This window comes from Sarcophilus harrisii, chromosome 4 (genome assembly GCF_902635505.1).
Source record: "Sarcophilus harrisii chromosome 4, mSarHar1.11, whole genome shotgun sequence".
Taxonomy (NCBI): Eukaryota; Metazoa; Chordata; class Mammalia; order Dasyuromorphia; family Dasyuridae; genus Sarcophilus; species Sarcophilus harrisii.
Genome location: NC_045429.1, coordinates 410,977,583 through 411,222,168, shown reverse-complemented (window position 1 = coordinate 411,222,168; position 244,586 = coordinate 410,977,583). Strand labels below are relative to the sequence as shown.

Here is a 244,586-nt window from a genome sequence, read left to right as displayed (position 1 = left end):
CTGTTTCTCTTTCATTTCTCTCCTCCTTCCCCGTCCTTCTCCTTAACTTCACGTTTCCCTTCTCCTCTCTGTCCTCTCTCCCTCTTTCTTCTCCCTCCCCTCCCTCTCTTTCTTTCTCTCTCTCTTCTCCCCCGCCCTCTCTTCTCTCCCCCCCCTCCTCTTCTCTCCCCTTCTCCTTCCCTCACCTCCTTCTTCCTCTCTCCCTCCTGTCCCTTTCTCCTTCCCTACTCCTCCGTCCCCCCTTCTCTCCTCTCTTTCTCTCTCTTCCTCCTTCTCCCCTCCTGTCCCTTCTCTTCTTCTCCGCTCCGCTCTCTCCTCCTTCCTCTGCCTCCTCTCTCTCCCCCTCTCTCCTCTGGGCCCCCCCTCTCCGTCCTCTCTCTTTCCTCTCTCTCCTCTCTCTCCTCTCTCTCTCTCTTCTCTCTCCTCCCTCTCCTCTGCTCTCTTCTCCCCCCTCTCTCCCCCCTTTTCCTTTTTCCCTTCCTCCCCTCCTCCTTTCCTCCCCCCCCCTTCTTATTCCCGCCCCTTTCCCCCTTTTTTTTTCCCCCCCTTCCTTTTCCCCCCTTCCTTCTTCCTCCCCTTTTTCCCTTTTTTTTTTTGGGGTTTTGGCCCCTTTTTTTTTGCCCTTTTTTTTTTTCCCCCCCCCCCTTTTTTTTTTTTTTTTTTTTTTTTTTTCCCCCTTTTTTTTCCCCCCCCTTTTTTTTTTTTTTTTTTTTCCCTCCCCCCCCCCCCCTTTCCCCCCCTTCCCCTTTCCCCCCTTTCCTTTCCCCCCTCCCCCCCTCCCCCCCCCCCCCCCCTTCCCCCCCCCTGGTTTTCTTTCCCCCCCCCTTTTTTGCCCCCCCCCCCTCCCCCCCAGCCTGTCTTTCATTCATTCTTCGACCCCGCCCCCAAGGACCTCGTCAGCCCCCTCGCTCTGACCCCAACTCACTGGAAGTCAGCCCTTCATTCATTCTCTGGCCCCGCCTCCACAAAGCTGCTCTGCCCTGCCTTTCCCTCGCTGACCTCAACTCACTGGAAGCCGCTCCTTCGATCATTCTCTGGCCCCGCCCCAGAGCCTGCTCGGTCCAGTCTCTTCCTCTCTAGCCTCATCCTAATGGAAGCCTGTCTTTCATTCATTCTCTGGCCCCGCCCCTAAAGAACGGCTCTGCCCTGCCCCTCCCCCCGGTCTCATCTCACAGGAAACCTGATTTTCATTCATTTTGTAGCTCCACCCCCGAGAACCTCCCCTACACCGTCCCTCCCTCTGTACCCCCATCCCACTGGAAGCCCGCCTTTCATTCATTCCCTAGCCCCGCCCTAAGGAACCTATCTTACCCCACCCCTCGCCCGTTAGCCCCGCCCCACGGCCCTTCCTTCTTCCGCAGCCCCGCCCCTCCCATCCAATTCCGTTCCACCCTTACTCACTGGTCCCGGGTCGGGACAACACGGTCAGGAATAGGGTGAAGCCTAAAGCCACCAGATGCGCCAGAATACCGCTGCCACAGCGCAACCAGCGGGCCAGCCGGGGCTCCCCGGCGGGGGCCGAAGACGAGAGCAGAATGGACCCCACGGCCGGGGATTGCATGGCCGCGCTACAGGGGGCCGGCTTCTCCCAGCCGCCGGGACGCCGCTTCCGGGTTCCTGAGTGTGGCGTCAGGGACCGCGGCGGGAGCGGCTCCTCCCCCGGGACGCGGCCGGCGGCGCAGCAGTGTCTCCAGCAGCGCCCCCTGGCGCCCTGGGGAGAGGCCCGCGATCCCAGAAGTGCGCCGCCCTGCCCTCGGAAGGAGACGCGGAGCAGGGGGGAGCCCGCCTAGGGGCCCCGGCCATCTCCCCTAGCAGACCCTGGCTCCGAGGCTCCAAATACTGAGACAGCGCAGCTCGGTGCAGCCCCGCGGCCCGAGCGTCAGCCCCCGGTGATGCCACAGCCCTCTGGCCGCCCTCCCCCCACTTCCCGCCGTCCATCGTGCCCGCGATCGGGGCCACCAGCCACCAGCCCCCCCGGGGCCACGGGCCTTCCCCGGACGCTTGACAAGGGCATCCCGAGAGGGACCTGTGGGGCAAGGGCGCAGCTTCCCCCCTCAGTCTAGCAGCAGCTCAGAAGGAAGAGCCCCAAAGGAGGCCTCACCCAAGAGGGCTGGGGGAGGGGTAGCCCAGCCAGGGGATCATCCCTGTCCCCAGCACCCCTCCAAGGAGAACCCCTGAGTTCTCTGAAGTGGGCTGAACCCCGTCTCTGGCTGCTCTTGGTGCTCCCACCTCCCGAGGGGTCAGACATGGGGAGGAAGGAGATCTTTCCATTTTTCCCTTCTCTGTTTTGTTGTGAGAATGTTTGGCAGTAACAGAACAGGGAGACAGTCTTGAGGTATTTTTATAGTTTTTTTTTCTTAAAAAAAATAATATAAAGTTATAAAAAGCGGCAGCAGCAGCAGCCTGGGGCCTGGATCCTGGAGAGGGAGGAGGCGCTGGCAGCTCCGTTGCGGTGGGCAGGCACTTTCTCATTAATGCGCTTTTGACTGCAGGAAGACAAGAGGCAAGAAAGACCCGTGGAGGGGGGGAGCAGCACTGACCTGGGAGAGCCTGTCCTTCCCTAGCCCTGAGCCGGGCAAGGAGACAGATGCAGGAACCTGAATGCAGCAACTCCGCCTAAGGAAACCTGATGGTGCCCAGCCGTGGCCACCAGCCCTTGGCAAGGACTCCTGCGTCTGGCCTCTCCCTGTTATCCCCAAAAAGACAGGCCTGGTAGGAGAGTTGAGGAGTCTATACTTTCCCTTCTTACCCAGAAATCCTCCGGGTGAATAATAAGCATTTTCAGGTTTCCAAAGAATTTTCTGCAAAGCCTGAACTAGTGGGCACACACTGGGAAGATGGGAAGCTGGAAGGGAGCGGGAAGACCAGAGTGTAGGTAGCAGAAATCCTGAGACACACAGCCCCTCCTCCCGAAAACAATCCCGATTCTGGTATTAGAAGCTGCAATGGGGCTGCCATATACCCGGTCTGGTACATGATGCAGACGCACAGACACACAGTGCCATGGACACGTCATCTCCAAGTTCCTGGGCAGCCTGACAACTCTGGGCTAAGCTAGGCCGTCCTCCGCAGATGGAAATCTACCAGCAGATAGCCCTTCCTGAACCCTCTCTGGGCTACCCAGGCTGTCCAGATGGCCCAAGCTGCTTCCATCCTCTCCCAGGATGACTCAAGTTCCTAGAACCCAGGCGTCTTTTCCCAAGGAAACTGAGGCAATTCTCAGTCACTGCAGGGAGGGCCAGCCCTGATCCCAGAGATGCACCTGCCTTCATGACAGGAGGTGGAAAGCACCATCTACTGTGCCAGGTTCTGGAACTAGAGCAGGCCCACCAAACCAAGACTACATCTTGGAACAACCCAAACTACCCCCTCTCTCCCCCCCTCCAGAGAGTCCCTGGGAATCCATGTTGCTTCTCCTTTCTAATCCTTCCTTTTCCTGCCCCTCTCCCCTTCCATGTCCATCTGCCCTTCTTGCCCATACAAGAGTGTCCCTTGTGTTATTTGTCCAACAGGAAGGGGCAAGGAAGGGCCCGATCTGGTCGTCCCCCGCCCCAAACCCCTCCTTCCAGCACACTCGGTACCTTCAGGGTGGTGCACTTCTCCTCAAAGCCCAAGGCTGGGCTGGGCTTCTTCCTGCGCACAGAGCAGGCCGCGTCGGCCGCTGGGGGCCCCGCGGGGCAGTGCTTTGCCTTCACTGGCCGGCAGTAGGTGGCCAGGTTTTTCCTCTTCTTGGCCTCTTCCTCGGAGAGGCAGTTAGGCTGTAGAGCTTTGGCTGGATGGCCAGCTCCCCCCCGGTTCTCCAGCTGGGAGGCCTTGACGGGTGCTGGGGGTGCATGTGGGGAGGCCCGACAGTCCAGGGGCCCTGCCCGTTTCACCCGGGGTCCCACTGCCCCATTGAGCCCTATGCCCAGAGCCGGCTTAGTCTTGGCAGGGAGGGCTCGGCAGCCCGTGGGTTTGCCTTTCCCAGGAGGATCCAGGATACAGGTCCGTTTGAAGGCTGCAGGGCCGGGGGACAACTTCCGCTTGCGGGATGGGGCCTCCACGTCAGTCCCGTCCTTGCCCTTTGACAGCTTGCTGGCCTTGGAAGGAGGCAGCTTACTGAAGGAGGGTGAAGGGGTGTTGGCAGGCAGCGGTGAGGTGATGGCCTGACTCCCACCCATGCACTCTGCCTGGCTGCAGGCCGCCCCTACGCTGGGAGAGCCTGCAGGATAGCCAGGGGCCGGGTTGTCCTTGGTGATGGGCGCAGAGGGTGGGAAGGGAGGCCTGTGACCGGGGCCGGAAAGGCGGGGGCAGGTGCCGGCCGAGGAAGGGCTCAGGGGAACAGGTGGGGGGGAGACGAGGAGGTGGGACGGGGGCTCTGCGGCTGGCGGGATCTTCCTGTGGAGAAGAAGAGGGCGGCCTGAGTCCAGAGCCCAGGTCCCCACCCCCACCTCAAGTGGCACACAAATGCTAAGCTCTGCTGCCACCTGCTGGCGAGAGATGGAAGGAGTATGGAGGGGAGGGCCAGGCCCCCTCCCTGCTCTTCCCGCCTGCTCCCATGCCTCTCCCCCCTTCTCTGCCCTGCCCCTAATTCAAGCCCCAGAGAACTCAGGCGCTCCTTGGGAAGAACAATGGCAGCAATCAGGTGAGACCATGGGGTCTTCTCTACAGATGGACTGGGGAGGCCTAGAGAACTTCTGGCCCAGCTTCTCCCCGGGGGCTTACTTCCACATGTGGGAGCTGAGATGCCGCTCCAGCATGGAGCTGAGCGCCGAGCAGAAGCGGTCCAGTCGCCTACTGAACACGTAACAGCCAGGGCTCACCAGCCGACTCCCGAAGGTGCAGAACTAGATGTCATAAAAGGAAGGGGCCAGTCAGTGGGCCTGGGCCCCCGTGGCCGGCCGAGCCGGGGCACACACACACACACGCACTCTTGTGCTCACTGACTGGAAGGGAAGGATGTGGACCGGGCAGTAAAAGTAAAGAGGAAGACCCAGCTCACAGGGGCAAACCCCTCGGCTCTGGGAGGGCTGGCTCAATTCCACAGCCAGTGCCCTGGATTGAAGGCCCACCACCCGCTGCCCGCACTCACCGCCTGCGGCCGAGGGGGCCGAGTTGCATAATGACAGTCGGGGACATGGTGGAAATCATCAGGCGCTACTTCTTCCTCGCTCTCCTCGCTGGAAGCCTGGGCCCCACCCCGAGGCAGAGGGAAGGGAAATAGGCCTGGGTCTCGATCGCCGCCACAGGGGCCTTCTTCATCTAGCTCGCTCTCCGAGGAGACCCGGGACCTAGAAGGCCCAGAGAGAACAGGGAGCCGGGTCTCTAAAAGCCCGCCTGGCACTGACAAGCTCCCCAAGCCAGCAGAGGAGGGGACAGGAGCAGCCTCTCGGCCCCGCTGTCCACACCGGCCGCCCTGACCACTCTCAGGCCTCTTCCAAAGCCCTGCTCCAGAGGCACTTCCAGAAATCCCAGTGCCCGGCCTGTCAGCAAACCCTCTCTGTTCTCCCCGGCTCTAAGCGTTGCTCATAAAGCCGGGCTTCCTGAAAAGCCAGGTGCCTCTGTCCTGAGACGGGAATGTGTCCTACTCCACTGCTCCAAAAGGAGCCCGAGGGGAGGGACGGCACCGAGCGCCCACCTTATAGGGCCTGTCCCTTCCAAAAACAGGATTGGTCTGATCATCCATCAGAACTCCAAAGGGGGCCTCATCCAGGACAGCAATGGGCTCCATGCTTCTTTCCCAAAATACAGGGTCCTGTTGCCCTTCCGCCTGATCCCCTACAGCTCCCAGCCCAACTCTTAAGCTCTAGAAATTTCCTTCGGAAAGGACCCTTTATGAAAAAGAGCCAGGACAGCCACCATCAGCCTGGACCCCAGGGCCACGTCAGGGACCACCTCACCAGCACCCTTTTGCTGCTTCTCCCATCTCTGCCCCTCCCCCCTCTCTTCCCCCCCTCCTCTCTAGTGAGAGGACACCTCAGTTGATAAGTCTCTGAAAAGTAGGGGGGGTGATCCCTGGAAGACAGCAGATGCTGAGTGTCCCCAGGGGCTCTTGCCACCCCCCCCCCATCCTCTCTTGGGTCTCTCTTGGGGGTCCCGCAGTCGGGCCGGGCCCTTACCGAGGCAGTGTACAGTAAGGGTAGGTCTGCTTGGCCCTAGCTGTAAAGGTGCTGCCAGGCAGAGCGGCCGCTGCCTGGGCCGAGGAGGGCAGCTCCTGAGAGAGGCGCTCGGGGCCCAGGTCCTTGCGCCCAGGGCTCTTCTCTTTGGGGGACTCCCCTTTTCGGGAATTGGCCTTCAGCTCAGCCACCAGCACATCAAAGTCCTTGGCCCGGCCCTGGACCTCCCGGCGCTGATGCACTGAGTGAATCTGGAAAGAGGTTTGAGGGAGCTCTATGTAAGTGCTCCAGGTGCGGTGTCAGACTGGACCCCCAGACCCCCAAGACACATGTGGGGCATGGGCCACACAACTCTGCTTGACTTCTCCCAGGGGCCTCGGGTAACCACCATCCTCCCACCTGCTGGTCCCTCTGCTGACCCTCTGTCTTCTCCCAATCTGGAGTGACGGCCCCAACCCCGGCTCTTCTCCTCGGTCTGGGCCTTCCCCCAACTCTTCCTTCCCCATGGCCTGGGCCCAACCCCTCCTTCCCCCCCAGAGGATACCTTGCAGGTCAGCAGGCGGGTACAGATCTTTTTGGTCTCTGGGTTCACTACCCCACACTGCCTGTTCAGATCACACTCCTTCCCTGCAGAGAGAGAGCAGGCAGCCTCAACTTGGTGCACAGCTCCTACAGTCCCAGGATAGCTTCATGCGGCCCCAGGTGAGGGGGTCTCAGTCTCCCCACCAACTGTCCTAGGAACAACATGGGACTTAGGCTAAAGCTGCTTTTGGCTCTTCCTGAGTGTCAAGCTTGGGGGGGTAGGAGACACCCAGTGACTCCACTCAGGAAAATGGAGAGGCTGTGATCCCTTTGCAGGCATCCAAACCCAAAGTAAACAGGAGGAAGTATGACCAACACCTATCAGGAAATAAAAGCGGATCTTGCGCCTGGAGCATTAGTTAATGAGGGGAAATCAATAGCCTGGTACCCTCAGAATGAGCAGGGCAAGGGGAGAGAGAGATGGGCATCCCGTTGCCCATGTCATCATCGTGTTAAAAGTATGAGCCTCTCAGCTGCCACCAAGGTAACCCCAAAGGGCTCTGACCTGTGCTAGCCAAAAAGACCCCTTCCCTTTGGAAATGACCGGTGAGTGCAGGAGATAGGGAAGGGTCCAAGGCAGGCAACACGTGGCTCCTCTTCTCTCACTAAGGCCTCCCCTCCATTCTCCCCAACCTGCCACAGCTAAGGACGGCCCCTCCAGGAGAAGAAAGGAGAATCACCCTACCCGAGTCATTCCTGCCTCCAAAAGAACAACTCACGCGCCATCTTCTTGTGGGCCTTGGGCTGAAGCCTGGCAACACTGGGCTCCTTCTCTGGGGGGCTACCACTCTCGGCCTGGGGGCTAGGCCCCTCGATGAGAACTGAGTCGTTGTTCCCTTTGCTGGGAAGCTCTTTGGAAGAGGGAGCTGGGGGGGTTTTCCCAGGGGCATCCTTAGTAAGACCACTGGGTGGGCCAAGGAAAGTGGAATGGGGAGTCAGAGGCTTGGGATTCACTCTGATCCCTTGTCCATCAGGTTTAGGGAGACTGGAAATCTTCTCCAAATTCACCACAGGCACGAAGAGGCTGGAAGGAAAGAGTGGAGACAGGCTGAAGAGAGAGGAAAAGGCCTCCCTTAGACAGAGGCATTATCCTCAAGGGGGGGGTCTCTGCCTTCTGCAGACTCAGAAGGGAGTGGGTGGGGACAGGTTGTTCTTTCTTCGGCCTCAGGGCAGTGCCCTCAGCCAGCCTGCTGGCACACCTCCTCCCCTGACCCGCTCTCTATCCCAGCTGGAGAGGAGCCCGCGAGGCACCCTCAGCCTCTCCTTACCAGAGGTTGTCCTTCTGTGCCTTCTCGGGCGGGTGATTAGCCCTGCCGCGGCCCCCTTGCACCTTCTCCTTGGAGGAGGCTTTGGCGGGGCCTTGGCCCCCACAGGCTGGGCCCTGGCCATTTACTGCGTGGCATTTTTGAGAGGTGGCAGAGGCCTGAGCTCGTGCATACAGTTTGCTGAGGGGCCCGTGTCTTCTTTCTGTCACAAAAGAGGGCAAAACAACCGGGAGTGAATGGCAGCGGCCACCCCCTTCCTTCCACTCCTGCTCATAGGTCCTTGTCTCAAGTGTGGTCCTGGGCCCTCACCCCCTGACTTTTGGACACCCTCTTCCTCCAAGCTATGTGGTCATCCCTCCATCCCATGCCGCAGCCCCCCTGCTTTCTCTCTGGGCGGATGGCTTCCTGTGCTCCCTCCCCCTCCGGCCCTCCCTCCCCGTGCTCCCAGCCCACCAGCCCCTCACCGCAGTGCTTCTGGAAAGCTTGAGGCTTCACCACTTGGCTGCAGTGGTTGCATACGACCAGGTAGAACTCATCGTGGGCAGGGCAGTGCCCAAAGATGGACATGTCTGCAACAACAGGTGCGCCCATCACCCTGGGCTCCCGCTCTGTCTCCCCCAGAGCCCCAGGCCTGACCACCCCACAAGGCCCCTCGCTTCCCGAGCTATGTGAGATGGGGCCCGGCAGTCACACTTCTTCCCTTTGGATGAGGAATCATCCCCGTGACCCGATGCTCCCAAACCGGCCTCCTTGACGAGGAATGACGGTGAAGGGGCCTCAAAACTGTCTAGACCAACCTCTACCACTTTACAGATCTGGACACTGAGGCCTAGAAAGGCAAGCAAATCTGCCCCAAATCCCGGGGGCCGCATTGGCCGGTCTGCCTGGGGGCCCACCTTCTTTTATGAGGGTCATGGCGTCCAACTTCTTCTTCCCATTCTTGTTGCTGTCCTCCAGCTCAGCCCCTGAGAGAGACACACAGCTCTGTGAGCACCACTTCCCTTCTTCGGGAGCCCCTCGGTATGCTGGGTGACCGCTGTCCAGTCCAGAGACCCCGACTCTTCTATGCTCTTCTCCATGCTAGTGGAGCCTGAACCCTCGGGGTAGGGGTTGGGGGAAGACCACACATATTTACGGATGCTCAGTATTATTTGGGGCGTCCACCTTGACAAAACCAGCTCCTTTCAATACGAGGTTCTATTCCATGTTCTACTGCTGACTTACTGGACGACTGTGGGCAAATCCCACCTCCTGGAAGGAATGTTTTCCCATTTAAAGAGGAAAAGCTGCCTGCTCTCCCTCCCCCACCAGGACTTCCAGCCTGGAGACTTTTAGTCCAGACCTCAGAATCTCCTCCGTTTTTCACATTCTGTTCCCTGGGCCCCAAGTAGCCATTCTCCAAGTTATCCAGGATAACACATACCTCCCGGCCTCCTAGGTCCTGCCCAGGCGGCCTTGATCCAACACAGAGAGAGCCCCTGCCGTCTAGGGGCCCTGTGCCCTCCCCAAAGCCCTGCAGCCTTCCGGGCTGGGGTCGGGGAAGCCCGCCCCAGACACGGACTGGACAACCAGCCAGGGACGAAGCAGACCTGACGGGGAGCCCCTGCTGCCCAGATCCCTGGCTCCTGCCTCCATGCTGGGCAAGCCCCTCCCCTCCCTGCGGGCAGCTCCGGGCACAGGATGACCACCTCTCTCAGCTGCGCCAGGCAGCCCTGTCCGGCCTCTCCCCACCCCAGCCCACCTACTCTGACTCCCCTCCCTCCTCTACGCCCCCTCCTCGTCCCTTGGGGGAAAAATCAATTCTGAGTCAACTGCCTGATTCTATTTCCGGTTCCAAATGCGCCCAAACCGTGACAATGGTCCTGTCCTCACCTCGCCGGCGCGGGGCAGGCTGTGGGTGGGCCAGGGTCCCCCTCGGGGCTTTGCCTCCGCTGCCCCCCACCCGGGGCTAAGTGGATTGTTGGCAGGCTTATATAATCACCAGAAGTGGGGGTGCAGGGTGTGAGGGGGGTGTGCATTCTTGCTTTACAAAGTCCGTCAAGTGCAAGCAGGAGGGATAATAGAAGGGGATGGAGCGGGGGAGACGTCTCAAGAGAACAAGTGTCATCAGAGACTGCTCCATGCGGTCTCCTCCTCCACCTGGCGCTCGCAAACTTCTTCTGGGGTGCGGTGCCCGCTGTCACCCCGAAAGGCCGCCAAGGCCAGGTGCCTCCTGGGGGCTCCGAGACAAAGATCACGGGAAGTCAGCGCCGTCCCGCTCGCTCCCCGGGCGGCGAGGGTCGGGGGGCTGCGGGGGGAGGGGAGGGACAGCGGCGCCGGAGGTCGGGGAGGGGGTGGCCGGCGGGGGGCTGCGGGCGCCGAGGAGGAGGAGGAGCGAGCACGGGGGCCACGGGGAACAGGGGAAGCGGGGTGCGTGGGAAACACGTGGAAGAGGACCGAAGCGGAGAGAAGCGGGGGGCGGGCGCGGGAGGGGCGGAAGCGGGGGCCGGGCGGGAGGAGAGGAAGGCGGGCGGAGGCTGCAGTACAGCGGGCGGGGACGGGCGGCGGAGGTCGGGCCGGCGGAGCTGGGTGGGCTGCGGGCCGGGCCGGGCGGCGCTAGGACCCGGGGGCGCGGCGGCGGCGGAGCGGGCGGGCACTAGGACCCGGCGGGTCCTTTGTTTGGGGGGCCGGGGAGCCGGACGGCGGCTCCCGTCGGCGGCTCCCCTCAGCCGGCGGGGGCCGGGAGGGGGGGAGGGGAGGCATCGGCCAGGGCCCCGGGGCACTGGGGGGGGCTTCACTCACCGTCGGCCGCGGGCAGGTCGGCCCGCTCCACCCACGAGCTCCAGCTCTGTCCCGCGAAGTCATCGAGACTCGGCACCCGCCGCTCCAGAGCGGCCATTGCTGCCGCCGCGCGTTCACGCACCGCCATCACCGCCACGGACGCGCGCCCGCCCCGGCGCCTCCGCGCGCCCCCCCGGCTTCCCCTCCGCCCCACCGCGGGCACGCCCCCCACAGGCCGCCCTGCACCCCGCGCAGGCGTGGCGCAGGCCGACGGCCCTCTGTCTCTCGCCTCCGCCCACCCGCACAGCCTGCTGGGAAATGTAGTCCTGGCAGGGGTGGGGAGGATGCTTAGGCTGCTCATAGGCAGGGTCCCCGGGACGTGCGCGGTGGCTCGCGGCGGAGTTCTCCCCCGGCCCCGAGCCGTCCGGCCTCCGAGTCTCACAGTCTCCCGGCACACACGCGCGCCCTCCCCAGTGCTTCCCTCCCCCCGCCCCCCTCCACGTAACCCCACTCGTGACGGCTACTTGGCCCAGCAGTCGGCCGGCCGACCCTCCCCCGAGTTCCACGTCCGTGTCGGAGGCTCCCTCCCGGCGGGCGGCGGGATGGGTGGGTGGGGTCAGCCGAGAGGGCAGGGGGAGGCTGCGGGGAGGATGGGCTGAAGGACGCCGAAGGGGGCGGGGTAGGGCTGGGGGGCGGGAGGATCACATCCGCTGGTGGCAGCCTCCGTGGGGCTGCTGGAAGCCACACCCCTTCCCCGGAGCCGGGCAGAGGGGATGGGAGGGGATGCCCGGATTGGGGGAGCTGGCCCGGATCACCTGTCAAGATGACAGAAGGCTACCTCCGAGCCCCAGCCAGCCCCGGAGCCTGGCGTGGCCCTGAGGCAGCTGGTGTTTGCGGCATCTCTGCTGAGATCGCTGCTCCCCACCCCACCCCACCCCCCGCGCCTCCTCCGAGGGGCTGCGATCAATACCCCGCATCCCAGCCTCTTCCCAAACCCCAGCTGGGCCCCGACTCCATCCATCATTTTGGCTCCTTTTTCTAATGAATATTTTCTCCCCTGGAAGGGCTGCTGCTGGAGCCTCGGCGTGGGGAGATTTCTCATCGGAGCTGTCATCCCCTTGCTCAGGCCTGCGAAGGACCTTAATCACTGGCTCTTTCTTCTCGGCAGAGGAAAAGTCGCTCCCCGCTGCACCCCCCAGCTCATTAAGGGGGTGAAATGCTGGCCCCTCTCCCCATCGGAAACGGGAGATGGGTTTCCTCCCCTGGCCCTTCCGCGAGACGGAGGCCGGCCGGAGCGCATGAACGGCGGTCTCCGGCTTTGCCCCAGAAAGTCTCTTCTCCCCTTCCCACCTTGAGCAAGGATCCATCTCTAGGTCAATAAGGGTGAAGCACAGGCGCGGGGGGAAGGGCGGCACGAAGTCAGAGTCGTCAGAAACCCCAACCGCGGCTTTCCCCAGGCCTGCGGGTCCGGTCCCGAGCCCAGCCAAGCCCTCTCAGCGGCGGAGTGGCCCCCGGCTCTGGCCCAGCTCCGCCGTCCCCGGGAAGAGCCGGGCCGCCTTCGCGGGGAGCCGCTCCTGCTTGGAGGGCCTCCTGGGGAGCGCCAAAGGCCAGGGCAGCGGTACCCAGCGGAAGAACCGCCCCGGGGCGGCCCGGAGGGGGAGCGGCCGGTGTTAACAAGGGCACACACACATCAAGGCCGAGGAGGTCCTCAGCCGCAGCCCCTTCCATGGCAAACTGTTTATTCAAAGCTGTAGTAACAAGCACCGAAAACAACATGCAACATCACTCCCTTGAAGTAGAGGGGCAGGGGCTTCGTGTCCCAGGAAAGGGCCGAGGCGGGTACCCGGGCAGGGTCCCTGGGCAAAAGGCCCAGCTGACCAGCTCTCCGGCTTGTTTGACCTCTTGCAGCAGCAACCCGAGAACTGGCCCCCAACCGCTGCCTGTGGCTTCCTCACCCGCTGCTATGCAAAGCAGGGACCCTTCGTTCCCAAGGACAAGAGTCCTGAGGGGTGAGCCCAGGACGGTGAGGTCCTGTCCCCCTCCTGGAGGTAATAAAAAAATGGAGGAGATCATTCCCTTGGGATGACCCCAGGGAGAGAACAAGGCAGCCACACAAAGAGACCAAATTAGGCTATTCTAGCTAAGATCAAATCAGCCACTGAAGTGACCCCAGGGAGCTCCTGAGATAATAGACTTAGGGGGAAGAGTCTTTGGAGATTATCTAGTCTAACCCTCTTATTTTAGAGATGACAGTAAAACTAAGGCTTCCCGGGGAAGTGAAGGACTTTCTCCAAGATCACTAGATGCCTGGCAGAGTCCACGGGTGTTGTGACTCCCATCAGTGGGACCTGAGTGAGGGGCCAGGAGAAAGCTGGCCTCCATGCAGTAAAGAGAAATGGGTGGGGGGTTCTTGGCACACCCCACTTCCCTGGTAAAGGGTCAGGTGCTGAATGCAGCCAGCTCATTGGAACATTTTTATCTCTCACATTTCAAATAAATAAATACATAACACAGAATCCAAACAAAATCACAGTAGACGCTGCTTACAGAGCCCCCCACTAGGGCTAGCTTGAAGAAAAGTGAAAGAAGATTACATTGCTATTCCTTGTCAGAGGCTCTGGGGCTGAAGTCAGAGCCATCCACAGGTGTCCTAAATGTATGTGGGGACAGCTTGGGCCAGGATTGAGCCTGGGGACAAACCCCTCTTCGTCTCTGTTATCTCCCTTCTCCAAGCCTCTTCCCAAGTCAAGAAAAGAACAATTCTCAGAGCCCCAAATTCTTCCCCCACACAAAGGGCTCTATTGTACTTTCTTAGGTGGGGTCATTTCGAGAGAAAAGGATCAACCTGGGGGATCACAACATCTGGGTTAGAACCCAGGAGTCCTGACTTCTAGGCTCTTGGGCAAATAACAGAGTAAAATCAATCCAGAGGTTTCTTGGTTGGGAGTGGGAGAAAAGAGGAAAACGGGAGAAGTCATCATCCTGCAGACCCCGGCCTGGGACTCTCAGAGAACCAGTAAGTTCTGGTTACGAGCCATTTACACAGAGCCTTGGGGAGACAAAAGGGGTTACTAGAAATGTCAGGAAGAGGAGAACCAGAGGCATGTGTGTAACTGGGTCATGGCTGAACATAAGGTCCCAAAGTGATGAAGCACCAATAACATCGGCCTGTTCTGGATTGGGGAAGGGGATAGGGCCTGAGGGAGGAGGGGAAGCTGGAGAGGGCAAAAATGTGAAACAGGAGAGGGAGGAAGTCTTAAGATAAGCCTCAGAAAGGGAGAAACAGGCCAGCCCACTGTGTGAGAAACCTAGAATATATTCCTGGGCATGTCCCGTGGGCCCATCGGAAAGCCCCTCTCACCTGGCCTCATCACAGGAATGGAAGAAAGGATTAGGCAGAGCTATGGATACAAGGCAAGGAGCCCACTGATAGTGGATGAAGAGGGGATGGGGGAGTTCAGATTTTGAGGCAGCTCTGGGAGCCTTCTGGTGACAGTGCCTGTACCTAGTCAGTGCCTGAATAATCTTTGTGGGTCAATCAGTCCCCATTGATAGGACACAAGTAAATGTCTGAATCTGGAAGTCAAGGCACTGGGAAGGGAGCTTGATGAGGTGAGGGTCTGGGAGTGTTCTGTCAAGTCACTGTGGTCTGAATCTTTCTTTTCCTCTATCACATTGTCTTTATCTCAAATTGGGTTTTATCCCATCCTTCACAGATTGGAAACTTCCTGAGGACAGGGACAATGACATTTCACACAGTAGGCACTTTGTGAATTTGGCCTGAATGAAGAGTTAGCACAGGGCATCTGAGTTTAGGGAGAACATCCGTCCCAGGGAAGGGGTTCCCTCAGAAGCAGGGGTCTCCAGAACTGGAGCTCCTTAGGAGGAGGCCCAAGGTACAATTCCTCTGCCACACAGAATGCAGGCCTCAGCAGGGATGACTAAAGAAGAGTCCATTTTCTAGGCCAGCCTTCTTCCCCCTCTTCTACACCTCCCCCACCTCCCAACATACAGAGTTGTTCCTGCCAGAACTCTGTGTGTTCAGGACCCCGTGTTCCTATCTGTCTAGGCAGGGAGGAAATAGCCAGCTCTCCTTCCACGGCCTTTGCCTCTCGTGATCTGCACAAATAGATAGGCCCAGGGGAAGGGTAGAAGGTAGGGACCTGCCTGGGTGACAGTATGGACCGATTGGCCCCTGGGGAAACAAGAGACCTGAGAGGTGGATGGAAATAATGGGAACCTTGTTTGATATAGGGGACACAGAGAATCTGGCCCTCCACAGCTGATAAAAGGCAGACAAATCACTGCCGGGCCCTTGCATCTGAGGGAGAATCCACCATCCAGCACCTCTCCTGTACCTTTCTCCTTCCCCCAAACCTTCATTATTGGAGCTGGGCTGGGCCATTCCCAGAAGATGCTAAGGGGAACAGGCCTTAGTGTTGCTGTGTGCCCCTCTCTGTCCTCCCACCTGCCCCTGTTCAGCAGGACCCTGGTCCTCAGATTCAGCGAGGAGATGAGGAGGACCCCCAGGCCAGGCAGAAAATACAGAGCTGAGTTCTTGCCCAGGCTGGGACCCTGCCTGTGAACAGAGGGGGAGAGATGGAGAGCTCAGAGGGACGACTGCCCCCAGGAGAGAGTTGGGGGACCAGCCCATCCTTTGTCCCCAAGCACCCAGCCCAGAAGAATCAGCAAGGAGGGGAGAGGTATAAGAGTAGGGAAGTCCTGGAAGGAAGCCGAAGAAGCCGGGGGAGGAGGTGCTGTCCGTTGGGAGGTGGGCAGGAGAGGGCAGAAGGCTAATTACTGCTTCTCCACCGCGCCCTGCTCAGCTGCACTCTCCTGGCTGGCACCCTGGTCCTGGGCCTGGCCTTGGCCGTGCCACGGGGTCTCCTTGAATACAAACCAACAGTTCCCGGCCCACAGGAAGAAGTTGATGAAGCCAAAGAGCTGCAATGACAGCAGGGAGAGTGAGTAAGTAGAGGGACCCACAGCTCTGGGCCCGGCCCAAACCCAGTGTGTGCCTCCGGGCGTGATGGGCAGGGGTACATGTGCCCACACTGGTGCAGTGGCTCAGGTGCCCGGGGATGGGCAGAGGCTGTGGCCGAGGTGATGGGAGAGACTCCAAAGCGGGCAGCCCGTGGGGGCGCATGTGGCAGTGCCCAGGAGCACAGGACGGAAGCACACAAAGTGGGGAAAAGGCAGAGGCAGAAAGCAAGGGATTGTGGCCGAGGCAAGGGATCCAAGGGCAGAGGAGCAGTGGCCATTGTGCTCATGGTACCCTAGCGGTCTGAAAGGCTTCATACAGATACAACAGTGTGTATCCAGATCTATAGTCAACATATGTCCAGTGAGTAACTCGCTCTCCGGAAGATCGGGCTCCCTGGGTGATAGAGAATAACAAAGAGGGGGTTAATTGGCCCAGAGTCAGAGAAGCCTTTGTGCTGGACTTGAAGGAGCTTTGCATGGCCAATGTCTGTCACCATTTCTATTCAGCCGTAGAATTGGTGGCCTGTGCATTCAGGGCAGTTCCCTCCCCTCGGTGACTTTCTCCCAGCCTCTCAGCCAGGGCCCAGGCCCGGCTCAGGCCCCAGACCAGACCCAGGCTTAAAGGGTTCTGGCACCCTTTGTGCAGCCCCCAATCCAGGCTGGGGATAGGAGGGCTATTTCCCAGGTGGCAGAGCGGCCCCTGCCAGACCCCACATAGCCATCCTCTTAGCCTCCTCTCCTGAGGAATCCGGCCCTTCCAGCCATTCTCCTGGCTCCTTCCCCTGTTCCCAGCTCTGCTTGATTAGATTCTCCTTCTGATTCATACATATACATACACACCTATAAACCCAGAGGAGTGGGAGGTGGCAAGCAGAAACTCTGTTTGGAGGCAGAGAGAAGGGAGGAAATGAGGTTAAAGCTATAGCCCATCCCCATCCTCTGTCCCCTGGACATGGCCTTCTCTACGGGGTTCTGTGCCCGGTGCCAGGAAAGGCAGTGCTCCCAGAGAGCCCATGGCAAATCCAGCCAGCAGCAGATTAGTTATTCTAACCTTCCGAAATACTAGGGAAAGATGGCATTGACTTAGGAGAAGAGAGAAGAGGTGGGCCGGGGTCGAAGCAGGAGCCAGTCTTTGGGGGGAGCGCTCCATGGGACCTGGCCAAGTGCATTCATGGATCAGACAAGCCTGGGGTCGCTGTGGATAGAGTGCCCTCCCCCGGCACCGGGACTCTTACCACAGAGATGTTGGCAAGCCCCATGGAGGGGGTGGCCCCAGCGCTGCAGACAACCTCCCCGTCGTGGCACACGGACATGGCGGCAATCAGACTGGAAGGCCGGGTGGCTCCCTTCACGTCCGTCAGGCCCTTGCCCCATGCTGCCGCTGCCACCAACCAGAAGAAGGTGAAGGAGACCGTGACACAGAAGTCCTAAAGGGGGAGGGGGACAGAGAAGACTGCTCAGGGGGAATCCCACTGACACTCCTCTCCCACCCTCTCCATGACTCAGCCAGACCGCTGCGGGATAAGGGGGAGGGGTACAAAAGCAGACAGGCTGTGGCTTCTGACTCCGGGAGGAAGACCTGAGTCTTCTGGGCACGCCATCTGTCTGCACCAAAGGGAGCTTCTTCCCGGAGGACTCCAGCCCCCGGCTGTTCCCCAGAATCCCAAGGCTTATCAGCCCGTTCTGCCAGGAGGGCCCCTGAGACAGCTCCAGCCCAAAGCCCTGTCCTGCCTCTCCCTATGAGGAGCTATCTGCCACCCTGAGGTTGCCTAGGTTACCCCCCCCCTTTCTGGGCTCTCCTTTGCTCCCAGCAGTTTTGGAGTGCTCTGCCACAGCTGAGGGGGACAGGGAGCACGACAGCCCAGAGACACCCCTCTCTGGGATGGTTCTAGCCAGTGCGGGGAGAAAAAAGAGGAGATGGCTGACGAATAGACAGAGGACTCGGTCCCCACTTACTACTGTAAGGCGGCTAATATGGTGCCAGATGACCCAACTCAAGGTCCCAGGCTTCAGGGGAGCCCAGCACGTCACTTTTCTGCATCACTCTGGCCATTTCCTTGGCCCTTCTCCCCTGTGCCTCCAACCCCATTCACTTACCACCAGAGGAAAACGCTTGTTCTTAGTGTACAGGTTGTGGAACCGGAGGTAAAGAATCAGAGCAGCCATGGCGTAGAAGAAGGAGAAGATCCCCAGGGTCACAAAGAACTCGGCAGGGGCTGAGAAGTCTCCCATGAGGCTCATGGTCTTGGAGCCAGACTCTTCGTCACAGAGGGGCATTTCATACTGGACCCGGGTCAACCTGCCCAGTGGAAGGAGAGAAAGTCCTGAGCCATCACGGGGCTGCTGGGCACAGATGCCAGCCTGGTGCCTGGGACTTAGAGAACCAAAAGCATGGGCACTTGGGTGGGAGCTGATTCTCCGAAAACCTTGTGGTAGGGCGGAACCATGACAAAATCTCTCCACCAGGGGTAGCGGGTCACTAGGAAGGGCAGAACCTCAACCAGAACCTTCTCATCCCCAATGTCCAGCTTCCAAAACCTTAGAAAGTGAAACTCCCCTCCCCATGCCCATGACCCCTACTCACTGCTCTATGCTGCTCCCTGGCCCTCATCATGATAGCCAGAGGATAGGATGCTCATCTCATTAACTGTTGCTAAGGTTCTTTAGGTTGGCAAAAACATTTCCTACTGTCAATAGCTATTTCTGGCAGCCCAGTTAGAAAGCCCATCAGTTTGATTCTCCCCATTGTGTCGTTAGGAAAACTGAGACTCAAAGAAAGTAGCAATCCGTAGCCAATTTAAAAATAGAATTAGCACAGCCTGGAGTAGAAAAAAAAGGAATTGTCTAGAATGTTTAGTTGGGTCCAAGGGAAATTCCCTTTTGGAGAATCAAATATAGGGGAATTCTAGAAGGGTTTGAAGCCTGTCTTATGGAACCTTTCTATTTTCTTTCTCCACACCTCCCCCTTACCTCCCTGATATAGAGACCAACGCTTCTCTACCTCCCTTCCAAGAAGCAACATGCTGTATGGTAGTGATCTAGTTACCTACAAAATTCTTCAATCCCCAGTAGTAAGTGGGGACCGAGGTGGAGGTTTGGAAAAATTTAAGCAATTCCCCCTATGTTTTTCCTTCTTTTATTTGTATATTCATTTGCTTGTTCATAAATATGTACATTCTTACATCCATTGGTCCATTCATTTTTTTTTTTTTTTTTTGTTAGCAGTTCATGATGACTTCATTGATATGGAAATGTTGAAACTCACTCAACAGATTTAGATCAGCAATTAACTTGTAGTTTATGGCCTCAGTACCACTAGGTTAAGTGAATTGCCTAATCATGGTCACATACCAGGTTGGGTCAGAGGCTAGACTTGAACTCAGATCTTCCTGCCTCCAAGGCTGGCCCTCTACCCTCTATGTCTTGCTGCTTCTCTCCATATTTGATCCCAAAGGGCCTTTATTCTGTCTCTGATGCTAACTATCTGTGCAATCTTGAGAAAATTATTTAACCTTCCCAGGTTATCTGGGGTCATCTGTAAAATGAAAGATATTGAGCTAAATGGCCTTCATAGTCCTTTCCTAGAACTATTATCTTATTATCCTCTGGCTTAGTTGCCTCTCTCTCTCCCCCTACTTGATTCCAAATGGCAATTATGCCCAATAACACTTGATGCTAATTTTTAGGATCATAGACTAAGAATCAGAAATCCTCTAGTCCTTCCTTCTCATTTTAGACATGAGGAAACAAGAGTTCAGAAGAATGAAGGGGCCTGGGTATTAAGTAGCAGGGCTGGGATTCAAACAGAGAGACTATCATTGTACACCCTCAGCATTGTTTCCACTCCACTGTCTTTATTGCCTAAGGTCCTGTTTTAAGTATGTCACCCATCTTTTCGTCTTTCCATTCCTGTTTCAATCCATTTATCTCCCCATCTATCTATACCTATCTTCTCACCTATCTAGGGATCTGCTCTCTAACTAGCTCTCTATGTTTTGTCTGCTTACCTATATGTCTATCTTTCTGCTTATTTGCCTATTGATCTACCTACCTACCTTCCTTCCTCCCTTCCTTCCTTCCTTCTTCCTTCCTTTCTTTCTTCCTTCCTTCCTCCCTCTCTCCTTCCCTCCCTTCTTCCCTTCCTCCCTCCCTCCCTTCTTCCCTTTCTCCCTCCCTCCCTCCCTCCCTTCCTTCCTTCTTTCCTTCTTTCCTTTCTTTCTTCCTTCCTTCCTTCCTTCCTTCCTTCCTTCCTTCCTTCCTTCCTTCCTTCCTTCCTTTCTAGCTTCCTTCCTTCCTTCTTTCCCTGCTTCCTTCCTTTTTGTGTGTATAGTCCTATGGATGTGTGTATGTATACATATAAATATATACCCAGTGATAGAAACTGGATCTATTATCAAGAATTAAATCCTGAATGAAGAAACCTGACGATGCAGGCCAGTCCCTTTTCTATCACTTGAGAGTCTTAGAAAAATTTCCCAAAGCATTGAGAAAGAGTGATCTGACCAGGTCCCACCCTCCGAAGGGGTCAAATGTAGAGCAAGCTCTCTTCTACTAGTTTTTCTAGTTCTAAATCGGTGATCTGAATAATAATAGCTGGCATTTTAAGGTCTGCAAAGTGCTTTACAAACATCATGAAAAACATGTGTGCACAGATCACAGCATATGTAGTATGTTCATATACTTCAACACTTGGGAATATTTGATTGCATGGATGTGAACATATCCTTCTCCAGTGCAGACTGTAACTCTTCTATGACCAAGTCACAGATTTTTGTGAATTGCTATAGTCAAATATATATCATCAGGTGGTCAACCCTGTGGTGATGACCTAAACTGGTTCTCAGAGGACAGATGCCCAGTCTATTGTCAGCTCATATTCATATCGATCCTATATGTTAGAGGCCAACTCCTTTATTTTATAAGGAAACTGAGGCAGATAGAGAGGTCATGTCATTTGCCACTGGGTCCCACTGCTGGCAAGTGGCAAGGTTTGAACCCACATTTTCCTGATTCCAAATCCTCTCTGTCCATTTCATCGCCCAACTGCCTTATCAAAATTATCCAAGAGAAAATACTAGCGAGTCTAGTCATCTTTTTTTTCCCCTAGCAAACCTTTCATAGCCTTTAGGAAGGAGCTGGGGTCAGCACCTTGGTATTGGATCTCATCTTTTCCATTCTGAGTTTACCCATCACAGATGTAGTGTCTCTATCTGTCAAGTAAGAAAACTATGAAGCTGTAAATGGTTAGAAATCCCTTTCAAGCTGGCAAGAGGTCTACAACTCAGTTACAATCCAAAGCCAAATTCACTCTGGGATTGATTTCAAATAGTCTGTGGATTTGACTTTTACAATATTGTTGTTTACTGTGTTTAATAGAATTTGTTTCCTTAGTAATCCTATGTGTTGTATTTTGTGCATTTAAAGATATGGTTCTGAGAAGACTTCCATAGGCTCCCCCAGAGGGAGGCCGGGACACACACAAAAATAATCCTTGCCTAAAATGATCATCACCAAGGTCCTCTTAATCTCATGTTGCTTACCTCTTTCCACATCTGTCCACCACAAAGTGGCTGACAGCACCTGGGAGAGGGGAACCGCTCTGGTGGCAATGGGCACCTGCTTACCTGAAGGGATAGCCGAACAAAACAAGGATGGAGCTCACTTCCTTGGCTTCGTTGTTGCATTGCACTGTTGCCCCTGTCTCCCCGCTGTAGGATCCGCAACACCCGAAGGCGAAAATAGCAAAGAGCTGGAAAGGGGGCAAAGTGGGGAAGAAAGGCCTATTGAAGAGACAGCAGAACTGCACCCACCTGATCCCAAAGCCTTCCTGCTTTCCAGATGGAATACTGAGGAAAGAGTTCTGCACTTGGAGCCAGAGGAACCAAGATCCAATCCTTTCTGCCATCTATTCTTTATATGAATTTGGGCAAGTCATTTGACTTGCAGAGGCCTGTTTTCTTCTCCATAAAACAAGGGGAATGAACTAGGTCCCTTCCAGTTCTTGCAGCTCTATGACTCCCTAGAGTGTCAAAGAGTTGAAGGTCAGACACCAGGCCATGTGTGTGAGTGTGGATGGGGAGGAGAGAAGGGGAAGTCATCTCTTAGAATGGAAGTTTCTCAAGGTCCTGAGCTGATGGTAGGTCCTTGACAAATTTTGCAAATAAACAAACCTTCCATATAAATAAGATTAGAATGAAGTTGGGTTTGGGAGAGGGTTTCTCAAGGAAAATTCTCTCCTTTCCAAACAAGAAGACCCAGGACAATCCAAAGGTATTCTCTATTCTTTGGGAGAATCGCTGACATCTTTCTCAAGATGTTGGTTCAGCCACAGAACTTCTCCAAGTCACAGTAGTACCCACAATCCTCTAACTTTGGGTAGAAGGTTAAAGACCCAAGAGAACCAGATGAACTTTTAGAATTGTATTTCCAAATCAAGTAAGAGGTGACTCTCAGCAAGAGGTGACTTTTCTGCTGGAGCAACTAAAAAAATAAGAACGTTTCCTATTTATTTCTTGGAACATCCATTGGGCAAAGGCAGAATGGCAGGGTGAGGGGAGAAGAAAGCAGAAGGGAGTGGAGAAAGAAACTGCCAGTAAGACAGGAGTGAAGGCCAGTCAAACACTGGAAGTGTGACCCCTTGCTCCCTGTATTTACAGCTTCCTTTTCTACTCTGACAGATGTCCTTCCAGGGAAAACGTTGGCCTTGCTGTGGCAAAGTAACTTGGCTCACAGAATAGGGAAACGCCTTCCTCTTGGTTTCTCAACCTCTGCTTTTTCTCCATTGCATTTCAGAACTCCCCCATCTCATCTGTTTCTCTACAGCCTATCATTTCCTATAGTAAAATCCTAGTGAAACAACAGAATAACTTGAATTATCTTTTCCCCTTTAATTTACTTAGTTTCCCCAACTCTTTTCCTCTTCTTTTTTTGGACTATTGTAGTAGGGAGGTGCAATGGGATGCAAGTTCTCAAGGGGCTTCCTCTTTCTAACACTTCCAAACTTCCAGCTAGGGAGAAGGGTACTTGAGTAACTAGAGTTTAGTTAGAAGAACCCAGTCGGTGCTGATTAGTTATTATCAATTTTCCTCTTAAAGCCCTCACTTGGCTTGTATATGAGAATTTTTTTTTTATCAGCCTACATATCTTTTTAGTGTTTGTTATTCATGATCTGTACCTTCCTACTGGTTCTTCTGTGCCCAGGTGTTATAAATTGTAACCACCTGGTGGGCTAAAAAAAAATTATCTGAATCCCTGGCCATTGTCAGTTTTGTTTTTCAATCCTGTCTTACTCTTCCTGGCCCCATTTGGGGTTTTCTTGGCAAAGATACTGGAGTGGTTTGCCGTTTCCTTCTCCATCTCATTTTATAAATGAAGAAATTAAAACAAACAGGATTAAGTGACTTGCCCAGAGTCACATAGCTAGGTATCTGAAGACAGATTTGAACTCATGAAGATCAGTCTTCCTGACTCCAAGGCCCAGCACTCTATCCATTGTAACCCCAGTTGCCCAAAATCCTTAAGGTACCCAAAACACAAGTTTAATGATGGAATTATAGAGTTCCTAAACTCATTTGTTCAGAGTTCTTCAGTGTTTGAAATATAGCAATGGAACTTATAAAGTCTAGGGCAGGGGTCCTCAAATTACGGCCAGATGCAGCAGCTGAGGACGTTTATCCCCCTCACACCCAGGGCTATGAAGTTTCTTTATTTAAAGGCCCACAAAACAAAGTTTTTGTTTTTACTATAGTCCGGCTCTCCAAGAGTCTGAGGGACAGTGAACTGGCCCCCTATTTAAAAAGTTTGAGGACCCCTGGCCTAGGCTATGGCTCATATCGGAAATATCCTATCATATGGGAAATTTTAGAATAAAATAGAGATAATTCAACCTATTTTGAAGCAAAAAACTGTTGCATAGCAGTGAATACAGTAAGCATTTTTATATTTGTATCTATTCATAGTTAACAATTTACAAGTTAAAAGATCATTAAGACTGATTCTTTCCCCCAAGGTCACCTTTTTTTGATTTTATAGAATACAGACTGGAGAACAGTGACCTAATGGGAGGAAAAACCTGGATTGGGAGCCAAAAACCCCGGGTTCAATTCCCGAATGTGCCTCTTGGATTTGGGAAATCTCATCTGTTTGGACCTGCCAAAATGAGCAGTTCCGACATTCCACAATTGACCATTCTAAAGGCTTCTCTCTTCACTTCCATCAGGGAAAGGCTCCACGCTGCCCTCTGGTGGTATTCTGTCCCATTACACCCAATTACATCTAAAAGTTTGAAGGGATCAGTCTTGATAAGCCAGTTAGGACCATATAGGGATTTGTCTCATTTTTTCTTTTCTTTTCTTTTTTTACACATTTTCTATCAGAGAACGCACAACCTCCATCCATTACTCCCTCCAGTAATTACCGATCTTCACTGCCTAAAAATCGTTCCATTTTATTTGAAGGCAGCCTGATGATAAAGGAAGTGGAAAAGTGTTAAGAGATACCTGGGTTTATACCCTGCCTCTGACTCAGGCTCACTTTGTGACATTGCACAAATCATTTGACTTCTCACTGCCTCCGGTAACATCTAAGCCTCCAGGGACAAATATCCACGTTCCCACATCTGAACCCCTAAATATCTACTGTCAATTCGTAAAAGTATAAACTCGACCTCATTCCCTCCTGATGAGACCAGGTGCTCACCATTCTCCACAGGAGGGCTTCTTAATCAGAGATCCGCAGACCATAGCATCCATGAACAGATTTCAAGGACTCTATGAACTTGGATGGAAAAAAATGCATCTTTATTTCAATATGATTGGCTTTCTTTGTAAATCAATGTATGTCATTTTGGATGCTTTAAAAAAAATGTTGTTCAAAGAACACATTATTTACCAAACACATACAAAAATGCTAAGAAGCCCTCCTGTGTAGCCATGCTTCCTATATTGTGTCCCAAAAGGCACTGCACCTTCTCTAGACTCTAGTTACTTCATCTAAAAAGTGAGGAGCTTGGACCGAATGATCTCTCAAGACCCTTCTAACTCCAAGAGTCTCCATCATTTCTTGTGTTAGCCCATAATAAGCTTCCTCCTTCTGAAGTTCAACAACTCTGATGGTTAGCCTTTCCTGGAAAGATTTAGCCCTTTCTTCATCTTTATGACTTTCTGACCCTTCTTTGTATTTTCCTTATCGTAGTTCATGGTTTTTGGAACTGGACACATCTATGTCCTATAAGGGATTTTTGTTCTATAGTGCACAGTAATTAGTTACCTAAAGGTTTGAGGAATTGAATATAGCCAGATTGTTGCACTAAATATTCTTATATCTTGCAATCTACTAACTTAAATTCTCTCTTAATCAGTACTCAGGATATTCATGGTGGTAGATAATAACTGATATTTGCGATGATAATTACAATGATAATAATAATAAAAATAATAATGAGATCCTACACATTCTAAAATGTCTTCTAAATCAGATTAAAGTATGCACAGAGTAAATATGATGCTAACTATATTCTATTCTGGTTTTTTGAAAACGAATAATAGTATTACTATGATTACACATATATAACCTATATAAAATTGCTTACTGTCTCAAGAAGGATGTGAAACAGAAAGTTTTGTAAAGTGAATGTTAAAAATGATCTTTGCATGTAATTGGGAAAAAATAAAATATCATTTTAAAATAATATCAATAATGGATAATATTTACATAGTGTTTACTATGTTTTAGGCACTGTGCTAAGTTGTTTACAAATATTTTCATTTGAGTTTCAAAAAAAACCCTGGGTAGTAGTTTCTAATTTTATCCCCACTTTTCAGATGAGAAACCAAGACAAACAGAGATTAAATAAATTGCCCAGAGTCATCCAGCTGTGTCTGAGGCTATATTTGAACTTATGATTTCCTGACTTCAGAACCAGTGTTCTCTATCCACTGTTCCACCCAGCTGTAATCCACAGTTGAATCTCATTGAAACTTGCTATTAACCAATTTTTTTAAAAAAGTAAACCTATTCAACAACAATACTATATGATGACCAGTTCTGATGGACCAGGCCATCCTCAGCAACGAGATCAACCAAATCATTTCCAATGGAGCAGTAATGAACTGAACCAACTATGCCCAGAGAAAGAACTCTGGGTGATGACTAAAAACCATTACATTGAATTCCTAATCCCTATATTTATGCCCACCTGCATTTTTGATTTCCTTCACAAGCTAATTGTACAATATTTCAGAGTCTGATTCTTTTTGTACAGCAAAATAACGTTTTGGTCATGTATACTTATTGTGTATCTAATTTATATTTTAATGTATTTAACATCTACTGGTCATCCTGTCATCTGGGGGAGGGGGTGGGGGGGGTAAGAGGTGAAAAATTGGAACAAGAGGTTTGGCAATTGTTAATACTGTAAAGTTACCCATGCATATATCCTGTAAATAAAAGGCTATTAAATTAAAAAAAAAAGTAGGGGAAAAAAAAGTAAACCTAAGTATCCTATACTGCAGCCACATGCTCCAGCATGGTTACTTAGAGAAGATTGTGGGCCTTGGGGAGGATCTAGTGTCAAGTCCTTTCTCTCACTGTCCCCTCAATGTTGGACTCTAAGGCACTGGAGAACAGAATGGAAACCGCCAGTGACCAGGGAATGATGCATTAACAAGATTTAAAAAACTAGCTTGAAAGGAGGAGATCTGCTCCTAGTCAGGGATTCCAGGAAGGGGAGGTCAGTCAGGGAGCCCCAAGAGGAGGTAGCATTTCCTAGCTTTATGGTTTGTGCTGCCCTCCCATCCCAGGGGAACTTCCAAGCTAGACTCATGGATCTAGGGTGCTTGTGGTAAACAAACCTTCAGCTTCTTCTCCCTATAAATCTGTTGCAGAGAGAAAATATGGTAATTGGAGCAGGAGAGCTAGTATTCTTTAGATATAGAACTGGGTGGGCCTGGAGTCAGGAAAAGCTGAGTGCAGATCAGCCTAAGAGACTTAGCTGTATGATTAACTTAACTTTTATTACAATTTCCTCAACTGTAAAATGAGGATCACAATACATACATGGTTGAGGTGAGGATCAAATGAAATATTATTGTGCATGTGCTTGGCACCCTGCTGGGACATAGTAAGTATTTAATAAATGCTTATTTCCTTTCTCCCCTACTATTCCTCCCTTCCCATTCCATTTGAAAAGATTGGTCTTCAGGCTTGAGGCTGAAAGGTCCCATTCATGCTCAAATATATTTCCATTGCATGGAGGTATTATTAATCCTGAGGAACTGAATCACTTGCTTTTAATCAGAGACACCAGGAAGTTAAGTAACCTCTTCTTAAACTCCCCCTTCACAACAGTTCTGATCCATTTTTTTATCCTGACATTTTGATTTTGTTCATTTGTTCAAGATGAAGCAGTAAGAATGCTATTTGTGATAATGATGTCTAGGTGCTAGGTGACATGGACAGGATGGGGGCAAAAAGGAGACCCATTGTAGAAGACATTTCAGTGAAATATGGTGGGGAGATGACCTTTTCCAACATAAATCAATCAGCAGGCATCTGTTAGGTGTTATATGCCAGGCATTGTGCTGGGAGCTTTGTATCTAAATTCAAAAGAGATACAGTCTCTACTCACAAGGAGCTGACATTCTGTTGGATTTTCATATAGAAATAAGTACAAAATATATATTCCAATACAACAAATACTAACTGATCAGTGGGAAGGGAGGAGGAGCACATTAATAACTGGAGGGGTTAGGAAGGGCTTCTGGAAAGAATTGAAATTGATGCTGAGCCTGGAAGAGAATTAGGGATTTCAAGTGGAGGAGAGATGAGAGAACATTTTAGGCATGAGAGAACATTCACAGGCTGTGAAGTGGTATGGAATATCATACCTGGGGAATTGAAAGTAAGCCATTTTGGCTGGAATGTAGGATAAATGAGGGGGGAATAACGTGTAACTGGCTTAGAAAAATCAGCTAAAGCCAAACTGGGAAAGATCTTGAATGCCCAAGGGGTTGTCTGTATTTTCTTTCAAAGGGATTAAGGAACCAAGGAGGCTTCTTGAGAAGAGGAATGGTATAGTCAGAGTTGTACTTTAGGAATATCCATTTAGCACCTGAGGAGCATGGATTGGAGATTAATTAGGAAACTACTGCAATAGTCTAGGGAAGAGCAATGAGGGCCTGGCCTAGAGCAGTTGTGATATAAATAAAGAAAAGGGGAAGATGAGAGAGATGCTGAGGAGATGGGATTAACCAACTTGGCAGCTGATTGGCTGTGGGGATGAGGGAGAGTCTGGAGTGGAGGACGACTACTACTAGGTTTCAAAACTGGATAACTGGAAAGATGATTCTCTTTTTTCTTCAACAGAAATTGGGAAGGTAGGAGGAGATATGGATTTGGAAGAAAGAGAATAAATTTAACTCTGAAAGTGTTGACTTTGAGACACATATGGGACTTCCAGGCAGAGAAGTCCAATACATTTCCCTCCAAGTCGTGGTAGATGTGAAAGTCTACAGGGACTTTCCACTTACAGAAACTGCCCTAGGACATTTTCTAGTCTATATACTTTTAATTGATTTAATTATATTAGCTGGCAATTATGTCATGTTTTAAGGTTTGCCAAATGCTTTACAAATATTATCTCATTTTATACTCACAATGGCTCTGGGCTATTATTGTTATCTTCATTTTATTGTTGAGGAAATTGAGGCAAAGAGAAGTTAAGTGGTTTGATCAAGATCACACAGCTTTTCAGTAGCAGAGGCTCTTTTTGAGCTCAGGGCTTTCTGCGGCTAGGAACCCACTTAAACACCTTGATTCTTTAAAGTAACATATTTTGATTGTGAAGACAGAGCAGGGCCCCACAGTGAGCTACTGGCCTGCTGTAAATTATGATCTGTGACTAGGTGCCCTGTTGATGTTTCTCTAAATCTAAAGTCAGACTTTTCTTCCCATCCAACCTCAGACATTTACTAGCTATGTGACTTCGAGCACTTCACCATCTGCCTCAGTTTTCTCATCTGTAAAATGAGCTGGAGAAGAAAATGACAAACCATGACAGTATCTTTGCCAAAGAAAACCCCACATGGGGCACAAAGAGTTGGACAAAACAACAAAGATGCAACTCATCAACTGGGTTATCATGTGTGGATCATATATGAATGACACAATATCATTACATTTGTTATAACATTGAGTGAGTATGGAGGAGTGACATCAGAAATCTATTGGAATCATTTCACTTTGTGAAGAAACCAACGTTGGCAGACCATTTGACACCTGTGTTCTTTCCCAGAGCAGCACAGATTCAACCCACATCAAGATGATCCTGGGCAGTGCCTGACAATTGGATGCCGAGTCAGCTGGGGGAAGGGCAAGAGTGTTAGCTCTGAGAGTTTTAAAGAGGTACAGAGCAGTTCTCTGAGGAACCCTCCTAAGAAAAGGAAAAAAAAAACTTCTCTTTCTCACTTTTTGATCATTTCCTACCCTACCTTTAAGCTAGGAGCCCTGGTCTAGAGACATTCACTCCTTTTCAGGCTTTCTCTTGGCCAACAGAACGTTGGATTTTTTAGTGGAGGAAAAAAGTTTTCTATCATCATTTCAATAACTATTCAGTTTGTTTTCTTTTCTCTCTCTCCACCCCCACCAATAATGAGCATTTGATTCTTTCAAAAAGGAAATGGTTCCAAAACTGAAATGACAATCTGTGGTCTTCCTTCACACTAAAATTTCTTTCGCCCCACACCAGCACGACTGGTTCCTGCATGTTTTTGTGGTAACTCATCAAAAAAGAAAGGCTCAGGACTGGTGATACTCAAGCCCCCCTGAACTCTAACAGCCAGCAGTAAAAAATGCCAACATGTCAAATTATGAAAGCCACTCTGGGAAAGGAGTCTGAATTCAGAGCTGAAACACTAGGATTCCAGATTTGCCTGAATGGGAGGGAAGGGGATTGTGTTTTGTATAACCCTATCTCAGAGGTCAAGAAATATAAAAGTCAGATAGTTCTTAACTCTCAGAGCATCTGCTCTGCCTTTGGGGGGATAGGACTTCATTCAGTGCCTCTAACACTTGTGGGGGGGGGGAGAAGGCAGCAGGGGAGAAGAATAGATAAAGCTTTTTCAGAATCTCCCTAAGGGAGATAATTCTATGGTCTAATAATCTCAGTGTTTCTCTCCCTTCTTTGACAATTCATCTCAAATATCCCTTAGCTTTGTTTCTATGATGTAGTGATAATACTCTACACTTAGATTTTAGGTTGTACTAAACCTCTGGGTCATTCAAAATGGCTTTCCTCTGTCCCTTAAAGACAACATTAATATCATTCTCATATGAACTTCTTCAGTGAAAGTATAGATAAATGAGCCCCTGGATTGTATCAGGGTGACAAGACCAAATCCAAGAGGTTGAACTGGATCTGCCTGGTCCCTTAAGTCATAAGTTAAATAACTCCTTATACAGCAAAAACCAGGAAAAGTCGTTGTAATGTATCCTGATTCAGGGGTGGGAACTCTGGGAAGAGCAAAGAGGTTGTTATGAAGAAAGGTGAGAGGTGTAACCATGGCTCCCTTCAGAAACTTAGATATCTGAGGATAACCCCTCCTGACCCATACTGCCTGTCCTCTGAATTCCATCACTGGCTTCATGTTGTCTGTGCTGGAGCATTTACCTCCCATGAGCTCTAAGAACTTTAAACCCCCTGACCTTTTTTCTTCCCCAGTTAGCTCACTTCCTGTCTGAATTGATGTTGGGTACTTATTTATACTGGAACCCTAAAATTTAAAATTTTTAATTAATTTTTAACTTATATCACTGTCTGAGTTGATGTTGGGTACTTATTTTTACTGGAATCCTAAAATTTTAAATTGTAACTAATTTTTAATTTATATGACTGGGGGGGTGGATTATCTAACAAATTCCTTCTGTTAGAAATCATTAAGTGGTCCTCAAAGTCCTTATGATTTGAAAGAGTTGAATGAAATTCTGGAAGGCCTTACTAAGGAAGAGAACAAAAGCTCTCTGGAGGTCAGAAACTATGACATGATATAAGTGAAAGGAAGGGGCTGGAAGAATTTACTCTAAATCTCCTCCAGCACGACCTCTAGTTTCAGATGTAGAAATTGCCCCTCAAAACCAGAAAGTAATTTAGGATTATTCAATGGCAGAACTAAATACTTAGAATCCTAGAATGTTGGGACAGAAAGACACCTTAGGGATCATCCCATTTCAATACCCATTCCTTTTATAACTGGTAAGACTGAGGCTGGAGCTTATACATGATTTTGCTCCAATTCACACTGTGAGCTAGTAGCAGATTCCGGACTAAAGCACCCCTAAGTCGGAACTCTTTCCACTCTAACAGCTGCCCCTTCTAAATTAGCTCCCCGGTACAGGAGCTCATTTTGCCCGCTGTTTTTGGTTTTAAAACTTATAGAGCTCTTTTCAGGCAAATACATTCCTTCCTTGCACTTCTCCATTCATTCCACAACTTTCTTTCCAGAGGGACTGGACAGAATCTTTCTTTCCCTTCGATCACACCCAAAAGATGATCCCCTCTAGAGACTCTGCCCCAGACCCATCGGTCCTGGAGCGTGGTGAGAGCGTTCCCCACCGTAACACCCCTTTTCGCCTTTGCCCTCAGCGCCCTCCGGCCAGAGTTGGCTGCTCCTTGGCCCTCCCTCTTTCCCACCCCCTCCAGGGGCTCTGGGCTGAGGCTCGGTATGTGCCCGATCAGAGCTCTGGAAAGGTTACACCCCGGTCCTCTCGCCCGAGTGAAATGTGAGCGGGCTGGGCCGGGGATCCTTGCACATAGAAGGGCCGACTCCCGGACTCCGCCTGCCTCACTCCTTTGCAGTCCTGCAACCCGGGCCTTAGGAAGCAGCCCCTTAGCCCACTCTCTCCCTGCCCTCATTTCCCCTCCTCCACACCTGTCACCACCCACTGCCCTCCACAATCCCCCCACCAATGACAGCCCCCCCCCATCCCCAATCCCGGGCCATCATGGCTCACCCCCAGTATGGACTGCATTACTTCGGGACAGCGTCACAGTCCATGCTCCCGAAATAGACACGCAGAGGACTCACTCACCCACTGGAGAACTTTGATGAAGCCCAGAGGCTCCTCCAGACGACTCCATCGCAGCCCTGAGAGGAGCCGGTCCACCTGAGGAGACAAGGACCCGGGGCGGGGGGCTCCATCAGGGCCTTGCGGAGGGCGCCGGGTTTTTTTTTTTTGGGGGGGGGCAGAACACTGGGAACAGGGAGGGGACTAAGGGAAAAGAAGCCAAGATAGCCAGAGGGGCGATGACAGCAAAGAAAAAGGGAAAGCAGACGGCAAGCGGAGAGGGACCAGGGTAACTAGAAAGACACGCGGAGGGCTTGCCACAAGCAGAGGCATAGGCAGTCTGGAGCAGAAAGGCAGGGGGCACAGAGAGCGGGACAGAGGCAGGGGACAGAGCCAAGGGGCACAGAGAGACTGAGGCAGGATCAAAGGAGGGACACAGAGAGAGGGGCAGAGTCTGTTGGTGCCGAGTTGTACCTGCTGCCGGGGATCCTTGTCCGCAGACCGGCCGGAGCTCTCTGTCGTGGACATGCTGCCGGAGCGGTGGCTGGTCGCGCTGCTCAGCTGCCTCCTGGACAGGGGGCTGGGGCTGGGGCTGGGGCTGACCTGGAGGCTGGCGGCCCGCGGGGCAGCTTGCAGGCAGTCTTGGACCGTGACCACGCGTCGGCGGGCCGGGATCCAGGCTTGCCCTGTTGGGGTACTGGGGGCGCTGCTGCTGCCGCTCGAGCGAGCCCTCCGGCTGCCACAGCTCCGCCGCCTGCAAAAAGCTCTCGAGCCCGATTCAAACTTCTGTCAAACTTGCAGGGAAACTTGGCATTGGAGTCACGTGGCGTGCCCGCTCCCCGTCCCCTCCCTCTGGTCTCAGGCCCACCCCCTGGATCCCCTCCCTCTCGCTAGCTCGCTCGGCCTCTCAGCTTGCCCGGCTCCTTAAAGGGAACTATGAGCCAGCCAGTGGTCCGCTCTGCTGCTCCGTCGGCCAAATTTCCACGCCCGAGCTTCCCAGGAAGCTCTATCCCCACCTTAGCACCCATCCTCTCTCTCTCTCCTCGCCCAGTATCTTCATCAGGCTCTAAGTGCTCTGTCCCGGAGGGGCCAGATTTCTGGGTTTCAAGTCATTTCTCTCTTCCACCGACTCTCCGGTACCTGGATTTCTTTGCTCCTGCTTCATCTTTGGAAGTATTGTTAAGACCCAGATAAAAAATTTCTTCTCGTTTCTAAGACCCACCCTAATAAGCACCAGTATACATTGATATAATGCATTCAACTTTACCAAGCAAATATATGATGTAAATATTAACGCCGATTTCAATCAGGTATTCACTAAACATGTATAGAGCACTTCCTCTGTACCAGGCACGATGCTAAGCACTGGGACTACAAAAGAGACAAAAAGTCGGTCCCTGCCCTCAAGGAGTTCATTATCTATTTTAGAGATGAAGAATAAAGTTATCTGACCATGGTCTCACTGTTGGCAAGCAGTGAAGGTCCCTCCCCTCCAAGCCACGGACCAAATTGCTTCTTACCTGAGTAAGACTGGTAAATTTCCATGACTGGAAAGAGATTTTATTAGCAGAATTTTGGAAACATTAACCTTCATGACACTCACTGAAATTGAAACTGAAAAGAACTAATTTTGTATGATGACATTTAATTCATTCTTTCACTTATTCAATAAACATTTATTAAGGATCTGCTATAAAAAATACACTTACACTAAAGAAAGAAAATAAAGATAAATTCAACAAGATCAGTGCTCTCAGTGATCTAATAGGCTAAGTGGGGAGATAAGACATGTACACAGATAGGGAACATACACATTAGAATATAGAAAGAATATAGAAATCAAATATGAAAAGTATAAAGTGTGTAGACCAGATGAGGAAGAATCCATTCCAAGTTGGGATTGAAAGTGGAATAGAGTTGAATTGAGGACTGTCTTGGTTGGGAAATGGGGGGAGGTGGGAGGAGGGTAACATCGTAGCTGAGTATTGTATGTTAAAGATGGAGGTAAATAGGGGGAGACAGGAAATATTCCAGATATAGGGAACAGTATTCCTAGGAGTTGAGGCAGGAGAATATGGGTTATGTTCAGAAGATACCAAATAGTTCCCTCCAGCCAGAGCACAGATTAAAAGAGAAAGTAGTATAAAATAAGATTGGAAATGTAGGTTGGGACCAGATTATGAATGATCTTGAATGCTGAATTGGAATTTTGGAAATTTACTTTGTAAGCCATAGAGAACTATTGAAGATTTTTGAACAGTGGGGTGATGTCAGACCAGTGCATCAGTAAGGTTGGGATTAGTGTGAAAGATAAATTGAAGAGGGTATTATTATTAGGGGGTTATTACAATTGTCCATGTAAGAGGTAATATGAATTAAAATAGTGGCAGAGGGAATTATAAGTATTTGAAGGTGTGAAGATGTTAGAGTGATTCAATAAGCAATAAGCAATAACCCACTGGCTACTAACACGATTTAGCAACTGATTGGAACTCTGGGATGTCATTTTATAAACTCTTATTAACTAAAAATCTATTTACTAACTAGAAAGATCAATTATTTGTTAACAATATGGTGCTTCATTGACCCACACTTAACACCATACACCAAGATAAGGTCAAAATGGGTTCATGACCTAGGCATAAAGAATGAGATTATAAATAAATTGGAAGAGCATAGGATAGTTTACCTCTCAGACCTGTGGAAGAGGAAGGAATTTATGACCAAAGAAGAACTAGAGATCACTATTGAGTATAAAATTGAAAATTTTGATTATATCAAATTGAAAAGTTTTTGTATAAACAAACCTAATGCAGGCAAGATTAGAAGGGAAACAATAAATTGGGAAAACATTTTTATAGTCAAAGGTTCTGATAAAGGCCTCATTTACAAAATATATAGAGAATTGACTCAAATTTATAAGAAATCAAGCCATTCTCCAATTGATAAATGGTCAAAGGATATGAACAGACAATTCTCAGATGAAAAAATTGAAACTATTTCTAGCCATAGAAAAAGATGCTCCAAGTCATTATTAATCAGAGAAATGCAAATTAAGACAACTCTGAGATACCACTACACACCTGTCAGATTGACTAGAATGGCAGGGAAAGATAATGCGGAATGTGTGGAGGGGATGTGGGAAAACAGGGACACTGATACATTGTTGGTGGAATTGTGAATACATTCAGCCATTCTGGAGAGCAATTTGGAACTATGCTCAAAAAGTTATCAAACTGTGCATACCCTTTGATCCAGCAGTGTATCTACTGGGCTTATACCCCAAAGAGATAATAAAGAAGGGAAAGGGACCTGTATATGCCAAAATGTTTGTGGCAGCCCTCTTTGTAATGGCTAGAAAATGGAAAACAAATGGATGCCCATAAATTGGATATTGGTTGAGTAAACTGTGGTATATGACTGTTATGGAATATTATTGTTCTCTAAGAAATGACCAGCAGGATGAATACAGAGAGGATTGGGGAGACTTACATGAACTGATGCTAAGTGAAATGAGCAGAACCAGGAGATCATTATATACCTTAACAACGATACTGTATGAGGATGTATTCTAATGGAAGTGGATTTCTTTGACAAAGAGATGTAACTCAGTTTCAATTGATGAAGGATGGACAGAAGTAGCTACACCCAAAGAAAGAACACTGGGAAATGAATGTAAACTGCTTGCATTTTTGTTTTTCTTCCCAGGTTATTTTTACCTTCTGAATCCAAGTCTTCCTGTGCAACAAAAGAACTGTTTGGTTCTGCACACATATATTGTATCTAGGATACACTGTGACATATTTAACTTGTATAGGACTGCTTGCCATCTGGGAAAGGGGGTGAAGGGAGAGAGGGGAAAATTAAGAACAGAAGTGAGTGTAAGAGATAATGTGGTAAAAAAAAATCACCTAGGCATGGGCTCTGTCAATAAAAAGTTATAATAAAAAAAACAATATGGTGCTTCATGTTTACTTTATTCAAACCTCAAAAAACCCATTGAAAGACAACAAAATAAAGACTTGGAAACTGCAGGAATACCCATCAATTGGGGAAATGACTGAATTAATTGTGGTATATGAATGTAATAGAATACTATTGTTCTATAAGAAATGATGAGCAGGTGGATTTCAGAAAAACCTGGAAAGATATACATTAACTGATGTTAAATAAAGTGAGCCAAACAGGAGAACATTGTGCATAGTAATAGCAACATTGTTCAATTATCAACCACAACAGACTTAGCTCTTCTCAGCAATATAATGATCTAAGACAATTCTAAAAGAAATTGCTATGGAAATGCTATGCACATCCAGAGAAAGAACTATGAAGTCTGAATATATATAGATCAAAGCATAGTATTTTCACTTTTTTGTTTTCTCTTTCTTGTAGTTTTTCCCTTTTGTTCTGATTCTTCTTTTCCAGCAAGAATTATGTGGAAATATGTTTAACTTGATTGTACATATATAACCTACATAAGATTGCTAGCTGCCTTGATAAGGGGTGAAGGAAACGAGGGAAGTAGAAAAATTTGGAACTCAAAATCTTACAAAAATGAATTTTGAAAACTATTCAAAATTCATGGAGAGCAGACCTATGTTTTAATAGGGAACTTTCTGTGAGGAAATACCCTCATTCAACACAGACCTGCAACTATTCTGCAACTTAGTTGCAAAACATGTAATTGGAAAGAAATAAAATGCTATTAACTGCAAAAAAAAGGTAGCAAAATTATTTTTCATATGATAATGAATAAATGAAAATTTAAAAAAAAGGGGGAAGCAGGTTCCAAGGTCACCTAGTCAGTAAGTGACAGTTTGGATTCCCACCCAAGTGTTCTGCCTCCAACTCCAATGTTCTTACTACTACCCAGATCATAAGGATTCTACATTCATTTTTTACAGTAGAGGAAGCTGAAGTACAGAAAGGTTAAGGTATTTGGCCAAGGTCATAGAGTGAGCCAGAGGCAAACAGCCAAGGAGAAAGAACTCTTCTTATTCTCTGTTCTTCCCAAGAATTTGTTTTGTAAATGTTTGCCTCTCTTTTTCATGGAGTCTTTCCTGGAGCTTCCCATTTGACATTTCAGAATGACTGGTTTTTAGACATCATTTGTCCATGATTAGTGAAATTCACTCCCATTGAGAAAGTGGCATTCCCAAGTTCCTGGTGGCAAAGAGCCCAGAGTTGGGCTCAGGCCATCTGGAATTGCTGCCTCAGCATGGAGATCTGGATCTAAGGTCCCTTAGCCTGAGACAATCTAATCCAGTAGAGTTATATCCAGGGCAATCTATTCTGAATAAGAAACAACTAGATTCCCAGTTAAATTATTAATACATTATGTTACAGAGAAAGAACGGGTAGAATGATGGTGGAAGACCTGCCACATAAACTGGCTACGTGATCATGAGCAAGGTACTTCATTTTTTATTACTCCCAGCATATTAAGTTGCAGACAAAAGGGAAAGGGACCCATATATGCAAAAATGTTTATATCCGCCTTTTTTTGTAGTGGCAAAGAACTAGAAATTGAGTGGATGCCCATCAGTTGGAGCATCCCAACTTATTGGATATGAATGTAATGGAACACTATTGTTTTATAAAAAATGACAAACAGGCTGATTTCAGAAAAGCTTGGAGAGACTTATATGAACTAATGCTAAATAAAGTGAGCAGAACCAAGAGAACATTGTACACAGCAACAAGATCATGTGATGATTAACTGTGATGGATTTGGCTCTTTTCAGCAATGAGATGATTCAAGGCAATTCCAATAGACTTGTGATAGAAAGAGCCATCTGCATCCAGAAAGAAGCATGGTATTTTCACCTTTTGTTGTATGTTTGTTTTGCTTAATTTTTTTTCTCTCATATTTTTCCCCTTTTGATCTGATTTTTCTTGCACAATATGATGAATATGGAAATACTTTTAGAAGAATTGCACATATTTGATCTATATTGGATTGTTTGCTATTTAGAAAAGCATGGGAGGGGAAAATTTGGAACACAAGGTTTTGCAAAGGTGAATGTTGAAAACTATCTTTGCATGTTTTTGGAAAAATAAAAAGCTATTAAAAAAAGACTAAGTTGCATAATAGTTGCAGTTATGTGTTGAATGAGGGTATTTCCTCACTGAAAGTTCCCTATTACAAGATAGGTTTGATCTCCATCCTTCTATTATCTCAAAAAATTCTGTACCATATGATTGCAATGGAATACTATTATGCTATAAGAAATGATGAGCAGTATGATTCCAAAAAAATGCTGAAAATCCTTATATGAACTGATACATGATGAAGTGAAAAAAAAAAAAACAGAACATTCTACACAGTAACAGCAATATTGTACCATGAAGAACTGTGAATAGTAGACTTAACTATTTTCAGCAATACAATGAGTCAAGACAATCCCAAAGGATTCATGATGAAAAATACTATCTGCCTCCAGAGAAAGAACTGATGGAATCTGAATGTAAACTGAAACATACTATTTTTTACTTTGGGGTTTTTTTTCGAGTAACACTTTTCTTCCACAAAATGACTAATATGGAAATACATTTTACATAGTTACACATGTATAGTCTTTATCAAATTACTTACCATCTCATGGAGGGGGAAGGAAGGCAGTCAATTTTGAACCCAAAATTTTAAAAAAAATTTTAATTGAGGAAAAATAAAATACTATTTTATAAAATTCTATACCAGCATTCCAAACAATGTGAAATTCTTTATTCAAATTACAGTTGTTGCTACTTAAAAGTAACCAATATGTGAAATATAATTTCATTATAGGTTTATGAAGATAATTTTCATCTAGGAGTCTAGGATTCTGTATTTAAGGTTGATAGAATCATAGCCTCTTAGAAGTCAGCTGGTTCAACTCAGAATAGGAACCTCCACACCATACCTGACAAGTGCATCAACCAGTCAATTATATGGTCATTCCAGCTTGTCTCTGTATTTCCTAAAACGAGATGCCCAGAATTAACCACAATACTCAAGATGTGATCTTATCAGGACTATTACTTATCTCAACTAGACACATCCTTTTTTTTTTTTTTTCTTTTTCTTTTTTTTTTTTTAAAGTCACATCTCCTAATGCCATTTTGATACAGCTCTAATTTTAGGGAGTCTTCCACATGGAAGCAATTTCCTCCCATAGAAAAAGTTTTCCAGGGGTAGCTAGGTAGTGCAGTGGATAGAGCACCAGTCCTGAAGTCAGGAAGTTCAAATCTGGCCTCAGACACTTAACACTTCCTAGCTGTGTGACCCTGGGCAAGTCACTTAACCCAATTGCCTCAGCAAAAAAAAAAAAAAAAGAAAAGAAAAGAAAAGAAAAAGAAAAAAAGAAAAAGCTTCCCAGAATTTAAAGTAATTTATAGGTCTAAATCTCCTCAAAAAATTCCCCCAAAAGTAATTGAAACAAAAAATGGACCTTATAAGCCTTTTACTGATATAGTACTTTTACTAGTCAGTCTTAATTAGTTCAAATTAAGAGCCTTTAATGAAATAGCCTAGTAAAATAAATAATAATAGAACATTTTCGTCCATAAATATAAGGCACACTCTCCCATTGTTACTCATATCATCAGTGAAAAGTGTGAAGATAACAGAAAACATATGTAGAGAATGCGCATATAGAACACATATAGTAGGGATGAATGTATGGAGAGGTATCTCACATTTCTAATGCTTCCAGTGAACCACATGTTTCTAATGATGTCATCAAGCTAATTTCTCTTTTCATGCCCTTAGCCTGTTCAGGACCAGAAATTGGCAGAGGACATATACCTATAGGATGATTACATCATCAGAATATGGCTTACATCATATGTCCCATATTTTCCTTCCATAAATGCCTCCCATATAGATATAGCCCAGCCACATAGGTTGCCATTCCTTGAGTCTGGTTGCATATGTCCATCTGTGTCCATTGTTCCCAATCATGGTGTAGGTATTTGTAGAGGAATATGCCTCAAGTTTATTAGGTAAATGTTTTATTTCTACTTAGAATCTTTTATCACATCCAACTTAAGAACTCACATCCAAGCAACCATTCTCTTCAACCCTACTCCAGGGCTGTAGGAAAAATCAGATTGCATCTTCTATAAATGTATGTTCTATAATATCATCTGGGACATTACAATTGATTTGACAATTCTTTAACTCTACTGTTATCAATTCTATATCTGATTCTCCATGCAAAGATTTGTATTCCAAATCTTTTCTTCCTTTGAAATCTCTCTCATTCTTTAACCTCCATACTTATAGACTATACCCAGTCTTCTATTTTACAAAAAAGATCAAGGCCATTTGGGTGTGAACCACATCTCTCCTTTCTTTCTCAATATTTCTCAGTTTTATCACGTACTTTTTCCTTCTGACTGATCACAGAAGAGCACACAAGGATACCTATCCCTGCTCTTCATTAAGGAATTTAATCTTTTACCTGTGTTCTTCATTCCATTCCCCTCATCTTCATCAGGATCTTCCTTCAACAGTCCTCCCTTCTTCATGTGGCTGCAATTTCTCTCTCATCACCATTCTTATTTGTTTGTCAGTGTACTTAGGTCTTATTAATCTTTTTTAAAATGCCAGTTTGTGACCTTTTGCTGGTAAACTTCTTGAAAAATGCCTTTACTTCCTTAATCCTTACTCAATCCTTTGAAACTAGGCTTCTACATCCCAAGGTTCAACAGAAATTATTCTCATTATATTCACTAGAGACCCCCTAATTTTCCATGAATGATGATGGCTTTTTCTTTAAAAAATTTGTTAATTTTGTAAGGTTAATGTCAATTGAGTCAATAAATCAAATAGCCCACCCCACTGAGCCCAAATGTTTATCCTGATTGGAGTAAAGGTGTGAATAAGACCTGGACATATTTCTCTTGACTCAATTAATCAAAGCATTCCAACTAGATGGGACAACAAATCCATTCATATTGGTTTGCCAACTTGGTTCAGAATATATAAAATCAGTCACCTCGTTTGGAATCAAAGATTTGAACATCTGGAAGCCTAGGGTAAAGTCTTTCAGCCTAAGTCCTGAGAAGAAATCATTTGGAGGTGGGGCTAAGAGCCTTGCTCTTGCCTTGGTCCTTTCTCCCCACTATTTGGCTGAAGGATGTCTTTATGAATTTCAAAGGAAACTAAGGGGTTTGGACTTCCCATCAGAAGCCTAGGCTTAGCAGTGTCTCTGGAGAAGGTGCCTTATAGTCTGAATTGGGAGCTTAGGAAAAACCAGACACACCAAGGCAAGGTCATCTCAAAACTTCTACAACAAGAATCTATACCATGCCATGAAGAAATTTCAGGACTACACTTATGAAAGAAAGAATAGAACATCCAGAAGCTGAGTAATCCATTGCCACATGAGCTCTCCAAGATTGAGAAGACTCCAAAGAACACTTTAAGTCCCTTGGACTTTGTAGATACCAGTGGTAGAGCGTGTCCCAGAATTTTGGGGAGACAGTGTATGTCATCTGTCCTTATTTATATATCACCTTATTATATACCCTCTTTAAAAAGTTAATTGTTTCGGGTCAGCTAGGTGGCATAGTGGATAGAGCACCAGCCCTGAAGTCAGGAAGTTTAAATCTGGCCTCAGACACTTAACACTTCCTAGTTGTGTGACCCTGGGCAATTCACTTAATCCCAATTGTCTCAGGGGAAAAAAATTATTTGGCTGACTGATATCATTTAATAATTGAAGGAGGAAGCACATTGTTAGGGGCTCTGAACACTGAAAATAGATCCTCAGGGGTACTCAGACTCCTTTGAGGAGAAATAGCAGCCTTGTTTCTGGGGTCCTAGCCTGCCAATGCCAGGGAGGGGGGAATAGCTCTAGAGCATGTGCTACAATATCCTTTGCTTTAATATTGCCTTAATTTCCCAATATATCCCTCTCATCTTCCTAGTGATTCATATCTTATAATCAATAATAAAAAAAGAAAGGGAAAAAAGCAAATAAGCAAAACCAACTATATCTGATAGTACTGGAATATTACACACATAATCTCTCAACTCTGCAAAGAACGGAAAAAGATATATTTTCTCTCCCCTTCTCCAGGGCCAAATTGGTTCATTACACAAAAGTTTTGTTTTCCAATTTTTTTATTTCCTTATTCTTTGTCTTCTCTTGGGCTTTTGACCTTCTTGATCATCTCACATATCCTACATTCTCTCATTCTTTAGCCTCAGAGACATCATCTTTTCCTCTTACTTCCCTAACAGATCCTTAACTGGCCTTTCATTCTCTACCTAATCTCTGAATGTGCATTCCTCAAAGGTCTGTTTGTGGCACTCTACCTTTTTTCTCTGTGTTAAATTAATTAAATGTCTACCATGTGTCAGGCACTACTAAGTGTTTTGAGGCCAGATCCTCTTATTATGTATCGATTCTCATGATAACCCTGTGGAGTAGGGGCTATTATTATACCCCTTTAACCTGTAAAGAAACAGACTAGTTAAGTAACTTGCTCAATGTCACAAAACTACTACGTGCCTGAGGTTGGACTTGAACTTGGGTCTTCCTGACTCTAAGCCTAGTACCTATCCAAGGTGGTCTTCTAGCTGCCTGGGTGATCTCTTTCTCACACAGTGTTTCTACTGCACTTTGATGCACATCACTCCCCAATTTCTATCCCCGGCCCTGACTTCTCTCCTGAATCCTAGACTCAGAGGATTTCAGGACCCATTTGCTCCATTGGCCTCTCAAACCTAACTAAACATGTTCCTTCTGCCAGTAGCACTGCTACCTACCCTTCTCTGTTTGTAACCTTGAGCTTACTTGTACCTCTTCCCTATTTTGCATTTTTTTTCTGAGGCAATTGGGGTTAAGTGATTTGCCCAGGGTCAAGTAGCTAGGAAGTGTTAAGTGTCTGAGGTCAGATTTGGACTCAGGTCCTCCTGACTTCAGGGCTGGTGCTCTATCCACTGAATGAATTAACTGCCCCATCTTCCTCATTTTTCATATACAATCAATGATTAAATGCTCCCTATTTCTCATCTGCAATGTCTCCCCTCCTCTCTGTGCTCATTCCTACTGCCCTAGAACAGTCTTTCATTACCACCTGCCCAGACTATTACAGTTGGCTGCTAATTGGCTTTCCTGCCTCCACTCACTCTTTGCTCCAATCCATCAAGCATACTGTTGCTAGAATAAGCTTCCTTACGCACAGATTTAGTAATGTCAAGCCTGTACTCAAATATCTTCAGTGATTCCCTATTGCCTACTGAGTAAAATTCAAACTCCTTTGCCTGATATTAAGGTATCCTTCACAATCTGGCACTGGTCTAACTTTCCAGTTTTATTTCCAGCTTTACTGCCTAGCTAAATTGGACTATTTTCTGCTCCTGAACACACCCCTTGCTCGGTTACCTCCGTGCCTTGCTTTACACACTATTCTCTATATTGGAACGTACAACTTCCCCATTTATGTCTGTTGAATTCTTACCCATTATTTAAGCAAAAGTCAGATGTTTCTTCAGTGAAATCTTCCCTGGCTTCCTTGGTCGACACTGATTCTCTCCCTCAGAGCACTTTGTTTTGTGATTCTTTATTTCACCTATATATAACAGATATAATTATGTGGACCATAAACATATGTATTTAGATCTTATATATGTAGTAAACTATAGTTCTATTAGAACAAGCACTGTGTTTAAGATAAACTTATGTCACTGAGGAGAGCTATTCTGTATACAGTAGATGACTAACAAATGTTTGAAGACTAACAGATAAAAGCAGGGACTGTCTTATCTAAACTTTATACCTCTTTCAAAATATTAGAGGAACTAGGGATATTTAGCAGGGAGAAGAAAAGACTTGAGGAGACATGGCAGGTGTCTTCAAGCATCTAAAGGGCTGTCACGTGAAAGGGGGATTATATTTGTTCTGGTTGGCCCCAGACGTCAGACCTAGGACAGATGGATAGAAGCAGCAGGAAAATATATGCCCAAAGTAAGCATAAACTTCCAACAATGAGAGCTATCTCAAAACAGAATGGGCAGCTTCACAAAGAGAAAGGTTCCCGTTCATTGGATGTTTTCAAGCAGAAGTCAGATGACCACTTAATGGAGATATTATGGTATGGGCTACATAAGGATTGAGGTTCCTTCCAACTCTAAAATTCTGTGATCCCATGATTTAACACAATGCTTTGTATGTGTTTATAGACCTATTTGTTAGGAGGAGCCAGTAGAAAGGGAGAATTAGAAGAGTCATAAGAAAGAAGAAATGACTGATGGAACCAGATCATGGAGGAGAAAGGATGGCAATGACGGGTTCAAGGATATAGGTGAAAAGACTAGCTCTGGTGAGGTGGAGGACCCTCTTTCTTTCTGAATCTGACGGGAAAGAGTTAAAAACACTAGACAGCATAGAGAAGGGGGAATTTGAAAAAGTTTACATCAATTTGTCCTCATTTTACTTAAGGAAGCTGTCTCTCTTTTTCTACTCTCCCCCAAAAGATCACCCATCTTTTTATTCTTCATCCTTGAAACATTTTCCAAGACTATTTTTCATTTTTGGAAAATTTTACCTAACTACTTGATACAAAAAAAATTCAAGCTTGGTGAACAATTATATTCAATTCAATAGGCTAGTAAAAGGACTTACTCTTTGATTCTTCACAGAACTTTTATTTTACTATCCCATACGGCATTCCCTTGATAGTACATTTTAGGGATTTTGTGGCCATGAGTGCTGTGGCTAAAAAAAGTCCACCATCTTTTTTGGCCATTCATCTGGAGATTACATGGCATAAGTATAAATAACTATAATACAAAACCACATATGTGCAGTATGTAAAGGAAGCCACAAAATGTTATATGAGATCAAAAAGGGAAAGTCATTAATGCTTGGGGTGAAGGATAAAGGGAAATTAAGAAGACTTCATAGAAAAAGTGGCATTTGAGTTTAGCCTTAAAGGATAAGTAGAAACTCAACAGGTAAAGAAAGGAGAAACTGATATTCAAGGTATTGAGAATAGCATGAAGAAAGCTATAGAGAATGGATAAGGATAGAAGGTAGTTTACTTACAAGTCATAGAATAGAGTAAAGACTCAGATCTGGGGTCCACAAACTCCCAAGAGGATTAGTAGATAGATTTCAAGGGTTCCATGAACTTGGATAAAAAACAAATTATATCTTTATTTTCATTAATCTCTAATTGATTTTGGTATTTTCTTTGCCTATTGTTATTTTTTAAAAAATAGAATTCTTCTGAGAAAAGATCCAAAGGAGTCTATGACAATAAAAAAGATAAAGAATCCCTGGCACAGAGTATACACATGACTAAAGATGGCATTCTGATACCAAATTATGAGAAACCCTAAATTTGAACTTTTACTTGGCAGGCAATAGGAAGACACAGAAGATTTTTGAAACTATAAAGAACCTCATAGAAGATCCTATGTTAAATAGTGATAGACTAGTATGTGTTTATTAAATTGTCATGGTGTTTAGTGGGGGAAGAGAGAGAGATCTTTTTCAACTATGCTCTGGGTCATTGAAGCTGTTAGACATGACCTCCATGCAAGTAAAGTGTTATTGGAATCTGATATCAAAGAGGAATATGAGCTAAAAATGGAGAGAGAGCTAAAAATTACAACTGCAGGTGCATCATTGACAGGTGGCCTGGCTTCCCTTTCAGAATAATACAGATCATTGAGGGCTAGCCATTATCAAAGCTGCTCCATAACTCATGACTCATTCTCCCAACTGATTAAATAAGATCTGAATCATTTATTATTTTCCAAGGGAGTTTTCAAAGCTGCTCAAATCTTTTAAAATACTTAAGAATAACATCTTATGATTCTGTAACTTTGTTTCCATCTTCAAATGGTTATCTCTTAACCTCAAGGAAATTCTATAAAGCCTCTCAGCTGTATTTCTTGTTTTTCCTTTTTTGTTGTTGTTGTGGCAATTGGGATTAAGTGATTTGTCCACACAGCTATTAAGTAATAAGTATCTCTTTAGCATATTTAACATGTATTGGTCAACCTGCCATCTGGGGGAAGGGGTGGGGGGAAGGAAGGAAAAAGTTGGAACAAAAGGATTTGCAACTGTCAATGTTGAAAAATTACCTATGCATATATTTGTAAATAAAAAGCTATTAAAAAAGAGTAATAAGTATCTGAGAGCTCACCTGAGCTTAGGTTTTCCTGACTCCAGGGACAGTGCTCTATCCACTGTGCCTTCTAGCCGCCCTTTCTCTGTTGTATATCATGTTGTTTCATGCCATCCTTATGGACAGAACAGATAGATGTGGGTGATGATAGTAATAACAATTCGTTTGTATAATGCTTTGAGATTTGCAAAGCATTTTTTTTTTGATCTTCACAACAATCCTGTGAGTTATTATTGTCCCCATTTTACAGATGAGGAAACCAAAGCTTAGAATAATCAAATGACTTATTCATCACCATGCAGCTAGTAAATACCTGAAACAGGATTCATACCCAGTTCTTCCTGATTTCATGTTCAGTGCCCTAGCTACTGTGCCATGGTGCTGGTTAAGTCTATTGGAAACTGGTTGAAAAAAAATAAAACCCAAGAAATAATGATTAATGATTGAAGCCAGCCTAAAAAGTTTCTAGTAGAGTGCTTTAAGGATCTATTATAGTTGAGTCTGGATCCATCCATTAAATAATGAAAGAAATACCATTTCACTTAATTGCAATAGTTACAATAAGCATGTGCAAAAAAGACCATCAGGGATATATAATTGCAGCCTCCACACCATCATCTATTGTTAATTATAAAGATATAGAGAAATTTTAAGAAGAACCCAATAAAACATCCAAATTAAATCAACTTATATGTGTTAATGTTTGGTGATTTCAAAACAAAAGTGACAAGAAAAGAATGGCAAAAGAGAAATGATGGTTCAAGAGAAAGAAACAGAGAGAGAGAGAGAGAGAGAGAGAGACAGAGACAGAGACAGAGACAGAGACAGACACACAAAGAGAAACAGAGAAGACAGACAGAGAGAGAAAGAGAGAGACAGAGACAGAGAGAGAAAGACAGAGAGAAAGAGACAGAGACAGAGACAGAGACTGACAGATAAAGGCCAAAACTTTGGCCTTTATGTAGAAAGTCCAGACTTTGTAGAAAATGAACACTTTTCTTAAGAAAAGCATTGACATACTAGATATGACAAATACCAAATAATATCACAAGTGACAAAACTGAGTATATTCAAAGGGACAGAAAATTGTAGTGGCACAAGACTAATTTCTAAATCAACCTACCTGTTTACATCCAGGCTACTGACTTATTAGAAGAAAGCTCAAAAGCAATATCAAATCAGAAGAACAAAGCATAAAGAGAATTTAATGGCTTCCAAATGACCAGCTCCAAGCTAACTTAATTAAGCAAGCTATTGATACAAAAACAAAACAAAAGAAAAAATGAGAATAAGTATAAGACTAGACATAAAAACAGACTAATCATTATTTCCTAAAAAAGTTTGACTGATATAATTATATTGCCACAATAAAGAGATAAAAACCAACTAGTAAACTTGATCTTCTTGCTAAGTGAAGAGGTATAAATAACAATTAATTACAACATTAGTTTAGAATTTATTGATAAAATCTTACAGAGAATGATGGTGGCATATTATAAGCAATAATGTTTCTTTATAAAAGATTCTTTATAAAAATAATATATAGGAGCAGCTAGGTGGTGCAGTGGATAGAGCACCAGCCCTGAAGTCAAGAGGACCTGAGTTCATATCTGGCTTCAGACACTTAACACTTCCTAGCTGTGTGACCCTGGGCAAGTCACTTAACCCCCATTGCCTCAGCAAAAAATAATAATAATAATATATAAATATTCTTTATAAGTATTTCTTTATAAAACAGCATGTTCAAGGTCTGAAGTATGCTAACATTATCTAGGATGACATCTTTCCATGGGGAAGATTCCAAGAAGTAGTTGGAATCATGATGTGATATAAGACTGACTATGAAGCATGTATAGAACTAGTTCTCGTCAACTAGCCATATGTTGAAAAGGAGGTTCTTTGGCTATGGAGACATTCAAATATATATACATTTAACCTTAGACTTTTGAAGCATACTCTTCCTAAATGGAGGTAGAGGAAGGAGGCTCAACTTAACTCAGTTCTTACATAGCATTGGTCCTACCAAGTCCAAAGATGGCATCCCCATAATGAATCCTGATCTTGGCTTCCATTCAGCAGAGAACCTGAAGGCCTGTCCAAAGATCATTCCTTGCTCCCTGGAGAATCAATGTTGGGCTGGCTAAGAAACTATGACTCATAGATTTCTTTGGCTTAGTCTCCCAATCTTATGAAACTCCTAAATTTTGAGATTCCACCCTTTTCATCAGAGCCATAAGTCGAGGAATCACCAAGATCTCCCAGAAGCAAACGAGGCAAAGAGATGTTGGTCTTTTTTGGATATTTCCTCAGCCAAATAAAATGTTTAACATGTAATTAGTAGACTGGAACCAGTAACAGAATGTTTATCCATATTCAAAAGGCTCCTAGAATCAGCTTTCTAGCAGCTACATCCGAGAGATATCATTATAGGACAGAAGCTCATTACACTGAAAAGAAGCAGCAGAGAGCAAAAGAAGTTTATAGAAAGACCAAATGAAAGTATGTAATCTACTTAGGGTAGAAACTGAAAGGACAGCAGATTAATGATTTCTTTAACTACTTTCCCCATTGATGATGCAGTGGAAAGAGTTCTTTTCTTGGATCCAGAAAATCCTACATTCTTTTTTTTTTTTAAGTGAGAATGCTATGTTGTGATTCACATTCAGTCCCCATAGTCCCCTCTCTGGGTGCCTGGCTTTCTCTATCATAAGACCATTGGAACTGGCCTGAAATCACCTCACATTTGAAAAGAGCCACATCCATCAGAATTGATCATCACATAATCTTGTTGTTGCTGTGTACAATGTTCTCCTGGTTCTATTCATATCACTTAGCATCAGTTCATAAAAGTCTCTCCAGATCTTTCTGAAATCATCCCGTTGATCATTTCTTATAGAACAATAATATTCCATAAAATTCATATACCACAATTTATTCAGCCATTCCCCAAATGATGGGCATCCACTTAGTTTCCAGTTCCTTGTGGCTACAAAAAGGGCTGCCACAAACATTTTTGCACATGTTGGTCCTTTTCCTTTTTTTATGATCTCTTTGAGATACAAGTCCAGAAGACACTGCTGAGTCAAAGAGTATGCGCAGTTTTGTAGTCCTTTGGGCATAATTCCATATTGCTCTCCAGAATCAGAATCTCTCAATTCACAACTCTATCAATAATGTATTAGTATCCCAGTTTTCACACATCCCCTCCCACATTTGTCATTATCTTTTCCTGTCATCTTAGCCAATCTGAGATATGTGTTGTGATACTTAAGAGTTGTCTTAATTTGCGTTTCTCTGATCAATAGTGATTTAGAGCATTTTTCATATGACTGGAAATGGGAAAATCTTGTATTCAAACACTGACTTTGTCACTACCTTTTTGATTGAGTTAAAATTATTTAACCTTCCAGGGCTTGAGTATCCTCATCTATCACAAGTGAATTGGACCATGTTAATGAAACCATTTTGACTTTAACATCATATTACCTAATTTCTATATGAAGTGGAAATGACATTAAATAGAACAAAACTGCTCAGTCTACAAGCACTTATTAAACTTTTTATGTTTGAGATACTATGCTAAGCTACCTGTGTGACCCTGGGCAATTCACTTAACCCCAATTGCCTCAGAAGGAAAAAAAAAAGATACTATGCTAAGTCCGTGATCTCAAGAAGCTTGAATTCTAATGGGGATGATAACAAATAATTGAGGAAAAACACTAGTAGTGGGGGCTAGGGACAGAGACCAGAAAAAAAATTTGTAGTTGTAGTGTTTGACTGAGTCTTCAAGGAAACTGAAAGAGCCAGGAAGCTGAGTTGAGGAAGGAGAGCATCCCAGGCATGGAGAATAGTGTGCAAAAGGTAGAGTCCGGAAATAGAATCTTATGTACCAAGAACAACAAGGAAGTCAAAGTCACTGGATTATAGATAAATAAGTGAAGTAATATATAAGATATAGGAAGGAACCGTATTATGACGGCTTTAAAATCCAAGCAGAAGATATTATCTTTGATTCTGGAGTTTGATAAGGATTTGATAAAGAGCCTCTGGAGTTTACCTTATTTTTAGAAAGATCATTTTAGTAGCCATGAGGAGGATGGACTGCAGTGGGAAAAGATCTGAAGCAGGCTATTGCAACAGTCTCGGTGTGAGGTGGTGAGAGTTATGTGAATATATAGGAAAAGATAAATATGAGAGGTGTTGGAAGGTAGAGACAACAGGACTTGGTTATAGATTAGATCTGTGAGATGAGCATGGATGAAGAATGAACCTGTACTTCGAGTTTCAGTGACTGGAAGGATGATGGTACCTTAGACAATTAGGGAAGTTTGGAAAAGGGGGAGAGTTTGAAGGAAGAAAATAAATGCTGTTTGGTCATATTGAGTTTAAGATGTCTACAGAACAGTTGGCTATATAAGAGTAGAGATCAGTGGAGAGGTTAGGGTTAGATGAATAGATCTGAGGGAGCCAAGTGGTGCAGAGAATAGAAGCCTGAAGTCAGGCTTCTGAAGTCAGGAAGACCTGACTTCAAATCCAATTTCATATACTTATTGGCAATGTGATTCTAGGCAAGCCATTTAACTTCTATCTTACTAACCTCAGTTTTCCCAATTGTAAAATGGGGATAATAGTAGCATTTACTTCACAGAATTGTGAGAATCAATGTGATAATATTTAATTCCCCCCTCAATTACATGCAGAAACAATTTTAACATTCCTTTTTTAAATTTCAGATTTCAAATTCTCTTCCTCTCTCTCTCCCTTCCTTCTTCCCTCCCTGAGATGATGAGAAATTTGGTGTAGGTTATACATCATGCAAAACATATTTCCATATTACTCATGTAAAAGAAAACACTGACCAAAAAAAACATGGAAAAAATAGAGAAAGTAAAAAAAACCATATGCTTCAATACATATTCAGACTCCATCAGTTCTTTCTCTGGAGTTGGATAGTATCTTTCATAAGCCCTTCAGAATTTTCTTTAATCTTTGTATTTCTGAGAATGCTAAAATCATTTGTCATTGATCATCATACAATATTGTTTTTACCATACAATATTATCCTGGTTCTGTTCATTTCACCTTCTATCAGTTCATGCAAGTTCTTCCAGATTTTTCTGAAAGCATCATTCAATGAGATAATATTTGTAAAACACTTAACACAATGCCTAGCACATGGTAGCCTTTATATAAATGTTCATTTTCATCCCTTTCCTAAGAATCATCCAAATAATAATGATACTGAATGCATGAGAACTGATAAGATTACTGAGGATTGAGGGAAAAGAGAAGAGGATGATGGACAGAACCGTGGGAGAAATCCAAACTTAATGGATATGACCAAGTTAAAGATCCAGCAAAGGAGAATGACAACAATTAACAGATAGCAGAGCCAGGGAAGAAAGTGGTCAGGAAAATTTAAGAGGCTAGAGTATCCAAGAAAAAGAATTATCAACAATAAATATCAAAGGCTGAAGAGAGGTCAAAAAAATTGAAGACTGGAAAAAGCCCATTAGATTTGACAATTAAAAGATCATTGATAGCTTTGGAGAGAGTAGTCTCATTTGAATAATGGAGATGAAAGAATGTAGAGGAACAGGAAGCTCAAGTATACAAAAGAAGACCTATGTTAGAAATGATGAAATTTTGAGGGCATGGAGATATTGATTTTCAATATCTGAAAAAGGGAAGGATATATGCTTGGGGAAAAAAAAGCCACAGACCTAATTATGACTGATATTCCTTGGGTGAATATCAATAACTACTACTTAACATACCTTTTTTCCATCTTCATAAAATCTTTAAAAATTAACAACCATCAACAAAAGCAAACACTGAAACATACAAAGAACAAAAAAAAACTATATATGAAGCTATGGACTTTTGTTATATACATATAATGGCTCCTCTGTACCATTCCTCCAAATATGTACAAAGGGCAACCATTCCAGAGATCACCCTATAGAGCCCTTAGAGAGCTGGGCTTTTAATACTACTTTATCTCTTTGAGAGTCTACCAAAATGTTTTTCATTAACAGTCAATCAATAAGGTTAATGTATAGGAACAGATAGCTCTCAAAGGAAGAAATTAAGCTATCAACAGAATTTTGAAAAAATTATCCAAATTACTAACAACTATAGAATGCAAATGAACACTCTGATGTTCTATCTCACATCAGCAAATGTGAGACAAGCAAAAATTACCCAAAAGGTAGGCTACAGGAAAGCAGGCATACAAATATATTTTTGATGGAGTTATGAATGGGTACAGCCATTCTGGAAAGCAATTTTGAAATATACTGAAAATATAACTGAACTGTGCATACCCTGTAAGACCTAGGGATACCACATGTAGGCCTAAAGCTCAAAGGGATCAAAAAGGAAAAAAAAACCCATATGTACAAAGATATTTATAGCAGTTCTTTATATAGTGGCAAAGAACTGGAAACTAAGAGAATACCCATCTGCTGTGGAATGGTTGAATGAGTTATGGTATATAAATTAATGGAATATTATTGTACCATAAAAATGGCAAAAGGGATAGTTTTAGACAGGTGTGAGATATAAACTCATACTAAGTGAAATCAACAGAACCAGAAGGGCAATTTATGCATTAACAATCACAACCCTATAAAGAAAAACAATTTTGGAAGAATTAAGAACTCTGAACAATGCAATGACCAAATGTGGTTCCAAAAAACTGACGTTAAAAAAATTCCCAAAATCAATCACATGATGAGCTCGAGGTGTAGAATGAAACAATATGGGAATTTGTCCCACTTGACTATACCTATCTGATGCAAAGGTTTTGCATTTCTTTCAATTTGGAGGAATGGAGAAAGAGACTTGGAGGAAAGAGGGGTGAAAAAAGGAGAAAAATAAGAGAAGCAAGTCATTGAAATTTTTTTAAAAGAATAGAAAGGTTAGTAGTAGGAAACACAGATCAGTAGGGCAGCTTTGAAAATAATGTGTTAAATTTGTTTATACTTAGAGGGACAACAGACTTTCATGCTAATCCTTTTCTTTTTTTATCTTGTCTTGTACATGGAAATTCTCATCTTCTTCGATAGTTATTAAGTTCACAATTTTAAAATAGATTTAGCCTGGGCAAAGACATTTACTAAGAATAATTGGTACAAAGTATTTTTCTATAAACCTGCGGTTTACTCTTCCCCCAATACACAGTGTCTGTACAAAGAGTGGGCTCAAACTTAGAGTATAAAAGTAGTGAGATGTACATGTGAGGAATAAATGTGGCACCGGCATAACTCTCCATTTCTGCTCTTTCTCCCTTTATAGAGTCCTTCCTCCCCTTCTTGTGCATGTCTGTCTATTGGGTAGGCCTTTCATCTGGTATTTCTCTCTTCTAAAGGTAGAAATATTTCCTGACTTCCCTTTATGACTGTCTTCACACCTGTCTTTCCTTAATGTGTACCTCTCTGTTTTTGATACAGATGCTTCCCCTACTGGGGGATACTGCAACTGCTGCTGTCTTGCAGAACTCTCAGAATCTTTGAACCTTTTAGAACTCAAAAGATTGCCTGGAAACTCTGCTTTAAGATTCTTATTCGCCTAAAGTCAAGAAAAAACAAACACAAAGGGACAGAGATGGACATGTACTGGGCTGTTTTGGCTGAACAGAGAAGTGGGACCAGCTGTCTCTCTCTCTCTCCCTTGGGAGGCAGCTCAAACCAGAACTACCTTCCTTTTCTCCTCTTCCCTTTACCGGGGAGCAGAGGGAACAGTTGCCGTTTTTGTACATTTACTAAGTTTGGGATCAGAAGCCAATTAGGGAACTCTATTATCACGTAGTACAAGCCTCTATGCATGGCCAGAAATAGGCTCCCCGCCAAGAAGTATGGAAGGAACAACTGTGCATGCTCCAAGGACTGTCCCCAGAAGCCAATCTACCCCCACTGCAATTTCTTTCTCTTTTCTTTCTTTTTTAAAAATCTCTACTACTTCCCACTTATTCATCATCCACACCCAAAGAGAAGCCTTTCTATAATAGCAGTTTCTTTCTCTTTTCTTTCTTTCTTTTTAAAAAAATCTCTACTACTTCCCATTAATTCACCATCCACACCCCAAGAGAAGCCTTTCTATTATAAGTACAGTCTAGCAAAATAAATCAAAACATTGGCTGTGTCTAAAAATGTATGTCTCATCAAACACTTCTAGTCCATCACCTCTGCCAAGAGGCAGCAGACATGCTTCTCATCATCAGTCTTCTGAAATAATGATTGGTCACAGTATTGATCAGTTCTCAATTTTTCAAAATGTTTTTTCTTTTTCTTTTCCTGCACAAATATTTGTAAGAATAGCCTTTGCAAGTATTTAAGTGCATGGTTAATGAAGGTATAAATAGGGAACTGGTAGGACTTCATAAATAGCATTCTACAGCAAATCACATCTTTACAGATAGAATGAAAGATACAAAGAACAGGGTCCCAGAATGTTTGTCATTTGCTGGCTACAAAAAAAAATTGATTTGATAGAGTAAAATGTCTTATTAAAGGTTCTTTTTCAACAAGGTACCTCTCATGCACACTACAAAATATAGAAGAGTCCTTGAAAGATATGACTACAAAGATAAGTTTATTTGGTAACTCTAATCAATATCAAGCAAGACATAAGATAAGGACATGTATAATTGCCAAAAGTGTTTGCTCTTGTTAAGAAAAATGTCCAGCATATACCTTAAAGAGGGATTCCCTGATAATGGAATAATCCTCCAACAGCTCCTGTTGGCAAGTGACACAGCAGAGCTTCTTCAATGAGATGTATAAATACAGAGTTTGGTTTTGAAAACCAGAGGATTTTTTTCATAATATTTTTCTTGTCTTTTTAAAAAGTATTATATATAATAGCTTTTTTATTTTCAAAATACATACAAAGATAGTTTTCAACATTCACCTTTATAAAAATTTTTCTCCCTCCCTTCACCCCACCCCCTCCCCTAGACAGCAAGTAATACAATATAGGTTAAACATATGCAATTCTTCTAAACATATTTCCATATTTATCATGATGCATAAGAAAAATCAGATCAAAAAGGAAAAACATTTAGAAAATAAGGCAAGCAAACTACAACAGCAACAAAAAAGGTAAAAATACTATGTTGTGACAATTTCAGATGAGGAAATTGAAACCATTTCTAACCATATGGAAATGTGCTCTATATCACTATTGATCAGAAAAATGCAAATTAAGACAACTCTGAGGTACCACTACACACCTCTCAGATTGGCTAAGATGACAGGAAAAGATAATGACGAATGTTGGAAGGGATGTGGGAAAAGTGGAACCCTAATGCATTGTTGGTGGAACTGTGAACAGATTCAACCATTCTGGAGAGCAATTTGGAACTATGCTCAAAAGGTTATCAAACTGTGCATACCCTTTGATCTAACAGTGTCTACTAGATTTATATAAAGAGATCTTAAAGAAAGGAAAGGGACCCACACATACAAAAATATTTGTGGCAAGAAGTTGTAGTGGCAAGAAACTGGAAACTGAGTAGATGCCCATCAGTTGGAGAATAGCTGAATAAGTTATAGTATATGAATAATTATGGAGTATTATTGTTCTGTAAGAAACAACCAGCAAGATGATTTCAGAGAGGCCTGCAGTTACATGAATTGATGCTAAGTGAAATGAGCAGAATCAGTAGATCACTTGTACACGGCAACAGCAAGATTAGGTGATAATCAATTCTGATAGATGTGGCTCTTCTCAACAACCATTTCCAATGCTCTTGTGGTGATGAGAGCCATTTACACCCAGAGAGAGGACAGTGGGAACTGAATATGGATCACAACATATATTTTCACTCTTTTTGTTGTTTGCATTTTGTTTTCTTTCTCATTTTCTTCTTTTTTGATCTGATTTTTCTTGTGCAACATGATAATTGTAAAACTATGGATGGAAGAATTGCACATGTTTAACATGTATTGGATTGCTTGCTGTCTAGGTGAAAGTGTAGGAGAAAGGGAGGGAGAAAAATTTGAAACACAAGGATGAATGTTGAAAATTATGCATATGTTTTGAAAATTAATATCTTTAATAATAAAAAAGAAAGCTATCCTCAGCCCTGTGCTGTTTAATAATTTTTTTAGCAAGAATATGAATGAAGGAATAAAGGAAATGTTTATCAAAGCTGCAAATGATACAAAATCAAGAGGGATAGTTAACAAATTTGGTGATACTTAGTAAAAGAACTCTGGGAAATGACTATGAACCACTACATAGAATTCCCAATCCCTATATTTTTGTCCACCTGCATTTTTGATTTCCTTCACAGGCTAATTATACACTGTTTCAAAGTCCAATTCTTTTTGTATAGCAAAATAACTGTTTGGACATGTATAATTATATTGTATTTAATTTATACTTTAACATATTTAACATGTATTGGTCAACCTGCCATCTGAGGGAGGGAGTGGGGGGGGGGAAGGAGGGGAAAAATTGGAACAAAAGGTTTGGCAATTGTCAATGCTGTAAAATTACACATACATATAACTTGGAAATAAAAAGCTGTAATAAAAAAAATTTTGGTGATAGTAACACAAAATATCTTGACTAGAAGGATAAGCCAAATCTATTAAAATAAAAAAATTAATATGTGTAACTATAAAGTCCTATATTTTGGTTCAAAAAATTTGATTAACTAGATTAGAAGGAAAGCAAAAATCTGGGAAATATTTTTTGCAGCAAGTTTCTGATAAAAGCATAATTTCTTAAATATATAGAGAATTTAGTTAAATTTACAAGAATACAAGTCATTGGCCAATTGACAAATGGCCAAAGGATATGAACAGCAAGTTTTCAGATGAAATCAAAGCTATTTATAGCCATATAAAAATGGTCTAAATCACTATTGATTAGAGAAATGTAAACTAAAACAACTATGAGATACTATCTCACACCCATCAGATTGGCTATCATGACGAAAAAGAAAAATGATGATGAATGTTCGAGCTGTGGGAAAACTGGGGAAACTAAAGCATTGCTGTTGGAGAAAGGAAAAGGACCTACACATACCAAAAATATGTACAAGCAGCTCTTTTTGGGGGTGGCAAAGACTTGCATGAGATGGAGTGAAATGAGCAGAATTGACAACATTGTGCAATGATCAATTATGATTGATTTACTCTTCTTAGCAATACAATGATCCAAGATAGTATCAAAGGATTCATGATAGAAAATGCTATCCACATCCTGAGAAAAAAATTAATAGAGACTATAGATCGATCAAAGCATATTTTTTTCACTTTGTTTTTTTTCCTTTTGTTCTATATTTTCACAATATGGGTAAAATAAAAATATGTTTTACATGATTGCACAAATGTAATATATCAAATTGCTTACCATGTTAGGGAAGGGAAGGAGGGAGAAAGGGAGAAAATTTGGAACAACATTTTACATTAAAAAGGAATGATTAAAATTGTCTTTATATGTACCTGGGAAAATAAAATACTATTAGAAAGAAGAAAATTCAGCATGAAAATAAAAAATCGGGGCAAAAAGATAGATAAGTAGATAGATGGAAGGATATATTAAGTGCTCTTTAAGTTCCAGGCACTGTGCTAAATATTGGGAGTGCAAATATAAGTCAACAAGGAGCTGTCCTCTAGTTTACAGTCTAATGAGGGAAGATAAAGTATAAATGGGAACTGGAAAGTAGGATGACAATGAGGTTCCATAGGCATGATATAGAAATTACCAAGATTATTGACCTTCATTCTCAAAGAGGACCAAAATGATATCACTATGTCAGGGGTAAGGTACAAGGTGTCCAATTGTGACTCATCACAAGCTCAGAAGGTTCCACTACAGGTCAGGCACAAATAGTCTATAAAAATATTAGGAGTGGAAATGTCTTTAAATTTACACATCTCATGGTTTTTTGTTTTTTTTTTTTTTGAGCTACTGTAATTTTGCTTTGCTCCTAGAGCATAGCACCATGTTGGATGGTCCTATGCCAGTATCTCCCATTGTCTCACAATCAACTCAAAGTTCTTCATAGAAACCTTGAAAGTTGTTGTTGTATTGCTTCTGACCTCCATGTGAGTGCTTGCCTTGTGTGAATTCTTTACAAAATAGTCTGAGCATTCAAACAACAGGGCCAGCCCATCTGAACTGTGCTCTTTGCAGCAGAGTTTGAGTGCATGGCCATTCAGCCTGAGAAAGTACTTCAGTATTTAATATCTTATCTTGCCAGTTGATCTTGAGAATCTTCCTAAGACAATACAAATGGAAGTGATTAAGAACTCTGGAAAAAAATGTTGCCAGCAATGACTAAGAGAGAGGATTCCAAGTAATAAAGTAGGATATCCTACTTTCCTTTCCTTTATAGACATGGATGATGGAAGCATCCTTGAACTCTAGGGGGATAACCTCCTTTTGCCACATGACCTGGAAAATCTCAGCCAGTTTTTGCGTGAGGAGTGGACCCCCTTCCTTGTAAATCTAAGCTAAAACAGAATCAGCATCAGACACTTTGCCACATAAGAGGAGTCTAATGGCATTCAAAACCTCTTATTCAGTTGGGAATTTTACAGGAGATTGACTTCAACCTGAGGTATATAGTCATTAGCTTCAGTATGATGATGATATATTGAGAAACTAAAGAAGTGTTTAGCCCAGGATCAGGTCCTTATCACTGATCAATATGGTTCCATCAGAATTGAGTAGCTAAGTTGCACCATAGGTCTTTGGCCCATAAATAGCCTTCACGGCATCACAAAAGTGATTTTGGATGATTACTATCAATGGAAAACTGAACTTCATCTGCCTTTCAGCTGAACTAAGAATCCTGTCTCTAAGTTTCATGTGTACTTACTTTTCATGAAGTTAAATGCTGCCTTCTTACAGATGGACTATCCTGGTGGTAAACCCTGTGAAGCTCTCATTTTTCATTTATCAATAGCTGATTTTCACATCATTTTCATCAAACCAAACTTGGCGTTTGCAAGTATAAAAGTCCAGATGAGTAAATCCAATGCTGTGCACCACATCCCTGAAAGCTGCCCACTCCTTTTCTTCTCTATTTTTGTCAACCCTGTGTTGACTCAGCTTTCCCTCCAAGTTAGCTATGAACTGTTCACCTTTAGAGAAGTGCTCTAATCTGTTGATATTGAGACCTCTGGAAGTCTTCTGCCTTGGGCCAGCTGTTTTTATTAAATCTGAATATTTAGCTTGGAGAGAATGTCTTAAAATCGGCCCAGCACTCTGCACTATATATCACTTTATCATTCTCCCATCTTTTCTCCTTATAATGATGTAGTCTATTAAATGCCAGTGTTCACTGCAAAAGTGCATCCATGATGTTTAATTGCATTTAGGTAAAGAGAAGACTGTTGTTGATTTCATGAGACACACAAGTCTTCAGGACTAAGTGACCATTGTGGTAGTCATTTCTCCTATTTATCCCCAGGACTTAACTGTACCTTCTCTGCAATTAAAGTCACCAGAATTATAACTTTTTAGCATTTTTTTTTTTGTTGTTTGCTTTTTTCTTTTTTTTCCCTCTTGATCTGGATTGTTTTTTGTTTTTTGGGTTTTGCGCAGGGTAACAAATATGGAAATGTGTTTGGAATAATTGCCCCTTTTTAACTTCCTTTGGCATATTGATGAGTCTCCGAATCTTCGTAAATTGTTTTCTTTGAAACTCATCAGGGCTTATCATGGTGGGAGCATGCACGCTGATGGCGATTGTGTGACCTTTGCTGCAAGGGGCAATCACACTGTCATGAATCTGTGGTTCACTCCTTCTGGGAGGCATACAAGCTTATTGAGTAGCTTCTGCGGAACTCAGGCCAGCTGAGTTGTTAAGCTGGCTTTCATTTGCCAACCTTGCTTCACTGCGGGCTACCACCTGGGTGCAACGCCTTCGGAGTACTCTTGCAGCAAGAGTCTTTTGAGTCTCCCGGATTTCGTGCTGTCCATAGTTGTGCATCCATTTCATGCACCAATGGTGAATGGGATCATCTTCACAACTTGTGTGTTTCAGCGACAAGGTGGATTCCCACCTCCCACAGCAAGCAGCCCAGACGATTTTTTTCCCCTAGTCCCTTCCTTATACCAGATGAGCAATGCAGTCCTTCAAAAAGGCTGTTTAGACAACCCGAGGGTTGCTAAATCCCACTTTTTTTAATTCAGGGAGATGACCCTCTTGTCCGGCCCACCTGTGTGCACCATAATTCCCAGTGTATCCACACCTGATACTCTGTCACTTACCTGTTGTCACAGGACTTTGAGAAAGGTAAAAATGGCAAAATGGTATGGTTGGTGTCTTTTGTCCCAGGCATAACTTGGATTTGGGCAGAATTGGGAGAAGCCGTTGACCTCATTATCTTTCAGAATCATTAAGTCCAATGGCAAGACAAAAGTCAAGATGACTGGTGACAGCTCAGGATGCAGTGGGTTACCTTGGTATTTTAATGTCTAGCCAAGTTAAATGTGTCTAGTTCCTGTTTCAGCTGCCTTCATGGCTGTTCTCATTTGTTCATTCTGCCAGAGGAAGTGGCTCATTGATGGGCTTGAGACCCTTTGGTTATAGCCTATCTCATTTAGCTTCCTGTAGCCACAGGTGGGAGTTGGTGAGTGAGGCAGACACCAAAGGTGGTAAGCAGCCATGAAAAAAGCCCTCCTATCAGAGGTACTAGTCTTTCCTGAATACTCTATACCCAAAGATATGTGTAAATGGATCCTATGAAAAAAAGTCTGGGGTTTTTGGTGGGCTACAAGATTGATATGAATCAAAATATGAAATGACAGTCAAAAGGGCTGCTTTGATCCTAAGTGCCATTAATAAGGCATAATATCTGGAACAAGTAAGGTGTGAATTTTGCTTTTAATTACACTGTTTCATGGTATATCACAATCTAGTGTGCTTCACATTGCAACTTTTAGGACTTTTTAAATATGTTCCTTGGTTATGCTGATTTTTTCCTCTTGTTTGTATTTAAAAACTATATGTCATTTCTTTTTGAGGGATAGAGGGGGAAAGCATGCTGGGATTTTGTACTCTGCCATATTCTCTCTTCGGTTAGATCATATCTGAAGTACTCTTGTTTTTTTTTTTCCTGACCACCACATTTTAGAGGGATGTTGTTAAACTAGAATGAATGCAGAAAAGAACAATTCAAAATGGCTGGAGAACTGGAAACTATGCCAAATGAGAAATGTTTGAATGAACAGTAGGTATTTAACCTAGAAAAGATTAGACTTAAGTTGTATATTGGACATATATGTCTGCAGAAAGGTACAACATAAAAGTGTCCTTGATGGACTTTCAGATAGTTTTGTTCCCTAATTACAGTGACCAAGAATCTTGGTCATAGGAAGAAGGCTTGAAAAAATATACCCACCTCCCTTCTTTGCAGAGAAAAAACTCTATGGATATAGAATGTTGCATGTACTTTCAGATTCGGTTATAAGATTATAGGATCATAAATCTATAACTAGAAGGGATCTCAGAGGCCAAATAGTTCCTTTTTCTTGTTTTACAGAAGGAAACTGAGGCAATAAAAAAATTAAACAAAAAGTTTAGTTTTTTGCCCAAGGTCATATAGTCAATGTCAGAGAAAGGATTTGTTAGTTGGTTTTGCTGAATTAATTCTCTTTCTCTTTTCCCATAACTCCCCTTTATTACAAGAGAAGACTACTTAGTGGGTAGGGAGATGAAGAAAGAGACATCTGAAAGTTAAAGTGATATAAAAACAAAAAGTATCAACATTTAAAAAATAAGTTTTCATTGCAGTAAGACCAAAATAAGAGCATAAAGCAACCCAGTGAAATTGAAAACATTCAGTTTATATAACCAATAAATCAAAATCTCCAGATATAAGTCTGAAGAGATGGATTTGGGAAACACAAGATCCAGGAATATCCAATAGACCTAGACTTATAGACAACATCTTGTGTATGGCTTTATTCTTTAATTGACTAGACAGCCTGCCATAGAGGTTATTACAAGTGACATAAATGGTAAATCTCAGTATTCATAGGATATTTTTTTTGTTTATTAAGATACCCAAATTGCTCTGTTTCTGAGTTTCCTCCAACTCTTAACAGTCTATGATTTTATAAGTCAAATTTTGAAAATTCAATAGTTATTTTGCATAGGAACTCTAAAATCAGAATCAATCATTAAAAATGGCAAGGTGGACAATTTCTAGTTGGAAAAATGGTATAGTTCATTGTAATACTAGATAAAACCTCTATGCTTTCTCTCTAAAGTAGCTATGGCAACTCTATGCTGAAACTAATGCTTCCATTTTTTTTGCAAGACTCTTTCAAAAAATTACATTAAATTATAGCATAATAATTAAGAGCCTCAGCTCTTAATGTAGAACTGATTTTAATGCCAGTTTGTTCTTTCCTTTCCAACTATTTGCCTAAAGGGATTATAAAGCATTAGAAATAGTAAAGTTTTAGGTCTGTATTGTCAAATAATAATAATAATTTAAATATATTTTATATCTTTTAAAATAATAAAATTAATAATAATAATAAAAACAAAGTTTACATAATGCTTCACAGAGATCTCTTTTGGGCTTTATCACAGGTACTATCATTATTATTTCTATTTTGCAATAAACAGACTCAGAGGTTAAGTCCTTGATCCCAGAGCTTGTAAATATCAGAGATAAGATTTAAACCCAGGTTTTTCTGAATTATCCATTGTACTATGCTGCAGCTAGCTGTTAATTATCAAGATTGGGAATCTGAGCTCCTGGGTTTTCTGCTGACTTCTCGCAATTGCCAGTAATTTTTTTTAATTTTTCATCTGTGTGGCTAACCACATACCAGCCACACAATAAAACCTGTTGATAGTTTTATCTGCAAACTAGAGGGTTCTCACTTTCCCCTCTCAAAAAGGCACCATGAAGCTTCCTAAATTAGATTTGTGGTTCAGTATTCAGGGAAGTACAGCAGCTGTTTGATAGCTAGTTTGCTTGCCTTTACTGCCACTACTCAAAGTCCAGAGGGCTCCCTTGTGGTGACAGCTTTGGGAATGTAGCCCATCCCATATCTTCTTTGCCGTTCTGTACAGTAATCATCAGGCCAGTAACTTCCACATGGAGCACACTTCTTGAATACAGTAATGATTATTTTATGGCAGGCAGTGAGAATAATACAAAGCCAGACTAAAGGGTCTGACAATGACAATGCAGAGAAGGGGATCAAGATCCTAGGATAGATCTTACAAATTATTGGATCCAAATTTCATATTTTACACAGAAATTGAAGTGCAAAGATAAGTAATGATTTGGCCAAAGTCAAATAAACATTAAGAGACAGAAACAGGCTAGGTACATGAGTCCTTTTAACTCCAAATGCCAGCTACTAGAGGCCAACTTTAGCTCTAAAGAAATACTTCATACTGGTTCCCTTACTTGGTCTAGATAACACTTTCTCTAGATCTACTCCAAGCCTTCCATCTCTAAGTACAGCATATACAAAGAGGGAAAAAACCTTTATAAGAAATATGTTTAGTCAAGCAAAACAAATTCCTGCATTGGTCATATCTAAAATATGTTTCTCAGGCTGCAGATAGGATGTTTGTTGTATATTATTGGTTTGGGAATTTGATTTGCTTGACAACATATTTGTTTTATTTTTTTTTAATTATAGCTTTTTATTTACAAGATATATGCATGGGTGATTTTTCAGCACTGACCCTTGCAAAACCTTCGATTCCAACTTTTCCCCTCCTTCCCCCCACCCTCTCCCCTCAATGGCAGGTAGACCCATACATGTTAAATATGTTAAAGTATATGTTAAATACAATATATGTTTACATAGCCATATAGTTATTTTGTTGCATAAGAAAAATCGGATTAAGACATATGGTAAAATAAAATAAAGGAAATTTTCACAACATTGGAGTCACTCTTCACTTTTCTTTCACCCAATCAATTGTCAAGATTTGCCAGTTCTCTGCAATATTGTTCACAACTATAAAATAAAAGGAAAAAAAATAAAGGAAATAAAAAATGCAAGTGGCCAAAAATAGATACATATTTGTTTTAAAAGGGCTTTTTTTTTCCCTTTTTAATGAGAGGGGAGAGGAAAGAAAACTGATTATTATTCATTGGAAAAAATAAAATTTAATTTTTTAACTGTACCTAAAATGAAAAAAATTTATCTTATTGTGAATCTTGAGTCCATCACTTCTTTGTCAGGAAGTGGTAGTCATCATTATCAGAATTCTGAAGTCTCAAAAAATGTTAGTGTAAATTGTTCTCTTTCTATTCATTTCACTTCATCAGTTCTTGTCAGGTTTTCCAAGTTACCCTGAAATCATCCCTTTAATTATTTCTTATAGCACAGTAGAAATCTATAATATTCATGTGTCATAATCTGCTTAATCCTCCCACAGTTGATGGGTACACCCTTGATTTCCAGTTTTTTACAATTAGAAAAAGCTGCTATAGTGTTACTACTGGGATTATATCCCAAAGAGATTATAAAGAAGGGAAAGGGACCTGTATGTGCACGAATGTTTGTGGCAGCCCTTTTTGTAGTGGCTAAAAACTGGAAACTGAATGGATGTCCATCAGTTGGAGAATGGCTGAATAAATTGTGGTATATGAATATTATGGAATATTACTGTTCTGTAAGAAATGACCAACAGGATGATTTCAGAAAGGCCTGGAGAGACTTACACGAACTGATGCTGAGTGAAATGAGCAGGACCAGGAGATCATTATATACTTCAACAACAATACTATATGATGACCAGTTCTGATGGACCAGGCCATCCTCAGCAACGAGATCAACCAAATCATTTCCAATGGAGCAGTAATGAACTGAACCAGCTATGCCCAGAAAAAGAACTCTGGGTGATGACTAAAAACCATTACATTGAATTCCCAATCCCTATATTTATGCACACCTGCATTTTTGATTTCCTTCACAAGCTAATTGTACAATATTTCAGAGTCTGATTCTTTTTGTACAGCAAAATAACGTTTTGGTCATGTATACTTATTGTGTATCTAATTTATATTTTAATATATTTAACATCTACTGGTCATCCTGCCATCTAGGGGAAGGGGTGGGGGGGTAAGAGGTGAAAAATTGGAACAAGAGGTTTGGCAATTGTTAATGCTGTAAAGTTACCCATGCATATATCCTGTAAATAAAAGGCTATTAAATAAAAAAAGAAAAGAAAAGAAAAAGCTGCTATAAATTTTTCTACATGTGGGTTCTTTATCTTTTATCTTTTGGGGGTTAAAAGCCCTACTAGTAGTATCCCTGGCTCAAAGGGTATGTGTAGTTTGGTAACTTTGGAGGCATAGTTCCAAACTGCTGTCCAGAATGGCCAGACCAATTCACAGCTCCACCAAGCAGCAACGCTATTTTCTGCAACCCTTTTAACTTATGTCATTTTCTTTTTTTATCAACTTTGCCAATCTGATGGACGTGAAGTGATAGTTTATTCTTGAAATAGGATTCTTTAGGTCAGCTCTTCAAGACATTTATAGTCTATCAGTGTCTATGTCTGATTTTGTTGGCTTGTAAAGAAATCTACCAATCAACCTCATCCCAATCTTCTTTTGGGGATTAAATGAAATAAAAATTGTAAAATCCTTAATCTTCTATAGAAAGGTATAGTAATTACAGTAATCATCATCACCATCATTAAAACTAAGAAAGACAATGATAGTTGTGAACAATATTGCAGAGAACTGGCAATTAAAAAACTACTTTTTTCTCTTTTCTTAGGGATATGTGTGGCTCTTCCGTTCTTTATTTCATTTTGGGGAGGAGGGAGAAGGCATGATAGGGAGGGGAAGCAATCAGGGTTAAATGACTTGCCCAAGGTCATACAACAAGTGTCAAGTATCGTCCCATGGCACACTATACTTGCCTCCAACCTCCTTTGGAAGTAATATCCTCTACTCAGTAATGAACTCTTCCATCTCATCTTAGCCATAAAGATAGTCATTAACCATTAACCACAACTGCACCAGCTACTACATTCAAGAACTCTGAAATCCCCATAACCAACCATAATCAGATGAAACTTTTCACCTCTTCCTCTCCCTTTTCTTACAGAATCCTCCTCTTTATCTGCCCTGTGATTTCCATGCTTCTATTCCACCATTCTCTTCTAGATCATTTTCCAATCTTCATCCCTTGGTGAATCAATTCCCTTTTCTTCAATTACTAGCCCATTATTTCATTGATATACCTTGACAGATCTTAGCTTTCATAACTCCCACCACTCTCCTCTTTACTCCTACTACACTTGTTGCTAAACAAGGGTGAAGAAAATCACACAACCATTCTGATTGGGTCCACTACAAATTTAAATTACACAATTTCAACTGGGTCCTCACTGCCAGGTAACCCTTCAAGATCTACCTTATCTACTCACTGTTTTAATTTTTTTTTATTTTTTTATTTTTTTGGCTGAGGCAATTGGGGTTAAGTGACTTGCCCAGGATCATACAGCTAGGAAGCGTTAAGTGTCTGAGATCAAATTTGAAGTCAGATTCTCCTGACTTCAGGGCTGGTGTTCTATCCACTGCGCCACCTAGCTGCCCCACTATTTTATTCTTTACAAACCTTTTCATTTCTTCTCAAATCTTGAATGGCTCCCCTTTTCTCTTCTCCTCTCAGTGGGAATATCTAGCAGGGAAATTTGGAAGAGAGATTGTGTAAGAGGATAAAATATAAAATAATGCTGGAAACATAAGAGGGAACCTAGCTGTGAAGAGATTTAAATGCCAGTCTGAGGATTGTGTTTATCATAAAAGCATTAGCAAATCACTGAAGATTTTTTAGTTGATGGGTGGAGATGGGATTAGATCTATGTTTTAGGCATATTAACTTTTCTGCTTTTTGAAGGATGGGTGGGGAGACACTGAAAAGGGACCAGTTAAAAAGCTATTGCTAGAGTCGCAGTGAGAGATGATGAAGAACTAAAACTAGGAGAGGTTGCATGGGTGGAAAGACAATGATAGTTGTGAACAATATTGCAGAGAACTGGCAAATCTTGACAATTGATTGGGTGAAAGAAAAGTGAAGAGTGATTCCAATGTTGTGAAACTAGACAGTTGGAAGAATGATGATCCCTTCAATAGAAAAAGGGAAATTTGGAAGAGGGATGAGTGCTACAAAAAATGGGTTCTTTTTTGAATATGAGTTTGGGAATTGACATTCAAGAGGAGATGCCTATGAAGCATTTGATAATTCAGGTCTAGAGGTCAAGGGAGATTAAAGCTAGGAAGACTAGCTGTTACTATGTATGTACTGTGCACTATGATAATAACTCAATCCTTGGGATCACCAAGGTAGGTACAGATATTATAATCTAAGTCACAACTTTCGGGAGATATCTATACATAATAGGGAGAAGTATGATGGTGATCCAGTAACAGAGATTGAGGAGCAATACAATAGGCAGGAAACCAAGATATAATACTTCTACAAAAGTCGAGTAAGGAGACAACTAGAGATAGCCAACTATCAAGAAGAATGTGGCCTGAGAAAAGACCAATGAATTTAGTAGTTTAGAGACTGTTGGTAACCCTGAAGAAGTTGAATGTTACTTGAATGTTATGGTTAGAAAATAGATTGCAAGCTTACTAAGAAGTGAATGGGAGGTGAGTCATTGGAGGCAAAGGGTATACACAACCTTCCACAAGTTTGGTTGTAAAAGTTGGAGAAATAGGATAATCGTTTGAGGGAATGTCAGAGTAAAGTGAAGTAAAATGAAAAGTGAAGTTTTTAAAGATAGGGAAGATCTGGGTATATTTGTTAGCACCAGGAAAGGATCCAGTAGATAAAGGAATGTTTGAAGATGGGGGGGGGCAGAAAAAGGCAATTATTGAAGCTACTGAAGGAAATTTGATCAAGAGAACCTGTGGGGATTAGAAAAATCCAGTTCTTAACCAAAGACTTGAGTAAAGAAGGGGAGAATCAGGATGGGATGGGCTACAATAAAGTGCATATGATGAATAGACAACTCCAAATGGCTGGTTTTTATCTTCTCAGTAAAATATGAGGCAAAATTCCCTAAGATATAAGGGGAAGGGTGGCTTAGAAAGTCTGAAGGGAGAGAAATTTTGGAATAATATCTCAAAGGCTCAATAGAGCTAATCATGAAAGAACAAAAAGATGCTACACATGACTGTGGGGCTTATCAAGATTAGATCACATGAACTTATTACTGGTTTCCCAGAAGGGTTCAGAAACACATGAATAGAACCAGAGGAGGTGGATGCTGGGGGTAACCAAAGTTCGGACTTTGGCAAGGCTTGACTACTGATAAAACAAGAGATTCAGGGATAACTGATGGTGTGTGATCAAACTGGTCTGCCAGAGCATCAAGATTATAGAGAGAAGGGAGATTAAAGCAGGAGTGATAGACTAGGAGAGCAAGAATGGGTGGCAGGACTGGAGGTCATTGTGAGAATAGATTTAGGAGGGTTGAATATGACAGTGGTAGATTAAAACAGGGGTCACAGAAAAGAAATTACTTATAATAATTATTATTAATCAAGCTGCTGGAGTGTAGGACGCCCGAGAAGGGATATCCACTCAAGATGTTGGTGCAATGGTCTAAACCTCATCTATTAAATTAAAACAACCTTCCTATCCGGTAATTTGAATATTTTTACAATATTCCTAGGGGATTGTGATGCTATTGTCCCCCCTTTTTTTTTTCAGATGGGGTAAATGGAACAAGAAGCACTTATTAAGCACATAGCTATATTGGCATCTTTAAAACGTGCATATATGTTATATATATATGTGTGTGTGTGTGTGCACATATACATATATGAAATAAAGTATCTTTATAATGTACTCATAGCACCTAATTTCAATCTGAAATCGGAAAGAAGCCGAGGAAGGCAGGTTGTCAGAATTGGTTTTATCCTGATATAGTGGGGAAAAGATCAGGATTTACCGACCCACCACTTGGATTTGAGTTTAAGCTCTGCCACGTATTGGGGCGGGGAAACCTTGACCAAATCACTTCTTCTCCCTATCTCAGTTTCCCCATCTGTAAAACGAGCCGCGGCAGCCCAAGCTTTGTTTGGGCTCCGGCACCCACGGGGCCCCAGCGCATGCGCCATGAGTCAGGCTGGGAGTAACGGGACTCGCCAGACTTGAGCTGCAGAGCCGGGCGTCCGAGTCCGTAACGGCCCAGAGCCAGCCCGGTGCCCTTTATCGTCGTTCCTCCCCGAGCCTCGTAGCCGGGAGGACCAAGGACCGCGGCTCGGGGAGCCTATCCCGGGGTTCGCCGTCCAGGCCTCGTTCTACGTTCCAGGGCCTGAGGAGGTGCTCCCGGAGCCGCAGAAGGAAGTCGGGGGCTCCCCAGGTAAGGGAGCCGCAGGAAAACCACGGGGCCGGCAGGGGCGTGGCACGTCGCTTCTTCCTAAGACCGGAGGATGAGGATCCATCTTGGCCTTCTCCACAGGGCAGGAACCCTTCCCATTCTTCCCAGGCCCGGGTGCCCCTAGCAACCATCCGCTTTTCCAAGCGGAAAAACGGGGCTTGGCCCGCCCCTCGCCTGGGCGCCCTGAGCCAATCGGAGCCATGCCGGGAAGACTGGGACCCAATCTCCTCGAGAAGAACCCCGTTCAGCCAATGAGAGGCCGGAATCAGAGGGCGGGATGTAGGGGTCGCAGGCGCCTGCGCTGTTTGGGCCCAGGGCGCTCCGTAGGGGATTTTTCTGTACGTCCGGGGCCGGTGGAGGCACGTTGGGCCTGAAGAGTGTCTCTGTGGCCGCTGATTCCTGCTCCTCGCCATGTTCCTCACCCGGTCCGAGTATGACAGGTTCGTGCGGGCGGAGGAGTCCCAGGGGGCAGACGGGTGGAGAGAGAGACCCGCGGAAAGGCAGGCCACGAGCCTGGCCTCGCTTCTGCCTTGTCATGAGGCTCTCCCAGGAGCCGGCTCGGCGCGGGCTCGGAGACTTACAGGCCGCCGACCTCGGACGCGGGGCTCGGTCCCTACTTCATGCTTCCGGTCTCTGCTGAGTCATCGTAAGCGGGGCGGAAGCGAAAAGACCCGGCTTGGGCTCTGGCAAGGGGGCAGAGGGCCCGAACTTTAGCCTGTGCTCCGGAGGAGGGCAACAGGAAGTCCTCTCGAGCGCTCCCGGCCCGGCGGGTCGGGCCGTGGAAGTCGAAGTGAAAATGAATGAGAACCCTGTGGAGTGCGGTGGGAGCCCCCAATTCCCCCTTCTGTGGCGCTTTTCTTTCCTCGTAGGGCTAAATGAGCCCCTCAAGCTGCCCAAGTGCACTGTGGGAGCTGTAGTCTTTGCAGGTTCCCAGCACAGCCTCTTAGCCGATTGCTTTCCTCGGAGAAGCAGTTTATTTCCATGGTTTTTATTACACTGGTGCTTCCCTTTGCAATCTCTATGAGTGGATATCATTTTTTTATTATTATTATAATAACTTTTTACTGACAGAACCCGTGCCAGGATTATTTTTTACAACGTTATCCCTTGCACTCACTTCTGTTCCGATTTTTCCCTCCCACTTTCCTCCCCCTCCCCTAGATGGCAAGCAGTCCTATACATGTTGAATATGTCGTAGTATAGGAGTGGATATCATTTTTAAAAGCCATTTTTATTTTCTATAGGAAAAGTTAGGCCAGATTATAGATATTAAGTCTTGCAGCTTCACAACCCGCATTTTTAGAATTTCCTTTGCTGGGCCCCAGGAGGACGCCAGAAATGTAACATTTATGCCACGGACGGTTTTTCTTTCAGTTTCTGATTTTATCAGTTTCGTTTTGGCATCCCAAGGTCCATTCTGCTTTTGAAGCTTTTTGACTGTAGAGTTGGATATTTTCCTTCTACAAGTCTGAACGACAGTAAAGTTGAGAACCAAGTTTGATATAAAGTATATTTCCTGCCCCTCAGTCCCCCCCTTTCTTATTCAGTGGAAGATATGTGTAAATACATAAATGTGAAATTTCACATGCAAGTCCAGGCTTACATCTTTTTTCCCTAGGGCATTGAGAATGACTGTCTCTGTGTTACAACATAAGAGAGTTAGATGAGCACATTTTAGAAAGTCGTCATCTGCACTGACCTTTATTAAACTCCTATTTGCAAATGATAGAATCTTTTGGTTTGCTAAATGTTATGTACATTGAGGAGAATGCAATGGTAAAACAATCTAACTATAAGGGTAGTAAGAACAAGGTGCCCCTACAATTCAAAGGGAAAGAAACCATTTGGCTGAGAGAAAGTTTTGTAAAAAATGTAGCATTTGATTTAGGCTTTTAAGGATGTACGTGATTTGGCTAGGTGGAAATGGGAAAGGCTTTGTTTAGGGAACAAGATAGTAAGAATATAGGTTAGATTAAGAGGGTAATGTTTGATAAAGGTTAATAAGGTACTTTTGAGGTCCACTCATGGAATGCTTTCAAAACCAAGTTAAGTAGTTCAGATTTTGTTTGGTAAGCGATGGGGAACCACTGAAAGTTTTTGATCAGGAGAATGACATGATGACAATTGTGCTTTAGGACAGTTAATCTCTGGTGTGATGGATTGGGATAGAAAGAGACTGAAATCAGGAAGATGATTTAGAAGATTGTCAAAATACAGGTGAAATGGAAACAAAAAGTAAGGACCTAAACTGGGATATTGGCTGTAGGAATCTACTGTGGTAGAGGGATTAGTACTGAATAAATTTAGGAAAGATTTTTGTGTAGTATGGTAAAATAGGGCACTTTTAGAGTCAGGAATGCTGATTTTTAGGATTTTTAGGCTATTTCTCTAACTCCTTCAGCACGTCATCTGTAAAATGAGGAGAAAAGTACTTGTACTTTACTTCCACAGGGCTGTTGTGAGAAAAGCACTTTCTAATTATGAACTCTTACAAGAATACTAGATTTAGACTTAGAAGATCTAGATTTAAGTCTGAATTATGCTGTTTACTATCTCTGTGACCCTTTAGGTAAGTTATCATTTCTTTGGGCTTCAGTGAAGGGGATTATTCAGGCCTTTTCTAGAGACATATAATCTAAAACAGATAATATGATTGAGGCAAATAGGTAAAAGGAATAACTAAAAAGCAACAACATATATCTATAAGGAGTAATTATAGCTTAGAAGGGCAAGAATAAGGTCATAATCTTGGGATACTGCCTAGAGCAGTGGTTCTCAAACTTTTGTTTTCAGTATCTTTATCCTATTAAAAATTATTGAGGATCTCTCCAAAGCGTTTTTGTTTATCTGGATTATATTTATAGACATTTACCATATTGGAAATGAAAACTATTTTTGAATTTGTAGATCCTCTAAAAGGATTTCAGAGATCCCCAGGATTCTCTAGACCATACTTTGAGAACCACTGGGCCCTAGAGAAACATGAGAGCATAGAACAACCCAAAGAATTCTTATTCCAGTTAAGATTAAGCAGTAGAAATCATTGGTTCAGTCTGGAAAGAGTCTTCTCTGCTCATAGGTCCCATTCTTTTGAGAGTGTTATTTAACAGGTAGTGAATTTGCTGTCTAGTAATACGGAAAAGAAAGTAATACTACCCTAATTGAGCAAGTGGTATAGAAAAACTCAGCTTCATTGCTGGTGACACTTACTAATTTATTTAATGACTTATTTTTCACTACAGGGGTGTGAATACTTTTTCTCCTGAGGGAAGATTATTCCAGGTGGAATATGCCATTGAAGCCATCAAGGTATGGTAACAATCAACCTATTCAAAACATCTCTTGGTAATTATATTGCAAAATACTTTGAAATTGTTCTTTGCCCAAGATCTTTTCAAAAGTTCAGCTTCATGACTCAAAACTCCTTATTTGGAAGGAAGAGCATTTGGGATTTACTGGAGAATGATAACAGCAGCTCCTCTTTATATAAATCTTTATGTCTGTTTCCCACAACACTTTCTCAGAATTTAGTGTCTTTTATAAGTGCTTTGGGCAACAATTTGTGGAAAAAATTTGTAACCTTTTCTACTCTTTGTTTTTTAGCATCAGATGGGAGTAACTTCATAATTACATAAACATGTTCTTTGTAATATTTAGATATGGGATTAGGGTAGATAAAAGATATTAATATTTTTGGCATTGTTCTATTAGTTTGATACCTGAAGATTAGTCACTAGGGTGAGGAAAAATACAGCTTTCCCTAGAGAGAAATGTCAGGATGAAGATAAAAATGTTCTTGAACTTGGACAGGATATTTTGTACAAAGCAAGTATTTTGTATCTATTTTTGGAGCTACCTAAGAATTGTGACATTTTGTTGAAAAGAAACACTAGTGAAGGAATGCTATTTAGATTTTTGGTATTTGGAGAACAAAAAGCCAGTCCTATAGATTGATTTTGAGAGAAGTTCAGTAGCCAATATTTGTGAGGATTTATAATCCCAGCATTGTGCTAAGTGCTTTCAGTGGGATGGGGGAAATAAAAGGAACACGAGATACCTATAACCTTAAAACTTTGGGATAATTTTGGGATAACCTTAAAAATTTGGGATAATTAATATACATTAAACAGTGAAAGGAGCAGGGAAAGGGGATGGGGAGGGAGGGTGTTAGTATTTATTAAGCATCTACTATCTGCCAGACAGGTTGCTAAGCCATTTGGATAATAAACTTATGATGAAGATTTTTAAGTGCACTTGATGTTGAGAAGAGGGATAGTAAAGTTAGGAAAGCCTTAATTAAGAAGATTAGACTTGAACTGGCCTTTGAAGTATGAGCACGATTTGGATTAAGCAGTAGAATTTCCCCACAAGGGAAGCAATTTTTGGGAAAATCATTGGTATGTTCAAGACACTGAGGAAATGGCTTAGATTGGAGTTGAGCTTTTATATTGAGAAAGAGGGAAAGCTTGGGCATGATACCGGAGGGAACTGAGAGTCATTGTTGGTGTTTCGAGAGTCATTGTTGGTGTTTCAGGTAAGAAAGAATATAATGAAAACAGTATTTTAGGAGGATGAGTAGAACATCAATATGCAAGATTAATTAAAGTGAAGAAAAACTGGAAGGGAAATAGGCTATTATAGCAATCCATTCAAGAGATGGCAAGGATCTGAACTAGGAGTGGCAGTTAGAATGGGAAGAAGAAGAAGTCTGAAAATTTAGAAGAGAAAATTCATGCCCTTCAAGTTACTATGTTTTGTTGTTTTTATCAGGTTTAAAAATCCAGTTTTTAAGCAAAAAGAATTGTGTTGCTATGCCCACAAACCTGGTTAATATTATTGGATCAGAATAGCAATAGCAGAGGGAAAAAGACTGTCTTAAGGAAACAATGCAGAGTTTGTCTGAGCTTTCTCATTTGGGTTGTTTAATCCCTGTTTCTAAATCTAAGGCTGGAATCTTCCATTTTATTTTTTAACTTAGAATTTCCCCTTAATTATTAGCCTTAAAGTTGATCTCTTTTTTGATGACTTTCTACATCTTAGACATATTAAAATAACTATAATAGTAGCCAATAATAAAATACCTTTCAGAGTTTACAAAGAGCTTTCATGCATCACTTGTTGGATTCTTACAGCAGCCCTGTAAAATGAATGGTTTTGGTATTCTTCCCATTTTAGAGATGAGATTAACTCAGTACAAATTTAGTAGTATTCTTTTCATTTTATGCATCTACTTGATTTACAAAGGTCATTTCTTGCCCAAGACCTGGATCTTGTACATGGCCGGGCCAGAGCTCAGACTTTTGATTCTAAAGTTCTCTTTTCGTGAGACTGTATAGCAAGTATGACTCACACCAATATAGACCTTTCTCGGGAGCTCTGGTTCTTCTTGATGCAGAAGTGTACTTGATTGAAGTGTCAGTCTTAGCAAACCCTGTATGTTGCTTTGTGCCAGCAGATATATTACCCTGTTTTCCTGTTTATTGCAGTCTATAATGAGACTTTCTCTGTCCTTAGCTTGGCTCCACAGCTATTGGGATCCAGACGTCAGAGGGCGTGTGCCTCGCTGTGGAGAAGAGAATCACCTCCCCACTCATGGAGCCCAGCAGCATTGAGAAAATTGTAGAGATCGATGCTCATATAGGTAAGGCATGTGAGATCTGGCTGGGCTTAGTCTTCCAAGATGCTCCAAGGCAAATTTGTGAAATGGGAGTTCATTAGGGTAGACCCTAGTAGTATAGAAACTCTCCTCTCAGAAGGTACTGGCTTGTGATAGTTGGTTTTCCAGGCATCAGGCCAATGGGGCATAACTGCAGGAGCAGGAAGCAGCAGCTGCAGCACTCATTTGTATTTAACTTACTCCCCAAAGTGCCCTTCCCCCACAAATTTAGACTTGGCAGACCAGAGAGTTGTTGAAATGTGTAAAGGATTGGTCATAGGCCAGCTCTCTACGGTGGCTGTGTCTTCATTGGTGCATAATGTTAGCCCTGGAAGGGGGCCACCTGCTCTAAATGGAGATGATCAGATATAGCAGGCCACGGTTGTCCCCTAGGAAAAATGAGGGCTCTAACAACAGATCTTCTAAGTGACAAAGGTTAAGAGGAGTATGAGTAGAACAGGTCCTTCCACTGAATGTGGCTTTCCTCCCTTTTCTGGTGGTTTCTCTTATTTTACCTTGTCCCTGTTATTACAGCCCCTTTTCTGTAGCTGTTGGCATCCATGTGGTATTGCGGGGTGAACAGTTGTACTTATTTATAGCATGGCATTTGAATTCATTATCCAAAGGCAATTTTGTGGTGACCTTTCTATTTGTTGGACTAATGTCTCTCAGGTAGAATAGTTGGTTGCCTTGCCTGGGTGGTTTTCAAGCCACAGAATTGGATTTTCACTTGAAAAACCTCCCCTTGAGAGCTTGATATTAAGTGGTATTTATGGAGAGGAAAACTGAGTCCCCAAGAGAATAGGACCATTCAAGGTCATCCCAGTTCTGAGCTAAAAATTGTGTGCCCTTTTTGTGTGGTCACCTATTCTATGGAGGTGGCTAGTGGTCACCTTTGCCTGTGGTCTCCTTTTAGTCTCATCATTTGGGAACTGTTCGTTTCTAATATAAACCCCTGGTCTGAATTTGGGACTGGGACGTGTATAGGGCCTTTGTGGTAGCTATGGGCAGGATTGTTTGACAATGGGTGTTTGGAGAGAAATGGTAATTAACTCCTTGTAAGTGTATTGACATCCTCAGAGTAAAAGAGCTGAAGAAATTGCTCAGGAGTGTTGTTGTATATGGAAACTCTTTCCTGTCATTTTTGGTCAGTGCTCTGGCATAATGGCATAGAGGGTAGGTGATCTGCTGGACTTGAGAGTCAGGAAGACTTGGGTCTAAATCTAGCCACTGACATGTAATAGGGGTATGACTATAGGCAAGTCATTTTAATTTTCCTGAGCCTCAGTTTTTTTATTTGTAAATTGGGGCTAAATAGTAATTAGGGAGATGTTGGAAGACTTGAATGAAATGTCTGCAAAGCTTTTTGCAAGTCCTTAAAGCAGTTGAGCCACTTAGTAATCCTTTAAGATAGATAATATAAATATTATCTATTTATTTTCAGTGTGTTGTATAAATGACAACTATTAACTGTTGGCAGCTGGGCTTCCAGTTCTATTTCTGCTGTGGATTTTTCCCTCCATTTTTTGAAACATGATTTCACTTGGATATACAGTGGATCGCTTATTCCCTCTGTTGGGTAGTACATCCTGAGGGTCATTGAACAGTTGCCATTGTTCCACTCCAGAAATTACATTTCATTAATAAGTGAGATATTATGAAGCATCCAAAAGGGAAACTGGAGAGATTTACCAGAGGGTCACTGTTGCTTCTGCATTGCAGGTTGTGCCATGAGTGGGTTAATTGCTGATGCAAAGACTTTGATTGATAAAGCCAGAGTGGAAACACAGGTAATGAATGCTTCTAGACATCTCTTCTCTTTAGCATATAGTCAACATACTTTCCTTAATGGTGACATAGCCACCCCAGACTGCATTGTACTTGTGTCAGTGTCAAATACTGAATGGGAATTTTGGGGGGCTGAACCCACAATTTTCACTTACCTGAGGCTCAGAGCCTAGCTAGTCAAACCTAGATGAAAGGATGCCCATTTTTTTGTTCGCCCTTACAAATAACCCTTTGCTTATGGTGAATAATGATTGTGTTGAGTGTCTGATCCGGAAATACTGATTTTAATGGCATTTTTTTTTGGTTGTGCTTTTACTCTTAGTGCCTGCTTGAATCAAATGAAATAATTATGTAAAATGCTTTATAGATCTTAAAGTGATATGGGTCAGTTGCCATTGTTGTTGTTATCTGAAGGATAGGCTAGTAAGAAAAAAAGTCATGAACTCAAAAATTCTTTGAACTTATTTATAAGGTTGCTTCTGATACCTTTGTAATTAAAGATAAATTTTGATTTTAATACAAAAAGAAGGGTTATATGAGGACCTTGAGGCAAGTTCTTGCATTTATTCTCTAAAAAGATGCATGTTTAGTTTTCTGAGACTAGCCCTTTGTATCTGGATTGGGGTTAACCATCACTTATTGCTTGGAGCTTTGAGATAGCTTCTTAAACTATACTAAAATTTTTGGGACACTTTGTATTGAAGGGTTATTTCCAGAATAATTTTCTTCATTTTCACTAAGTCCCAAGAACCTGAGGTCATATATATTGAGCTTTCTGCTTCTGGTTCCATCAGCCAAAGGTATTTAAGCCTTCTGTTTACAACTGTAGCTGTACAGCAGTATGGTTAAAACAAAGGTTGTGCTATATTTTGCCATTCCCTTAGAACCACTGGTTCACCTACAATGAGACAATGACAGTGGAGAGCGTGACCCAGGCTGTTTCCAACCTGGCTTTGCAGTTTGGGGAAGAGGATGCAGATCCTGGTGCTATGGTAAGTATATTGTTAGTGTTGAGTTTTCTTACTGCCTCATGTGACTTAGGACTCTGTTAACAATCAACAATTTCTTACTTCTGTCATATCTCCTGCTTTTTCTTTCTAGTCTCGTCCATTTGGAGTGGCATTGTTATTTGGAGGAGTTGATGAAAAAGGACCACAGCTGTAAGTAGGTTTTTTTTGTTTTTTGTTTGCCCACTTTTAAGGGATTCTTTCTCTTTGGCAAAATAGCAGTAGCTTTCAGTCACTAGGAGAAGATATTCTTTAAGCCTCTATAGAAATTGTTCTGTAATTGTTGGTAGAGGTCTTCTCAGAACAGAAGAAATTGTTGTTAATTGCCATGTCTTTTTTCTCAGGACTTAAAATTAGTTATAAGAAAAACCTCACTCCATTAAGAAGTCAGTGAGAAAGTTAGGAATTAATTAGATTATTGTCCAGGAAGAAAGTCTCTGCAGTGGGATCATTTTAAATGTAGGAAAACATTTATAGTTTTGTTTTTTTTTTCTCTTTCATTAGTTAATAATCTCTGTGGCTCTCAGAAAGGTTTGGCCTGGTTTATATCTCCCTTTCTCTGTCTCCCCCATTCCTTTTTACATACATACATACACACACACACACACACACACACACCAGTATATATGTATAGACACACATTAAAAAGAGAGAGAATTGAGAAGGCTTTTGTACAGCGCACTTACTGGGACAAATTCTGTTTGAAAATAGATAATATTTCAATTTGGTTGTAGTTTTGTGTTTCTAGGCATAATGGTGCAATGCTTAGAGAGCCAGATTCTTGCTCTCAAAGAAGAGAGTTTTGTGTCCAGTGGGTTTCACATGGATCCTTTGGAACATTTGCACAGTATGATGCTTAGGCAATTGGCTCTCCCTCAGAAGATATCTAGAGCTCCTTGCAGGAAGGTTTTCATAAGAGAACTAGAAACCAGGACTAGTTAGAAGCAAATCCCACCTCCACCTCATACTATAATTCCAATCAAGTCATATCCCTTCTCAGTGCTTGGAGTCATACCCTACATAAGGATCCTATAGGCCATATTGATTTAGAAAACCACATATTAGTATAATCTATGTTTTATTACATTTTTAATCTGGTTCTGCACTTGGGAGTGTAATAGACTGCATATTTCACTCCTCAGTTCCAAACAACTCCATAAGACTATTCTAAGTGGCAGAGAAGGTACTAAACTGAATTGGTAGAAAGACTTCCCTCTACAGATTAAATCAGAGGGATAGTCCCTCTCGTTATTTCTTTATTTCTTGAAGATACAAACTTCAGAACTTTTTTTTAATGACTGCATTTGCAATGGTTCTATGACTTTAGGGTAAATCATTTCATATGGCCCAATATTTTCATGTGAAAAATAAGAGTATTGGATTAGACCATCTCTAAGATCCTTTTTTCTTCATCCTATGATTAGATATTCTTTTCTGAGCATCCTCAAATGTTATACATAAATGAAGATTTCTCTCTTCTAAATCCCAGCTGCTGTGTCTGTTTTCTTAAGCACTCTAACTAGCTTTGTTCTCTTAACTGTATCTGTGTCCAACTGTGTCATTTGGACTTTGTTTCTCTTTATTACGTGACTGGGTACTTAAGAAATTGTGCTTGAATCCCATAGAGTTGTGTGATATCAAATGCTTATCCAGATGATATATTTTAATTCTCATCTTTTTACAACTGGTAGGTTTCATATGGACCCTTCAGGAACCTTTGTACAGTGTGATGCTCGAGCAATTGGCTCTGCTTCAGAAGGTGCCCAGAGTTCCTTACAGGAAGTTTATCACAAGGTATTCAGATTCAGTCAAAGTGTTTTCTGTGTAGGCTGTGGCTGCCTCTTAAAACATTTGGTTATTCAATTGAAACACTCAAGAGTTATAGGATTATTTGAGATCTCTCAGTCTCAAAGCTAAAAAAAACTAACTAAATTAAAAGCCTTAAACTAAAGGAAAGAAACACTTAATGTCCGTGCTTCTTTTTTCTCCTCTTTAATAGTCAGAAGGATAAGGGCAGCGATCATCTCACATAATCCCCAGTAATATCCCTGAATTACTTGAGTGTCAAGTAGACTTTATTTTATGGTTGGACAAATTTAGGTTTCAGAGATAGATCACAGCAAAGTAGAGAAAACACTTTGTGTTCTGATCATGAGCCTCCTTCTTTGACCTAATAGACATAACTTCCATTGAAGTTCACCAAGAGTACATAACCTTTTTTTTTTTTTAGTTGCAGTATTAAATTGTTGTTCCAATTACATATAAAGATCATTTCCAACATTTGTTTTTGTAAGATCTTGAATTCCAAATATTTTTCTCCTTTTCTTGTTTCTCCCCTCCCCAAGACATCAAGCAATCTGATATAGGTTTTACATGTACAGATATTTTAAACATTTCCATATTAGTCATATGAAAGGAAAATCAGAACAAAGGGGGAAAACCACAAGAAAAAAAAGCAAACCAAAAAAAAAAAAAAAAAGTGAAAATAATATGCTTCAATCCACATTCAGTCCCCATAATTCTCTCTCTGAATGCAGATGGCATTTTCTAATCTAAGTCTGTTGGAATAAGTAACTAAAGAAAAAGTACTTTTCCAAAAATTTCTCTTAAGATAAGGAACCCCATTTTGTGAATCTCTATATATTCAAATATTCTTTAATACAATTCTCCAATCATCCTCTTGAGATTTAGAATTTGTTAATACTTAAAAGTATGGATAGTTGATTTTTGTTGTTGCTTTTCTTAAAGATAGAATGAACTTTTAAAACAAATATTCCTCTTGATTCATTGGAGGTTTTTTTTTTATCATTGTCACTTCCAAATTTCCATCCCTTGTCCATAATAGAATCCTTTTTTGTGAAAAGACATAAAAGCTAAACAAAAGTGGGCTAACATTTATGTTAGTCTAATACCCTCTCCCGAGAGGAGAGAGATATGTTTTTCTATCCTCCAGGATCATGACCGCATTGGTCTAAATTTTTTTGTCTTTTAGTGGTGTTTGCCTTTAAACTAAAGTGGTGGCTGTGTTCTTTTAGTCTTACATGTATCAGTTCAAATAAATGTTATGAATTCCATATATTTTGTCATTTATATGATACACTGTTATCCTATTACATTCAAAAACTACTATTTATCCATTTTCCCATTGATGGGCACCCACTTTCTGTTTTTTTTATCATGTTGTTGTTGCCACGTTTATTGGTGTATACGTAGGACCTTTCTTCTGCTTTAACTTTGTTGCAGTACACATGCAACTTCCACAGCAGGTGGGCCAAATTACAGTATTAAGACAACCTTTCTAAAGGGAGCGTGATTTGCTTTCTATGTATTACCTTATCCAAACTCTTCATCCTTCCCCTTTTTCCCTCAAGGCTATGACCCTAAAAGAAGCAATCAAGTCATCGCTCATAATTCTCAAGCAGGTGATGGAAGAAAAGCTGAATGCAACTAACATAGAGGTACCTTGGGGGTGCATTTCTTTTTCTTCCTGTATTATATCTCTATAGGCCCATATTAATGACTTGAGGAATGGTGTGGGCAGACCCTGCTTTTTACCTCTACATTCTACTCATTTAACATGCCTAATTTAACAAAGCTTCAAATATGGAAATGATGACTTCTTAATCAGGAATATCTACTATCTACTAAAACCTTATAAGAATGTATTCGTCTAAAGTCTTTCAATCAAAGAGTGTTTAAGTTGAAGGGGAGGGGAAGTGTCCAGCCACAAGGAGCTCCTACATCCCTGACAAGCTAGATAGAAAATAGTTACAGTGTATGAAGAATGATCCCAACTTTGCAGATAAGATCTAAGAAAAGAGCCAGGCACAAACCATGTGTAACAAATAAAGGTACCTTGTAATGTAATGCAAGGAGGTAAATTTGATTTCCAGGGTACAGGATGTGATGGGAAAAGTCCCATGACTGAAATCTGACTCTTGGACAGTGTACTTTATTTAAAAAACAAAACAGCACAGGTTAAATCAGAGGGGTGAATGTGGGTGAGGAAGACAATCATTTATCAGATGCCTGCTGTGTGCCAGACCTTTGTTGAGCTCGGAGGAATCAATAGGAAACATTCAGGTGAAGACCAACAACCAAAAAAGAAAGAATATTGTCATTGGCATCTCCTTCAGACCACTTGGAAAAAAAAAGAAACAGATGAGGAATTCTGGGAATAGATCATGAACCCACCCCCCAAATGTGTTCTAGCAGCAAGGGGCTCTGAGGTGATCCACATTTCTGTATAAATCCTGTCACTGTTCAAAAAGCAGAACATTTCATCCTTCTTAGTAAAGTACGTGGCTTAGGTGAGTACTGGCCCTGGAACCTGGAGGATCCAAGTTCAAATCTGGTCTCAGGCACGGACTAACTCTGTGAGCCTGGTCAGTTCTTTTAATCCTTTTCACCTCTGTTTCCTTTATGTATAAAATGAGTTAGAGAAAGAAATGGCAACACACCCTAACCCTTGCCAAGCAAACTCCAAATGGGCTCACAGAGAGTCAGATACGACTAAAATGGTTCAATAATAACAAAAGAAAATCTTGCCTTCCAGAGACTAGAGGAACTAACACTGGCAGTTTCTCTTCTGGTTCTGATTCTCACCAGTAAATGCTTCAGGAAAGATCACAGGATCATAGGATGGCCTCAGAAAAGAGAAAGACAGAATTTATTGGCCATCTGAAAGTTTATTAAAAAATACCTGTATAAAAAATAGAAGCAAAGACAGTAACAAAGAAGAAATGCAAAAACAAAGCTTTAACCTGTGATATTAGGAATGCTAAAGTTTGGAATAAACTGATACTGATGAGAGAGATTAGTGTGAGAAATGTTGGTTGGTTTTGGGATTTTTAGCTCCATTGAGGGCAAAGAGTTTCAAACAAGGGATGGGACTGCTTTGGGCACATACATAACAACAGCATGAAGAGAAGGCAAGAGAAACTTCATCTCTTCATAATGATTGCCTCTTAAAGGAAAGTGATCTTTGGATTAAAAAGATAATAAAAATGATTTAGTAGCAAGTTGATAACTAAGATAAGTAGAGAGATATAGCATATCTAGTTTCCTTGAATCAGATTACCAGGCCCAGATGAACTACATCCCAAGATACTGAAAGAACTGGCAGACGTGATTGCTCAGTCAGTCAGTCATCTTTAGAAGACTGTGGATAAGATGGGAGAAAAATAAATGTTCCTGTTTTCAAAAAAGGAAAGAGAATGAAGTCCACCAATGGTAAGCTGGTGAGCTTGATTTTGATTCCTGGTAGATTAAAGAATGTCTTATTAGAGGGGTATGGGTAGTGACCTGAAGTCCATACAGTGTCATCAAGCACGGATCATTTTAGGTAACAGCCTGATAGGTTAGGGGAACACTGTATATAGCTAGATTTTAGCAAAGGTTCTTGATACATTTTTACATTGTATTTGTAGGAAAAATGAATGTTTGTAGCCAAAGAAAGATCATTAATTATTTAATATTAGTTTGGAAGGAGGAGGGCTCTAGTGGATGGCCACACTCAAAATAGTTATTAATGTTTCGGTATCAACAAGACAAGAACTCTCTAGGGTTTTCTGCCTTTTTTTTTTTTTTTTTTTAAATCAGTGACTTAGATAAAGTATAGATTGGTGGCTTATCAAATTTATAGATAACAAAAATAAACATAATGGGGGGAGGGTAACTAATATACTGGAAATGTTTGTCCTTCATTCTAGAAAAAGACCATGACATCAGGGAAGTGATATCATGGATAATAGTCAATATCCAAAAGAATTTTGGTAGGCTAAAATATTGGGCTGACCCTTATAAGGCAAAATTCATCAGGGATAAATATGAGGCCTTGCCCTTGGGTACCAAAAAAATCTTTTCCACTAACGTCAGATGGAAACAGCATGGGAAAAGTATCTGGGGCTTTTGGTGGCTTGCAAACTTGAAACATATCATTTGTGATAATCCCAGTGCCCTTTGTCCTTGTCAGACACGGCCTGGAGTTTGTGTTTGATTCTGGGCATCCCAGTTTAAGAATGATATTGATAAAGTACAGGAGGGCACCCAGAATGGTGAAGAGCCTTAAGTTCATGACATGGACATTGTTTGAAAGAACTAGGCATTTTTAGTCATTTTGGAGAAAAGAAGACTAGATGTGGTTAAGGGTGGAAGAGTGATTAAGCCCATTCTGTCAGTCTTTACCAGGTCATACCTGGAACATCAGGTGTGTTATGGAGGGGACTGCCAGTCACGTCTAGTAGGTGGTAGTGGAGACACTTACAATTCTAAAAGTCTGATTTCTGTGAGTATTGAGCAAAGAGGGAGATTTGAAAATACTTTGAAAAAAGTTTATTATTGAACACAAATGTGACAATGCAACATTTGTTGCATTCATGTCTTGTTTATAATCAATGTTACATTTTTAGCATACAAAAGTAAAGAATAACTGTTTTTGCCAATTCATATTCAATTTAACAAACAGAAGCATTGACATGAGCAGAACATTGTGTTAAGCTCTGGAGAAGGTACAAAGGATAGATAAGACATGATCCCTGTTTTTGTGGAGCTTACAGTCAAATATGGGGAGATGATGGGTAGACTAGTAAGCATATCACAGCACTAGGGTAGATATTTAATTTCATTTAGGTATCCATTCCCTCCAGCAATGCAAAATGCAATCCATCTATGAGTGCCCATTCTCTGCAAGTCTTGTCCATGTGGCTATTCCTGAATAACTATAATATGATAGGAAATAAAAGATGATGATGATACCAGTAGTAGTATATTTGTAGTCCAAAGGAATGGTTTGCCTAAAGGATGGTATCTTTGCCAGGAATATTACTTGCAATTTTACGATATTTTTGACAGCCTTTATTTTGCAGGCCGACTTTTTAACTTAGCTTTCTCTGGTACTTTCCTGTCTCATCCAGCTTACCAGTTCCTCTTCCTATCTGTTTAGTACAATAGTTTCCAGATCATCTTATGTGAACTATTATTAAAAGTTTCTGGTGGACTTGATTATCTCTCTTTCCCCAGCCTTCCTCTTTTCTTTTCTGCTATTCCTTATGTGATATCATTCATTGAGACAGGAAAGATAAAGTGGGGAAAACACAATGAAGTTTTAGGGAGAGTAAAAGTACTTTGTAATTATTTGAGAAGAGAATTCACAGCTTATATGGGAATTTTTATATTAAATAAAATTTATATACAAATATTTTGCAATTGAGAGGGGTAGGATGTGACATCAAAGAGTTAGCTTTGAAACCAGGAAAACTTAGGTGCCAGTTTCACTGATGAAACACACTATGGCCCTGAACAAGTCACCTAACTCATAATGCTCTAGGCTAATAGTTTTCAAACTTCCACTCATAAAAATTATTAAGAATGCCCCAAATAGCTTTTGTTATGTGGCTTATATCGATTTCTGTCTACCATATTTAAATTTAAATGTCTTAGATCATTATGACAATTATGAAAGTAGTTTTGATCTCTGGTTCTCCCCTTGAAAGAATGTAGGGAATCTGCAGACCTTTGAGAATCGCTGCCATAAGCAAATTTCTAAGACTCTTAAATTGCAGAGAAGTAGTTGACCTGCATAAGTAGAAGGAAATTCTTAGCTGGGAGTTCTCTATAATGATGAAGTGCTAAGTGCAAGTCCCATCCCTTTTTCCTATTCTTTAGAAATGTTGGTGTTTTTCTTATATCCAGGCACTGGCTATGGCTTTTGAGACTGTAGTGGAGACTAAGATGAGGGTGAGGGGAACACTTCTTTTCTTAATTTAATACAAAGCAAAATCTTCAACTCTTCATGATATTCAATTCCAGCTTTCTCAAAACTTTCAGTGCAGATGAAATGGAGACAAATTCAGTGAGGATATAGTTGGAGCATAGATTTGGAATTGGAATATAATCCCAACTTTATCATTTTTCAGGGCAGGAACCAAATACCTAGAGTAGTGAAGTGACTATTCCACAGTCATAAAGGTAGTAAGTCATAGTTCAGGCCAGTCACCTGAATGCCTTTGGTTCATCATTGTAACAATTATAAAACTTATAAGTAGCAGGAGTGCTCACTTTTCAAATAATACAGGGGCATATTTGTGGGGAAGCCATTTAATTTAAAATTTTAAAAGTTGTGTGGTATGATTTAAATGGAATGACTTTAAAAACCAAATGTAGTAGCAGGTTGGACAACTTTCAGCTAAACATTGAGATGATGCTAAAGCATTTGTCCCTAGCTATCAAAGTGTAAATTAATCATTTTGAAACTAAGGAAGAAATGCTGAAAACTCTATGGTCTTAGCTAGAAGAATATCCAGCCTTCCTCACTTTATATCTTGATGGGCAGAAGGGTCAGGATTGTTCATTATCACTGATTTCCTGTTCATTGGTTAAATAGTATCTTTTTATTATTTGTGTTTTTTTTTTAAATATGTAAATGTTAACACTAGTGAAATTGCCACATGGTTTTCATAATCTTCAGTAGATGTTCTGTATGCAAATATGTGAACATTCTTAAACCTACCAACCATTCCCTCATGCTGCTAGCTTTTGGGTATTTTTCTTATTGTGGGTCCAAGACTCTCCTTCTACAATCTCCTAGTTAACCAGCAAGTGGTGAATCCATTTTAAAGGAAGAGATTTGGTCAACAAAAGCTTTATTTTAGAGACCTAGAGCTATTTTAGTGACCTGCAGAGCTCTGGTCCAGCCTGGAAAAGTTATCCTTAGGACAGCAGATCCTTTAGCCCCTAATGAACAGCTGCACTCCTAGTGGGCACCCCCTCCCCCATCAAGACAGGACGTGCCCTGAGCTATGCCCTGTGCCCGGCAGGGTGACTAGCCCAGCTCTCTAAGCCCTGCCTTTTTCTCTTCTAGCTGGCCACTGTGGAGCCCGGCCTGAAATTCCATATGTTCACAAAGGAGGAGCTTGAGGAGGTTATCAAGGATATTTGAAGGAAGAAGGACTGCAGAGTTTGGCCATGGCTCTCTTTAACTTTCAACTTTCCTGATTGCAATTTTTATTTCCGCTCTCTACTCCTGGGAAGACTTTCCCATGGTAGTTGATGTGTGTGTGTTTTTTACAATTTATGTACATAAAGGAAGACTGAAATAAAGAGAAACTGAAAATTAATTTGTTGTACTGTCATGTGTCTGTGTGCGTGTGTGTGTGTGTGTGTGTGTGCGTGTGTATGTGTGTATGTGTGTGTAAGTATGAGTTGCTTATATTGGGAGGTAAAAGAAAAGGTGACCTGTGCTGTGCTTTTCTTAAGGTAGGGTGCTCTCTCTCAAGTCTCTTGAGTCTTCTGGCACTTAGAACAACTTTGGAGGCTCATCCATGGAGCCCTTGGAGTTTGTGAGTGAATTCCAGCTAGTGAAACTCCCCCCTGTGGCCTAGAAGGTTCAGTGCCACAGAACATCCTTGTCAATCAAACAACTTCTTTTTAATGGATCTTAGAAAGATGATAGCACTGATCTCCCAGTCATCTCTCCTCCATACCCCCAATTAATCTAAATAATCATGAAGGAGAACAATAAGCCATGTACTACTTTAAGGCTTGTTTTCCCAAGTGACCAACAACACAAGACGGCTCTCTAGTGAGATAGTATAATCTGGTCAACTTTCTGTGAAATACTAATTGACTCCTGATAAAATTCATGATTCCAGTCTTGTTACCTTTAGAATTTAATCAAATTATGAAGAGTAGAACTAGGTCATTCTTCAAATCTTAACTATCCATAGAGCAAAGCCATGTATATCTAAAAGTTATTGGGAGGGACCTTTGCATTTAGTATAAAATAGGGTGAAAAGAAAAATTAACCTGAATAATTGTGGATAAAGAAGAGTTGATTGTAATTCACTTCCAGGAATCTCAGAATTATTTCCTTGGCTCTGAAATCTGTATTGATATTTAAAGAAGAAAACATGAATGAAAAATGTTAGACCAGTTCTAATTTTAGGAGCATGGTGTATTGAATTAAAGAGTTGGTTCTGCCTTTAACATATACTGGTTTTGTGACTGTCACAAAAACGTGACACTTGTTTGTCATTTGAATTCAGGGTCCTAAGCTACTCTTAAGACTAAAATAATTAAGCAGTTGCTGCTCTGCATTGGCCGTCAAAGTTTTCTCACTGAGCAATAGTGTACACTGATGAAATCATACCCATAGGGAAAAGAATCAGTGGATAAACTTTGGTTCTGACTTGGAAGAAACTAAATCTGAATCTAGTCTTTAGCATAAAATTAGAATAGGTTACAGAAAGGCCCTTGGAGATAATTCAGTTTAGGAAAAGTGGGGAAAGTTTAGGAAAATGGGGCCTACCGAGATTTATTTGCCCAACTTCACACAATTAATGGAAATCAAATTGTTACATACAGGGACAATTTTTTTTTATTTTTTTTTTTTATTTAATAGCCTTTTATTTACAGGATATATACATGGGTAACTTTACAGCATTAACAATTGCCAAACCTCTTGTTCCAATTTTTCACCTCTTACCCCCCCACCCCCTCCCCTAAATGGCAGGATGACCAGTAGATGTTAAATATATTAAAATATAACTTAGATACACAATAAGTATACATGACCAAAACATTAACATACAGGGACAATTTTTATTATATTTGGAAACTAAAGGATTTGAGGTAATTTGGAAATGAATTCTAAAGAGATGCTTTAATATACTGTCAAATTTACCTTCTGGATTAATTTCTCTCTTCATGTTCACCTTCATTTCTGGGTAAATGATAAAAGCTGGAACTTTAAATTATCTTTACATTCTTTTCCCTCTTTGGTTGGGAATTTATGGCTTACAGTTTAATAATTCATTATGCAAATGTTTATTGAATGATGTTCTGTCAAAGAACCCAAAGTTTCTATCTTTAAGCTCTATAAGGGTAGGAATCCTTTTCTTTTAACTAAACTTTCTCTCCTAGGGCCTACTCAGGTAAATATATTTGATGAATGAATTCATCCCAGTTGTAGTTGTGTGATAACACAGATGAATGAAAACCAGGATAGAAATTATCAGTCATCTCACTCTGAGGAGAGGTGAGAAGTTTTGAGAGTGATCTTGTGCTTTAATTTGGGAAAAAAATAGTCAGCTAGGAGTAACACTTAGGCCATAGCTCTAAACAATATGCAGCTCATGTTTTATGAGTTCACTTTGAATACCTGATGCTTCATTTTTAGTAAGAGTACAACCATTGAAACCAAAGTGAACTTTGAATCTTAAATAATTATATGGTTTTGAATAGGTAAACTTGGATGTATTGTCAATTCCAGATTTAAGATTTTCTCTTAGGTAGACTTTGGAACTATTAAGGTGACAACTATTTAATTTCCATTAGCTGTCAGTATTTTAAGGTTGTTATCCACATCCATTCATTCACCTGGCAAATTTTCTTGGATAAAATATTAAAGTTTGAATAGAAAATAAAATATTTGTATATCTTTTGACTGGGCAAATGAAATGGAATTTAGAGTAAAATGGATAAAATCAATTAATTCCAGCTTTTATATTGAATAAATAAATGCATTGAATAAATTATACATTGACAAAATTGAATACATTGAATAAAAATAGAACAAATAAAAGAAAGGAAAAATGTAATATTATAGATATATTTACAAATTGTTACAAAAATATAGTAAAGAATTATTAAGCATCTACTCTGTGTAAGGCATTGTGGAAAAAGACAAGATGATACTTTTGCCCTTGAGTATATAACTACAGCTGAAGGGTACTATTGTTACAAAGCTTCATATATGTAAAAGTGGCAAGGATTCCAGAGGTTTTCTAGTTGAACCTTTTATTTATAATTTATAATTATATTTATTTTAATGTTTATAATAAATATAATTATAATTTATAGCTGAGGAGAGTAAGTGACTTGGTCAAAATTAAAGCATTAGCAGGGGCAGATTTAAAACGTCTCAGTAGCCTGCTTATCCTTAAACCCTCTCTTCCTCTCTCTTTCCTTCCCTCTCTTCCTCCTTTCTTTCCCTTTCTTTCCTTCTCCTCTTTTATTTCTCTTTTTCTCTATTTCTTCTATTTCTCTTTCCATTGTACCATTCTTTCTGGTAAATGCAAAATAAAGATAATTGTAAGATTGTTAAAAGTAAATACTTAGGACTAAATTTGTGCAGAACAAACGAGTTACTGACTAAAATTATCTTTAATCAAAGGTAAGCATGTGTTTTGGTGATCTTTCCAGGAGGTGGCGCTGTCTTTTCCCCCAAGTCAGACAATAGCCCATTCATCCCAGAGTGTCACCCAAACAAAGAAATAATCCTTTATACCCTCCATTAATCACATGGCTACTACTAGCACTGTCTTGTGATCCATTTCATAGTTGGTACAGATTAAAAGTGGTAGATGGGGGAACAAGAAATAGTCAATCATACTGGTATTATAGAAAGGGACAAAGTGTTCTGTTTTTTAGGGAGTCTTGTCAACAGGCATTATCTTTTTGTGCCCAGCAACTGGAGACTTTGATTCAATTTTCTTCAGTTATCGGTTTGAAAGTATATCTTCACATTAATGTTCCATTCTGTTATTTTGGGAAATTCCTGTGCACAATGTTTGTTTTCTAGTTAAATTACTGCCTAAGAATCTTGGTGTAAACATCAGGATAACGCATTATATGTTTTCTAATATGTTCATATTGTTTCTCATCTAGATTTACTGCTAAATCTGGGGGGGGGGGGGGGGCGGGGCGGAAAATCACCTTTCGCCCACAGATTAGCTTTTCCTGGATGAAAGTTCCTATAATTGCTATGCTTTTGCACGTTTTCCATCATGGTGCACTTTTCCTCCTGGGGTTCTTTACACTGTGAAAGAAGGGAGGCACGCAAAAACTTTCTCACAGTAAGGGTGGAGTCGGTATACAGAATGCCCGAGAACTGGTTCTACCCGAGGTGCATCTCTGAGCATCTTGCTCATGTGGGGTAATTCCCGAGTTGAGGGAAGCAGTGCGGTTTTTGTGGTGGTGGTGGTTCTGCAGTGTCCTAGAAATCAAACGTGGACACTGGACTGCGGAATGGACAGCGGGTCCTGTTTGTGAGCGTGTGCGAGCTTGAAGTTATTCACGCAAAAGAGAAAAATGCAGGCGTCCCCCTTCCCCAGTTGTACCCGAAGCGCCCTTCTACTTCAGTAGGGCCAGTTTGGGCTTCCTCCCGCCTCCCTTCAGGGGAGGAAAGCAGCCATGGAGTCTCGAGACTTGCTCTGCTGTCGGGGAGGTTCTGATCGCTATCTAGCTGGGCAGGTAGGCTCAGGCCTACGCGGCGCCCCGCTACCCCTTAGGCAGCCCGGGCTGCAGCCCACCAGCAATCCCGGGCTGGGCTTCAAGTGCGCGGCAGTGGAACCTGAGGCACGAGTCGTGAGCCGGCCGCCCCCTCCAGCCCACAGCGGGCTGCTCGATTCCACTGGGAGGGTTTTGTTGGTTGATTGAACAACCTTCCACATTCGCCAGATTTTGCCTCGAAAGGAAGTTTGGGATAATCCGGGCAAGTCGGAGGCTTGGCTTTCAGATCTGAGGGGGCGAGGGGAGGGGGAAGGGCCACCACGGCAAGGTCCCGGAACGAGGACAGCAGCCTCCCGGGGTCTCCTCCAGCACTAACTCGGCGAGCCCAGCCACGAAGACGCGGGGCAGGGGGAACGATGACCTCAGCCCCTTCCGACCAATCAAAAAGGCCGCTGGAAAAGCCTCTCCTCTCGGCCAATCGGTTCCGTGCCTGGGCGTCCGAATCGAAGACGCCCGAAGCTGGAGGCGACGCCGGCCAATGGGGAGTGGCACCGGCGAGACGGACTTGCGGGCTAACCTAAGGGGCCGGAGAGGCCCGGCAGGCAGCAGCCAATGAGGACGAGGATCAGCGGAGGGGGTGTGGCGGAGCGCCGAAGAGGGGAGCGGGCGTTTGAGGTTGCAGGTGTCGGCATCGGCGTCTGACAGCGATGGAGCCGCCCCGGGGAGCTGCTGCAGCCGCCGTCGGTGGTCTCTCGCTTTGGCTCCGCGGTCTCGGCCTCCTCCTGCTGCTGCCCGCGCTCCCGGCCGACCCCGGTTGGGACCGGCTGGACGCTCCGCGGCCGCTGGCGGCCGGGACTCGGACTACCCTGCTGGCCGGCCCGCCGGGCCCCTCGCTGGGGAGCCCTCGGTGGGGAGCCGAGGTCAGGCCCGGCGGCGGCCGGCGGCGGCGCAGCCTGAGCGGGGAGGACGAGGGTTGCAGCCCGCTACGGGGCTTCGAGGCCAGTCTGGTCAACAACACGCACCAGGTGAGGCCACCCCCCACCCCGGACCCCTGGCCTGCTCTTCCACCGCCCCCGCGACGCCTCCCACCGGCCGAGGCGGGGGGAGGGTGGGACGCTTGACGTGTCAGCTTGGGGCCCTCCCTGCCGCTCCCCGAGCTGGGAAGCCCGGGGCCTTTAAACTCCCTCTTCTGTTCCCCCGCCCCCACCGCTCTCCCGCCCCCCAGTCCCGAGATTTCGGGGGAGGGAGCTCAGATCCCGGAGACTTTCTCCTCTCTCCTTCCTGCTCCGGCACCCCCAGACGTGCTGCCGGGCCTCCCACGACGGTACCCACCCCTTGCCGCGGCGCGCCGCCGAACCTCGGACCGGGCATTCCCGGGGTGGGGGCAGCGGGTACGAGCAGCTTCTGGTTTCGCCGGTTTTGCATTTCGCCATTGGGGTGTCATCTTGTGTCTTGGTTTCCTCCTGTGACCTTTCGTTAATTTGTGCGGGATGGGGAGCATAGTTTTTCTCTCCTTCTGTTGCCCCCTCCGCTCCCTCTCAATCCTGCGAGAAACTGAAGCCTTAGAGAAAGGCACTAAAGCACCTTTCCCCAGTTAGCAACCAGTATCAACCTCCCCCCCCCCCCCCCCCCCCCCCCCCCCCCCCCCCCCCCCCCCCCCCCCCCCCCCCCCCCCCCCCCCCCCCCCCCCCCCCCCCCCCCCCCCCCCCCCCCCCCCCCCCCCCCCCCCCCCCCCCCCCCCCCCCCCCCCCCCCCCCCCCCCCCCCCCCCCCCCCCCCCCCCCCCCCCCCCCCCCCCCCCCCCCCCCCCCCCCCCCCCCCCCCCCCCCCCCCCCCCCCCCCCCCCCCCCCCCCCCCCCCCCCCCCCCCCCCCCCCCCCCCCCCCCCCCCTAGGGGGAAAGAGCTGCAGGCAAATAGAACCGTTTTGTTAGTTTGCTGGCATTATTATTGTGTCGGCTCTTCTGGGTGCCTTTATTTGGGCATTCAGAAGTTGAAGAGTAAGTCCTTTGGATTTATTTTTAAAACAAAAACAATTACTTAGAAGTGAAAGGATGGGGTCTTAACTCTGTTTTCCGTGATATCTGATCTCCCAAAAATACTAAGAGCTTTAACCAAAATGTCCAGAGCCGGGTTGAAAATCTTTGACATAATTTTGCAAATAAGATACATTCAAAACAGCAATTCCTCCTAGACTGGGCCAGTTACTCTATTCAGGAGGCAAGGGTTATACAATTTCTATCAACTCCATTTACAAAGCCGTTTTCCTCACAACTCCTTGAAGTGAGTGGTTACAGATAAGAAAATTCGGCTGAGAACTTGAGTAGTCACACACTAGGGGCAGAAGAACTCACCTCCAGGTCCTCTGATTCCAAGATCTGTGTGTTTGCTACCACGCCATGCTATCCCTCCATAGGAATAAGCTACAGATCAGTTTCTCTTTGGTAATCCAATCATTATCTGGCCCTTGCCTATTTTTGTTTAATTCTGTACAACATAGACATCCTTAGCCTGTGTTGTTAAAAAAAAAAAAAAAATTAATGAAGTCTTATTTTTATTTGTTATTTTCTTGTCTGTCGTTGATATATTTTATTATCTTATTCCCTGATATCATTTTCACTCGTCTTGGAGAAAACTCATGCTCACTACTACTTCCTTTCTTCTATCGATACCCATCTTTCATATATCCAGATCCCCAAATCAGAATCCAGAATATACTCTCTCAATGTGGTGCTAGTTATCTAACCATTTACATACCATTTGGTTCACTATTTTTCTGTGTAATAGGTAGGGGAAGAGGAAACTGAAGGCCAGAGAGGTTAAGGGATTTGTCTCACTCTAATAAGGGTCAGAAGCAGAACTCAGTTATAATAACCGTGCTTTTCCATTATGTCATGTTGCCCTCACATGTCTTACTGAGCTAGAAGACTCAGAGCATTCACAAATTTTACATGTAGAAACAGTTTGACTTAATATACAGTCTGTGGTTGCTTCAAGGTATCTAAATTGAGTTTTTAAGAAGGCAGTTGATCATAGATTTGGGAGTGGGTGACAGTAGGATGATATTACTGTTGAACATGTGGAAAGTTTCTGTAGACAAAAAAAAAAAAAAACTTGTTTAAGTCATCCCTTTCCTGCTTAGGGTCTGCTGAGAACTATGGTTTACATCTTTTCCACTTTTCCCCTTCATAGCTTCTTTCCTTGGGTCAGCTAGTCTTTTGCATTCCTAGTTCACATTCCTAATTCCTCCCTTGGTGGTTACCCCAGCCTTCAGGGCCGCCACAGTTGCTGCTGTTGGATATAACTCCTTCCAGTGAGAGATTTCCCTTTTCCAAACCACAGTACCTGTAAATATGTCTGGCCTAAGCAGCTTTTTGTTTGTTCATGCTTATTTGCCCTCTGTAAAGGCAACTTTTTGTTTGTTCATGCTTATTTGCCCATGGTGAAAGGACCATTTTATCAACATTACCCTTTAAAGCAACAGGTTAAGAATTAAGAAATTAAGGTCTGAGAAAGTCTGGAATCTCTTATACCAAATCAATTGAATAGAAGATGTAAGATTGTGAGGAGAAGTCATGCATTTTTTTAAGTTCAGCTATTAGCATAACATTCCTTCAGCTTTTAATTTGATTATTATAGTCTTACTGTGATCTTGTCTCTTCCCAATAGCTTTATAATTGTTTTACACTTCAAGGATCTTCTCTTCAATTTATTTCACATTAATATGCTCTAATAAAAAACAGGTTTTTTTTTTTTGTTTTTTTTTTTTAGTTAATGCTACTTTAAACTTAGGATATTTGATCAGGGCAACTAACTTAGTAACCAAAAGTTGCTCTTTAATAATCATTCCTTTTCTATCTTTTAGCAGTCTAGATTTCAGTGTTTGGACATCTTTGTAAAAGCAGCTGTAAAATAAAAATATTATTGTAGTGCTAAAGCAGAAGTGTCAAACTCCTGCAAAAGTAAAACTGGCAAAATTCTAAGTGAGAATACAGCCCAAACCAGATTAAAATGTAATTTGGTAATGTTTAACAATAAATAGCAATTCACTATAATATAGGTAAAGTGAATTTAAGATAACGAACGTACAACCCCGGGGATATGTTTCTTTTTTGAGTTTGACACTGCTGAGCTAGAGCAATTTTGAATTGTATCCCCAGTTACATAGGTGAAAGAGGACTGAGAAAATTTTTCTTGTCTAAGATCAAATTGAACCTTGGTAAAAAATGGGGAATAGAATCACAATATTTTAGAATTTGGAGCAGTCAGTCTTAGAGATCATCTAGTCCCTCCCCATTCTTTTGCAGAAAACTGAAGCCCAGTATTAATGTCCGGGTCACATCAGTAGTCAGTTTTGGTGCCATGTTTCAAGTTCAGGTCATCTGGCAACAAAACCACTGGTCTTTCCACTATTGGAAATGTCTGGATTCTATTATCTAACTTGGATTGGTACTTCTTATGATTTTTTGCTGTTTACCATAAAAAAGAGCAAAATATTGTAGAAAAAAAAATTTAAACCCCAGAAGGTCTTACCAAGTTATATGTCTATATAAATTGTTTTTTTCTTAATGGCTACTATTAATGGTACTATATATAACACTGATCTTGCTTTTTATAATATTGGTCTCCAATCTTCCATAAAAGAAAAATCAAATGAAATATTGCAATATATTTAAAAGAACTGATATTTAATATTCCAGATTTTTAAAAGACTTGTGGATGCAGTTTATAACTTGACTTTCTAGCCATTTCTTTTTGGGGGAAATTTACTCCTATATTTTACTGTATTTATTTTAAAAATTTTCAATATGATAATAGTTTTTATTTTTCAAAATATATGCTTTCACGATTCACCCTTGCCAAACCTTGTGTTCTAAATTTTTCTCTCTCCTCTTCTTCCTCTTCCCTTAGACAGTAAGTAATCCAATATAGATTAAGCATATTTAACTGTTCTTGTAGAAGAACAGTGTAGTTCTTCTAAACATATTTCCATATTTATCAAGTATATTTTGGTTAATTGGAATTAGTATTTATCTTTCCCATGGAGGAATCATTCATTATAAGTTTCTTGTGTAGAGAAATAAAGCAATTGAGTCCTACTAAGAACAAAGGGAGATTTGCCAAAAAGCAAGTAGAAACGATTTCTAAAATTCCTTAATTGAAAAGAAAAAAAAATTACTACCTGAAATGTTGGAATTCTATTCTTTCCATGCTGTTTTCCTGGGCCTATTACTTGTTTTCATACTATGCTCTTAACTGATTCTCTTGAACAAATTGTAGTATTTGATTTTGATGGAGTACCATTGTGCTATAAGAAAGACAAGCACAAAGAATGGTTTCAGAAAAGCGGAGAAAGAGTTATATAAATTGATGCAAAATAAAGTGAACAGAGCCAGGAGAACATTGTACATAATAACAGCAATTTTGTGCCATGATCAACTGTGAATGACTTAGCTGTTTTGATCGATGTAATGATCCAAGACAGTTCTGAAGGACTTATGATGAAAAATGCCATCCACTTCCAGAGAAAGAACTGATGGAGTCTGAATGCAGATTGAAGATATTTTTTAAATTTTATCTTTATTGTTTTCGACATGGTGATATGTTTTGTATATTTCTTGCTTTCATTAATGGGTGGGGGGGAAGGAAGAGACTTTGAAACTCAATTTTTTAAAATGAATGATAAAAAATATACATATACACATAAATAAAATGAGTGATAAGAGCAAAAGTCATGTATCATGACATGGATAATGTTTTGTATATATGAAAGAAAATTTGATTAAGTTCCAGATAACTTATTAATATCTATTGCTTAAGTTGTATTGCTTCAAAACATTCCTCCTTTAAGAACACCTTTGAGGACAAGTATTCATCCCATTTTAAAGTAGTGTCTTGTCCAAAGCCAGAACATTATCTAAGTTGCATTTTCTTAATTTCTGAATCTATATTCAGATCATTCGATAATTTTTATCATACTTTCTGAACCCTTGATTCATATAGCTATGAATTGTTCCTTAAAAAAAAAAAAAAAAAAAAAACCTCCTCTCCCTGTTTCTATCACTAACTTCTTTGCACATAACTCCACAACTTCTACAAAAACATCAAAGCATTTGGTTTCTTAAATAAACAGACTCCAGAGAGAGGCTGTGTTGTGTGGGGCGTCAGCACAGAGAAGAATGTGTGTGTTTGTTTGCTGGTGCTGGCAGGGCCGAGGCCCAGCCCTTTCAGGGACTGAAGGTGCCTGTTGGAGACTTCTGGGATCCTCAGCACTAAGCCTTTTATCCTGGATCACCAGACTGCCTTCCGGGCTGGGAAGCCTGAAGGTCTTTGCCATCTTGATCTCTTTTGGTTTCCAAACAAGTAGTGTTTAAACTTTTTGTAGTAGGAAAATTCTTTATTTTAAATAAACCTTTGGGGTCACCTTGTAGTAAACTCTTTGAAATTAATGTTTTTATTTTTACTGTTAATGGTCCTGTATAAGATAGGAATACTTTTTAAGCTTTGTTTGTTTCATAGCAATTTTTATTCAAAATAGTGGGATTTGGTGGCAAAAGTATTAACTGGAGACAAAGGACTGAGGTCTAAATCCTGCCACTAACATATTATCTACTTTCTACCTTTAACTCTTTGATCAAATTACTTAACCTCCCCAAGCTTCGATTTCCTCCTAAAATGAGGGGGTTGGGCTCTTTAAAAGTTCTAGCTCCAAGATCCCATGGAAATTTGACAATATTAGAAACAAAACTTAACAAAGTGCTATGTCCTCACTATTAATAACATTTTTATAATTGGGAACAACTTTGTATGTGGTAAATCACCTGGTAAAACATTTTACAACGTTTTTCATTTTTCCTTTATATAAACACATCTTTTAGAGAATTATTTCCCAAAAAAAAAAAAAAAATCACATTTTTCCCTTATGAATTGTTGTTTCTAAATTTACTTTTCTGAAGGTAAACTTTGCCATAACTTTAAGAAAAGTTTGTGACAATGTATATTCAATATCAGAATCACTAGAAATAAATCCACATTACAGTGAACTATCATGTTTGCATTTCTTTTGTATTTGTGATTTTGTTACTTGTTTCATCATCAAGTGTCCAGTGTTAATAATAACACTTTTTTTTGCCTCTTCATACTTATTTATTTTATTCACTTAATCACAATGGGCACTAATATGAAAATTTTAGTAATAAAATTAAGAATGTAAATGGATGCCTATTAACTTTACATGTACCCTGATAAGAATTGTCAACTCTTCCTCCATCATACTGTCTATGACCTAAGCCAACTTTTGGTGCCATGGATTTAAATCAATTTGTGATCAATCCCTACATGACTGAAAATGTTTTGTATTGAGTTTTCACATTGTCTTTTCATTTTTTTTCCTTCACAAACATTATGACTGTTTTTGCAGAACATTGCAGGGATCTGTGCAACATAAATTGAGAAAGCTTGGCCTAAATTATAGAAATGCAAAGGCTCTTATCTTGAGAGGTGCTTCCTCTACTAATCATTTGCAGAGTAGAGTTCATACAGAACCAATGATCATATTTCCTTATTGAGTATAGCAATCCCTGATTGACCCATCTTTATGACTTCCCAAACCTTTGCTAAGTGCCATCCTCTCTAAGCAATTCTCCTCACCATGATTCTTACTGTACGATTTTAATGGCACCAGAGTGACTTATGTAGGGATGAAGGTTCAACAGACCTGCAGAAGTAATAAGTAGTTTATTTGAGAAAAGAAAGTTTCAACAAAGAAATGGGGGAGGGGGGACTGGGACCAAGGATTTAGAGGTACAATTTAGCACTACCTAATGCTACAATAATGACTATAAATTTGTGTTTTGGGATTATTGGCTAGGTTTGGGGGGATTTGTTTTGTTTTTGGTAACTCAGACTATCAGTTTTGTACATGATCATTTTGACAGTTTGATAAGCCCCTGAGTATGGATTTATAGGCATTTTTATATTTCAGAAATTCTATTGTGATCATTAACCTATTCACAAAGTGCAATCCTTATCCACTTTTGTATTCTGGGATTACAATCTCTGTGCCCTGTTTCTCTTCCCTCTTCCCAAGATAGCAAAATGATTTTCACATTTTGCTAATTCTGCTCTAACCCACTAGGTTCTTGATGGGAGTTTATAGGAATTTTTTGCTGCCCAACTTGGTTTTCTGTTTGCTTCTGCTGTAAAATCCAGAGTTAAGTTGGCCAGATCAGGAGGGTAACTTTCTCTGGTTACAATATTTCTACTCTACTTTTTAGTAAAGAAAACCTGAGAAATCGCATTTCCTGTTGACTTAACATGATCAAGAGTTAATATCAGAGTAGGTAAAACCTCCTCTCTTGATATGTAATTAAACTCAAGATACAACAAAGATAGAGCTTTGTCTGAAAACATCTGGGCCTCTTGCTGCTGATGTCAGCACCGAGAGGACGGAGTTGGAAGGATGGAGAATTACCTACCAGTGAGATTTTGGTTCTGAGGAACTTTTATGTGTTATTCACCAGCACTCTTTCTGTCCTCAAATGAAATACCTCAGTATTTAGTCTTTTTGTTGTATCTTCCTTCTAGCACAGTGACAGCTTCTTGTAGGTAGTCGTGGGTGGGGTGGGGTGGTGGTCTCTAGGTAGTTCTCAGGCTTTTGGCCCCAGAGCAAGGAGGTTCTTCACCTGGGTGTCTCCAAAGTTGTTGGCTACTATTGTTTTTGTTTTGAAAACTCTTTCAATATAATTGGTCTCCTTTGTAATCTTATATATTTTATTTTGTGCCTTCTTTTGAGAAGGGATTCATAAGCTTCACCATCTGCCTTAGGGGCCCATGACACAACAAATAAGAACTCCAGAGTCCGCGAATAAATGACCAGTTTGATTAGTTCTTGACAGTTTTATCAATGCATCTATTATTATATTTGTTGCCAGATATTTAGATGCACTGTGGCTTAAAGCTGGGTTGAGTGCTTCAACACAATAAATACTTCATACCCATAAAGGATTACTACAGGTGAATGTTGGAAACATGACTTCTTAAAGTTTGAGATTTGGAGTTTTCTCTTTTTTCCAAGAAACTTACAATAAACACCAAATTCTTGCATTCATGCTTGTTTTGTTCAACTAGAAAAGTTATTTTTTGTGTGTAAATTTTATTTTGCTTTCCATTATCCTTACGAAAAAAAAGAAAGGGAGAAACCAAAGGCTACTATCACAATTGTTTAATGCTGATCTGGCATTAGAAGGAAATCGAAGCTGGTCTGCTTTCCAAGTTGCTGAACTTGAACCTAGTACAGATTTTCACATCTGGGTGTAATTTGTTGCCACCTCCTGATCTTGCTTCAGTGAAATGTGACTCTTTAAAAAAAAAAAAAAAAAAAAAAAAAAAAACAGAAATATTCCTTTCCTTGTACAAAAGAATACTTGACTTTTAAAAAATGTAGATGATTCTTCAATCATTTTTGTATAAAATAAATTGAATGCTACTAATAAAAGCTATTAGGTTTGACTGTCCAAAAGCTTCACATTCTTAGTATAAGTAGCAGTATGTTTTGGGGGTTGTTGTTTTTTTCCTTTTCATACAAACTTCTGCCAAAACTGAGGATCTTTTCTTCCTGGCTGCCTGTGTGTCTGAAAATAGGATGATGAACACATACCGTTAGTGTGTAGTAGCATCTGCAGCCTCTTACTAGGACTGACTTGTAAACTAATGGGCTCAGTTTATTTTCATGGGAAAAACATTTTATTATTTCTCCCTTTCCAAGGTTTAAGATTACTATTGTATCTGTGTTTGGGTTTTGTTGATAGCTTAATTTTTTTCTTAACTTCTCTGAAAATTAACATAAAAAGAGAAAGAGACCAGAAGGATCTGAGCATTTACAAAGTTTGCCTACTCTGTTCCAGGCACTTTGCTAAATATGCATTTTTTACCAATTTTATTTCATGATCCTCACCACAACCCTCGAGATAGGTGCTAGTATTAGGGAAATAAATGAAGTTATATTTTGTTTAGCTGATATTTAGCAAAAAAGATAAACTTTTTTGATTATTTTGCAGGAAGTATTGGAGTGGATAGAAGTAGGAGACTGTGCCTTGTAATTTTTAAATTGAGATTCCTGTAATTTTAGAGTTAGAGAGGACCTTAAAGACAGTTTGCTTCATCCCTCTCCTTTTACATGTGAGGAATCCTGGACAGAGAAAGTGAAGTGACTGCCTGAAGTCACACAGGGAACAAAAGTGGATTCAAATTCAGGTCTTCAAACTTGAAATCCTGTGTTTTTTCTAATATATCACACTGTTTCTGAGTGCCATTATTTTAAGAAGCAGCATGATATGATGGATAGAGTGCTTGGAACCACCAAGTTTTAGGTGCAAATCCTGCTTTGGATACTTACTGGCTACATGGGACTACAGGCAAATCACTTGATTTGGCTAAATCCCAGATTCCTCACCTATACTATGTGGCTAATTATTCCTATACACCTATCTCACAAAATTGTTTTGAAGATCAAATGAGATTATATATGTCAAACCTTTTGTAAAATGTTTAGACAGAACAAATCTACTCTTTTTCCACATGATAGTTACCATGTCTGCCCCAGAATTTTCTTATTTTCAGACTAAAAATCCCTAATTTCTTCAACTATTCCTCTTACAGCATGGTCTCCTGGTCCATCATTTCTTGAATCTCAGAGACTTTTCAGGGTTCACAACTAACTGAACACTATTCTTTACATGTGACCTGACCTTAGGGTATAGTCCAGTGGCTCATCATTTGTCCCTCTCTCTTTCTGTCTCTTCTTTTTCTTTTTTATTTTTTTTTTTAGGCTATACATGTATACTAATTTAGTTATTTGTTTTACAAATTTCCACATGAGTTATGTTGGGAGAGAAAAATTATAACAAAAGAGGAAAAACCACAGGAAAGAAAAAAAGGATAAAAAAGATGAAAGCAATATGCTTTGATCTATATTCAGTCTCCATAGTTCTCTCTCTGTGGATGGCATTTTCTTTACAAAGTTTATTGGAATTTTCCAGCCTTGGATTGCTCAATTGCATAGGAGAGCTATCAGTTGATCATCACATAATCTTGCTGTTGCCATGTAGAATATTTTCCTGGTTCTGCTCACTTCACTTAGTATCAGTTCATAATAAATCTTTCCAGGTTTTTCTGAAATTCATGTATCATTTCTTATAAAACAATAATATTCCATTACTTTCACATACTATAACTTATTCAGTCATTCCCCAAGTGATGGATATCCACTCAGTTTCCAATTCTTTGCCACCACAAAAAGGGCTTCCACAAACATTTTTTGCACATGTGGGTCCTTTTCCCTTTTTGATGATCTATTTGGGCTACAGACCCAGTAATGGCACTGCTGGATCAAAGGGTATGCACAGTTTGATGGTACTTTGGGCATAGTTCCAAACTGCTCTCCAGAATGATTAGATCCATTTACAGTTCCACCAACAATGTATCAGTGTCCCAGTTTTCCCACATCCCCTCCAACATTCATCATTATCTTTTCCTGTCATTTTAGCCAACCTGAGAGGTCTAAGGTGGTACCTCAGAGTTGTCTTAATATGCATCCCTCTAATCAATAGTTCATCATCTCTTTTTAGGACTATTAGAATACCTAGTTTCCCAGTGTCCAGGCTCTTTCCATCCCTTTGTGAAATACTTGTCTTTGCACAATTCTGACCATCTCTGGTCCTCTGCTGAAAAACCTTTAATGCTTCCGATTGCTGTGGGATGAAATGCAAACTCCTTTGCCCTGCCTTTCTAGCCTTATTTCCCAGCTCTATAATAGCTGAACTAGGTTACTACTTTTTTCCATATTGTTCTGCTTCCTTTCTTCCCCATGTGTCTGGCCAACCTTCCCCATATCTGCTAATCCCCTTTATTTAGGACTCCGTTCAGTCACCACCTCCTCTCTGATGCCTCCAGTTGAAATTACTCTTTGCTCAGAGGTTCCTATTGATTCTTTATCTTTCTATATCATAGTCTACCTTCTGTTATATGTAAATTCTTGGCAAGCTATAAGTTCCTTGAGGGCAAGGACTTAAATTTCATCCTTGTATTCCCTATGCTGAGCATGAGGCCACTTGTGCTTAGCTCTTTTCAGTCAAGCCAGTTTTTTCATTATTCTTTCCCATTCATACTCAAATCTCTGACTCCATTCATGCTCTTTTTCTCATCTGGAATTTGTTTTTATAGCTGTCCAAATCCTACCCCTCTTTGAGGACCAGCTCAAGGTCTGCCTCATTTATAAAGACTCTTAATTATTTTGACTATGAGTGATCTATTTTTCTTCCATCCCAACTCCTTCTGGCTCTTCTGCACCCTGACATCCTGCATTCTGGTGATAACCTTGTTTTATTTTTGGTTTCAGGTGTAGACATTTTAGTTCTCCCAGTCAGGATATTGGACTACTTCTGTATTCCTCTGGTGCTCGTTAAATACTTGATTGAGTTATAGATCTTTAATAGAGCTCTAAGGCAAGCTGAAATCAGTCACTTCTCTAGATTTCTAAAGTCATAGAGGGACTCCGGAGGTTGACTAGTTCAACTTCCTCATTTACATATGAGGAAACCGAAGTCAATGGAACTTAAATGTATTTGCCCAAGGTTACATAGGTAATAATCATCAGAGATGGAATATGAACCCAACTTCTTTTTGCAGAGCCAGTGTTTTTTCCATTATCATTAGAGTGTTTCTTATTTTGCCTCCCATAAAATAAAATTAAGATGCAAAAGGTAAAGACAAAATATCATTTCAAGACTAAAATGATTAAAAAACAAAATACAACAGTTCCCTTTTATATAACATTGTAGGAGAGTGTAATTTTTGCTACTAATAACTTAGAAGTATTTATGATAACTGAAATAGAGCCTTTTAAGAACTCAAACTTATTTTTACTTTAACTGTTTTTATTCAAATCTCCTAAAATCACGACTTCCCAACTTGTTAGGCACTATACTGAACAATTTATTCTGGATACCATTTAACCTATTCTTGATAACTTCTAGTCATTAATTTTAACATTCAGCATTTATTAAGATCCTAAGGTATCCATCTGTAGGATACTAAATGCTTGGGAAATTAACATAGATTATATTACGGGATCTTCAGTTCTTCTGTAAATTTTGGTCTAAGGAATATTATGTATATATAAATATAGTTCTCTGTAATGTTACTTTCTAGAGAGAGAGTTTAAAAGTGCTATTTATTAGGGCTGGGATGGGATAGGAGGGTTGTTACCAAGAGGGATGTAGGAAAAAGCTTCATAGAGGAAGCAGCATTTGAATTGCACTTTAAAGATTCATCGGGAACTCAACAAATAAAAAAAGAGATATAAACTACATTGAGACTAAAGGTGTGGGCAGAAAAGCGTGGAATGTGTTCAGGGGAATGAATCATCCATATTTGTTAGAGCAAAGAGTTCATGAAGAAAGTAATAGGAGAAGATTATGGAAAAAAAAACTCAAAATGTTTATAGATTGGAGACCCTTGAATGCCATGTAAAAGAGTTTGAATTTTATTTTGTTATACATATACATAAAGGATTAATAAGTTCAGCCATTCGTCCAAGTGGAGATATGATGTAAGCTATTGGTATCCTAAAGTCATAGGATTTAAACCTTAACATTAAATCAAACTCTAGACATGGGCAATGAGTTTCTTAAGGTTACTCTTCCATATTAACAATGGGAAAATGGAGACCTAAAGAAGCTAATTAACTGATTTAGTACAATGTCACATAGATAATATAGCAGAACCAGAATTTGAACCCAGGCCCTGTGACTTTAAACCTAGACCCCCAATCTCAATTTAGAAACCATGCTAGGCTCATTAATTCCAAATCCAGTGTTCTTTGAAGTCCTAGCATCCAAAGCATTATTAAACTGCCTATACCTTTTGAACTAGCAGTACCACTATTAGGTCTGTTTCCCTAGGTCATCAGGGAAAAAGGAAAGGAACATATATGATATAAAATATTTATATAAAAAGCCCTCTTTTAGGGGGCAAAGAGAGAAAAATTGAGGGGATGCCCATCAATGGGCAAAATGGTATATGTTTATAATGGAATATTTCTCTGCAGAAAAAACATGGAAAGACTTCAACTAAATAATGAAAAGTGAAATGAACAGAATCAAGAGTTCTGCTCTATTCAGTAACATCAATATTGTTTTAAGAACAACTTTGAGCAAGTAAGTCAAATAACTGCAAAGGTGCTATGAAAGAGGTTATTTACATCCAACGAAAGAATTAACATATACAGTTATCTGACTTTTCTCATTGAAATCTCACTGTATTAGGGGTTGACATAAGACATTAAACAGGAATTTGGGGGGGGGGCAGGGTTTGCAGAAGTCACAGGTAACATGTGATGGCCAGCAGATGACATGGAAAAAGTTTAGATTCAAAAATGTGTAAAATAAATGCATTGTATTGCATAAAATCAGCATACTTTATCTTTTACTACCATAAAAATTTGGGTTTCTTTTCTGGCATATAAGCAGGGCCAAAAATTTTTACTCAGATTTTCCAGATCTAGGGGATACTATGTGTTTAACTCCCGCAGTGTGGAAGGGATAGTTGTCAATACATATTTGTGTCTAATGATAGCCACCTTCGGGGGAGAAGAGAGGGGGAAAAAGTTACATAATAACTTTTATGTTTAGAAGGAACCTGAAGTTTCATATCCTCTTTTTTTTTATTCCATTTTAATATGGAAATGCTTATTTTATTTCTTAAGTTCAGAATAATAAAAAATATATAATCATAGATATTAAATCAGGAAGGAACCTTACTGGTTATGTAGTCTAACCTTCTTTATAGATGAGGAAACAGCCCACGAGATGTCAGTGACATATCCACAGTAACAGACGGGAGAACGCTGGGATTCACACCCGGGTTGTCTTGAGATTCAGTACTGGTCTGGAGAGCAGAACATGGATGGAGCTGGAGACTGAACAAAGGCAGGCTAAAGACACAACCAGAAGGAGCATCCATATTGAGGATCACCAAATCATAGGTTAGAGATGGAAGAGAACCTAAAAAAATCCAGGCCAAGAAAAAGCCAAGGTGCAGCCCAGAAGTTAGGTCACAGAGTCAGCATCTGAACCCAGGCTCTGATATCAAACCCAGGACACTCTTCACTGTACCCAGAGATAATACCAGCCAAGGGCAGCCAACAGGCTTGTCTACAAAATATTGGATAGAGAAAAATGGCAGTGGGAAGCAGCAGAATTGGAAAGGCACCTGCAGAAAGCTTGGCCTGGTACAGCCCCAGATGTGTTATGACTTAGTCACTCCTGATTTTATCAGCCCTGCACACAGCTAGGAAATGTCCCAGGCAAAATTCAAACCCAGGCTCTGCTGACTAAGACCAGAACTCTCTTCAGTGTCTCGGTCATCTTAGCTGGGCACCTGTTTTGTTCGTGTCCGATTCCCTGGGGCTTTCTTGGCTGTGGCAGTCTACCACCTTTCCTTCTCCAGCTCATTTTACAAATGAGGGAACAGAGGCAGATAGGATTAAGGGTCACACAGCTAAGGAGTCTCTGAAGCCTGGTTTGAACTCAAGTTGAGTCTTCCTGACTGGTTTGGCTGACGCTCTGTCCATGGTGCCCCCCAGCTGCCCAGTGTAAATGTAAGATATATAAAATTCCAGGGAAATGAAATTGAGGGCTGATAGAATTTCACTTATGGAAAGGACTCAGTGGCCGTCTAGAGTTCAACCCATCTGCCCAAAAATTTCCTCTACAACCAGCCTTGGCAAGTGTCCATCTAACATTAGCTGGGTGAAGAATTGCAACAATGGAGGAGACCCTAGAACCTTTGAAAGGACCCAGTCCCACTTTCACTTAACCCTTATTGTTGGTTTTTATCATTCACTGTTTTTTTCCTGACTTCAAGCTTAAAACTGAATCTTTGTAACTTAATTCTGTTGCTTCTTGTTCTACCTATGTGATCAAACAAAATGAGTTGAACCCTTCTCCTCTTGACAGTCCTTCCTTTATTTGAAAAAAGCCTTGCTTTCCGCAGTGCCCCCACCCTGGGAGTGGCCCTGGGCGGAGCATCCATGCCTAATGCTTCCTCCCAAGTAAGGATTGCTCTCTGATAGCTCTCCATCTTAGCAATGTCTTTCTTAAAATATGATGGGCGGAACAGAACTCATTGTGTGATCCATAAACGTATGGAGTTCCCTCAGCAAGGCAAAATATCATGAACTCATCCCCTCATTCCTAGGAGCTGCCTCTCAGTGTTCTTGGAGGGCCCATTAATGCCATTAGCATGCTGCTGATTGGCTCTGAACTTGCAGCCTCTAAAAGCTCTCCATCTTTTTCAAGCAAACTGCCATTTAGTAGAGGAAAAAGAGCAGGGACTCGGATCAGAGGCTGGAGTCCCCATCCTGCTTCTGATGCTTCCTGTTTGTGAGGCCCGCTACAAGTCACTCAAGCTTCATGAGTCTGTGCTGTGCATTGCAGAACCCACCTAATTGTCCTGTCATCTAACCTAGTGTCAAATAGAAATGGATCCCTGCAGACAGCATAATGATTTAGAAAACCACAGATTAACATTATCCATGATGTATTTTTGTTTATTTTGTTAAGCATTTCTTAATTACATTTTAATCTGGTTTGGCCATCCTTATTTTTTAATTGTATTTTCTTTTTCCAAATATATATAAAAATAGTTTTCAACATTCATTTCTGTAAAACTTTGTCTAAATTTTTTCTCACTCTCTCCTTTACCTCCCCCTTCCCCAAGACAGCAAGCAATCTGATATGTTAAAAATGTGCAATCCTGTAAAATGTATTTATATATGTCATGTTGTATAAGGAATTTTTTAAAAAGCTACAAGAAAGGAAAAAACAAACAGAAAGGTGAAAATATTTTGCTTTGATCCACATTCATTCTCCATGCTCTCCCTCTGGATGCAATTGCTATTTTCTATCCTAAGTCTTTTGGAATTGTTTGGCCATACTTAGTGGATTGGGAGTTTGATATTTCTAATATTGCTCACATCTCTCCATCTTTTCCATGAGAGTTAAGTATGAGAGTCTTTATGAAATGTTTTGGCAACATTTAAGTAAGCAGTTTCTATAGCAGTGCCCTGATAATAAAAGTTGGATGACTTTTGCTTCATCTGACATGAAATGTTCTTGATACCTTTTTTTCTAGAACTCTTAGTAAAGAGAATTAAGAATGTAGCACATGACGAATGTTTGTGGCAGCCCTTTTTGTAGTGGCTAAAAACTGGAAACTGAATGGATGTCCATCAGTTGGAGAATGGCTGAATAAATTGTGGTATATGAATATTATGGAATATTACTTCTGTAAGAAATGACCAACAGGATGATTTCAGAAAGGCCTGGAGAGACTTACACGAACTGATGCTGAGTGAAATGAGCAGGACCAGGAGATCATTATATACTTCAACAACAATACTAGATGATGACCAGTTCTGATGGATCAGGCCATCCTCAGCAACGAGATCAACCAAATCATTTCTAATGGAGCAGTAATGAACTGAACCAGCTATGCCCAGAAAAAAGAACTCTGGGAGATGACTAAAAACCATTACATTGAATTCCCAATCCCTATATTTATGCACACCTGCATTTTTGATTTCCTTCACAAGCTAATTGTACAATATTTCAGAGTCTGATTCTTTTTGTACAGCAAAATAACATTTTGGTCATGTATACTTATTGTGTATCTAATTTATATTTTAATATATTTAACATCTACTGGTCATCCTGCCATCTAGGGGAGGGGGTGGGGAGGTAAGAGGTGAAAAATTGGAACAAGAGGTTTGGCAACTGTTAATGCTGTAAAGTTACCCATGCATATATCCTGTAAATAAAAGGCTATTAAATAAAAAAAAATAAAAAAAAGAATGTAGCACATGGATGATCAGACATCTATGAGGGACTAGTTGAGGCTATGTCTTTAATTCAATTTCATGACTTTTTCCAATGAAGTGACAGTGACTATCTAGGAAAATTTGAGGTGACCTAGGAAGAACAATTGGCAGATAAGGAATGGTCAGAAGGGAGAGGAAAAGGAAGAGATTCTAGGCTAGGGAAAATCAAGAGACAGATCTTAGATTGAAGTCAGACTTAGGTGTTTGTAATCAGAAGGGTGGAGGGTATTTCATACATGGATTGGTTGTGTTATGTTTTATTTTAAAAAGGAATGTTCTCATCTGTTGATGGTATACAGGGCTGTTTGCCAAAAACAAAATGTTTGTAGTTCTCCTGTCAGCTTTTAGGATTTTTTTTTATCTCTTTTCATTGCTTCTATTTATGCCTGCCTTCAGAAGTTTCTTCTTTCTTTTGATGTCTTATAGGCTAGGGATCCAGATAACTAAGCTTATTAGAATGGTGTATAAAGTGACAGTCAGTAAGTGCTAAGTGAGAGCCTAAAGTATGTCCTGTTGAGCCAAAGTTCTGCTTGGAGATATTTTTATACATGGATTAAAATCATTCGCTTTAGCTGCTTTTAAGTTTTGCTTCTTTTCATGTTTTTGGCTATGTTGAGATGGAGATGAGTTTGGTTGGAGTAGCTGGATAAGTGTAAACGTAGGAGGAACTTTTGTACAGGTAGCACTGGATAATCCACCTCCAGTGATAAATGAAAATTCCAACAAGTTTAAAGCTAGTATCTATCTTGGGCATAATCTAGTCCACCACCCTCATTTCACAAATGAAACTAGGGCCCTGAGAGATTAATTGAATTGCAGTGCTTGCTCTAGAATCCAGATCTCCTGACTCCCAGCGCAGGGCTCTTTCTGTCTCCTATGAAAAACATTACTTAAAATGTTTTGTATTTGACTTTTCATTTTCTAAAAATAGTCTCTATGAGAGCTGGAACATTTGTGGTCTTATTTTTAGCTCATGTTTTATGAACTTAGCAGTGCCTTGTCATTTAACAGAACTGTATTCTAATATTAAAAACCACATTACTGCATTTTTCCCCACTTGCAAGAATACCACATCCACCATACTTCATGTCTCTCTTTTGCCTCTTATACCTTCCAGCTGAAATTACAAAATCAAAATCTAAAAGTCCTATCTTAGCACTCCTGAAATTGCATTATTGAACATCTTTTTAAAAACTTGATAGTATTTTATTTTTTTCCAATTAGATGTAGACAGTTTTCAATATTCATCTTTGAAAGAATTTGAGCTCCAAATTTTTCTCCCTACCTTCCCCTCTCCCCAAGACAGCAAGCAATCTGATATAGGCTATACATGTTAACCATATTTCCACATTAATCATTTTGTGAAAGAAGACTCAGAACAAAAGGGAAAACCCACAAGGAAAAAAAAAACACAAAAAAGTGAAAACAGCATGCTTCAATCTGTATTCAGATTTCACAGTTCTTTCTCTGGATGTGGTCAGAATCCCTTAGAATTGCCCTGGATCTATCATAGTTGATTATTGCACAGTGTTGGTGTTACTGCGTACAATGTTCTAGTACTTCTCACTTCACTCAGTATCAATTCATGCAAGTTTTCCAGATTTTTCTGAAATCCACCTGCTCATCATTTTTTATAGCACAATAGTATTCCATTAAATCCATATACCTCCCCAGATGATGGGCATTCTCTCAATTTTCAGTTCTCTGTCACCACAAAAGGAGCTGCTATAAATATTTTTGTAGTTGTGGGTCCTTTCCCTTTTATCAACTATCTTAATGGTATTTTGCAAATTTTCACTTATCTTAATCTATCCTGATTCTCCTTATTAAGTATATAGAGTAAGTAGTACCTAAGCAATCTTTTCCTCTTACAAATGAAGTGCATGGGAGAATAAAACATCATCAGCTTGCTATCTCTACTTTTGCCCTATTAACGAAGTTTACTTTCTGTATTCAGTGATGGCAATCAGTCACTGAATTTAACCAGTAGTTTTACTTGTCATTCCTGTTGTCATATTGTTCTGACCATCTGCAGCCTTTCAGCAGGTGCTGCCACTCATGTGAAAACAGATATACTTTTACTCTTTCTGGCCTTGATGCTTTCAGGGGTTTTATTTTGGGTTTCAGGTATATAACTAAAGATAGGTAGGAGTGTCTCATTACAGGTTTTTTCCAAACTTCAGGGACCAACTCCCAAGTTCTCCAAAATATAGTAACATTTATTTAATTAGACCTCTAGTTTAATTAGAAGTAAAACTCATTTAAGTTTTATATGACTTCTACATATATTAACACCTTGGAATTGCCTGTGCTGCTACATTAGATGCCTTAATTCATAATCTATAATCCACAAAAAATGTATATTTTTATTGCTTCTCATGCTGTGCTGTAAGATATGATGAGAGGATAATCATAGAGTCTTATACCTTGATCTATTGTGTTTGAAAAGAAATTTCAAAGTAAGTGTATCCTTATTTACTGGGTCATAGGCAATCCCTGACCCATCTGTAACTTTGGATAGCAGTAATAATAAATCATTTATTAAGTCTGTGTATGGCATTGTACAGACAACTGTTAAAATATGGTTTATGTATGGTGCTTGTAGTGTACTATTTCGCAGTTGTTTACATATTACCTTATAATTGTTTTTTGTTGTTTGTTGTATCCAATACGGTCATTTTCCTAACTTGATTCCAAGCACTGCAAGTACAAGAACTATGGCTTCCTCTATCCTCTATCTTAGGCTTTTGATAAATAAATTTTGATTGAATAGTTAAACTAGAGCGCAACAGTATAAGATTCTTTACTGTGATATAGGACTCTACAACTCTTATTAAATTATACATTTATCTTTTAATGAAGGAACTTTAAAATATTTAATAGATGTGGGAAATGTCTTTAGAAATAGTATAACTAGATGACTGAGTCAAGTTTCTTCAGCTCTGTTCTCAATATAATGAATAACTGTATTAGATTAGGACCATAGGTGGCAGAGAATTGCAGAAACAGGGAAGAAGGGTTGGTGAATCAAGATAAAGCCAAGAATAAAAAGTTAATGGTCAGGCATATGTAAAAGACTGAAAGTTATAGGTCCAGATGGCGTTGGGGTAAGGTTGTGAGTAAGTGGTCAGAGACCAGATAAAGACAGAAAGATGGTAGCACATTAAGTACCAGGAATCTAGGCAAAGCAAAATACCAGAAACCGTACACAGGAGACAGAATAATAGATACAAGATACCATCTAAAAGGAGAGACTGGAGCTAATGTAGATTGTCTATTTCTACTTTGCCCTTTGGCTCTAAGAGATCTAGGCAGTTTTGGTGTTTGTTTTAAGATTTCTTGAGTAATTTAGTGATTTTTTTTCCTTCATGATCTATTTTTCAGGTCAGTTGTTTTTAATGTGGGATATTTTTTTCTAAAAATAATAGTCTTTTAATTTTGTTATATTATTTCTTGTTGTCTCATGGTTTCTATTGGTTTCTATTTAGTCCATTTAAATTTTCAGAGTTTATTCCTGGGCAAGATTTTGTCTTTGTCAAGCTGTTAATTCCTTTTTCAGTTCTTTTTTTCCATAGCACTTATTTCTTTTTCAATTTTTCTCCTTTAGCACTCTCATTGCATTAATAAAACAATTGTTAGGGTCTTTTTAAAAAAAATTAATCTTTCATTTCTCTCAGGAATTATAAGTGAATTTGTGCCCAATCTGCATTTTTCTTTGAGGCTTTAATGTTTTAGAGTCATTCTTTTCTGAGTTTGTGTCTTAAGCTTTCCTGCCACCATAATAGTTTTTTTATATGACAGGGTTTTTTTTTCCGTTTGCTTCTTCCAGTCTACTTTCTGACTTTAGACTCAAGAGGGCTGGGTTCTGCAGCACTTGGGGAGTGAAGGTCTGAGCTGCTCCTGTTGACAACTGAGTGGTTTGTTGTTGCAAGCTCTTGGGGACCTGCAAGCTTCCCATACTGCCAGATTGATTGGATGAAAGGCACAGTTGCTAACCCATTTGAGCCTAGGTAGATTGTTGCTGAACTCACACTAGCCAGCTAGTGCTGTGCTCTTGGGTTCTCTGAAGCTACTCTGCTACTACTAGTTTCTCAGCTGCTCCTCTCAGTACACCACCTTGGTGTATGAGGGACCCTCCTCAGTTCCTCCTGGATCTGACAGAGCTGCCAGCTGGCCCATATTCCCATTGCGAGACCCTGGTATGCATCTGGGATTTCCTCTTGTCCTGCTGCTACACAGTCTCTCCCAGCAGTCCTGGCCAGACTCTTTTTTCAGCAGCTGCAGAGATCTGCTTCCATGGGGAAATGACATTCTGTGACTTGTATTTTCCCATCAGCATTAAGTCTAGTGCATTTTCTAGATCTGTTTGGGGGAATCTAGAGAGGAGCTCCCCATGTCTTTATGCTATTCTACATTCCTTCAGATTATGCATTCCTGGCTTGAAATCCCAGCTCTCTCTCTGTCCAGACTCCATCCAGTTTAAGCATTTTCCCACCTAGAAATGGATTTTCCTACATTAGGCAGGTGTTGGTTTCCTCCTCCTTCACCCTCTCTATGGAATACTAGAAACTAATATGTTTGGTGCCAAACTGTGGTTTAGAAGCAGTGAAGGGTGTGTGTGTGGTTCACTTATCTGAGACAGTCACCTAATCGTCTATTACAATGAGTAATAGCTTTCTTTGGCTGGCCATGAACACAGCACAATCACCACATCTCTCTTAACAAACCTGATGGACCCGTTTCTTGGTCATAGTTTTGGTAAACTCTGTGTAAGTGAATTAGGATTGTGCTTTCTGAACTGACACAGGCATTGGATTACAGAATTAGGACATGTGGCAGAGTTGGACCAGCTCTGTACTTACCACCTGTGTAAACCTCAGCTTGTCCATCACCTGAGTCTCACTTCTCATTTGTATAAAAAGGGGCTTGGGCTAAATGATGTTTAGAATTCTTTTAAACGCTTAACTCTCTGACCTAGGATCCTTTAAAATTTTTCTTATTCAATGGAGAATTTTGGTCCCAACTGATGAATGGGGGTGACCATTCCAAGCTATCATGTATAAAACTGAAAAAAAAATAACTTTCTTATATAAAACATAGTTTATAGTTACCCTCTCCCATGTCATAAATCTATTTATTCTTATTTCACTACTATAAGTTTCTTAGTTATAGTATTTGATATTATGGATTCTGACAGTAACATTGTCTAGAAAGTTTGGGTTTCAGTTTTATCAAGGGAACAGCTGTGCCTTCCAGTGCATCATGTATTCCAAAAATGTCTCTTCCCTTTATTTAGATATCTCTTTATTCGGTTCATTTTACCTTGATTAGAGCAATTGAACCATGACTTGTTTGCTAATTATATACAGTTGTATATTATTTGAAACCTTTTCTGCTCCAATTGAATAATTTTGTGGCTTCAGCTCAGCTTTGCTTACTTCCTCTTAGACAGAAGTAATTTTCTTGAACTAGAGATAGATCAAAAGTAGACTTAAAACCTATGTTTCTACAAGGTTATGTCCCATTCATGTGAAGTTATATAAGATTTCTTGGAAATACAATGACAAATATAGTTGTTCAGTGATGTTCTGATTTGACAGTATCAGGTTATTTGCATAATTCAGGAGATTGTTTTGTGTACCCTACCGATAGGAGAGGGATCCTTTAGAGATGGTGAGTACTTCCAGTTGTTCCTATTTACATATGGCATTGAAGTAATTTCATTAAGCTCTCTTATATAGTATAGGGTCTCGTTAATGAGATTCATGACCACTTAAAAAGACATTGACTTACTAAAAAGACAGAACCTCCTATGCCAGAATATTCAGAATGGTACATTTTATATTAAAAAGGAACTAGAACCAGTAGATGTCCCTCAACCGGGGAATAACTAAACAGTTATGGTACATGAAAATAAAAAATGATGAATATTATGAATGCAGAAAAACATGGGGGAAGATATAAAGCAAGCATGCCTCCAAAGAAAAGATAACAGAAGACCCTATACTGTCTTGGACTTCCAAGTGCTCATTTTGCTAAAGAGACCCCCATATCCCATTGCTTTTGCCAGACTTTGTATTTCTGAGGAAGAAGAAATTTATCATTAGGGTTTTTTTCCTCAATAGTATTTTATTTTTCCAAATACATGTAAAGATTATTTTCAACATTCATTTTTATAAGATTTTGAGTTCCAAATTTTTTCCTCTCTCTTCCTTATCTTCCTCCCATTCCCAAGATAGCAAGCAATCTGATACAGGTTATACATGTACACTACTTTTAAACATTTCCATATTTGTTATACTGAATGAAAAATCAGATCAAAAGGGAAAAAAGTGAAAATACCATGCTTCGATCCACATTCAGTCTCTCTCTGTATTTACATTCACCTGTGAGATGGGTGCTATTATCATTTCCATTTTACAGATAAGTTGCTGCTAAGGCAGGCAGCAATTAAAAGGTTTATTTGTGTATTTGACACAGTCCAGTCATATAGATCAGATTTGAATTTTGGTCCTCTTGACTCCAGATTTAGTGTTATATCCAATGCAACTTTCAGCTGCCTATGTGTTTTGAAAGAGTAGGGACAGGGAAACTATTCAAATACCCATCTCGGCAGGAGGCAGACATCTAATTTTGTTGAATATAATATGGCAGTCATAAAATTAGCCATAATACCAAGCAATAATAAGTGTCATGTGCCTGGAACAGAGAATAAATATTATATGAATTAGGGGGTGAGAGGATAGAATGAGATATTCTAGAGTCAGTCAGGCTAATCAGAGAACACTGAACAGGAATTAGGTTCTTAGTTGGACTTGTTGGTTGGACCAAAAAAGGGAAAGGTATTCTCCCTGATGAAATGAGAGTGATCATCTTCTATAATAATATTACTGGGTTGTTAAGAAATGATGAATATGCATTTTCAAGGTGCAAAACAGTAAAATAGAGCTAAAGAAACAACAGACACAATTATTAAAACAATGTGAATGGAAAGAACAGTCACAAAGACAAATTAGAAGTGAATGTTGCAAAATAATAAAGTGAATGTTGCAAAATAATAAAGAACAAGCATAACTTGAACAACGAGATAATGAGCACACACTTGCCCTACACTTTTGCAGTAGTGAAAGTCAGCAAGTGTTGCACATTACATTTTCCGATTTTTTTCCTTTTTTTTTTTTTTTGTCTTTAAAAAATAACTTTGTTATGTGGAATGTCTCATCAGGAGGGGAGGATTGCTAGGGGAAAAAATGGTGATGAAGAAAACAACCCAAAAGATCAGTTAAAATGTATTTTTAAAGAGTGCTAAAAAGTTGGGTGTGTATGATACCTTTCTTTTTGTCATCAACTTAATGATAATAGCTAACATTTATATAATTGCTTTAAAATTTACAAAGCACCACCCTATGAAGTAAGTTCTGTTACTGTCCTCATTTTGTTGGATCAAGAAACTGATGTCTAGAGGGGTTAAGTGACTTAGGGTTGCCCAAACTACTCTCTAAGTCAGGGTTTAGGCCAAGTCTTCCTGACTCCCTATCCTGAGCTCTCGTCTCTGTCCCCCCCCCCCCCCCCCCAGCTTTTTCCACTTCTGTGGTTTATATACCTAACATGAAGTCTCTGAGTCATTCAGTCATTCTTTTAATATCATTCCAATGCTTAATGCAGTACCTGGCATATAGGAAGCACTTCACAAATCTTTGTTGATTAATTAATAATTTCAAATTATTTTCCAGAACAATTGTACAAATTCTTTTGCTAATCTCACCACTCCTTTAACACTGCTAATACATTGCCTTCTTTTCTCATTTGCCAATTTGCTGAATACGAGGTAAGACTTTAGAATTGTTTTGATTTATGTTTCATCTCACTTGGTCTGCTTATTTATTGGGCAGTGGCTTTTGGGCTAAAACACATTACCTACATTTCTTGTATATCAGGCCCTTCTTAGTGTTATTTGAACTAGCAATTTTTTCCCCAGTCAATAGATTCTCTACTCACCAGAGATAGAATGACCCAAATCCAGAACTAGATTTCTAGCCTTGAATTCATCAGTTATTGTCCTTAACTTAATTCTTCCCGATTCAGTCTTACTTCCTTCATTGAATGCCAGGATAGAAGGAGTAGCCCATTGGGTGCACAGGGGCCCATTTAGTTCCCAGGCAAAGCAATTTTGAGAGTGCTGCCTCCATACCACCACCTGAGGTTGTGTTCACCCCTGAAAAATTGCCAGAGCTACCCGCAGGTACGTGCCGCCAGAGTCCTAGATTTTGAAATCTTTGACCCTGCCATGAGAGGCAACCTCATGGATCTCTAGAGCTCAGGAGCTAGTATAGCCTGATTTATTCCCTCATGAAGGGAAAGGTGCAACAAAGCACTGCAATTCTCCCCAGGAATGTTATTTGGGGGACAGGATGATCTTGCACTTGAATTCACTCATGTTTTTTCATACCCAAAGGGAATGGTATTATTTGAGCATGGGGCAATCCTTAGCACATAGAAATAGAAATTTTTTTTTGTTCAAACTCTTTACATAGTACTTTACCAATTCTTCCTAGGCATTGGTGTCTATAGCTTGCCCTAAGTCCTAGACTTGACTCCAAATCTTCCTACGAGATCTATATAAACGCCCCTTGTAGCAAACTAAACATTATTCCAAATTGGACAGGCAGTTCCATAAAACTCTTTCTCTATCAGGACACAAATACCTATTGTAACTACTTGCCTACAATTAGCCAAACCTCTATATTCTATAATTCGATAAACACCAAACTGAATTGTTTATGGAATAGCTTTTTCAGTATTATTAAACCAACTCTTAACTCACTGACCTCACCCTATGGCCCAAATACTACTGCAGCAGGGGAATAGCATTAATCCTATATAACTTAACTCCTTCCCTGGATTGATGGACTCCTTACAGTGAACTCATTCAGACATAGGGTAGTTTGGGTTCGATTTATTTATTTTTTTATTATTATAACTTTGTATTGACAGAATATATGCATGGGTAATTTTCCAACAATGACCTTTGCAATCACTTCTGTTCCAACTTTTCCCTTCCCTCCCTCTATTTCCTCCCCTAGATGGCAGGCAGTCTCATACATGTTAAACATGTTAAAGTATATCTTAAATATAATGTGTACATATTTATTCAGTTCTCTTGTTACACAAGAAAAAATTGGATTTAGAAAGGTAAAAATAACCTCGGGAGAAAAACAAAAATGCAAGCGGTCTTCATTCATTTCCCAGTGTTCTTTTGCTGGGTGTAGCTGGTTCTGTTCATTACTGCTCTATTGGAACTGATTTGGTTCATCTCATTGTTGAAGAGGGCCATGTCCATCAGAATTGATCATCATGTGGAATTGTTGTTGAAGTATATAATGATCTTCTGGTCCTGCTCATTTTATTTAGCATCAGTTCATGTAAGTCTCTCCAGGCCTTTCTGAAATCATCCTGCTGATCATTTCTTACAGAACAATAATATTCCATAACATTCATATACCACAATGTATTCAGCCATTCTCCAATTGATGGGCATCTACTCAGTTTCCAGTTTCTAGCCACTACAAAGAGACCTGCCACAAACATTCATGCACAAAAAGGTCCCTTTCCCTTCTTTATGATCTCTTTGGGATATAAGCCCGGTAGTAACACTGCTGGGTCAAAGGGTATGCACAGTTTGATAACTTTTTGAGCATAGTTCCAAATTGCTCTCCAGAATGGCTGGATGTATTCACAATTCCACCAACAATGTATCAGTGTCCCTGTTTTCCCACTTTCCCTCCAACATTCTGCATTATCTTTCCCTGTCATTCTAGCCAATCTGATAGGTATGTAGTGGTATCTCAGAGTTGTCTTAATTTGCATTTCTCTGATTAATAATGGCTTGGAGCATCTTTTTATATGGCTAGAAATAGTTTCAATTTCTTTGTCTGAGAATTGTCTGTTTATATCCTTTGACCATTTATCAATTGGAGAACAGCTTGATTTCTTAGAAATTAGAGTCAATTCTCTATATGTTTTGGAAATGAGGCTTTTATCAGAACCTTTGACTGTAAAAATGTTTTCCCAGTTTATTGAGAAGCAGTTAATGTTAAAGAATTTCATTTAACCAGCAAGCGGGGGAGAGGGAGGGGAGGGAGAGGGAGAAGTTGAGGGGTGAGCTCCAGTGGGTTTGTTTTATCACTTCTAAGGAGCAGCCACACCAACTGAGGGAAAGATGGACTAAGCCTTCAGCTTCACAAGCCAACATATCATGCAAATAACTAGAATACAGTTTTCAACCCTAAATTTCAGATTAACTACCAAAAATCCCAATCAGAAACCTTTAGAAACTTAAAAACGAGGAAACTGGAACTTTGCACCCAAAATGAAGCTTTTCCCAAACTTGGCAAGTTGATAAACCAGGGGAGTGAACCCCAGAGCAGGGGCTATAGTCCCCCTCCCCTGCCTCTCCAACCCCACCTTAAGAGTTCCAGAGGCAGGAAGGGAGAAGGCTCTGATAGAGTTCCAAGGCCCCACCAGAGCTCTGGGGAGGACTCCAGTCTGAACCCCTTATGTCAGACCCCTTAGTCTCCAGCAGTCTCACCCTGCCATGCTCAGTCAGGAATCTCAATCAAGTCTCCGAGGTTAAATTTTCCCTATAAAGTCTACTTACCATCCCACGGAAGCTGCCTTCCTTTGGGTCAGCCCAGAACTGTGAGCTTTCCCCTTCCCCATATCACGTGGTATTGCTACTTCCACTCTGCTTCCCAACCCCACTCCTCCTCCTTAGAGTTAGCTCTTTTAGGCTGCTAAGTGCCCCCAGCTAAAGGCATGCCAACCTAATGGGTTGTTTTCTTTTCTCCTAACATTTCTTTCTCATTAATTATAAAAACTCCTTTCTATGTTCTCTACTCTCATATTTACCATTCCTGGTGTCTGTTGTATCCCTCCATTTTGTCAGTAACTCTCCCCTAAATAAATCTACCTTTTGTCAAAGAGAATGGCCACTGTGAATTCTTCACATAACAGAACCCCAACTTTTAGTGCCTGCCATCATCTTTTGTCTGCATAACCCATATCACTTTGAGGCATTTGAACCTCATTATCTGGTGCCAGTCCAACATCCTGCTCCTCTGCTCTGTGCCCAACATCATAATCCACATAGATAGAAGTTATTTTAGGTTTCAATATTACAACAGTAACCCCAAATTACTTAATTGGCAATCTCACAGTTTTCATAAATGATAGCCAAATACAAGTAACATAGCCTATTTCACAAATGGATAGGAATGTCATGTAATTTACAGTCAAGTTTCCAATTTTAATATACTTACTAATTGGAAAAAACTTATTTTAAAAATCAATACTTTAGCTTGTGAGATTCTATCAATTGCTTTTGCAAGTCAATTTTTCTTGTCCTTTGTTTCTAAAACCACCTTTTTTAACTTTTAAGATTCACAATATAGGTAATATCTAAATAACTTTGGACCAAATTTTATAAAACATATACATATGTCCAGTAGAGCTGACAAAATTTTGAAGCATAGCTCATGATTTTTATGAATTGTCCAATATACAATTTAGAAAACAATATATTTCATCTAATTAGGAGATACAAACGTGACCTCTTTAGGTAGGTTACTAGAGAATTTTAATAACAATTGTTTTTAACTTAAAATCAAATCAAATACAGACTTAAACTTCTAATAGTAATACTTAAGTATTAATAAACACATATTTCTAAAATCTTTTTCCCAAATGCATCAATTGAAAGTAATTCTATCATATACAATTTAAATTTAAACACACAGTAATTTAGGTCACATTTTTACGAGAAAATTCTTCCCCCTCAAAAACTGCATTCTCCTAGATTGCCTGAAATCTTTAAAATGGCAGTAAACTCTTTGAGACCTGAGATGAAGACATAGGCCCCTGGAAGCAAAATGACCGTAGCTTCTTATTTTCCCGCTCAGATTTTGTGGACTGCTGTATTGAGAAGGGGGAAAGATTTTAAAATGCAAAATGAATTTCCCTAGACTTCTCCAAGCCATGTGGAGGTGGACCACATCTTTTTAGAATCCAGAGTCCCCTGAGAAGTTTTGGGACTCTGGGGGGTTGGGGAGCCTGGGGACCCATCTAGAGAAAAACTGAAACTGACTCCATAGCATGGGGTTTGGGGGAAGGGAACAGAGGAGGGCTAAAGACAAAGAACAAAAGATTCTTTTCAAATCTTGAATCTTTTCAAATCCCAAGGAGCTTATATTCTTTTGGGGGAATATAAACCTCACCCTGGATTTCAGTTTTCTAATTTGTTTCATTTCTCCAATTTAATTTTTATAACTGTGAAAATCAAATGCTCATCCACGTCTCATACCTTGGTAGTTTGGTATAGGACTAAATCTTTATATTACTCTAGGTGTTTTTTTCAATTTTATCACATTGCTATGGTGTCTTTTAAAATCATATAGGCATAGTTATGTTTTTTAAAAGTATTCCATAATTTCCAAGAAATGTAAGAAAACATATAAACTGAAACAAAATGAAGTAAAAAGAATAAGAAATACACTTTTCTCATTGACTTATAATGATGTATTAGAACTTTCTACAAAGACTGAAAGTTGTATAATTATAATCATTATGCTCCACTTCTGAGAAGAGATGAGAAAATGTCCTTCCTTTCCTTCTTGACAGAGGTGCGATAGACACTTTGAGGTATGACCCCTGTAAAAGTGATTGGTGTATTTTTGGGTTTTTTCCTCTTTTTTAATCATTTATTACAAATGTTGGGTCCTAAAAGAGGGGACAGGGATATATTTGGAAATTAAATATTAAAAATTTTGTAAAAGCAAAATATTAAGAAAAAGTTAATTAAGAAAAGTGTTCCATTATTTGGGCAAGCTTTAACCATAAATTAGTGATGTTTTGCTATGTATTATACAAGTCATCCAAGAGGCCATCAGGCTTTCTGATAAGGCAGCTCAAGTTTATTTTCCATCCTTGAAAATTAACAAGATCCAGAGCTCTGTAGTTTTTATTCTTGACTTTACTGCCTGAAACATCCCCTTACCTATGGTTCTGTATAGGAGCCATATAACTTTTAAAACCATAAAGATAGCCCCCTATCCTTAAAGAAGTCATTCTTTAAAAAAGGTTTTTTTGAATGTGTAGGTATGAGTGCATTTTTTTTAATAATTAGGCAAAGATGGATTACAAAATGTTCTTTCACCATCTTGTGTTATTATTTTTTTGTTGTTGTTGCTAGGTGCCAGGAAGCCTTATAGAAAGGTGGGTAAAAGATGGTGAATGGGAGATTGAGGAAGTAAAAACAGAAAACTAGGGATAAGTGATTTGTCACAAAAAATGGAGATGCCCTAAAGGAGAAGGAAAGAGGTAATAAATGGAGGAATTGATGTGGAGCTTAAAAATGTGTTTAAAAAAAAAAAAGATAGCTTATCAGCACCCTCCCTACATTCTAAATCAGAAGTAGCCACCCTAAAGAAAAACATATCATAATTAATGAGGCTGACATATTTAAAGTAATTTTCTGCTCTTTAAAAGTTTTAAAATATTTATTATACAGACAGGAAAAGTTTAACAAATCCCAGTGTTAGAATTCTTAAAAACATGATTGCAGACTTTTGTCAGTGATACTTGGGGAGGAGGTTGACTGACTACTTTTTCTCAAACTTAAATAGTTTGTATTTCATCTGCTCTTGAAGACTTGGAGGAGAAGCATACACTAAACATGGCTTTTCCTTGGGATTGTCTCCAGCTCTGACCCTTCTTTGCTCACAGATTTTTAGGCAGTTACTAGAATTTTAATTTTCATCCCAATCAGGATGTTAAAATTAAAAATATAAATGAGTTACATTTGCACTGAAAACCAGATTTCTCTCATTGGAAACTTGATGTTTTAAAAAAGAAAATACAAAGAAGTATTGAAGTAAGGAGAAAATATGAGGGCAGAACAAAAGAACAAAAATAACTGTAAATTCAGTTTGCATTTCCAAGATGAATCTTTGGATGTTGCTTTCTTTCCTGTATAATCAGTTAATAGAATTTAGTTTCAAACTGTTTAGAAACTATTGAGAGCCTCTAACTCCAGAAGTGTTATAAAGCAGACCTCCTGGATATTGGCATGATTTAGTAATAATAAGTGTTTTGGAGCTGCATTGGCCTTATCTGGATGTGTAGGAATGAACTAAGGTGTAGGGCATTGCCTAACATTGTAAGGCTGATCTGGCAGGACCCAGATAAGTTAGTGTTAGAGCCAGACCAAGTAACCACAAGTCACAGAGCCACCATTTGGGGAATTTTTTTCTTCTATCTTAGTTGTTGCCCATAAGACCCTCTTTGGAAAGATTCTGTGTTCTGAATCAGCGCTCTCTGGTGTGGTTTGTAGTTTAGATTTTGTGGGAGTCTCTGCATTTTCCCACTGTTGAGTCTCAAGTGACTGCTTCAGATGATTTGGGATTGATGAAGTGAGCATATGGCCGCGCTGTATATGCAGCCAATATAAATTGCCATAAAAGTTTAAGACTTCAGATCCAGATAAACCAGTCAGGCCTCTCTTTTTTTCAGATGCGTAGTTTGTGAGCAAAACTGAGCTTTGTGTTTCTTGAGACTCATGAGATCCATTCCACTGATGTTGGCCAGTGGTATGTCTTGAGTGCTTAAAGCATGTAGAAGACAAGGGGGGAAAAGTCTAAGTTTACAATCAATCATAGGATCATAGCCTGAAGAACCAGAAGGACCCTTAGAGATCATATAGACTTTTTAAAAAATGGTTATCTTTTGTGTTCACATTACTTTTATTTCTGAATGCAAGTCTTCCCCTTTCCCCCAATGTAGAGAGTAATCTCTTGTAACAATTTTTTTTAAAAGCAAAGGGAAAAACAATTAAACCTAACCATCCAGCGCATCAGGAGGCCTAACAAGGCACATAGTATTCCACACCCATGCCACCAAGGGAAGGCTGTGCACTTTGTTCTGGACATTGTAACTAGCATTTGATTGGTATAGTCATGGCATTGGGTTTGTCCCAATTCTTTTTATTTCACCTTACAACTTTTGACAATTGTTTTCTTGCTTTTCTGAATTCTTGATGGTCGTGGTTTATTTTAGCATTGTAATATTCCAATTACATCTCATGTAGCACAGTTCGTTTAGTCTTTCCCCAACTTCAGAATATCTACTTTATTTTCAGTTTTTTCTGCCACAGAAGATGGAGTTATGGATATTTTGGTGTATATGGGACCTTTCTTCCTTTGACCTTAGGCTATATGCTTAGCAGGGGAATCTCTGATTCAAAGAAAATAGGCATTGTAGTCACATACTTTTTAATAGTATTTTATTTTTCCAAATACATGTAAACATAGTTTTCAACATTCATTTTTCTAAGACTTTGTGTTCCAAATTTTTCTCCCTCCCTCCTGTAATGTTCTCTTCTCTAAAATATAATGTTCTGTGGGAGCAGGTTTCTTGGGGAGCTTCTGGAGGCAGCCTTCGTTTCAGTTCAGTGTAATCATCACCCCAAATACAGCCAGGAGTTAAAGTCCAGATCCTTTATTTTGTCTTTCCTTCACTGGGGCTCCGCTAGCTTTCTGGAGGCCTTCCGAATCTTGGTTTCAGTGTTCTCTACAGGACAGCCTGCCACTTCTTCTCTGTCTTCCTTCATTCTGCCCAACTGAATCTTGGCTTCTCAATTTCCCAAAAGTCTCTCTGACTTGTAAATTTTGTAGAACTTCAATTAGTACTAAATACATTTGTGAGCTAGAGAACTGTTAAGTACCATGCTAAATTAGATAATTGACTTAGCTCCTTGTAAGAATTAACACCTTCCTCTACCTCCCTCATCCCCAAGACAGTCATCCATCTGATATAGATTAAATATGTGCAATTCTTTTAAATATGTTTCCATATTTATCATTTTGTGCAAGAAAAATCACATCAAAAGGGAAAAAATATTGTAGTTTAAGCGTAATTAAGTTTTTCAAGACCAGTTCATGGTGTTCCACCAATATTATATTAGTATATCTGTATTTTTAGAGTTCCTCCAACTTTGAAACACATGATAAAATAAAAATCCTTAAGTTACAAATGGAAAACTGTAATCATGTAAGAGAAATGATTTGTCCAGGGTCATGTGGGTTACTAAGTAGCAGAGCAGGATTCATCTATTAATAAAATAGGGACCCTTCTCCAGAGTCTCTGCAGGAGAATGAAGGAAAAAGATTCTGCATTTTTTGTGGGTTGTTTCAGACTCTAGGAGGCGGTGTTTTGAATCATCAAAATTGTTGGCAGATCTGATATTTTGTAGGTGAAATAATTGGGAATCAGAATAGGAAGTAAGTGTATTTTCATCATCATGTATTGTAGTCCTGCTGTGTGAGGGTAAAGTTGGTTTCTTCCTAGCCCAGTTACTAGCTGAAGAGTCAAGAAATGTACTTAAACAACAGCACCTAAATTTCTAGTTTAAAGGGACAAAATAATATCAGCTTTGGGCAAAACCTAAAATAGCCAGCTTATTATTTCCATGTTTCAACATATAGACCATAATTTGAATTTTAAAGAAGTTTTAAGCTAGTTGAATGATAATCTCTTTCCTTTCCTTCAGCACTCTACAGTGTACTACGGCCTTTTTTGGGGGGGGAGGGAGGTTGATCCTAGATTCAAAGTTCTAGCCACAGAATTTTTTTTAATACCATCTGAGGCCTTTTTTTCCTGCTATTGTTATTTTAAGTCAAAGCAAAAGGAATCCAAAAACTATGTAATTGCATATCCTAGAAAAACTAGGAATATTAAAATTGTTCTCATTGTGTTAATAAGTTAATCAAGGTTAAGTTCAATAGATTTTTTTTTAGGTTAATTAAGCTTTAGTGTTTGATTATCAATATGGCCCTTTTAAAACATCTTCAGAATACTTTGCTAATTCAGTCTTTAAGGTGACTGGGTAAAAGAAACTAAGTTCTTTCACCTGGTACAACTAGAAGGCTTACCTGTATGACTTGTTTGGGGAAGGAAAGGGAGTGGAATGGGGAAATAGAGAGAAACTTAAATTTTCCAGACCATTGAGTATCAGAATTAACTAGCTAAATCCTATAATCCCTATATTCTGTTCTAGGAGTCAAAACCTTTCCCTATTAACATTCTTTTAATTCTTGGTGAGGAAAGAATTTTTTCAAATTGTTTGAGTAAAGCAGTGACTGGTATGAGTTTGGTACAATTCTAAAATAGATTCACTTTCTTTTCATTCTATTTCTTGCAGCATATATTTGATGATCTCAGTGGCTCAGTATCTCTCTCATGGGTTGGAGACAGCACTGGAGTAAGTAACCCTTGTATGGTGTGGTTAGCAAATTTGTTCACTTTCAGGATTTTAAACCTTGTATGCCATTTTGTGGTGTTTTTTTAGAATTTTTCCTGATTTGCAGAAATTTCATCTTGTCCAAAATACAAAATAACAGAGAGCTGTAATATTTATTGTCTCTTTAGAAATGGAAGAGTGGGGTGGTCAATCACTCAATTCTTCTGCCTTCAGGATGATCTTCATCTAAACCAGTTTTCTGCTTAATATTTAGAGGGGGGGGGGGGAAGCTCTGAAAGTTTCCAACTTCAAAAATGCTCTCTTGAGAATTGATTATATATCTTGGAATTGCTTTTAGCAGACTCGAGATCTGTGACCTGAGACTAGTTATCTTCTGAGAACTAGAGATTGCATAAAATTAAAACAAGTGAGTAGGCAGAATGGAAAACAGTATGTTGGGAGACCTCCAGAGAAATGTGGATACTGGGGAAGATGGTGGAGTATCTGGTGAGACAGAAACCTGGGTCTCACTTGTCATAACCTCTATCTGAGTGGCACTTTTCTTCATAATATAGGTTATTTACTCAACTGCTTCTGCTGAATAGCTGTTGCTACCCATTTGCAATCTTGGATGTTCCTATCCCAAGTGTAGTGGAGATTTTCCATCATAGGCATTGTTGCTGCCTGCAAATAGAGAAATCATGAGGAATACTTCCTCAAGTCAAAAGACCAGTATAAGTGCTCCCTTTTTACTCAGTGTAGTAGTAAACTGACTCCACAGTAATTTCAGGTTTTCCAGCATGCCTAATGCCTATCCTAAAGTTTTAGCCCATCATAGGTACACTGGCTTCATTATTACTCTATCTGCTTACAGCACTTCCCCTATCAAAGCCCCCCATCAGCAACCTGAGGAAATGCAAGAACTATTCAGAAGTACAATAGAATTTATCTACAGAGTAGATATATATTTCCCTTATTAAAATCCATAAGTAAACCTAATTTCTCCTATGTTGAAGCTGGAAACCATTCTAACTTCATGATTTAAAGTCGTCTTAAATTTTGATGAGGCTCTATATGTGGCTTAGATTAGTTCTTAATGTGGTGATAATTTGAGGTTTAACTCTTGGCCTGTCTTATTTACCAGTAACTGATTTATTTCTGTAATAAATCTTTCCAAACCAACTGTTGATAGCTTTCTTTTGTCTCTCTCTAGGTCATTCTAGTCTTGACCACATTTCACGTACCATTGGTAATCATGACTTTTGGGCAGTCTAAACTTTATCGAAGGTGAGATTTATTAATAAGTATATTTGAGAAGTGAATATACATTTGAATATTGGCAGTTTTGTACTAAAAAGGGCTTAACAGGCTGCTCAGAGCTTCACAAGTTTGTACAAACACCCTCCCTTCTCCATTGTGGTTGTGTCTCTGATATAGCCTGAGAGTTATTAAATCATTAAAAGAAAGAACTCCTTCCAGAGGAACTGGATAATCCCAAAGGAATTGGTGAGCTTGAATCAGGAACAGAATAATGAAGATCCTATTTTGGGGTGAACTTTGCTATATATGTGTGTAAGGCCTAATGTGCTAGGCTTATTTTAAGGAATGAAGTTTGAGATTTATCTGGGTTTTTGTTTTTGTATATAAAATTCCATTCATTCAGGGTACCCCAAAAGTCTTAGAGTAGTTAGATAAAAAAAGATACAAAAAATGATACTAAAACTGTTCTAGTGTGTTCTAAACTTGCCACAAAAGTTTTTGCCTTTCAGCCATGAATGCCAGTATCAGCTTCCACCAAGGGATCAAAAAGATGTAGCCTCACAAATGTTTAGAGGCTGTCTCTGACAAAAAATCCTTAAAAAGCCATTGTGACTTTGTCTAAGCCCTATTCACAATTCACTGTGGCAGGGCCCATGTGAAGCTCAATTCCAATCTTCGGAGACCATGGAGAATCTGTTTTAGGTCTCGATCTACAGCAGTGGCTCTTCAATAGATAGATGAGAACCTTCATTCTTATTCACTCTAGAATCCCTGCTTCAGGATCAGGAGTCACTTTCATAGTTTCCTTTCTGGCAGAATGATATTAGTTTGCAAATTATAAATACCAGTGTAAGACGCAGAAAATATTACTTAGAATTCTTAATAATTTACAAGAAGATAGTCTATTATGTTTTGGAAAGCAACCACAAATTATTGTTTCTTGGGTCTAGAAGAGGATTTTTAAACTCATTTGGTTTACTGTCCTGAGTTTTAAGCAGTGTGGTACAAAAAATGAGCCCAGAATTTGAGGTTAGAAGACCTGGGCTCTTCCCCTATCATATCATTGAGCCTTAGATCCTTTATCTGTAAAATCAAAGTTTGGCCTACATGACTTGGAAGATTCCTTCTGTAACTCTTTGCTCCTTTGAATCTTCCTAAAGAGAGACAATCTATATGGCTTTTTGTGGGGGAAGAGGAAGAGGGCAGGGAATGGGGAAGATTCCATGGCTACTCATTTTATTCCAATGGATATTCATGTATATCTAAATTTCTTAGGAAGTTTAATTTTAAATTATCTAGTTTTTATTGGTAATTAAAACCATTACATAAGGGACCTTGATGTTTGTAAAAATTAGTGAATTTTCTTTCAGAATTCTTTAAGTATTAAATAATACCCACTGTTTATCATACTGCTAAGCACCAGAAATGAGAAAGTCCTCATCCTCAGTGAATTTATATTATTTAAGAGAGAGGATACAATATCACAGAGAAGTAAATATGGAATAGATACAATAAATAGAAGTAGTGTTAGGGGGCTGTGGGCATTGATAATAGTGGGAAATTGAAGCTCAGGAGGGCAACCTGATGGAAGGCTCAGAGCCAGCAGATGGAACATTGTGTACAACCAACAGTCAGGAACCAGTCTGCTGGAGCACGGAGTTGTTGATGGGGACAGTATGTGGTCAGCCTGGAGAGATGGGCCAGAGCCGCTGCCAAAGGGCTTCCAGCACTAAGCAAAGAGCTTATCCAGAGGTAGCAGGGAGCCACTGAAGTTTGTATAGGTCATAGTTAGACCCGCACCTCAGGAAAATCACTTTGGTGATTCTGAGAAGGAGGGACTGGAACCTGAGGGTCCTTAGGCCCTAGACCAAATAGGAGGCCAGAGATGACAAAGATCCCAAGTGAGATAATGCAGGAATGGAGAAGGGGTTTAAGGAGTAGGCTCTGCAAATGATTGGTTCTGTGGAGGGAGGGGAAGGAAGCTAGCCCAAGACTCCTGGAGGGACATTGGTGCTCTTAGAAGATCAAAAGTGGGGAGAGTTTTCGGGCAGAGAGACTGAGATCCCTTTTCTGTAGGCTGGGCTTTGCCTGACACCAGCACAGTCAGTTTTAGGCTTATGATTTAATGTGGGGCTTCCCTAATTTCTAATTCAGTGCTCTTGCCACATATGCTACTTAACCTTATGCTTCCACTACCTTGTACAAGGTTGCTTTGCAGATTGAGTGTAAAGAGCAAGGAAATGACTTCTCTCATTCTTTTTTTAAAAACAACTTTTGAGTTAGTGACCAACATCAGAAATATTCAAATAAATACAGCTACATATGGTTCACAAAAACAAATCCTAAATTATCTATAATTTTTTGATTTTTAAAATGTTCCATTTTTTCTTTATGTCTCGTTCTGTGCATTTTTTTCTGTATATTTACCCCCAGATTTTGTTCTAGTCAGAGTTTATATTCCATTTGATCTTTTCATCTTAACCTTTGTGTTAATTCATTGTATAAAAATTAGAAGATTTTTCTTGATTTTCATGTTGGTCTTTTTGATAATACAATAGCATCCTATTACACTTGTATAACATGGCTTGTTCAAGCTGAATATTGCATTTTTCTACCTCTTCTGTGACTAGTTCTTTTTAAGTTCTTGACATTCCTCCTGCATTGTGTAGGAATAGAACCTTATGTTCTTGGTTCTAAGCAGGTAGAGACATGATAAGAGCATCTCTTTGTTTTTTCTTCTTTGTGCTATCCATTATTGTGGCTGCTTTGGGAAAAAAATGCAACCTTAAGAAAAAATATTCTTCCATTGCTGCCTGAACATCAAGTGACACAGGTCTTTCCCATGCTGGTTTCATATGAATTTTTTTTTGACAATATAAACAATTCTTGTTGAATAGAAGTTCTGTTTTTTAGCTATGTCACTTTACCAAGGTCACTTTGAACTCCAATTATATCATAGGATCATAATTTTAGAGCTACACTGATCCTCAAGTTTTCTTTTAGCTCAAACCTTCACAGAAGAAACTGAAGCCCGCAAAAATTATCCAACTTTCCAGAGCTCATAGAGGTAGAATGAAAGGCTGAACAAAAATTTGAACCCAGGTCCTCCATTTCTAAATTCAAAGCTCTTGCCAGTCTGCCAGATCCAGAAAGACCCTTCAGCGTTCCCAAGTTTCCAGTTCCCAAACTAATCTTCATTATTCTCTATTTAGCTGGTTATAGTACCAGGTTTTGGAGTTTTGGTTTGTTTGGCTTGTTTTTGTTCTTTGCTTTTCTAAGGGGCAGGTATATCTGTTTATTGGGCCGAATACTTAAGAAGCAGGCTGACCTAAATCCCATTCAAAGTTTTCTTAGGTGTGGCATAAAGGCAGAAAGTTTTAAAACCATGTCATGTCATGTCATTGCAAGGTCATAAAGCTGTTAATGATTGCTTTATATAACAACCAGGAACTGTTTAACTCATAAATATAACTAACCCCTGAATTTCTGCTTCTGTATACACCTACTATCAAAAGATAAATACTGATTTAGAATCACAGCTCTAGAGAGGTAAGATAGGAATCAGTTTGTAATGCCCATTCCCTCTTCAATCTCCTTTTTATCTTATACTTATGTTGTATTGACAACAAAACAATTTCAGATCTTTCTCCTAAGGAAAGTGGGAGGGGGATGGGGGGAAATTATAGCTAATACCCAGGCCTATGTATGTGTGGACTGATAATTTTGCCCATTAGAAAGTATTATCCTTTGGGACAGGTACTTTTTCTTTTGGAAGGGACTATACCTGTCATTCCATCAATGTAGGAAACTGGTATAGGGACTTCCTTCCACTGACACAGATCAGCAGCTCTTGGAGAATTGCTTAGCACTGAGAAATCAAATGATTAGACCACTGTCACTCAAGGAACACACAGCAGCAAGCCAGGGCTTTGTAACTTTCGGGCCCAGCTAGCCTTTGTTCACCTAGAGAAGCTGCCTCTTCAAGCACAGATTAGCTGGAGTCAGAAATCAGTTCATTTTTCAGCTCATAGCCACTTGTTTGGTTTTTTTTTCCCATTCAGCATATATTTTCATACAGAGGAAGATCTCAAGTTGTAATAAATGATTTGCTTACATAAATTAAGATGACTCAAGTTTTGAATTGAAAGTCTTCCAATTAATCAAAAATTTGATCTTGAGCAAATAACTTAACCTTTCTATTTCTCAGTTTCTTGATATAAATTTAGATAGAACTAAATGTTTAAGGTCTTTTGTAGCACTATTATTTTATTATTCTTTTCCTTGTGTCATTCGTGGAATATTTACTTTTGTGCCTCAGGTTGTACTATATTAATAAGCCATTGAAAACTACTTCTTAATTGCATATTAGTTACCCAGTGGTAAGAGTCTAAACAGTGGTAAAGAGTCTAAGCCATTGGAAGCTTAAATTCTATGAAAATTCATGATCCAATATACTGTAGCAAGACTTAGACTGAGATGGTAGTGATATTAATAAAAATAACCTATGTTTGTTTACATCTGCTTTTCAGGATTTTCAGATTACTTTCATCATCATCTTCTGAGCAAAAGATGCTCCCCTTTTGACATAAGAGTCTTGAGAGGTTAGGTGATTTGCATAAAGCCACTCACTGCCTTTTTATTTTCCCTTATCTCTTGGGACTGTGGTCAGAATGAATAGCTAAGAATTCTCAAAGTTAGCATGAAGAACTTTAGTTTCTCTAAGGTATATTCTTTCTGCATTACAGAATTGTAAAGACCTCGTTTGGGAAAGAAACCGTGTTTTAAATGATTTTGTTTTCTGTTTCTTTTCCTCATTCAGTGAGGACTATGGAAAGAACTTTAAGGATATCACAAATCTCATCAATAACACTTTCATTCGGACTGAATTTGGAATGGCTATTGGACCTGAAAACTCTGGGAAGGTTTGAGTCTTTTCTTTCTAATACTGAAGTATTTATATAGTGTGCCTATGGGGGCAAATTCCATCATTGTAGAAATGCATTAATGTAACAGTAAACTTTTATATGGAGATGGAGAGTTAAATGTCTAATTTTATATGTGTGATACTCTGTATAGTAAATAGCAAAACAGTTGAAGCTACAGTTGAATACAGTTGAACTTCACTATAATGCTGTTCTCTTTGTAGTTCATCGCAGAATAAAGAAGGCTTTGTTAGGATAAAATTCTGTCCAAGAGGGTTTAATTATTGAAGTACCAAAAGACTTTTATTAAAATCAGTTTTGATTATAAGTGGGTGCCACCACATGAACTCACCAAAGACGGCCTTTTAGTGAGAGAATACAACATAAAATCTGAAGAATGATATGACTTAGTTCATATTTATGGAATGCTTAGGAATCATCAAATGGTACTTGACAGTTTCAAGTTTGTAGATTGCACACACATTGTAATTTAAGACCATAGAGGAACAAGCTTATTTATTTTAACCTGTTGCTTTTTAGCTTTCTTCAGGGTATCTTCTAATGCTTGTTCATGATCTCAGATTGTTCTTAGCTAAATTCTACATTATATGCAGATTTTATCCTGATCTCATGATTCATCTTCTCTTTCAGGTAATTTTGACAGGGGATGTGTCTGGAGGAAGTCATGGAGGAAGAATCTTTAGATCATCCAACTTCGCAAAGAATTTTGTTCAGACAGATCTTCCTTTTCATCCTCTGACTCAGATGACCTATAATCCCCAGAATTCTGACTACCTTTTGGTCGTCAGCTCTGAAGTAAGTTCAGTCAAATCTTATATGTTTGTGGTCTCAGCATAGATATCGAAATGGGTTTTCTGTGTCTATGTAATGTTTCTGTGCTAAGCTTCCTATACCTGGAGTATGAAATATGTTGTTTGTTCTACCTTCCTTCTTTTTTGTGAAGGGCATTTCATAAGTTACTGAATTGCCCCACTTCCTCTGATTTGGGACACAAAATGAAGATGTCTCTTAAAGTGTGTTTTAGAGTGTATCAAAGACTGGATTTTAAAAATTTCCACAGGTAAGTATGACATTTGCTGTTACGTTCTTAAGGCAACAAAGAAATGTTTTTATTAACAAAGAAATTTAATTCTTTCAATCAAGCATTTATTAAGTATCTATTATCTATCAGGTTTTATACTAGGCTTTGGGGATACAAAGGTAGAAATGAAGTAGTCCTGCCTTCAAGGAGTTTATATTTTATTGGAGAAGACAATATGTTCATTTAAATATGTGCACACAAAAAAAGGTAATTTCTGAGGGGAAAGTCACCAGCAGCTGCAGGGAATCAGGAAAAGTTTCATCTAGAGCAGATCTTCACTTTGTCCCATGTCCCCTTTAGGCATTCTGCCAAAGCCTATCGACCCTTTCTTAGAATAATGTTTTGAAATACATAAGATTAAAAAGGAAGTGAATTCCATTGAAATAGCTATCCAAAATGTTTTAAAATAAATTCACTTGTTCCAAATTCAGAACTGCTCATTTAGAAAGTAGCATTTGAACTGAGTTTTCTAAAAATTGGGGATTCCAAGAGCAAATAGCTATAAGGAAGGATCATATTCCAGTCGTGGGGGTACCTCCCACCAGGGCAAAGACTACAAGGAAGAGATAAGAGCACTGTGTGTTAGGACCATCGGGGAGGCTGCTTGGGCTGGAGCATACAGTACTTGGCAGGCAGTAAGGTATAATAAAGCTGGAAAGGGGCTGGGCCTGGTTGTAAAAGGCTTCAGAGTCAAAGTTTGTATTTTATTGTAGAGATAGTGGGGAGCTGCTAGGATTTATGAAACAGGAGAGTGAGATGGTCCCTTCCAGGACAGTGTGATGACTGAGGGAGGGAGAGGTGCTGTTTGGGTACTGATGGTCCAAGAGAGAAGTTCTGAGAGCCAGACTTGGGATGAGGACCAGAAACATGAAGAGTTATTGGGGCAGCTGATTAGGTAGGAAGGATGAGAAAGGTAGAGTAGACTAATTTTGTCTCTTAGGTGGCACCATCCACAGAAATAGGAGATTTAGGGACAAGGGAGGAATGGAAGGGGAGACGATAATGACTTAAGTTGAGTTTGAGATGCTTGCAGAATGTCTTGTTCAAAATTCCTAATAACCACTTGGCAACAGATAGTTGAGCTCCTGAGGTAGCTGAATGCATGAACCATTCGAGTTGGTGAGGTTGCTGAGAGTGCTAAAAAAAAGAGGTGAGCCCAGGCTCTGGCCTTGGGGGTACGTGCCCCATTAGGGGCGTGCTGATCCCATACAGGAGGCCAAGGAAGGCTGGTCATACAAGGAGAAAGAGAAAACCAAAAGAAAGCAGTCTCCAGACATGGAAGCACCAAGAGCAGACAGATTTTCCAGGAGCTCGGCTGTGAAAAGAAGGATGGTTTTAGGCTTGTTGTTTCAGAAGATCCTAGAGTTCAGCCGAGATTCTCTTCTAAGTGTAGGGAGACTTGGGCAGGTTTATAGGCAGCAGAAAGAGAGCCAGTCATGGGAAGAGACTGAAGATAAGAGAGGGATTGGGGGAGGGTGGGAGGGCAGCATCAGGGGTGCTTATAGAAGGCCTGGCAAGAAGAAGGGCCCCCTGTTGTGTATCAAGGAGGAGGGGTATCAAAATGGGGAAAGAGGGAACACCTCTTGAATGGCTTCTGTTCTCCTCACAACAGAGAAGTGGAGGGGGTGCCGTGAAAGGCCCCAGGAAGGAAGAGGTTTGGAGAGAGGCAGAAGGGAATTGGCTCAGCCAGGAAGGGGCCAGTTGAGATGAGTTAACATAATTTGTAGTGGGCCCCAAAGGCCCAGGTGTAAGACTTCTTCAGTTCTGTTTGCTACTCTCTCTAAGGGATCTTATTAGCTCCCATGAATTCATTTTATTCCGTGCTGATGATCTATATGTCACACTCTTAAGATCTGTCCTCACCTCTAGGAAATCCCCATTTGCTTGCTGGGCCCTTCCCTCTGAGGTAGGTATCTCACCCCAGAGACATTCTAAACAGAATTCATTTTGCTTTTTCCCCAACTGTGGGCTCTTCCAGACTTGCCAAAGCCTTCCATTCCCCGGTTAACTGCCTTCGAGACGTCCTTGGCTCTTGCTTCTCTGTCTCAGATCAGATCAGCCACCTGGCCTGCCTGGGCCTTTGCTCGACAGCTTCCTGTGGTTCAGGCTCTTGTTATCTCTTACCTCTTCATTCCTCTGCAGTCTCCCTTCTTCTCATCATACCTCTGTGATTGGTTCTCTGTGCTCCAGTTGAGTGTTTGCCCATCTGACCTTGGGATGCTGTTGTACCCCAGAAACTCCTGAGCTTCCTCATCCTCCCAGCTGCCGTAACCCAAGGACTAACTGGGCCTTTCCCTGAGCCCTGCCAGAGAAGCTTCCCATAGATAATGTATTATCTCCCCTCGTTAGAATGTGAGTTTCCTGTGAGCTGAGACAGACTTGTCTATAAGTATTCCCATTGCTTAATATAGCACTTGGCACATAATGTTTAATCTATTGCTTTTCCATTCTGTTCTCTTCCTCCCCATCCAAGTAAAATCAAAGTTCCTTGAGGGCAAAAGCACTCATTTTTATGTTTATATCGCCAGTGTCTAGCACAGTACTTATACAGGAGAGTTACTTAATAAAAGCTTATTGAATCCCTCAGTGAGAGAAAATTACAAAAGCAGATAGTCCACAGAAATTCCCACCGGTTAATAAATTAGAATAGAGGAAAGGAGGGCAGAAAAAGGGAAATTGGAGGCCCTGAAGATACTCTATCTGTGACTGGTTGGTCAGATGTCAATAAAGCCCACAACAACTTGCCTCCTGAGCCACAGTCCAGTGCTGGGCTTTCTGGCCAGATATTGTATCTCTAGCTAGCTCCCTAGGCTCGGTTTGGGCTAACAGTAATTTGTGATTTTTCAGAATGGCCTATGGGTATCAAGGAACTTTGGGGGAAAATGGGAAGAAATCCACAAAGCAGTGTGTTTGGCCAAATGGTAAGTAACTAACTGAGGGTGACGTGTGTGTGTGTGTGTGTGTGAGAGAGAGAGAGAGAGAGAGAGAGAGAGAGAGAGAGAGAGAGAGAGAGAGAGAGAGAGAGAGAGAGAGAGAGAGAGAGAGAGTGAGAGTGAGAGTGTGTGTATGCGCGCGTGTGTGTGTGAGAATGAGAGTGTGTGTATGAGTGTCTTGTCTTTCTCAGCTCTTAAGATTTTCTGGCAGGAGAGCCTTTCAGGATCTTGCTAAAATTGTTTATACCCAATTCTTCTAAATTTAGCTATCAGATTTCCCAACCTCCATTAGATTAGAAGGGAATAAACTATGAGGGACAAGTATACTGAAAATGTAAGAATTGTTATATAACTTGAAACAGGAAAAAGCAAGTACAGGAACTCAAAGTATAGCAATCAGGGGTCATATAGTATCAGGGTGAACAGTTTTATACAACTCAGTAGCCAGTAAAACCATCAGTGTTTCTACAATATTGATACAAGAATTGAATATGTCAAGAAAAGATATTTTCTGTTTGTTAATTGGAAGACAAGGATATATATTAATACCTTTTAGTGAGATTTTGATTAAACAATACTAAAAACAAAAGAAGACTTTGGTATGAACTTCAGTGATTGGAAAATATTTTTACAGACCATCAAATTCCTTTATAGTGCTGGATAAGAATTAGTATATGTACACTCTTCTTATTCTCATGATATTACCCTACCCTAGTTCAAAATAATTTTTAAAATTAAAAGTTGTAGATATTTTTAAAAGCAGCTAAATAATGAGGAAAGAGATTATCCCTTCAAGATAAATCAGATGCTAGCACACTTGCTCTTTTCTAATCTTTAAAATCAAAGTGCTTTGTGTTAAAAATAAATAAAATCCATTAAATCTTATATCCAATGCAAGGATTTGTCTCTTGTAATTATTTCTAACTTCAGTAATCCAATGCCTACACTGATGATAGCTACTTGCTAACTTCTTATGGCAATGTCTTGGGTTTGTTTGGTTAGTTAGTTTTGTCTTATTACAAAATGGACCCAAGCAACAAATACAAATAAATAGAATATGGAGTATAATCATAAAATTCAAACAACATTTTGATCAAAATAGAAAATGTATTTAACAAACACTTTGAACACCCCCACCACTAGTTTGCTTTTTGACCTTTCTTGCATATTTAAAAAGCTTTATTGCTATTTCTGTATGGTCATGGTAAATGTATGTGTTCTCCTTCCTTCCTGGTTTTGTTTAATTTTGTATCTTTCCTAATTTTTACAATCTCCTTCATATTTGTTACTTCTTATGAATTTGTGATATTTGAAATCAACAGCTGTCCACTATCATCTATTGAATTATAAAAAGGAGGCCACCAAATTATAGATCCCTCAGGCACTGAAGTATCTCATTAATGTTGATTGGCCACAGTTTATTTAGCCATGTCCCAGTGCTTAGACTATTCTGGTTTCAGCTTTTCACTCTTTCCAGATAAAGTTGCTATGAATATTTTTTAATAGATAGGTGTTTTTTTTTCTTTTAATAACTTGATAATCATGTGGTCAGTTTTTGTATCTTGGGTTGCTCTGGCCACGATGCTTTTGCCATAAATCCGGCATCAATTTATAACCCTAACAAGATTGTAGTAACCCTTCTCACAATTGCTATTTTGTCAATTTAATGAATATAATATGGGATCTTACAGCTGTTTTAATTTACATTTCTGTGATTACTAGAGTTTGAAAAGTGTTTTTTAATATTTCCACATTCAAAGATTGCCCTTCAATCATTTTTTTCATTGGAGAATGGAACTGGTTTTTATTAATTTGTATCCTAATTAGTTCTTTAGAGTTAGGATGTCAAATATTTGTCAGCTATATTTGCCGCAGAAAAATTTTCTCTTAGTTTCTTGTCTTTTCATTTTCAAAACGTCCACATTTTATCAGTTCCATTTTTTTTTGTTATTGTTCAGTTGTTTTAGTCATGTCTGATTCTTGGTGACCCCTTTTAACATTTTCTTGGCAAAGATACTAGAGCAGTTTGCTATTTCCTTCTCCAGCTCATTTTACAGATGAGGAAACTGAAGCAAACAGAGTTGTTGAGGCTTACATGCCTAGTAGGGCTCCGAGTCAGGATTTGAACTCAGTTCTTCCTGACTCAAAACCCAGTGCTTTATCTACTGTACCATCTAGCTGCTCATGTCAGAACTTAGTAATTTAGTTTTGTCCACTAGAAATTATAGAGCTTTTATTCCCAAGCAGACAGGTTCAGATCTAATACCCTCTTTTCTATAAAGGTCTCTAAGTAGATAGCTAAATTTCAAGTCTGGTACCTGTAAGTTGAAACTCCAGGTAACTTGCAAAAACCTCAGATTAAAGTCACAATTGCATTACTTAATGAGAAATTCTACTTAATCTTTTAGCAAAAGATTTAAACACAGAAAAATTAAACCTTATACCTAAAATTATAATATTCAATAATTCAGAGTCCTTACTCAGTTGCCACCCTTAAAATGTTGGTAGCCCTTTACATGGGCTAGCTTTTGTTGAAATATGGTCATCAGTGTGTGCCTTTAGCCCAAACCTTTGTTTCAATGGACTATCTTAGAAAAACAGACTTTCTGTGCTCATAATTGGCATATGACTAATGCTGCTTTGCAAGGTATGGTGTTCACAGAACATCTGGGGATACATTTTGCATCTGATATTTTGCTATGTATTCTAATTTTTAATTCAAGCAAGCATGACCTTGCATGACATTTCCTCCAGATAATCTCAGTAGCTTCCCACACAGAGTACCTTACATAAAATTCAAGTACTATTTCAACACTCTGGCTAACTTCCACATTGCCCTAAATTTTCATCTTTCTGCTTAGATACATTGAGCTCATCTTCAGTGCTACTGATCTCCAGTATTTATATCCCCTAATCCTACCCTTTACAAAAGAAGAATCACTTGATCATGGATCTAGACCCCTTATAGATATGCTTGTTTCATACCTGGATCCTTTTGGAGGCCTAAGTATGTGTACAAGTGTATCTGGGGCATGACAAAGGGCACCAAGAGGCAGGCCCATGTTCAGGAAACTTGGTATACTTGAGAAGGGAATGTAGGAGGGTATGAAAGGAGGTGCCAGGCTCTGGAAATATAGAAACAAAAATGAAACAACTTTGCTCTTAAGAAGCTTACATTCTATCATATGGGCAAGGAAGGGTCTGTGGAACAGATAGTTTTGAACTGGTTTTTTGAGCGATAATAAGATTTTGATGCTTAGGAAAGGACATTTAAGGGAAGGGAACAGAATAAACAAACAAACAAAAAGATGCCAGCTATAGTGGGTTCATAAAATTTGACTACAAAAGATTTTCCTCGGGGGAAAAATAAGAAATAAAGCTGAATGGTACCTTTAAGTTATTAATATCTTGTTAAATATCCTTATTAATATTTATTTATTATTAATTTAGTAATATATTTAAGGTTCAAAAATAGAGGTTGCCCTGTATGTATAGTGGGTATTATGCTTGGAGTCTAGAAATCTAGATTCAGATTCCTCCTGTGTGTTTTCTGTATCACACTGGAACAAGTCACTTAATTTTTTTTTTTTTTTTTTTTTTTTTTGCTGAGGCAATTGGAGTTAAGTGGCTTGCCCAGGGTCACACAGCCAGTAAGTGTTAAGTGTTTGAGATCAAATTTGAACTCAGGTCCTTCAGGGCTGGTGCTGTTTCCACTGCACCAACTACCTGCCCCAAATCACTTAATTTTTATGTGCATCAGGCATCTCCCAAGGATTTATCTATTGCCTTGGTGAAAGGAGCCCCCCAGATGAATGAAATCATAGATCCTTTTTAAGATTTAAAAACATCGTGGATGTTTTTAACTCAGTTACCTGGAGTTTAACTTTAACTCATTTAACCTGAGTTCAATTCTGGCCTCAGACACTTAACACTTCCTAGCTGTGTGACCTTGGGCTAGTCATTTAACTCCAATTGCCTCAGGGGTAAAGAAGATTAAAAACCCTCTTCAAACTGTTATTTAACTGGCTTGATAGGTTGGGACCATTTTTGTTGGTCCCTGAATGAACTGGGAAGATGTATGGATCATATGATCCCAGATGTTGAGTTGGAAGAGACATGAGTACTTATTGATCCTTGTGTCATCGAGGAAACTGGGTTCTGGGAAGCAATTGATTCAGGTCACACAAGGAACAGGTCTCCAGACTAAGGCTCCAGCTCTCAATGTCCCCTGCTGTGTTTGACCTCTGATTTTAGAGTTGAAAAAATAAAGGTCTCTGGACCTTTAGAGAGTGATCCAGACTCTTGCACTTTACAGATGAGGAAACTGAAAACCTAAGAGGTTAATTGTCCCATGGGTGGAAAGGTTAGAGGAGCCAGGGAGGGAGGAGATGGCTGCAGGAGAACTGGGGCCTGGCAGACTTGCATTAGCTTATTTGTCAGAGAGACAACCTGGGTGGCAGATTTGAACTACAGATTTTTCTGTCTTTGCTTTGTTTTAGGGGATCACAGAACACCATCTTCTTCACTACCTATGTGAATGGCTCTTGCAGTAAGTATGTCTCATTTCTGGAAAGGCTGTCTCATTAGGATGCATACCATCAAGGACCCAGCCCCAGGGAAATGAGGGTCTCATCCAGGCTTTGGAACTAGTTGTGCTGCCTTAACTAAATCCCTCAGCTTACCTGGACCTTAGTTTCCTTATTAGTTAAATAATGGAGTTGGACTAGCCAATCTCTGATTCTGTGCCCAATGGAAACCATTTGGACCAGAGGAGATGGAACCTTTGAAGAGACTTTTAAGTCAATTCAACAGATTTGCATTTTTACATCCTAGGCCCCCAAAAGAAAGTTGTATTGGCCAGAAATCAAACCCAAGTTTCCCATGTTGCAGGCAGGAATTTTGCCACAAATTTATTGGTGTAAAACTAAGCTTAACATATTGGAAAGTCTTAAACCAAATTATGATATAGTTAAAATACTTTTTGCTGACATGTAGAGTAGGTAATTTTTTTGTTGTTTTTGGAAATGGTTAAGGCAAAAATTTGCTATTTTCTTTATTAATAAGAACAAATTGAATTAATTTGAAAGAGCATGTTTATGGTTTTGTCAGAACAAAGTTTCTTTTTAAAACATTTTGTTAAGTGTTTTTGTATGTTCATTTCCAAATATATCCCTTTCTCCTCCTCTATTCACAGAGCAATTCCATGTGACAAAGAATAAAAAAGAGATAGAAAAGCCAGACCAGCAGAACTAGCTATCCCCAATGACCAAATCTGATAATATAGACAGTGTTCCAAACCTGTAGGCCCTTCCCTGTGAGAGAAGGAAAGGAGGCAGCACATGTTTTCTTCCTCAGGACCACGATTGGTCCCTATCATTGGGCAGCGGTCCATTTTGTTGGCATTTTTCCATGTATATTGTTGCAGCCAAAGTGTGTCTGCTTCTTTTAGTTCTGTTGATTTTACTTTCTAAATATAAGTTCACTTCAAGCTTCCTACAAAGATTCTTCAGAATCTCATTGTTTATGTAGTCAATAAAGTTACATTTTGCCCATATTTTCTGGTGGAAGTGGAACCTTAGCGAATGTCTCTGGATGTGGGATCCCAGGATGGAAAGATGACCTTTGTAATTGTCTTGGAAAGGTCAGACCAACACTCAGCTTCACCAGCTTCAAGCTTTCCGCAGTCACTCCATCACTGACCATTCCACCTCTTGATGTCTCTGTCAGTCTGCTGGGTGGGAAGTGAAGCTTCAGAAAATGGTAGCCAGATTTTACTGCCCTAACTTTGAAGAAGAGGGTACTTTTTATTTTGTTGTATTTTCATTTTAAATGTTTTAAATATTTTTCTCTTTTTTTATATCACGTCACTTCCCAAAGGCACTTCCCCTTTAACCCTCTGCCACTATCTCTTATAGCAAATAATACAAACAAAACAAATCACATTGGTGATACCCGAACAGTGCCTCCTTCCACATACTCCCAATAAGAGGAGAAAGATGTACTTTGCCATCGGACCTCTAATTGAACAGGACCTTAATCCAAATTCTACCATCTTTCAATGTAGTTTTTCTTTGTGGGCATTAGTATAGTTTTCATGTTTATTGTTTTCCTGATTCTGCTTTATACAAGTCATCCCAAGTTCTTCCTAATTCTTCACATCCTTCATTTCATATGGTACAATAATACTCCACGTCATGAATATACTATAGTTTGTTCAGTCATTCTCTAACAGATAAGCTTCTCTTTTCCTTTGAGTCCCTTGTTACTTCAAATGACCCCTTAATCTATGGCTAATTAGTGGTATTACTGAGACGAAAAATTTGTATAGTATAGTAGAGTTTTTAGTATAGTTACAAATTGTTTTTCAGAAAGGGTGGACCAGTTCACAATTCCACCAATAGTGCATTATTTTGTGCAAAGTATACACGATATGTATGTACTTTTTTGTGACAAATATAAAACATTTGTTAATAAAAATAAGCACATGATATATAACCTCCCATATGATGGTATATCACATCAGCTTTGTGACTTTTTCAATTCTTGCTTATTCACAGTAGGCATTCTATAATTTACACATAAGCTCAGAGAAACCCAATGGCAATTATTTTGTACTGTACATTATTACCTGTAAAAAAGAATTCAAAATCACTTGAACCTGCATCATTTTGCAAAATTGTTAATTCACATTTTGTTTTCCTTAAGAAGCTGATCTTGGAGTATTGGAATTAAGAAGAACCTCTGATTTTGGCAAAAGCATCAAGACCATTGGAGTAAAAATCTATTCTTTTGGCTTGGGAGGACGATTCCTCTTTGCTTCAGTAATGGCTGAGAAGGTAGATCTTTTTTTTTTTTTTTCTACTTGAGTTTTGCCATATGAGGCAAAAAAAATGAGGATGATCTTAAAAATCTTTTCTGTTTAAGGTTCAGAGACTTATTTGTCCTATTTACATTCAGAGTCCTCCAAAAGGTTGAGAATCCAAAGAAAATCCTTTTAGAGTTTGTTTAATTCTTCCTAGACCCAAATACTTTCACTTTAATTACCACCAATTCAATTATGGTACTATTTTGCAATTTATAAACTCAGTATTCTTCAAATATGGATAGCTGAAAATAGCAGCTGTATAATCTGTCCATTCAATTTGTTGGCTACAAAAATAATTGTTGTTGTTGTTGCACTAACAGCATCTCTTTTTAAATCTCTAGATTCTATTTTCAAACTGGAATAAAACTTAGAGCAAGGTTCAAAATATTTCGACACCTGAGTATAAATTATTAACTCTTATCATTGAACTTGTTATTACTTGTCAACTAATAAAGCCCTATCCATATAAATGGTAGCTATTAAGATTTACAAAATGTTTTCCATATGTTAATTTACTTTATTTAACTAAAACTTACCTAAACTTTTCCTTTGCCCACTGATCTGCCTCAGGACTTATTCTTAGGTCCTATCTCCTTATAGCTCATAAATAATATTTGTTGCATTAATGAATGTCTACTCTAAGATCTTTATTGGAATATAGGTATTAATGACTTCTTAACCATCAAAGAGTATCCCTCCTGTTTGCTTTTAATTTCTTTTAATAGCTACTATAGTTAGGCTGCTTTTCTGAGCTTAGCAGAAGATACCATCAGAGTTGAACTTTTGAGAGCAGGTGAAGATTTCCAGAGGCGTAGGGGGCCAGGTTTTGCACTAAGCAGGATGAGGAAGGAGAGGAGAGGTGTTTGGGGAGGAATTTCAGAGTTGCCATTATAAATCATTTACAAGCAGATGATAAGATCTGAGGTGTGACTGTCTCTGCTGAGTTGAATCAATGTGTGTGTCAGTGAGGATTAAGGAAGCTGATGATTCAGTGTGCTGAAGTGACATTGACATGTATATTGAAATTCCCAACTAGATTTTTGGGGAAGAGAGGAAGATAGAACTTGAGAAAGGAGAAAGAATCTCCCTCTGGGCCATTATTGTAGGGAGGATCTTGGATAAGCTGTTGAAAATGGGCAGAGTGTATTCCAAGAAGGAAGGATTGAGTGTTGAAGGCAGGAGGAATGCTAGCAGTCTCATGAGAGAGTTAAAGCATGTTGCTCCTTCTGGCTTAGTGGGTTGGAGTTATGAGGAAAAGTATATGTGATAGCAGAGAGAGAAACCCGATGCCTCGTTTTCTTGAACACAGGGAAACCTGACCACCCCAGAAGGGGAAAGCAGTGTGAGAGGACATGGTCTAAGATAAAGAAAAGTGTGTTAACAATAAAATGGGAGTTAGTTAGAGAGGCCATAAGAAAGAAGGCAGAATATTGTGGGCAGGGGAAGCATTGCAAGAGAGGGATTTCATTCTGGGTTTCAGTTCCAAATCACAGGCATTAGAAGAAGAAGAAGGTGGATTAGGTGGATTACTATTGTTTGGTTGATAAAGAAGATCTTGAGACTGCTCTTAACTATCCTGAACATTCTGCTCTGGATGCTTTCCAGCTTGTCAGTGTCCTTCCTACAACATGGTGCCCCCAACTGAGCTCGGGGCTCCAGCTGTGGTCTGACCAGGGTCTGGTACAGCACAACACCCCTCCTCTTGTCATGGGCTGTGCCTGCCTTTGGGAACGCATTAGCATTTTTGTCTGCTATGTTATCCCGTTGACTTTTATTGAACTGCAGTTTACCAAAACTTCCAGATCTTTTCCCAAACATGAAACCAATGTTGGTGTGAGTTACTGTCTTACTCCTCATTTTTCAGATTACTGATTTTACCCCTGCAGGTCATTCATTGTTTATCTGAATGAATGGGAAATTGTTGACTTTATTGTCTGTGTGTGTATATGTGCCTGTGCATGTGATCGGAGTGGGGATTGAAGAATAAATGTTTCCCTTTTTGTAGGGTGCAACAAGAAGGATCCATGTTTCCACAGATGAAGGAGAGACATGGAGTATGGCTCAGCTACCTTCTGTGGGACAGGAACAGTTCTACTCTATTTTAGCAGCGAATGATGATATGGTATTCATGCATGTCGATGAACCTGGAGGTGAGCTCATGTTCATCGCATGTTCTTCAATATATTGCTATCTCTGTTCAAAGCCAAAGTTTTTCATAACTTTGCTGCAGAGTGTGTGGATTTGTGATCTGATTGGGAACTTCTTTGTGAAATATGATCTTAGAGAGGGCTGCCTGGGGCGCCTCTGGTCACATGGCTTGTTTGTAGCAGAACCAGGGCTTGAGCTTATTTTGTCTGAATTCTGAGACCAGCTGTCCGTGTCCTTCTCAGTGCTGTCTCTCAGCTTCGCGAGTGTCGATGGTTCTTTCCTACTCATCTTCCATCAAAGAAACGTGCTGGCTTCTCTTTTTAAAAACCACCTGGCCCCTGGCATGACGCTATGATGTTCATCTCTTTGGGAACACAGAGGCTTAGAAGGAAACTTCCTAACTCTAGTGCCGAGTGGTGCAGAGCCTTTTATATCCCAGCATCAGCAAGGGGAGGGCGTCTCCAGTGTTTACCAGCAGTGGCCTGTTTTCCCTGATAATCTCTCCTGAGAGCTGGTTCTGTTGGTTTCAGATACTGGATTTGGCACAATCTATATCTCAGATGATCGAGGCATTGTTTATTCCAAATCACTGGAGCGGCATCTTTATACTACGACAGGAGGGGACACAGACTTCACCAACGTGACTTCCCTTCGCGGAGTCTACATGACCAGCGTCCTCTCTGAAGGTCGGTTATCTGCCTGGGCGTACTCCTTGGGCACCTTGCTGTGTGAAGGAAAGGCCTAGCTTTGGGGCATGGACTCTCTAATCCCCTCAGTTCTAAAGAATCTTAGCTGATATGACAAGGCTCTGAAGGGTGAGGTCTTATCTTTAACTGGGGTTTATAAGTCTTTGCTCTCCCTATTGTTGCACCTGTGGGTACTCTGGACCTCTGTCTGAAGCAGGGTTTGCCTGGGAGGCTCAGGCAGGTGGGGAAGTGGGCAAAGCTGGACCCAAGGAAAAGATTTGTCCCTGACTGTCACATCGAGAGCCCGGGAGGGCTTAGGACGGAACCAGCCTGACTGATCCCACCACAGTCTTTTGGAAGATGACTGTGGGATGGAGGCGGGGGGATGGAGTAACTCCTCAGATTTTAAATCTCAAGTCTTTCAACATACAAATTTGTATATAGCAAAACTAAAAGCCAGGGAACTAAATCCGCTGTAATTTGTTAAGTTGTTTCAGCTGTGCCAACTTTTCATGACCCCATTTGGGGTTTTCTTGACAAAGATGCCGGAGTAGTTTACTGTTTCCTTCTCCAGTTCATTTGACAGACGGGGAAACTCAGGCAAACAGGATTAAGTGATTTGCCCAGGGTCACATAGCTGAGAACAGATTTGAACTTGGGAAGATGAGCCTTCCTGACTCTAGACCTGGTTCACCCTCTATTGCATCACTCTGCTACCCTTCAGCAGTTATTAGATACTACTTATCCAGAACAATGGTAGACACTCGGGGTACAGAGACAAAAATCAAATGAACCCTGTGCTTAAGGAGCTTAAATTGTATTGGCAGAAACAAATGTGCATATGGACAGTAATTTTGATTAGATGGCAGTAGCAGCTGGGGATTATGAAAAGCCCCATGTAGGAAGTGGATGGGGAGGGGGATTCTCAAAAGTGAAGGTGAGTAGAAGGAGTTCCCAATGCAGGGAGAGGCACAGAAATGGCTTGATGAGTTTGGGGGCCCCCAGTTGACTTGTCTGGCTGGAAGTTGGAGTACAAGAAGAAGAGGAATTTGAAATAAATGGCAAAGACATGCTGAAGTCAGCTTGTGGGATGCCATGAGAAGGAGTTTGCAGGTTATCCCAGAGGGATCAAGACCCACTGCAGTTTTTTTAATGTGGGAGTGACAGCCCTGTACTTTGTACCCCCCTCCATCCTCTGCCAATAGGGAAGAATGTGAATGGGGGATACCCAATGTGCTGTCAGGCTCAGTTAATGTATTTGTTTTCCTGAAGTATTCTCCCACCTCCTCCCCTTTTTAGTCTTTGTCCCAAAGAGATAGTCCCTGGGTAGGAAGAAAAGAAAGGAATATATTTGTGAATAAAGGTGTTGCCAAAAGAAAAGATATCAGTGAAAGTAGTAAGAAGAAAAAAAGGGAAATAATTGGCAAGTGTGTGTTTATAGGACAGATTGGCAAGGAAAGCCAGACCGCTGTAACCAGTGTTATATTAATCTTTGTAAAAGGCAAGAAGGCCAGATCTTAGGGCAGTGATTAGAAGAAAGGGGAACAGATGGAAGAGATACAGCAAAAAGAGAAAAGATTGGGCCACTGATTTGGATGGGAGGGATGGTAGGAAACGAAGAGCATTTGTGGCTCCGAGGTTCCTGTGTGACAGGGGCGGGGGAGCGGTTAGGGTAGCCACAGCAGGAATAGGGAGATCTCCTCATCCCCTCTCCTCCACTTGGCACACAAGGCCACCTTCCCCCGGCTTTCCTCATCTCTCCTCCCTGTGGGAAGCTTGTCTCAAGTTTTCCAGCCCCAGTCACACCCATTCCACTAAAGGCAGTTCTGGTGGTGGCCCCGGGTAGATTTCAGCAAGTCCTACCCTTGGCAGTGGCAGCTTTCACAGCCTCTCCTGCTTCTCCAGCCTTCTTTTCTCCTCTCCTTGAACTCTGCTCTTCCCATGCAACCTTGCTGCTCACTACCCTTTCACTGGCTTTTTCTCCATTGACTCACTCACTCTCTCCTTATTTCTCCTTCTTAAAATCCCTTTTTCCCTTTCTATATAAAGCCTTTTCCTGCTACCCAGACAGACTGCTTTCCTCCCCAAAAAAACAAATTACCTTCCATGTAGTCTGTGTATTTTGTATATGCTTATACCCTTTGTACATTGTTTCTTCAAGGAGAATATAAGCAAAGGGTCTCATTTTTTTTTCTTTATATCCTCAGTGTTTAGCTCAGTGTCTGGCACGCAGTAGGAACTTAGTGTATATTTATTGATTGATGAAAATAAAAAGCAAAATTTTGATAAGAGAGGATGAAAGGCAGAAGGAGGAGAAGACTGCAATTTGTTTAAATTTGTAAATTTGAAATAATAGCCCCAGGGAATCTTTAGAGCCCATTAAACTGCCACAGATCTGTTTGAATAAAGATCATAGTGGTTTTCCTGGATGATTTTACCTCGGAGACAAGCATGGAGAAAGGGCTGTATATCTCTTTGTTTATTCAGGTTAGGGTGGGGAGTAGAGGAAGATTTTCAGTTTAAGATCTATGGAGATCTTTTTACTCTGCCATTTTATTTCCTTTGGAAATTCATCATCCTGTAGTATTGAATGGTAATTCAATAATTAAAATAGAATTATGTTCACTTGCTAGTGAACATTTAATTAGTTAATATATATTGGGATTAGGTACTCCAAAAGTTAAGAAGCCTTCCATAAACTCTATTCTTTTTTAGAAGAAGAGCTATAAGATGAACAAATTTGGGTACTTGGGCTGTTCATACTAAGTGTCTTTTTCCCCAATCAGATAATTCTATCCAGTCCATGATTACTTTTGACCAAGGAGGAAGATGGAAGCTCCTGAGGAAGCCTGAAAACAGCAAGTGTGACTCAACTGCTAAAAATAAAGAAGAGGTTTGTTAAACTTTCTTTGCTGATCTCATCATACAGACTAGCAGAAGAAACTTGAGATCATTATTTTTGCTATCTAATTAATTAGGAGCCCCAATTTAATGAAATGAAATACTTTAGCTGATGAAGAATAGAAACTCTGAAGAATGACTAAAAGCATTTGCAGTTATTCATCTCAGAAGGAAAGTAGATGAAGGGTAACAATTTCTTCTATTGGTCCAGTTACAGTCTGTTCTTTTTTTGAGTCCAGCTCTTTCTTTTAAGTCTGTCTTATTTAAGGGTATAGATATGTTTAGTTGAGTCAGTAACAACATACGTTCTGTTCCTGTGACAAATGGACATGTGTTGGCAAACTAATGACAATGAAGTTTTAATATGAAAAGCTCAGATGTCTGTCAAAATACTTTAAGGTTCTGCAAAATGTAGGAATATTTTGTCAAGTAAGAATAGAATAAAAGTTGCTCCTCTCCTTCACCTTTGTAGCAGGGAAATCAATCAAATATTAAACACCTGCTGTGTACTTTCAAGAGCAGTAAATGGAAAAGACAGTTTTAGGAAAGAAATCTAGACGCCATCTATTCCCTGAGATCCCAAAAGTGGATACTTGGGTGTTGACAAGAAAGGAAGAGCCAAGCATCTGGTTTTTGATTCTGCAGATCTGAGTGAGGTCTTCTAAGACTTTATGAAATTTTCCTTCAAAAATTACCAGTTAAATGGTTTTTATTGGGGAATCACTAGAGTTTACTGCACAAGCAGTGAGATGGCCAGACGTTGCCTCAAAGATCACTCTTTCATCTGAGTAAAGACTTGGAGCAGGAGCCCCAGGTGATGAGAACCTGCACCAGGGAGTGGCAGGGTCGGGGAAAGCAGGGAACAGACACACATAAGAGATGAAAGTGGGATTGACAGGCCTGGAGAGCCTGAGAGCCTTGCTCCCCTGACGGGGGAAAGTTGATTCGTGTAGTTTGGACCTTTGTGGGTGGAAGGTGTTCTTGGGACATCCAGTCTGAGGTGTCCAGTAGACAGCTGGAGATGTGAGACTGGAGGTCAGGGAGGATGGACATGATGCCTGTGGTCTCATCACAGCTAAAAAGGGTCCCAGACCTTCAAGTCTCACATCACGCTGCTTCCTGGGAACTGCCTCAGGAGATTAATTATTTCCTGGTTCCATTATTGTTCTCACTTTGTGTATAGGCCCTAAAATGGCAAATTATATGCTTCTGAATGAGGGATATTTTATTGAAGGTAAAGTGAAATTCAAAGTTTTGTTGAAAAAAGCTATTGATACAGGATAATCCTTCAATCTCAACTGAAACCTCCTCTTCTGGTTTGTTTACAGTGCAGTCTCCACATCCATTCCTCCTACAGTATTTCCCAGAAACTGAATGTTCCAATGGCACCCCTGTCAGAGCCCAATGCTGTGGGCATAGTCATCGCTCATGGTAAGGAGGCAGCTACAGGTACTGCACTCAGCATTCTTCTAGGTTACTTTCTTCTTTGCATTTTCTTGAGAAATATAGCTCATAAGAGTGCTTTTCGCCATATTCTAGGGTGATATTTCACAAAAACAGTTTGTTGAGCACCTGGCCAGAGATCGCCGTGCTTTTCTACCTGTACCCACCTCTTAAATAGCCTACTGTTCTTTCTGGCCTTTCCCTTTCTGAGAAGAGATCAGACGAAATTCATTCAGAACTGCTGACAATAGGACCCTTTCTGTTCCTTGCCGGGCTGTGCTCACGCAAAGGGGTGGGTTGTATTGCAGGTAGTGTGGGAGATGCCATTTCCGTGATGATCCCGGACGTTTACATCACCGATGATGGGGGCTACTCCTGGACCAAGATGCTGGAGGGACCTCACTATTACACCATCCTGGATTCGGGGGGCTTGATCGTGGCCATTGAGCACAGCCGCCATCCTATCAATGTGATTAAGTATGCATGAGCTCCACTCCACTCACACTGTCCCCAGACAGGGAGGATATGGGGATGGTACCCAATCTGGAGGCGGGAGGGCACAGAAGGGCACAATCCGGCTAAGGTCAGACTTCAGAGCCTGCAGAACATCAGGGAGGGCTCCTCGAAGGCGCTTTCAGCATATCAACTCTGAATAAAAGTCATTGCTTGTCTTTTCTTCCTTGCTCCTTTCAGGAGTTTTTACCACTTTCCTCCACATCCTTACCCTTCTGCCTCAGGATGTTATGAAGCTATTCAGGCAATCTAAATTGAAAATAAATGTTCCAAGTGCTAAGTTATGATGAAATAATTTATATTTGTTTTTGGAGCCCATCTTTATCTTAGGCTGTGGCCACCTGCCCTCACTCTCCCTTTTTCATTAAGAGAATTTTTCTGGACCTTTTTTACTCTAACCTTCCTTGTAGAGGAATCACTGAATGAACCCCCTGTTCCTCTCCCATTAACTGTGGGCAAGAAAAGTGAAGTTGGCAGACAAACAAGCCTCTGCCCAGTTTAAACTGCTTCTCCCAATTTGGAGCCTGCCCACCTAAGGTGGCTCCTCAGTATCACCCATCTGTACTGGATTCTGTTGTTAACGTTCAGAACCTCCATTATAACTCTCAATTAATGTTTGTTTAGGTTCTCCACGGATGAAGGACAGTGCTGGAACAAATACTCATTTTCCAAAGAACCCATTTATTTCACTGGCCTTGCATCTGAGCCTGGAGCTAAGTCCATGAATATCAGCATTTGGGGTTTCACGGAATCTTTCTTGTCCCAGAAATGGGTCTCCTACACCATCGATTTTAAAGACATCCTTGTCAGGAACTGTGAGTGTTTTCTGTCTCTTCCCTGTCTAGTCAGCCCACCTGGCCAGGGGAGGGAGTAAGGGTGGGGAGGAACAAGTAACTAGTAGGGGCTAACCTTTGAGGAGAAAGAAGTTACCTGAGTCTCCAAGCAGTGTTTTCTCAAAACCAAAATGGAAAAAAGTTTCAGAGTTAATTGTTAGCATGTCAGAAGAAATTGCTGCTTTGCCTTGTGAGCTTTTCAGAAGTTTGTGTGATTGTCATAGTTAGATGTGTGAAAAGAACTTCTGAACATTTCAGTCATTTTCATAGAGAGCTTTGATTTAGTTGCTCTGTCCACAGGACGGACTTCAGGACAGGAGCTTGGCGGGCTTGAAGCTTCCTAATTTGGGAACATATTTAGATCAGCCTCCAAGGGTTGCATCTTCAGGCAAGTGTCCCAGCAGGTGACAGGAGGGCTTCAAGAATGAACCGGATTGTTAAGTGATGTGGATTGTTGGCAGAGGATGAGACAGCTTATTTGATAGCTGGTAGTCGAGGAGGATTATCAGATTCTAAGCCTGACCATTGATAAGAGATTTTCTTATTCAGTCTCTCAGAATCCGAGGTCAGTGATTACATAGAGGCCCAAGAGTCTAGTTTGATTGTTGCTTAAAGATTGATTTAGCATCCATGAGTAATCATTCTGCTCTAAATTCATTAAATAGACTGTGGGAGGTGACTTAGAAGCTTTTCCTAGAATAGATAGCTAAAATGTGACCATCCTACAAAAGCATTTAAGTTAAATTGGTGCTAGATTAGCAGTTTCATGTACAAGATGATCACACTAACCTAACCCACTGTTATCAGGACATGGCTTTTGGAGTTTTTGTTCTAGTAGTGACCACAGATTATTCTGAGCCTTGGATTGTCTCTTCCCAATCCACAATCTGCAGCACACATTTGTAAAATGATTGGCCAAGGTTAGAGATGTGGACCATGAACATAGCCAAGCTCCTCCTCTGTACTCCTAACTCTTTCTGCTTGGAAGCTGACGTATACTAGGGTTGGACTCATAGTCTTTGCCTTATTTACACTTGGTTTTAACAACCAAATCGCCTGCCCCTGAAGTGAAAAGAGAATTAAGCCTGCACTCCAGGGGCTTAGCCCACATTGGGGGCACAGATATGGACAGTTGCAAATAAATGGAAATCTGGTGAAACAAATGGAGACTCCAAATTTTTCAAAGGGTTCTGCTTTCACCTCCTAAGAAAAGCTGAGTTTCCCCCGCTCCCCCTTCTGCTGCTCTACATCACAAGGTTATATCACTTCCTTCCCAACTCTTCTGTCCTTCCCTCAGGTGAAGAGAAGGACTATACCATCTGGCTGGCTCACTCTACAGACCCCGGAGACCATGATGATGGGTGTATCCTGGGCTACAAAGAGGAGTACCTCCGCCTGCGGAAGTCTTCGGTCTGTCACAATGGTCGAGACTACATGGTGACCAAACAGCCGTCCGTCTGCACCTGCACCCTAGAGGATTTTCTCTGGTAGACGTAGCCTTGTCTCTGTCCAGCCGGCCTTTCCCCTTTCTGGCATGCAAACCAAGGAGGGGTCACTTCCCTTTTGCTGCCTCTGATTTAACATATCTATTTGTATCTGAGAAAATGTAAATATTTTTCCAGTGTTTGTGTATCTTTCCCAAAGTGGGCAAGTTGCTATTTGTAGAGCAGATGCCTCATAGACACAGGAAATGGAGAGACAGAGGAAGTAAGATGTTTCCATCAACTGAGTGAGGTTGAGGCAGGGCCGCGAACTTCATTCAGTAATTCTAGCTTGGAAAAAGCGAAAAGAGAACAAAACCAAAAATCTGTAGAAAATACCAGGGAAAAATCCCTAGGAAAATGGGCCTGTGGCGCCTGAGCCTCAGAGGGAAGAGGTAGAGCCAGAGGTGATGGAAGCCTCCTACAAGATGAGGGCAGCATTACGGTAGCCCTGATGAAGCTCCCTGCCCTTCCAGGCTGTCACTGGGCTGGCATTTCTCTCCTTCCATGCAGGTGCCATTGACTGCATAGACTGATTTCTACTTAACTTGGAAATAGTTTCACTGTTTTCTTTTTCCATAGACTTACTTCTAAATACCACCCAGATAATTACCAAAGGGACTGGAGATTCATTTTTGTTGTTTTAATTAACAGTGCTAAAAATACTTTTTCTGAAATATTTTCTTGGAAATCTAAAAGTTCCAGCCATGCCATTGGAAGGAAAAGGTTTTTCCCCAAAAATGTGGTCATAGAAATGTGGAAAAACAGCCAACATTCTGCTTTAAAACCCCAGTGTGCCCTTAATGAAGATTTCCTGCTTAACTACTTGTTTCTTGTGTGTGGGTATTCCATCAGCCCATTATAATTCAGAATTGCCAGACTTAGTCCCTGTGTCCTTGTTGACCTTGTAAGAAATCTTGCCAGCTCACTTTGAGGTGTTTGGCTAAAGTAATGGTTGTTGCATCTTGGTGTCTCTCATATACGTTCCAATCATTTCTTCTAAAGAGGCTGAAAGTTTCCTTTTTGTTTTGTTTTTTAAAGGAAAAAAAAAACTTCCTAAGGGATTGCAGGTGTTTTCCCATATTCTTCTTCTAGAGAAACAGGAATAGGGTGTTGTTACTCTCTCTTGCTTCCGTTCCCCCTCCCCGTTAAAAAAAAAAAAACAAACAAAAACAAACAGCTGTTCCGTTGTTGACTGTTTATTCCTTTCCATAGAACTTTGGGTGGCTCTCTTATTTATTCTGTCCCTTACAGTGATTTTGGCTACTTTCGTCCAGAAAATGATTCCAAGTGTGTGGAACAACCCGAATTGAAGGGCCACGATCTCGAGTTCTGTCTATATGGAAGAGAAGAGCATTTGACAACAAAAGGGTAAAATGGATGCATCCAAAATAAATGATTTACATTTCAAAGTAGAAGGTACTAAGATTAAATCCATAATCTTAGTCTCATTTTACACCTGTTCTAACAGCCAAATGACCCACCCCTGAAGTGAAGAGCCCTTGTCATCCACACAACAGTTTCGAATTTTTTTAAAGCTCCCTAGTCCAGGAGAGACCTACATTCCTTTGGCTTTCTCTGGTACTAGGTATTTTCCCCAGGGGAACATGTCTTTGGCGCAGACAGGTGAGCAAAGAACAGTCCAGGACTCTAGTTCTTCATGGGCTTCAAAGTGAGAAGTCCTAGCTAGGATGCTGCCGGGATGCTAAAATCAAAGGATTATATGAGACCTTAAAACTTTGGGGTGGCTGCTAAGGGTTTAACTTCCCCTGAATGAGTAAGAGCACCAGGAACACACTCTTCATTTCTTTCTGTCAGAGCTCCTCTTTGGAAATTTCAGGTACCGGAAAATTCCTGGAGACAAATGTCAAGGGGGGATGAGTCCAGACCGCCAGGAAAAAGACTTGAAAAAGAAGTGTACGAGCAGTTACTTGAGTCCAGACAAGCAGGTACCAATGGAGGTACTATCTCCTCCTTAGAAGGTCAGCCGTCCATTCATTGGGTTGGGAGTGATCTTTAACTGGGCATTCTGCCCAGCAACTAAACAGCTAGATTGCAAAACACATTGAATGTGTATTGCAGCAGGGTGTGGAGAAAGCATTAGAACTGAAAGCACAGAGATTAGTGAATTTATGGAACTCATTTGGGAAAAAGGAAGGCCCAAGAAGCTGGGGTCATAGAGGATCAAGTTACAAGGCAAAAGTTGCTGCTGAGGGGCTATGCATAGAATGAACTGATCTGGATTTAGGATCAACTTACAGGCCCCATTAGTTTAGAACTGTAAATTTTCAGAGAATTCTTTGACTGCAGATCGTGGAACAGTGAGAAGGATCAGGTAATATAAAACCGGACAAAGCAGTATGATAACTGAGAAGGCAGGGAAATGGGTGGTGGCGAGGGACAAGACTCCCATCCACAGGGAAAACTTGTCCTTGAATCACCTAATGTGCAGATAGAAAATCAACCTTCCCAACCAGGTACTGAGATATTAAGAAGTTACAGAACAGCACACAGTGAGAGAAGATGAAATTGGTTCCTATGTAAGACATCACTGGTGTTCCTACTTCCCAAGTATAGAATCCTAGCCTCAATTCTGTAGTTGAACTCCCTCATTTTATCCATGAAGCAATATCAGGAAGTTAAAAAGTCTTGTCCAATGTTACATTGGTTGAAAATAATACCATTAATAATATCTGACATCTGTTTAACATGAGATAGGATAGGGAGACATTGCAGCTGTTTATTAGACTGGTGAGGCGCTAGCTCCCAATCTTGATGGTGGAGCCAGGATTCAGACTGGGGTCCTCAGCCTTGAGCTCTCCCCTGTGTCTACCCCAGTGAGACTCCAAGTGACACTCCGTTATGATGTAGTCCCAAGTCACACCTACTTCCATGGCATCGCTTCTTTGACTTCACCACTTTTTAATTTTTTTTTATTATAGCTTTTTATTTACAAGATGCATATGCATGGGTAGTTTTTCAGCATTGACAATTGCAAAACCTTCTGTTCCAACTTTTCCTCTCCTTCCCCCCACTCCCTCCCCTAGATGGCAGGTAGTTCAATACATGTTAAATATGTCAAAGTATACGCTAGTATACATATGCTGCACAAGAAAAATCAGACTTAGAAATTAGGTAAAAATAACCTGAGAAGGAAATCAAAAATGCAGGTGGACAAAACAGAGGGATAGGAAATGCTATGTTGTGATTCACACTCATTTCCCAGAGTTAATTAGCTGGGTGTAGCTGGTATTGAACTAATGGAACCGATCTGGTTCATCTCATTGTTGAAGAGAGCCATTCTAACTTCACCACTTGAGGCCACTGTGCCAACAATCGGAAGCTGAGAGGGATAGGTCTTATCTGGCTGCAGCTTGACCTAAGATATTATCGTCTTGCACGTTGCAGCTGCTAAGTCTGTGGGATAGTAGGGAATGTCTACATTCTTCAGCCCAGTTTTAGTAACTGGGAGCACACTTTACAAAAGGAAAGAGGGAGATGTGTCTCATTGTTTGAATCTGCTGAAGAATATTTGTGACTATTAAAAGCATGTGTATGTTTTCTGTTTACCAAGAAATCTTCATCAAATTCTACTCCAATTATCCTGGCCATCGTGGGATTGATGTTGATCACAATCATAGCTGGAGTTCTCATTGTAAAGAAATACGTCTGTGGGGGCAGGTAAGGACCGTGGAGCAAAGAAAAGATGCTGATTCAAATGGAAAAAAATAGCCAGAATATGGCTGATTGGCCATGAATAACCTGAGTGCATCCTTGAAATCAACACATGTAGAGGGATCGTGTTGAAGAATCACAGCCATTTAAATCTTTTTGTGATTTGTTCTGTTGAAGTATCAATCAAGAATTTGTTAAGCATGTATAGTGTTCCAGGCAGTGTGCTGGCCAGTGAGGATATGGAGATATAAGTGAAACTGTCAGCCTTCCGAGAGTTTACATTCTAAGCATCTGAAAAATAGGTACAAAATCAGTGATGGAGGTGGATTGTGTTCCCTCTATGTTTGACCCATGACTTAAGGAATCATGTCCCTACCTCAGCAGAACGTTGACAGGGATTTTCTATTCTCAGGTTTTTGGTGCATAGATATTCAATTCTACAGCAGCATGCAGAAGCAAATGGTGTCGATGGAGTAGATAGTTTGGACACAGTCTCCCACAACAATAAAAATACTTATCATGATGACTCGGATGAGGTAAGGCCATCTTTTGCTTATCTTTCTAATGGGGCCATGGGAGAAATGGGCTGAAAGAGAGACAGGGTGGCTACCAAAACACCAAACGTGGCTCTTTCTCTCCTGTTGAGCGTGATGGAATAAGCTACAAAGTACTTAGTAGTGTGGCAAGACTTAGTGAACCCAGAAATTGATGACTGCTCTCAAGACATGAAGTCTTGGTTTCTCTTTTTCCTCAGGACCTCCTAGAATAGTTGTCTGAAGGAGTTGGGACAGACAGGCTCAAGTGCTGGTGATGAATCTGCATTGCTTCTCATGATGCCTGTTTCTCTGATGTGTGGGGAACGTCTTTCCCAATATGAGGAACCCAGCTCCATTTTTTTTTTGCTGCTTCCATCCAGACCCAAAGGACCTTCACAACAGAAATGCAAGACGGGGATGGGAAACCCCTAAGACTCTTCAGGGTTCAATGCCTCTAAGAAAAGAAGTTCTTAAATAATTTCTTTTTATTTTAATTTGTCCTTCTGCTGAGTGTGGTAGGGATTTTCTTTTTTAAAAAAGGGAAATGAAATGGAGTTTGAAAGGAACGTTTCACTAATGCTATTATTGCTGTATTTTTACATGGTGCCTACCTCAGGGTAGCTGCCAGCTCTAGCATAAACTCTCACATTGTGCTCCATGCCGTCATTGAGCTTTTACACGAAGCAGCTGCAAGAATGAGGATGGAGGCTGCAGAGAATGACATGGGCCTAACAGGTTTTCTCCATCTGGGGACAAAGCTGATCCAAGAACAGCAGACACTAGCTCGGCACACAACTCCCCCCGGGATTTTACAGGGGCCATAGACCACAGTGGTTTTTATTTCCCCCATTTTCATCAGGCAATACCCTTATTTGTTGCTCTCCGAGTTAAAACTGAGCCATGAGCTTCTGAAGTACTAAATCAGGAAAACTTAAAAGGGAAATATTCTTAATTGGGGGGAGGGAGGGAATGGGATAGAAGGGGATATATTAGATTTAGAATCAAGTACAGAAGAAATTATTGTTCCTTTTGAAGCATTTGTCAGACATGCTTTGTATTATGTGTGTGCTAATGAATTTGCTGCAAAGTATGTATTTGATATGGTTGCTTGATTGGGTTAAATGATTTCTTCAAGAGCTAATTTTTTGAGTGAGCAGTGCAACCTCTGTAGGAGTAGGCATTGCTGTATTCCATTTCTTTCATTTTTGGCCCTTTGTACCTCACTGAACCAGTTGGTTGAATTATAAAAAAAAATCCTATTTTAGTTTCTTTTGAGTTGCTGTTTCTCCATCCATCAAGTTAGAACCAAGATTTTCAGACTTACAGGCTTTTAAAAAATGTATTTCTGGATTGCCCTCCTCATCTCCATTCCTTATTCTGCCAAGCAATTTGTTAGCTCAAAATTTTGGCTATACCCTTGCCCATCTGGAGCCTTGCTGCTTAGAAAACATCTTCCAATCTAGAGGACAGAAGCTTTATGATACATTTAAAATTTGGGAGGGTAGGGGAACTCTTCATTTTTTTTCCACAATAATGAATTATGGAATTGGGGGTGAATTTTTTTCTCATATAAAGAAAAGTTGCAAAAATATTTGCTGTACATGATACAGTATAATTAGTTCAGTTTATGTGTACTGTGCTGGTCACAGTTTCTCAATTTCCTCATTTTCTCCTTTAACCGTAATTTGGGATTTTTCTATCCTTAAAAACTGCTGATTTACTGCTAGGCCACAATTGTGGTAGGAAGTCGGTAAAGATTAAATGTGCCAAATTAACTTTTGTTGACATGCATGAACAGATGGCTAAATTCTTCATCATCAGCATGGATTAACAACAGCAGGGAAAAAGTAGGGAAGAAAAAATCCAGGAGACTTTGCAACTGCAGTAAAGTACATGAGTGAGGATTGCTTAGGAAGAAAATGAAACAGAAAGTTACCACTTTTTATAAAGGGAGCTAGGATATCTATGTTAAGGCTAGAGAGCACCAGGGTTTTTAGGTGAAAAGCGGTTTTTAAATAATTATCTCAAATTAAAATATTTTCAGCAATTCATCTTCCTTTTCTTAAAACTGATGCTCAGAAAACTTATTTATATTACATTCCCCTTCTCATTATATATTAAATTAAGAACTGGCACTATCTTCCTTTAAATGTAAATGTTAGAAAATAATATACAGAATAATAACATATAATGGAAAAGTTTTAATATTTTTATTAGACAGTAATACTGTCCATTTTTACATTTTCATATGCAAAGCACTTACGAAGACATTCACATATCAAAGTCTGCATTCCTAAAATATGTGTGCTCTTAGGATTATTCCCATTTTGCAGGTGATAAAATTGAGTCATAGAATAATTTGCTAACGATGACACTGCAGTTAGGGGCAGAACTTGTTGCTGTAGTCTTAAGATAACTTGGACATTTTACTTCACAAAGTCCTAGGCTGAACATTTGTTGTTTTATCTTTAGCTTCAAATGACTATGGGTCTCTAGAAAAGGACTTGATGGTAGTATTTCTTTTTGTGCCTGTGGAGAGAATATTCCAGTGATACATTATCATCCAATTTGTTTCTTTCGTTCTATTTTGCTAATTAGCCCAGTTGGTTAGAGAACAGCCTTAGTGAAAAGTAGGTCAAAGGTGCACTTCCCATATGTACTATTTAACTGCTCTTCTGCAGTTGCAGCTTCAAATCCCTTTCAATGCTTTTGGACAGATGTGGGATTCTTGTGCGGGAGAGAGTTGGTCCTGTAGTAGACTATTACTTATTACTTGTAGGACAAAAAGGAGCTTGAGATCTGTGACCACCTGCTGCGGGATCAGTAGTGCTATCTTTCTAGACCTTGTGGCAGCAGGAGTTGTGACTTCTGAAACTTTCATTAATGGCATTTGCTGAAGAGAAGCTGGAAGTATGTAGGACTGACCCCCAAGATCAACTGAGCCCTTTAATCTTGGTAGAGAAGTTGCTCTCCCCCCAAGAAGCATTTGCTTCAAGCAGTCATTTAGGCCGGTATATGGAGACAGGGGTGAGGTTCGGAGATTTTAGAAAAGATGTTGGAGGAGTGGAATCCCTTGAAAGGAGTTCTGGGAGCATTGTTGTCTTCCATCAGGTGGCCCCAGCTGGGCCCAGAAAATATTCTTGGTCAGCTGGAGTGTCGTGGGACTCTTCAATGTCGTTGATTTGCCTCCGGTCTCCCTCATCTTCCTAAGTTGGTCATTGACAGAGGTGAACTAGAGACTGTGTCAGTAAGAATGCTGCCCCATCCTGCTGTAGACACTAATCTGTACACCATGATTTGTCCTCTGGTAGCTTTGGGCTGGAGGTCCTAGAAAAAAGTACAGGAAGTCTCCAGGCTTTCCTTCTGGGCCTGAGGACAGGCGGGACTAGCCCAGCCCCAGTCCTTTGTCGCCCATACGGGGGGGAGAGGCCATCTCATGTCCTGAGAACCTGACATAGCAATAAATCGGGTTGTTTGAGCAGATCTCCTGAACACCAGCACCTCCCTTCTTCAGTCGAGCAAGTGAACACATGTGCTTCTTCTCTCAAACAGAACCAAAGTTAAGATTTGCTGCGTCTGTCAGCACTTACATGGCTTGCTGTCCCATCCTGCCATTGTCTCCCCAGTAGCCAGCCAGCTCCAGGAGCCCGCCCTGACCTAGGGAATTGATAGCCATACCTACAAGTGCTCCAGGGCTTTCTTCCCTGTGGAGGCAGGACTGTCATAACAGGATCTTCTTGATTTCTCTTGCTACAATGAAACTGTCAGAATTGAAATACTAACTTGGAATTATCCACAACTACTTTCTATGTTCATTCTTTTAAACTGGTACATTCTTAATGGTCCTTGTTTCTACATAGGTCATAAAGCTGATCTGTACCTTTTATATATTATACACACACGTGTGTCTATATATTTGTGTGTGTGTATACATATATATGGACACACACAAACATATAAAAACATGTATATTTTACATAATAGTGATTTATCAACATGCCCCAAGATTTTAATGAAACTTCCATCTTTGGTTTTTTTGTCTGGTAACATGAGCAGCTCCCTGGAAATTCAATCCACTTAGCTTCTTTGGAAACTCTAGGACGACTTTCCTATTGTCCTAGTGGACAGGAATGCTGAGGGTCTCCCTATGTCCGATGCCTGTGCCTGTTCCGTGTCTCTTCCCAAGCAAGTGGGGATGCCAGTGCTTCCCCAACTGAGAGGTAGCTGCTTTTCTACTAAGGTGTAAGGTAGTACTGGAGATGGTGTCGCTGCATGTACTCTCTTTTTTCCATTTTCTCTTCTCGGCACAGCCAATTGCATGTAGGGCAAATGATGTTCCAGTAACCCATGTCCGTTACACAATAAAGCCATCACATGTGCGCATGTGAGTGTGTGTGCGTATGCGCACACACACACACACACACCCCAAGCTCTTCCATATTTAGTATCTTCCAAGAAAGGGTCAAAAAGATTGAAATGAAACTCAAATTTCTTTAGCATTATGTAAATAAATCTGGATGTGTTTAACTTTGTACTGGTATTTTTCTGTATATTTGCAATATTTGGGTTAGAATAAAACAGAATGGACTTTGTGTTACCCGATCTATTGAGATGACTGGGCTACAGTTTGTTAAGATGGGTCACTTTTCTAGTTTTCTCATCCTTAAAAAATGAAAAAACTGGCAGCCAGAAGAGAGGCTACCTAAAAAATCAAATCAGTGCTATCTTAGATCTATCTTGGATATATGGGAATGGGCATTTTCGGGGATTCCCTGGTTCTGGCTGAGCAAAAGGAGCTTCCTTTAGCATTTTGTTGATATCGGCGCACTGGGCCTTCTCCCCAAGCATTCTGCTTCCAGATAATGCTCTCTCTTCCAAGGGATGAAATTACAGCCACTTCTTTCTTTAGTTAGATATAATTATTAGCTACACCTTGTGTATAGTGACTAATCTTGGCCAAATTGTAAGGTGAACATGAGAGGACAAGGGCCCTGGTGCTTCCACACCTTTCCCTACTCCTCCTGAGTTCTTTTGCCCAAAGGACCTCACTTTCACTTAAATGTGGGCCGAAGAACCAGCTAAGTTTGATTGACACATCCAAGAGTGTTGGCATTTTTATTGAAGTCCTTGAAGACAAAGTCCCTAAAGGTAGAATTCTGTATGATGGGGAAGATTTTTATGGCCACAAGCCCAGCCTTTAATATAAAGCACATTATGTCTGTATGTGACTGTCCTCTGGCCAGTTAACTGCACTGTCCAAGGATCACGGTGAGATTTCTGCCCATCACCCACCTACTTTTTCACATTTAAGGTATGGCTAACAAGGAAGACGACAGCGAGCGGAATCGTGCAGGAACAGAGAAGGCTTGGGACCGTGAAGAGTCTAAAGCCATTCTATTAGCAGATTTGCTGCTGGCAACTTTTATGGGCATCTAGAAGATGCTTCCATCTTGTAACTTCTTTAGATTCCCTCTGATGCTGGGGTTAAGGGATGGTAGAAAAAGCTTTGAGGTTTTAAATTCAGGGGTTTTATTATATAAACCAGTATTTTGTCCAAATCAAAATGTTGGAGGCACTGTTTAGCTAAGAAAAATTAATCCAGGGCAGCTTGTTGATGCAGTGGAGAGAGCACCAGCCCTGAAGTCAGGAGGACCTGAGTTCAAATCTGCCCTCAGATACTTAACACGTCCTAACTGTGTGACCTTGGGCAAGTCACTTAACCCAATTGTCTCAGGAAAAAAAAAAAAAGACTCCCCACCTCCCACCTGCTTTGACAGATAACCACAAGGAACAGGCCCTCCAAAGGAGACAAGAAGGGCCAAACTTTTATGACCACCAGGTGGTAGCAGCCGGGAAGGGCAGACCATCAGCCCCACATGCACTAGTTTGTCCTTGCGGCCTTGGTCTTGTTGGGGTGGGAGCTCGTATTTCAGAAAGTGGTTTCTGGGTTTTGTGTTCTGAAGGCCATGAGTGGTCACTGCTCTCCCTCGGGAGCTCGGACACTGTCAACGGAGGCCCTCATAGTCCTAATGCCCAATATGTGGCACTGCCTTCCAACCAACTCATCCCAGATACACTAGTTTGTTCTCAGCAGATGTGACAAATACCCAGCTCTAGTACATACACAGAACAAAAGGCACCCAGATGCCTGCCTAACACAGAGCCCATCCTGTCCAGTCTCAGGCCATATAGCAATTGGGACTGCATCTCAGCCAGTGTATTTATTGATGGAGAATGGGGGTAAAGATAGATCCTAGGGTAAAACAAGGGACTTACCTTCTTCATCCAAACGTCTTACATCAGGGATGGAGCGTTGTTCCGTGGATACTGCAGCCTAGAAGGGAAGTAAAAGGTACACACATATAACACGAAGTAGGTTAGGATAAACACAGCAAGAGGCAAAGTGCTCTGGGAATCCAGATCACAGGAAAGAAGTGGAGGAAGTTTGGAAAGTCTAAATAGAGATGGTAATGTTTGAATTGAGTCACAAAGTCAGATTTCAACAGAAATAGGTTTGAGAAGGGGTAGGTTGGCTAACATTCTAAGCAAAAGCAAACACATAAAAGTGGAAAGAAAGGAAAAGATATTAGGAAGCAATATAGAGAATAGCTGTACCCAAAATAATGTTTTGGTCATGTATACTTATTGTGTATCTAAGTTATATTTTAATATATTTAACATCTACTGGTCATCCTGCCATCTAGGGGAGGGTGGGGGGGGAAGAGGTGAAAAATTGGAACAAGAGGTTTGGCAATTGTTAATCCTATAAAGTTACCCATGTAAATATATCCTGTAAATAAAAGGCTATTAAATTTAAAAAAAAAAAAAAAAAAAAAAAAGAATAGTAGAGAGAAATTTAAAAAAAAAAAAAAAAAAAAGAGAATAGCTGTACCATGCTCCTGGAAAGGTAAATTCAGACCTAGTCATAAAAAAACCTTGAATGCCATTTTTTAGGAGTTTAGACTTTAATAAACAATAGAGAGACAGGTAATGGAGGCGTGATCTGTATCCAGGAGTGACAGGGAGAATAGGAAAGGACAGATACAACTGATTGTATTTGATGGGATGCAGAATGGTGAAGAAGGGATCAAAAAGCACTCTTTGTCTTACGGCTGACTTTGAAGAGCCAGTCATGAACAATCCCAGGAACTGCTAAGAGAAGCTACCGTTCAAATCATCCTCTTCATCTCCCCCAGATCCAGTCATTTGCCAAGTTATTACTGATTCTACAATTCCATTAGTCTGGTCTAGGTGAAAAACCTGGGCTTTTTCCTTGATGCTGCCTGAAAAGGTTGGAGAGAACATCACCCTTTGTGCCAGGGACCTGGCAATGATGAACCTCTGTGGTCCCACTGTGCGGAGCTATGCGATCTGCTCTCTGACCTCCTCTCTTCCCCACAGGCTGCACCTCAGCCTTGCAGCTGGAAATGGGTAAGTGGAAAACTGGATAGCCCAAGGCTATACCCAGGAGCTGAATCTGTCAGCCTAAAGATGCAAGTGCTTCATTTCTCCCACCCAGAAGTTGTGAAGAATCCAGAGCGGAAGCCCAGCCCACCTACCTTCGTGATAAGGCAGGCTGCCAGAGGAAATCCCAGCATAGAAGTCGTCCCAGGACCAGCAGCCTGCACCAAGCCGACCCGACCCACTCTGTCTTCCTGGGATCAGTCAGCCATCAATGTCCCCTTCCCCTAAAGAGGCTGGAGAGTGTGACTACCTGCTCTAGTGGAAGGGATCAAGAAGCCTAAGGATGAAGTGAGATAATGACCATTCTTTTAAGCACACGCATACTCTTTAGGATCCATACTGGTTTTGTCCTAATTTAGTATTTGTAGAATCAATGATTATCTTGGGAATTTTAACTGTTGGTACAAGGGGTCCCATTTGTTGAATCTATTTTGGAGGCATATTCCTAGAAGGATTCTTGCTGCTAAAGTGTGTTTTGGTGTTTTAGTGTTTGTATGTTGCTTTTGATTGAGAAATCAGTGTAGTATTTGCACATTAATTTATAGTGACTTAAAATTCTATTTATACATTTGCTGTCCTCAAGTATTTGTTCGGAAGAACTAACTTCTATAAGAGGAAGTGAAAGAAGGAGAAGTAGAATCTAACTTACAATTATCTCCCATACTTCTTTTCTTCCCTAATAACCAACTAATTACAGAAGAAAATGAAAAACAGAAGTGTGTGATGTTTTGAAATTGTATGGCAAAGGGAGATTCTGAGAGGAAATAGGCAATAGAGAAATGGCAACAAGCCAAGTGACCATAATGATAATATGCTTCCTCTCACCATGACCATCACCGCAGGCATTAGGGAATGTGTCATCCCCGAGGTTACTCTGGAACCAGAGAAAGTAGGGAAGCATTTAGAAAGAACCAACCTTTATTGCTATGTTAGGGACAACTCTACCCAAAGAGGAGGTTTGCATTGGGGTGGTTACCCCTCAAGCTTGACTTCCTGTAGGTTCCCAGCAGACGCAACTGAAGGAGGCCATGGTAGCTATCTCCAACACCTTGGTTTTCTGTTCTTAGGCCTTTTAAGGCCCCCACCTCCATGCACTTGGCTATGCCCAACAGTTCTGTGACGCTGAGCTGCAAAGCTTCTGAGAATGAGTCATTCAGGCTGGGTAACCGCATGCTTGAGTGCTGCTGGGATAAAGGTAAGTCTCCTCTTTTCCCCGACACAGGGAAGAGGAACCTTGGGACTCCGTTAGGAGACACAGAGGAATGAGTTGCCTTTAAAACTAAAATCCTGCACACCAGGAAGAAGCCATGTTTCCTGTTTTTGTACAGATCGTTTAGCTTGTTTTCATTTGACCTAAAGATTGAGCCAAAGTTTGCTTCTTTGAATAGATTTATCACCTTTCCTTTAGCTCCCAAATCTTTCTTGTGGGAATCAGCAAAAGATCCCCAATAACCACATCATACCCAATTTTGTGTAGTATTATGTGTAGCCTTTGCCTCCCTCCTAAGAGAAACCCCATAGACAGTTCTTACCATGTAGAGACTCAGAGTTCTAAAACAAAGGGAGATATCAGTAGGTTAATGAATTGGAAATAAAGTATTTATATCCTCCAAAGACTTACTAGAAAACCCCATTTCCAGATAGGATAGGAAGAAAAGAGAAGCTGTCAGCCCGATAACTGAGGAAGAGTTTGTACAAAGAGAATTTCAGGAAGTATAAAAGTATCATGGATTTGGCCCATAATGAGAAGAAAGCCAATGTTCTGCATGTTCATTCAACAAATATGCATTAAGTGTATCAAATGTATATTGTGTACAAACTACTGTGTTAGTGGCTGAAAACAGAAATGACTGAGGTGGTAGGGAAGGCTAAGCATGTACACGAGTAACATATAAAGCAGAACGAGAGAGGGCATTAAAGTGCTGTAAGACATTGCACATGGCCTATCTCATTATTCCTTTTCCCGTTAGCTGAATCTACTGAGAACCTTCAGGAGATCAAGCCTCCCTGAGCCAAGTCTCTTCCGAGTGGGGTTCTCCCTGAAATTCCGATTTAGGAGCATGATTGCTCCTAAACTGTTCCCTGCTCTGTCTCTGCTTGGGCCCAGAATAAGCTCTGGGGTGACAGAATGTTCTCTAATGCCAGGAAGAAAATCACATTGCCTAATAGCAAAGGAAGGAGGGAGTTTTAGAAGTCTTTACTCCTGGCCTCCCCCCTTAATCCCTATTGGCCCCAAAGATGGCTCCCCATTTCACATATGGGCCTTCCTTCCAGCTGCACCGGGGAGGCTGTGGGCAATAAAGCCAGCCGGCACAGTCTCACCCATTGGAGCTTGGAGACTCCTTCCTTTTTTGAGTAGCAGCCATGAATTCATTGGGGGCTGGTGCTGTGGTCACCCTGGCTCCTCTTTTCTGCATCTTGGAAGCCACTGACAAAAAGCTTTGCCTCGGTGGGAGAATAGGGAGAACATTGGGTGGAACTAAATCAAGACGACTTGGGAGTACCACAGGTCCAACCTAAGATCACGCAGGCTGGCCTTGAAACGTGAGTTCCCAGGCTTTGTCTAGAGTCAGTGCTTTCATAGAGGAAAGAGTATCAGAGGAAAAAAGACGGAGTATAGTTCCTATACCGATCCTTGGTCAGTTCACCTAATGAGATTTAGGCTAGCTTTCTTGCAGGAGTGAAGTGGTGATTCCTATTGATATTAGTCTTTTATCCACAGTTCTAAAGATTTTGGTATGTGAAGTGGAAATGGATGCTATTAAAATGTAGAGCTGGCCCCATCTGGGTGCCACTGAATTGGAATCTCTAGTTCTCAGGCATTATCTTTCCTTCTGAGGAAAAAAAGCATCACTCATTGGTCTAGCTGCATTTCCCATCTTTGTTTTCTTTACTACCATTTCAACTTCTTCATGCAGTTTATCTGGAACTGAAATGCTTGATGGTAAACAGTTTAATTATTTTAAAAACTAACAAACTTTATAGTTTTTTTAAAATAAAAAACATAAGGCAAATAGACTTAAAAGGAATTGTAGAAATAATCTTCTTTCTCAGTATTTTCACTTGACAAGCAGGGCTTGGCAAAGGTCCAGCAATATATCCACCAAGATTATAAAATGCCTGTCTTCAAAGAGGTCAGAAATCCTTAACCTGGAATAGAGAAGGCAAAGGAATGTTGTGACAAAGACAAAGAAGCAGGCTTAGGACTTAAGAAGGAAATGGGCCTAAACTTCAGCAGAAGAAATTAAGATATTAAAGATATCTCAATGTATAACTAGGAGTTATTTTTGTCTTCTGGCTCTTCTTAAAGTCTCACTTAGTGATAGGTCTGAAATAGCCTTTGGACAATCCTATTCAGAAGTGGATGGAGAGCTTCCTAAAACACCCTCTACCTTGCCATCCTATGGGTATGAAGCAATGAAAGCTGACACTAGGTGCCACAGACCCAACAACAGATCAAATCAGACTCATGACTAGTTAAACATCCATTTCTAGGCTTAGCCAAATGTAAACCATTAACAAGATAAATTACCCATCATTGATGGGATTCAATTTATTTCCTTTCCCCTTTCCAGTAACAGTCTTAAGTTTTTATGAAGTGCTTACTAAATGCCAGATGCTAGGCATTGGGGATAAAAATACAAAGAATGAAAAGTTTAAATCAAGGGGGGAAAATGAGAAAGAAAAAAGACAAATGATGACAACAAAAAGCTCTAACAACAAAAACAAAGACCACAACAAAGGTCAACAACAAAATACTATGTTGTGATCCATATTCAGTCCCTATAGTCCCTTCTCTGAATGCAGATGGCTCTCTCCATCACAACTGTATTGGAACTGGCCTGAATTACCTCATTGTTGAAAAGAGCTATGTCCATCCCAGGTGATCATTACATAATCTTCTTGTTGCTGTGTACCATGATCTCTTGGTTCTATTCACTTCACTCAGCATCAGTTCATGTAAGTTTCTCCAGACCTCTCTAAAATCATCGAGCTGATTGTTTCTTATAGAATAATAATATTCCATGACATAACTTATTCAGTCATTCTCCAAATGATGGACATCCACTCAGTTTCCAATTCCTTGCCACTACAAAGAGGGCTGCCACAAACATTTTTGCACATGTGGGTACTTTTCCCTTTTTTATCATCCCTTTGGGATACAGGCCCAGAAGAGACACTGAACAGTTTGATAGCCCTTTGGGCATAGAGGAAACATTTCACACTTCCTTGATTTGCTAGCAATGTAATTATACTCTTAGTATTTCCTATCCCTGAAGCAAACATTTAAAAATTTTTTTAAATTATAGTTTTTTATTTACAAGATATATATGCATGGGTAATTTTTCAGCCTTGACACTTGCAAATCCTTTTGTTCCAACTTTTTCCCTCCTTCCCCTCACCCCTTCCCCCAGATGGCAGGTTGACCAGTACATGTTAAATATGTTAAAGGATAAGTTAAATACAATATATGTATACATGCCCATACAGTTATTTTGCTGTATAAAAAGAATCGGACTTTGAAATAGTGTACAATTGACCTGTGAAGGAAATCAAAAATGCAGGTGGACAAATATAGAGGGATTGGGAATTCTATGTAGTTGGTTCATAGTCATCTCCCAGAGTTCTTTTACCGGGTGTAGCTGGTTCAATTCATTACTACTCCATTGGGGCTGCTTTGGTTCATCTCATTGTTGAAAAGGGCCATGTCCATCAGAATTGATCATCATATATACTATATTGTTGTTGAAGTATATAACGATCTCCTGCTCCTGCTCATTTCACTCAGCGTACCATTCATTGGGGGTTGGGGGGGGGAATTGTAATACATTTAGAGGTTATTGTCCTTCATGCCCAAGAGGACCAAAATGACATCACTGTGTCAGGTCAGGGTACAAGGTGTCCAGCTGTGACTCATCAGACCAACACAAGCTCAGAAGAAGCTTGACCCAGATCAGGCACAAATCGTCTGTATGAACATTACGAGTGGAGATGCCTTTAACCTTGCCCTTCTTGTGTATCTTTTGAGCTTCTGCGGTTCTGCTTTGCTCCTAGAGCCCAGCACCTGCTTTGATGCAGGCTCACTCACCATCCTGGGCGCTCCTGGGCCAGGGTCTCCCATGTCTCCCAGTCACAACCTTGAGAGTGTCACTGTATTGCTTCTTGTGACCGCCGTGTGAGTGCTTGCCTTGAGTCCTTCATAAACTAGTCTTTTAGGCAAAGTGTGATTGGCATTCAAACAACAGGGCCAGCCCATCTGAACTGTGCTCCTTGCAGCAGAGTTTGAGTGCTTGGCAGTTGAGCTGGGGAAAGTACCTCTGCCTCCAGTCCTTATCTTGACAAATCTTCAGAATCTTCCTAAGACAGTTCAAATGGGAGTGATTTGATTTCCTGGCATGGTGCTGGTATACTGTCCAGGTTTCACAGGCATACAACAATGAGGTCAGCAAAATGCTCTGTAGCCTGGAAGTCTACTACTGGTAAACAGTCAAATTAATACATCTTCTCTCCCGCACTTTCCTTAGGAACCTCCCAAACATGAGGTAGGTCTGGCAATGTGTGTATCAACTTCATCGTCTGTACTGCCGAGGTATGGGAATGTGAGTCCACATTCAATATTTCTCCATTTACTGTAACTAATGGTTCCACACATGGAAGATGTGGTGCTGGCTGGCAGAAAACCGGTTTTCTTGGTGTTCATTGCCAGAACAATACTAACACAAGCAGCAGAGAATCGATCCATTGTCTGTTGCTTCTCAGTGTAAAAGTGATAGATCTTCTGCAAACAAAAATTCACACACCAACTCTCCCCTCCACTTTGCTGTCAGTGTGGGAGGAGCAAACTCCCAGCCCTGTGCTTCACTCCATTGGTGACTGGGAAAATGTGAGAGCATCGTCCACTATCCAGAACCCATGCAAGCGTGCCATCATAGAACTGGCATATGGTGCTGACAAGACGGATAACTTTTCTGGGAAATTATGGCATAATCTTCCACAAGCCCTCATGTCTAACAGCAAGACCTTGGTCAGATTGACTAACATGGGGTACAGACCTGTTCTTCTCTTGCATTTTTCCAGAGTTGTCAGACACCATGTCACCATTCTTTGGCTTTTTCTGAAGCCACACTGGCTCTCTGGTAGATGATCATCTTCCAAAGGAAGGAGCCTATTAAGAAGGACCCAAGCAAGAATCTTGTTGGCAATAAGTAAGAGAGAGACCTGTATGTGATTGTTTACCTTTATAGACAACAGAGGAATTCTTGAACTGGGGTTAACCTCTTCTTGCCATATAAACCATGAAATTTCATTCAGCTTTTGTATAAGCAGTTGAGCCCCTGCCGTGTAAGTCTCAGCTGGAATAGAATCAGCACCAGGTGCTTTGCCACAGACAAGGAGCCTAATGGCATTAAACATCTCCTTTAGAAAGTTTGGCTAGGGAAGAAATGGCTTCAGCCTGAAGTATATGGTCAGTGGCTTCAGCATTGACTGATGATGGCCTGTTGAAAATACCATGGTAGTTGTTCAGCCCATCTCTCTAGGATCATGTCCTTAATCACTAATCAACATGGCTCCATCATCGATTAGTTAAATGTGCCATGGGTCTTTGGCTCATAAATGACCTTAAGGACATCATAAAAGTGCTTTGGATTGTCACTTAACTGAATTTCATCTGACTTCTTACTGAATCAAGAATTCTTCATTTCTCTATGCTTCATGAGCACTTTATCTTGATGGAATTAAATGCTGCCTGCTTAGAGAGAAACAAACTATCCTGCTGATAAATCCTGGAGTTCTCATTTTTCATTTGGCAGTTTCTGACTTTCCCTGTCATTTTTTGTCAAATTAGTCTTGATGTTTGCAAGTATTCTGGCCCAGGTGAGTGAATTCAGTGCTGTACACCAAATCTCTGAAAGCTGCCTACTTCTTTTCTGCTCCACTGTTGCTAACTATCTATTGATTCAACCTTCCCTCCAAGTAGCAATGAACTGTTCATGCTTAGAGAAGCACTCTATAATCTATTGACAGTAAGTCTTCTGGTAATCATCTTGGGGCTAGCCACTTGTGTTGAATGCCAGTGTTTAAGCTTGAAGAGGATAAGGGGTAGGACCATTCCAGCACTCTGTGTCCCACATCATATCCTATCTCTTCTGCTTACAATGACAGTCATTTAAACCCCAACATATGTTTCAAGTGTGCATTCATGAAGTTTTATTGCATTTAGGTTAACAGAAGACAGTGTTGGTGATGAGATCATGAGATGCACAAATCTTCAGTATTAAACAGTCATTCTTATTTTCAACTTTACTGAAGAAACCCCTGCCACATTTGATAGTCTATACCTACTCTGATGTTAAAGTCATCCAGGATTGTCCTTTTTTGAAACTGATGAGTTTCCAAATCATCATATTTTTCTTTGATCGCAACAGGGTTCATCATAGGGAGAGCATATACACTGATGATGGTGGTGTGCTTTTCTGCAAATGGCAATCACATTGTTATGGATCTGTATTTTGCCCCTTTTGGAAAGCAAACAAGCTTGTTAACTAGATGGGTTTTGACTGTAAAACCTAGGTCAGCTCACAGCACTCTCCATCATTGTGACTACTCCAGAAAAATGTGTATCCAGCTCCAATTTTGGTAAGCTAGCATTCATTTACCAGTTTTTTGTCCCTCAGAACTGTTATCTGGATGCCTTAAGTGTTGAATTCTTTCACAACAACAGCTATTCATCTTTCAGGTCTACTGGATTTCATGTTATCCATAAGTGTGCACATATTCCATGTACCAATGATGAGTGGAATTATCTTTGCAAAAGTTTTTGAACTTTTTTCTTCAGCTACAATATAGAGTCCCAGCATGCTGTAGTAAACAGATTAGATTAGATGAAACAGACAAAATTTTAGAGCACCTTTTCTATTTCCTTCCTCACACCAGGAGATAAGCTGCAGTCCTTAAAAAAAAAAAGACTACTCAGGGAGATGTGAGGGGGGGATGAAAGGAGAAAAAAGAAGTAAAAAGTACTCAGTAGAGAACAAAAGAATAACCTATAAGGAAGCAAAGAAGAGATAGACATTTATATTTCTTCTATTATATATATGCTGTCTTGAAATGGAAACATTGTATATTTTGAATCCTGACATTCTATAGGACACATGACAATGTTTTGTTTTTTTCAAAATTTTCCTTTTCTGTCTTATTTCTATTTTGGTTTTTTCATATTTTGCATTAAAAGGAAAAAAAAGTTGCTCAGAACCAGGAAACTTCCAAATTCTACTGCTATTCAATCCAGTAAGAAGACCTTATAGCCTGGGCTGCCTATGTGCAGAGTGTGATTCCAGCTCCCAGAGGGCTTACAGAATCTGCTGCTTCATCACTTGCCCATGGCCATAGGACTTTTAAGGTGGGTAAACATGGTATATGAGAAAGGGACTTCATTGCTAAAATAAAATGGTAATCAACTGTTCCTCCTCTCCACTGTAAGCCTAAGAGAAGAAATTGGCTTAAACTTCAGGATGAAGAATTCTGATTAATCACTTTCTTTTGACTAGAGAATCCAGTGAGGAAGAGTTGCACAAAGTCACCAGCCTCAATCTCTCTTCCAAAGTCATCAGAGTTCAGTGGAAAGACAAAATTAAGATGACTGGCAGTGGCTCAGGGTACAGTGAGTAACTGGCATCTTCAATTTCTAACCAAGCCCTTGGTGCTCCATAGCACCTGCTTCTTTTTGCTACCTTCATATTCTATTGGAACACATTGCTCACATCTGCCTATCGTGCTGGGGAAGTCTTCACAGGTTTGGAGTAGACACCTCATTCCCCCACTCACCGATGGGTTTGAAATCCCTTAGTTACCCTCAATCTTATTTAGCCCATTTGCCAAAACAGTTTACTAAAGTGTGGCTGCTCTGCATGCTACAGCTTCTTGGATTCACAAGTGAGAATTTGGTGGCAGGTGGACATAAAAGTTGGAAAGCAGGTGCTGGTCTTGCCTGAACATCCATACACCCATACACAAATGAATACATGGACACAAGGGGACATATATAATGTATAATGTATAATTTAAAAAGTAGATTTGGGGGGTAGTAGTTATGAGTGTAAATTAGACTGGGGCTAATAATACACTTAACCCAATCAACTAGAATTTTCATCCCTAACAGATTTGCCTTTAGCATAAAATCTAAACCACAGCAAACCTCTGAAAGCCCAACATTCCTGATTAGACATTAAAATGCTTATTTCATGCTATAGCCAAGAAAGACTGACTTTTTCATGAAGGATACTAGTCAGAGCTCATCCATAGATAACTGAACAATAAATTGAAGGATTTTCAACTAGACATAGGTTATGCTCATCTGTGCAGAAGATAAGCAGTTTTTGGGGTTTTTTTTTTTAACAGAGGTGCTCATGGGACCAGAGGATGTTTTAATTATTTCACCAAAATACAAAGCATTCGGATGCAGGGATAAGCCTTAACAGAGTAAAACATTGAGAACCATCTGGATAGGTTAAAGCCAAAGGTAGAGAAGAAAAGACCAACTGACCAATTACAAGGTAGAGAAAGAGTGCATTTGGGCAGAAGTTGCAACGAAGTATCTTTGGGTCCTAAATGATGAGTCAACAATGTAGAGTTATCATTAAAGAACCAAAACCTATGCTTAAATGAAATGTAGCATAAAATGTGGGAGATCAAAATTTTTCTTTCCATGATCACCTTCTACTTTCTTTCCCACATCCTAGTCCTGGACTTTCACTAAAGTGAAATGTTCCTCTATACATATTCTGATAAAATTTGCTTTGTGATCTTGGGCAAGTCACTTTATTCACTAGCCAGAATTTCTTCAGTTATAAAAGGGAGTTAGTTTAAGATAAACTAAATGATCTCTAAGATTCCCTCTTATATTCTATACTTCTGTACTAAAACTATTTCTCTCCCCTCCTAGCATCTGATGAAGTTTCTGGACCAGTGATTGGTTTTAGGGAAGAAGAGTTGGGACAGTGAGGAAAGCTGAGGTGATGCTTTCAAATCCCTTAATTTCTTTCACAGTCCCCTAAGGAAAAGGAAAATAGGCATATAGAAACGATGAGCTCCCATTATAGACAACATTAGTCATCTACTTGCTAGACTTTTGTGTCCAAATGAGTTTGATAAAAGGAAGCAGGAAGAATATGGGGATCGACAGCTGGTGAAAGGGTTGGAATAATTTAAATAAAACCTATTTAGCCAGGAAGTGATCATGTTGAAAGGGACTTCATTGCTAAAATAAAATGGTAATCAACTGTTCCTCCTCTCCACTGTGAGCCAAAGAAAGAAATTGGCTTAAACTTCAGGATGAAGAATTCTGATTAAACCTAAAAACCAATTCTCTGATAAGTGTGGTATGTTTTCTTTTTAGAGACAAGAAGGACAGACATTTATGGAATTTGCTTCTCTGGAGGTCTTTGAAAGCAGGATTGATTCTCACTTGTCTGGGATGATTTGATCTGACTGGGATTACCCTTCCTGAAGGGTCTGGTACATAGTAGGTGTTTAATATTTATTTCAAGAATACTGCATTTACATCTGTGATTTAATTGATGTAGGGGAGCTACATGTGGAAAATCCCTCTGTTGAGACGGCTCAGTAGCTCATTCTCATATATTATTTCATTTTTTATGTGAGGTTTTATTTTACAGTACTAGTAACAGTCACATCACCAGGATGTGACTCAGGATGCAAAGAAGTTTTAAAAAAATCACATAACTGGTTAATAGAATTTTCTTTTGTGACTTATTTACTAAGTATTCTATAATTTTAATAACTTTATATTATTAAAAATGTACTATATACCACCCCAATACCTACCTGGAGGTATTCAGCTTTGTACAGTTTTCACTTATCCTCCATCTGAGGAGGGAAATGAATAAGAATTATATTTATTGAAGAGAGGAATGAAGGCGTGGAGAGCATATTATGGTTTATCAAACAAGAGGAGGGAGAACAGGATAGGATGGGGAAGAGGTCTTTCGACTATATCACATAAGGAAAGTACATTTAGCTTAATGGAAATAAAACCTGGGGGAAAGATAGGGGAGAGACAGACCAGAATGGCTGTCTAAATATCTGAAGGGCTGTCATATAGAGAAGATATTTACTATCTATATACTTCAGATACTAGAATCAAGAAGGAGAAGGTTAGGCCCAGAGAAAAGTTGAGAAAATGCATCACCATCCTTTTGTTGCAAAGATGGGGCATGACTGTGAAAGATTGCCTTCTGTCAGATACCATCGATATGGGGCCTAGTTTTACTGAATTGCTTTCTTTGTGTATCATTCCTAGGGATGGCTCACTGGGTTGGAGAGGACTAAGGAGAGACAAATACAAAAAATATGATGTTAAATCCAAACATATTAAAAAGAAGACATTCTAAAAAGAAAAGTTGTGAAAAGGCGTATTTCAGCTCTGTGTATGAAACTTTCTAACAAGGAGCATTTTCCAGTGCTAGAACACCACCTTGTTAGGCGAATTCCTCCTCACCAGGACTGAAACCAAAGAGGCTGGGTGACCAATAACTGCCAGGAAGTGCTATTCCTCCCTGAAATGGAACTTTGGACTGAATAACCTCTGAGGTCTCTAAGGTATGATCCCATATTCCTGATTTCACCCATAACTGATGGGGAAGCTAAGCTAGGTGATGCAATGAATAGAGTACCGGACCTGGAGTCAGGAAGACATCTTCCTGAGTTCAAACATGGCTTCAGCCTTTACTGTGTGGAGCCAGGTAAGTCACTTAACCTGGTTTATTTCAGTTTCCTCATATTAAAAATAAGCTAGAGAAGGAAATGGCAGACGACTTCAGTATTTTTGCCAATAAAACTCTAAATTGAGTCAAAAATGATTAGACAGAATTGAAAGAAAAAAACCCAACCAAACAATATACCTTGAAGTCATGTTATAGTCTCCCAAACTGAGCATTATTTTCCTTCTGTGACCCCATGTTACTTCTTTGCCTTGGCCTAGAAGACCCCAAGATTTGGCTATCCTGGTCCTTGGGACCTGGGTATGTATCTTATCTGGATGAGGCCCTGATGTGAAAGGTTGGGGATTTGGGGCCTGCTGAGCCCTTTCCAGGTAGATTTGTCTCATTCTGCTCTGCAGATTTCTCCCTAGGATCAAGCATGGGACTTTTGTTCCGTGATCAGACTCCACAAATCCTGCTTGAGAGGAATGGAGTGGCTGCCCAAAGGTGGGGGAGATATGTGTGGGAATGCTGAATAAAGCAAGAAGTGTCAGCAAGAGCCAAAAGCAAAAGTTTAATGGCGATAGGCTCTCTGCTCTCCTTGAGCATGGGTAGATCTGGTCAGTTCTGTGGAGTGGGCTAGTACATTCAAAGCAGAAATTCCTAAGAAACATCCAGTCTGTTAGCAATAACCATGGACCCCAAGCTGGCTAAAGCTTAGGCACCTTCAGGAATCTGAAAGGGTTCTGAATTAGACATCAGGAAATTTGGGTTCAAATCCCAGCTTCAAAGCTTCCTAAACCTGTAACCATGAGCAAGTCATTTTGATTCTCAGAGCCTCGGTTTTTTTCATATGAAAAATAGATATTTGTATGAAAGCGGGGAGGGAGAAGGAATGGTATCCCAGATACCACCTTCTACTATTTTGCAGTGTTAGGAATTGTTAGGAATGCTCTTAAATCTTAAAGCATGTCATAAATGTGAATTATATTATTGCTATTAGTATTCATTTGGACCCATGTAACCCTGAAAGTCTGCAACCTGAACTCCAAACGAGAGTAAACATGCCCAATTCCGTCTCTTGTGGTACGTGATCCTCAGAACCTGGGGCCAGTCCAAACCTCTCATGGATGCTGTTGGAAAGAAGTCTCCCAGAATTTAAAATTCATGGAATTTTACAAGAACCAGCTAATTATTGAGAATGCTGTGAGTTGAATATCACTATAAATTTCTAAGAGTACTTTGTATATTAGGTATATGTTATCACCTGAAGGACATGAGGGTAGATCTAAGCCCTATTGTAGGTAGGTCTGAAAAGGCTAGTATGATTGTTCTTTGTATATAGGGGAAAACCCAAGCCTCGAGCCACCTAGACTCATGATAACCATGCCCTAAATGCCAAGCAGGTGAGTGAAAAAACTCTTTTTCATCCAAGCAGCCCAGTATACTGATTTCAAGCCAGTATCAGATGAGGGGGCAACTAGGAAGCCTGAAAGTCATGGTCCCAATCAATATCCTGGTAATAAGTGAGGCAAAGGGGATATAGGGAGAAAATTTTGTCCACTCAAGGATTCCTTCTCCTGTCTGAGAAACAGTGACATCTGAGAGATAGAGCCAAGCCACTCCTTCCCACCTCCTTAGGTAGGAACAGTTGTAGGGAAGAACTCACTGTGTTATAGAGAAATAAGGAAGGTGGGGGGCACTGAAAACATTTCAAGGTTTGGGCTCCCATGGATACTTTTCTGAGTCTCTAAACCACGTAGGCCCTCATTTGCTGGGTATCCTTGGTGCCTTGCGGCAGAGTTTTGCAGTGATGGAGCATTATCATCACACTGCACATTGCAAGTCTCTAAGCTCACTATCGGCAACACCTACTTCTGGGTCTTTGCTAAAAACCAGTGTGGACACTCAGTGCCACAGCTCCTGTCACCACTGACTTTGCTCACATCCAGAGAGCAGGTTAGGAGTCACAATACGGAACAAATTGAAATGGAAAGAGCTGAGAAACCATCAATAGAGAAGTCTTGGATATCATGATCATTTATGGTCCTCCTCCCCTCCCCACTAACTCCAGTAATCACTTTCAAGCCTAAGAGTAAAGTTTACTGAGATTTCTCTGAAGCCCCGGAGTTCACCTGACTACCGGCAGACTGCAGCATGACCTAAGTAACATCAGTCCCCATTTCTCTGGCTGTGTCCAGCATCTCTCAAGATGAGCAGGGAAACCTGGAGGCTTATGCTGCCTCTTCTAGGCCACAGACTCGGCTCCCCTCTCCCTTGAACACTACAGAGAACTCTAACCTGTACACTTGTCATATCCAGAACCCTTTGTGCCAAATTTGCACACATTAAGCTGCAGAGCTATCTTTCATATACAAAGATAACACTACTGACCCACCAGCAGTTCGGCATATGCTTCAGGGCATTTTACAATAAGGTCAAGATGTTCTTTCCAAGTCCATTCATCTGACCCACTGTATGTATTTGCAAAACGATTTTAATGCTATCTAGCTATAGAATAAGTGAAACTTGTTTCTACCTAGGGGGTTAAAACATAGCACTGTTTCTTCTAATACAGACAGAACCAGGTGATCTGTTAGGTGCATTTGAATCCTCATTATAGGGATGGGGGCAAATTTGCTCTGAAAAGTGAAATTGATCTCTAGCTTCTAGGACTTATCATTGGGATTGAGGGAGAGAAGACTGGCACAGAGTTAATCAAATACTTCACATTATCTCTAAGAAGAGTTTGGATACTTTTGTGGCAGGTATGGATTGCTGGAATTCCATGTTTAAACAGTTCTAATCAGGAAGGCTTCAGTGAAGGAGGTGAGATTTCAGGGACTAAAGATAAATACCTTGATGGATTTGGAGAGGGGAAAATGACCCAGTGAACTCATCCCTTCCTGAAATGTAGGAATCAAGAGTTCAGAAGGGCAGTTTTTCTAGTCAGATGCACTGACGTCTTTCCTTTGTCTACCTACTTTGTCAATTGGGACAGTTACCAAACCTTGAAAATAGGTTATCCCAGAGTGGGGGCGGGGAGAGTGAAGGGGGGAGGAAGTGGGGATGATAGGAGGTAAGGGGGAGATGTGGGGGAGGGGGAAATGATGGGAACAATGAAAGATAGTCCTGTCCTACCACCTCTTATTCTCAAATCTTGCCTTCTAACCCAAGATAATATGAAGAACCAGATTAGGCAAACCCCAAGTACAGAGTACTGACCAGGGTTTCTGATCCTTGGAGATTCAGAAGCCAGAACCTTTTGATGGGGAAATAACTTTCAGGAGAAACATCGGTGAATTGAGTGGATGTGAAAAATTGTTTTTTGTCCTTCATTCTCGAAGAGGACCAATGACATCTTTATAAAGACAGACTCGGGACTCTGGGAATTCAGTCATTACCATGTCATCTTAGAAACTTTGCCACAGTTGGAAACCTAGGGATCTAGAGTAAAAATGAATCTGAAGAGTGGCTCTGGTTTCCTTCTCATCTTTTAGGCTGTGCCATAATTATTCTAGTTTATTTGAATAGGGTTTTTAAAAAATTATTTTGTTTCTTCTCCATGCAAACACACTTTAAAATAGACAAGAGTTATAATCCCCATTTAACAGATGAGGGATCCAAAGTACAGAGTGTGTACCAACCAGCCTCACAATTCCTGCCTACTCAAAACAGTCTGTGTCCTGAAGACCTCATAATGGGGTTTAACTCTGCCCTCTGGATTATACAAAGAACATTACACATTTCTACTTCTCTAAATGGGATTTCATCAGTTGACACCAGTCTTTCCAACCTAACAAGCAGCCCAACATAGCTAAGGATCCCAAGGGTCTTCCAGTCTCTCCCGTGAGTACAGGGAAAGGGACAATATAAATTTTGAGAGACCAATGATGAGACACCAATCATCTGTCATTGGTGCTCTGAGAATTTTCCTATGGAGTCTCAGAAAGTGATGTGATAAAACATTTGGCTTTTTGGTCCCAGAGAGGCCTCCTGCAAGAATGTAGCTGGCTTATTATAAGGGAGGATAATGGGGGGGGGGGGGAAGTCTCTTACTATTGAGTTTGGAACAAGCCTGCATCATTCAACCTTAGTCCCTTAGCCCTTCAATATTCAGCCACTATTTACCACTTTATCCATTCCTGCTTAAGATAAGTCCACGCTTGATAGATCCTTGTCCACAACATTTAAATTACCCAGATGTTAAAAATTGTCCTAGTGTTTATCAAAAGGAAGGTTTAATAGAAAATGAGTGGAAGGAGAGAAAGTGGAAACAATGTTTAAAGAACACTTTTTATAGGAGCTGTCAGAGAAAGACAGGAAAAACAAAGATTATAGCTTGGGGATAGATCAAGTAGAGGGCTTTCCTTGTTCCAATACACTCTCTTAAATTGTAGTTTGGAGGTAGACTCCAATACACTCTCTTAAATTGTAGCTTGGAGGTGGAAAGGGTTGGTCATGAATAAGCTTAAAAAGACTTTTGCAAGAAATCAGCAATCTTAAAAGATTTAAAGTTTAAGTTCACTTAAAAATGAACATACTGAACATCTATACAAATGTATACATATTTTTCTTTAAATTCTAATTCTGATAACCCTATCACATTCTCTTCTATGAAGGGATCTTTTGACTTCACCCTTTCACGCAGGGTAATGGTTTCAGTCCCTAGGACATTTAGGTCTGCCTTTAGCCATGTGCTACTTCCCTCTGGCCATCTTCCCGCTAATAATCTTATGCCAGCCCCTGTCTCCTTCACCTCTCCCTTCTCTGCGCCCCCCCTCCCATCTTGCCATTTTTCACTCTGGAAAATTAAACCAACTTTCACTGCTCCTGGAAAGGGTGGATTAGGCTAAACCGCTAAACTCCATTCATTACCCCTGTAACTTTCCACCCCAAAATACTTCTTCCTGCCCCTCTCTTTTATTAAAAATGCCAAGAGGTAAAACGGTCTTTTAAAATTTGTATTCCTAGCGCTTAGCAGTGAGCTGGGATTATAGACCTTAACAGTTTTTTCATTCATTCATACATTCATTCAGCCTCTCCATCTCTCGACCATTTCTGTATCTTATTGGTCATTTCACTCTTTCTGCAGTCACTATCCAGACAAGATAATGATGCACACGATTCATATGCACAGGAATTCAAGATCCAACTGAAGAGGGACACTTCACTCCCACTCCCTGGCTACAATTTGTCCCTGTGGTTACAGCAGTAAACTGGCTACCTAGTATCTGTCTGAACATTTGTTACTGCATTGAGTCATTCTGGCTGGTTACTGGTCTTTAGGGAGCTACAAAGAGCACAATCTCCCTGCTGCCTGAGTTTGGTTTGGAATGTGCGGATACCCATAAAAAGATCTGGGTTTAACCTTCAAGAAACCAGATCTGAGATGAGGAAAACTGATTTATTAAGAGTGACAATAGTTTGTTTCCACCCCACCCCCAAACCTGAGTTCAGTTTACCACACTCAAATTTTCCTTTGAGCTTGACCTTTTTTTTTTTTTTTTTTTTTTGAGACACTTTTTCTCTAGTTAGAATGTGATAGGAACAGAATATGACGAGAAACCCTCACTGGTTATGGATCTCTTCATTGGGGTTCAGAAGTGCGCTGGCACAGATGGGGTAGATAAAGAAGATAACAGATAACAATATAATTAGGAGAGACAGAATACATACGACATAAATAACCAGTATACAAAAATCAAGAATTTAAATGTCCTGAAAGCTGAGAGATCATTGGAGCAATTGAGGGAAAGAGAATAACATTAACGATCTGTTTGAGTTTAGCCTGGAGGACTCTCTTGCCTAGACTTGTGTCTGTTCATTCCTTTTATCCAAAACTGAATGTGCATATGTCAAGGTCATACCCTAAAAGTAATGAATTCTGGTTTGCTTGTCTTCACTCCCAAAAGATAAAAGTGATTCTGGTTTGAAGTCATGTGAGGTTACTGAGAAAACATTTTGAGCGGGAGATTGGGGACTGGGGAGTTAAGAAAAGTGGCAAATTTTGAGTAAGACTTTGGAGTAGAGGAAGGACTAGATTTGGTTGAGAAGTATCGGGAAAGCATCGCAGTTTAGAGAAATGTTGTGCATTAAGGTGTCAAGAGGCCTGAGCCAGCTAATCACATGACCAGATTTTCTTCCCACTTGAACAAAGTCCAAGCCGAGGGCTTAAGAAAAAATGATACTCGATGATTCAGCTTACAAACCACAGACCACCAGCTGTCTTTGAGAACTCAAGGCTAACCCATGCTACCTACTTCCTTACACTCAACTTGATAGAGGAACAAGAGCTTTTTCTCATTGAATGATAAATCTAGTCACAGTTCATCTCTTCGCCTTTAAACAAAAGAGTTGTGCACTGGGGTGTGAATAGTTCATTCAACTACTCAGGTCTCTAACAACTGCCCATTGGCAATCCCTTAGGGGGTGCACAAAGAGCTGAGGTTGGAATGGTGGTTTTTGTGGCTGTGGGCTGGCCACACTTCTGGTTTACGTCTGTTGATAAAACTCTTAAAAACCTCAACAAGGAGTCCAGAGAGGGAAAGTGGTCCTGTTTCACTGGCTCTTTTCCCTGGTTCTACAATTTTCAACTTAAAAGACATTAACTCCTGGCCAGTCTCAAATTACTTCACTCACACATGCTGCAAATAAATACCTTGAAGAGATGAGGGACACAATATGGCTCCCCCCACCCCAAGTGACAATAAATCCAATCCTGGACCTTCAGGAAGGTGGAATAGTTAAAAAGCAAAATTGGTGGTCTCCTGGCTCTCCCATGGACCCCAATCTTCCTCAAGTTAATTCTGAAAATCTAAACAATTCTTCAGATGCTGGGAATTAGTCTTATCTGGGAGGCTCCTCAGCCCCAAATCACATAAATCTGCAACTTCCTGGCTTTCCCTTCTTCACCCCTCGCCCCCTTTACTTATATCACAGTTATTGCACTTAACACTTCACTTAACAGAGGGTCATTGTCCAGCATCCTCAAGTACCCTTAACAGAGCTGAGAACCAGGAAGCAAAAAGGGATATTCTGGGGTCCTATGTCACCAAGTCCATTACACGTCCGCTTCCAAGGCCAACCCCTCAGACCCTTGCTCCGAGTTTACTCGCTGGGAATTAAACCAAACGATCAAACATGATTATGTTTCCTCTGCTTTACAGTACATCAGAATTAGCAAATCAAAGGAAAGGGTGGAAACAGAGACGTTAAAAGGTATCAAAGACTGCCAGAAGTGAGCAAAAGGAGACAGGAAAACTGGAGAAAAGAGCTATAAGAACTAGTTATCGGGTACGGAAATGGCCCTCATTAACCGTAGGTGAAACTATCCCCCTTTTGGAGAGGAGAGGCAGAAAGGGCTCGCATTCTATTTGGCAATTTTCTTATCACTTAAAGTGCATTTGCTAACTTTTGGCTACACCCCAGCAAAGCTCATAGCTACTTCCTCTTGCGATGGTCTTCTTCAAACGTGCCTCTATCAGAAACGTTTGTTATCAGTTTTCTGTACATTATGATGGTTTTTTTTTTTTGAAGAAAATGTCAAGTAGCTCTTGGTAAAAATAACCCGTTTATAATAATCACCATCTTGGGTTTTCAATAAGAGCACCAGCGAGACTCTCAGTTCCACAAGACAAGGATGCGGGCATCCCACACTCCACATTTTCCTAGCCATATTTCTGAACACATGGAGAAGAGATTCGTTTTCTAAGGCTCTTTTTTTTTTTCTTTTGGAGGGGAAAGGAATAGATAATTGCATTCTAAAGAGATTCTGTCCAAAATGCTCTCTGGAAGAATGTAATGAGCAAGAGGTACGGCAGATTTAAGGCAAATCGCTTAACGTCCGGGGCCTCAATTTCCCCATCTGCAGGGGAGGGTTTGACCCAGATGACCTTGGGGGTTTCTATTCCTAAATCTGTAAATCTTCGGTTATCGCCAAAAGCCTAGCGCGGAAAACCGGCTCCTCCCTTCCACCAATACGCTTTCAACACCTTTTCCCGCACTTGTTTAGGCTTTCTTCCAAACAGTGGGCGCCAATTAGCTGCCCCGAGAGCGAGGGAAGGAAAAGGGCCTCCTGCCCTCGGGGGGGCTTCCATTCTCCGAGGGGGAAGGGCGGAGGCGGTCCCGCAAAGCCGTAACTTAAGCCCGGTGATGGGGGGGTGGGGGACAACGCCTAACAACTGGGGGCCGGCAAAGGCTTCTCGCGGGAGGCCGCGAAGTGGTCGCTGAGAGGCCTCTCCGTCTCCCTCCACCTCGGACTGGGCAGCGCGAGAGCCGCCCCGCGCCCCAACGCAGCGGGGCCCAGCTGCCGAGGGAGGCGGTTGGAGCGCCACAGGGGCGGGGCTGGGCGTTCAACGGACACTCATTGGCGCGTTTTCTCGGGAGCCCCCCCCCCGCTCCGCCCCCGTCCCAGGGTGGACCCGCGTTCTCCGGGTGGGAGAGGAAAGCGCCCCCTTGTGCGCTCTAGCGCGAGCCCCACAACTTCCCGTCCTCCGGCCTCTTTCCGTTCGGATGCCCCTCCCCTCCCCCCTCGGACTTCCGGTCTAGAGGCTCCTCCTCTCTCTGGTACGGGGTGGGGCCAGGAAAGCGATGTTGCCAATCAGAGAGCTCTTCGGGGAAAAGGGGTGGGGCCTGGGAATTTCGAAAGGTACCCCGCGTCTTGGGGGTCAATTCCCGCGACTGGACCAAGAAAAAGGTACCACGCAAGGTGGTGGTCTCGTAAGCCAGGTGAGGTGGGGGGGGGGAGCTCGCGAAGAATCTACAGGGAGCTACAGGATCGGGGGCTACGGGGAGTTAACTGGGGGTGGCCGGAGAAAAGATGGGGAGGGAGGAAGGGTCCCCGATGCATTGGAATGAGGCCAGGAGGAGGGGGCTGCAGGGCCGGGGAGGGGAGCGCGCGGGATCCGGTGGGGCGGCAGCAGGGAGCGTGCAGAGTGGGGGGGACGGGGCCTGCGGGGTCCAGCGCAGGACCGAGTGGGGGCGCAAGATCGAGGGGAGCGGGGCGTGCGGGGCCGGAGGCAGCAGGTTATGCGGGGCCAGGAACGGGGAGTGCAGGGAAGGGGCGTGCGGGGCCCGGGAAAGGGGCCTGAGGGGGCGGGGGCGGGGCCATGGAAAGCGGGGCGCTAGGAGGGGGCGGGGCGCTAGGAGGGGGCGGGGCCCGGCGCAGGGAGCTGGGCGGGCCGGAGGCAGCAGATTAGGCAGGGCCAGGAATGGGGCGTACAGAGGGAAAGGGGGGGCGTGTAGGAGGGGGGCGGGGCCGGGAGGCAGCAGGGCCAGGAATGGGGCGTACAGAGGGAAAGGGGGGGCGTGTAGGAGGGGGGCGGGGCCGGAGGCAGCGCAGAGGGAAGGGGGGGGGGCGTAGGAGGGGGGCGGGGCCGGAGGCAGCAGGGCCAGGGATGGGGGCGCAGAGGGAAGGGGGGGCGTGTAGGGGGGCGGGGCCTGGACCCAGCGCAGGACAGAGTGGGGCGCGCAAGATCGAGCGTGCGAGGCCTGAGGCAGCAGGTTAGGCAGGGCCAGGGCTAGGGCGTGCAGGGAGGGGGCGCGCAGAGGGAAGGGGGGGGGGAACTTGCGTAAGTGTGCCGCGGCTGCAGCGGCGGGGGAGAAAGCATCCCCATTCATCCCTGGGATGGAGTGGGAGGAGTTAGCGCACAGACACGCCCCCTTCCCCCCCCCATACCAGGTAAAGACTTGCCTTCAATTCGGGTCCTGTTTGCCTCAGTTTTCTCATCCGTAAAATGGGGCTAATAACAGCGCCTATCTCCTAGGAGGGTCGTGAGGACCAAATGAGATGGTGTGTATAGAACAGCCACGCACAACACATACATAATAAGCACACATGCCAGTTGTCGTTAGCCCCGGCTTCCTCCTCCGAGGGCGGAGCAGCTGGGAGTGTGGAGGCGGCGGCCTTTGTCCCCACTCTCCTGTGTCCGTGGTCTCTCGCATGAGCAGGTTGGACCAGATCACTTTTATTTAACTTTTACACATTGTTTACGCGGTCCCCCCGCCCCTCTGCGATGGAGTTCTTTTTGTTTTGTTTAATCTTTGTCCTCATGTCCCCATCTATGTCTGACACATCGTTAGGGCTTAATAAAGGATTATTGCCTTGAGTCCCCTCCAGCTGTGACACTAATTCTCTCAGCCTAATCCCGAAGGTTGTGCCTGGGAATCCATGTCCCAAGTGGAGGACTCCCATGCTCTAATCACTCTGTATCTCAAAGAGACTTCCCACTGCACTTCCCAGCAGGGGATTATCCAGCTCCTTGCAACTCGGGGGAGGGGAGACCCCACTCAGGATCTTCCGAGCCGGCCCGTTCCACTTTGGGGCACCTCTGAGTGTTGGGAAGTTTCACCTTTCGTGAAGTGAAATCCTGCAATTTATGCTGTTGGGTCTCGTTCTGCTCTCTGGAGCCCACAATAGAACCCTGAGAAGCACAACAGTCGGGAGAACCTGCTCTGCAGAATGAGGGAAGACCCCAAAATACCATGCTTTCTTTTCAGTTCTGGCTCAAGCTGACTCTTTTCCTGCTGGCTACAATATGGAGAATTTGGAGGAAGGTGAGGAATCCCAGGTGCCGGAGCAGGGATGGGGCCTGAGGCAGTCTGGAATCTTTTGTAGACCAATGTTATGGACAGGAAGTGGGAATGGGGAGGAGGAGAGGGGCCGGCTTTAGCATCTGTTATTTCTCCCTTTAGACATAATGTTTATTGTGGATGAGACATTGGATTTCAGTGTGCCATCACCTTCGGACAGGTAAGGGTCCCTTCGTGCTGTTTCTCTCTGCATTTGCTATTCCCTGTGAATCTGAAACTTTGAGGGCTGGGCAGTTTGGGAAAGTTGGCATAAATGGGCCGGATGTTTGGTGCCATCAAGGATTTGCAGTAAGAGTACAGAACTAGGAGAGAACAATGGTGGCTGGGTTGGGGTTTCAGGACAGCAAAAAGAAAAATAAAGCATCTGCTCATCCCTCGTTGTGGAGTTTCCCTGCGCCAGCCTTGTCCAAGGTGTCTGTTAACGGGTTCGCATGCTAGTTGGGACAGTAGGAGAGGTGCGCCGGCTCTCCAAAAATGCAGGAACTACTTTTAAGTTCAGCCTTCATTATTAACACTTTATTACTTTCTTAATTATAGACAATGAATAAAACAACAGACACAGCCTTGCTTTGTTAGCATTTGCCAGTTTCTGAGGTGTAAATACTCACGTTGAAAATTGAACAGTCGTCCTGGAGCCTAAATAAGCTGCTCCAGCATATCCCTGTCGGCACTCCGAGTAGCATCTAAACACTAACCTTGTAGCCAGTGTGAAAGTTAGAACTTTGAGTGGATGAAAAATAAATTGTTAAGCTCTTAGTGTGTGCTACACACTATGGTAAGCACTGAGGATAGAAATATTTAGCCACACTCTCTGCCCTCAAAGAACTTCTGTATTAATAGAATGGAGCCCCTAGAGTGGAGACTGACTGGGTTCAGCCGGCAGACCTGTCGCTTGCTCCCTAGTCCTGTCCCCTCCCGCCCCCCTCTTTTCCCCGGGCGGGAATCTTGCCTGGATCTGGAACATCTAGGTTTGCTCTCTGACTCAGCCGAGAGGAGGAAGAGGCTGCGGAGCCGGTGATTCCTGAGCGGCCACCTAGACGGGGTCTGGCCCACCGGAGTGACATGAATACAGTGGCCGAAGAGCCCCAGGGCTTAAGGCTAAGCCTAGGCCCTCTCAGCCCCGAGAAGTTGGAGGAAATTCTGGCTGAAGCCAACCGTCTGGCAGCCCGACTGGAGCAGTGTGCCCTGCAGGAGAGGGACACTCCTGGTGATGGCAAGGGGAGGCGGGTGAAGGCCAGTCCCCGACGGGAGACGTTCGTGGTAAAGAATAGCCCTGTCCGAGCCCTGCTGCCCACCGTGAGCTCTTCCGTCCGGGGGGCCTCTTCTCCGGGAGGCCTGAGCCCCCGACTCCGGAGCAGTGAGAAGAAGGCGTCGGGCAAGGCTCTTCGAGCTGCACCTGGGAAGAAGCCTTCTAGCACAAAGAAAGTGAGTATGGGGGGCCATCACCAAGTGACCCAGGAAGGCTGGATCAGACCAGCCCCTGGGGGATGTTGGCCCCTGCCCTAACAGGCTTTCTTGGGAATTTCTGTGGCCAGTCTAGAGTGACTCATACAAAGGAGTTCCAGTGGGAAATTTTGTGTTTAAACCTGGTAACCAGATTTTAAGAATGCTGATAAGGTCTAGTGGAGGGCTTCCAGCCTAATGAGAGGACTGGAGACTGTGCCCTGATCACTAGCATTTATAATTTGTTTTATGTAAATATATACATATATATATATATATATATATATATATATACATATAATTACAATTATTATCCAATTTGATCTTCACAACAACCCTGTGGGAAGTAGATGCTATCGATATCTCCGTTTTACAGAGGAGGAAACTGAAGTGAACAAAGTAAAGCTTTGTGCAAAGCTCTAGCTAGTATCTGGGAGAATTTGAACTCGGCCCTTCTTGATTCTGTCCTGCCATTCTCTCATTCGCACCACCTAGCGGCCTTGGGCATATTTAGACTGGAGCAAACAAGGGGGATGTGATCCTTGTCTTCAGTTAACAGAAGGGGAGCCCTGTGGAACAGCGATCCGCCTTGTTCTATGACTCCCTTTTCCACCTTGTAATCCACCCCGGACCCATCATCACGGTTCAGTGTGAGACAGGCTTGCCCTTCCTCACTGCCGTGGGCTCGCCGGGAAGAGGTTCTCCTCGTTTCCCCTTCCATTTCCTTCCTCTCACTTCTCAGGAGGTGCCCACTGGCAGTGTGCTCCCCTCCACAAGAAGTCAGTCTTCTCCCCTCAGCCGGATCACCCCTCCAGCCCGGGGGAAAGTGGGACCCAGCGGCAGAGCACCTGTTGCCGGTAACAAGAACGAGGCCTCTTTGCCTTGGAGGGGACATCCGGGAGACAAGGAGATTGTGGTTCTCCTTGCTTAGAAATACCCTTCTTTATCACCAGGCTCAGCTTCCACCACACGGCCAGGCCTCGCCCTACAGCTTCCCCCAAGCACCCTTCAGCGGCCAGCCCGGACACAGGGCCCGGCCAGCAGGCCCAGCAAGCTGCCCACACCTACTGCCATCCCCAAACCCGCCAGCCAGGCCCTGCTCTCCAGCCGGAGTCCCCTGTCTGGGAAAGGCAGTCTGCCCCCAGAGTCCGCTCCACCTCGGAAAGGGCCATTAAGGCCCAGCGCAGCAGGACACCGAGGTGAGGAAGGCTGGACTTGGGGGAGGAGAGCCCAGAGAAGGAACATTAAATGGACCCATTTTGCCCTTGCCAGGGACAACTACAAAAAAACCTGCTTTCCCTTTAATTCACACATTCACCTTAAAAAGATGGGGCCACAATCAGGGAGAGTGTGAGTCAGGGTGCAGAGCCCAGACTTGTGGACCTCTGGGTCTTAGAGGCTTTGCTCACTGGAACCACAAGCCTTATGATTTCCAGGGATGTTCTGCTTTCTCCTGTGACTCCTTGCTAACTTATTTTTTTGTTCACCCCCACCAAGTTTCTGCTCCCCAGAAATCAAGCCTTCCGGTCTCTGCTGCCTCCCGAAACCATCTGCAGTTCCCCAAGAAGGTGACGACGTCTGGACTCGCTAGGTAACGTATATTGGGGTGGATTGGGTGCTCAGGCTGGAAGGGGTATGTGGGTGTCTGCCAGGAATGGTGCCCGAGGCTTCCCTTTCCTTACTTTTTAGAGGGACTTAAGGATCCAGAACTCAGCTGTGGGGACAGATGCAGCAGGACTGTTGTCCCCTCAATGGGGGGACACCGACCGAGGAGACACCAGCAATTCAAGGAGCTCCTTGTTCTGTCTCTTTAGGTAATGAGATGAAACCTGTGAAAACAAACCTTAGGAACAAGCCACTCCAATGAGCACCCGGGCTCAGGCTGACCTCTCAAGCCACCCATCCTCCTCCAGCTTTTAACTGTTGCCACCATCATTGCCACCCAGACCAAGCTCCTGGACCTACCGCACCCTGATACATGGCTGCAGAGAGCTTTAGGGGAGATGGGAAATCTTGCTTCAGTTGAATGAAGTATTTCTGAGTGGAAAGGGCAGGAGAAATTTTATTTCCTGAAGTAAAATGTAATTACTCCCCTCCCAACCCTCACAAAAAAAAAAAAAAAAAAAAAGAATAAAAGTAACCCCTTCTCCCGGGTCATCTTCACATGACCATTCAGCTCCGGAAGATTCGATTCTTAAGTGTTATCTGGCTGGGCAAAAACGTTTTTACAAAGCTCCCATTTCTGTGATCTCTCTCAGCTCCCAGAAGAGAGGGGGGTTTCTAACTCACATCCACCACTGGACTCAGGATTGGCTTGCAGCTAGCCAAGCCAGATTCTGTCTTTTTCCAAAGTCTTGTCTTCTGTAAATAAATACTCCTGAAGGAACAGTTTTATAATTCTCATGCTGTTTTTTCTTTTCTTTTTTTTTTAAAGTTACTTTTAGAATGTGTTTCATCCCTAATAAACGCTTTGTCAACATTTGCATGACTTTGAGGGTTACAAAGTGGGATGAGCTCAGGGGGGAGTGGGATGTGAGAATGCTAACATTAGCCACAAACCCTTGGCAGAATTTGCCTTAGCCTCCAGAATCCTCTTCATTAGGATGGATTTGCGGGAGTTGGGTCGTGGGAAAGCTGGAAGGTGGCTGGGGGAGTTAAGGCTCCAGCATCCAGGTTTCTGGGAGATAGAATGAGAGGGTCCAGAACACAAAGATGGATGGAGTTTCTTTGGAAGGGATAAGTGGTTTGCATGTTTAGGGCTCTTGAGGATTGGCAGATAAGAGACCCAGCCTTGGTAGGAGGACCCGAATTCCCGTCTGCCCCTGACACCGGCCTGGATGCAACCTCAGGGGGCCAAGTAAGTGTTAAGGCCTCAGCCTTAATTGGAGTAGGAGCCCATCTGCAGGGTCAGAGCGATCGTCTCATCCGGAAACCTGGCTCCATGAAAGCCGGCCCAAGCCCAGGCTGCTTCCCCGCAGGAGCCTCCTTTCCCCCTTGGATAACCAGGCTGGGCCAGGCCCCCACACCCGAATGTGTGGGGCATACACCCGTCCGCAGGGCCCCTTTTGTGGCATTCGTCCCCTTGGAGTTGTGAGGTTCTGAGAAATAGGATGTTACTTATACTGGGAGGCTTCTGGGTGGCGAGGGCGCGTTCATCTCTGCCCTACAAGACATCCCCTCTTGATGTGAGTGGTACCTGGTACGCGGGCATCCTTAGTGCTTACGAGCTTCTAGGATTGTGGACGAACAACTTCACCCACATCCCCGAGTTTGTTCCTGGTGTAAAATGAAGCTCCCGCACTTCCTCCATGCAGGTGCAACCTTAAAGACCATCTCCCTATCCGAGGTAACCCTATCCGAGGTAACCCCCACCCTAACCCCCTCAATGGCAAGGGCTGAGGAAAGGCCATGAGGACCTCCCCATGAGGAGAGGTCCCCAGCACTGTCTGGGAGCCCTCGGGGCAGACGCCCTCATCTTCTAGAGCCTAAGGATGACAGAACTGCTACCCAGTTGGCGATGTGCCAGGGTTACGCCAAGGACAGGGTTTCGCCAAGGACAGGGTTTCCCTTGGTCCTATTTTCCTCAGGGCCGGGAGGACTTTCCCAACTCCCCACCACTCAGGGGTAGAAGCGAGCAATGTGTGTGCTCTTCTACCACCCCCTAGGGGCCACCCAGGCCACTCCATCCCGGCGTGGCCGAGTTCTCCACCCCGCTTTGTCAGCTCCTTCCTCCTCCCCTTTTCTCTCGCTGACTCACACAGACCTGGTGAGCGTACCTCTGCCAGAGAATTCAGAATCGGATTCGGGGGCTCGAGGCCCTAGAGCCCCCACCTACTGACCCCCACATTTTATTTAGAGGCATAAATGGAAGCTCAAGATGGCTCGCCCAAAGTCCCAGGGGGAGTGTGGGGATCTGAGATAGGATGTGGTGCCGACTCCACGCCCAGTGTCCTGTGAGGGGATGACTGGGAAAAACTCGGTGGGAAGGAAGAGCCTAAGATTCTCTATTTTATTATGGAATATTACTGTTCTGTAAGAAATGACCAACAGGATGATTTCAGAAAGGCCTGGAGAGACTTACACGAACTGATGCGGAGTGAAATGAGCAGGACCAGGAGATCATTATATACTTCAACAACAATACTAGATGATGACCAGTTCTGATGGACCTGGCCATCCTCAGCAACGAGATCAACCAAATCATTTCTAATGGAGCAGTAATGAACTGAACTAGCTATACCCAGAAAAGAACTCTGGGAGATGACTAAAACCATTACATTGAATTCTAATCCCTATAGTTATGCACACCTGCATTTTTGATTTCCTTCACAAGCTAATTGTACAATAATTCAGAGTCTGATTCTTTTTGTACAGCAAAATAATGTTTTGGTCATGTATACTTATTGTGTATCTAAGTTATATTTTAATATATTTAACATCTACTGGTCATCCTGCCATTTAGGGGGGGGTGTGGGGGGTAAGAGGTGAAAAATTGGAACAAGAGGTTTGGCAATTGTTAATGCTGTAAAGTTACCCATGTATATATCCTGTAAATAAAAGGCTATTAAATAAAAAAAAAAGATTCTCTATTTTAAGCTAGAAGGGCCCATACCTTCAACTTAGAAGATGAAGAAAAGTTGTGCGGCACAGAGGGACCTGTATGGGAGAGGCAGGATCCGAACCAGGCACTCCCAAGGCGGATCCAGGGCTCTCTCCTAAAACACTCATTTACTCATCCCCTCCTCTTACAGGTGAGGAATCCGAGGTCCAATAGATTCCCTCCCAACAGCTCCAGAGTCACCATTCCCAACCGTGGCCCGGTCCTGGGCAGAGACCCGACAGCACCGCCACAGGGCCCGCACAAGGTCCTCTTGTCCCGGGGCTAGGGCACCAAGTGGCAAGCAGGAGACCCAAAACGAGGGCAGGAAAGGGGCTGACAGTAGGTGGCTGTCGGGGGGGCTGGGCCACCCCGAGACTTTTCTGAGCCTTCTCTGTCCACACAACTGCCCGGCCTTCCAGAATAAAGAGACAAATGGGTCAAGCTGGCAGTGCTCAAACCTGCACAGAACTAGTTTATTCAGTAGAGGGAGAAGGCCAAACAAACAAAAATCTATAAATATTTACAGTAGCAATCAAACTGTACAATCCAACAATTAGTAACAGGTTATGAATCCAGCATCTTTGTGGGGTTGTTTTTTAAGTCTTCAAGTAGTAAAAGCAGTTACAGTTTTAACCCTCTGCAGGAAGTGGAAGAGGAGGAGAGGAGTGGGGAAGAAATGGGCAATCCAAGGCTGTAGGAAGAGCCATGAATGAACCTAACTTTGCAGAGAAGAAATGTCAAGTTTACCAGTCTGGAGCCCTTCCTAGACCACCTGCCTCCAGGAGGATGATCAGTGACATCAGAATTTGGTCCACATGCTTAGGATAAAATGACTCAAGTGAATGGCAGCTGGCAAGATGGAGGGGAGTTGGGGGGGCTAAAACCAGCTTCTCCCTTAAGAGGGGAGCCTGCACTTGAAGCAAGCAGACCAGAGGCCCCGGCTCCCAAGCCAGAAGACCACAGAGAGACACTAAATCCATGACATCAGATGGCATCCACGACATCCTCTGGGGCCAGACATAGTCCCATCCCAACCAAAAAGGCAAATAAATTAAAAATAATATATATTATCTCTCTCTTCAGAGGGAATGGCGGGATGGGGGAGGAAGGAGGGAGGGGAGGATGAGGAAGGAAGAGGAGACTACTTCCTGGGACTTTAAAGAAAGAGGCAATTCCGAGATTAGAGACCGGAAGCCACCTCAGAGGCCGCAGCAGGGGCCTGCAGGTGAGATGCAGTCAGAGCCGAATCACTGTTACCTGCCCCCCAACCTAAGACCTCTCCTCATGCCCTGGGCCGGCCCCAGCCCAGCCACCTGGGGCCTTGAGCTCTTCTATCCATCTCCAGAGCAAAGGCAAGCAATGTAAACGACCCCTCCCCAGCATGGTTTGGGCAGAAAGGGAAAAAAAAAAAAAAAAAAAAAGCACTTTTGGGTCAGCAAACTGAGCAAAAATCTTGGTTCTTGAGCACTGCCAGAGGCCTAGAGAAAAGGAAAGGGGGCACCATCCCCAGCTAGGGGTCAGGGACTCCTGGGTCCTTTCCCCTTTACATTTGTTCATGCAGCATTGGGAGGTGGGGAGGCTGGTCCTTCTACCGCCCCTCCTGCCTCCAGACAGGGGTCTTCACTTCTTGAGGGGAGTGCCATTGTCCCCTCTCCCCCAAACTGGAGCCTATCTTGTCCAGCTTGTCCCCTGTAGGAAGTGTGTGGCTTTGTCCTTTTTCTTTTGGTGATGGCAGAAGGGGGGGCAGGAAATTCCCAGTCCCCCCAGAACCTTCCCCTCCTCCCAGAGGCACAGCAGATGGGAAACTGGGGGGAGGCAGGGGAGGATCCTGGGAGGTCCCATCCTCTAGTGGGTGGAGGAGAATCAGTTTTCATTGTATAAAAAATTCATCCCTGAAGACACAAGAGCAGATATCCTTCCAGTTTTTTTTTTCTTTCTTTTTTTCCTCTTTTCTGAAAAAGCGTTTCCTTGGAAGTGCGGCCCCAGGGTTCCAAAGTGCATTGGGGCCAAGGGGTGATGGCAGGGGGTGATTGGCACAAGATGGGCTGGGGGAGCGGGCATTCCTCCTGGCAATGCCCACGGGCTCCTCAGATGGATGTCTCGTCACTGCTGTGGGGCAGGAAGAGGGAAGTTTGGGGGGTGGGCAGGGGAAGAGGGGAAAAAGCACAAGACATGGTATGGGGGCGTGAGAGGGGAGCCTCAGGCGTGGGGGCCGTGGGCCCGGGGTTAATGCAGGAAGTTAAAGAAGAGAAATCTGGAGAAGCAGGAAAGGAAAAGTGACAGAAAGGCAGAGAGCAGGTTAGTGTCAGAGCAGAAGAGACAGAAGCTTCCAACCAGAGAAGGAAAACAGGGAAGAAACCCCAGCCCTTGGCCTTTCCCGCCTAAGTCAGTCTTCCCAGCCTCCCCTGGCCCAGATATCTCCCTCCTTCCCCCTTTAGAGCGCCCCGGGCACCTGAGCTCCTGCCCCTGCCCCTGCCCTAGGAGTGGCCGCCGAGGGTCTGGCCCAGGCCATCTACTCACTCCGAGCCCGATGAGTCCTCATCCACTGTGCCCGCCTTGATGCTCATGGCGATAGGGGTGACCCCGTTCAGCTGCTCCTGCAACGTCTGTCGGGGAGGCGGACGTGGGGGGAGGGGGCCGGCCCGGCTGCTCTCACTGGCCGAGGAGCCCCGCGAAGAGCCGGTGCCCGGCTCCGGGGGCAGCCGCAAGAGGTTGCTTTTCTCACTGATGGTGGGCAGACACTTCTTCTTGAGGATGCCTGGGAGGGAAGAGGGTTGTGGTGGTCAGGGCCCTGGGGGCAGAGACTCAGGGGAGCATGACTAGAACCCAGACCTTCCGCCTCCTTCCCACAGTCCCTTGTACAGGAGGGCCTTCTCCGGGGCAAGGCTCACCTTTGTGGGGCTGCACAGCGGGTCCAGGCAGGGGGCCCAGGGGGCTGTCCCGACACAAGGCCTCCCCGTTCTCCTCCTTGGAGGCTGTTCCAAGCTCACTAGGCCAAGGGGCTTTGCCAGGCCCTGGGCCACCATCAGCTGGAGGAGAGAAAGCAGGTCAGATCTCAAGGGCCCCCACGCTGCAGACTGCATGCTTTCCCTAAAGAGGGTCAGTGTGGTGGAGGGGCTGGCTACACCTCCCCTTCCCCAGGGAAGTGCCTCCCACCCACCCCAAATGCCCGTCCACCTTTGGGGGTACTATGCAATGGCAATCGCTCAGCACCGGGTCCCAGCAAGCTGTCCCAGCCTGGCTCCCCAGGGAAAGCGCCATCTTCTTCTTCCTCCTCGCTGTCTGACGAGTGGGTGGATGCATAGGAACCGCTCTGGTCGTCCTCCAGGGACAGGTCACTGTCTGAGTCTGTATCAGGCCCTGGAGGGAGTGGGAGAGGGATCAGAGAGCTCCCTCTTGTCTCTGTTCACTAGGCAGATGCTGGAGCTAAGCGGGTACACAGGGTGGCCGGGGATGTCAGGCGGTCCCCACTTTGCCCACCAGAGAGCATTCAGAAGCTCACCGTGCTGCTGGTCCTGAGCTTCCAGGAACAGGACTCCTGGGTCCCCCAAAGCAGCCGGCCCTTGGCCAGTGTTCAGACTGGATTCTTCCCTGCAGGGAGACAAGTGCCCACGAGGGTGAGGATCCACTTCTCTATGGCGGCCCGCTTACTTTCTCTCTCTCTCTGGCCTGTGCCTTTGCCAAGTGTGGCAATCCCAGGCCTTCTCCCACCACCCACCAAGATCGGCCTCCCTTTCTTGCTTCCAACAGCCAGCTGAGTTGGTTGGGCCGGGGTGGTCTCAAGGGGAGCCCTCACCTTGGAGAGGCCCATTTCCTGTCCAAGGGCCTCACCTGAGCAGGAAGGGAATGTAGCTGGGCTGACTCTTGCCTGAGCGGCTGGCACTGTGCAGGGAGCCGGCCGAGTCTCCGTAGGGCTGGTAGAGCCGTCCGTCTACATAAGGACTGGGGCAGTTGTAGGACTGAGGATGGAGACAAAGGTAAGTGGTAATAGCCAGGGAGCTTCCCCCAGAATTCTCTGCCATGTTTCTCAAAGGGCAGGTCCTATATACTTCCCTCTGTTTGATAAAATGACCCCTATCCTTGATAGTGGGCACCTGGCAGTAAAAAACCAAAGAAAGACATTTCTGACAACCCATCCCTCTTCAAACCCTTACAGAATCGGACATGCCGCTGAAGATTTCTCCAAAGGCCCTCGATGTTTCAAGCACTTGCTGCTTTTTGTAAGAAAAAACTTCTGGGGGCAGACTATCTCACAATCACCATCCTTGTCTCCCTCCTAAAAACCCCTCTAGTTCCTAGCTGCTTGCACCCAAATACCTCTTTATCCCAGATACAAACACTGTCCCATTCTGCCTCATGCAAGGTCCTGTGCTGGGCACTAAGGACTCAGTTGACCCTCAAGCATTTGCACTGGACAAGCGGGAGACCCCAGCTGCCCGGGCTCTAAGGCCCTCATCTCCAAGCTTCTGCCCCCCCACCTCTACCCAGTCCTCTTTCCTCCCCGCCTGGCCCTCTCACCGAGGTTAGAGTAGATTTGGTAGTGAGGGCAGGATCAGGGTTGGGCTTGTGACTACAGGCAAATTTCAGGGCTTTTCGGACCTCCTTGCTGAGCACTACATACGAGAGGAAGATGAAGGGACCCTGGAAGGAGAGGGGGGGGTCCAGGAGTCAGGCAGACCCAGATAACCCCTCAGGACCACCAAGCCTCCCGGACCTCTCCACAGCCCCACTCTTGGCCAGCATCCCGGTGCCTTCGGTCCCTTCGGGATCCCGTGCCCACCCCAGCCAGGGCTGGTACCTGGACACAGTTGCAGGCAGCAAAGAGATGGTGAAAGAGGAGAGCATCACTGTTGACAGAAAGCAGGGCCAGCAGCCACGTGGCACTGAGCAGGAGCAGCACAGCGAAGGCCGAGCGCAAGCCTGAACTGAGGAGAGATGGGGCACTGCCCTGTGAGCCCAGGGAGGGCCGGACACCGTGGCACCCTCTCCCATGCTGCTCTCCCCTACCCCCGCCGCTGCCCACACTCACACGGTGCCCTTCTTCTCAAACCCCTGGCGCTGGGCAGCGCATGAGGCACGGCCTGCCAGGAGGTACAGGAAGACGCTCATCTGGGTGTGGGAAAGAAGGCATGTCAGCAGCCAGGAGAGGGGAGAGGAAGCCCCTCTGCCCTGGTCTCAGCCTGGCATCTGCCTCCAAGGAGCCAGTCTCCTGGCAGCAAAGCTCACATGTTCCCTTGGTCGCACCACGGCCCCCCTATTGGAAAGCGCACTGCTGGGGGGGGGCAGAGAGCCCCCTCACGCCTCCCAGGCTTAAGGAACTCTGAGGGGACCAGGGGAGGCCCCGAAGCCTCCCCTCACTAGGGAGAAGCTGCCCACCCTCCCAGCTCTCACCGAGACAGCAAAGGCCACTGGGCCGGCAAAGCTCCAGATGAGTGTGTCGTATATGGAGAGCCAGCAGAAGTCAGGGTTCCCATAGCCCTCTGGGTCCAGGCCCACCGCCAAGCCTATGGAAAAAGAGAGAGAAGGGTCACGGACTGGGGCCTGAAAAAATATCAAGGACGATAACAACGGCTGTTATCACAGTTAAAGCTTATATGGTGCTCACTGTGTGCTAGGCCTGGGCTACTTCTCAATGACCCTGGCAGGTGGGCATTATCATTATCATTCCCATTGTACGGTACAGAAAACCAAGGCAGACTGGTGTGAAGTCACTTGCCCACCATGAGAAATTCTGAGGCCGGATTTGAACTCCTGCCTCCAGGCCCAATCCCACGAGCCACCAGCTGCCTCTCAGAGAGCTGCAGGGTCCCCGGGCCCTTTCCCAAGGCGGTCCCATGGCCCGCACCCCCCACGGGCAGGGACGGGGCTACTACGGACGAGGGGGCACCTGTGATGAAGGCGGGCACTCCCCAGCCCAGCATGTAGTAGAAGCGCATGGGGCCGGTGTTGACGTCCCGAACCTCCGTGAGGGCACGGTACAGGTGCAGCGCCTCCAGCAGGGCCCAGGAGAAAGCGCACAGGTACAGGAAGTGCAGCAGGATGGCGATGACGGTGCAGGCAAACTGTGGGGGCGGGACACACAGGCCACTCAGCCCCCTCCCTGAAGCAGACCAGGAGCGGGGGCAGGAAGGGGCGGGGAAGGACGCCTTTGTTTGTCAGGATAGTTCTCTGTTTCCTTTTACACCCCGATCCTGAGAAGGCCCTGTCACCTACCCACAGCACAAGGGATGAGCCCCCAAGGGCCCGGATGAGAAGGGTGCAGGGTGTGGGCGTCAGAGGAAGTACAGGAGCTGAGGGAGGGGGAGAAAGTGCAGGCTGCCAGGGCACGTGTGTGCATGCGAGTGCATCCGTGTGTGCACGTGTGTGTGTGCACGTGTCCGAACCACCTGGGTTCTTGTGCACACGTCTAGGCACATGCCATCGGTGTACACGTGCATCTGTGTGCATGTCTCTGTGCAAGCATGTCTAAGTGCACACATGCATGTGTCTGTCTGTGTCTGTGTGTGCACTTGTCTGTGCACGTGTGTGTGTGCCTGTGTGTGTTATGCGTGTACAGTGTCTGTGTGCACACGTATCCGTGTGGGCGTCTGAGCATATAGGGGCTTACAAGGACCTTATGGGGACAATGCAGAGTCACGGGGAAGGGCTGGAGAATCTAGAGGGAGCACGGGCAGCACAGGGCACGGGAGAGCAGCGCAGCCCTGGCCAGGGGTGGAGGAGGCGGAGAAGGGCGGACGACGCTCACCGGCAGGTCAGCCTGATTGATGCCCAGCAGAAAGACCAGTTGGGCCAGGCCAAGGGCGGCCACCAGGTTCCTGCGGATGCCGTGCTGGTTAGAGCGCAGGGCCCGCAGGGAGGCAAGGAAGAGGAAGGTGAGCAGCAGGGCAGCCAAGGTCACCCCCAGGGCTGCATAAGTCACTGTCTTCAGGGGCAGGATCTCCCCATTCTGCAGGGCCAGGGAAGACTGGTCAAGGCTTCAGGAGGCCACTGGGCATTCCCTCCTCTCAGCCCTGGGTCTGTCGGTGCTTCCGTCCCATGCTACCCCAATGCCGGGTGGGCCCCTCGTCCCCAGTCCCACAGCCTCCTCCCACCTCCCGGCGAGACACATCCATGAGCACCGCGAAGCTGGTCATGTGGTTACACTGGCAACTGACGTGGCTCTCGTTCCTGAAGACCACCTCACAGCCCCGGGCTGACCAGCCCCCTGTCCCGCTCACCCTGGAGGGAGGGAAGGGAAGCAGGCAGTCAGCAGGACCGGGGCCACCAGGGCACTGAGCGGGGCTGGGGGCTGGTGTCCAGCCTTGGGAGCCTCCTTGCTCACACAATTTCCTGCAGCCCCACGGTGCAGTTTGTTTAGTGACTGGCACAGGGTGGGAGGATGGAGGGGAACAGGAGCAGGGGTCTTGCTGGGGGGGAGCGCCCCTGATAGCCCAAGAGACCACAGAAGGTGGGGCAGGAGGCAGAGCAGGGGAGCGTCCCAGCCCCAGGCCCCAGCTCACAGAATCGAGTGATTCCAGAAGACACAGATGGGTTTGGAACGCTCCTCAGTCTCCAGAAGCCGGAACTGCACCGTGACAGGCTTGTCCAGGGCCCGCGGCAGCTGATCCTCGTCGTCATGGACACTGATGCTCACCACTGGCGTGTTGATGACGGGCCGTTTGGGGACCCTAGTGGGGAGGAAGGAGACGGCCCCCAGGGTCACGTGTGTGCCCATGGGCTCTCTATCACCCGGTGCCATGTGTCCCGCACGCACTCTGCTGGAGGAGCAGATGGCACGAGGCACACACTCAGCTGTGGAGCTTCCTGACCCAACTATGAGGGCCACCGCCCACACAGCCCCTCCCCTTCCTCAGCTCCTCTGCCATCAGCAGGGACGGACGCTGGGCAGCGGATGCCACGCTGAGCTCACCGCAGGCTGCGCTTGTCAGGGTCGTAGTTATGCGGCAGCAGCCCGGCCAGGGTGCGGTAGATGATGACGCTGGCCACCGCCTGGCCCTGGCTCAGCTCCGGGTGTCTCCTCTGCCGCCGACCCAGCTCCTCCTGCTCCCGGGCCTCGCCTGGCACCACGGGCACACCTGGGGGCTGATGGTCTGAGGCGCACAACAGGAGACTTTGAGCCCCAAGGCCCCCTTTCCTCTAAGCCCCCCTCCCCAGCATGGTCCCCTCTGTGGCTCACACAGGGCCTTTCCCTTGAATTCGGATCCTTGCCTTCCCACTCTCCCTCCTCCTCCAAGGAGCTCAGCCCCACGCACTAACCTTGACTTTCTGTTGCCTTAAACACAGACTCAGGAAGGATGACCGTTGTCTCAAGGTCAGGGGGCCGCTCCCCCCGAAGTGCCTCATAGTGGGGCAGCTTGGCCCCAGCGAAGTTGCCCTTGTCCAGGCGCACCACTGAGATGACTGTGGGAGGGAAGGACATGAGAGGTCAGAGCCTTCCAGCCTTAGGGGGTGACCACGAACCCAGAGACTCTCCCACCAAAACACGGGTGGAAGGACCCCAATCCTGTCTGGTGCCCCCTCTCCACCTGCCCTGCCCTCACCCTCCCGGGCCCATGCCAACCCATCCACAATTCCTGATTGCTAAAGGGGCCAGCCTCCATCTCCCCACCCTCCGGTGCCCACAGGAGCCTGCCCTGACCGATGTTGGGTGTGATGATGGTAAATGGGCTCAGGTAGGTGTGGCGCATGTTCTGGGCAAGAGCGCTGGCATAGGCCTCATAATGGTGCAGCAGCCAGGCGGTGCCGCCCTCCGTCTGCTGAATCAGTTCCCAGTGACGCTTGTTGCCAACATCTAAGAGGGCGCTGCCAACTCTCAGCAGATTCTGTGTGAGAGGAACAGACAGGGGCAGCGTCAGGCCCCGGAGGCCCAGCCTTCCTCACCCACCTCCGGGATGGCAGCAGGCAAAGGAAGGCCCCTCTCAGACACCTCCCCTCCTCTGCCCCTGAGCCTGAGCCTGGCCTAGCGCCTCCTGTCTATGAGACACCTTCTCTCCTTCTCCCAAGGCCATCCCCTCCAGGAAGTCCAACCCAGCTGTCCGCCATGAGCCCCGATCCCCTTTCTCCTTCATTTCTGCTTGCTCTGACCACGCCATGAGCTTCAGGAAGCAAAGCTCTGGGTCCCGCTCCCAGGTCTGCCTGTGACTTGCCTGGGAGGGGCATCTGCCTGGGGAGACCTGCCCTAACTTCAGAACTCCCCGGCCCGTCTGAGGCTGCTCCCTGCCCCCCCTGCCCTGGGTGGGAGGGCCCTGCCCACGCCCCCACCTCTGTGAAGTGCACATCCTGGGTGGCAGCCAGCCCAAAGCCCCGCTGGACACTCTCGTGGGCCAGCAGCTTCGTGGCCAGCTGATAGGCCACTTTGACATCGCTGCCAAAGTAGCCAGCGGTGTGCTGGGTGGCGTTTCGGAGCAGTACCGCCAGCCTCTGGGAGCGCCCAGCATCCAAGCCCGACTCATTCCTCTGCAGCCGCTCGGCCTGGGGACAGACGGGGAGGAATGAGAAACCAGAGGCAGGAGACCATGGGAAACCCGATGGCCAACACCGCCAGTGAGAGAGCAGTGAACCCAAGGCTCATGGGAAGGTGAGGCAGGTGCTACTGGAACTATTTTTCAGGTGAGGAAATGAAGTCAGGGGTTAAAGGCCTCGTCCAGAACCACAGGGCACCTGAGGGAGAATTGTGATCTCCCTCCCCTTTCCCTGTGAAGTAAGACAGCTGCAGGGCAAGGGGCGGCAATCAGGAGCTAATTAGCAGCCATACGGCATTCTAGCCAGATCACCTCCTGCCCATCGGGCTGGCAAAGTGGAGGAAAAAGGGATGGCTAGCGCTGGAGCATCTGTGGGAAAGCAGGTCTTTGGTGCACTGTGGACTGGGCTGGGTATTCTGGAGGCAGATGTGGGAAGCACGAACCTGTGACCAGAGATTCTACTATGGAACTGGATCCAAAGAAGTTCAAGAGGAAAAAGAACCCCAGACACCACAACACTGGGGGCAGCTGCGTGTGGTGGCAAAGCGGGGCAAGCTGAAGGGGTGCACATCCACCAGAGTAGTGGCAGTGACAGCCTCAAGGGGGTTCTAAGAAATGAGGAGAGGCAAGGCCTCTGAGAGACCCAGGAAGCCGCAAAGGAACTGGTACAAGGAGAGCCGGCTGGGCCCAACAGGTACTGGGAGAGCCTTAGGAACTCTGAAGGGGAGAAGGAACAAGCATTTGCAGAGCACCTACTGCATGCATCGTGCTCGGCATCTTTTACAAAACTCCCTTCTCCAAGGCTCACAACCCCTGAGCAAGGTGCTGCTGTTATCTCTACTTTACAGATGAGGAATCTGACACAACTGAGGTGGACTGACTGGTCCATGACCATGCAGCTAATCAGTGCAGTCCGATTTGTACCCAGGCCTTCCTGTGCCCAGTGCTCTGGCCAGCCTGCCATCCAGCTGGTCCCTCACCCAAGAGTGCAGGACGTGTGCTCTGCTTTACTTTGTATATCTGCAATGGGTTTTGTTTTCCATTCTTTGGGGGAGGAGAGGGAGGGAGCAAATCTGGAGCTGAAAAAGCAAAGCCTGCACTGCTGATTTTCCACAAACCCGATTTCCCATTCAGCAACTGAGGCCAAGAAACAAGGGCTGCTGAGAAAGATGGGCCCAGGATGGGCTCGCCCCCAGGGTCACAGGGGGACCTCCGAGGTCATCACATTAAGAACGAGTCTATTAGACTCCATCCTGGACCTTGCCCTCTCCAAGCAGAGGGGACGCCGGACAGTCGTGCTACTTACAAAGCCCTTCAGCTCCGAGAAGGTGACAGAGGTGCAGTTGAAGAGGTCGGGGGGCAGCCATCCTCGATGCTCATCGCAGTGCCGCACTGCGGTACCTGGGGGGAGAGACAGGGGAATGAGGAAGGGGACCACTGGGTGCTCCTGTTCTTGGGTATTCCCAGCTCGCGTGGGGATCCATGCTCTCATCCCTCCTCCCATATCAGAATAGTCACCCTTTAAACATCTGCCACAGAGGCTCTGTAGGGCGCGTGTTGGGGATGGCCTTGGATTCAGATTCTGCCACGCTTAAAGGCTGGAGGAGGCTGCTGAGCCAGTTTGGCAACAACAAGGGTTTCTCCCCAGGCTGCCCAGGGAGCCCCCATCCTGGAAGTTCCTCCCCCAAGGAGGCACAGATGCTCCTCATCCAGTCTCCAGTCTACCCCTGGGGCGCCTGCAGCAGGGCCTGGCCTGTGACTTCTCCCCGGGCGGGCGGGCACCCTCACGGCCACCTCCTGTCACAGAGAGCTGCCTACAGCACTCGGCTGTCAATGGACTAGCAAGAGAAGCAGGGCTGGACTGGCGCCTTCTGGGTCTGAGGCTGCTTCTTCATCCAATCATCCTGCAAGGTCCCCCCCGCCCCTGGCTCCCATCACAGCCCTTCCTCAGATCGAATCTAGGACCAGCCTGTGCTGTCCATGCCCTCGATCTCCTTCATTAGTTACCACAGGCACACCCCAGAGGGAGAAGCAAGGCCAGCCCAACACCAACTGGGCCATAGCATCTTGTCGGACCCAGAACCAGTGAGCCCAGGGTGTCTACAGAGCAGTCACGGGTGCCAGGTCCAGAACATCAGCGGTGGCTCCCCTGAACTACAGGAAGCTGCTGCCCTCAGCCCCCCGAAGGGGCGAGGGGAATGGGAGGGGGTGCCCTCTGAACTCAGGTCAGAGAAATAAGGTCCGAAGGGCTTCTCCCTCCTCAGGATGGCCTAGTGCAGATGGCATCCTAGGGTCAGGCAAACCTACCAAAGGAGCCCTTGGGGCATGGTGCTGCGGCGGGCAGCCCAAATCGGGTCCGAGGCCACCAGATGCCAGCTTCGATTGCCCTTGGGCAGCTGTCGTAATTCACTGCAGAGGGAAAGACAGGGTTATGGGGGTGGGGATGGGGCTACCAGAAGCTGCTCCCCCTCCTCTTCTCCAGCATATGTCAGAGACAAACCAAAATTCCCTGAAGGAAAAACTGTGTTTCCGGGGAAGAGGAGATAGCAGGCAATGGCCTGAGATCCTCCCAGAAGTCTGGGAACACGTTCAACCCACCAGGCAGAGCTCCTGCCCCACTAACTCTCCTGGGAAGATGGGGCCCCCACTTGATCTGCCATAAGCTGCGTACCCACCTTCACAGCCATTGGCTGTCACCTCAGCAAAAGGGTTGTCACACCGGTCACACTGGCGCCCGATGACTCCTGGTTTGCAAGGGCACTGACCATCCTCCGGATCACAGACCCGGGACAGAGAACCCGTGGGGTAACAATCACACAGGAGGCAGGCAGGGCTGCCCAGTGGGCGGTAATGGTTCTCCTAATGGCAGGCAGCAGAGGAAAGGGGCTGATGAGCGAAGAGCCAGACACAACCATCTCTTCCCGCTGTCCCCCTCCCCCAGGACCTCTCAGATATGGAGGGGAGCATAAGGAAGGGCAGTCAGTCCCTCTTGTTCCCCCCCCCCCCCCCCGCCTCATATCCCTCTCATCCCAGGTTTCTTCCGTGGCCCCCAGGCAGCAGCTAAGGGCTTGGGTGGGCAGTGAGTGGCCCCCACAGCCCAGTCAGTGCTAGTGACCTTGCAGCGGCATTCCCCACTGGTCTTGTTACAGTCGGGGTCGAAGCCTTGGCTGACATCACAGTTGCAGGGACCGCACATGGGATGTCCCCACCAGCCTCGAGGGCACGGCTGGTCAATCCTGTCGAGAAAGGCCACGAACAGGCATAAATCTACCCTGCTTACAGTGGCACGGCGTGGTGGAGGACAGGACTGGCTCAGCAGCCAGCCAGCCTGGACAAAGCCCCTTTCCCACTCAAGCCTCCTTCCCTCAGAGATGCCCCCCATCACACAGCTGACCAGACCAAGACTGAAAGGGTTAAGTGGCGTGTCTGTGGTCACACGGTCCAAGGGCCGGGGCACGATCTTCCTGACGCCACGCTGCGTGTTTCCCCACTGTGCCATGGGACGGTCATCCTTGTCTTTGCACCCCCAGCACCGGAGGGCCTGGCACCTTCTGAAGGAACTAAGCCCGGCCTCCCTGGTACCAACGCAGACCTGTCTCTAGTCGGCCCCAGGGCCGTGTCAGCGGCAGGACTGGCCCGAGGCCCTCTTCCCCCCAGGACTGGTGCCTCTGCCCACTGGGCCACACGGACCCTGCCTTCCACGCAGACTTCTGCGCCCTCTGGCCCGTGTCACACTCAGCAAGAAAGCCCCTCCAGACCATTCCAGCCCCCATGAAGACTGTCAACAGCCTGGGTACAAATGCCACCCCTGGCACCTCTCGGCCACATACCTGGTCTCACAGTAGGGCCCGAAGTAGTTGTGGGGACACTCGCAGGTGTAGCCATGAGGGGCACTGGGCTTGCGGGTACACACAGACTGGTGCTCACAGGGGTTCAGGGTACAGACATTGGCACAGCTATCGCCGTAGTAACCTGAGGCCACAGACTGAGCCATCAGGCCCTCTCCCCCCCGTGTCCCTCCCTCTCTCCCCAGTGCCCGTCTCCCAAGGTGCCTGGTCCCCCGGCCCCCCAGCCCTGCCCAGTACCGGGGTCGCAGCTGCAGGAGTAGCTGTCCCAGTCATCACTGCAGTAGCTGTTGGTGGGGCAGGGGTTGGAGTCACAAGGATCAGGGAGGCTGCAGCCCTGCTCGACGTTGGCCCGCTCTGCCCTGCTGGGGTCAAGGCTGCTGGCCCCATCCGCTGCCTCACCCACTCGCACGCCCTGGGGGGAGAGGAGGCAGTCGTCACCTCCCTGCAGGCCAGGGGAGCCCAGGTGGGCGGGCGGGTGGGCAGGAGGGGTATTTCTTGCTCACCTGCAGGCAGCCCCGGAAGCCTTGGGCCACGCTCCCGCCAGGTCCTGCCGCCCCGCCCACAGTCACGTTTGTGAGGTGCAGCCCGTGCAGCCGGGGACCCAAGTTGCCTTCCGCCTGCTGCTGCCCGTAATCGAAGGACAGGACGGCGTGCCCGGGCTCTCGGGCACCTCCGCTGACTCCGAGCACAAGCTGCACGTGGTGCCAGTCCCCATCGTTGGCCCTGCCCGGCTCCAGCCGCAGAAAGGAGGTCTGGACACCGGTGCCCTCCACACTCAGCAACACGTGACCCTCTCTCATCTGGGCAGCGGAGAAGATAAACCGGCTTTTATGCCCGCCCAGGGGCCTGGTGTTACCGTGCATGTGCCCAGCAGATGGCGCTGCTGCCCACCCCAAAGTCCGATCCCTTCCCTGATCACTGCCCCGGCCTTTACCCGGAGATCCATGCCCTCTCCTCTATCCCTAGTGCCCACCTCCAGGGTGATGGTGCTGTGCCCTCTGGTGATCCCCTGCAGCAGGATGCCATCTGCCTGGCGGGTACGGAACATGAGGCTGAGGTGCCAGGACTGGGTGATGGGAAGTGCCAAGCCATGCCAGGCCATTAGGCTCCTACCCAGGAAGCGTTGAGGATTCGCCATCTCTGGAGAAGTCATGGAAATGGGACAAGAGATGGAGAATTTGGGGAAGAAATGGTTAAAGCAATCCCTTGGGGAGGGTTCTAGGGCGCAGCTGTCCTGGGGGGCAGACCTCTGCCCTGCCCACTCTCCCCCAGGCCCAGCCCCACAATACTCTTCCCACCACACCCTGGGAGCCAAGCTCAGACCCGCAGTCTGACTGGGCCCATTGTCTTCGCTGCTGCCCACCGCAGGGCAGCTTCGCCCAGGCAGGCTTTTCCACCCACAGACAGACTTGTTCCTTCTCCAAGACATCCTGCCTCCTGAGCCTGGAAAAGGATCAGAAGGTCAGAGTGAGCAAAACCTGAGCCGTGCTCAACCTACCCTGGGCACAGCTCTTGCCTCCGTAGCCCAGGGGGCACTCGCAGCTGAACGTGTCCCACTGGTTGACGCAGGTGCCCCCATTCTGGCAGGTGTTGCTGTCACATACGTTCTTCTTGGCTGGGCACCCTGGCAGAGGGAGAGGGTCTCAGACAGGCCTGGTGCCCGGGCAGCCCCTGGCAGTGCAGATCTCAGCCAGCCTTCACCTTCATTGTGCTGAGGGAGAATGGTGCCCTCCCCCAAGGCCTGCCACTTCTCTCCCCTCATACCAGGCACAGTGCCATTGTTGGCGATGAAGTCCGCCATGTCCACACGCCGGCTGTCTACCTGCAGGTTTCGCATGCAGCCCACAAAGTGGCGAGTACGGATGGGAAAGCTCTCAGGTAGGTCAGGGACCCCTCCCAGCAGCAGGGGACCTGTCAGATCCAGGGACCTGATGCAGACATCACAGAAAGGCAGAAATAAGGGGAAAGGAGCGCTGACAGAGCCTGGGCTGGTGAGTGGGGAAGGAGCTGAGGGCGGCATCCACAGGGGTCAGGAGGCCTGCCCTACAGGCCCTCTGAGTCCTCCCTCAATTGTCCCTGCCCTGCAGCCCCTCTGAGTCCTCCCTCCGCTGTCCTTGCCCCGCAGCCCCTCTGAGTCTTCCACTGTCCCCCAATTCTTTTGCTCCTGGACTTGTTTCTTTTCTTTTACCCTGCCGTTCTCCCCATGCCCCTCACTTGGGATCAGGCATGACTGGCAGGAAAGAGCACACCTGGTACTTTGGCCCCCAGCCCCAGCTTCCCACCCCTCTCACTTCTTGCTGCCAGCCTGGGTGCCCTGGGCAGCACAGGAATAGTTTCCTAGGACAGCTCCAAAGCGCAGTGCCACGCCAGGGTCACAGTCATCCACTGTCACCACGGCCACTTTCAGCTCAGAAGGGCCCTGTGGGAGTCCGGAGCGCCCCAGCAGTGGCTGTGGAGGAGAAAGGGGGAGGGTCCGGCTCAGGGGGGCACAGCCTGGCACAGACAGGAAACCCAATCCCTTGCTTCAGGCATAACCTGGTCAAACACAATTGCCCCTGAGAGGAAGGAGGGCCCATTTAGAGTTGGCATTTGTCTAAGTTTGCAAAGCACTTCACATAGTTTATCTTTTTTGGTGCTTACGACAAAGCCCTGTCAGAGGATTCACTTTACAATGAAAAGAATAAGCTCGTGTCTCACTGAAGCAGGATTTGAACTCAAGACTCTCTGGTTCCCAGAGCGTTTTGAGCCTTTATGCAAGACCCCTGCCTCATTTCCCAGCAGGATCCAGGAGGCAGGGCCTACTGCTTGTGCTTCATAGCTGAGCACCCCCATTTCCATCGTACACAACTTGGGGGGGCTGAATCCACCAGCTGAGGCTTCTCCTCATAGTCAGCAAACTAGCAAAGCCGCCAGCAGAATTAAGGACCGGCTGGGACATTCTAGAAAGCAACTTGTAACCAGGCTAATAAAGTGACCAAAATGTCCAGACTTTCACCCAAACACCTGTGCATTTTCCCCAATGCCAACAACGACAAAATGTATATTCTCAGGTTCACCATAGCATCCGGAGCATCACTTTGTGTGGAAACATATTGTACAGTTGTCCACAGGGGAAGCCCTGGACAAAAAACGACACACAAAGGTAAGAGCACTGGGCCCCAAGACTAGGCAGAGCACAGAGAAGCCGGGGGAGGCCTCGGATGTGAGACAGAGTCGTCCACAGCTCCCAAGAAAGAGGACGCACAATGACCACAAACAAACTTAGCCGCCACCGCCACCTGCGGTGGTCTCACGGAACAGCTGAGGCTCTGAGAAAGTGGGGGGCTGTGGGTACAGCACACCACGTCTACAGACCACCGGGCCCAGCTGATGGAGGGCCCGTTTTGCTAAACTAGTTTTTCCTTTTCCTATTTATATTTATTACAAAAGATGACTTTTCTTTTAAGTAAGCGAGGGGAGCATGTATTCAGAAATTAAAGATATGTAAAAGAACTAAAAACAAGACCCTGAAGAAGTCTATTCAGACTTCTGAGTTCTCTTGTCCTTGAGTTCACATGACATATTTCTGTGTGTTTTGTAGAATTTTGTGGCAGTCTGGGGAACCCAGATCTAGTTCAACCCTCAACTGTCATCAACCTTGTACCTTGCCCTATAAGTGGTCATTCAGCCTCCTCTTGGGAATACCTCTAGGGATGGGGATGCCATTGCTTCCCAAGGAAGTGTATTTTGCTTTGGGATTTTGTTCATTCAGCGGTATAAAGAAATATTGATAAGGCCATCCCTTCTACCAAAGCAGAGCAGCAACTGTGCTACAATAGATAATTGGAAGAAAGTTGTTGGGAGTAACTGATGAGCTGATGGGGTTTCCCGGGGTTCCATACCATATGGCTGGTACGGGAAGCTCCCTTTGCTGCCATGGCAGCCAATGTTCCCGTCATGGCCATGCTGCTGACTGGTGGCCAAAAGCCCTAACTCTCGAACCAGGAGTGGATGTCTACATCTCTGAAATCACTCCCCACCAGCCACTGTTTTGCCCCCTGGAGTTGAGCCCAACAAATCAGGTCCACTTCCCCATGATGATTCTTCTCTGAAGGCCATCATGACCCCCTTAGGGCTTCTCTGACCCCGGCTTTATAGGAGCCTGGTCTCCTGGGACGGTTTCCTCCTTCCGACAGGCTCCAGACAAGCCTCACCTTATTGTAGTACTGCAGCTGGACGGTGTGCCACTGGCCATCGCTGACCCCTCCAGGGATGAATGGGGATACGGTGGTCGTTGACTCCCCTGGGAAAAGGAAGACCAAGTAACCCAGGGCCCTATGAGACCGGCTGGGGAAGTAGGAGAAGCTGGGTAGGAAAGGGAGCACACTGGGATGACATGCTATCCTCTGGAAGGTAAACTAGGCCTGGGGACAGACCGACAGGTGGAGGAGGGTCGGGGAAAACACAGGATGTGCACCTGCAGAGAAAGTGAGCTGGACCTGCTCCTGAATCACTTCAAGGGCCACAAAGTCATGCTTTTCATTGAAACGCCCATTGTACAGAAGAAGTCCGTCCCTCTCCTTTGTGGCGAACCTGTTTGGGGGAGAGGTAAGAAAATTGCAGCACATTGTAGAGAGAGAACGTCCCCATGAGCTGGGCTGACAGCTGGCAGACCTGCCCCCGAACACGGGCACATCCGGGTCTCCAGGGCTAAGGACTGGGGGAGCAGAGTTTCAGGGGAAGGCACATTCAAGGAGGCAGGAGGCAGCTCTCTTTCTGGGGACTCGTCGCAAAAACACCCAGAAGAAGCAGATTCATTATGAATTTTCACTAGGTGAAAACAAAGGAGACCTGGGTTCTAGGCTCGGCTCTGTCAACAACTTGTTTAACAATCATGATACATCCTGAGATGCCAGGTTGGTCATGAGTAAAACAGATTCCACCAACCTCCCTGCCTCCCTGAGATGGTTGTTGGAAGGATTTTATGTGGTCATTGGTGGGGAACAAATGGAGAAAGTATCAGTCACTGGGGGAACATCAGGGAGAATTACTGTAGGAACCAAAACCAACAGCCTTCTTGTAAACAGCTCAACATTCAGGGACCAAAATAAGGAAATCTTTTAAAAACTGCATTTTGTGAATGTGTGCTTTTATATGTAATCGGAGGTACATAAAAAGTGAACAAGAAACAGCTCAGTACAGGAGTGCTGACCTTGAAGCTGCAGAAATTTGAGCAAAGGCCCCACCTCTACCTTGTCCTGGCCATGGGAAGGAGGCTAGTCATGGGAGCAAGGCCGGCCACATGAGAGAGGCCGGCCCTGACTGTTCGGAGCTCTGGCAATTCTGAGTTAACAACTGGAGACGAGGAGCTGTGGGGGGCAGAACGGCCTCACCAGGATTTCTCAGAGTAGGGGAGACTAGCGGTCCATGTCTCCATTCTTACAGATATGCAGGCTTTTAATGTGCCCAAAGTCCTCTCTTCATGGCACATATTCACCTTGTACAAGGTCAAGTTTCATGTGTTACAGAAGAGCGTCAGTGATCACAGTCCTAAATAGCCCTAGGAAGCTATACACGGTATCTCAGTTCCTTACAAGGATCTCAAGAAAGAGATACTGTTATCTCCATTTTACAGAGGAGGAAATTGAGTCTGAGAGACGCTAAGTAAGTGATTTGCTCAAGGTCCTTCATCTAGTTCATGTCACAGGCAGGATGTCAACCCTGCTTCTGGGCTCCATATCCAGCCCCCCATCCACTGAGTCACCCTGCCTTTCAGAAACAAGTTGTAAACTGGTGGATGAGGATGGGAAGTTAAACAATCCTCAAACACTTCCCGGGGTCCCCAAGTTCCCAAGTCCTCCCACTCCCCCCGAATTGCTTTTCCCTGGGACTCCCTTCCCAGTCTGGGCCCTCTCCCCATCATCACTCACGTGAGGGCCAGGGTAAAATGGAAGCGCTGCCGAAGGCCTCGGAGGGTGAGGAAGGACCGGGCCGGGAAGCTGCGTGTGGTCACTTGGCAGTAAGGTTTCTCATAGTCACCTGATGGGCAGTCGCATTTGAAGCCACCAACCAACAAGTTGACACAGGTGCCTCCATTCTTGCAGACTCCAGGAGCACATCGGCCAGAGCGGGCACTCACCTCACAGTGCTCACCTAGGATGATGGGAGAGAGAGATGAGCAGCAAGGTCAGAGCCCAAGGCCATCCCCATCCAAGATCTCAGATACCCTGAGGCCCTTCCAACATCCTCCTTCCTAAGACTAGGTCCTAAATCCCACTAACTCTCCCAAAACTCATTCTGTTCCCTCACCTATTGTGTCTTTTTAGATCCCCCATGGACGCACCCTGCATCCCTGACACAATACTTACCCTTACAGATATGCACACTGCCCCCTCTTCCATAACCTCCCACATCCCCCCTCCACTACTGCCATCTTCTTAATTCTCCAGCCCTCTGTGTCCTCCACCTTCATACCCCAGCATCCCCTCCTTGACCTGCGGTAGTCTGTTCTGCCACGTCCAATTCCTTTAATCCTCCCTCACCTCTCAAATCCAACTCTGACCATTTGATGTCTGGAATATCTCCTGGAGCCATCATCTCCCTTGTGTCTGCCACAATCCCAACTCAGTCTTTTATTAATATAATAACTTGCTAACAGGTATCCAATTCAATGTAACCCACCATCTGTTAAGCACTTAGGATATGATGAAAGAAAATAGACTCTGGCCTCAAAGAGCTTAGGATCCAGGCCAGCAGAATGGCCACAGACAAATAAAACTGACACACGTTTCCATTGCCTACACTGTCATGGACTTCCAACTGGTGGTCTTCCTCCCTTCTCTCCCCACTACAGTGCATCCTCCTCTTGCCCACCCCAATGATTTTCCTCAAGTGACCACATCACCATCCTACTGAATAAACTCCAGTGAGTCCCTATTGCCCACTGTCTGGTGCCTTGCTTAAATCCCTCCACATTCTGGCCCCTTCTGAATTATACTTTACTTCCCTCCATACAATTTGGACTCCTAGAAAGACTGGCCTGCTTGAAGCCCCTTATACATGCCCCCATACCTGGAAGACTCCCTCTTTACCTCTGCTGTCTGGCCTCCCTCAAGGCTCCCCTCGAATCCCACCTGCAGAGGTCTTTGGTGGCCCCCCAATTCTAGTGCATGCCCTCTGAGATTACCCATTTATGCTGTGTAGGTCTTATATTGGGATGTTTGCATAGGGTCTCTCCCATTCAAACTGTCAGTCCTCAGGGGCAACTAGGTGGTGTAGTGGATACAGCACCAGCCCTGAAGTCAGGAGGACCTTAGTTCAAATCTGGCCTCAGACACTTAATACTTCCTACTGTGTGACCCTGAGCAAGTCACTTAACCCCAAGTGCCTCAGCCAAAAAAGTCAATCCTCAAGGGCTGATACTGCCTTTTATGTTCCTTGTATCCCTAGGCCTGACACAAAGCCTGACCGAGCAGGGAGGGAACACCAATTAGAAGCATCTGGAAAGATTCTGCAAAGCGGGTGGCACCTGACATGGGCCCTGAAGGGAGCTAAGGATTCCTGATAAAGCAGCAGAAGAAGGAGGGATACACCAGGGACAATTTCTCTGGTGGCGTTCCTCTGCGCTCGGCATGAAGGCTCCAGATGGCAGGTAGCTGGATGTCAAAGTGACTGAAACACCTGATCCAAAGAGTAGTAACTAATGTCCCTGGTGAGTGGGAGACATCCCTCTAGTAGAGATGCTCAGGGTTCTACCCTCAATCCTGTTCCACTGAATAGATTTACTGGAAAAAGCAGAGACAGCCTCATGGCTAAGTCTGCAGGAAACTCCAAGCTACGCACAGGGGCTAGGAAGGTCGATGGCAGAGGCAGAAGGAAAAAAAGATCCTGATAGGCTAGAATATTTGGTCAGATTTAATAAGGATGAAGACTGAATCCTAAATTTCATAGGTACAGGGAACTCTCCAGGGAGGAAACTCTCTCTGCCAATGCAGACTGATACCTTCCCTTGCAACTTTCAGTCTATGGCAGCTGCCTAGAGAAGATTCCCAGAACCCTGGAGTGAAAGTGAGCCAGACTAGCATACTTGGGACGTAGGTAACAAAATAAATAAAAATAGAAGAAGGAAATGGGTAGTTTTCTAAGTCAATGTGTCCCAGTTTGACACCACTAGTCTAGAGTGCTGGGAGGGAAGCAAGGTGTCCTTGGGTCCTACAGTCACATGGGACAGAGATAGGACTCTTCACCCACTACACCAGAGATGTCAAACCTGTCACAAATAGCCAACAAAACTCATCGATGTCCAAATCAGATTAAAATGTCCTTGGGAAAATTGTAATGAAATAAATACAAGTACAACATCACACAGATAATGTGATGTTTTTAATTTCAATCTGACCCCACTGAATTGTGCCCAACAACTACTAGATCTAACAGGATGAGATTTAATAGGAAGCAATTAAGTCCAAAAAAATCAACATCTAGAAAAAAAAAAGAGCTATAGCTAGTCAGGGTTTTGCCCAAAAACAAAAACAAAAACAAAAAAACAAGAAATGCTTGTGATTTCTATGGACTTACAAAGCTAGAGGAAATGAGTCAAGCCAACAGACTGGGACAATCCTTCCCTCCTCAATCCCCAATCTTCACCAAGGAAGTTCCAAACCTTCTCTTTTTTCCAGGCTTCCTCTTCCTCCTTCCGTAGACATTACAGCCTTTCTCTCCTCCTTTTACTCAATTTTAATAGAAATAGACATTTCTTTACATATTCCCTTAATCTCATCTTCTATACAGATTGTCCCCCAAGTCATCTCTTCCCCCCTTCCCCTTTTGCTCCCTTCTTGATAATCTTCAATCTCTCCCTACCCATTAGTTTCTTTCCTGCCACCAAGAAATACATCATCTCCTCCATCCAGGAAAACTCTCACCAGAGTCAGACCTATCTCCCATCCTCTGCCAAAAACAAAAATAATTCACAACCCTGTGTCACCCTGACAAATATTTCTTCATTGCTTCCATGATCTTTTCAACCCTACACACACATATACACAGAGAGAGAGAGAGAGAGAGAGAGAGAGAGAGAGAGAGAGAGAGAGAGAGAGAGAGAGAGACGGTATAAATAGTTCTTTATTTGTAGAGGTAAATTTATGCCATCTTTATTATTAATATTGTCCATCAGAAGCCATATCACAGGTAATCAGATTTATGTTATTTCATATGCAAAATGAGGGAGTTGTACTAGATGACTTCTGAGACCCTTTTTTAGCCCCAGATCCCCAATTCTATGGTCCAATCTCTCCATAATTTCTCTTTCTTCCAACAAATGTTGCCCCTTCCTCTCTTGGACTCCCTAGCTCTCTATACTGCTTCCGTATTTTCCCATCATCCCCAGTTATCTCAAAACTATTCCAATTCTCCTGCTCCACAAAGACAGATCTCACTCTTCTTCCCTCTCCAATGCTCTCTCTGAACCTCCTATGTGACAAATGTATTTTATTTTGGAATTGGAAGTCCCTCCCTACAGGTGACAGCTATGCTAAGCTCCAGAAGATTAGGCCCACTGTCCTCTTGGCTGGGTAGCTCTTTCGGAAGATGCAGAAGAGACTAGCTTAGTGTCTTCAGCTCCCAGTGCCTCAATGTCAGTCACTGATAGACAATAAGATCAGGTTCTCTCCATGGAGGTGAGACACACAGCTTCCCACTCAGATTAACTAGGAATAGTCAGAGGTGGGGGAAGGATCTGGGGCTCAACTATAATCTGTGTCTCTTCCCCAGACAGGGGGAATCAAGACATTTATATTGGTTCTTTTGGGATATGGAATCAAGAGAGAAGCCCTAGTGAGGTTGGAGACCTAAGAAGCTAGAGGATGGAGGACTGTGGTTATCCTGACATTTAAAAAGCCATTAAAATAAAGCCATTAGCAGAATCACAGGCCTATTCCCTCTCTCATACCCTCGACTTCTTATGCAACCAACCTGTTCTATCCTCCTTGTCTCATCTCGCCCCCCCCCCCAAACCAAAAACCCAAGAGGTCCAGATTCTAGAATTCTCAGATCCTGTGATTAATGACCAGTTCATTACCATGGAAACTCACCCATCCAAGTCCCTTCCTTCTCCTCTTCTCCTGGACAAAGACTACCCCGATCTTCTTCTTACATACCCCTTTCCTCCCTCCTATTTTCTTTCTTACTAGAAAAGGAACCTGGCAGGCAGGATTGGGAGACAGAAGGATTCTAAGTCTGTGTAAGCTCCAGAACCTTCCATTCTCCCTTGTCAGGGCTGCCCACAGCATGACTCTTCCCCATCCTCTCATCTGGGGGGCGATCCTTCCTGCCAGACATGACCTAAACAGGGTAAGTGGGTGTATGGGGAGGGGGGCAGCAGGAACAAAAGGTCAGGGAAGAGTTGGATGGCAGGAAAGGAAAGAGAAAGAGATGGTTTTCTCCTAACTGGATGCCCTCAAACCAGCTTTCCTCACTGAAATCCATTCTTTACTCGTGGCCAAACTGATATTCCATTTTACTTCCCTACTGAAGAAGCTTCACGAGCCCCCAAGGTGAAACACAAAGTCCTTTCCTTGAAACTGAAAATCCTTCCCACTATGGTCCCATCTCTTCTTCCCATCACATCTGTACATCCAAGACAAACCAAGATTTGTTCCCAGGACACCCCACTCCATTCCATCCACTCCTTATGAATTTATCTCCTAGAGATTTCACATTTATTCATTTGTATGCATATTGTTTCCCTCAATTAGAATGTAAACTTCTAAAAGACACAGGCTGGTTTTTTTGGAGGATTGTCTTTGCAGCCCCGCAATGCTTGGAAATAAATGCTGGGCCAATTGAACTGCTCTGAGAGTAAAGGGGAAGGTTATTGGAAAGAGACTAGGAAAATGGAAGAAGAAGGTAAAATGCTGGTAGTTGTGAGGAAGAATTTCGGAGTGGCTTATTAGAAAGAATGCTTGTGGGGATTTAAAAAGACAAGAGGTTGATCACTATGAGCCATTGGAAACAACAAATATAATTTTCTTGTATGATAGGATTTAGAGATTACTAGGGTGCCACAGTCTGTCAGCCAACAAGCATTTGTTAAGTGCCTGCTATGTGCCAGATACTGTGCTACGCATGGGGGAGACAAAGAAAGGCACAAGAGGGTCCCTGCTCAGCAGGAGCTCAGTCTTATGGGAAACAGTATGCTAATCACTATGCACAAACAAGTTACGGGATAAATCAGAAATGACAAAGGAAGGCACTAGAATTAAAGGGAATTGGGAAAGGTTTCCAGCAGAATGTGGGATCTTAGCTAGAGCTGAAGGAAGCTGGGAAAGCCAAGAGGCAGAGATGAGGAAGGAGAGCATTCCAGGGATGGCAGATGTCACCAGTGAAAATGCCTGGAGATCAGAGATGGAGAGTCTCGTTCCAGAAACAGCCGGGGGCTGGCCTGAGACTAGGAGCGGGTGTTGGGGTGAAAACTCTAAGAAAATGGAAGGTGGGGGAGGGCAGGTTAGGAAGCACTCCAAATGCCAAAGAGATTGTATACTGATCTGACAGGGAAGGGTTAGGGTCAGATCTCCATAGCAGTTGGGGGGAGAGGAAGCTGCAGGGGGGGGAGATTTATGGCAGGGAGCCCCAGCAGCAGCTGTTACAAGGGTCTAGGGATGAGGGGGCACCCGGCTGGTGGTGGTGTCAGGGGAGAGAAGGAGGTGTCGATGAGAAGTTTTGTGACACTTAAATCAATACGGGCTTTGTGTAATCTGGATTTCAGCAAAGGAACTAATAAAAATCCCTCCCAGTGCTCCTGTAGACAAGATAAAGCAACGGAGACGAGAAAACCAGATAACAAGATGAATTAAAAACTGCTCAAAGTTCCCCGACCTGGAGAATGCCTGTTGATTATTAGTAGACTAATGTCAACCCAGAGTAAGGTTTCTGGTGGAACGCCACAGGATTCAATCCTTGGCCCAGGTCCAGTTGATGACATGATTCACATTTATATTATGACACAAAGCTAGGAGGAACTGATAATGCATTAAATTACAGAATCTGGATTTAAAAATATCTGATGAGCTAAGAACAGTGGGCTAATGCTAATGTGAGTAAATTAATAGTGATAAATGTAAAGTCTTGTACTTTTCTTAAACAATCAATTGCATCAATGGACAGTAAAGATGTGGCTGGTTACAATGCATGTCAAAAAAAAGACTCCAAGATCTAGAGGAGACTACAAATTCTTGCTGACCCCTTCTGAAATGTAGTCTCCTCTAGATCTTGGAGTCTTTTTTGGCATGTATTCAATTAAGCAAAAGCTTCCTAGCAATTAGAGAAACATAAAAGTAGAATGAGCTGCCTTTATAGACAGTGAGTTCCTCATCAATGAAAGTGTTCCAGAAGAGGGTAAAAGACCTTTAAAAAGATGTAGGATGACTGCTTGGGTTAAGAATTAAATTAACTGAGGTTTCTACAACTCTCAGGTCTAGGAAAGGAAGATGAGCAGCAAAGATGAACCTAGGGAGATTATTTGGGCTAAGAGGAGATTGAAAAGAAGCACAGTGTTAGGGTAAGGGGTAGTTCAAAGAATAAAAACCGAATGTTAATCACCAATATCACTCTCCAGCAAGCCTAAAATATAAACTCCTCTATGAAGCCTTTAAATGTTTGAAGGCTTGTTTGTAGCAGAGAACAACTAGGGTTGTCCTACATAGTTCCTGAAAGGAGGACTTGACCAAGCACATGTTACAAGAAGTGTTAGCTTCTAGGCAGCTAGGAGATAAAGTGAATAAGGAAGGCACTGGACTTGGAAGAGAGTTGGTATCATCCTGGCCAGCTCAATTTAATCTCTATTAGGCTCAATCTCTCCACTTTTAAAATTGGGATAATGATCAAATATAAAGTATGAAAGTAATGCTATATAAAATATTACATAATGGTTAGCTATTATTATTCATAGATGCCAAAAATAATCTTCCTAAGATACAAGTCTGACTATGACACTTCCTTACCTAAAAACCCTCCCTAGTAGCTCCCCAATGCTCTGGATAAAATAACTCATCAGTCTAACATGTGAATCCTTCTTCAGTCTGACCCCAGATAATTTTTCAAGCCTAGTATTCTACTGCCCTCTGATGTACTCCAACCAAACCATCCTTGATCATGACCCTCCCCACCCCATGTCCAGAATGCACTCCCTTTTTGCTTTAATTGCCAAAATCTTTTCTCCAAAGCTCATCAGGTGCCGCTTCCTCCAGAGAACCTCTTCTGATTTTGTTCCCACTCCCCATCTGAAAGTCCCCTCTTCCTTCCAAAATCTCCCTCCAGGCATTTTGCCTGGCTCTCCCTTTGTTCCTGATATATCCTGTCCTGTATTCTCCTTCAGTAACTCCCAGGGATTGTGCCATTTAAAAAAATCAACAAGCATTTATTAAGCACAGACTAAATCAGTGTATCTTTGACACATAGCAGTGGTTTGCTCACAGCAGGTATTGGTTGAACTGAATCACTGACTTAAGTATGTAGAAGAAATCCTTAATAATTAAGAGTTGTCCAACATAGAGAACTACATCATCAAATGGTAAATTCTCCACCATTGGACATGAAAGGCAGTGATATGGACAGAGGACTGGACTTGAGAGCAGGAAGATTTTTTGGATCCAGGCTCACTTAAGAGCTGTGTTGTCACTTTCCTACTTGAGGACCCAGAAGGGACTGGACTCAGAGACTTCTAAGGTCCCTCCCAGCTTATATTTATCATACCATGTTTTAAAAGAGCATGACTGTGGAGGGGATGACCTTAGAAATTTGTTTCAACTCTGAGATTCTGAAAAGCTTTCTCTGATCCTCAATGAAATTAGAAAGATTTATTCTGTTTGTATTTATGAGCACTACCAGTACCTTATGTACCTTTGCTGTGAAAATTTGTACTTATAAAGATCATCTTTTGAATTATTACATATACATATGTATATATAAATTTTCTTTAGTGGGCTATACACACCTTGAAGACAGGCATTGTGTTTCACTATTTTTATCTCATAAAGCCTAGTGTGGGAAACCTTACATACAACAGACACTCACTAAAGATGCTTCTGAATGAACGAATGAGCCAGAGATCATAAGTAAATCAGAATAATTTCTGATTCTGAGCTTTGGCATCTATTGGTCCTGGGCAGGAATTCAGGAAGGTGGCAGGTGGTACAAGAGCCCACCAAAAAACTGCTCCAGTTTCAGACTCCCTTAGGTCTTGAAAGGAGTCCAACTCAAACTGGATAAGCCCCTGCCCAACATTGCCAGCAAATGGGAATCTAGACCTTTTCTGAAGAATTCCAGGAGAGTATAAGCCCCTCTTTTTTTGTCTTTGTCCTCCCCATATCTGGCATGGTGCCTGCCAAGCAGAGGGCACTTGATAAATGTTTGCATGACTCCCCAGCCTTCCAAATGCAGTTCATTCCACACCGGAGCAGTCTCAGCTGGTAAATAGGTTTTCTGAACATCAAAACTCTGTCAAGTCTTTTTGCTATTTCCCCTCATTCCTCTTGATTCTATCCTGGAGGACTAAGCAATTAAGTCTAAATTCTCCTTTCACAGGACAGGCCTTCATACTATCTGAGGATAGACACTGTATCTTCTCTGAGCTCCTCCTTCCTAAGCTAAATATCTTCAAATCTTTCAACTTATCCTCATGGAACATGATTCCAGGGCCCATCCACCTCAGGACATGCCACCTTAACAATATTCTTCTTACAATGAAGGCCAAGCAAAAATCTTTAGATGGGACCCAATCCAGAATCAAGTCTGGAGAGACCCTGGAAACTGCCTTTCTTAATGTGGCCTGCTGTCTTTTTTACATTTTTGGCAGTCAAACCATATCATTGACCTAAGAGCTTTAAAGGCTCCTAAAATGCTCATATTTCTTTCAGACAATACACTATCTAGCCATGCCTTCTCTCCTTTGTATTCCTGAACCCAAGTGTTAGACTTTACATTTATCCAATTTCAACTAAATTTATTCAGTCCAATGCTCTGGTGATGAAGTCCCTCTTTGGTCTCAAAACTCTAATTTTCACTCAAAACTCCAAAGAGCTTGTGTGTGTGTGTGTGTTCAATACTGTCTAGCATTTTTGGGGCAAAAATACTGATGTGGTTTGCCATTTCCTTCTCCGATGAATGAAGGCAAACAGGATTAAGTGGCTTGCCCAAGGTCCCACAGTTAATAGTACCTGAGGCTGAATTTGAACTCAGGTCTTCTTGACTCCAGGCCCAGTGCTCTCTCCACTCAGCCACCTCACTGCCTCTAGTGAAGTTATAGTTATTGATATTTACCATATAAGAAAACATCATAGTGTTATTATGTAAATGATTCTGATCTATGAAAATCATCTAAGAACCCCTGAAAAGGTGGCAGGGATGTCCAAAAGTCACGAGACAGTACTTTGAGAGGTGCTGCTCCAGTCTATCAAGATCTTTTTGCATTTATACACTGTCTTGCATGTTGTAAGCTAGCCTTCCCAGCTTTGTGCCATCTGCAATCTGAGGACTTTTTCCAAATCACTGATAAAAATGCCAAGCAGCACAGAGCCAAGCACAGATCCCTGGGGCTTTTAATGGAGACCCCTTACCAAACTGTCTACTTTCAGTCTAGCCATTCAACCAATTCCAAATTTATGTAACTGTATCATCATGTAACTCACATCTCTTTATCCTTTCCATAAGAATAACATGAGATGTTTCTTCAGATACTTTGTTAAAAGTATGTAGAAGATGCTCTTAGTCTATTATTTTAGTTCCCCTTCCTATACCCCTCTAGAAGGAAAAAAAGATACTTGTGGAGTAACCTGGCTTTGATAAAGCCCTGCTGGCTTTGTGATCACTTCTGCCCCTTCTATATAGTAACTAACCAACACATTAATAATGCTTTCCAGAAGTTTGCTGGGAATTTGCCATGGCAATCCACCTAAAATGTGCAGTTTTTATTATTTTCCTTTTATTGGAAATCAGTCCACCTGTCCTCCATTTCTGCAGTCCCTCTCTCTTTTATTTTCCTCTCTAGGGTCACTTATAGTGACTCAACAGTTACAAATTCTAGGGTTTTCAGTATCCTAGGTTTCATATAATCAGCCCAGGAGTCCATCTTCCTCTTCAGGCAAAAGAGACAGCCCTGCTACTTTTCACTTCTAAGTCATCCTTGGGGTTCTCATTTTAGCCTGATTCCTGCTGCATTAAAATGCTAAAGAATTATCTCAGGGAAGTCCACCCCAGGAGGTGATGTGATAGGAGCATTCAACTCAATCAGAAGGACCTCCAGCTCCATGTAATAGAGGGGCTTCCCTGTGGACTGAGAAATTACCTTTGCAAACCAAACTAAAGAAAACCTAAATAAAACAAAAAAGCAGCCGGGGCAGCTGAAAAGGAAGGAAACCCCCTGCAGTGGTGCCTTCACTGTTCTCTTATCCTTCAGCAAAGGCTCCAGACCTTCAGAAACAATGTGGTCAAAGGGGGAAGCAGGAACACATGCTGCCTGCAGCAGAGGATGGCATCGCACCACTGTCCTGGCCCCATGATTACTGACCCTCCTGGCTTCCTCCAAGGTTTACACAAGAGGCTCCTGGGAAACTCCGAGCAGAGGACCCGTCTTGCTAGAATCCTTCCATAAGGCCTCTACTTCCTGTCCTCTAGCAGCCAGCTTTCACCTTCTACTCCAATAAGCACCAGCAGTCAGTCCTGTTACCTCTCCCCCACCACTCACCCCAGCCTGCTCACTCTTCTCCTTCCCCTGTCCCACCATCCTCAGCTTCTCTTGTCAACAAACTATAAAAATGTAAGCCCTTTGAACTCAAAGTAAACTGTGTTCTTTGGTATTTGTATCCTCGATGTTGAGCTCAACACCTAATACACATAAGCACTGAAAAGGTGCTCTTTTTCATTCCTTCCTCCCTCCCTTACCCTTCAACCTCGGCTCTAGACCTTTCACATGCTTCTCATTCACCTCAAAGAACTCACCTCACAGAGCTCACAGAAACCCAGCTTCCTTTTAAAGAGATGCCATCCTTTACAAGTTTCTGCAGTCCCGGCCGCCTGCTCACAAAAGTAAACCTACTTCCAGCTCCCCCTCCAGTCTCCCATCATGAAAAAATCTTTCCTCCTTTGAATTCCATTCCTTTCTTTCTCATTGCCCCTATCCATATTCTGTTGCCAGTACCTACCAACCTCCAGGACACTCTCCTTCCTTTCTCAGTGAGTTCAGTGCATAACCCCAGGCCTTCCTCTCTCCCCTTTCTCTCCCTTGTGCTTCCCTTATTAAGACCAACAACCTTTCAAACAGCCTCCCGGCTCCTCCACCTCCTCAGTTCTCATGACCTACATCTCCACTCCTCCTTGGTCCCCTACAGAAATAGTCACACCTTAGGCTTCTTCATCAGCCCTAACTCTTCCACCTCTGTGATCTTCAACTCAAATTCCCCTCTTTGATCCCTATCTTGGGTGCTTTCGCCTCTCCCTTACTCCACCTAAACCTGCTCTTCCATCTCTCCCTGACCTCCAACCTTTGCTCTTCGACCAATCCACATCCCGTTTCCTCCCTTCAGGCTGACCCTTACAGCAACGTTCCCTTTCCTTCCAAACTTCCCTCCATCCGGGGTACCCATGAGCAACCTCCCGGGCATCTCGTCTTGGGCTCTTCTCCCTTCTTCACGTTCAAATCCAATCATCTGCCAAGTCCTCGGCCCTCACTTCTGTTCCCTTCTGTCCACTCCCACAAAGTCACAACCCTCGATCCAGAACTTCGGACTCACTTGGACTTTTCTAACAGACACTCAATTGGGCTTCCCTCTTGCAGTCTATTGCTCTCCAAACCATCTTTCACAAAGGTGACCCAGCAATCTCCACAAAAGTCTCCAGTGACCCCTCAGAAAAAATTGCAATTCCTTAGCTTACGGGCTCGAAAATTAAACACTCTTAGCGGTAACCAATCTGGAAAGCTAGCGTCTCCCACACCCCAGGCCCGCGGGGCCCTTCTTCCTCGCCTCCGACTTCCAATATCTTTCTTTTCCTTCCAGGTTTCCTTGGCTGAGATGCCACTTCCCCCGTGAAGCCCTCCAAGATCCCTTCTCCTCGGTCGTCTCGCTCCTCCTCAAACATTCCCGGATCCTTGTGGGGATCTCCTTTGCCCCTGACCTTCTCTACCTGACCCCGCAGCTGCCTTTGCACACTCATATTCCTTCCCACCCCCTGCCACCTTCGGGGAATGGAAGCTCCGGGGGGCCTCTGGGTGCGCACCAGCTCTCATAGTGCCCGACAAGCAGCAGCCAGCGGATAATCACTGATCTGGCGAGTGCCGGCGGACGCATGGATTCATCTCCGGGAGGCTGGGTAAGCGGGATGCAAATCCCGGCCCCTCCTTCCCCAAGGGACGCTGGGACAAATGCAGGATCTTACTCCCGGCCCTGGGGCGAGCCCCGCCTGCCCCTCTCCCCATCAGCCAACGCTGCTCACCACTCAGCTCCTCTAGCATCCCCTTCCTCCCATTCTCGGGACTGCTGCTAAGGCCTTCTTCGCATCCACAGGACAGCACTTCTTCAGCATCTCTCCATCACCCCACCCCGCACCACTTACCAGCTCTGCCGTCCGCACTTTCCCATCAATGGGCGGGCCCTTCTACTCCCAAGATGTTTCCCGGCCTCCCCTCCCACCACTGGCGAGTTCCCTTCATTGACGGGCACCGCCCTCCACCAATAGTCGCTGTCTCCCGCGCCCCGCCTCCCTCCGGGCCCCTCCCCCGCGGGCGCTCACCGGTGAAGCCCTCGCGGCAGAGGCACGTGTAGCCGCCCTCGCGGCTGCGGCAGCGCCCGTGGGGCCCGCAGGGCCGCGAGTAGCAGAGGTCCACCTCGGTCTCGCAGTAGTCTCCGGTGAAGCCCGGCGGGCAGCGGCAGCGCAGGCCCCCGACCGGGTGGATGGGCCGGAAGAGCACCGAGGCGGAGGCGATGAAGGGCGCCGAGGAGTCGAAGCGCAGCACGGACACGCAGCGCATGTAGTTCTCGCAGGGCTCGCGCAGGCAGATGTTGTCGTCGAAGGGCAGCACGCGCTGCGCCGAGATGGCCGCCAGCAGGCTGCGGTTCAGGTAGAGGCGCTCCTGCAGGTCCTCGGAAGGCACGAAGGGCGGCCCGCCCGCGGGCCCCGGCGGCCGCCCCACCGACAGGCTCACGTTGAGGATGTGCGCGCCCGGCGCGTCCGAGTCCCGCTGCACGTTGAACACCACCACGTGGTCGGGGGGCGTGGCCAGCGTGGCGGCCACGCCGCGGATGAAGAGGCCCAGCAGCGGCGACAGGAAGCGCTCGGGAGACATGTCCAGCAGGCGCAGCGTGATGCTGTGCGTCAGCATCTCGTCCGTGATGATGGTGACCCGCAGCACGCACTGGGCGCTCACGCTGTGCGCGCCGTCTGCGGGGCAAGAGCGGGGGGACGGGTCAGGAGCCGAACGCCGGGGGCGGGGCCCAGGGAGCTCCGGGCCGAGCCAGGGTCCCACTCCCCGGCCCCTGGGGGCAGCGCGCACTCGGGCACAAGCAAGAGGTGCGCCCATCTACGGAGAAGGAAACCGGGGCCCGTGCCCGGGGCAGCCTACTTTTCATAGAGTGAATTCCTGGAAAGTTGAACCAACATTTCAGTTCTTATAAATCAAATCCTATTTTAGGCGGTTTTTTTTTTTTCCACTGGCTGCCCGCCATATTTGGCCCGCTCTCTCTCTCCTCCCCTAACTTCCTTCAAGATGTCAGGCAGCCCCTTCTGCGAACCTTCCCTCTGGGATTACCTTCCGTTATATATCGCACTTAACCTACACTGACCCAGGCGGTTTCATACTGTGCACTCTATTGGAAAGTGAGCCTCTCCCCCATTAAAATGGACTTTCCCCCCACCCCCATTAAAATGGACTTTCCCCCCTCCCCCATTAAAATGGACTTCCCCCACCCCATTAAAATGGACTTTCCCCTCCCCATTAAAATGGACTTTCCCCCTCCCATTAAAATGGACTTTCCCCACCCCATTAAATGGACTTTCCCCCACCCCCATTAAATGGACTTCCCCCCCCCCATTAAAATGGACTTTCCCCCCTCCCCCATTAAAATGGACTTCCCCACCCCCATTAAAATGGACTTTCCCCCCTCCCCCATTAAAATGGACTTTCCCCCCACCCCCATTAAAATGGACTTTCCCCCTCCCCCATTAAAATGGACTTCCCCCTCCCCCATTAAAATGGACTTCCCCCCCCCATTAAAATGGATTTTCCCCCCACCCCCATTAAAATGGACTTTCCCCTCCCCATTAAAATGGACTTCCCCACCCATTAAAATGGACTTTCCCCTCCCCATTAAAATGGACTTTCCCCCCCCCCCCATTAAAATGGACTTTCCCCCCCCCCATTAAAATGGACTTTCCCCCCTCCCCCATTAAAATGGACTTTCCCCCTCCCCCATTAAAATGGACTTTCCCCCCACCCCCATTAAAATGAGACTTTCCCCCACCCCCCATTAAAATGGACTTTCCCCCTCCCCATTAAAATGGACTTCCCCACCCCATTAAAATGGACTTTCCCCCTCCCCATTAAAATGGACTTTCCCCCACCCCATTAAAATGGACTTTCCCCCACCCCATTAAATGGACTTTCCCCTCCCCATTAAAATGGACTTCCCCCTCCCCCATTAAAATGGACTTTCCCCCACCCCATTAAAATGGACTTCCCCTCCCCATTAAAATGGACTTTCCCCCACCCCATTAAAATGATTTCCCCATTAAAAGTGACTTCCCCCTCCCTCATTAAAATGGATTTCCCCCCTCCCCCATTAAAAATGGGCTTCCCCCCCTCCCCCATTAGGATGGACTTCCCGCCCCTCCCCTATTAAAATGAAGTTTTCCCCCCCTCCCCCATTAGCCCTTTTAGAATAAGGGCTTCCCCCCTGTTAGAATGAAGCTTCCCATTCCCCGTGAATAAGCTCTTCCCTCCTACAGAATAACAAGTTCCCCCCATTGGATAGGAGCAATATCCCTCCCAAAATGGGGTTCCCTTCCCCCACCAAGTAGAATGTGGGCTTCCTGAGGTCAGGGACCATGTTTTTGTCTTGGAAGCCCCAGCCCCAGTGCTAGTCCTTTAAAAGCTCCTGGGCTAACTGGTTGACCTGTGCTGGAGGGAAGTAGGCTTCTTTAAAAGAATAAGACTTTTTCAAAAGTAAATTTTAACCTCCTGGGCACCTCTGCTCCCCCCTAATTTGCTTTTTCATGATCAACGCTCCTGGCCCAGGGTGCCGGACCGTTCTGTGTCGCTTTATTTGGTTCTGCTGTTATTTGTTTCATGGGAACTTTTTTTCATTACATAGAACTATTAGAATGAAGGCTTTCCTTTTTAAGAATGGGAGCTCCCCCCCCCCTCCATTAGAATGACGACTTCCCCATCTAGATTGGAGGTCTCCTCCCTCATTAGAATGGGAGCCAATAAATGGTTCTAATGCAAACAATGATTTTCAAAGTGTTTTAGGGATATTAGCTCTTTTTTGGGGAGGGTGGTCAATAGGCAAGAATTTATTAAGCATATTCTATGGGCTAAGGTTGCACCCGATCACATTTTACATGGGAAACGGGCTTAAGATTTTTTGTTTTTTGACTTCATTAAATTCACTATTAAAAAGACAAAGAAAAAAAAACCAAAGCATTAAACAGGCCTTTCCCAACTTTTTGGCTCAGGTACCATTAACTTCTCCCTTCCATTTCTTTTCTGATCCTCTAAACTTAAAAGTGTTCTCTCTATTAATACTTTTGGAACAGCCTCTATAAGTAAATGTTAGTAATTATTTATATGGCTAGGTGAATTCAACAGCAGAAGGAATTCCCCTAGAAAAAACCCCTCTGCCAATGCAGGTGAGCACCTACTAGAGATGCCTGGAATCCCCGTGATTAAATGCCTTGCCCAGAGTAAGAGCCAGTTCATATCAGGCATGGTACTTGGGCCTAGGACTTCCAGATGCAAGCTGCTGCACCACCATGCTATCTCCATTATTCCAAGAGACCTTTCTCACTTTAGAAAACCCCACTGAGAAAACTCTTGATGTATGACAAAGCTAAGTGGTTGGAGTCTTACTATGTTTCTTTTAAGAAGCCTGCTTTCCTGGTGCACTTAAAATGTGATCTGATTCAATTTATAAAAACTCCTGCATCTGCCCAACTTTTCAGGAATTCACTTGTTATATAAAAGGAAAGAAGCAGCTGCATAGCTAGCTATCTGTAGGACAGACTTTTTCTGTCTCTTGTAATCTGTCTCATTTTGTGTATGTGTGCTGTGTCTCTCTCAGAAGGCTGGGCCCATCCATCCCCTCCTGCCTCTGTATGTTAAGTAGTCCCAGAAAAGAGAGCTGAGTCCAGATTAAAAGAGATCCCAGCCTCTCCTCAATATCATCTTCATGTCCTCCACCCCCAACCCAGCCTATGGAGGCAGGAGAATTGGATGGAACAATGGTGGGCTGCAGCTTTGGGGGTAGGAGTTTCCCCCCAGTTCCTTAACTCCTCCCTCTTCCCTAGCCCCTCCAGCTGCCTGGAAGCAGGACCTCCATCCCCATGGCAACTGTCCCAACACAAAGCATTCCTCCCGCCCAGCTCCCTGTGTCCTCAGGGAGCCTAGCTAGGCCCAGGCTGCTCCAGCCCCACCCCAGGGAATCTCCTTAGCTGGGTGGGGAAATGATCCCACCCTTCTCTCTCTCCCTCACTCTGTCTTCTCACTCTGTCTGTCTTTCTCGCCATCTCCGTCTCTCTGTCCTCTCTCTTTCTCTCTGTCTCTGTCTCCCTCCCTCCCTTCTTCTCTCTGTTTCTCTTTCTGTCTCCCTCTCTCTCATTCTGTCTTCTCTCTATTTCTTTCTTCCTTTCTCTCCCCCTCCTTCTCTCACGAACACACACACACACACACACACACACACACACACACACACACACACTAGCTCAGAATGGGAGGGAAGAGGCCAGATATTAGGTGGGATAGTATTTGGCACAAAAGGATTCTAGGATGAACCTTTGCCAACCCTCGAGAAATCTTTGCAAAAGGCTTCTCTAATTGCTCTTCACACAGACAGAGGCACAGATTCAGATACAGACGGACACTGTGCGTTGAAGCATTTAAATATATTACATAATTACACCTACTTATGACCATAAATACACACATGCTTAACCACACATATTCTCATGACATAACTAACGTACACACACACACACCAGTGTATATGTATTCAGAAATACAATTCACACACCTAATTACATATTAGAAATAGGTCAATGACCTAGAAAATAAGAAAAAGCTTCTTCTAGGTACTTACTCCTAACCACGTCTGAGAGGAGAGAGAGCAGCAGAGAGGCAGAGAGTGACAGAAAAAGAGACAAAGGGGAAAGAGAGAGAGGGGGGAGAGAACTAGCTTTGGAGAGCCAGGAAAAATTGGCTTCGGGTCCCACCTTTGTTACATTGAGTAAATCATTTTATCTGTAAGTATTCTAGACAACTCTCTTAAGATTTTGAATTGCAGAGGAGGTATCAAGGTATCCATTAGTAAGAGTTTCTTTGCCCAGATGCTTCCTATGCCCCTCAAGTCACAGATCTAGTCCCTATCCCTAAAACAGTGCTTCCCCTTCCCCATTTCTGCCTGTTGACAATCTACATTCCCCCCCATTTTTCAATTCCTAACTCAAATGTCATCCCTTCCATGAAGACTTCTCTGATTCCCCAGTATGTGTTGAACCTCTATTTCATCCCTCTCTGACCCTCCTACCTCTGGAAGTTAAAAAAAAAAAAAAAAAGTTGGAGCCGAGGAATCTAGAACTTAATGGGCCTAAATTCAAATCCTATTTCTGACTCCTGTATGATTGTGAGCCAGTCTCTCATAAAAACTTTAGAATCTATTGCATGACATGGGAGACCCTGGCCCGGGCCTGCCCAGAATGGCGTGCCCTCATCAGAGAAGGGCTGTGCTCTATGAGCGAAGCAGGAGTGAGCTCTGAAGAAACACAAAATGCACAAAGTTAGAGAAGCCCCCCAAATGTCCCTAGGGACTATTTGTGTCCAACCTGCGGCAGAGCGTCCTGAGCTCATACTAGTCTGATCAAGCATAGTTGGACTCTCTAACTTGCCCCTAACATAGTGATGTCATTTTGGTCATTTTCCAAAATGAAGGACAACAACCAAACAACTTCTCTTATTCAAGCCTCAGTTTCCCCATTGGTAAAATGGGGCAAATTATCCTTCTAGTACCTATTTCTTGGGTTTATTATGAGATTTAGATGAGGTTTTTTTTTTTATGGAAAGTGATTTGCAAACTTCAAAAGCTCGATGTAAATGGCAGTTATTAGCATTATGCATTTCTTATGTACAATGATACACATGGTATACATTTGTATATGCATTTTTGTAGGTTGTGAGCTCCACAAAGGCCAGGCCCAATCTGTTTCTCATTCTCCACCACTGTCTCCTGAGTATAATAGGTTCTGGACACAATTTAGAAAGACCCAAAGACAATTAGATAGATCCAGAGGAGGCCAGCCAGGATGGTGTAAGCTATGATGTAGAAGCTACATTTGAATTCTGGCTTTGCTACTTACCACCTGTCTGACAAGTTTTAGTTTCCCAATCTGTAAAAATGGCACCTAGGCAGCTAGGTGGGAAAGTGGTGAGAGTGCTAGTTCTGGAATCTAAACTGGCATCAGACACTTACCAACTGTGACCTGGCCATGTGTCACTTGAACTCTGTTTACCTCAGTTTCTTCATCTAGAACATGAGGGTAATAATAGCAACTTCACCTTGCAATGTTGCTGTGAGGATCAAGTGAGAAAACTATAGAGAGCTTAGGTGCCTGGAACATATATAAATGTTATCTATTTACTAGTATTATTAAAATGAAGATGCTGGACTAGCTGATCCCTTTAGGTCTAGGAAGGATTAAAGGGATGGCAGCTGCTACAGACTTATGCTCCTGTAAAGGAGTAGCCCTGACTTTCAACATGAAGTACTTCACCAAACACTCAGGAGAGTGTGACATGCAAAAACAAGTGACTGAGATCGGAGAGGAAAAGCTGTCCTGGGTGATCTCCAGCAGCAGTCTCACTGGAATCTGCCTGGGACATTGATTTACCAAGCAGCAATTAAGCATCTTCTTCGTGCTGGATACAAGATGAGGTATGTTACTTAGATAAGATATGAGCTCGGTCACGGAGCTAGCAAAATCACAATTACATTGAACTCTAACATACATTATTACATAATATGTGCTTCAAAGAGGCTATAAGCAAAATGGCGAATGAGGTCCAAGGGAGTTTTAATCTCCTGATACCAAATCCTGATAGATTTCATGGAAGAGGGGGCATAGGATTGTGAGAGAGGGGAGAGAAGTGGGAGAAGGAAAGGAAATAACAAATAGAGGTAACCATCCAGATCTAGGATGTACCAATTTAAATGTGTACTCATTCGTATCTTACCCTAGGACCCAAACACGTCTTGCTTGGCTTTTTGTATAAAATTCAGGAGTTAAAAACGACAATCTCTAAACATCCTTTCTAGTCTTAAGTGTGAGAATCTTTACACTGAGCTAGAGGCCTCACTATAGGTCCTCACTCCCAGTAATTAGCCCAAATGAACTTGATTCTCTAGCTAAGCAAACCTTGTACCGTCACCCTTCCACCACTACCCCCACTCCCAAAAGATAAAATACTAGGTCTGGAATTAAAGCCTCTGCTACTAATTACCCATGTGAATATGGACAGGTCATTCTCATTCTCTGGATCTCTCTTTCCTCATCTATCTGGATGAAATGACTTCTAAGGGCCTTTTCAGTTCTGAATCTATGATCCTAGGACCTCCCAGCCTCTAAATACTCCACTTTCCCTGACCTGACATGCCTTCTTCCCTTTCCTTTACTCTATATCAATCTATAAACTTGCCATTGTCTTAAACCCTGCTCTAAATTCACCACCCCCAGGAAAGTCAGTTTAACCCCCTCTGGCTCTGCAATCCTCCATTAAACAGCAATAAGATCCTTGCACATAAGGGATAGAGAATCAAAAGATTCACACTCAAACTCCATGAACTTGATACTGTCAAAGCTTATAAAGGCTCGTTCAATTGAATTATTATTAATAATAGCTCTTATATTTCTATACCACTTCTTTGATTGTGAAACATTTTCTTTATGACAATCCAATGCAATGATAACTCACATTTACACAACACTTTAAGCTTAATATATACTTTCCTTACCACAACCCTGAGGTAGGAAATGTATAACCCCTACAAATGAGGAAACTGAGGTTCAGTAAGTCAAGAGATTTATTTGCCCAAAGTGGCAGTGTTAAATTCAGAACCTGAACATTTGATTCCCCTGATTTTAAGTCCAATATTTTTCCACTATAGAGTCTGAAATCAGCCAGTTAGTAATATTTCTTAAACATTTACTATATGCCATGAACTGTGTGATGTGCTGGGAAGAAAAAAGGAAGGAAGGAAGAACAGAAGAAAGGGAGGAAAAAAGGACGGAGAGAAAGAAATAAGCATTTATATAGTGCCCATTATATATCCAGATACTCTGCTAAGAACTTTTCAAATAATATCTCATTCTATCTTCACAACAACCCTGGGAAATAGGAACTATTATTATCTCCACTTTACATTTGAGGAAACTGAGGCAGAGATTAAGTGACTTGTCCAGTAGTTAGTAAGTGTCAGATTTGAGCTGTCTTCCTGACCTCAGACAGGCTTCTATCCTCTTTGACACAAATTAAGGCAAGAATTTTGAGGAACTCACATTTTTATGGAGTAGCCAATGCACACAAAATGTGCATTCAAGATATAAACAGTGAAAACGGAAGATAATCTCATTAGGCACTGACAGTAGGGGGACTCAATTATTTCTACTTGTTTTCATATCACTTGGGCATTTATTGGATGTTTTTTCCTTTAGATTAAGAACCCTTTAAACAAAAGGACGTTTTCTCCTTCCTTATTACCTCCACACAGAATCCAACTTTCAGCTGAACACACAAAATAACCAAGATTTTTTAAAAAGTGATTGTTCACATGATGCACAATTGAAAGAGTAGACCTGTATTAACACTCAGCTCTAGGGATCAATGTGTCTCCATGTCTCCCCTGTGACCCAACTGGTCAGATTTACCCACTCCAGGGAGGGAATCTAAGGGCTACGCTCCTGTCCTCCCTCCCATCCCATCCTGGGCATCTGCGTCTCTCTGTCTCCTTATTTCTAGTCTGTCCCCTTCTCCCCTGCTCTACCCTGTTGCTTCCCATCTGGTCTCCCATTTGCAGCCACCTGCCCCACTCCATTCTCTTTTCTCCTCCCCTTCCTCAGCTGCCACCCCATCCTCTTATCCTCCCCACTTAGGCACCAGAGAAGTGCAATTGTGTGAGCAAAAACTGACCAGTAAAAGAGGGCAGTCTGAGTTTGAGCTGTCAGGGAATTGGGGAGAAGAGAGAATTAGGATAGAAAGTAGTTCACTCCTTTATCCACCTACCCACCCTCAAGACTGGATGGGAGAAGGCTATGGGTAGGATCAGGGCACCCAGAAAACACCAGCAGCACTCAGTGCCCCAGCCCTCCATGTAATCCCTTATTACTCTGAGATGACCCCAGGGCAATAGTGATCACGGTAACTACTCCAGTCCTAAACTGCCCTCCCAGATATTGGGAACATAACCCAGTCCAGAAGTGTTCGCCTTCAAGGAAGAAGTGGATCAGGAGCACTAAATAGGAAGCACATCTAAGTCTGAATTGAGGACAGGAGAGACAGAGAGATAGAAGGAGAAAGAAGAAGAAAAAGAGGGAGAGAGACAGATACAGAGAGACAAAGAGAAATCAGAAAGAGAGGGACAGAGAGAAATCAGAGAAAGAGAGGGAGGGAGGCGGGGCAGAGAGAAAGACATCGATCAGACTAAAGGAAGATCGTTAGGACTGAATTTGGGGCCATATCAGCTCTGGGGAAAATGAAAGGGAGGGAGAAAGACAAAGAGAGACTGAAAAGCAGAAGTAGGGATCTAGATAGAGAGACAAAGAGACACATGGAAAGAAACAAAGAGACATGAGAAGAGAGACCTGGGTATGTAGAAGAGAAAAGAAACAGAGAAAGGGAGCTAGTGATGGAAAAAGAGATAAACGAGATTCAAACAGAATGAGACAAAAAGGAGAGAGATACACAGCCTAGGAGGGTGAGGGGGGAAGGGAGGAGAGGAAAGCAATATGGGCCAGAGAATGAAAGAAGGGACAAAGAATGGGGGAAGAGAGACAAAGGTCTAGGGGCAGCAACGGACTTCCCCCTCCTCAGCCTAATGCTTAACTTTGGGGTTGCCATGGTGACTGCCTCCAAGGGTCAGAGCCTGGGGGAGAGGGTGGGGTTCTGAATCTGGGGGAGGGGCAGGGGTGGGACCATGAGGCGCCTCGGCCTTCCTTCCCTATTTAATTCTCCGAGAGCCGGGGCATCCCAAGGGCATGAAAGACTGGGAAAGACTGTGCCCTGGCAGGGGATAAAAGAACTGGAAGTACCCTTCCAGAACTTCCGTCTCCTTTTCCACCCCAGTGCCCCAGCCTCATTGTGCTCCTGCTCCAAGGGAAGATCCCCAGTCCTCACCCTAGCTCTTCCATACTTCCAGAACCCAGGGACTAGACTCAGGAACGGACAGGATCCCTACCGACTCTTCATCTATCTACCAACACCAGCATTCAGAACCCTTGCCCCATAAAGAGCTTAGCTCCATACCTACAGTGCAGAGGTTCTTAACCCTTTTTGGTGTCATGGACCCCTTTGGAGTCTATTAAAACTCATGAACTCAATGCTTTTAACTTCACAAAATAAAACATGGCATTACAAAAGAAACCAATTCTATTGAAATATAGTTGTCAAAATGTTTTTAAATATCAGATTCTATGTTAAGAGCATTTCTTTTTGAAGAGGAAAAACTGAAGAAACAAGCAGGGCAGGGGTTCCCAAGTCACTCAACTTCCATGGGACTTAATTTCCTTACCTACAGAATGGGGATATGGTACAAGAAGTTCTCTAATAGTCTTTCCAACTCTACACTCTATGATTCTCTAAGATCCTACTCCCAGCTATGCCCTAAGCAGTATAAAGTTCCCTGGCGAAAACTTTGGGGGTTTTGCCCCCTCCCCTGGACAATCTCATGGGTGGGGAAGGTGGAAGCCCAATTTTCACCTTCCTTTGGGCTTCTGGTAAGACCCCACATGTGTCTACAACCCAACATGGATAAGCAGATGGTCTGCCTCTTCCGTCCCTAGCTGTTACTGCCAAATGATTTCTTTGCAGACCTCCTCCTACCCTAGACTGAAATCTCTCATTAAAGTCTCATCTGTTCCCCATCTTGGGGTGTGTGTGGGGGGGAAATCTCAGTTATTCAGCTTCAAGATTCATCTCCCCACCAAACCCAGCTATGCTAAACAAGAAGATATTATCTGGCAGAAAGGGGTACATGCCCTCCATTCTGCCCCCAGGGGAGTTTGCAGGCCGTACTGCTCTGCCGGGCACCAGGAATGCTTGGGTCCTGGCCAGACTTTCTCTTTCTCTCTGTGTCTCTCAGTACTCTCTCCCTGTCTCTCCCTCTCCCTCTGTCTCTGTCTCATTTTCTGTCTCTCTGCGTTTCTCTGTGTCTGTCTCTTGTCTTTACATACACATAACCCCTAAAAGGTAGGGAAGAGGTAGAATGTTCTGGGGATCCTTTCTTCCACATACTGGAAGTCCCCTGTCCATCCTGGACCCCTAAACTCACATTCCTTTGACCTGGGGAGTAGGGATGGATCTGTGGGAATCCAACTTTCAGCTGGAAAAAATTTGGTTCCCCTAGGATCAGTGTGTGGTGTGTGTGGGGGGTATACAGGCTCAAAGAATCCAGGGGGCCCCAGCCAGTGCCTACCTACTTTGCATCCCCTGCCCCACCAGGACCCCAAACCTCAGCCTGTGACAGTGGGGCTTGTTTGGACAGAGACAATGAGCTCTAGGCTCACTTCCTGCAGTGAGCTCTGGGGGGGGGGGGGGGGGGGGGGGGGGGGGAGGGTAGCAGCCCCAGCTCTTTCAGCCTAGAGGGGAAAGAATGTACTAGACAAAGTCCCCGTCAGTCTCCTGCTCAGCCTAGAAGGAGAGGGGGCCAGAAGGGGCTGGACTCTGGGGTCCTGACCTTACTATGTGCCCCCTCCCCCTCCACATACACAGACCAGCTTTGGCCCTTGTTGCTGGATGAGATCACAGAAACCTCATGGGGTAGGGGCCTGTGGGAGATGGCCAAAGTGTAGGGGTATGTGTGGGAAGAAAACCTGGATCTTCTCTCAGAGAGACTGGGTAGAAGGGGCAATTAAAACTTAAACCTGCCTTCATCTCTCCACCTCAACTCACTGGCCCACTGGAATCTCCTTCACCAGAGAATTTTCAGTTTCTTGGCAGCTGTGCCCAAGGCTAAAAAGCTAAACCCTACCCCCCTCCCCATCACAGAGTAGGGAGGGAAGAAGGGAGGCAGAGGCATCCAACTGCAACGGACCAACCCAAGCTGTGGGGCGGGAGGCGGAAAGAGTATGAGGAGCTAGGATTCCATGGGCTGTTTTCCCAGGCCAGTCACTCCTTGCCTTACCTCGGCCCCAGTGACACCCAGGACAAACCCTCCCTCTGCTTCCAGAGGGGCGATCTGCCAGCCTCCCCCTGCCTCAGCCCAGCACTGCCTCATTGCCTCCCCAGTCTCCTCCTCCATAACCCTGGCAGCAGACTCCTCCCCTTACCCCACAGCCAGCCCCCAAAGTCTCCTGAGACTCCCTCACAGCCCCTCCCACGCTGGGGGACCACCCAGCCCTTCCCCCCACATCCACCCGAGTCTTACCTGTCACCGACACACTCATGATGGCCTCCAGAGGTCGGTTGTTGTCCAGGGCCTTGCTCAGCCTCAGTTCCCCCGTGGAGGTGTTGAGCAGCACCAGACTGAGCTCGTTCCCCCGTTCAAAGCTGTAGCTCAGTGTGTCGGAGACATCGGGGTCGTGGGCTGGCACCCGGCCAATGGCACCCCCAGGAAAGCTGCTGGAGCGGTTGGTGACATAGTTGTTGAAGAGGATCTCAAAGTTCCCCAGCACAGGCGGGTTATCGTTGCGGTCAAGGAGGCGGACGTGGACAGTCGCCCGGCTCACCAGGGGGGCTGAGGTGGCCTGGATCACGAGGACGTACTCCGCCCGCGTCTCGTAGTCCAGGTCCACCAAGGCGGTGAGCTCCCCAGAAAAGATATCGAGCTGGAAAACCTCCGGGATGTTGCCCTCCACGATCTGGTACATGATCTGGGCATTGGTGCCCTCGTCCGGGTCTGTGGCTGTGACTCGAGCCACCGCCAGGCCAATGGGGCTGTTCTCTTCCACAAACACGTCGAATTCGTCTTGTTCAAAGACGGGCGGATTATCGTTCACATCCAGGACGGTCACCATCACCTCCACCGGGGTCCGAGCTGGGGGCACTCCCTTGTCCACCGCAAATGCCCGGAGGACATACTGGGCCACGTTCTCCCGGTCTAACCTCCTCAATGTGCGCACGATGCCTGACGTGGACTCGACAATGAAGTCGCCGTCGCCATCGTCCCCACCTTGGAAGGTATAGAAAACCCTGCCGTTTAATCCCGAATCACGGTCCGTGGCAGAAATCTGGAGGACACTCGTGAAGGGGGGCACATCCTCATAGATGCTGCCTTGATAGGACTCTCTCAGAAACTGAGGGGCGTTGTCGTTGACATCGTTGACGAGGATTTCCAGATAAGTGGTGTCCGACTTCTGGGGGATGCCGTTGTCCCGGGCGGTGATGGCCAGAGTGTAGGAGACCTGGTCCTCATAGTCCAGCTCCGCCTGCGTGGTGACTGCGCCCGTGTCGCCATCGATGCGAAACTGGGGGATGCTGTCCTCCATGAAGTAGGTGATGCGGGCGTTCTCCCCTGTGTCCTCATCCGTGGCACTGATCAGGACCACGGTGGTGCCCGCCGGCTTGTCCTCATTGACGTTGACGGTGTAGTGGGAGCTCTGGAAGACAGGGCGGTGAGTGTTGGCATCCGTGACGTTGACCACAACCTGGGCTGTGTCCTGGCGGGTGCCATCCGAGGCTGTGACCGCCAGCACGTACTGCCGCTCCAGCTTGTAGTCCAGGGGCAGCGCCAGCGAGATCAGCCCCCCCCCACTCTGGCTGGTGATGGAGAACCGGTTGCGGGTGTTGCCGCTGGCGATCTGGTAAGTGATGACGCTGTGAGCGTCCCGGTCCACGGCCGAGACCGTCACCACGCTGGTGCCCACGGCCGCGTCCTCGTTCAGGCGTACCGCGTACTCCGGCTGGGTGAAGGTCGGGTTGTTGTCGTTGACGTCGAGGATGGTCACACTGACGCTGGCGGAGGCTGTCAGTGGGGGGGTGCCGTGGTCCCTTGCCTCCACCCCAAAGCTGTAGAAGTCTACCTCCTCCCGGTCCAGCTCGGCAGCCACAGAGATCCAGCCCGTCCCATTATTGATGGTGAAGGGGAAGTCGGGCCCGACGCCGGCCAGGCGGTACTCGAGGCGGGCGTTGTCCCCTGCATCAGCATCGATGGCCTGGATGTGGAGGACCAGATACCCCAGGGGGACGCTCTCGAGGACGGTGGCCTGGAAGGGGGTACTGACAAATATGGGGGCATTGTCATTGATGTCGAGCACCTGCACCGTCACCAGGCCCGAGACGTTGGAGAGTGGAGGACGGCCCCCGTCCTGGGCCCGAATGCGGAGGGTGTATTCCTTGGCTGTCTCATAGTCAAGGGGGCTCACAACGTCCAGGGCCCCTGTCTGAGCGTCCAAGTAAAACTGGCCGCGGGCATTGCCACTCATGATGCTGTAGTGGACCAGGGCGTTGCTGCCTTTGTCGCGGTCCGTGGCCGTGACCCGGAGCACGGGGGCACCGGGAGTCACGTCCTCCCTCACCTGGACCACGTAGCGCTTCTCACTGAACTGGGGAGCGTTGTCATTGTCATCCTCCACAGACAGACACACGGTGGCCGTGGCGCTCCGGGGACCGGGATCTCGGCCCTGGTCACTCGCCTCCACAGTCAGCTGGTACGACTCTACAGCCTCTCGATCCACAGGGCCCCGGGTGCGAATCACACCAGAACGGGGATCGATCTCAAAGACCTCAGGGGGAGGTCCGCCGGGACCCTCCACCAGTCGATAGAGGATGTTGGCGTTGGGAGGGGCGTCACCGTCTGTGGCTCGAACCGTCAGGACCTCATAGCCCACTTCCAGGTTCTCCCTCAAACTCTCCTTGTACTCAGACTGTTCAAAAACAGGGTTATGGTCATTGGTGTCAGTCACCGTGATGGTCAGGGTGGCCAGGGCACTTCGCCGAGGGGTCCCATGGTCCTGGGCAGTCACCCTAAAGACATGGGTACTCTTGGTTTCCCGGTCCAGCTCCTCGGCAGTAGTCACGGCTCCGGTGACCGGGTCCAAGGAGAAGAACTGGTTGGATCTGCTGTCAAAGAGGGCATCCATGGTATACTCCAGCCGGCCCGCCTCACCCTCGTCGGGGTCCACAGCCCTCAGGGAAGCCACCGGCGTGCCCACTGGCTGGTTCTCGGGCACCGTGGCCTGATAGACAGGTGACTGGAATTGGGGGGCTGTGTTCACATTGCGTTTCCTGCGACTTCCTGGGAGATCCCCAGCCAGCCACTTCTCGACCCAGTGCCCCTGGGTCCATGCCAGCCTGCAGAGTTGGCACTGCAGCCGAGGTACCTGGACGCACCGATGCCCTGGCGGCAGGGTGAGCTTGCCCTGTGGGGAGATGTGGCCTCGGGCGCCCAGCAGGCGGCAGCTCCAGGGGCAGCCTCCGGGGGCCGGTGGCAGGGGAATATGGGCCCCAGGCTCCGGGCACCAGGCCCTCCCGCTTCTGAACCTATCCAGGGGCACCAGGCGGCCGGTCAGCTCGGGCCCCCCGGCGCGGCAGCGGCTGGTGTGCAGCCAGTGGCCCTCGGTCCCGGCCGGGCAGAACCAGCGCTGGGGAGCGCAGGGGGCCGGAGAGCTCGGCTCCAGGGCTTCCAGGGCACGGCAGGGCGAGGGGGCCAGGACGAAGCTCCCCGGGCCCAGCTGGAGCAGCAGCAGCAGGAGCAGCGGCGGCAGCTGCGGCGGCGGCAGCGGGAGTGGGGCGCGGGCGGCCCGGCCCCGCATCTCTCCCTCCTCCCGGCCGGGTCAGCGGCGGCGGCGGCTCCTCCTCCGGCTGCTCCCGGCCCCGCCGCGCCGCATGCCCGGGCCGGGGGCACCTGATTCCCGGGACCTTCCCTAGCGCGCGCCCTCCGGGGCCCCGGCCTCGCGCAGCTCCTGCGCCTACAGTTTCTCGCTCACCTCTGGCCTGATCCTTCCTCTGCGGCTCCTGGATCCCTGCAACCGCTCAGAATCCTTCCTGCGCCCCTCGTCCCCCCCCCACCCCCAGACCCACCTCCGAGCCCCGGCGGGGGCTCCCGGTCCGCCCCCGAGCTCCCCCTGCTCTCCCAGACCCCGCTCCGTCCTAGAGCTTTGCCCCCGCGCCCCCGAAACTCCCACCTGCGTCCCCGGCTCTCACCTGCGCCTCCGGGGTCCTCCCTCGGGGGTCCCGATCCCCGCGCCCTGGATCCTCGGGTCTCCCTACGGAGCCCCCACAGCGCCCGCAGCCCGGGATCGGTCCCAGCGCCCCCCCTCCGCCTTCCCCCTCCCCCTCCAGATCCTGCCCAGGGCGGCTACATCTCCCACCTGCGCCTCCAGATCGCCCCCCGGGCCGCGGGGTCTCCTTCCCTAGAGCCCGGGCAGCGGCTCCAAGACCCCCCCGGCCTCCCCGCGCCCCCGGCCGGCTCTCCCTTCGGCCCCGAGCCCCCAGCGCCCGCCTCGCCTCCCCGGCGGTGAGCTCTGCAGAGCAGCCGCGGCTGCGGGCGGCTCATTACCATAGACCTGCTCCTCTCCTCTGCGACTCTTAAAGCGGCGACGCCAGGCCCGAGCGGGCTAAAGTGGGCCCTCCCCCAGCGCGATCTCCCGGCCCCCTCCCCCGCCCCTCCGGCAGCTCCCCCGGGCCCCGCCGGGCCCCGAAGATCCCGACGCCTGCACCCTCACGCCCAGCTCCCCTGAGCGTTTCCTTTGTCCGGGCCACCTTGTCGGGCTCCCAGAGAAGCTAGGGAGACGCTAACAAAGAGGCAAGGCCCAGGGCTAAGGAGAATAACCGGCGTGGCACGGCCCGAAATTCGAAAAGAGCTTTTGGGAAATCTTTTACAATTTCAAAACCCTCCCCAACTTAGCCCTGGTGCTGGCGCGGTCGCCCTCCGGCACGCGGGGGACCGCGTTTGCTTCTGAGCCACCCTCTGGGGGGCTTCCTGCTCTCCACAGGTCAGAAGCCCCCTGCCCCGGGGGTCGCGGACTCCACTGAAGAAACGCCACCCCCACCCCCAGGAGGGGCCACTCTCCTCTCCGGGGAGAGGACCTACAGCAGCCCCGGAATCCGACCAAGGCTCCCGACCCCGCAGTCGGGCAAACGGACCAGAAAAAAGGAGAGCCGGGTTCTAATCCCGCCCCCACCACTAACCTGCAGGGGGGTCGTGGGCTGGTCAATTCGTAGTCGAACCCCTTCCCTCTCGTAAGTGCGATGATTCCGAGCCCCGGCTCTAATGGGCTGTGTGACTTTGGGCAAAAAAGTCGCTTTCCCTCTCTGGAACTTAGCTTACACCTGTCAGATTAAGGAGTGGCCCTGTGACTTCCCTGACTTAGAAAAATTCCCAGAGACTAAAGGCCGACCCCTTTTCTGCAACTTGTGCTCTCAGGGGACCAGACCATTGACATGGGTGAAGGGATTTGGCCAGTCAGCCAGCACAGGTCAGGGGCAGCACTAGCGTTTCACAGATTGTTCTTGAACTCAGATCTTCCGATTCTGGGACCAGCGCAATATCCGGACCATCTCTGTGAAGAAAGATGAAAGCCCCCAAAATTGCATAGAAGTGTGCAGTTGCTAAAACCTTGAATTCTAGAGCTGAAAGAGATCAATTAGCTCAGCCTTCTTTTCATAGAAAAGGAAACAGGCCTCCTGGAGTTAGCTTGCTCAAGATCACCCCATTTGTTAGGGTTCTGGATTCCCAGTCTGGGGCTCTTTCCATCTGCCTTTGTTAGACTACCTTAAGAAACATGCTTAGTTTTCTAGTTGAGTCCAGAGCAGTCCTCTCTACTGCACATGTACAACCTATATCTAATTGCTTGCCTTCCCAATGGGGGACAGAGAGAATTTGGAACGTGAATTTAAAAAAAAAAAAAGTTAAATGTAATTAGGAAAAAATATTTTTTTGGGAAAAAAAAATAGCTCTCTATCTGGAAGCATAGGGGTGGACCAAAAAGTGCAGAATCACAGAACTTATGAGCTAGACAGGTTGTTAAAGATCAACCATCTAATCGTATCCCTCATTTTTTTTTCTTCATTGGGAAACTGAGGTCTAGAGAGTGATTTGCCCAAACTCATATTGCTTAAAGCCATCCTTCCTTCCAGTCTAGGGCTTTCCCAATACAACAGGATCCTGCCCCAGTTTGGTTCTTTTAGTTCTGTGATTTGGAGAGATTTGGGGGCTGCATGGGCACTCTGCCCCTCACCTAATAGCCATATGTGTTATAGAGAAAGCTAGGAAATTATACCATCTGTTAATTATCCCTTGAATGGAGGTTGGGTAATTAAGACTTTCTTTTTCAACAAGGTCCCAACCAACCACATGGTAGAACTGTGGCTCTCGATTTATTTTTCTCCCTTTGAGTCTAAAAATAAGCTGCCTGGGTGGGAGAGAACAGAAACCCAGAGGAAATCGTGGGGCTGAGAGAATGATAGGCCTGGCTCCTGGCCATAGAATATGGTTTCAGAGTTTATGTGTGAGTGAGGAGGGTTGGTACTCAGGTAGAGATGGGCCTCTGCCCTGGCTGGAGGGAGATTGGGAGAAAGGAGAAAAGAAGGTAAGAGGAAGAAGAGGCAAGAGTGAGTCATCTTCCTGAAAGGGATGCTAGGGAGTAGACAAGCAGGCACCTTTGGCCTTGGAGAGACAGAGTTGGGACTCCTCTTCAGCTCCAGGGAGTGACCCCTCCCTTTCTCTCTTCTCCTGATCTCGAAGCACGTTCTGAAAACAGTTATTAATACCCTACTCCCTGGAGCTTCAGAGACAGGTCGAGCAGCTCATCCTGCGCTCCAGGCTGAGTCAACTGCCTCTCCCTAGTGCCACCCCATTCTTCTCTCCTCCCATTCCTCAGAATCCCAATCCAAGAACACTTCCCTGTCTTGGGAAGTTACCTAAAGTCTCCATCCAGTTGCAAATTCTGACTTTTTCCTTCTTCTCCTCTTCCTTGCTCCTCCCCTTGAGGGAAAAACTACTTCTATGAAGCTCAAATAACACTCTTCCCTTTCCCTGATGATTAAAGTGAGAGAAAGGAGAAAGGGGTAAGAGAGGCAGCCTCAGATAATTATAATCATAGTCCCCACAATCAAGATTTTACTGAGAAAAAAAAAGACTGTAGATAAATTGAGAACCTATTGATTGGAGAACAGCAAATTGTGACAAGTGATAGTAATAAAATATTTCTGTGTTTTCAACTATAGAATACAGAAAAATTTGGAAAGATTTCTATGAACAGATACAAATTGAAGGAAGCAGAACCAGGGGATAATTTACACAATGACTGAATAATGTAAAGGAAAATAATATAATTGAAAGCCACCAAAAAGATCAATCTTGACTTCAGAGGGCTCACTGCAAGCTGTTTCCTTCAGACATGGCCAAATGTTGATTTATTTTATTTATCAACTTAATTACAAGGAAATAAAAGTTTTTATGGGTATAGAGAGGAAGAAGGAGGGGTGTTCATTGTAAATACTGACTATGGGGGGAGGTATTAATAAACCATTTTTAAAGACATTTTTTTAACTGGGAACATATTGTATGAATAGCCCTGTGCTACATTTTCCTACAACTTCCTATTGTTTCAAATTATTTTGCATTTATTTTCTA

The 244,586-nt window shown here is 43.9% G+C and overlaps 7 protein-coding genes across 18 annotated transcripts in view; 3 read left to right on the top strand and 4 right to left on the bottom strand.

Moving 5' to 3' along the window:
- LOC100926148 (cytochrome b561 domain-containing protein 1) overlaps positions 1-1,625 on the bottom strand; it is a 13,150-nt gene extending 11,525 nt beyond the window's left edge. Inside the window, exon 1 of the mRNA XM_003769735.3 lies at positions 1,402-1,625. Within this exon, the coding sequence (XP_003769783.1) occupies positions 1,402-1,561 (160 nt within the window). The 5' untranslated portion in view covers positions 1,562-1,625. The remainder of the gene's footprint in view (positions 1-1,401) is intronic.
- A 731-nt stretch (positions 1,626-2,356) lies between these two features.
- On the bottom strand, positions 2,357-10,898 carry ATXN7L2 (ataxin 7 like 2). The gene is made up of 11 exons (XM_031967222.1): positions 10,724-10,898; positions 8,839-8,907; positions 8,407-8,511; positions 7,946-8,144; positions 7,397-7,701; positions 6,640-6,722; positions 6,099-6,346; positions 5,072-5,270; positions 4,705-4,826; positions 3,582-4,377; positions 2,357-2,486 (listed from the first exon to the last, which is right to left on the bottom strand). Exons 1-11 carry the CDS (start codon positions 10,848-10,850, stop codon positions 2,472-2,474), a joined length of 2,268 nt encoding a protein of 755 aa, XP_031823082.1. The 5' UTR covers positions 10,851-10,898; the 3' UTR covers positions 2,357-2,471.
- A 1,526-nt stretch (positions 10,899-12,424) lies between these two features.
- SYPL2 (synaptophysin like 2) lies at positions 12,425-32,567 on the bottom strand. Of its 3 annotated transcripts, none has more exons than XM_023503431.2 (7): positions 32,219-32,567; positions 31,769-31,843; positions 21,310-21,434; positions 17,783-17,984; positions 16,921-17,112; positions 15,978-16,079; positions 12,425-15,646 (listed from the first exon to the last, which is right to left on the bottom strand). In XM_023503431.2, exons 1-7 carry the CDS (start codon positions 32,270-32,272, stop codon positions 15,500-15,502), a joined length of 897 nt encoding a protein of 298 aa, XP_023359199.1. In that variant the 5' UTR covers positions 32,273-32,567; the 3' UTR covers positions 12,425-15,499. The 3 variants fall into 3 exon arrangements, with proteins under 3 accessions (XP_023359199.1, XP_031823081.1, XP_003769769.1); XM_031967221.1 differs by having other exon boundaries at positions 16,003-16,079; XM_003769721.3 differs by lacking the exon at positions 15,978-16,079.
- A 36,692-nt stretch (positions 32,568-69,259) lies between these two features.
- On the top strand, positions 69,260-86,803 carry PSMA5 (proteasome 20S subunit alpha 5). The gene is made up of 9 exons (XM_003769720.4): positions 69,260-69,676; positions 72,479-72,545; positions 74,751-74,877; positions 76,615-76,682; positions 77,565-77,672; positions 77,782-77,840; positions 79,379-79,481; positions 81,059-81,145; positions 86,548-86,803. The coding sequence occupies exons 1-9, from the start codon at positions 69,648-69,650 to the stop codon at positions 86,623-86,625; spliced, it is 726 nt and encodes a 241-aa protein (XP_003769768.1). The 5' UTR covers positions 69,260-69,647; the 3' UTR covers positions 86,626-86,803.
- Positions 86,804-91,545: 4,742 nt separating this feature from the next.
- SORT1 (sortilin 1) lies at positions 91,546-162,041 on the top strand. Of its 4 annotated transcripts, none has more exons than XM_031967216.1 (20): positions 91,546-91,942; positions 126,103-126,162; positions 127,355-127,428; positions 132,221-132,323; positions 132,975-133,139; positions 136,273-136,346; positions 140,858-140,907; positions 143,067-143,194; positions 145,229-145,373; positions 145,902-146,057; positions 148,844-148,950; positions 150,287-150,389; positions 150,710-150,878; positions 151,539-151,729; positions 153,045-153,234; positions 154,483-154,599; positions 155,069-155,177; positions 156,803-156,909; positions 157,316-157,439; positions 157,658-162,041. In XM_031967216.1, the coding sequence occupies exons 1-20, from the start codon at positions 91,625-91,627 to the stop codon at positions 157,670-157,672; spliced, it is 2,505 nt and encodes an 834-aa protein (XP_031823076.1). In that variant the 5' UTR covers positions 91,546-91,624; the 3' UTR covers positions 157,673-162,041. The 4 variants fall into 4 exon arrangements, with proteins under 4 accessions (XP_031823076.1, XP_031823073.1, XP_031823074.1 ...); XM_031967213.1 differs by having other exon boundaries at positions 155,069-155,189; XM_031967214.1 differs by having other exon boundaries at positions 143,064-143,194.
- Positions 162,042-185,060: 23,019 nt separating this feature from the next.
- On the top strand, positions 185,061-190,787 carry PSRC1 (proline and serine rich coiled-coil 1). Of its 4 annotated transcripts, none has more exons than XM_031967217.1 (8): positions 185,061-185,353; positions 187,124-187,180; positions 187,319-187,376; positions 188,203-188,641; positions 189,402-189,516; positions 189,613-189,858; positions 190,157-190,250; positions 190,349-190,467. In XM_031967217.1, exons 2-8 carry the CDS (start codon positions 187,162-187,164, stop codon positions 190,356-190,358), a joined length of 981 nt encoding a protein of 326 aa, XP_031823077.1. In that variant the 5' UTR covers positions 185,061-185,353; positions 187,124-187,161; the 3' UTR covers positions 190,359-190,467. The 4 variants fall into 4 exon arrangements, with proteins under 4 accessions (XP_031823077.1, XP_031823079.1, XP_031823078.1 ...); XM_031967219.1 differs by lacking the exon at positions 190,349-190,467 and adding an exon at positions 190,474-190,787 and having other exon boundaries at positions 185,063-185,353; XM_031967218.1 differs by lacking the exon at positions 185,061-185,353 and adding an exon at positions 186,057-186,127.
- A 2,909-nt stretch (positions 190,788-193,696) lies between these two features.
- On the bottom strand, positions 193,697-241,277 carry CELSR2 (cadherin EGF LAG seven-pass G-type receptor 2). Of its 4 annotated transcripts, XM_031967209.1 has the most exons (35): positions 241,154-241,277; positions 237,438-240,972; positions 225,328-225,975; positions 212,478-212,700; positions 211,025-211,140; positions 210,762-210,850; positions 208,860-209,017; positions 208,333-208,496; positions 208,067-208,192; positions 207,542-207,708; positions 207,072-207,368; positions 206,806-206,980; positions 206,551-206,692; positions 205,836-205,956; positions 205,396-205,579; positions 205,028-205,129; positions 204,027-204,121; positions 202,521-202,730; positions 201,898-202,081; positions 201,516-201,659; positions 201,169-201,349; positions 200,759-200,926; positions 200,351-200,477; positions 200,005-200,205; positions 199,147-199,321; positions 198,651-198,763; positions 198,289-198,368; positions 198,058-198,184; positions 197,778-197,900; positions 197,091-197,218; positions 196,762-196,850; positions 196,437-196,619; positions 196,151-196,288; positions 195,780-196,017; positions 193,697-195,513 (listed from the first exon to the last, which is right to left on the bottom strand). In XM_031967209.1, the coding sequence occupies exons 2-35, from the start codon at positions 240,760-240,762 to the stop codon at positions 195,486-195,488; spliced, it is 8,769 nt and encodes a 2,922-aa protein (XP_031823069.1). In that variant the 5' UTR covers positions 240,763-240,972; positions 241,154-241,277; the 3' UTR covers positions 193,697-195,485. The 4 variants fall into 4 exon arrangements, with proteins under 4 accessions (XP_031823069.1, XP_031823068.1, XP_031823070.1 ...); XM_031967208.1 differs by lacking the exon at positions 241,154-241,277 and having other exon boundaries at positions 237,438-241,020; XM_031967210.1 differs by lacking the exon at positions 241,154-241,277 and having other exon boundaries at positions 193,697-195,368; positions 237,438-241,020.
- Positions 241,278-244,586: the final 3,309 nt, after the last annotated feature.

What these genes read in the sequence shown, in the direction of transcription:
- ATXN7L2 (XM_031967222.1), bottom strand. Translation starts at nt 10,850, where the DNA reads ATGGCGGTGCGTGAACGCGCGGCGGCAGCAATGGCCGCTCTGGAGCGG. An exon ending in CATGACCCTCATAAAAGAAG is followed by an intron (nt 8,512 to 8,838) that starts GTGGGCCCCCAG and finishes CTGTTGTTGCAG; the next exon opens with ACATGTCCATCTTTGGGCAC. An exon ending in CTCAGCTCCCACATGTGGAA is followed by an intron (nt 4,378 to 4,704) that starts GTAAGCCCCCGG and finishes TCTTCTCCACAG; the next exon opens with GAAGATCCCGCCAGCCGCAG.
- SYPL2 (XM_023503431.2), bottom strand. Translation starts at nt 32,272, where the DNA reads ATGTCCACGACAGAGAGCTCCGGCCGGTCTGCGGACAAGGATCCCCGG. An exon ending in GGCTTGCCAACATCTCTGTG is followed by an intron (nt 16,080 to 16,920) that starts GTAAGAGTCCCG and finishes TCTATCACCCAG; the next exon opens with GGAGCCCGATCTTCCGGAGA. An exon ending in AAGCCTTTCAGACCGCTAGG is followed by an intron (nt 15,647 to 15,977) that starts GTACCATGAGCA and finishes CTGTCATTGCAG; the next exon opens with CTCTTTGGCTTCATCAACTT.
- PSMA5 (XM_003769720.4), top strand. Translation starts at nt 69,648, where the DNA reads ATGTTCCTCACCCGGTCCGAGTATGACAG. An exon ending in AAGCCAGAGTGGAAACACAG is followed by an intron (nt 76,683 to 77,564) that starts GTAATGAATGCT and finishes CCATTCCCTTAG; the next exon opens with AACCACTGGTTCACCTACAA. An exon ending in TACAGGAAGTTTATCACAAG is followed by an intron (nt 79,482 to 81,058) that starts GTATTCAGATTC and finishes TTTTCCCTCAAG; the next exon opens with GCTATGACCCTAAAAGAAGC.
- SORT1 (XM_031967212.1), top strand. Translation starts at nt 91,625, where the DNA reads ATGGAGCCGCCCCGGGGAGCTGCTGCAGCCGCCGTCGGTGGTCTCTCG. An exon ending in CTATGTGAATGGCTCTTGCA is followed by an intron (nt 140,908 to 143,063) that starts GTAAGTATGTCT and finishes GTTTTCCTTAAG; the next exon opens with AAGCTGATCTTGGAGTATTG. An exon ending in GACCAGCGTCCTCTCTGAAG is followed by an intron (nt 146,058 to 148,843) that starts GTCGGTTATCTG and finishes TTCCCCAATCAG; the next exon opens with ATAATTCTATCCAGTCCATG.
- PSRC1 (XM_031967217.1), top strand. An exon ending in AGCCTTCTAGCACAAAGAAA is followed by an intron (nt 188,642 to 189,401) that starts GTGAGTATGGGG and finishes CTCACTTCTCAG; the next exon opens with GAGGTGCCCACTGGCAGTGT. An exon ending in CGGCAGAGCACCTGTTGCCG is followed by an intron (nt 189,517 to 189,612) that starts GTAACAAGAACG and finishes CTTTATCACCAG; the next exon opens with GCTCAGCTTCCACCACACGG.
- CELSR2 (XM_031967209.1), bottom strand. Translation starts at nt 240,762, where the DNA reads ATGCGGGGCCGGGCCGCCCGCGCCCCACTCCCGCTGCCGCCGCCGCAG. An exon ending in TACATTCCCTTCCTGCTCAG is followed by an intron (nt 196,851 to 197,090) that starts GTGAGGCCCTTG and finishes GTCTCCCTGCAG; the next exon opens with GGAAGAATCCAGTCTGAACA. An exon ending in CGCTGTGCAGCCCCACAAAG is followed by an intron (nt 196,018 to 196,150) that starts GTGAGCCTTGCC and finishes CTTCCCTCCCAG; the next exon opens with GCATCCTCAAGAAGAAGTGT.